This window comes from Monodelphis domestica, chromosome 5, assembly GCF_027887165.1.
Source record: "Monodelphis domestica isolate mMonDom1 chromosome 5, mMonDom1.pri, whole genome shotgun sequence".
In the NCBI taxonomy this organism is placed as follows: domain Eukaryota; kingdom Metazoa; phylum Chordata; class Mammalia; order Didelphimorphia; family Didelphidae; genus Monodelphis; species Monodelphis domestica.
In genome coordinates, this window is record NC_077231.1 from 25,857,668 (window position 1) to 26,103,995 (window position 246,328).

The 246,328-nt window shown below is 44.7% G+C and overlaps 9 protein-coding genes across 21 annotated transcripts; 7 read left to right on the forward strand and 2 right to left on the reverse strand.

Annotated features, from left to right (window-relative positions):
• The first annotated feature begins 224 nt into the window (after positions 1-224).
• On the forward strand, positions 225-18,227 carry STAT6 (signal transducer and activator of transcription 6). Of its 4 annotated transcripts, XM_007506245.3 has the most exons (24): positions 225-540; positions 1,096-1,244; positions 1,380-1,613; positions 3,579-3,716; positions 4,160-4,298; positions 4,786-4,869; positions 5,378-5,498; positions 5,676-5,728; positions 6,060-6,208; positions 6,835-6,966; positions 7,197-7,385; positions 8,654-8,741; positions 8,923-9,045; positions 9,499-9,591; positions 9,794-10,000; positions 12,862-12,956; positions 13,081-13,217; positions 13,980-14,126; positions 14,542-14,605; positions 14,733-14,840; positions 15,604-15,687; positions 16,728-16,808; positions 17,070-17,186; positions 17,396-18,227. In XM_007506245.3, the coding sequence occupies exons 4-24, from the start codon at positions 3,601-3,603 to the stop codon at positions 17,586-17,588; spliced, it is 2,520 nt and encodes an 839-aa protein (XP_007506307.1). In that variant the 5' UTR covers positions 225-540; positions 1,096-1,244; positions 1,380-1,613; positions 3,579-3,600; the 3' UTR covers positions 17,589-18,227. The 4 variants fall into 4 exon arrangements, with proteins under 4 accessions (XP_007506307.1, XP_056653797.1, XP_056653798.1 ...); XM_056797819.1 differs by having other exon boundaries at positions 225-1,244; XM_056797820.1 differs by having other exon boundaries at positions 225-1,613.
• A 508-nt stretch (positions 18,228-18,735) lies between these two features.
• Positions 18,736-24,810, reverse strand: NAB2 (NGFI-A binding protein 2). Of its 2 annotated transcripts, XM_003342185.4 has the most exons (7): positions 24,390-24,810; positions 22,145-23,003; positions 21,566-21,699; positions 21,168-21,219; positions 20,919-21,051; positions 20,406-20,594; positions 18,736-19,597 (listed from the first exon to the last, which is right to left on the reverse strand). In XM_003342185.4, exons 1-7 carry the CDS (start codon positions 24,470-24,472, stop codon positions 19,488-19,490), a joined length of 1,560 nt encoding a protein of 519 aa, XP_003342233.1. In that variant the 5' UTR covers positions 24,473-24,810; the 3' UTR covers positions 18,736-19,487. The 2 variants fall into 2 exon arrangements, with proteins under 2 accessions (XP_003342233.1, XP_056653800.1); XM_056797822.1 differs by lacking the exon at positions 20,406-20,594.
• A 164-nt stretch (positions 24,811-24,974) lies between these two features.
• On the forward strand, positions 24,975-77,933 carry NEMP1 (nuclear envelope integral membrane protein 1). Of its 3 annotated transcripts, none has more exons than XM_056797824.1 (9): positions 24,975-25,094; positions 66,102-66,226; positions 67,364-67,583; positions 69,137-69,209; positions 70,565-70,658; positions 70,997-71,111; positions 71,596-71,821; positions 72,161-72,334; positions 73,517-77,933. In XM_056797824.1, exons 2-9 carry the CDS (start codon positions 66,125-66,127, stop codon positions 73,698-73,700), a joined length of 1,188 nt encoding a protein of 395 aa, XP_056653802.1. In that variant the 5' UTR covers positions 24,975-25,094; positions 66,102-66,124; the 3' UTR covers positions 73,701-77,933. The 3 variants fall into 3 exon arrangements, with proteins under 3 accessions (XP_056653802.1, XP_056653801.1, XP_016282713.2); XM_056797823.1 differs by lacking the exon at positions 24,975-25,094 and adding an exon at positions 38,710-38,874; XM_016427227.2 differs by lacking the exon at positions 24,975-25,094 and adding an exon at positions 65,497-65,911.
• A 127-nt stretch (positions 77,934-78,060) lies between these two features.
• On the forward strand, positions 78,061-108,226 carry MYO1A (myosin IA). Of its 3 annotated transcripts, XM_056797816.1 has the most exons (29): positions 78,061-83,735; positions 86,950-89,078; positions 90,344-90,480; positions 90,673-90,788; positions 91,194-91,288; positions 91,545-91,649; positions 91,737-91,783; positions 91,999-92,062; positions 92,257-92,355; positions 92,715-92,818; positions 93,009-93,156; positions 94,856-94,974; positions 95,067-95,153; positions 95,384-95,449; positions 97,910-98,014; positions 99,596-99,658; positions 99,988-100,188; positions 100,447-100,673; positions 101,699-101,899; positions 102,162-102,255; positions 102,500-102,649; positions 102,827-102,895; positions 104,585-104,659; positions 106,126-106,257; positions 106,427-106,533; positions 106,720-106,843; positions 107,106-107,258; positions 107,392-107,519; positions 107,871-108,226. In XM_056797816.1, exons 3-29 carry the CDS (start codon positions 90,367-90,369, stop codon positions 107,995-107,997), a joined length of 3,120 nt encoding a protein of 1,039 aa, XP_056653794.1. In that variant the 5' UTR covers positions 78,061-83,735; positions 86,950-89,078; positions 90,344-90,366; the 3' UTR covers positions 107,998-108,226. The 3 variants fall into 3 exon arrangements, with proteins under 3 accessions (XP_056653794.1, XP_056653796.1, XP_056653795.1); XM_056797818.1 differs by lacking the exons at positions 78,061-83,735; positions 86,950-89,078; positions 90,344-90,480 and adding an exon at positions 91,395-91,449 and having other exon boundaries at positions 90,754-90,788; XM_056797817.1 differs by lacking the exons at positions 78,061-83,735; positions 86,950-89,078; positions 90,344-90,480; positions 90,673-90,788; positions 91,194-91,288 and adding an exon at positions 91,299-91,449.
• A 16,846-nt stretch (positions 108,227-125,072) lies between these two features.
• TAC3 (tachykinin precursor 3) lies at positions 125,073-135,016 on the forward strand. Of its 4 annotated transcripts, none has more exons than XM_007506242.3 (7): positions 125,073-125,717; positions 126,454-126,569; positions 129,716-129,824; positions 130,114-130,143; positions 130,820-130,873; positions 131,306-131,380; positions 134,659-135,016. In XM_007506242.3, the coding sequence occupies exons 2-6, from the start codon at positions 126,459-126,461 to the stop codon at positions 131,377-131,379; spliced, it is 378 nt and encodes a 125-aa protein (XP_007506304.1). In that variant the 5' UTR covers positions 125,073-125,717; positions 126,454-126,458; the 3' UTR covers position 131,380; positions 134,659-135,016. The 4 variants fall into 4 exon arrangements, with proteins under 4 accessions (XP_007506304.1, XP_007506305.1, XP_007506306.1 ...); XM_007506243.3 differs by having other exon boundaries at positions 125,079-125,717; positions 134,662-135,016; XM_007506244.3 differs by having other exon boundaries at positions 125,079-125,717; positions 129,719-129,824.
• Positions 135,017-142,573: 7,557 nt separating this feature from the next.
• On the forward strand, positions 142,574-150,253 carry ZBTB39 (zinc finger and BTB domain containing 39). Of its 2 annotated transcripts, none has more exons than XM_007506241.3 (2): positions 142,574-142,756; positions 143,980-150,253. In XM_007506241.3, exon 2 carries the CDS (start codon positions 144,076-144,078, stop codon positions 146,218-146,220), a length of 2,145 nt encoding a protein of 714 aa, XP_007506303.1. In that variant the 5' UTR covers positions 142,574-142,756; positions 143,980-144,075; the 3' UTR covers positions 146,221-150,253. The 2 variants fall into 2 exon arrangements, with proteins under 2 accessions (XP_007506303.1, XP_016282714.1); XM_016427228.2 differs by lacking the exon at positions 142,574-142,756 and adding an exon at positions 142,792-142,946.
• A 1,128-nt stretch (positions 150,254-151,381) lies between these two features.
• Positions 151,382-155,002, reverse strand: GPR182 (G protein-coupled receptor 182). Its single transcript, XM_007506240.3, has 2 exons — positions 154,765-155,002; positions 151,382-154,058 (listed from the first exon to the last, which is right to left on the reverse strand). The coding sequence occupies exon 2, from the start codon at positions 154,041-154,043 to the stop codon at positions 152,925-152,927; it is 1,119 nt and encodes a 372-aa protein (XP_007506302.1). The 5' UTR covers positions 154,044-154,058; positions 154,765-155,002; the 3' UTR covers positions 151,382-152,924.
• Positions 155,003-168,026: 13,024 nt separating this feature from the next.
• LOC100011050 (retinol dehydrogenase 16) lies at positions 168,027-179,403 on the forward strand. Its single transcript, XM_056797826.1, is given in 6 exon segments — positions 168,027-168,403; positions 169,478-169,792; positions 177,072-177,330; positions 177,797-177,960; positions 178,999-179,138; positions 179,140-179,403. Coding segments are annotated over 6 exon segments (981 nt in total). The 5' UTR covers positions 168,027-168,393; the 3' UTR covers positions 179,233-179,403.
• A 32,239-nt stretch (positions 179,404-211,642) lies between these two features.
• LOC130454329 (short-chain dehydrogenase/reductase family 9C member 7-like) lies at positions 211,643-230,717 on the forward strand. Its single transcript, XM_056797827.1, has 4 exons — positions 211,643-212,110; positions 217,730-217,988; positions 219,656-219,819; positions 229,498-230,717. The coding sequence occupies exons 1-4, from the start codon at positions 211,822-211,824 to the stop codon at positions 229,716-229,718; spliced, it is 933 nt and encodes a 310-aa protein (XP_056653805.1). The 5' UTR covers positions 211,643-211,821; the 3' UTR covers positions 229,719-230,717.
• Positions 230,718-246,328: the final 15,611 nt, after the last annotated feature.

The window sequence follows — 246,328 nt, forward strand, 5'->3', positions numbered from 1 at the left end:
CTCTCTCTCTCTCTCTCTCTGTCTCTCTCTCTCTCTTTCTCTCTCTCTCTCTCTCCCTCCCCCCACCCCCTTCATATATACTTTGGTTTCCTAGCCAGGGAGTGGAAGAGAGCCATCGATGAAAGTTGTCTTCCCTGGATTCTATTGGATGAAAATCCATATCCACGAGTTGGTGCACGCACGTGCCCACTAACACTCACTCCCACGTGCCACACATACCACATTCCAACGGTGTGGGCAAGAGGGCAGAGCGCCGGGCTTGGATCCCACTGTGGGCACCAGGGGGCAGCACAAACCTAATTATGTCCTCCTAACTGAACTGGAGACTCGCGAAAGCTTCAGGAGACGAGAGAAGGGGAGCCAATGGGACGGCCACAATTCGAGAGAGCCCAGGACACCACCCATTGGCCATCTCCTCCCCCTAAATTGGGATGGGTGGGTGTCAGGACGCTGGCGTAAGAAAGTAGGGAGGGAGAAATCTTCCAAGGATTGCTGATGACTCACGCATCTGTATTGAGCAAGATCTCTGGGTGTGTGGTGGTATGTTGTGTCTATGTGATTTACATGTTGACGTGTCTTTGTGCAGAGTTTGTTTCTGTGTTTTTCTGTGCTTGTCTCAGAAAGGGAGACTTTCCCCAAAATCCTGCAGCGTAGGATTTGAACCCATGCCTCTGGAATACAAGGAGGAAATCTCGGAGAAGACAATGACTTTTATTCCACTGAACTCCTCCTTATGCTATCTTAATAACACTGGTTATCTTCATGAGTGCTACATGTACCCAGTGGCCAGCCCATCCTGGCCCATCCCAGCGAATCCCATGAATCCTCTTGCTAGCCTCCTGTACCACCAGTGATCGAGTGGTTTCTAGATCGATGTGTCTGGCTGGTAGGAATAAAGAAGACAAAAAAAGTCCCGGTCCCATCTGAGTCCCTGTTCTCCGGCCGCCCCTGGGGACCGCTGAGAGCCCTAAGGGTGGGGCTGCTCCTGAGAAGGCTCCTCAGGTGTACTTAGCCCCTCCTCGGAGAACCCAAGAGTTGGCTGGGCAGTGGGAGGAAGGGGAAGCCAAAGGAGAAACTTCCTTGAGTTGTTTGCAGGAGCCAATTCTTGGATTCCCAAGTGCGTGCTTCCATGCCTGGAAGAGGTCCAGGGCCGGGAGGAGGGCAGAGGCAGCCAAGAGGAGTGAGGACCCTTCTTCCACCTGTGAGCTGACAGAAGGTCATGGGCATGCACCCAGAGCCCTGAGGTCAGCCTTCCAAGTGGGGATCCCCCCTTTTACACACACACTCACACACACACACACACACACACACACACACACACACACATACTTTCTTCCTCTTCCTCCTCTGGCACACTTTCTCTTCTCTGTTGTCGTCAGAGATCCAGGGAGGGACTCAAGGCCAGAAGAGAAGCCGGAAACGGCAGACAGAAGCAGCCGTGGCTTGCGCTGACGAGGAAGACCTGGAAAGGATTGTTTTTTTGTTTTTTTTTTTAATCGAGGGGTGGGGACCCTAACGGGGAAGGCCCCCACCTTGCTGGACAGAGTCCCAAGCCCATGGGTCCAGGCAGTGTCCACTGAGAGAGGGAGAAGACTCCAAAGGGGTTGCTAAAGGTGAGGGGGAGAGGAAGGATCTGAGGAGGGGAGGGTCGGGGGCTATTCTCGGGGCTTTTTGCCCCTCTTCCCGCTTGGGAAAGGGGAGGTTGAATGGGGAGGAAGCTTCTCAGCTTCCTGCCCCCTTGGGATGTCCATGTGGGGAGGATACAGGACGCTAGAGACAACTTCAGTAAGGGTGGTGGAATCAGAGTTGAGTTTAGAAAGTTTTTTTCATTCTCCCTGGGTTCGGGCTGAGGGCCTTTGGGCCAACCCTCCCCCTCCCCCAGGTCGCGCCTCGAGGCCGGCAGAGTAGCGAGAGGAGGAAGAGGTTTTTCCTCCCCCTTCCAGAAAACGGGGAGGTGGGGCTGCTACCCCGGCCCCAAATAGTTGATGCCAAGAGCCAGGGGTAGAGGCCCCGTCCAAGTCCTGGATTTCCAGCATCAACACCCCAAAGCCCGAACTCCCAGCCACGGGGGTGTGGCCAGGATGGAGATTTATGACTTAGAGGAAGGGCTTCAGACCTCATGGTAGGGGTGGGGAGGAGGAATTTCCCTAGTGAATACAAATGCTCTGCTTCCCCTTCCTATCTGCTTTCCCCCAAGCTTCCCTCCCCGCCCCTCCCCCCAAGTCCTCGCCCGCTGAAGGGACTGAGATTTCTACGAACTCAATTGACCCATTTAAGTCACGCAAACACCCTGACCCTGCCTTCCCGCTCCCAGACGTGGCCCTGAGGAGGCAGGGGTGCTGGGAGCTCCTTTGATTGGAGGCAGGGAGGGCCTAATTGGAGATCAACAACAGGCTGAGATTCCCGGTGCTGGGAAAGATCTTGGGGCTCCCAAGCTGAGGGGAGAAGCTTTTCCTGCTCACTTGGGGATCCCTGGAGTGGGGGAGAGGGAGTGAGTCCTCAGCCATCCCTAGAAGGTCATGTCAGAGCTAGAGGGATAAACTAGGACTCTGGAGAAGGACCCAGGAGGTTGGGTTCAAGGGAAGAATCTTATTGGGGAAAAGTGTTAGCTTTGGCTAGTGAAGGAGTAGGGAGGCTTTGAACCCCGGGAAAGCTAAAGAGGTCGGAGCCCCAGGTAATGAGCGACTGATGAAGGAGTCACCTACAGCTGCCCCCTGGAAGACTGAGATTTCGGAGGGAGGGATGGGGTTGAGAACCCTTGGGCATCAACCCTGTCTTCATCACTTGGGGGTTTCCATTCCCCTCCTCCTCTTCCTCCTCCTCCCACCCACCTGTGAGGTGGAAATGATATCAGAAATATGAAGTGAGAAGCCTCTGGGGAACTACTGACCTACACCCACTACTATTGCTTGCTCAGACATTGGAGAAGGCACTTCATTACCCCCTCCCATCCCTTTATCTTCTCTTCTTTACCTCCACCTTCAGATTCTTGACTTTCTCTTCTTCAGTCTGCCTCTTCTCTCCTTTCCTTCCTCAAAACTTTTTCATATTCTCTTCTCCATTGTATTTCCTTTTGTCCTTTTTTTATTTTTCCTTTCTCCCTCTATTTCTCTCTTCCCTGATCTTTTTCCTTCTCTATTTCCTTCTCCCATTCTTTCTTCTTTATCAGCTTCTCTCTAATTTTCTCCTAGATCTTCTCCTCTTTTACATCTCTTCTATCTCCCCCTCCCAGTTCTCTCCTTCTCTTCACTTACCTTCTTTCTATCCATAGTCCCCTGGCCCCTACTGCCTAGAAATTGTGAAAAAAAAAATGTTTTTAATTGTAAAGGGTTATTTTAGCTCAGAGATTGTGCCCAACTCAATTGTGCCTAGATCTGTTGTGGGGACAGCCAGGTATCCTGGACTGTAGTTTGAGGGATAACATCAATTGATTCGAGAAGAAAGGTAAATGGGTACGTTCTAGGGTCGTGCCTTTGACTTGGAGACAGTGGAGGGAAGCCATGTTTTCATGAGCAGGAACAGATCTTGGGACTCAGGGCTTTCTTCTCCAATAATCAGTTCTATTCTGCCATTTCCAGGTGGCCTCCCAATTCTCAGACTATGTCTCTCTGGAGTCTAGTTTCCAAGATGCCCCCAGAAAAATTCCAGGGGTTGTTTGTACAATTTCCCCAACATCTCCGGCATCTTCTGGGGGATTGGTTGGAGAACCAACCCTGGTGAGTTTCCTGTAGCTATTCTAGGTATCTCTCTTGGGCCCTGGAAATTCTCATGCTCTGTCCTTTAGGAAGCTGGAAACAGATTCCCTCCCATCAGCCCACATTCTCCAAATTTCTGAGAATGAATGGGCCAAATTGTATAAATTGATGGGGAGTAGGGGTGAGGAAGATTCCGTGAAAAGGGGAAGGGCTGAGAGAGGAGGATCAGCCCAGGTTGGGGAATTGGGGAGACAAGGAGGACTCTGGGATTGGTGAGAGATCTGGAAACAAGAAGGATGATGGCAACAGAGGACATTGGAGAGGAGAAATTCTGGGGATGCTGAGAAGCAGGGGGATAGACAAGATGAGGGGATGAATTTGAGAGGCTCAGGGATTTAGCAGCTCTCATTTGATGGGAAGCCATGGGGTGGGATGGTAGGGAATACTACCCTTCTCTCTCCTAGGGAATTCCTAGGTGGTTCTGATGCCTTCTCTTGCCGGATAGCCAGCACCTTGCTCTCTGAAACCGTCCAGCAGTTGAAGTCTGCAGCTGGCGAGCAAGGAGAAGGGAGGACGACCTTGCAGCACATTAGTAGCCTAGAGGTGGGCCTGCCCTCCATTGGGGACAGGGCTAGGGCAAGGGAGAAAAGAAGTCAACATTTTGTAAGCACCTACATCCTATGTGCCAGGCAGTGGTTATCTCATTTAATCCTCACAGCACTGGGAGTAAGGTCCTATTATGACCTCCATTTTTCACCTCATGAAACTGAGGCATACAAAGGTTAAGTGACTAGCTAAGTGTCTAAGGCTGAATTTGAACTCGTCTTGCTGCCTCCAGGGCCAGTGCTCTATCTATGACACTTTGCTACACTCCTGTGCCACTTAGCAAACACTGGGAAAGGAGGAAGTCTATACCCTTGACATTTGAAGGATGGGATGCCAATCCATGTGTTTTTTCTACAAATGGGTCATTTAGTGTCCATTTTCCCAGGCCACCTTAGTTGTGTGTATTTGGAGCAGGATAGGGGTGGAAGATAGCTGACAAGAGCCTGGGGCAGCCCCAAGCAACCGGTCCCAACTGCTTCTGCAGAATCTGTGCCAGAGAGACCCACTGAAGTTGGTGAGCACTTTCCGACAGATTTTACAAGGAGAGAAGGTGGCTGTCTTGGAGCAGGTATTATAATCCCATCCCCTCAGCCCCTGAGTCAGTCTTGTGGGTTCGGCTCTGGGAGTAGTAAGAAGGGAAGGAAGCTTTGTCTCTAACCAGCCCTCTGGAGGAAAGGACCCAGAGGCTCAGGGCCAGTCACCCTGGAGCCAGAGTGAGATCTAACATCAAGCGGAATGAAGATGGTAGGGAATGGAGGAGGGAGGGAAGCATTATAAGGGGCTAGGGGTATTGGAAGATCTGAAAGGGAATCCTGGGCCCCCCTTTTCCCCTTGCCATGGAGGCTACAGCAAGCACCTGGCTACTATAAAAGGAAGGGCAAGTCAGACATCATATGTACGCATATGGGTGTGGAAGGGCAGGCATCCTGAGAAGAAGACCAGAACATTGGGGGGAAAGGAGAAGGACATCTCCAGAGCATGGGAGGGAGGGCCAGAAAAAGGACACAGGCAGCCTTGGGAGGGCAGAGAACGCGGGTACTAGATGGGATGGCCTCATGCCACCTGTTTCCCCACAGTTCCATCACCTGCCCCTTGCTTTCCACTGGAAACAAGAAGAGCTCAAGTTTGGTGTGATAGTTCAAAGGCTGCAGCACCATGTGGGAGAGATCAGGGCCCTCCGAGAGACCACAGGACAAGGTAGGAGGAAAGGAACCAAGATGCAGACAGCCATGAGTCTAGATGGGGAAGAGGGAAGAGCCCCCCAAAGCTGCTTCCTTGCCAGCCTCAGGCTCTGGAGTCTTGGGGTGGGAAAGAAAGGGGGGCTCCAGCTCTAAGTGACTCAGAAGTCTTTATTCCACCCTTCAATCCCCTCAGCATGTCTACAGAGCATGATGGAGGAATCAGCTAATGGAACAAATTCAAATGAGGTAATGAGGCCCTGAGGGGTAGAGGGGGAGCTCAAATCATGATGAAAGGGAGTTTTTGGGGGGGGGCTTCAACCTCAAGCAGGGCCTAGAAGACCACTTGCTTGGGGTATGGCACTTATGTTCAAGCAGGGGTCATACTCCATGACCTCCATCCAACTCTCAGCCTGACTGCCTGAGAGAAGGAAGACCTGGGCCAAGAGTGGGGGCAGACCAAAGGTTCTGCTTGGAGATCTCTCAGCAAGAACTCTCCTGGACTTTGGGGCCAGGTGAGGGTGTACGTGATGCCTGGAATGGGGAATCCACTTTTCTGACCCTTCTCCTGCCTCCCTAGCCATTGCTAAGGTTACTACAGGAGACAATCAAGGAGCTGGAGGGGGCCCGAGCCCTGGTCCTCAAGAAGATCCAGATTTGGAAACGGCAGCAGCAGCTGGCCGGGAATGGGGCACCCTTTGATGAGAGCCTGGCACCCCTTCAAGAGAGGTCAGAGCTGCCATTGGGAGGGCACTTGGAGCACAAGGACACAGGCAGAGATGGGGGAGATTTGGAAGAAATGCCAAATGGGTGATGGGACAGGAATGTGGAACAACTCTGGGGGTTCAAAGGCACAGAGTACAAGGCTGTAGAAAAGGTCATGCTGGGATCTGCCAGCATTGGTTCAGGGGTTCTAGAAGAGGCAGAGCAAGGGGTACCAAATAGGCTCTGAATGGCGACTCCCTGGAGATGTGATATCCCTCTCATCTAAAAGCTATTTCTTCTCCATCCCAGCGCCCTTCTTCCCACCAAATTGGAGGAGGTGGGGGACCAACTTCCCTTGTCATCCTGGAGACTTTGGTTGACCCTTCACTGAATCTCCCCACCCCTGCTCTTTCCCCCTCGTCCTAGAGCTCCTGTATGCCACCCAGATCCCAGTTTCTACCAATAGCTCCTCCTTTCCTCTGCCATTTGCCCAGGGTAGAAATAAAAGAAATCATGGGTCTAGGGGGTGGGGGCAGGCAAGAGAAACCAGAGAGGAGAGATGAGTCACTTGGCAGGGCCCCAGCCCATGCATGGCTGGAGCAGGGTGGTCAGCAGCGAAAGCTCCTTGACATCCCTGTCCCTGGCCCCAGGTGTGAGAATCTGGTGGACATTTATTCCCAACTGCAGCAAGAGGTGGGTGGGGCCACTGGGGAGCTGGAGCCCAGTATCCAGGCTGCACTGAATGGCCGACTGGATGATGTCCTTCGGACCCTGGTTACCAGGTATTCACTACGGGCATCTCTCCCTCTTGGGCAGAGTTCCCCCACTCTGACTCCCAGCTCAACCCACTATGGAGGGCAGACACCAGGGAAGGAGGGGGGATGTTTTGGATGGAGGCACCATGAGGAGGACCTGGGCAGAATCACAGCGGGCACTACAGGGGAAGAAGCCAGGTGTGAGGCAGTCCCACCCACTATGATGGCTTAGTGTCTCCTTGATCCTCTCCCCACAGCTCTTTCTTGGTGGAGAAGCAGCCTCCCCAGGTGCTAAAGACACAGACCAAGTTCCAGGCTGGGGTTCGGTTCCTTTTGGGCTTTCGGCTCCTGGGGACTCCAACCAAGACACCCCTGGTCAGAGCAGACATGGTGACTGAAAAGCAGGCGAGGGAACTGAATCATCCCCAGGGGTCAGGGGCTGGAGTGTAAGTGAAGGGGCTGCTGGTAGGGAACTTCTCAGGAGGAGGGAGTTCTTGCATATGGTCTAGAAAGTTTGTCAAGGACTCTGGAGGGGTGGGGGTACCTGTTACAGTGAGGGGACCACTCTAGAAGGTCACCACTGAGTGACCTACAATAGTCACAAGGAGGAAGGATGTTTCTGTCCTAGAATAAAGGGGATGGGCTTGACTTTACTCACTGATTTTAAATTGAGCAGAAACAGCTAGGTCGGTCACACAGTGACTAGAATATAAGGCTTCGAGTCAGAAAGACCTAAGGGGTTCCAATCTGACCTCAGACACTTTCTAGCTCTGTGACCCTGGGCAAGTCACTTAACTTCAATTGCCTAGCTCTTACCATTCCTCTGTCTTAGAACTGATACAAAGACAGAAACTGTTGTTTGTTTTGCTTTTTAAGATTTTAACCTGATGGAATCTGGAAATGGGGACACAGATTCTAAATAGGAAATTCAAAAGTGGCTTGACAGTACCACTGCTAGATCTGTATCCCAAAGAGATCAAAGATAGAGGAAAAGGATCTACCTATGCCAAAATATTTCTAGCAAAGAATATGTAGTGACAAAGAATTGGAAACTGAGGGGGTGTCCATCAACTGGGGAAAAGAGGAACGAGCTATGTCATCTGGTTGTTATGGAATACTATTGCATCATAATAAATAACAAAGAAGCTGAGTTCAGAAAAACCTGGAAAGAGTTCTATGAACTGATGCAAAGTGAAGTGAGCAGAACTAGGAGAACAGTGTATACAATAACAAACATTGTGTATAATGATCAGCCTTGAAGGACTAAACTATTATCAATAAAACAAGGTTCTAACTCCAAGGGGCTCAGGCTCTCCACAGCCAAAGCAGAAACTGTTGGCATCTGGTGGTAGATCAAAGTGGGCCATCTTCCATTTTATTTCCTTCATGAGTTTTTTATTATATCATGGTATGCATCTTCTGTCATGGTGTGAGAATTATGGAAATACATATTGCATGAGAGCCCTGGCATAATTTATGTCAGACTACTTACTGCCTCAATTAGTGAGAAGGGGAGCAAGAGGGAATCTGAATCTCAAAATATCAGAAAACAGTTGTCCAAAATGGTTTTTTTGTGTAATAAAAATGTTTTTAAGTAAAAATAAACAAAAGCAATTGGCTTGGGTCATCTGACCTAGGTCAGGAGCAGACTACAATATATTTTCACATGCATAATTATCTTTTTTGGCCTTAAACCCAACCCTGCCCTCCCTAGGGAAAGCACAGGAGAAATCACCAACAACACGGTGCCTCTGGAGAACAGCATCCCAGGGAACTGCTGCTCTGCCCTCTTTAAGAACTTGGTGAGGAGTCAACTGGTGGGTGGTGAGAGGGAGGCGAGGGAGATGAAGACCTTCCAGCACAGTCTATCCAGAGCTTCACAGCCTCCCTAGAAAGGGGGTCAGGGGACAGACTCATCCCTTCCTTCTCAGGACCTACTCCCACTCCTGCTTTCCCTTCTCAAACTTCCCCTTCCTTTCTCAGTTACTGAAGAAAATCAAGCGTTGTGAACGGAAGGGCACAGAATCTGTAACGGAGGAGAAGTGTGCTGTTCTCTTTTCTACTAGTTTCACCCTGGGACCCAACAATCTCACCTTCCACCTCCAGGTAACTGCTGGATGCTCTTCTCTCTTGGAAACACTAGCCCTCGGTTTCTGTCCACTACTCCTCAGTCTTGGATTTCCCAGGATGCTTTGCTCCCTTGTGCTCTTGTCCTCCTTCTATCAAGATGCCCATCTTCTCTGTGGCCTGCCACCTCAACTCAACCAGAAATTCCAGCCCTTGGCCCCCACTTCCTTTCCATCATGCCACTAATATTCTGAGTACCTTACCTCCCTCTCCATCCCTCTGAGATCTAGTCATCATGGTTACTTGATGATAAGCTGTCATCCTCCTTTTCAGGGATATCCTACTCTCTCTTTCTCTCTCTTGGTTACATCAAAGGGATCAAAAAAGGCCAACTATCTCAGGAAATATTCTGCCCCTTCACCCCCTCCCCATATCAGGGAAGGTAGCAATTGTTGGCTCAACTCTGATTCTCCTCCATCTTTTCTACCCAAGGCTCTGTCCCTTCCCTTGGTTGTGATTGTCCATGGGAACCAGGACAACAATGCCAAAGCCACTATCCTATGGGACAATGCCTTCTCAGAGATGGTGAGTAAGGGGGTCTTGGATTTGTGGGAAGGGCTGCAGGAGTGGGTCAGGAGGAGAAAATAGGAGGGGTCAAGGGAGAATTGGAAAGCAATAGAGAGTAACTAAGAGTAACAGAGAGAAGAGAGAGGCAGAGCTCGATAGTGGCTTGGGAGTCCTTTCTCTGGCTGATTCCCACCTATCCTCCCCTTTTTGGCCCCCCAAGGACCGAGTACCATTCATGGTGGCTGAGCGGGTACCGTGGGAGAAAATGTGTGAAACACTGAATCTCAAATTCATGGCAGAGGTGGGAACAAGTCAGGGCCTTCTCCCTGAACATTTCCTCTTTCTGGCCCAGAAGATTTTTAATGACAACAGCCTCAATATGGAAACCTTCCAGAACCGCACTGTGTCATGGGCACAGTTCAACAAGGTTAGTCCTTCTCCTTCTCCCTAGATCTTTCTCCCAGGAAGTCTGGGAAACACTAAATCTTCCAGATTAGTATCTCTGTAACGGAGAGAGGAGCCATCCTAAGGAAATCAGATATCCTCATGCAATGGAAAGAATGCTGGAGGTACAGGCAGAAGACCTGGGTTCAAATCCTGAACTTGATGTTCAGTACTTGTACACGAGTTACTTCACTTAATTGCCTTCAATTTTCTTAGCAATAATTGAGGGAACTGGAAGATATAACTTCTGAGATCCCTTTCAGCTCTAAATCTTGAATCCTGCAATGATTTTATAATGAAGAAAAATAAAATCTATTTAATGAAAATTTTAATTTATTTTTTAAAGTATTAATAATGTAGACTGAGGAATAAAAAATGTGTTCACCCTGACAGCTGTGTGATAGCCACAACCCCCAAACCGGTTTCACTTCTGCCCATTCCAACCATCTTGGGTGCCCTGACTAGGTCCCATAAAATGCATACTAGAGTAGAGTCCTGGTTTAGTTGGTTCTTGAGTCCTTTTATTTTTCATCTTCATTCATTATTTGACACCTACTCCAATAGGGAATAGGTGCCCTTTAAAAACATTAATAATAGTGTTATTGATGACTTTTGTTTTCACATTACAACTTTCTGGATATATATTTATAGTCTCTCCTTTCCACAATGATCCCTCCCTCATGACAAAGAAAACTGTTAATTAAAGCCACTACAGTGATGGAGTCTGACAGTGTATAGAATATTCCACACCCATAGTCCTTAACCTGTCTACCCAAAGGAGGAAGGACATTTCCCCTCCTTTTCTCTGGGTCCAAGATTTGACTTTGGGTTCTTAAGGCTATGTTGGAGGAGTCTAGCTTCTGGAAGACTCTACCTACCTGGAAAGACTTGGAATTTAGGTCTAGCCACTGAAGGGCAGACTGGCTAAGAGTGAAAAAACTTTGTAGCAGAAGGGTAGGCACTAAAGTTTTAGGTTCAGAGACTCAAAGACAGAATCTATTAAGGCATAAAGGGATTGCTAGTTGCTTCAGTGAAGGGAGTGCCTATACTAGTGAAAGCATAGATCTTTAAAATGTTGATGACAAGGACAAGAGAAAGAACAATCAGCTCCTTGGTAGTAGGATCATGGGTTTAAAGATGAAGAGATTTTAGAGGTCCTCTAGTTCAGTGGTATCAAACTCAAATAGAAATGAGGCCACAAATAATATCCCTTAGGATCACATATTGACTTAGAAAATCACATATTAATATTATCTAGGTCAGTGATGGTGAACCTTTTAGAACCTATTAGAGAGCATGTGCTGTACTCTGCCCCCCCAAAGACCACGTGCCCCACTGCACCCCCTTACCCCAGACAGGGAAGGGAGAAAAGGAGGGAAAAATGGTGTGGGTGATCTGCTTAGGGGAGGGAGTAAGCACAGGGGGCAGGAAGGCACAGTGGAGAGGGGGAAGGAAGCAGCTCTGACAGAGTCCCTCTGCCTTTCTAGTAACTAACTCTGCCAGGAATGGCATGTATGCTCACAGAGAGGTCTCCATGTGCCATTTTTGGCATATATGCCATAGGTTTGCTATCACAGATTTAGGTTTTATTGTATTTTTATTTCTTTTATTCAATATTTCTCAATTACATTTTAATTTGGTTTGAGAGTCTTGGGAGCTGCAAAAAGCTGGTGAACCACCTGTTTGGAACCTCTGGTCTAGTCTAATCTCCTCATTTTAAAGATGAGGTTTAGGGGAGTTCAATTACTCCTCTAAAAGTAAATAGCTACTAAATAGCCACGAATATATTTCAGGTCCTCAGACTTTTGCTCCAACCCCTCCTCTTCTTTTTTCTTGCTGTGCTGTCTCTTACTAAGACAAGGAAGGAAGGGTAGTGTTTGGGAAATGACCCCCTCCCCCCAATCAGGATAATAATACAAATACATTTCCTTAACTTGCTGGCAAATTCCCTATAGGCAAAAATCCTATGAGGTAGAGAATTCCTCCCTCCCTCCCTCCCTCCCTTCTTTCTTTCTCTTTCTTTCTTCCTTCCTTCCTTCCTTTCTTTCTTTCTTTCTTTCTTTCTTTCTTTCTTTCTTTCTTTCTTTCTTTCTTTCTTTCTTTCTTTCTTTCTTTCTTTCTTTCTTTCTTTCTTTCTTTCTTTCTTTCTTTCTCTCTTTCTCTCTTTCTCTCTTTCTCTCTTTCTCTCTTTCTCTCTTTCTCTCTTTCTCTCTTTCTCTCTTTCTCTTTCTCTCTCTCTCTCTCTCTCTCTCTCTCTCTCTCTCTCTCTCTCTCTCTCTCTCTCTCTCTCTCTCTTTCTTTCTTTCCAAAACCCTTACTTTCCATCTTAGAATGAATGCTGCACATTGGTTCCAAGGCAGGAGAGCAGTAAGGGCTAGGTGATTGATGTTTAGTGACTTGCCCAAGACCTAGAGTTCCTAGCTGATCACAAGCTGAATATTGTGTCCTTATACAAGAAAAACCATGTGGTTAGAGAACCAGGCCTAAAGACAGGAGGCTGTTCGTTCAAATGTGACCGCAGGCTCTCCTGCTATGCTTTCTGCCTTCTGCATAGCAGGAGAGCCTGCGTTTGGACAATTATGCAAAAATGTAGACTGGGCACACACCATACAGTTGCCAAGTGACAGGGGGTATTTAGGCTTAAATTGCCCAGGTCCAAGGACTCCCAAGGGTAGAAAAACCCTGCTGGCAGTGCCTTCTCTGCCATTTCAACACTATCCTCCTATCAGTTAGGAGATTCTACTTAAAGGATAACTTAAATGTTTCCTGCTTTCGTTTAAATATATTTCATCTTTAGTTAGTCAACAAGGTTAAAAAAATGCCTTATCTTCTATTATCTCCTAGGAGATTCTCCTTGGCCGAGGCTTCACCTTCTGGCAGTGGTTTGATGGAGTCCTGGATCTCACCAAGCGTTGCCTCCGCAGCTACTGGTCTGACAGGTGTGTTGCTTCTGACCAATAGGATTCAGGAGTCCTTCTTTTCTGGAGCCCTTGTCCCTTCTTCTAATGAATACCCAGGATCCTCCCAACTTCTGAGCCATCTTCTATATTCCCTGGTCCTCAGGCTAATCATTGGCTTCATCAGCAAACAGTACGTCAACAATCTACTCCACAGTGAACCAGACGGTACTTTCCTCCTTCGATTCAGTGACTCAGAGATTGGGGGCATCACCATCGCACACATCATCCGGGGCCAAGATGGTAAAGTGATGCCAGATTCCCTGCCTGTACACACAGGATTCTTTCCTGGGCAGAGGCTTTCTGAGTTATGAAATACCCCTATGTGGGGCAGCTGGGTGGCTCAGTGGATTGAGAGGCAGGCCTAGAGATAGAAGGTCCTGGGTTCAAATATGACCTTAGACACTTCCCAGCTGTGTGACCCTGGGCAAGTCACTTAACCCCCATTGTCTACCCTTACAATTCTTCTACCTTAGATTCATACAGGATTGATTCTAAGGTGGAAGGTGAGTGTTTAAAAAAAAATACCTCTGCAATTCCTGGCTATTCATCCTGTTTCATAGGTCTCTCTAATCTTCAGAAGTTCTTAAAAGCCTAATGTCCCTTCCTCCCCCTTCAGTCAGCCCCTTTCCCCCACTCTACTACTCTGCTTTCTGGAAGAATGAGTACTTCTCCAAAGAACTCTCACCTCTTCCAGAGCATTAGCACGGAGCCCAGGGTTTTGTCTCCCAAACCCTTCTTTCCTTCCAGGATCTTCCTAAAAAGAACAAGAACCCAGGAGCCCCCCCCCCCCCTCTCATTCTATGTCTAATTCATTTCTGTACTCTGGGGCTTAATTCCTGCTCTGTGTATGTATATGTGCTTTAACATACAAACTCAAAAGTGCCAGGGATTGGGGACCCCCGAGTCACCCTCTCTTAACTCTATGATCTGAGTTAGGTATCTTTACAGAGAAGGGGAGAAGGTCTGAATGGAGGAGACTCAAGACCTTTCTTCTCATCCCAGGTACACCACAGATTGAGAACATCCAACCATTCTCAGTCAAAGATCTATCTATAAGATCCCTTGGGGACCGGATTCGTGACCTAGCTCAGCTGAAGAACCTCTACCCAAAGAAACCCAAAGATGAGGCCTTCCGGAGCCATTACAAGCGTAAGCTGGAATCCTTCCTACTCACACTCAGAGCTCTTGCCCTTCTCGAATTCCTATCCTTTCCTTCCTATTCTTCTGGAGCATATATAGATATATATTCTGTATATACTTCTATAGCTCCTGCCCTTGTAGCCTTCCTACTTCCTTCCTGCCACAGATTTCTCCCTCACTCCTCTATCTCTCAACCATCTATCTACCCTTTCTTTATCCCCCATCTCCCTGTGTCCCCATCATCTATTTCCCTACCCCTATTTCCTTGTTTCCCTTTGGCCCTATCTCCTTGATGTCCATTTCCCTAACCTCCTCATCCTACTCCCTATTATCTCCCATCTCCTGATTCACCGGTATCATTATTGCTTTAGACACTTCTCAATCTGTCACCTTTCCCCCTTGACTTTCCAATCTTTTGTCACAGCGGAACAGATGGGCAAGGATGGCAGGGGTTATGTCCCAGCTACTATCAAGATGACTGTTGAACGGTGAGTAGAATGGGAAAGGGACCAGGTACTAGTTCTATGGCACCCACATATGAAGGTGAAATGAAACTTCTGAGCATGGACTATGGGACCCCCAAGGCAGCATATTCATCTCCCTACTCTTGTTCAGGGACCAGCCGTTACCTACTCTGGAAAGCCAGCTGCCTTCCATGGTGCCCACCTATGACCTTCAGCCTAGTCCTGAGCCCTTTACCATGCAGTTTGGATCGGAGAGAATGTGAGGATCTGTTGGGATGATTTGCTATTGGGTCATTTTCAGTCTTGCCCTACTCTTCATGATCCTATTTGAGGTTTTCTTGGCAAAGCTACTGAAGGGATTGGCCATTTCCTTCTCCAGCTGATTTTACAGATGAGGAACCTGAGGCAGATAAGATTAAGTGATTTGCCCATAGTCACATAGTACCTGAAGCCAGATTTGAACTCAAGGAGATGAGTCTTCCTGACCCCAGGACCATTACTCTATTCATTGTACTGCCTAGCAGGGGGAAAGTAAATAATCATCCACATTGACTAACATTGACATACCTATCATTGGTTTTAAGGTTTACAAAGCCTTTTCTTACAAGTACCTTATGAGACATGGCCTGGATTCTCATCCCCATTTTATGGATGTGGATGAGGGGCCAAAGGCCCAAAGAACATTAAGAGATTTATCCATAGTTACAGAACTAGTCAGGGTAGGAAGTGGGGTTTGAATCCAGATTTCCTAAATCTAAGTCCAATTGCCTCTCCACCACACCATTGTGCCTCTTAGAATATCAATCAGTTGGTTCATGGGAATAGTTTATTAGTAGAAAAGAGCCTGGGAACCTAGAAATGGCTATAAGGGGCTTGTTAAGGAGAGGAAGTAGTGGGTAGGGGGATAGCTGACTGGGTTCTTCAGTTTTCCTTTCAATGCAATGGGTACAAAAAGTGCCTTGAGGGGATGATAATGTGGTCTTGGAAATGTACTGGGATTAGATGACCTTTCTGTCCTTCAGGCCCAGGGCTCCAGGACTTCCAGTACACCCTGTGCCAACATATCACATGCAGCCTTTGGAGGAAATGTCCACCTTCCAAGATGGGTAAGTCTAACCTATGTAAGGGAAGTCAAGTATTATTCACATTGGGCATGAGGGAAATTTGTTTCCAACTGCCCCCAACTTGATTGGGGATAAAAGACTAGGCATTTGTTATCATAAAGATCTACAATTGCTGGGCATGTTGGGGCATGCTAGTGGGCATACTGGAGCTGGTATATTGTTTGGGCTTGGAAGTTCTGAGCTACAGTTGGCAAAGCTAGTCAAGTGTCCTTTCTAAGTCTGGAACCAATATGGGTGGGGGTGGAGGAAGGGTAAGACACCAGATTCTCGAAGGAGGGGGAAACCAGCCCAGGTCAGAAAAACAGAGCAGGATAAATCTCTCATGGGCATCATTGGTGGGACTGAATCCTTGAATGGTCCCTGAACTTTTAGCCTGGGAGAGATGGGGAGACCCAGTGTCACAAAAAAGATCTACTAATGAAATAGGGAATGGAGGCAAGACTTAGAAAACAATTATACTCTTCTCTCAAGCCCCAGGCTCCTCTTTTCCTCTGGCCTCTTCTAGCACTGACTGCCCAGGCTGCCGATTACATAACAGCTCTTTTATTGTTTCTTTCATTTTCCATCAGTATCACTCCTCTGTCCCCTATTAGGCTGAAAGCTCCCTTGTGGGAAGGAATGGTATCTTAGCTTTTCAAAGTCCAACTGTGCCTCTCTAGACCTAGCTTGGTCCTGCTAGTAGGTGCTCAGTGAATGACTGCTTCTTCTGAGAGGTTAGAATTGTGAGATTCACAGCAGGTTAGAGATGGAAAGTCCTTAAGAGACCACACAGCTCAGTTAGGTACTTGTTCAACATACCATAAGACTGAGAATTATAGGATCTTCCAAACCATCCAGTCCAACCCCTTCCATCTTGCTGACAAAGGAACTAAAGCCCTGAGAGGTCAGAGAATTTGCTCAGTGTTAGAGAGAGGGAAGAATTGGGCTAAAACATCGGATTCCAAGTCTCATGCTTCTATGATGTCTTCCTTTTTTAATAACGTCCTTCCCTCCTCCCCTACCACCCTTACTTCTCCTTGCAGACCATCCCTACAGATGGCATCGATGGCTAACAGAATGAATCAGAGTCAGCTGAACCTGCCTTTTGACCAAACACATCCTCAGTGAGTAACAGGGCTGGCATGGGAGATATGCTTCCTTCTTTCCAACCCTATACCCATTGATTCCTGCTTACACTGGGGAAATCATTTAATCTCTCTGAGCCTTAGCTTTCTGATTTGTAAAATTAGGGAGTCATGCTAGAAGACCTCCAAGATCCTGCCCAGCCCTAACACTCTGATGGCACGGTCCCCTTCTTTGTATTGAGCACTAGCATCCTATCTCCATACCCAGATTCTTATTTGATCTCTCTTGTGGCACCAAAGGGTTCTGATTCAATCCACGGACCCAGCAATCCTCAACCCCAACTCCCTGGCCTGTTCAGAGGTGATCATGAGTGAAGAAAACAGACTAGAGCCACCTATGTTTCCATTAGAAAACTGGTGAGTACTGGGACTAGGGGGAAATGGGAAGACTGGTGGAAGAAGGGCAGAGCTAGGCGGAGGCACTGGATGGAGAAGGGTAGAACCTAGAAGAATCCTGGGTGGTGGAGGGTGCAGGGTGGGGTAGAGAAGAAGGGCTACATCTAAGAGATGAGAGGAATGAACATTTCCTTTAATATAATTGCATTTCTCCATTGCTCTCCTCTAAGGAGTGAAGGCCTCCCTTCCTTGCTGCCCCCGACTGATCAGGACCTGACCAAGCTTCTCCTGGAGGGGCAGATGGAAACTGGGGCAGGGTCCCTGCCAATTCAGCCCCTTATGTCCACCTCTCACTATGGACAGCCTAGTTTGACCCCTTCTTCCCATCTAGACCTAAGAACCAATCCCAGCTGGGGACCCTAGCCAGGAAGGGGGGGTGGAGTCTGGGAGATCCTCTTTCTTCCTAGCCTTCAAGAGACCTCCCCAGCTTCCTGCCAACTTTTGGAGACAGGAACCTGCTCTGGTCTGGAATTCAGTCCATGATCTCTGCCCCCCTCCCCCAACTACACGCCACAAGACAGTCAAAATAAAGGGTCCCCTGCCCTTCTGCTGATAGATCCACTGTCCATCAGAGTAAGAGAACTCTGCCAGGAGATTTGCTATGGGCATTGTAGCTCTTCTCCTACCCCCAGGCCACCTCTCCTGAATAGGGAAGGTGGGTCTGTAAAATCTGGGAAGTCCAAGTATGCCAGCACATGCCACCATAGGCAGGAGGCACAAGCATTTCTCATACAAATGTGCAGCAGGTGAGGCCAGGGGAGGGCACAGAGAATGGTCCCTCCTGCTGCATTCAGGGCCCCAGGACCCACATGCAGAAACACAGACACGCTCGTGTCTTGGCACTGTTATCTGGGGCTGAAGTGATGAGTTGGCTCCAGGCAGCCTGGTGATGGGGTTTGAAGAGGGCTTGGGTGGGGGTGAAGAAGGAGAGGAGGAGGAGTCTATACAGTTGGTTTCTGGTGTGGGTTTCACCCAGATTTTGAAAATAAAACAAACCACCTTGTAGCCAGGTCTCATGTCTGCACGGGTGAACATGGGAGGCTCCTTGTCATGGATGGTGGTACCAGGCAGGGCTGTTTGGGCGTCTGGAACTTTCTTCACAAAGCTTGAGCTTGTTGTGACTGCACAAGTGCAAATGTCTCCTCCTGTTTGGGGATGTGTGTATGTGTGTGTGGCATTTGCCAGTTCAGCAAATGCCAGGCCTCAGAGGTGAGGCGATTGCATTGTTTTCCCTTCTTGTGCCAGCGTCGGTCCAAAGAAACACTTTTCAGAGTGTCTGCCCAATGAGTGCTGGTCACTGTCAGGAAGACCTGAGTGAATGGTGCCTCCCACACCCACTGGTGACATGCCCCCTGGCAAATTACTTAACCCCCCAGTCTCAGTTTCCCCATCCACAGAATGGAGATAACTGTGCCAGCGTATTTGCCCAGCTCGTAATTCTACAACCCCCCCATCAAATCTGCACCTCCACCCTCCTCAGTGCAGGCCACCCCCACCCTGGGGGCCATGATTCCTAAGCCATAAAATAAATTTTATTCCAAAATAACAAAATAAATAATCTACTGTACACGGTGCGAAAGAAGAGATGTTCTAACTGCTCACACAGACGCTGTAGTTCAGTCCCGGGTGGGGGGAGAACTGAATCCAACCCAGGCCCTCCACAGGGAGCAAGGGAAGGGCTGGTTTTTACAGGGGAGCCCACAGCGCCCCCGGGTGAGTGGGGGATGAGAGATGACGGATGGGAGTTTTTTTCTTTTGAGGGGGTGGGAGTAAACTGCAGCGTTTGTTAAATTAAAGAGACAAACTAGAAACACAAATATGGAGAGGAGGGAGGGAAGTTGGGGGGAAGGCCAAGGTTCTCAGGGCTCCCCCACTTAGGCCGAGAAAACAGTTTCTACTCTCGGCTTCGAGACCCTTCCAGAATGGCTCCATTTCCCCTAGCATCCAAACTATTTACCTGTCAAGACAGGGGTTCAAAACTAGAATGTGTGAGAGATGGAGGGAGGAGGCGCCGCCCCAGAATGTCCAGGAGAGGTGTTTGAGAGGCAGAGTTCCCACGGAATCCCCTTCCCTCCAAGGGCACCAGATTCTGCCCTTGTTCTGGCTGCCTTATTGCTTGATGCCCCGCTGTCCAATGCCCATGGAGCAGGGGAGGCAGATGGGAGGGTCTGTGGAGGATCAGAGGGCTAGATTCCAGGGATCTGAGAGTCCAGGATCTGTGGGAAGCAGAGGTCCAGGGGTCTAGCCCAGGGTAGACATCCCTCACTGCCGGCTGGCCTCGGCCTCCACCTTCACGCTGGCCCTTCTGCCCTCCACGAGGGCTGGGTGGGTCCCCGGGGCAGGACACCGTTCCAACAAGCCCTCTTCAAACTCTGCAGGGAGATGGGGCAGGTTAGGAGGGGCACAGAGGGGTGGAAGGCCCCGTCCCAACACGGACTCCCCAAAGAAGGGGAAAGCTCAAAGGAAGGGGTCAGCTCCCAGCCCCAGCCTGTACATGGCTCCCAAGCTCCAAGAAAGGCCTTCTCTCTGGCTCTGTATTGCTGGAATTTCTGGTTCTAGCAGGAGCTGCGGGGGCGAGTTGGCTCTGACCTCTCCTCCTCACCCCCCTCTCTCGCTCTCCTCTTCCTCCCCTTCCCTGGGCCTCCCAGGCTCACCCCACTCCAGCCCCCCCCCCCCACGAGTTTCTGGGAATCCTGGGGGGGGATGAAAAAGGCGGCCAAAGAAACACAGGAAGCCACCTCCCAACTCCTCCCCCAGGCCCAAGTCCCCCCAGTCTCCACCCCCACTTCCCACCCACACACCATTTAAAAATACTGAGCTAGGGTTGGTGGTTTTGCCTGCTGCGTCACTCTCAGCCTAGCAGCTGCCCCCCCTTCCACTCCCTCCACTGGCACCTCCCTGCTTGGCTCTTCCACACCCATCCCTGCCCCCAGCTCCCCCAAACACAACTGCCCCCCAAGTTGCGACCTCCTCTCCTCCCTCAGACTGCCCACCCTCGGGTGAGCCCTCCACCTCCCCAGCTGCTCCCCGACCTGCAGAGCAATTAGGCACCAAAGGCAGGTGCTTCCGTTCCCTCTCCATCCTCTGCGTCCCCACCCTGGACTCCCCCGGCCCGTGCGCTGCTCCTGTCCTCCTGCTTCCGTATTCCTTCTCCCCAAGGAACGGTGCCAACTGTCTCACCTGCGAGGGGTGGCTTCGCAGGCAGACAAGGGCTGAGCCTGCCCACACGGTCGTGGGAGACAAGGCGGGCAAGCCGCAGCCCCTCGTCCATCAGCGTCTGCTGCAGGATGTGGCGGCTCCACAACCCATGGGCGGGCAGTGCCAGGGGCAGGTCAGCAGGGGGAGGCGTCAGCCTGGGGCACCCCACAGCTGTAGGCATGGGGCACTGGTCAGACACATTATGATGGCAACACGGAATATAGACTCCCCGAGATCCACCTGGCCTGCCCCAGGGTCAGCCAAGGGCTAACCAGGGACACTATTCAAGCTACTCCTTCGGCCAGTTTCCAGAGCATTTACGAAGTGCCCCCGATATGCCAGCACTGTGGGTTCCTTCTCTACTCGTGCCCCTGTGGGGCAGGGATTACACAGGGCTCCCCCTGTTTCCATTCCATACAGGAGATTCTGTTGCCACCCCCCCACAAGAACCCCTGATGGCCCTGCCCCTTCAGAGGTCCACTCTGGGCAGCTTACCTTGTAAGTGGCCATCTAGACTCTCCCCAGACAGGCTGGCACTGTCCTCCTCCAAGCTGGGGCGGTACAGTGGGCCGTAGGACTCGGGTCCTGGGGGTGGCTGGAGAATTTCGGAGTGACTCTGCTCCCCAACCTGCAGGCAGTGCCACCAGGAGGAAGCATGAACGACAGGAGGCAGGGAAGATGCCCACCGTCCCCTCGAGATAAGAGTCTAGAGTTCACATCCATGCCAACCCCAGAGAAACCCACCTCTTGCTTGAGTTTCTTCAAGGGTGGCCCTCCCATCTCTTCAGCGTGTAACCTGTGGGGAAACGAGGTGGGCTAAGCGGGGCAGGTCGGCTCTGGGGTCCATTTGGCCCCTACTGAATGAGCCTGCCAGGAGGCCATAGCTGGGCATCACCGCTCACAGGTCTGTTTCACTAGAGTTCGAAGGGAGATGGCCTCTCCCCCAATCTCTTTGGAGGGGAGCTCAGATAAACAGGGAGGGCAGGACCCCATTCATCCTCCGTGCTTCGGGGACAGGGGTTGGTTTGGGTCTGGAGGGCAGGACTCTTCCGGCAATGGCCCTGACCCTGCTCCTGGAGTCCACAGGAACAGGGCATCCAGCTCCCTGGGAACGCCGAAGCTTTCAGGGAAGGGAGCCTCACCTGGAGCCCTTCAGAGAGGAGAGGTAGGTACTCTCCCTGGCCACCTGACGAGACAGGGAGAAGAGCTCCACTCTCCGGAGTAGGAGTGTGTTGTCTCTCATGCAGAACTGGGCAGCTGCCTCGTTGATGGTCAACTGCAAAGAGGTCAAGGATGAGAGAGGAGTCAGGGCACGGGGCTGGGTCCGAGGGAACCCTACCCCTCAGCCCTCCCTTCTTCCCAGGGCCCAGGAATGAGAGTTCCAGCTCCATGTGATTTCTTTTCCTTTCATCTCTTTCCCCAACTTCCTGAATGGAACCCAAGTGGTAGCCCAGTGAGAGAAGGGGAGATTGAGGAGGGACAAAGGACAAGCTTAGGTGGGGGGCAGTCTATTGCTTCCTGGGCATGATGGAGGCCACCCCCAACAAGTGCGGGGGGTCTAGGTGCCTGAGCACAACTGGATGGCCTCTCTTTTGGACTAAACTCTCCCCTTCTGGCGGGGACAGGGGCTATTCTCAAGCCAGGTGATGGCACCAAGAATCCGATTTCCAGAGAGTCCAGAGGGGCAGTGGCTAGCCCCAGGAGCCCCCTGAGGCCCTTACCTCATGCAGACTGAGTTGTTTGCCCTCCCTGCGCTTGGAGTCAAATCGTCCATAGATAATGCTGTATTTCCGGATTTCCTCTTCTTTATGGCTGTCATTGTCATCCATCTCAAAGATGTGCCCCACACTTCGCGCCAGCTTCTTATTGAGCTTGAGAAGGGACGTCACCTCCCCAGCATCTCCCCGAGGGAAGCTCCTGATGAGTCGCTCCACACTCTCGATCACCATTCGGACCATCTCTGGTTCGAGCCGATCAGAACCACCCCCTACCCCACCGGATCCAGGCCCTTCTGACACCCCACCCCCAGCAGGCGGGGAGAAAGGAGGCGAGCTGGCCTCTTCCTCTCCACCAGCGCCAACGTCCGACTCAGGGGTGCTTCCCCCTGCCCAGACTCGAGGGTCTCCGCCTCCCTGGCCCCCGGGCAAGGGAGACAGCTTCTCTCCCAGTTCCAGCGGGCTCTTGGGGCTGAAGCTTCGAGCACTGCCTGCCTTGTCTCCCGGACTTCCATGTCCATTGCTTATGCTTCCTTTGCGACCACCTGCTGTCTCGGAAATCTTAAAGAGAGGGATGCTGGAGACAGGCACTGCGGGCACAGGCTGACTGAAGAGCCCTGGGTTGGTGGCCCACTCCCTTAATGCCTTCTGCAAGCGCCGGACATGGAGAGGCTTGGTGGCCATGCCCACCAACGCCATGATCTCCAGGAATTCTTCTTCCCCTGCCTCACACAGCTGCTGAACGTCGTCCCCCCCCTGCTGGATGAAGGTCTCATAGTAGGACAAGAGGTTGGCCCGCTGCAGGACCCGGTACAGCTGCAGCTCCCCCAGTGTCCGGGGCAGTGCCATGGTTGGAGTACTGGGCCTAGGAAGGGGCACATAGGAAGAGGAGGGGTCAGAGAAGCTCCCTCAGGCTGTCACTACCCCCTGAACCCATTTCTCCTCCTCTTGAAGAGTTTCCACTCTCCTGAAAGCTTTATTCACCTGCTGAGCTGAAGGCTCTAGCAGCTCTGGGAAAGTGGGAGCTCCACAGAAGGGAGAGAAGCCAAAACCACGCTCATCTTGCATTAATCCACAAGCATTTCTTAAATGCCTACTATGTGCCGGGCACAACCAGGCAGCCACTACCTGGTGCTGGTGCCCAACCTCTCCAGGACCAGAGGCCCCCAAGTCCTTATCCTGTGCTTCCACTCTTGACTTTCCCACACTCCACGGCAGTGGATATCCAGCATGGCCAGGCACTCGTCTCCACTACACTCCCCAGGCCTCTTCCAAGGTCCCAGTCATCTCAAGACTCCACTCCCCATCCCAAAGGGCATCTCTCTTCCCTATGGGCATGCCAAACAGTACCCTAGCTCTCCCGATCTACTCTCTGATGGGCTTCCAGGAGAGCCCAGGGAAAAGGGGGCCCCCCAGCCCCAATTCTCTGTAATCGGAGCTGAAAGGGGTGTGGCTCCTCCATTACCCACCAGCAGCACCTCCCTTCCCCCACCAGCAACTTCCCAGGCCTTGACCTTCTCCTGTCCACCGGGCACCTCTTCAGACTGTCCCCAGTGCTCCTCTTTGGAGTGACCTTCTTCCACCCCCTCTAAAGCCCCCAAGGCCTCTCAGCGCCCCGGTGCCAAGGGAGAGGAGGGCAAGGGTGTATTCATTGTTCCCTTCAGGAGCTGTTCTGCCCACGCACACTTCCACAGTGGCTGAGTGTGTGGGTGCAAACGCCCCTGGGGCCCCCACCTCCTGCCTCCCACTTCTCTCTATTCCCATCCACCTCTGCGGAAGGGGGGTAGTGAAGGACTAGGGGGCTACGATAGTGGCCTGGCGCTAGGGCAGTGCCAGTGTTACAAAGGACCAGAAAAGACGGGAAATGCAAGCATCCCCCTCCTGCCCCAGCCCTCTTCTCTCAAAGAAGTCTGCTTTTAGCACCTGAAAAGCCTCCTCTGCCTTGCTCGTGTCAGTCTCCAGGCTGAGCCTGTTGGGGGCACCGAGGCCAACCCTAAACGACGGGGCTTCCCGGTGCCGGCTAGCTCCGAGCCTGCCAGGGTGTGCCTGGGCCAGGAAACGAGGGACCTGGCAATATTCTTCTAGTACTCGGCACTAACAGAGCCCCGGGCCTCCTTCTCCACGGCCTCACCCTCCCACACCCGATCTCTCCTCACCTTCAACCCTCTCGGTCGCCGGACCCCACCACAGCCGGTCCCCTCCCGGAAGACTCTCCCTGCCTCCCCAGCCCAGCCCACTGGGCCCCACTCACTTGGCTCGAGGCTGCGGAGTCCGGCGGGCGCTGTCCCCTCCGCCCGGCGGCTGCTCAGCTGGAGGGGAGGGCACCCTGTGCATGGACGGTAGGAGACCCTCCGGGGTACCCTTCGCCGTTTCCAGGCCGCCTTGATCTCTCCCAGGAGCTCGGTGCCCAGTGCTCCGGCTAGTGCCCGCCGCTGCCCGGGCTCGGTCCCTGGCTCCACGTCTCCTCTTTCTGTGGCTGTCTCGGTGCCTCTGCCCCCCTCCCCGGCTGCGCTTGCCGCCTCCTCCCCCGCAGGACGCACGGGGGAGCGGGCCCGGCGCTGCGCTGGTTGCCGGGCGGGCTGGGGGCGTGGGCAAAGCTGGAGGCGGTGGGCGGGCGCCGGGACCTCAGCCCGGGAGAGAGAAGGGAGGGAGAGACTGGCCGAGACTGCAGGAAGTTAGAGGGGGGTGGGGAAAGGGAGTGGGCGGTGGAAAGGCGTGGGCGGAGGCGTGGGCGGGGACTCAGGGCTGGGGCGCCGAGGAGGGGACTCGGTGACCCAGGCAAGGCTGGGGAGGGCGGGGCCAGGAGCTTTCTCGGCTGCCCACTCCGGATGCAAAGCCCGCCTTCTCTCCGCCCTCGCTCCCACGTGAGTGCCCAAGCAGGCATCCATCCCTGCCCCCCCAACTCCAGCTTCCCAGCCCCAGCCAACCTGGAATGGAGTTCCACTACCACGCGCAGGTACGCCCCGAGAGCTGCTATACAAATACAACCACACACAAAGACGATCCCGGTCTCTTGGTTCCTAGGGCCTCTAGTCTTGGTGGTATAATGGGAAGAGGGATGGAGAGAGGAACCCAGAGTGTGTGTCTATATGAGCCGGTATTTCAGGAAAGGGACCTCTGGGATGCTATCTTTATCCGCCTGGAAACTCATCTGGTCATCTCCTCTCCTACTTCCCCTCCCCTTGTGGCGGAAAGCGTTCTGAATTTGCATTAGAGGTCTACAGTTCGAATCTTCCCTCTGTTGCCAGCTGCATCCTGGTTGTATGATCTTGGTCAAATCACTTAACCTCTCTCTGGGCCTCGGTTTCCTCATCTATTAAGAAACAAGCATAATTTTCTCAACTGTTAAAAAAAAGATCCCTAGCAGATGGAAGGAAACAAGTGGTAATGTTCTCCCGAGCCAGAAGGCAATTTTAAGAATAGGGCTTGAAGATTCTCCCATCACCCTCAGAGATGCTCATCGCCCCATTTTATCCTAGAGGTTTCCACTGATGTTTAATATGATCCAATGGTAGGAATTAGTAGAGTGGGGATTAGTCATTGTAAGACCCACCAAATAGATGTGTTGACGTTTTCTAATGGATAGCAGTGTGCTACTTTACGGGATCAACAATGGGTTTGCTAGTGAGTGAACCTCTGGCCTCCAACCCCTGGATTGGAGGGCTCCACAGTAGTCCGCCTTCCTCTTTTTTTATCCCTTCGAGTTTATATTCCTAGGGCCAAACTTCAGTTTGGCTGGTCCACGCGAGAAAAGGTACGACCTGGAGGATGCTAAGAACTTCAGCTCTCCACCGAGGACATGGGGGGGGGGGGGGTCCCAGCGTAGATAGCTCTGTGCCATAGGTCAGCTGCATGCCAGGAAATCTTGACTGAAGTTTTCTATAGGTGAATTCTAGGGGCGAGGCGATTTCAGAGAGCCGCCTCGATTTACCGAGCTAGTCTTCTCTCCCCTCCAACCAATCCCCTCCCCCCCAGCCGCCTCCCCCATTTCTGCTAGCTCCATATGGTTTTCATTACACTCACTCCTACGACTAGAAAGGGGAGGGAAGGAATGAGGGGGCTCCTGAATCCCACCCCGCTGCTCAGGACCCAGAGATACTTGGGGAGGGGCACAAGCAGAGAGAGGAGGCCTCTTCCCCGGCCCACGAGCCCCTAGCCCCTTAATTCTCAGTCTTGTTGCCCAATGCCCCCTCACTGAAACACATTTGAAAGGGCCGGTGGGTGGCGGGCCGGGGAAGGTTCGAGGGCTTGGGTGCACTCTCTGCTTTCGCGGGGTCGACATTCCCCCGAGCTCAGACCATTTCCTGTCCGAAGGGTGGGGGTGGGGTGGGGAGCCTTCCGCAAATAAGTCCTGCCCCTTCGCCCTCTCCTAGCCACAGGGCGGCCAGCCCGGGACAGGGGGGGTGGTCTTCTCAAGGAGGGGGAGGCTCCCTGGCTTGCCAGCCTCGGCGCGGGTGGAGGTGACACCTCCCCCTCTCCTTCCCCTCCCCCCGGGTTATTTTTGGGGCCTGAGCTGCCAGCCACCGGCCCCGGGTTTCCACGTGCCCCCCTTCCTGCCCACGCTCCCCATGACGCACATCCTTCCACCCCCGCAGCCTAGGGCTCTCGGCGCCCCCTCCCTGCCTCCTTCCCTCCCACCCGACCGCCCTCTGGAGGCGCCGCCGAGCCCCGGGGGCCAGGGTCGTGGGCTCAGGGCAGGGCCCGGCTGCCCTGCCTTCCCTCGCCCCCTGCATTCCCCGCGTGTCTGCTATTTGATGTGAGCCAAGGGGGCACTGGGCGGGAAGGGCAGAGCTCCAGAAAAGGCGGGAGGGAACATTCCCCTCCCCCCCAGGTGACAGGTTGGATCCACCGAGGGGGGAAGCTGTTGTGGCCCGGTAGGAGAGTGGGGAGATCTGCTTGGCGCGCCAAGTGGTCGGGAGCGTGTGCGGGTGGGACTGGGGAGCCCTGGGGAGTGCTTCCGTGTGGCGCTGTCCAGGGCGGCAGGTGTGTGCTAGGTGTGTGGCTTTGGCCGGGTCCGTGTTTGTATCTCCAGGCTCTTCGGCGTGGATTTGAAGTTATTTTTCAAAATCAATGAATTGTCAGGCTCCACCTTCGGCCACGGCCGCCCCCGCAGCCAGAGCTGCTGAGATTGTCTGTTCTCCTCCTCCCCCTCTCACCATCCCCAATCCTCCTCCCACACGCCTTTCCTCTGAGAACTAGGATTTTCCAGACCTGAGAAAAGGGAGACAAAGAAACAAAAATTGGGCCTTAAGAAGCTACATAAAGACACAAAGAAATAGCGACAGTAACCAAATTAGAACAGGGCAACTGAAGGAAGAGAAAGAAAACAGTCCTTAAGCTTTCGCTCTTCCCCGCTGCCTGGACCACTTCCTTGCCTGGCGGGGGAAAGGGCCCAGCCTATTCCCGAGGGCTCCATTTTCTGGAGTTGTCCTCAAGGCAGAAAGGGGTGCGCTTCCTCAGTTTGGGGGTTGTCATCCCATAGGCCGTGAGTGCCGCTGGAGAGCGGGGACCACCCATCCCTAAGCGGTGACTTCCCATGCCCCGACGCCTCCCCTTTAATTTCAGGTACCTAGTATTTATCCAGGACTTTTTGCGGCGGGGTGAGATGGTCCCTACTTCCGCGGAGGCTTAGATAAGAAGAAAGCCCAGGTTTAAAAATAGCCTTAGAGGGAATGGCGAGAAAAGCGTTAAGTGGATTCTAGAGGGGAAAGGGCTGTTAATGACTTCGGGAATCCGGGGGTGGCATTTGAATTTGGCCTTAGGAAAGCTAGCACTTCCAAAGGTTGGGCTAGCTACCGGGAGGAGGGAACTCCAGATCTAGAAAACAGTGTGAGAGCAAGAAGCAATGGAGGTGGGGAAATAACAATAACGGTAGCAACATTTACAGACCGCTTCCTGTGGGCCAGGCACCGTGCTAAGTGCTTTACAATGATCTCATTCGAGCTTCATTTTACAGATGAGGAAACTGAGGCTAAGAGAAGTGAAGTGACTTGCCCAGGGTCACAGCTCTTTTTTTATGATGAAATTGTGATTTTACTGATGGAGAAGTATCCACTGGAAAGTCTGCACGAGGTTTGGACATCCTATCTGCGGTGCAAAGCACTTCCTTCAACCCTGTGAGGCAGGTAATAGGAGTTAATTCGACTTCACTTTTTTGTAAAGAGGAAATAGGTCACAGCTCTTAGAATTCCAGCTTTGTGTGAGGACTTTGTATGGAGGGAGGAGAGTAATAGGAGGCCATTTAAAGGGCAGAAACCCGGCATCTTCAAACCCAGTTTCTAAGAAAACACTCAGGGAAAAGAAAGCAAAATAAGACCAAGATGGAAGAGAAGTGGGCAAGGAACAAAAACCAAACAAACAAAAAAACAACTCAAGCCCCACTGAGTCAGTCTCAGACCTTAACAGGATTTCTGATCTCACGTCGTGTGTACTCCCTCCAGTGGTTCAGAAAAGGGGTGCTCTAGAGCTTCTCGCCTTGTCTGTGTTCTTCCCCAAGCGTTTTCCAGAGGGTCTCCTCCAAAGTGGTGCCTCACTGTGCTGTGGAAGGGAAGTGACCTGGGGCCTCCGCAGCCATGCAGAGATCTCTACCAGCAAAATCTTGTTGAGCACAGGCTGGGCAATACTAATGGTAGCAACTAATATACATGTGTAATCAGACTGATATAGTGTGTACATTATAAACTAGGAAAACAGCCAAGCATGAGAGAAGACTCAACAAGATTTTTCTTTTTTAAAATTTTTTATTATTTTATTTTTACCCATTACATGTAATAAGTTTCCACATCAGTTTTCCAAAGTTACAGGAACCAAATTGACTCTCTTCCCCTTTTCCCTCCCCCTCCTGGAGCTGGCAAGCAATTTGATTTGGATTATGCTAGTATTATCATGCAAAACATCTTTCAATTATATATTTTTATATATAATAAAAACTTGACCTTCTGTCTTAGAATCAATACTGTGTGTTGGTTCCATGGCAGAAGATTAGTAAGGGCTGGGCAATGGGGGTTAAGTGACTTGCCCAGGGTTATACAGCTAAGAAGTGTTTGAGATTCAATTTGAACCCAGGACCTCTTGTCTCTAGGCTTGGCTCTCAAGTCACTGAGCCATCCAGCTTCCCTGTAACTTCTGTCTTAGAATCAATATTGTATACTCCGTCCAAGGCAGAAGAATGGTAAGGACTAGGCAATGGGGGTCAAGTGATTTGCCCAAAGTTACACAGCTGGGAAGTGTCTGAGGTCAGATTTGAACCTAGGACCCTCCCATCTCTAGGCGTGACTCTCAGTCCACTGAGTCATCTAGCCGCCCTCATATATATATATATATATATATTTTAATTTGAAATTTTTTATTTAATTAATTTAGAATATTTTCCCTCGGTTACATGATTTATGTTCTTTCTCTCCCCTCCTCTCACCCCCCTCCCATACCCAATGAGCAAGTCCAGTGGGTTTTACATGTGTCATTGATCAAGGCTTATTTCCATATTGTTAATATTTGCACTAAGGTGATCGTTTAGAGTCTTCATCCTCAGTCATATCCCCCTTGACCTGTGTGATCAAGCAGTTGTTTTTCTTCTGTGTTTCTGCTCCCACAGTTCTTCCTCCGGATGTGGATGGTGTTCTTTCTCATGACTCCCTCAGAATTATCCTGGATCATTGCATTGCTGCTAGTAGAGAAGTCCATTACATTCGATTGTACCACAGTGTATCAGTCTCTGTGTACAATGTTCTCCTGGTTCTCCTTTTGCTCTGCATCAATTCCTGGAGGTCGTTCCAGTTCACATGGAATTCCTCCAGTTCATTATTCCTTTGAGCTGTAATATAGAAAACTAGCACAGATTAGCATAGACAGAGCACAATAGTATTCCATCACCAACAGATACCACAATTTGTCCAGCTATTCCCCAGTCAAAGGGCATCCCCTCATTTTCCAATTTTTTGCTGACCACAAAGAGCGTGACAATAAATATTTTTGTACAAGTCTTTCCCCTTATTATCTCTTTGGGGTATAAACCCAGCAGTGGTCCAATATATATTTTTAATGTAAATATTTTATTACATTTATTTTTAAAATCAATTACATGTTACAATTTCCACATTAGTTTAACAAAGTTATAGGATCCAAATTGTCTCTCTCACTCCTTTTTCCTCCCCCTTTGGAGCAGGCAAGCAATTGGATCTGGGTTATATATGTATTATCATGAAAAACACATTTCCCTCTTTAAACAATATGTTTTTAAAATTCTTTATTAAAACCCCACTTTTTGCTCTTTGAAGCAATATAAGTGAACCGGTTTCCTCACTTCTGAAAACCTGTCCCTGTGGGTAGAGCAATCTTGTAAGAAATAACTGAGTTGGAGGGAAGCTAGGGGGCTGAGTGAATAGAAAGCCAGGCTGATGTATGGGAGGACCTAGGTTCAAATCTGACCTCAGGCGCTTCCCAGCTGTGTGACCCTGGGCAAGTCACTTAACCCCCATTGCGAAAGAAAGGAAGGAAGGAAGGAAGGAAGGAAGGAAGGAAGGAAGGAAGGAAGGAAGGAAGGAAGGAAGGAAGGAAGGAAGGAAGGAAAAGAAAAGAAAAGAAAAGAAAAGTTTATCTGTGCAGTTTACTTCCCTAAGCAGAAAAAGAGGCAGGAGGATAATTGGCTATCTCAGGAAGGATAGGAGTAAGGGTGTATTGGGCTGGTAAATATTTCATTGCCTCTCAGCAGGGAAAAGAATGCACATGACACACTCTTCAGTTTAAGCTACATTGTCAGCGTTTTCTCCATCATTTATTAAAGTCTAGACAATAAAAAAAAGAATAAATCAAACTCCAATTTGGAGTTTGACTTTTTCCCAGTTTTAACTGGTTACATTAAAAATTTAACAACAGGCTCTCTCCAGCGCACCCATGGGGGAGAGATGCAATTCATTTTCTTTTTCTGTATTTTAAACCCTTACCTTCTGTTTTAGAATCAATACTAAGTATTGTGATAAGGGCTGGGAAATGGAGGTTAAGTGACTTGCCCAGAGGAAGAAAGTTAGCAAATGTCTGAGGTTAGATTTGGACCCAGGTCTTCCTGACTCCAAGCTTGAAATATGGAGCTGCCCCTGCAACTCATTTTCTTGCCTTCCCATTGGTTGCTTGCAAAGCCTTTGGACCCACACTTTGCACTAACAGCTTTTATCAAACTAAGCTAAGTGTAAAAGTCCCAGCAGTATTGTATGTGCTGAGGTCCAACCCTAGCTAAGAACAGAGGGGCTCATCACCACTAGACTAATTAAAAACTTAGTAACTAGTTAACAAGGTAGTAACCTCTTTAGGAACAAGATACCCCAGGAAGTAAGGCCAAAGCCTTAACTAATGACCACTTAAAAAAAAAACCTTTTAAAGGCAAAATGGGAAATCACTTGGTTTGATCCATTGATATTCCATCAGACTTAGCAATGACTAACTTTGGGCCATATCCAAAAATCAGATTTATCCTCTAAAGATAAAGATTTTCCACTAAAAGGAATATCCACGAGAAAGCAACCCACACTGCACAGAGGCATCCAAAAGCATCCGAAGAGTGGAATCAACACGTGATCTCCCAAGGATGCTGCTTACAGCTGCCATTTATCAAGTACAGTTTACATCCGTTTGGAGGGAATCCATACTCTTTGGGATGGAAAGACTCTGGAGTCTGCTAGGTCCATTTCTTTAGAGTCACACCTTCTGATTTTAGAGTCACTGGCCCTTTACCTACATAGAGGGGGCCTGGCTAATCCACAGATGCAAATCCCTGGTACTCCCTGGGCAGGCCTGTTTCAGAGAATCATGATGAAGCATAATGGAAGAATCTTGGAGAGACTTTGGAGCAAGTGTAGACAGTCTAGAACTAGTTCTGGTCCACTCACTCTGGAGTTAGCAGAAGCTGTTTTATTGGCTGCCTACCTGGGACCCATGGAGGTATTCTCAACAACGAACTAGCCTTGATGATTATTTTTTGGCTGCTTTGCCCATGCTTGGACTCTTCCCAGGCATTCTGGTGTCCTGGTGAGTTTTCAGCCAGCTCAGCATTGATGACCCAAGGAACAAGGAATGATCTTCTGGGCTGACCTTTGGGACCTAACCCAAAAGGAATCAAGAGGAGGACTCTTGTCATTCGTGCCACATCTGGATGTGAACTTTGCATGAAGAACGTTCCATAGGAACCGAGCTCAGTTCGAGCCCAAGGTAGAATAGAGGAGACTGTTCCTCCCCTGCCTCCCAACTCCCATTTGTTGGGGTCTGGAGGAGGAACATCTGTATTTTTGTTCTTATATCTTCCAAGTAAATATCCCTTTGTAAAAGCTCACTGATGTTAAAACAGTTAAGTAGAATTGGTTATTGTTGGCTAGCATTGGGAGGAACTCAGCCACTAGGAGCTGAAGCTTATGGCATAAGAGAAGAAACACCTCAAGGTGCCAAGGATCTAGAGCACCCCAAGAAGCCAGAGGGGAAGATGTACCCGGCCTCATTCTGGGACCCAAGTATAAGATGCTTCCCCATCTCCTCTCTCACCTGAACTCTAATGGAAGGAGATTTAAGCCAGGTAGAGCTATGAAGGGGAAGGGGGCGATACTTTGGGATAGGCTTTTTGTATCCTGAAATCATCAGTCAGTCAATAACCATTTATTTACTGTGTTCTAGGTCTTGTCAATACAAATAAAAGCTGAAATATAGTCCCTACCCTTAAGGAGCTTACATTCTGTGAGGAAAGACAGCTGAAAGAGGAGTGTCAACGTGGAATCTAGAAGCCCCCAAACTTAATGAACCCCAGTTTACTTAGCTTAAAGGTGAAAGCCCCAAGTTTGACCTTTAAGCTAAGTAAACTGGGGTTCATTAAATCTAGTTGGGGGGGCTTCTAGATTCCACATTGACAGGAGGTACCCAAAGCCAGAGGCCTGATGGTTAAGAAAGTCGTTCCAGTGCATCCCAAAGTGGAAGGAAGGCATGGCTGGCTGGGACCCTCTCCTAAGTGGATGAAGAGAGCTTTTTCTTTTATTATTAAAACCTCTTACCTTCTCTCTAGAATGGTATCTCTTCCAAGGCAGAAGAATGGCAAAGGCTAGGCAATTGAATTTAAGTGACACACACAGCTGGGAAGGATCCAAGGTCACATTTGAACCCAGATCCTTCAGAATTAGCACTCTATCCACCGTACCACCAAGCTGCCCTGGTGAAGAGGTTTCTGAGGCATGGCAGAAGAAGTCTGGAGGGCAGCTCAGAGGGGAACCATACCATAGAAGGTGCCCCCGAAATGTGTGGGATTAATAATGCCATTGAGAACTGAGCGAGACTTCAATGAAAGATGAGGAGGGAAGGGAGACCAGTCAATCATGGAATCATAGACTTTACACCTGGACAGGACCTTCATTTTGTATTGGGGTGTTCCAAAAATCTCAGTGCTGTTTTAAGCTATGAAAGCTTAAGCTGGGACCCAGAGAGGTGAAGTGATTTGTCTAAGACCACACAGTAGTAAGTGGCAAGCTTGCACTGAGCCACTCCTAGGTATGCTGAGGGCTACGAAATTCTACAACGTGAAATGGACAAAAAGCATTTGAGGATGGAGAGTTGGGGGTTTGGGGAAAGTACTACCGTAATGGAGAAGCTGAGGCTTTGGAGGAGGAGATGAGGTGGGAGAAATAGTCTGCAAAGGGATAGGAGCAGGAACTGGATTGCTGAGTTCAAGAAGCAGCAAACAGCATTTTGACTAGTAGGCACAGAGGGTAGCAATAGAGAGCCTGAATTTCCAGGCTAAGGAATTTGTATTTTTTTTTAGGTCCATAAGGGAGCTGCTGACTTTTCTTAATCAGAGGAGAGACAATTGGACCTGGGTTTTCAGGCTATTCTTTGGGCTGATGAGGGCAGAGACTCGGGGCAGTGAGACTGAAGTAAGAGGTGGTAGTGATGATAAAGGAGAAAAAGCAATGGATGCAAACCATTGTGCAGAAGGAGAATGGACCAGAGCAGACAAGTGGATATGGGGAAGTAAGGGAAGTAAGAGTGGAGAGTGCTCTTGAGGCTTTGAACCAGTGGTCCTGGGAAGATGGCAGACACAGGGAAGTCTGGATAAGGAGCTGGCTTAGATAATGAGTTCTGTTTTGGATGTGTTGAGTTTGAGAGGTCTAGAGGACATCCAGGGGGTGCTACCCAAGGCAGGAGTGAAAATCAGGAGAGAGGTGTAGGCTGAATCTATAGATCTGGGAGTGATTACAGAGCAATAATTGTACTGATTAGGAGCATGAGATCACCAAGAGAGCAATATGGAGAAGAGAGGCTTCAAATACTTCCTAGCTGTGTGACCCTGGGCAAGTCACTTAACCCCCATTGCCTAGCTCTTCCTGCTCTTTTGCCTTGGAACCTAGAAGGTAAACATTTTTAAAAAGTAAAAGAAATTAGTGTAAGGTGAGAGAGTAGAAACAACAAGTGATTTTTCTAGGTGTTTGTGAAAGAGGAGAATTTTAAGTGAAGAGCTTGGGGTCATGGATATATAGGACTCTGGGCCTGAGTGGGCCTGGAAACAGAAATGCTTGAGTTCCAATCTGGCCCCAGACATTTAATAGCTTTGTGACCCACGACAAGTCTGCCTCAGTTTCCTCAGCTATGAAATTAGGGTAATATAGTAGCACTTTCCTTCCAGGGTTGTTGCAAGAATAAAATGAGATAATAATTGCAAAGAGCTTAGCATAGTGCCTGGCACACTGTGGAGGCTTAAAGACTCCTTAAAGACTGGAGACACATTGGGAATATTCATAGTAGATTTCAAATTTTTTTGGTCTCAAGATCCCTTTAAATGCTTAAAAATTACTGAAGACCCCTCAATGGGCTTTTGTTTATATGGGTTTTAGCTATTGATTTTTACCTTGTTAGAAATGAAACTATATTAGTATTGTTACAAAAATAATTCAGACTTCTTAAACCCTTGGCAAGAATCTGAGGAACCCCAAGGGATTCTGGTATAAAACTTTGAGAATCACTGGTTTAGAGTATAACCTGTACCCCAGGTCCTCTGAAGTGCTGGACTCACACGGACTGGACAAACCTTAAAAGATCAGTATTTCTTTTTTGCCCATTATGTTTCCATCAAGAATTTCCCTTCAGAAATCTTCAAAGATGCTTAAGTCTGTGTTTTCTCAAATATGGGAGTGGAAATAATCAACCACTTTAGCAAAGTTGCAGGATACAAAATAAACCCACACAAGTCATCAGCGTTTCTATATATTTCCAACACGTCTCAGTAGTAGGAATTAGAAAGAGAAATTCCAGTTAAAATCAAATATTGGTAAAAGGCTCTCCAGTTCCATGATAAGCTGTTGTGGTAATAAAGGCATATTGGGTAGAGGCCAGCCTTTATTTATCCTATGGAAAATGTAAAAGTGTTTTGTGTAAAAGTCACAAAAGACTAGGAGGTGTCTATAAAACTTTATAGAAAGCACTTAAAGCACTCACAGGAGCCAATAAACTTTCCTCAGTTCCTAAAGGAATTGAACTTTGGGTTGCCAGATGGACGAACATGATGGCATTCTAGGGGAATGCATGTCTCCCAGTTTTATGCAGCCCATTTCAGACTTGTAGTGCCACCTTGTGGTTTAGATTCCCCTCAAAGGAAAACACACGGTGGAGCCACTGGACTGGCAGCCTTCTTCCCATTTGGGTTTCCACCATCCAAAAACTCCCAGTGAGAGCTGGGGGGAAAGTATAAGTATAGAGTAGAGGTTCTGCATTCAACAACAACCAGATGCATTTCAAAACGTGGGAGTCACGTGTTCAATTCTCTTTTCTAGATGGAGAGCCATGATTGAGAACTCAGAATAGCTCAGGAATCCCCCTTCTTATTCTGAAGGTCAGATTTCTGAACCCTACCATGGGGTTATTCTAGAGGCTGACTTTGCCCAGAAAACACCCCTTCTCTTCTAGCAGACCAGATTATGAGATCATATTGCCCAGAAAATTTCCCCTTCCTTTAAGTAGGTGCTTGGGGTCTAGGAACATTGCCATCAACTTCCCTCTTTGGGACATGTGGGCAGGCAAATATTGGCTTTTGCTATATAAGGTGCTGCTGGAACTTTTGTTGCTCTCCAGCTGCCAGATGCTGCTGTGATCTCTAAGGCTGGGAAAGTTCACTCTCTCTAGATTCTGACCTGTGCTCCCAAAGGGAAACAGAACAGTAGAAAGCCTCAAGGAACCTGAAGTCCAGGAACTTCCCTCAAGCCATTTGAGCACATTCATGCAGCTCACCATGTTCTTTAGAAAGTCAGTCATTAACAACCACTAGAAGGTGAAAGGATAGATGGAGAGATCCCCTCCCCACCATTGGCAGCTGGAAGAAAGAAAGGCAGAAGAAAAAAGCTGAAGGGGAAAAAGAGCACAAGATAGACTGAGGGCTCTGGCATTTAAGGATGGCACTCTTTTTATTTTATTTTGTCCCTTTATTTTATTTCACCCCTTCCAAACAACTTCCTTCCTTCCTCTTTCTTTCCTTCTTTCTTTCCTTCCTTCCTTCTTTCTTTCCTTCTTTCCTTCTTTCCTTCCTTCTTTCCTTCCTTCTTTCCTTCCTTCCTTCCTTCCTTCCTTCCTTCCTTCCTTCCTTCCTTCCTTCCTTCCTTCCTTCCTTCCTTCCTTCCTTCCTTCCTTCCTTCCTTCCTTCCCCTTCCTTCCTTCCTTCTCTCTCTCTCTCTCTCTCTCTCTCTCTCTCTCTCTCTCTCTCTCTCTCTCTCTCTCTCTCTCTCATGTTTAGACTGCTAAAGGCTAGGAACTGAAATTCTGCTTTACTTCAGGGATTTGAGCTACAATGATGCAGCTTGCTTTGGAACCTGTTCCTCTCTCTACACACAGCCCATAATCTGCACTAGATTGGGGGGGGGCAGAGAAGTGGAGGCAGAAGTTCCCCATTCCTTACCCTGCCCTAGGTCATATGTGACCAGAATCTGGATGCAGGTGGCAAAACTGCCACTTGGCTCATGTCCTTGTTCTGGTGCGCTGGTATGGATCTCAGGGTGCCCTGTCTGGGTCTGAGGCTTTCTCTTGTCCTATTGCACAGCTTGGAATGTTCCCTTTGAACTCCTGGCTAGACCCCCATTCTCAGTGTCCCCTCACCCATCTATCTATCTATCCTTGGGATAGAAAAACTCACTGGATTTCCCTGTTAGGATTGAGCTTGGTGGAATTTCTAGACCTGTTTGGAGATGTTTTGTAGGAGAAGAACTTACTGTTTTATGTTATTGTGCCATCTTGGCTCTGAGTTATGTTCTCTCAGGGGAAAGGATGGGAAGATGATTGTCTGAACAAGAGGCAGAACCATTCATTTTCCATATAGATTCCTCAGTGAGTTTTATGGATGTAATAGCACAGTCATTGGTCCTGGAGGTCAAGGCTATAACCCATCCTTATGGGAAACAAGTATATGGAAGATAAGATTATATATGTTTGAGAAGACTGATGAATTGGGAAGCCAGGGTGTCTGAAGGGATAGCAACCCTTAGCTCAGATCACTTTATAATGATCATCTTATCTGAGCCTTATTGTCTAATTTTGCATATGGGGAAACTAAGGCTCAAGAAAAGTTGTGACATAACTATAGTCACAAAAATAGCAAATGATGGGGTGAAATTTGATCCCAAGTTCACTACCCATCAATTGAACACCAAGGGTTGTTTGCAACTGTGTTAGCAACTGAACTTGGAAAATGGAGAACAACTTGGGGGTTTGTGGACAGTACCTTGGCAGAAGGGCACAGACTGTCTCACTTCTGTGTTTGTATCTCCTGGTGTGCAGCACAGGGCTTGCCCAAGAGCGGGCCCTTAATAAATTAATAAATTGATGAATTGATTGATGGCCTAGGATGATAGGGAGGCCTTCAAAGGAAAGGTTGCTCCGTGATCACAGCACACAGCATACAGCACAAGTGGCAGTGAGGAGTCACAAGGGTCTTTTTCTCGGTGTGTGTGTTTAGGATGGTGGTTGGGGGTGGAGAGAGGAGGGAGGGTGAGAGAGAAAAAGAGAGAGCTGAGAGACAGAGGTAGGGATTAGGGTTGGAGAGGGGTTACAGTAAGGGGGGACTGGGGTTAGAGAGGAGGAGGGGAGGCCATTGATGCATTTTTTTCTGGGAACAGCCAAATTTCCATGAGTACAAAATATAAGGATAAAAAGGACAAAAATGACAGGAGCGTCAGAACAACATGTTGAACAATAATAAACCGAGGAGCTAAGAGGGAGGAGAAAAAGAGGAAGGAAGGAGCAAATTTAAGATCTCGAAGTGCCCGCCCATTCGAGTCTTCTATTGGTCGCTTTTATGTCAATCATCTCCATTGTTTAAATAAATTGCAGAGGAAGCACGTTGCGAGGGGGCGGCATCTTCCTGTAGTTGATCTCTTTTCCAATAGGCCAGGGGCGGATTCCGCCCTCCCTCTCTTTTCAGTTACGAGGAGGGCGTACTCCCTACGCGGACCCAGCGGGTCACTGGAAGCGGGGGCCCCGCCCATTCGGGCTTTGGGTAGGTAGGGGGTGGGTCTTTCTTGCGGCTCCTGCTCCCCAATAGGCTCAGGCGGCCGTCCGTCCTGGGGATAGTTGCCGAGGTGATCACGTGGGAAGGCGGTGGCGTGCGGCGACCATGGCGGGAGGAATGAAAGTGGCACCGGCGCTGCCTGCCGCTTCCCGGTTTCCGGGATGGGGCGGCGGCACGGCCTGGTTGCCCTTACTTCTCGGCGGCTGCCTCGTCTGCAGCACAGGTACCGCCTGGCGTTTCGGTGGCTGCAGGCTTGGTGCAGCCGCAGAGGGGAGGAGGGTGGTATTTTTAGACGGGGATCGGGTGGCTGGTCTGGTCACTGGAGCACGGCCGTTACGTTACCTGTGAGGCCCCGCTGGGGGAGGCCAGGCAGCGGAGAGGGAGAAGAACCGATCCTGGGGCTCCCAGGCGGAAAGTGTCGGAGCCGGGGTTTGAACTCGGGACTGTGCCTAGTGGAAGAAGAGAGGCTGGGAGCTCTCGGGTTCCTCCAGATAGAAATCGATGATGTTACCAAGCATGGGCTGGGACCTGGGTGAGGAGGAGGAGGAGACTACGCACTTGCTTCTGGAAAGCAGGAGAAGGGAAAATTGTCCCCTCAAAACTGCCCAAGCCGAGAGCAGGGTCTCCCAGCTGTCACCGAGCCTTGAGCTGGAATGCGTCTTCTCCCATGGATGCTAGGCTCTGGCCTAGGTGGCGGGATTGGCTGGAGGCTCACGTTGCATTCTGCTGGAAAGAACTCTAAATGGGGTACCTTAGGAAGCTAGCCAGGCCTCTTGGAGCAGGAGTGATAGAGCGCCTGGGCTATCTCCCTCCAGACATCCACTCGGGCTTTCAGCTCTTATCTGGCTTATTCTGGGCATCTCACACTGAGCAGACCGGAGGCCAGAAAGAGAAAATGTTGACAACGATATTGGCAAACATGCGCATTAGACTGTCCTGTGGAGGAAATAGGAATATTAAAAAATATTATAATATAAAGTTCTACCTTTAAGGAGCTTATAGTTTAATATAACGTTTATCAATCATGTACAAGTCACTGCAGTCCTGGGAACCTAGGACACCCCGAAAGCTATACTCTAAGAGTGTGATGGAACAGATCCATGCAAGGGGTCTGGGAAAACTTAATGGTGGGGAGAACACTTTGAGCTTGAGGAATTAGGGATGGCTTCATCAAAGAGAGCATCTGAGCTGAGCCATGAAATAGGAAAAAGATTTTAAGAGATGGGATGAGGACGTCCACTGGAGACAACTGAATCTGTTTCTCAATTGACAAACATTGACCAAGAGCCTAGTTTGTGGTACACCAGGCACTGGGGTCCAAATGCAAAGAATGAGACCATCCCCTAGGAGTCTACATTCTTTTAAGGGATATGGGCATATATCCGGAATAAATGCAGAGTAATTAAGTAGTAATTAAGGAAGTAAATTAAGAGTAATTAAGGAAGACACCATAGGGCCTGGGTCAATCAGGAATTCTTCATGGAGAAGTTAGCATTGGAGCTTAAGGAAGGGAGGGATTCCATGAGGTAGAGATGAGCAGGGAGTATGTCCCAGACACAGAATGTGTGTGAATGGTTAATGCAACAGCCCTGGGGATGAAGTGCTATGTGTAAAGAGTAGAGAAAAGACCCATTTGCCTGGACTGAAGAGTGGAGAGGTTGGAAAGACAAGTTGATACCAAGTTGTGAAGAGTTTTAAAAGAGGAGTTTGTACTTTATCTTAGAGGCTATAGGAAATTTATATTTATAGAAATATTTATATACAATATACTTATTGAATGGGCAAGTCATGTGGTCAGATCTGTGCTTGAGGAAAATAATTCTTGAAGTTGAATGGAGAATTGATTTGAGTGGAGGCAAGGAGAGAGTCTGGGAGGTCACGAAATCTTGATGAAAGAGAATGATGAGGTGAACTGAGAGATTGGAGATAGAAATGGCAAAATCTGGAGATTGACTGGATGTGTGGGGCAAGGGATCAATAAGGAGTTGAATGAAGATATCAAAAGTTATGAACATGAGAGATTACAGAAATAAGCAAGTTTGGGAAAGTGGCAAATTTTAGGGGAAAGATAAGGCCTCCTGAGTTTAACATGCCTCTAGGATTTCTAGTTTGTAATATCCAATAAATGTTTGCTGATAGAGGCCTGGAGTTCTGGAGAAAAGCAAAGCTGGATATAGAGATCTGAATCTCATGCATAGAAATAATTTTTTAAATTAAATTTTCCCTCAAATAACAAGCATTTATTTTCCTTTGATCCCACTTCTCCCCACAGGAAAAAAGGAAAAAGAAAACTATACCCTTGTAACAAATATAAACAATTAAACCAAACCAATTCTCATGTTGGCTATATCCCCCAACTATGTCTTCTTCTGTATCTTGTTCGTCACTTCTCTCTCCAGAGGTGCAGAGCACTTGGAATCATAAGTAGATCATTCCATTGACAATAGTTCTTAAAATCTTTCCAAGTTCTTTTTCTTTATGATGTTGTTATCAATTGTTCTTATTATACTCAATTTACTCTGTTTCTCTGAAACTCTCCCTCTCATAATTTCTTATGACATAATAATATTCTATTACGTTCACATGCCACAGTTTATTTAGTCATTCTCCAATTAATGGGCATCTCCTTAGATTTTTATTCTTTGCCACTACAAAAAGAGCTGCTATCAATATTTTTGTAAATATGGGCTCTTCTATCTTTGATCTTCTTGAGATAGAAGCTTAGAAATGGTATTTTCGTTCAAAGGGTATGTATGCACAGTTTAGTGGCCTTGGGGACATACATCCAAATTACTTTCCCAAATGGTTATACCAATTTACAACTCTATTAACAGTGCATTAATGTGCCCGTTTTCATACTACCCTTCCACAGTTGATCATTTTCCTTTTTTTGTCATCTTTCCTTATCTGTTTTTTTGTGAGGTGAAACCTCAGAGTTGCTCTAATTTGCAGTTCTCTAATTATTAGCTATTTGGAGCATTTTTCATAGAGCTATAGATAGCTCAGTGTGTAGAGATGATAATTAAACTTAAGGGAATTGATGAGATCCACAAGGGAGAGAAGAGAAAGAGGGCCCAGGACAGAGCCTTGGGCAACATTCAGGGATGGGGGTATGATTTGGGAATGAGCAGTAAAGGAGCCCATGAATAATTTAGTATGTAGTATGTGTATGAGGAATGAGAAAATCCAAAGAGCAGCAATGTAAAGGAGGATGGGACTGGGAAAAGATCATCAGATTTGGTAATTAAGGGAATTTTCTTTGAGTAATGAGTTCAGAAACCAGATACAAAGGATGGAGGAGTAAGGACAAACTGATGGTGTCAAACTAAAGTGGAACTGTCCATGAGGAAGTCTGCAGACCACATATTCATTTTAAAATGTAATATCTGTGTTTTACTTTATTCATAAATATTTCTCAATTGCCTTTCATTCTGGTTCATATCATACTGGGAAGGGCATATTTGACCTTTCTGGTGTAGACAGCCTTTTCTAGTAATTTAGCTGAAAAAGGGAGTAAGATATAGGATGATAGACTAAGGGATAATGGAGTCAGGGGAAAGTTTCTTTTTTAAAAAATTAAAAAAAAATTTTTTTTAAACCCTTACCTTCCATCTTGGAGTCATGTATTGACTCCCAAGGCAGAAGAGTGGTCAGGGCTAGGCAATGGGGGTCAAGTGACTTGCCCAGGGTCACACAGCTGGAAAGTATCTGGGGAAAGTTTCATAAGGATGGGGGAGTCTTGGGCAGTAGAGCTGAAGCCAACAAGATAGGGAAAGTTTTGGAAGAAGAAAGGGTGATAAAGGAGAAGTTGACCAAAGAAGAGAGTTGACAGATTCAAGGTCACATGTAGAAGGTTGATTGTGGTAAAGAGAAGGGCTACCACATCAGGAGTGAGTGAGGGATGGGCCAGCAAGAGACTTTGAGAAGGAAGGAAGGGGAGCATAACCAAAGGCCCTGATTCTCTTGGTAAGGTAAGCATTAGTCATGTAAAATTAGGCTGGTATGACAGTGGAGCCACTTTGTCAAGGGCCTTAAACGATTTTTAGAACAAGCAGCTTCAGCAGAGTCGAGAAGCTGAGTTAAAGAATGACTGAATGTCAAGGCAAGGGCAGGCAATGAGTGAGGCACTCTAAGAGAGATATAGGAGAACTGTCAGGGGTGATGGGTTGGGGACAAATACCCATACAAATATTCAAGACCCCCAAACCATTAATACTATCTTAGTGTAGGGGATAGAACAGACCCCACAAGGCACAATAATGACAGTACTGTAAGGAAAAATGAAAGATTAATTAAAAGCACATCAAAGCAAAGATTTACCCTTGTACCTTTAGCATAATGATTTAGCCAATCAACCCAGGCAAAAAGAACTATGCCCAGCCTCTTGAAATGAAGTGAGCTACTATAAAACAGTACAAAAGAACTGAGAAGTGAGAAGATTTTATAGGAGAAGTGAAATGCCTCACGAACTTAATGATAGCTGGTTATCCAAAATATGAATTTTAGTTCAACTTTTAGGTTTTAATCAAAGCATAATTGTAAAGCATAACAAGCTTAAAAGCTAGTCAGAAGGGAGACAACTCTTTTGACCCAGTAAATAAACTTATTTAAAGGGTAATGACAAACATTTCTGGCCAGAAAACTGGAGCAGGGGGAGAAGATGGCCTTACCTCTCAGTTTCATAGACACTAGGACTCTGAGGAGCTCCAGAAGAGAGAACGTTTGAAGCAGCAGAGTCAGTCAAATTTGAGGAGAAGGATCTGCTGGCAGCGGTGAGAGTAACTATTAAATGGCATGAAGTTGTAGCTGACCCAGGCTTCTTCTCACAGGCTTCCCCAGCTCCCTGAGTAGGAGACATGGAGTATAGATGATGCTAATTGGAATATAAACGTAGAAGAGCCATAGAAAGGCCATTGAATGAGGGAGGAGGTCACTGCCCCCTGGGGGCTTTGGGTCTTGAAGAAAGGCTACATGGCACTGGAGTGGAGCTTTAGGGAACAGCATGAGCCTGCAGAAAGGAGCCCAGGACTTGTTTAGGCTATTAAATAACCTTACTTGACTGAAGCATGGGGTATGTTGGAATGTTAGATTGTGCCAGGTCAAATAGTTGGGGGTTGTTGGAGGTTTAGCCCAGTAACATGTTGTCACCTAGGCTTTCATTTGGTAGTGCTGTATGGGATGGGTGATGCCTCGGGAAGCTGAGAGATAGGAATTGTGATTATTGCTGTACTTCTAGAGGCCAACTCTTCAGATTGGCTTATCAAGTCCCTCCCAGATGAGCTTCTGCCTCTTTTCAGGCCTGTTTTTTTTTTTTGTTTGTTTGTTAATATTTTATTTTATTTCAATTACATGTAAAAATATTCTTAACATTTTAAGAAAAAATTTGAGTTGTAAATTCCTCCCCTTCCTTGAGAAGGCAAGCAACTTGCTCTAGGTTAGCAATGGTGAACCTTTTAGAGGGGTGGGTGATGTGAGAGGAGCAGCCCAGCCCCACATTCCTCTGGCTTTCTAGTACACTCTGGTGAGCTCTGTGTTGGGGCAGGTGTGCCCACAGAGAGGGCTCCGAATTCTGCGTCTGGCATGTATGCCATAGGTTCACCACCATGGCTGTAGGTTCTACATGTACCGTTATGCAAAACATATTTTTATGTTAGTCACATTATGAAAGAAAACACAACCCCTCCCCACCAGAAAAATAAAGTTTAAAAAAGTGTGCTTTGATCTACATTCACATACCATCAGTTGCGTAGCATTTTTCATCACAAGTCCTTTGGATTTATTGTCTTGGAGCATATTGCTGAGGATAGCCAAGGCATTCACATTTGATCATCATTCAGTATTGTTACTGTGTTCTGGTTTTTCACTTCATTTTGCATCTGTTGATATAATTCTTTCCAGTTTTTTTCTGAAATCATTCTGTTTATCATTCCTTTCAACATAGTAATATTCTATCACCATTGTATACCACACTTGGTTCAGCCATTCCCCAACTGATAGCTATCTCCTCCATTTCCAATTCTTTGCCATCATAAAAAGAAAAGTTATTCATATTTTTGTACATATAGGTCCTTTTTCTTAAAAATTTTTTTGTTTAATCTTTTTGGAATATGGATCCAGTAGTGGTATTGCTGAGTCAAACAGTATGTAGTTTTATAGCCTTTGGGACATAGTTCCAAATTGCCTTCCAGAATGGTGGGCTCAGTTCACAACACCCCCCAACAGTGCATTAGTGTCCCATTTTTTCCACATCCCCTTCACCATTTGTCATTTTCCTTTCCTATCACATTAGCCAATCCAATAGATGTGAGGTGGTAGCTCAGAGTTGTTTGAAATGTGCATTTCTCTACTTAATAGTGATTTAGTGCATGTTTTCATATCACTGAGGGTAGCTTTGCTTTCTAAATCTGAAAACTGCCTCTTCATATCCTTTGACTGTTTCTCCACTGCAGGCTTATTTTACATTGCCTTCTTCACCCTATCTCCATTGCAGCCAGGCAGCCCTCCTTACTGTTCCCTGAGCTCAGTGTCCATCTCTTGCTTCCAGAGAGCATGAGAAAGAATTCTGAGAGAAACGAGAAAGGAGTTTAAGGGAATATTATTACACTGTAAGAAATGACCAATGACAGATTCAGAGAAACTTGGGGATACTTGCATGAACTGATGTGGAGTGAAGGATGCAAAACTAGAACAGTTTACCCAAGGCCCAGATAAATGTAAAGGAAAACAATTGAGAGGACATCCTTGAAGTGACCAGTTAGGACATCCCAAGAGGGATGATGAATTGTGCTTTAAGAAGAATGGAAGGGATGAGGTAGAGGTTCAGAAAGGGTTATGATGTTTCTCCACATAGCAAAGTGCTTATCAGGGTGGGCTTCCCCTTTGTGGTAGAGGAGTAAAAACTGAGAGGGAGCAATAGAGATTTTATTTTTTAAACCTTTACCTCCTGTCTTGGTATGAATTCTAAGACAGACAAGTGACAAAGGCTAGGCAGTGTGGGGTTAAGTGACTTGCCCAGGGTCACACAGCTGGGAAATGTCTTGAGACTAGATTTAAACCCAAGTACACAGTTTTACATGCAGCCCTCTTTTCTGTTCTTTGTATACTGTGCTGTTTATGGTGACATAAAAAAAAAAAACATCAAAAAAGGAAGAAAGAGCATTGGGTGAGGCCTTCCTTGAGGTCAGAGAGGTATTCTGAGTTAGGTGGTGGCGCCATTACTCTCACAGTCCTTCTCTTCCTGGTTTCCTGAGTCAGTCTTTCCCATTGCTCTTGGTCATTTGTACTTTCCTCTTCCCCAAACTGCCATGGACTTGCTCTCCTTTCACATGTTCTCTGCTTTGGGGGGCTAGCTGTCAGCAGTTCTTTTATGATGCCCTTTGCACCCCCAGAGACTTGTATGTTGTAGGTGCTAAGACAAAGGTAGGTATCATGGATTGGTGCTAGTCTAGTAAAAGAGAGAAGCAAGAAGACTGGGGAAGTGATGGAATATGTGGGAGCAGGAAAGGAAAGGGGAGACGGTTAGAACCAGGGGTGGCAAAGAAGAGGGTTGTGCCATTGAAACTGTTATGTGAATCAGATAGGGCAACAGTATTGATGGAGAAGACTCTTTTCAGCTTGTGGGGCTCTTTGGTGTTCATCATCTCATTTGATGTTCAAAATCACCTTCAGAGGGACGGCCCACAGGGATTATGATATCCATTTTACAGATGAGACAACAGGTTAGTGAGAGAGGCAGAGGTTGGGGGGAAAAACCCAACCCTCCTACAAATACACTACTACCAGACCATGGTGCCTCAGATTGCAGTGAGATACAAACCTGCATGTCCTGCATGGTACCTTTTAGAACCTTAGCAGTTGTTGGCTGAAAGGAGAGTGATAGCTAACTGAGCTGGTGATACATAATTGGGGGAAATGAACATTATTAGACCTTTGGGGGTCACTGAGATTTTAGAGAATTTTGTACACCAGTTCAGTACAATAGCTGGCCTAGGAGCCAGATTCCAGTCTTCGGTGCAAGGGAAGTTGGATCTGAGCATCTTAATTGCTTTCTGGCACACAGGCCAGCTGTTTGGAGAAGGGCAAAACAGTTCCTTGGGTGGAGGATAGAAGGGAAAGTTTTTGTTTGTCATTTGTTTTGGGGGCACACAGTGCCAGTGTTGGGTGGAGTTTCAGGCCATAGCCTGTGTGGTGAGTGTTTCCAAATATTGGCTCCCTTAGGCTGCCTTGGCACCTTTGTTCTCCTAACCTGTAGAAGCAGACAAATACTGATTTTTGGAGGATACTGTGTAAGGGGAGTAGTTTTCCAACCCCCTCCTAACCTCTCAGTTGGGGCTGGTGACTTTAGCAAATGAAGACTAGCTTTATGTCATGGTTTAATTTTGCAGTTTCTCTTATGCCCATAGGCATACATTTTCCTCAGGGCAGTGATGCCATCTGAGGGCTTTTGAAAAAGCTAGTTTAGAGACAAATGGAGCTTCTCTTGACCTGATGCTTTTCAAAAGGCCTGATGCCATTGCCACATGTTATTTGTATCTTCACTCTTGTTTTTTTTTTTAATTTTTAAAATTTGGTCAATTTCGAATGTTGTTTCCTGGTTACGAAAATCATTTTCTATTCTTCCCTCCCCTCCTGTAGCCGATGCACAATTCCACTGGGTATTACATGTGTCTTTGATCAGAATCCATTTCCATATTGTTGGTATTTGCACTAGGATGTACATTCAGAGTCTACATCCCCAATCGTATCCCCCTCGACCCATGTAATCAAACAATTGTTTTTTTTCCTCTGAATGTGGACAGCGTTTTTTCTCATGGATCCCTCCAGGATGTTCAGGATCACGGCATTGCCACTAATGGAGAAGTCCATTACATTCGATTGTACCACAGTGTATCTATCAGTCTCTGTACAAAGTTTTCCTGGTTCTGCTCCTCTCACTCTGTATCACTTCTTGGAGGTCGTTCCAGTTCCCATGGAATCCCTCCAGTTTATTATTACTTTGAGCACAATAGTATTCCATCACCAACAGATATCACAATTTGTTCAGTCCTTCCCCAATTGAAGGGCATCCCCTCATTGTATCTTTACTTTTTTTTTTTAAGCATTATTTTATTTGGTCATTTTCATACATTATACATTGGAAACAGAGATCGTTTTCTTTTTCTCCCCACCCCCTCCCACCACCCCTCCCCTAGCTAAGGTGCGATTCCATTGGGTATCACATGTGTCGTCGATCTGAACTCATTTCCATGTTATTGGTTTTTGCATTAGGGTGTTCATTTAGAATGTCTCCTCAATCATATCCTCTCCGCCCCTGTAGTCAAGCTGTTGCCTTTCCTTGGTGTTTTTACTCCCACTGTTTGTCCTCTGCTTGTGGATAGTGTTTTTTCTCATAGATCCCTGCAGATTGTTCAGGGACATTGTAAAGCCATTAATGGAGAAGTCCATTACATTCGATTGTACCACAGTGTATCAGTCTCTGTGTACAATGTTCTCCTGGTTCTGCTCCTCTCGCTCTGCATCACTTCCTGGAGGTTGTTCCAGTTCCCATGGAATTCCTCCACTTTATTATTCCTTTGAGCACAATAGTATTCCATCACCAACATATACCACAGTTTGTTCAGCCATTCCCCAATTGAAGGGCATCCCCTCATTTTCCAATTTTTGGCCACCACAAAGAGCACAGCTATGAATATTCTTGTACAAGTCTTTTTCCTTATTATCTCTTTGGGGTACAAACCCAGCAGTGCTATGGCTGGATCAAAGGGCAGACAGTCTTTTATCGCCCTTTGGGCATAGTTCCAAATTGTCCTCTAGAATGGTTGGATCAATTCACAACTCCACCAGCAATGCATTAATGTCCCAACCTTGCCACATCCCATCCAGCATTCATTACTTTCCTTTACTGTCATGTTGGCCAATGTGCTAGGTGTGAGGTAATACCTCAGAGTTGTTTTGATTTGCATTTCTCTGATTATAAGAGATTTAGAACACTTTTTCATGTGCTTATTAATAGTTTTGATTTCTTTAACTGAAAATTGCCTATTCATGTCCCTTGCCCATTTTTCAATTGGAGAATGGCTTGATGTTTTGTACATCTGGTTTAACTCTATAAATTTGAGTAATTAGACCTTTGTCAGAGGTTTTTGTTATGAAGATTGTTTCCCAATTTGTTGCTTCCCTTCTAATTTTAGTTACATTGGTTTTGTTTGTACAAAAACTTTTTAATTTGATGTAGTCAAAATTATTTATTTAACATTTTGTGACTTTAAGTCTTGCTTGGTTTTGAAATCTTTCCCTTCCCAAAGGTCTGACATGTATACTATTCTGTGTTCACCTAATTTACTTATAGTTTCCTTCTTTATATTCAAGTCATTCACCCATTCTGAGTTTATCTTGGTGTAGGGTGTGAGATGTTGATCCAAACCTAATCTCTTCCACACTGTCTTCCAATTTTCCCAGCAGTTTTTATCAAATAGTGGATTTTTGTCCCCAAAACTGGGGTCTTTGGGTTTGTCATAGACTGTCTTGCTGAGGTCATTTACCCCAAGTCTATTCCACTGATACTTCTTTCTGTGTCTTAGCCAGTACCAAATTGTTTTGATGACTACTGCTTTGTAATATAGTTTGAGATCTGGGACTGCAAGGCCACCTTCCTTTGTATTTTTTTTCATTATTTCCCTGGATATCCTTGATCCTTTGTTCTTCCAAATGAACTTTGTTATGGTTTTCTCTAATTCAGTAAAAAAGTTTTTTGGAAGTTCAATGGGTATGGCACTAAATAGCTAGATAAGTTTGGGTAGGATGGTCATTTTTATTATGTTTGCTCGTCCCACCCATGAGCAATCAATGTTTTTCCAATTGTTTAAGATCTAGTTTTAATTGTGTGGAAAGTGTTTTGTAGTTGTGTTCATATAGTTCCTGTGTTTGTCTCGGCAGATAGATTCCTAGGTATTTTATATTGTCTCAGGTGACTTTAAATGGAATTTCTCTTTCTGATTCTTGCTGCTGAACTGGGTTGGAGATATATAAAAATGCTGATGACTTATGTGGGTTTATTTTGTATCCTGCAACTTTGCTAAAGTTGTTGATTATTTCCACTAGCTTTTTTGTTGATTCTCTAGGATTCTTTAAGTAAATCATCATACCATCCGCAAGGAGTGACAGCTTGGTCTCCTCATTGCCAATTTTAACACCTTCAATTTCTTTTTCTTCTCTAATTGCTACTACTAGTGTTTCTAGTACAATATTAAATAATAAAGGTGATAATGGGCATCCTTATTTTATTCCTGATCTTATTGGGAAGGCTTCTAGTTTATCCCCATTGCAGATGATGTTTGCTGATCGTTTTAGATATATACTGTTTATTATTTTTAGGAAAGGCCCTTCTGTTCCTATACTTTCTAGTGTTTTCAATAGGAATGGGTGTTTTATCGAAGGCTTTTTCTGCATCTGTTGAGATAATCATGTGATTTTTGTCGGTTTGCTTGTTAATATGGTCAATTATGTGGATGGTTTTCCTAATATTGAACCATCCTTCCATTCCTGGTATGAATCCTACCTGATCATAGTGGATAACCCTTGTGATGACTTGCTGAAGTCTTTTTGCTAGTATCCTATTTAAGATTTTTGCATCTATATTCGTTAGGGAGATTGGCCTATAGTTTTCTTTCTCTGTTTTTAACCTGCCTGGCTTTGGGATCAATTCCAATTTTGTGTTGTAAAAAGAATTTGGTAGAACCCCTTCTTGGCTTATTCTGTCAAATAGTTTGTATAATATTGGGATTAGTTGTTCTTTGAATGTTTGATAGAATTCATTTGTGAATCCGTCTGGACCTGGGGATTTTTTCTTAGGGAGTTCTTTGATGACTTGTTCAATTTCTTTTTCTGATATGGGGTTGTTTAGGTAGTTTATTTCTTCCTCTGTTAGTCTAGGCAATTTATATTTTAGTAAGTATTCATCCATATCACCTAGATTGCCATATTTGTTGCCATATAATTGGGCATAGTAATTTTTAATTATTGCCTTAATTTCCTCTTCATTAGAGGTGAGGTCTCCCTTTTCATCTTAGATACTGTCAAATTGATTTTTTTCTTAACCTTTTTTTAATTAGACTGATTAGTACTTTCTCTATTTTATTTGTTTTTTCAAAGTACCAGCTTCTAGTCTTATTTATTAAACCAATATTTCTTTGACTTTCAATTTTATTGATTTCTCCTTTGATTTTTAGGATCTCTAATTTAGTCTTCATCTGAGGATTTTTAATTTGTTCACTTTCTAGTTTTTTAATTTGCATGCCCAATTCATTGACCTCTGCCCTTCTTAATTTGTTTATATATGAACTCAAGGATATAAATTTCCCCCTGAGTACTGCTTTGGCTGCATCCCATAGGTTTTGAAAGGATGTCTCACCATTGTCATTTTCTTCAATGAAGTTATTAATTGTTTCTACGATTTGTTCTTTAACTGGTTTTGGAGAATCATATTGTTTAATTTCCAATTACTTTTTGATTTATCTCTCCATGTACCCTTACTAATTATTATTTTCATTGCATTGTGGTCTGAGAAGGTTGCATTTATTATTTCTGCTCTTTTGCACCTGTTTGCAATGTTTTTGTGCCCTAATATATGGTCAGTTTTTGTGAATGTACCATGTGCTGCTGAAAAGAAGGTGCATTCCTATTTATTTTTCTCCACATATCTAGTAGTAGTAGTCTCTCGGTAACCGAGGATGACGATTGTCTTTGTACATGAAGATTTAAGTGGAAAAGTCGATGCACGAGACAGTCCCACTCTCTTGGCGTTGGAAGCCTTGGTCTAGTGGCACGAAAAGTCGTTACACCTGGAGACTTCCTCAGCTGCATTGGATGGCCGTGTTGTCTTTTGTGTTCCAACACGCCCTAAGCACTCCACAGTGCCTTGCTGTATCGCCATCTCAGCCTTTGAACCTTCTTGTTGGTTTCTTCCGTCTGTTCCGCCGAAGCAGTCTTTACATGCTGGGTGAGCAAAGCCCTAGTTCACTAGGGGTCGACGATGATGACCCGATGGCTACCCTCACAAGGTTTAGCCGGCCTGTCGAAGCCATTGCCCGGGGTGTGGCCGCTGCCGCATGCTAGCAGCTACTAGGAGCCACAAGTGAGAGCTGGGTGTCAGGTGAGGGTCAGAGGCTGGAGAGCTACCCTAGGAGGGCACAACAAGCCCTCCATACCAAAGATATTACTCCTCCCTGAGCACCCCATAATTCTTAATTTTTCTAAGATTTCATTCGCTTCTTTCACTTCTTTCTTATTTATTTTTTGGTTTGATTTATCTACTTCGGATAGAGGAAGGTTCAGATCTCCCACTAGTATAGTTTTTCTATCTATTTCATCCTTGAGCTCCTCTAGTTTCTTTCTCCTTTAGAAATTTGGATGCTATGCCATTTGGTGCATACATGTTGAGTACAGATATTTCCTCATTGTCTATACTGCCTTTTATCAGGATGTAATTACCTTCCCTATCTCTTTTAACTAGATTTATTTTTACTTTGGCTTTGTCAGATATCATGATTGCGACTCCTGCCTTCTTTTTATCATTTGATGCCCAATAGATTTGGCTCCATCCTCTTACTTTCACCCTATGCGTATCTACCTTCCTCATATGTGTTTCTTGCAGACAGCATATCGTAGGGTTTTGGATTCTAATCCACTCTGCTATTCGCTTGCGTTTTATGGGTGAGTTCATTCCATTCACATTCAGAGTTACGATTACTAGCTGTGTATTTCCTAGCATTTTGATTTCTACTCCTGGTCCTGCCTTTTCTTCTTTCACTTTTTCCTTCTACACCAATATTTGTTTATAATCAGTCCCCCTAGTTCTGTAAACCTCAAATTTCCTTAGACTTATAATTGTTGAAAATTTCACCATTGGGATATTTCATACTTGGAAAATTTCTTACTGATAGTCTATTGGAATGGGAACTCCATTGGCATGGGAGGTTCCTTCTCTTCCCTTCTTAAGATTACTTTAGGACAGAAACCCTTTGCTGAACAATGGAAAGGACTTTGACCTATGCTTGAGCATAGAACAGGAATTTCTTTGAGTCTTGATTGATTTTAGAATTGATACAATGGAGATACTCCACCCTATTCAGTCCTAATAGGATTGAGTAAGGGCTGCAGCCTAGATCAAAATTTAATTATTCCAATCTCTACCATACTCAAGTTAACAGGATTTAGAAAGGGCTGTAGCAAAGGAGTATAGATTTAATCATTGGAAAATATGACCTTCAACAGACATGTGCAAAAAGCCAGAAACCTCTGGGCGGTCCTGGGTTAAGCGAGAGCCTCCATTGACAGGGAAATTGATGAAGAGTGATTGGTAGATGTGAGGACTGAGGGGAGGCAACTTGGATGGTGTCCTTAAAGATAGGAGGGTCTGGAGACTGGTGGTTGTTGAGTTTTTGGGTCGGTGTGGTTCCTGGGCTCTGAGGAAGCTTGCTCTGAAGGAAGCTGAAGGTGGGGGCCTCTGAGACTGTTTCTCCATTTTGGACACGTGAGTAATAGGGACTGATCTCTTTTCTTTGCCCCAGCTATCTAAGGGCTTGGGCCTTTTGGCCCAGCCTAAACAGAAGGGGTATTTAAGCCCTATTCCCTTCTCTCCCCTTTCTCTCTCTATATATATCTCTAATTCCTTTCTTGCTCCTATTGTAATTAAACCCCAAAAAAGGCTGACGGCTGACTTGAGTTTTTCATTTAGGAATTACATAGCTGATTCCTTGGCGACCTTAAATTAATATATATATCAGTCTTTTAAAGTGATTCCCTTGTAACATTGTGGCTGACCACACGGGAGTCTAAAGAATCCTCTCAATAAAACTTTTTCCTTGCCTTTTTACTATACTGTTTCACCACTTAGTCCTTTTTAAAAAAAAAAAAAAACTTGGCTTAAAGACACAGCTGCTAGAACACGTGAGTATAAAAAACTTTTTCTCTTTTCTCCTTAAGTTAAATTGGAATCAGCAGTTTTTTCTTTTTCTTCCCTTTAATCTTAAGGGACAGCTGGGTAGCTCAGTGGATTGAGAGCCAGCCCTAGAGGCAGAAGGTCCTGGGTTCAAATCGGACCTCAGATACTTCCCAGCTGTGTGACTCTGATAGACAGAAAACAGCTGTTTTTAAATCTCAGCAACAGGACTCTAAAGTCCTGGCTGGAAGAACTGTTTCTAAATATCCTTTCCCTTAAGGAACAACTTCCTGGATTAAAAAAAAAAAAAACCCTGTGGAAAGTTTGTTGCTTTGCCCTGCTCCCCACGTGTTTTGTAAAATTACAAAATATACATATAAAAATGAGTACTACATTCTTTGACAATTATATGGCAGCTGAAGAAGTAGGGGCATTGAGGAATGAAGGATACCTCCAAATTTTTATATTAATAGGTACTGTCATTTTTGTACTCCTCAATACTATATTTAGAGATGAAAAAATAAAAAATATTGAGGATAAAATAAAACAAAATGAGGATAAAATAAAACAAAATGAGGATAAAATAAAACAAAATGAGGATAAAATAAAACAAAATGAGGATAGAATAGAAAAAAATGAGGATAAAATAGAAAATATTGAGGATAAAATAGAAAATATTGAGGATAAAATAGAAAAAATTGAGGATACAATAGAAAAAATTGAGGATACAATAGAAAAAATTGAGGATAAAATAGGAAATATTGAGAATAAAATAGAAAAACTTGAGGATAAAATAGGAAATATTGAGAATAAAATAGGAAATATTGAGGATAAAATGGGAGATATGGAAGATAAAATAGGAAAAATTGAGGAAAAAATGCAAGCCCAATTAGAAGATCTAAAATGTTTCTTACAGGATCAATGGGCAAACACCCACTCTACCAGAAACAGACCTGTTTCTGAACCTTTGAATGAGGAAATTTCCTTCCCTGAAATAGAGATGGAAAATACCTTCCCTATAGCCCAGTTAACAGACTGCTTCTCTCGTGCAGTGCAAATCTTGTCTGAATTTAATCCCCAAAACCCTTCCCCTGCAATCCCAGCTTCTCATGTTCCTTCTCCTACAGAAAACCAAATTCCAATGCAAGGGAGATCTTGTCCTCCTAGAGAAACCTGTCCTTGTCAAACTGACCCACAGGTGCAAAATTCAACTAGAGGCCTGTTTCCTCTAAGAGAAGTACCTGAAATAGGACGAAATGGGGATGTGGTGACTTTAAGACATAGGATACCGTTTACTCCCCAAGAAATAAATGAATTTACACGAAATATCCCCACATATGAACAAGATCCTTTTCTAGTAACAAAAAAGATGGGAGACATATTTTTTCAATATAATCCGTCTTACAAGGACGTTGAGAGCTTACTACAGGCTTTTTTAAGTGAACGTGAAAAAAATAAAATAATTGCTCATGTCAACAAAACCCGGGGGCGTAATGCAGCACATTGGCCATCTCAGGATCCCGAATGGGACTATAATAATCCTGAGGACTATCTACAACTATACCGTTGTAGAGAGGCCATCCTCACGGCCATGAAGGAATGTGCGGACAGTACAGATAAGTGGATGGAACTGGAAAAAATTAAGCAAAAGGAAAACGAAACACCCTCCAGATTTATGGACAGAATTATCGAGTTTGGGGACAGATACTTAGATTGGGACTTAAATAAAGAGAATAGTTTAAGACAAGTTAGAAGAATCTTTGTAAATAATTCATGCAAAGTAATTAAAAATTATTTTAAAACACAATGCCCAAGATGGTCAGATATGGACCTTGAAGAATTGCGAAAAACAGCTATATATATTTTTAAGGGAAACGAAGAAAAGGAGAAAGAGAATAATGATGACATGGAGGAAATGAAGAAAAAAATGAGATGTGTGATAGATAGGATAACTAAATTAGAAAGTGGGCATGATAATGAACCAACGACAATTGCCCCTCTCCAGAAATCCAATTATCAATCCATTACTTGCCACTTCTGTGAGAAGAAGGGCCACAAAATGATGGAATGTAGAACCTTTCTTAAGATGTTTGGAAGGAATACACAGTTTAATAATGGTTTTAGAAATAATAACTATAGAAATTATGATAATGGTTATAGAAATCAGAATTCTAGAAATTATAATAATGACTATGGAAATAACTATAATGAATATAGAAATAAGAACTTTAGAAACCAGAATTATAGAAATAGGAATTGGGAATTTAATGACAATGCTCAAATTGAAGAAAATTTTAATGATAATACTCAACAATATATGAGAAATGGCGCTCGTCCAAAAATTACTCGAGGTACTAATGACCCTCAGAGAGGTGCCCTTCAGGGGGGTGCCCAAGGAATATCCCAAACACAATGATGGTGCCCGGGGGGGGCTGGGGCACAGGAATCAGAGGATACAACCTTTGATTTCCCAGACCCTGATGTCCTACTACCCGTTGTCCCTATCCACTGCCCTCCCCATACTAATGAACCCCATGTTACCTTAAAAGTGGGTAACACTTATTATGATTGTCTATTAGACACCGGAGCTTCCTGGTCTGTATTAAAGAGAACACCTGATTTACAATGTTATTCTATTGGCTCAGAGAATGTAATGGGAGTATCAGGAATAACCCAAAGAGTTAAAAGACTTCCTCCTAGAATGGTGTCTGTAGGACCCCTAGAGGTACAACACTCCTTCCTTTTGATGCCTGACTCCCCTTTAAATTTGCTGGGGAGGGACCTTCTATGCAAACTCAGAGCCACAATAACCTGCTCCCCAGATGGCTCATTATCATTAGAAGTACCAGAGGAATCTTTAAATTTACTCCCTGTACTTCTCTCTGAAAACCAGGAGGCAAAAGAACCTTCCATTTTTGAAATACCTAAAGATATACCGGAGTCTCTTTGGGCCACATCTTCTTCTGACGTAGGCTTACTCAAATCTGCTGTTCCTGTGCAGATAAAAACTAAATCTAGCCCACCTCCTTCTATCCCTCAGTATCCCCTCTCAAAGGAGGCAATTGAGGGTATTACACCAGTTATTAACTCATTAATAGAACAGGGAATAATAATCCCTTGCAAATCTGAATACAACACGCCCATCCTGCCAATTAAAAAACCAAAAAAAGGACCCGATGGCAAGCACATCTATAGATTCGTACAGGATCTAAGGGCAGTGAATAATCATGTTATAAAGAGACACTCCGTAGTTTCTAACATACATACTATTATTTCATCTATTCCTAGCACAGCTACATACTTTACAGTAGTAGACTTGTGTTCAGCTTTCTTTTCCATACCAATACATGAAAACTCCAGGCATATTTTTGCTTTCACCTGGAAGGGCTCACAATATACCTGGTGTCGGCTGCCACAGGGTTATGTCGAAAGTCCGAGCTTATTTGAGCAAATTTTGAGCCAAGACACAGACAATATAACATTTAAAAATAGCAAATTAATCAAATATGTAGATGATCTACTCTTGGCTTCAACAGATGCAGAAACATGTCAAGAAGATAGCAAACACCTTCTTTTGGAATTGCACAAAAGAGGACATAAAATCTCTAAGGATAAAGTTCAATGGTGTCTCCAAAAAGTAGAATATTTGGGATTCATCTTGACTGCGGGTGCTCGTTATATTTCTCCAAAACGAATTGAGAACATTCAAAAATTGAGTGCTCCTACCACTAAGAAACAGCTGAGAGCAATTTTAGGAGCAACAGGGTTTTGTAGACAATGGATTCCTTGCTATGGGGAAATCACTAAACCCCTTATAGCATTAACAAAGGATTCAGTTCCTGAACCCCTCAAATTAGAGCCTGAACACTTGTCAGCTCTAACAGATCTGAAAAAGGCTATCATGTCTGCCCCTGCTCTAGGCATCCCAGATTACAACAAGCCATTTACTTTATATGTGCATGAGCGAAGAGGAGTAGCCTCTGGTGTGTTAACTCAGACTTTGGGACCTTCTCAGCGCCCAATTGCTTATTATTCTGCCCAACTAGACCCAGTAGCAGCAGGAGCACCACCATGCCTTAGAGGAGTAGCTGCTACAGCCTTACTAGTAACAAAAACCGTTGATTTAGTATTGGGATGTCCATTAACAATAATGTGCCCACATGAGATTGAAGCATTATTGGTAAAACATAGAACACAGGCATTCTCGGATCAGAGAATTACAAGGTATGAAATAACCTTATTAAATAGTGAAAATATTACCTTGAAACGCTGTTCAACTCTTAACCCTGCCACCTTGCTTCCAGATTTACCCACTTCAGGAGAACCACTACATAACTGTGAAACATTAGTGTCCATGGCAGAAAAGCCTCGAGATAATCTCTTGGACACTCCCTTAGACAATGCAGATCTGATTTTATTTACCGATGGTTCCTCTTTTATGAGGGATGGCATACGTTACACTGGAGCTGCCGTAGTCTCAGAATTTGCCACTGAATGGTCAGCTTCACTACCTTCTAACATTAGCGCTCAAGGAGCAGAACTCATAGCTCTAAAACAAGCTTGTATAATTGCCAAGGATAAAAAGGCAACTATTTATACAGATTCTAGATATGCTTTCGGCATTTGTCACTCAGTCGGGATGCTATGGCTCCAAAGAGGATTTTTAACCTCAGCTGGAAAATCCATAGCTAATGCAGAAATTATTAATGAAGTTCTTTCTGCTCTCAAACTGCCTAAAGCCCTAGCTGTAGTTCATTGCTCTGCCCATACAGGTGGCTCTGACCCTGTCTCTAGAGGAAATGACCGAGCAGATGCCGCTGCAAAACTAGCAGCCATAGAAGGACCTGGATTAATTTTAACATTAACAACCACTGATAATTTAAATTTATCACTCTCCTATAATGAAAAGGAAGTGGAAAAATGGAAACAAAAATTTAAAGCAAAACAAATTAATGGAGTATGGGTGTCATCTGAAGGAAAACCCCTGCTCCCTAGAAGTTTCTATAACCAAATTTGCCAATCTATTCATAAAAATGGTCATTTTGGCACCCAGGGCATCGTGGACTCTGTCAAGAGAGTATGGATAGCCCCTGGTATAACTACTGTAGCCTCTAAAGTATGTTCAGCCTGCCCTATTTGCCAGGCATATAACCAACATGCATATCGTGGAAAAGCCTTTGGGGGACGTCCTCTGGCTTACACACTTTTTGAACATCTACAGATAGATTTCATAACAATGCCAAAGGCTGGACGTTATAAATTTTGTCTAGTAATTGTAGATCAACTAACCAGATGGCCGGAAGCATTTCCTACGACCCGAGCCACAGCAGATTTTGTTGCAAAGATACTTTTAAAAGAAATTATTCCTCGTTTTGGCCTACCAGCACGTATTGACTCCGATAGAGGGAGTCATTTTACCGATTCTGTCTTAAATCAAATATATTCTTGCTTGGGGATAACTCCAAAATTCCATGTTCCATATCACCCCCAGAGCTCAGGCCAAGTGGAGAGGATGAATAAAGAACTTAAGACTATGATTGGCAAATTATGCACTGAGACCCATTTAAAATGGCCTGAAATTCTCCCTCTGGCCCTATTTTATCTTAGAAGCAGGCCTAGAGGAGACTTACATATTTCACCATTTGAGATGCTTTTTGGACATCCGCCTATACAGGCTAAGCCTTTCTCCCCGGCTTATACATCGCTATTAGGGGGAGATATTACTATTGCTTCCTATATACAGGAGTTACAGCACAAACTACGTGAACTTCATGAATCCGGAGCTGCAGTACAAGCTGGACCATTAGACTTTTCTCTGCATGACCTGAACCCAGGAGATAAAGTTTATATCAAGAATTTCAAGCGAACTGGAGCAACTCAACCTTCATGGGAAGGACCATTCCAAATATTATTAACTACTCCAACATCTATAAAGATTGGAGAAAGAGACTCTTGGATTCACTGCTCACATGTGAAGAAAGCATCTTCTGCTGAGACTGATTAACTCTATCTTATCATATGAATTGTGACTCTATCTTATCATAAGAATTGGAGATAATAATCCATAGACAAATGGATGCTGGTTTTTTTTCTTTCAAGAATATATTGAATTACTGATTTTTTTTCTTATTTTTTCTTATTTCTTTTCTTTTATTTTTTGATCAGAATATTTGATTTTTTTTCTCATTTTTGTACTGAAGGTACACATAATTAATATTAATATTTTTTCCCTGCAGTAATACAAGTTAATATATATACTCTTGCTATAATATCAATATATGCCTAAAAGCTTTAAACTATGGGAACCTGCCATTTATTGATAAAATATTATAGGACTGTGATTAATGTTTGTGTCTGATTCCAGGAAAAGGGATAAAAACAAGGAGCACAGACTAAACCTGAATAGTGCCAATAGAGCACACATGAAATATTAAAGTGAGACTCAAGGTTGCGACGCTTAACTTATGTTTAAGTCGTAGGACTTCCTTGTATCTACACTCCTTTCGAAGTACTCAAACAAGTACAAAGCTTGACTATCATGCTGGCTCCCTATATCTCTGAAGGAAAAAAATCAGACAAGGGAATGACATTTCCCCATCAAAATAGAATTCTAATTCTTTTCTTCTTATATTATGGCAACTTCCTGTAGTCTTGGCTACAAATGGCTAAGTGAAATATTACTGCATTCTGTCCTACATACTTGTGGGATAGAAATTACTTTAAACTGGACCTATACAAGGTCTATTTTGAGTTTTTCTTATGTTTTTGATTATTTTTCTATTCTTTTGATAATTGACACATACACCCCCATAACTGAACATTGCATTCTGAGCTAAACTTGATAATTTTTTTTTTAATACTTACTTCAGGGGGGATTGTATTTTAATTTAAAATCTAAGAATTTTTGAATTTTTTTTTTGTTTGAGATTGTATTTTTATAAAAATCCAAGACTTTTGTTTAAGATTTTACTGTTATAAAAAATTTTCAAAGACTTTGATTTTGTTCGAGAAAAGATCTTCAAGAAAGAAGCTTGAAACTTTTATATCCAGAGAATGAACTGTTGCAGAAAGATGCCGAAAACCTACACTTCATCAAGAAGATTAAGAATGAACTTTCGATGTGATTGATTGGACTGAACTTTTGATTGAACATTTATTGTAACATTTATGCCAAAAGGGACTGCCCCTAATTTGGCTTTCTGTCAATGCGCCTAGCAAACATTGGTTTTGCTTTCTTTTCTTTTCTATTTCCTCTCTCACTATTCTAATTTCTCTTAGAAAATTGAATATTGTGTATATCTTTAGTTAGAAGTGAATTTAGAACTACAAAATGATTATGTTAAATGATCAATGGGGAGACTAGTCTCCCAATGATCATCAGGGGGGATTGTAAACCTCAAATTTCCTTAGACTTATAATTGTTGAAAATTTCACCATTGGGATATTTCATACTTGGAAAATTTCTTACTGATAGTCTATTGGAATGGGAACTCCATTGGCATGGGAGGTTCCTTCTCTTCCCTTCTTAAGATTACTTTAGGACAGAAACCCTTTGCTGAACAATGGAAAGGACTTTGACCTATGCTTGAGCATAGAACAGGAATTTCTTTGAGTCTTGATTGATTTTAGAATTGATACAATGGAGATACTCCACCCTATTCAGTCCTAATAGGATTGAGTAAGGGCTGCAGCCTAGATCAAAATTTAATTATTCCAATCTCTACCATACTCAAGTTAACAGGATTTAGAAAGGGCTGTAGCAAAGGAGTATAGATTTAATCATTGGAAAATATGACCTTCAACAGACATGTGCAAAAAGCCAGAAACCTCTGGGCGGTCCTGGGTTAAGCGAGAGCCTCCATTGACAGGGAAATTGATGAAGAGTGATTGGTAGATGTGAGGACTGAGGGGAGGCAACTTGGATGGTGTCCTTAAAGATAGGAGGGTCTGGAGACTGGTGGTTGTTGAGTTTTTGGGTCGGTGTGGTTCCTGGGCTCTGAGGAAGCTTGCTCTGAAGGAAGCTGAAGGTGGGGGCCTCTGAGACTGTTTCTCCATTTTGGACACGTGAGTAATAGGGACTGATCTCTTTTCTTTGCCCCAGCTATCTAAGGGCTTGGGCCTTTTGGCCCAGCCTAAACAGAAGGGGTATTTAAGCCCTATTCCCTTCTCTCCCCTTTCTCTCTCTATATATATCTCTAATTCCTTTCTTGCTCCTATTGTAATTAAACCCCAAAAAAGGCTGACGGCTGACTTGAGTTTTTCATTTAGGAATTACATAGCTGATTCCTTGGCGACCTTAAATTAATATATATATCAGTCTTTTAAAGTGATTCCCTTGTAACAGTTCCCACCCTTATTTTACTTCCCTTTCTTCTTATTCCCCCCCTTATTTTCCCCTGTAGTCTTTTTAAAATTGCCCCTCACCCTCTCCCTCCCTTGTACTGCTTCCCTCCCCATCAGTCCGTTTTTTACCCTTCTACTCCCCTATAGGGTGCAAATCTATTCTCTGCCCCAATGGATTGGATTGTTCTTCCCTCTTTGGGTCAGTTTCAAAGCACGTAAGAATTGAGTATTTCTTATCTCCAACCTCTTTACCCTTCCAGCGTATCGATGTTCTCCCCCCTCCCGCCATGAGCTTCTTTGTGACATATAAATTTACCCCCATTTGTTTCTTTTCCCATTTCTTTTAGTATTAACCTCTTTTTATTTAGCTCTGGTTGTGTGTATATATACATATATGTATATATATGTATATATATATATATATACATATATATATACATATATATGTATATATATGTATATATGTGTATATATATACATATATGTATATACACACACACGTGTATATGTATTTATGCATGTATATATCTATATACCTATTTATGTCTTGTCCTTTCATCCTATACAGTTTGTCACTGTTCCCTCTAAGTATAATTCTTCTAGCTGCCCAGATGATAGCAACAGTTTTTAAGAGTTACCAGTGACCTCTTTTCTTATAGGGATACCTATCATTTTAACTTATTGAGTCTCTTAAAAATTTTTGTTGTTGTTGTTTTGTTTTGTTTTTCTTTTTCCCCTCTTTTTAAATTACCTTTTGATGATTCTCTTGAGTTCTGTGCTTGGACAAAAAATTTTCTGTTCAGGTCTGGTCTTTTCTTTACGAATGCTTGGAATTCTTCTATTGTGTTGAATGACCATACTTTCCCCTGTAAGAATATAGTCAGTTTTGATGGGTATTTGATTCTTGGTTGTAGACCTAGTTCCCTTGCTTTCCAGAACATCATATTACATGTCTTTCGGTCCTTCAGTGTGGATGCTGCTAGATCCTGCGTTATCCTCACTGTGTTTCCATGGTATCTGAATGGCTTCTTCTTGGCAGCTGTAATATCTTTTCTTTGGTCTGATAGTTCTCGAATTTGGCTATAACATTCCTGGGTGTTGTCAGTTGAGGGATTAAATAGAGGAGGTGATCTGTGTATTCTTTCAATCTCTACTTTCCCCTCTTGTTCTAGGATATCAGGGCAGTTTTCCTGAATAATTTCCTGTAGTATTATGTCGAGGCTTTTTCTTTTGTCATGGTCTTCTGGTAGACCAATGATTCTTAAATTGTCTCTTCTTGAACGATTTTCTAAATTGTCTTTTTTGTGAATGAGATGCTTCATATTTTCCTCAATTTTTTCATTCTTTTCATTTTGTTTTATAGTGTCCTGCTGCCTTGTGAGATCACTTAATTCCAGTTGTATTCTGGTTCTTAAAGACTGGATTTCATCCCTGGCTTTTTGGTCATCCTTTTCATTCTGGTCTGATTTTCTTTGAAGGTCGTCTTTCATCCTCTTTACCTTGTCTTTCATCTCCTTTGCCTCATTTTCCAGCTGGTTGATTGTGGCTTTCAGGACACTATTTTCTCGTTTTAGTTCAAGTGCCTCTGTTTCCAGATGACTTATCTTAATTTTTAAGTTCTTTTCCCAATTGTCTTCAGCCTCTCTTAATTGTGGTTTGAGTTCTTCCACAGCCTGTAGCCAATTCGCTGGGATTTCTGATTTATCGTTTGCTGATCTCTCCCCCTCTGTTCCATCTGCTGAGTAGAAGCTGTCTATTGTAGTTTCTTTCTTCTTTTTCTGTTGTTTGCTCAAATTCACCCCTCCTTTACTCCCCGTATTTGCCTGTGCTTTTGCTCCTCTCGTTTTTTTGGGTTTGGGGACTTCTGTCAGTCTTCCCTCTTGGAGCTTTAACAGCTCTTGGTGTAGTCTCTGATGGGGGTTGTTGGGGTGTGAGCTTCCCTGTCCTCTGGAGGCTTTTGATTGGATTAAAGTCCAGCAGTCAATGAGGATGGGTGTGGAGCCTGGGCTTCCATGAGTGCTCTGAGTCCCAAACCTCCTGGAAGGCTGGAGCAAATATGGAAGAGCTCCACAGCTCTGGCCAGGCTGCCAGGTCTATGCTCCCTCTCTAGCTCCTTCCCTGCGGTCCGTGTCTGACACTCTGAACTTGGCACAGCCCTGCTCGCAAGGTCCGCCCTCCAGACCAGCACCTTTGCCTGCCCAGAAGTTCCCGGTGCCACTGGAGTCTCAGTGCTCTGGGTAGGAGGGGGGATGGGTCCTGGGGCCTTCCTTCTGTCTTCCCCTTAAACCCTCGGATTCCGGCTTTTCAGGGGGCGTGCCTTTTGAATTAAGTCCAGCAGGAGGGTTCCTTGGCTCTATCTTGTTGTTAAGTTTGTTTTTCAGTCCCCTAGGAGCATTCAGTTTGTCATTGGTTAGGAAGGATATTCAGAGGTCTGAACTTCTGCTCCTTCTAGGCCACCATCTTGACTCTGCCCCTTGTATCTTCACTCTTGAGACAATAACAGTTGATTTTAAAATGTGTAATTTCTTTTAGAACCTTACCTTCTATCTTAGAATCAATACGAAGTATTATTCCCAAAGCAGAAGAGCAGTAAGGACTAGGCACTGGGGATTAAATTGACTTGCCCAGAGTCATATAGCTAGTAGGTATCTTGAATTTAGATTTGAATCCAGGACTTTCCATCTTTAGCCCAGACTTTCTATTCATTGAGCCACCTAGTTGTTCTTCGAGTGTGCAACTCTAACATTTCTTGGTGCAATAGGAGAGAAAGGGAGTGAATCCAAAAGGATTTTGGATGAGCTTTAGTTAATAGGTGTGCATGCTGCTCAAGGCTTTAATGAATTGACTGAGAAGGATTTAAAGTAAATCATAGCTATTGGTCTTGTGCATGACATTATTCTTTATTTTTTTAATGTTAACTAATAGTTCTCTTGGGCAAAAAAAAAAAAAAAGTTGCCGTGTAGACCAGGGTACATTTGTAAGTGGTTTGCTGTTGGCCTGTGTAACTTCAGGATTCACTTCCCAGAATCACTCTGCCCCTATTCATGTTTCAGAGCTGTTGTTCCCTCAGTAGATAGATAGATACATGGGCTTTGCATCAGCAATGTGGCAAGGTTTGGGGAGAATTGCATCTTCTAAATAAAATATGAGCTCGGAGGAGAACAATTTAGCACCCATTTTCCTTTGAATCCAGATTTAGTCCACTTCCTGAGTTAAGGAGATTAGCAAAACAGCCTGGCGGCCAGGTTCCTTTATTGACTTCCTTTAATGACAAGGCCTGGGGTAGTCAAGGTAGTTTCCAAAAAGTGATCTTTCTAAAACCCTCTGCCTCTTCTCCCAGGGCCCATGTCAGCTGGTTCCCCTCCTCTCCTTTTCCTCCCTCCCCTTCCAGATTTCTCATCCTACTCGACTTAGGGAGTCGCTGGGAAACGAAGCCTAGTTTTAAAAATATGAGTAATCTTGGCTTCCTTGCCACGCACTTCCTGACCTGATGGGCTGATGTCCCTGGTCAGCTTTTCTGGGTGTTTTTAGGGTTTTTCACTGAGATTCCTTTTCACATGTTTACAGTCCATGTCCCTCCATCCTCAGAAAAACACTTTTGCCCGCGTGCTTGCCGAATGGCTCCTTTCGGAGGACCATTTCACGAGGTTTCTGCACAAGGCGCTGTTGCTGAACGGAGATGGGAAGGAAGGGAGGCCTGGGAGGAGTAAGTGGGGAGGCTGTTTCACACATAGCAGAATGGCCATCCTTGAGCACCAAATCGATTGAGATTTCCCCAAGGAACCCGAGCTGTTTAATGCCGGAGGACAGAAGCAGATATAGCAATTAACTTCTAAGCTTTTGGGGATGGAACAGAAAGGCTGAAAAACTGGACTGCAATAAAATCAATAGCTGTTGCCTTCTTAGAAGTACAGAAATTTTGCTAGTTTTCACATTGTTTCCTACCAGCTCTGGACAAGTGATCTCTTCGAAGGCCAAGGTAACACGGCGTTTGTCCAAAACTGTAATGTTTACAAAGCCAGACTTTCTGTCCTTTAATCTGCTTGCCATCCCTTATGAAATACAAGCTTCAAGAAGATGGCCATTTTGCCCTTTGTTAATGGAATGATTTGAATGTTTATCTGTTTGCTGTGTCTAAAGGTTTTCTTTTCCTCTCTTTCTGCTTAAAGCTGGAATCGAAGTCCAAGTGGTAATGCTTCAGGAATCCCAGTTTCATTATGAGACTAGTAGCCAGCAGTTCTGCTACAAGAACACCCTTGTCCCAAGGTGGCACGAGTTGTGGACCCGTGTGATGGTAAGCTCCTTGCAGCCCGTTGGGGGGGTGATTGCTGTGCCAATAGTCACGGCTCTGTATTTGTTTAGGCTCCTGGGATAAGGAGTTAATTTCTGATAACCGTTTCAGTGTTATCCTAGATCCCACCATTAATGAGTTCTCATTGACTGCCCCATTTGGCTCCTCACCATCAGGGGGCTGGGGTTGTTACAGTTATAACTATTGTGGGGAGAGCTCAGAAGAAATATGAAGAGGTGGTCCTCACTCTCGAGGTGCATATAAGCATCTGTATTCCTTTGTGCTTCCTTTTGGCATATTTCCTGTGTCTCCAGGAGGCCTTGCTCGCCTACCCACCCCTTCCCCATTTCACAGACCTCTTTCCTTTGTGGAGCTGGAAACTCTTTGTGTGTCCACGACGTTATAATCACCTTTGATTTGCTGCTCCTTATTCTGTTTTGATTTCACATGAGTGTCATTTTCATAAACACACCGAGTCCAGGATGTCCCCTCAGAAGAGTTATTTTGGCCATTTATTCCATAACACTATCAAGTCAGCTGGCACCCAATGCGTCTGGCTCTAATAGTGATTGAACAAAATGAGGCCTTTTGGAAACGGGTGCCTGTTCCTTCCGCTTCGGCTCGCTCTGACTGCTGCTGAGTGGAGCAGCTCATGAGGGCATTCGTCATGCGGGGATGATTAGGGTGATTTGCCGGCTGGGCTTTTTTTAATCTAGTTTTCTTTATTGTTTGATGCCGAGTGTGTGTGACCAGCGTGTCCCCAGAATCGGTGATTTGTGGCAGCCAGTGGGGAGAAGCTCTCCCCACCCTTCTGCTTCCCGGGGCCTGCCTGTAACCTGCCAATTTGCTTCATGCTCTGGCCCTGGGTTTCGTGAAACCTCTTTTAATAGCCGTATTGACGACTCCTTCGATTTGAGAGGGTCTTTTCTCTGTAGCTAATGGTGGCTGTAATAGTGAGTCAGTGTGTTCCACCTTATTACACATAAAAAACACTCTTTGTCCAGTTCCTTTTCGTTTCTGTACCTTTGAACCCTTCTGATTGGTCTCGTGGTGCTGAGAGTTTAACACTGTGTCTGCATTTGAAGACGGTGAAACTTCACCTGCCCTTCTTTTTCTCGCCCCCAACCCCTCGGCCTTCAGATCCGGGTGAACAGTTCCAGGGTAGTGAGAGTCACCCAAGTGGAAAATGAAGAAAAACTGAAAGAGCTCGAGCAGTTCAGCCTCTGGAACTTGTTCTCCTCCTTCCTGAAGGAGAAGCTGAACGACACCTACGTCAACGTGGACCTCTACAGCACCAAGGTCTGCCTCAAGGTGGAGGTCCTGGAGAAAGACACCCAGTACAGCATCAGCCTGGCCCGAAGTAAGTGTTCTCTGGCACGGCCGAGGGACGGGGAGCTCAGACCTCAGCCGATGGGGGCAGGGGTCGCCTCCCCTGCCAGGTGCCAAGATCTGGTCTAGAGGGAAATGGGCCGAGGAAGGGGCTCCTTGGCCGCGGCGCCCTTTATTATCAGAGAGTGCTCTTTCTAAAAGTCACTTTTTACTGAAATCTTTTGTTTCCATGTCGCGCGATCCTCCTCAGAGAGCTCCTTTCTAACAAATAGGAAAGGAAAGGAAGAAACAGGTTAGCTAAGTGAGCCAACAGATGGACAAAGGCCAACGTCAGCTGCAGGATTTTACCCCTGCGGTTCCCCCGTTCGGCAGAGAGGCTGGGGTTGGGGGTGGTGCCTCCCCAGCCAGGCCAACGGTCAGGATCCATTTCCCGATGTGCTCTCAGCAGAAAGATTGGCGGGATTCCTGCCCTCTGAGTGGGTGATATGGAAGTGTTTAAGCACCAGGAGGCAAAGAGGAGATGCCTAGACCGAAGGGCTTAAGGCAAGACTGACATCGTGTGGGCCTGTGGCATGGGAGTCGTCCGAGGCAGAGGTGCCCTCTGTGGAGGGGTGCTGCTGCTGCACTGGCCTTGCCAGGCCGTCCTCCAGCGTGCCGCCGGGCCCTGTTCTAGCTCAGCTTTCCTCTCAGCGAGGAGAAGCGTTGATGGACAGGGACCGGGGAGCCAGAGCCGCAGAGACCCCTTCTGGCCAGCCAGGAGAAGGGCGGATGGGATTTTTGTCAGAAGGGCACGTGGGGTGGGGGAGAGCTGGGTGGCTCAGTGGATGGAGAGCCAGGCCTAGAGACAGGCAGTCTTGGATTCAAATCTGGCCTCAGACACTTCCCAGCTGGGTGACCCTGGGCAAGTCACTTGACCCCCATTGCCTAGCCCTTACTGCTCTTCTGCCTTGGAGCCAATACACAGTATTGATTCCAAGATGGAAGGTAAGGGATTAGGAAAAGGAAGGGGGGGCAGGCCAGGCAGGGATCTGCTTATTCTCATTCTCTGGAAATATGCCTGACTTCTCCCCAGGGGAGCAGGAGCTGGGACATTCCTAGGGGCCTGGAGTCAAGAGGACCCAAGTTCAAATCTAGCCTTAGACCCTTGTCACCTATGGGACGCTGGGCCTCACCGCTCTGTGGGAGAATGGGGATACTAACAAGCTTGCCTTGAAGGGTTGCTGGGAGGGTCACACAAAAAGGTGGTTCCTGCCTCTAGGATTTATGCTTCTGTTTAGATGGGTTATTTTGGAACTTCTTTATTAGCTAAACATGACCTTGTTCTGTGTATTCCCTTAGACCAGGGGTTCTCAACCTTTCTAATGCCGTGACCCCTCATTACACTTCCTCATGTTGCCGTGACCCCAAACCAAAAAATGATTTTGGTGGCTGCTTCCAAACTGACATTTTGCTACAGTTATGATTCGGAATGTAAATACCTGACATGCATCATGTATTCTCATTGCTACAAATGGAGAGGTTGAGAACCGCTGCCTTAGACAGTCAGGCTTTCTTTTAAGCATATGTTTTATTTTTTCCCCCCAGGATTTGACCCCAAACTCTTCCTAGTTTTCCTCCTTGGACTTTTGCTTTTCTTTTGTGGGGACTTATTAAGCAGGTAGGTTGCCCGTCAGCAAATGCAGCTCTGCTGGGCTCAAAACTAAATTGCTTTGCTATTTCCATAAAAGCCATAAACACGTTCATTCCTAATCTATTTGGCTAGCCTCTGCCCAGGATGGGGAAATCATCCGTTTTCTAGTGTGAGGTTTTTATTTGTCTTGTGTTCAGTGAGATTGCCAACAACGTAACTTCTTGATCGGTTTGGCCGTTATGATATTTGTCTACGGCTAGGAAGATGTATGATGAGAGAGCCCTCAGACATCATCTTTCGTACATGATGATGTTCCGAGTGCTGGGGAGGACTCTCAGGAACTTAACTTTATAGGACTTTGTATAAGCAGAGAGACTGCAGATAATCAGAGTCAAAATAAGTCAGAGAGACTGAATAAGAGGAAAGTAATTATTAATCATTTATACTGTAGGGCTTCATGTTTTTATAAAGAGGTTACTTCCATCTTAGTAGATGGTTTAAGGAGGGTTTATCCCGTCCAACCTTCCCCTCCATGTTGGAATCCCTTCTATGGTACCCCTGCCAGTCTTTCTTTGGAAGCTGGTGGTGATGGAGAACTTGGAGAAGGCTGTTGAGCAGAAAGAGTTCTGGAAGAGGCGATTGGGAAGACCTAGTCCTGGCTCTGACCCTGGGCAAGGCCACTCCTTGTGGGACCCTCTCCCCTCCTCGGAGAGTGGACCTGCCCGATCCTTATGAGCAAGATCATTGCCACATCCAGGTGAGGACGGGAGCACCAGCGCATGGCGTCTTTGAAGGACCACTCGCCATTAATGCTAACAGTCTCCCAAGAAACCCTACTGCTTTGGGCCAGGCCTCTGGCCTTAAAGGCAACTTTGGGCCACCCAAACACCCCCCTCCCTCTTTGTTTTTGTCCTCTTGTCTCTTTTTGCCTTTTGATTCATCTAATTTATGACACCCATTCAGTTCAATTCCAGAAACATCTGTTAATTGCCCACCATTGCATATGCATATACTGTGCTGAGTAAGCCTGGGGACACAGAGGCAGAAATGAGTCAGGCCTCGCTCTCCAGAAGCTTACCTTCTACTGTAGGGGCACAAACTGTCCATAGAGAAGTGAATCAAGATCCAGAGCGATTTTAAGAGACACAGAAGGAAGAGAGGGAGAGACAGAGACAAAGAGAGGGAGAGACAGAGACAGAGAGGGAGGGAGACAGACAGAGGCAGAGAGAGCAATTTCTCCTAAATGGTTTCATATTCTGTAGGGGATGATGTGTACCAGTAACAACACTTGACACCTACAGAGACTAATTGATCTAGAGAAAATGACCCTTTATGCAGAAAATAAACCTGAATAGTGTCTTGAAATCATTTTCTGTTTGCAGAAGCCAGATTTTCTACTACTCCACTGGGATGAGCCTGGGGATTTTGGCCTCTCTGCTAATTGCAATTTTCCTGATGTCCAGGTTCATGCCCAAGGTAGGTAGCTCAAAGGCTCTGGGCTTTGGGTTTATTTTAAAAGTCATCTTAGAAAATTAACCTTGCCCAGAAAAGTATTTATATGCGACGGAACAAACTGGCTGTCGCGTTTCATCTGAGCTCGGTAGGGGACGGGAGTTTCCCCAGCTGTTAATTCTGCAGCCGTGCTCTGCCAGTCCTTGGCCATCATTTCACTCCTTTTAAGTGCAGTTCTTTGGGAGAGCGGCGGGGCTCAGTTAGCCTCTGCAGCGGCTGGTGCTTCATCATGGCAGTTCCCGTTGGCTTCTCTTCTGTCTAGGAAGTCTTGGGCTAACTTTCCGCTTTCCCTCCTCCTCTAGAAAAGCCCCATCTACATCATCCTGGTTGGAGGCTGGTCCTTTTCCCTGTACCTAATACAGCTGGCTCTGAAAAACCTACAGACCATCTGCCGGTTTTACTGGCACTACCTTCTAAGTAAGTGTTGCGGCCTGCCGAGGACTTAACGAATGCCCAGTCAGTTCTGCTGGGTCTTAGCCCCGAGTGCTCCTGGATCTATTTGATTATCTGCTTGGCTTAAATTAAAATGCCTCCCGGCACAGAGCTGAGCTGGCTTCATTTACTTTATGGATGCATTTTTAGAGCTGTAACACCTTTGTGAATATAATCATTTTACGTTGGCTAAAGAGGAGTCTGAAGAACTGTGTGCCGGCGTAACTCTTAAAGAACAGAGCAGACCAAGAATCGCCCTCACGTGTCTCACGTGGGGGGAGAATCTGGGATTCCCAGCCTGGGTTTCTTCAAGTAGGTGGCGGGAGGATAAAGAGTGGCGCGGCTGTGAGGGAGACGGCCTGTCTTGTTGGGGAAGAGAAGGCCGGGTTAGTGCAGCCGCCACACCTCTGCGGCACCCTTTCCCCGTGCCTCGGAGCGCCGACCCAGCGTCCCCCTCGCCCTTCCCCAGGTTACATGCTCGTGGTGGGCTTCGCGAGCTTTGCCGTGTGCTACAAGTACGGCCCCTTGGAGAACGAGCGCAGCATCAACCTGCTCACCTGGGCCCTGCAGCTGACGGGCCTGCTGCTCATGTACTCCAGCATCCAGATCCGGCAGATCGCCTTCGCCCTCATCCTCATCGCCTTCTGCACCAAAAACCTCGAGTACCCCATCCAGTGGCTTTACACCACCTACAGGTGACCAGGGCCTTCCCCAGAGATTCCTCGGGGGCCGCCTCCTCCCTTCCGGGCCACTAGGTGGTGCCAGAGGCAGCGCCCAGACCTCCGGCCCAGGCTTCCAGCAGGCCGCAGCTCCTGGGGGCTGGGGCAGGCACCCGCCTCACAGCCGCAAGGCGATTCATGGGGAGCCCATCCCCCACCCAGCCAGAGCCAGCAGGACGGGTCCCTGTGCTCAAGGATCCGCTTGGGAGGCTCTGGGTAGGGGAAGGAGGCCTGGGGGGGGGGCGGGGGAGAAAGTAAGGCCCGAGGGCTTGGCCAGTGTGGTTCATCTCCCCGCTGTTATTTTGTCGAGCGCAGGAAGGTGTGTAAGGCAGCAGAAAAGCCGAACCCCCCTCGCCTCCTGACCGAGGAAGAGTACCGGATCCAAGGGGAGGTGGAGACCCGCAAGGCCCTTGAGGAGCTCCGAGGCTACTGCACCAGCCCCGAGTTTTCTGCGTGGAAGGCCGTGTCTCGGATCCAGTCTCCCAAAAGGTACTGCGCAGCTGCTGTCTGGGGCCTTCCTCAGACGCATCCTGAGGGCTAGCACCAGATGCTTCCGATCTGCTTGATAGAGTGGATGGCTTGCCCCAAGGCCAGGCTCCCCCAGAGACTCGGGCTCCCCCCAGGGCCCAGGCTTCCCCCAAGGCCCAGGCTCCCCCCAGGGCCCAGGCTTCCCCGAGACTCAGGCTCCCCCCCAAGGCCCAGGCTCCCCCAGAGACTCAGGCTCCCCCCAAGGCCCAGGCTCCCCCCAGGGCCCAGGCTTCCCCCAAGGCCCAGGCTCCCCCGGAGACTCAGGCTCCCCCCAAGGCCCAGGCTCCCCCCAAGGCCCAGGCTCCCCCCAGGGCCCAGGCTTCCCCCAAGGCCCAGGCTCCCCCCAGGGCCCAGGCTTCCCCGAGACTCAGGCTCCCCCCCAAGGCCCAGGCTCCCCCAGAGACTCAGGCTCCCCCCAAGGCCCAGGCTCCCCCCAGGGCCCAGGCTTCCCCCAAGGCCCAGGCTCCCCCGGAGACTCAGGCTCCCCCCAAGGCCCAGGCTCCCCCCAAGGCCCAGGCTCCCCCCAAGGCCAGGCTCCCCTCAAGGCCCAGGCTTACCCCAAGGCCCAGGCTCCCCCCAGGGCCCAGGCTCCCCCGAGACTCAGGCTCCCCCCAAGGCCCAGGCTTACCCCAAGGCCCAGGCTCCCCCGGAGACTCAGGCTCCCCCCAAGGCCCAGGCTTACCCCAAGGCCCAGGCTCCCCCGGAGACTCAGGCTCCCCCCAAGGTCCAGGCTCAGCCCAGCCTGCTCACAACTGGGCCCTGTAGATGGATTGGGCTGTTGATTCCAGCTTCCCTTAGCTCTCAGGGGAGCAGCCTGTCACCCCCGGTTCTCTCGTTCTTGCCTTGCCATTTCAGGGCTGTTTCCCCCCTCCCCCGAGAAGCTCAGTACTCACGAGTAAAGGCGTAATATCGGCTGTCCTGGCAGCACAGCGTTTATGGCTTGTAGTCCATAAAACGGTAAACACCGTAAATGCGCCGCGCTCCTTAATCTCTCCTTATCGGGGTCGTGGATGACTAAAGGCAGCAGGCTGATTACCTGCTGAGCGTGGTAGAGGCAGTCTGGGTCTCCCCGGAGCAAGGGGCAGGCTGGCGGCTGCCGCCGGGGCCGTCTCCCCGTGCTCCCGACTCTTCTCTGTGTTCCAGGTTTGCCGACTTTGTGGAAGGATCTTCTCACCTCACACCCAGTGAAGTCTCTGTCCACGAGCAAGAGTATGGCCTCGGGAGCAGTTTTGCAGAGGACGAGATCTTTGCGGACATGTCCTTCGAGGACGAGGAGGAGGAGGACGTCCTGTGTCCCCCGGTGCTACAGAACCATTTAGTGTCTTAGGGGCTGCCTCGGTATTTTCACACAGACTGAATCCCTTCAAGCGCTCGCGCCCTCGCACTCGCTGCGTGTGTGTCCGAGGGTTTCCTGGCCCCCTGAGGCTGGCATGAGATGCCACTTTAGAGGAGCCTCAGGGGCCTCCTCTCTGAACCCCTGCTGGCGTGTAAGGATCTCGCGGGACGCCAGGGCCCGAGTCAGCTAACCAAAGAATAGGGGCCCTTCCTTCCAGCGCAGGCGAGTCCCCTGCTCCCCTTCTCTCCAATCGCAGGCCCTCTCACCGTGCCGTTCCTGCTGATGCTTTCATAGCCCTGGTATTGGGCTTGGGCCCATCGCAATGCCCGAGTACTGCCATTCAGTACTAGTGCAGACGTGTCTTCAGAGAGAGGGCGGGGAAAGTCTCCATCTCTGCCTCTTCACAGGGAAGTGCACACGTCTCTGGGAGCTTCCTGTATCCCCACCTTGGTTCAGATGGCTTCAGGCTGAGCTTTGGATTTGGCCTTTTGAGGAGAAGTTGCATTTCTTTCTCTTTGATTTTGACTGAAATTAAAATAAGTTGATGCTTCAATGTGGCAAGAATCATTGGATCACACTGTTACACTTGTCAGCCGTTTTAAGTCTCAGGAATTAGAGTGGTTCGACTTTGGATTAATTTCCTCTGGTCACAAGAGACTTTTTAAGGGTTCCTTATGGAACGTGACACTTCATCTAATACTATCAGTTTTCATTCCCTTCGTTGGTCCCCTGTTCCAGGAATTGTCTCCTGCTTTACCCTTGAAGTGGTTTTAGCTCATTGTTTCATCAGCAGTTTTGTTGGTCTTTTCCCAGAAAAGCCACTTAGCTTTGTCTGGGTCGGTTGGAGTGGGATAGTCGGTGTCATTTTGTTCTGGAAACTTTTGCATACTTTTCCCCTAGAAGTTCCTTCCCCCTTTATGCACTCAGGGACCCCCTGCCTTGGAGTTGCCAGAGAAACCAGGCAGTGTGTCTGCTCCCTCTTCCTCTTTCTGTCTCTTTTTTCCCTTCTTTGCACCCCGTGCAGTCTAGGGGGGCCAGTGGAAGAGGCTTCATCTAGGATATGGTCTTCTCAGAGCAGGAGTTTTCTGCCATGTGCCTCTGGAATGGGGACTGGGGACATGAGGGCAAGGAAGTTGTTTTAGTCTCCCAGTAAAAGCTTCCTGATTAAAAAAAAAAATCCCTCTTTATTCAGCTGCCCGGCGTTGAAGGGAGCAGCCAATTTGACCTCAGGATGTCCTCTCGCCCTTGAAGGAACGGAAGCATTTCCGTGATCTTTTCCATCGTGTGTGGCTCCGGCTCTTTATCGGCTGAGATGGAGGGCCTAAACCTTCGTTTCAGTCTCTCACCAGAAGAGAGGCTACCACCGACAATGGGGTCTCAGAAGAGCCTTCCATCCTGCGTCGGGTGGCCACGCTGCCAAGTGCCTTTTTCTCGTTTGACTTGCCTTGATGTCATTCAGGAACCTCGTGGAATTTAGACCTCTTAGAAAATTAAATTTGCTTAGAGAAGAGAAGTCCATCAGAACAGCTTACTCGGGTGTGGGCTTCACAAAGCTCTCCCGTCCCATTGGGAACAGGAACGCAATGGTGACTCTTGGGCAGGGATTCTCAAATGCCTTGAGCTCAGCAGCTGACTTTCAAAATGGCGGTCCTGAGACGATCCTCTGTGTGGCCAGTGACATGATACAGTCGTTGGGGGAAAAGAATAAGTAGTGCAGGAGTGGGTTATTGCCAGTGGCACTTCCCAAAACCTAGGATAACCCCGAGGTATCGTGAGTAATCCCGGACTGGATGTTCGTTCCTCAGAAAAGGAAGGGGCAGCCCCATAGTAGGAACGGAAGAATCTAGTGCTTGTTGGATAGGATGGGGATATGGGTGCGAGGAAGGAATTTCCTGGGAGTCCTTCGAGCCCTGGAGGAGTATATTGCTTCTCTGGGAGGGAGAGGAAGAATCTTAGACATCTCCTTTGGGAGACTTGCTTGGGCCCTGGCCGATTTGCCTGCTCCCAAACAAAGCTCTCCCTTTTGGGGTTGGTATTCAGTAGAGTAGACTGATGAAGCCAGTCCACCTGCCTTGCCTGAGTCGGGGCGAGGTGGAGTGGGATGATTTGTGCCCTTCCTTCCGAAAGGTGCTTCTGTGCAGGGGCAGCAGGATCACATTTGACATTTATCTCCTTGGAAGTCGGTGCAGATGGCAGCCCTGCCGAAGCCCCAAACAGACCTTGAAAGCCAAGGACCGGCTCTTTTGTGTTGTCATGACCTGGGCTCGAGCTCCCTCCTTGTGTTGTTCTGCCCCAGGTGCTTCAGGGCTGTGCTGAAGAGATTGCTTGGCTTCTGAGCTTCCCCCTCTGCCGCTTAGCCTCCTGCCTCAGTCGCTACTTGAAGCCCCCATTTAATTTTCTTTGTCAGTCAGAGCTGCAATTTCAGCTCTGCCTCTTCTCTGGGTTCCAGACGGATTTCATCAAGGACGACTGAGGGGATAACTACAGAGTGGGCTGAATGTTGCAGCCGCGTCTGCTGCCCTACATCAGGCCAGAAATTGGCCCAAGGGCCCTCTTTAATCAACGCTGGCCATCTCTTGCCCTGTGGGGAGGGAAGCCTGGCTGCCTTGATCTGCCAATCGGATTCTGCCAGCTTCAATTCAGTCGCCATTGGACCCCTTCCCAGACCTCGTCAGAAGCTCCCAGCAGCCCCCTTTAATCCCACCAAAAATGAGTGATCTCTAGCCAGATCTCTTACTCCTGTGTCGCGGGGGCCAGGAATGACCCTTTGGATCCCAATGTTCTGATCCACCCCAGCCCAAATCAGAGCATCTCCGTGTATGTGGGTGCGATCTGTACAGCTTGGGGGTAGGAAGGGACCAGAGAGAACCTGGTAAGTCGCATCCAAGCACTGATATCTTCCTCCCAAGCCTTGAAAGTGGATTGGACTTGGTCCCTTGGTCCCTGGGACTTTGCTTCCCCTCTGCAGATCCCACCCCAGCCAGAAGGCAGAGCCCCACGGAAGTGGGTGGAAGAACGTTCCAGGTTGCATGCTGTTTTTCTTTGAAATGAAGGGAGAGTTAGAGAAGAGGAAATGAGATGGCCTTTAAGTATCCCCTCCGGCCCAGTCAGACAACACCCCATGGAACTGTCGGAATGGATCGGAACCGCCGACGAGGGTCGTTTCCCATTTGTTGTGTCTACACGTTCTGCCAGCACTGAAACCAAGTAATGAATCTATAAAACAGACATTGCCCACAGCCAATGCACGCTTCTGGCTTCTGCAGGAACAGGAGTAAACTGAACTATGCAAGTAGTGGAGCTCGGGCTCCTGTGAAATCTTGGCTCTAGTATCAATACGGGTTTGGAATTTGCTTTTTTAGTAAATGAAACCTTGGGAATCAGGTTCCAGTTCCGAACTAGGGAAGGGTTTCCCTTAGGTTTTACAAGCTAAGGCTGACTCCTGAGCATTCATTCAATCATTCAACAAACATTTATTAAAGGGGCAGCTAGGTGGCTCTGGATAGAGAGCCATGCCTGGAGTTGGGAGGTCCTGGGTTCAAATCTGTCCTCAGATACTTTCTAGCTGGGTGGCCCTGGGCAAGTCACTTAACCCCAATTGCCTAGCCCTTACTGCTCTTCTGTCTTGGAATCAAAACTCAGTATTGATTCTAAGACAGAAGGTGAGGGTTTTAAAAAAACGTTTTTAAGCACTCACTGTGTACTGAGTATTGCATTAGGTGCTGAAGTTGTTAGAAAGCTCCTCCTCCTCTTGGAGTTAAATGCCTTAAGGGTGAAAGCTGGCATTCCAGGAGCACTATTGAGGCAACTTTACACCAAGACCACTGCCCCTTAGCAGGCTCTTGGCCTCACCTAATGCCTCTTTCCTCTGTGACAAGTTTGAAGATGGTGACAGTGTCTTGAGTCACTCCCAGGAAGTTACTTGTGTTTAAATCCATTTTGGGTCAAGCTAATCATTACTGATGAGAGGCATTAAATCTCAGCTGTGCTCTTCTCAGAGTAGACTGGGTCCGCCATGTGCCTTTGGAATGGAGGGAGGGAAGGGGGAGTATTGGCTGGTGGGCAGTGCCTCAATGCTTGCCTTTTTAAAAAGGCGTTTCTGTTACGTGTTTGGAATGTCTTTGTAGCCTCCCTTCATCCCTCTCCCCCTTTAAAAAATATTTTATTCACTTGATCTTTGTCATATAGCTTGTAAAAAGTTTTAATAAAGTTTTATACACTGCACGGTTTCCTCTTCTGTGGGTCTTTCCACCTCCCTGGCTGTCTTTAGCTTCCCAGGATGGACTTCCATCGTCTTTCCAGTTGGCCAGTTTCTCATCCATTTCCCTTTCTACAACTCCCATCTTTCAGGTCTTGGCCCAGAATTTGGATGTGGCACCCCAGGTGGCCTGGATGGATTCTGAGAATGCCCAATTATTAGGCAGAATGGCCGGGATCATCAGGTCATTGGCAAAGGCCAGGAGAGTTGAACCCTGGCTGTCCCTCTGAGCCTCTCCAGCTTGGCCTCTAGCCCTTTCTTTTCTGGCAGGGTGTTTCTGCACTGGTCCCTGTTTGTCTACGGAATGGAGCCTCCAAATGGGTTTAAGCCAAGCAGGATCTGAGGAAAACTTTGGGAGAGGGCAGGCCAGGTCACCACAAGCTTGACGCACCATCAAGAGACCCAATTTCTACCCAGACCTACTGTCTGAAGCTGCAGTCTGAGAACTCTCATTTCCACTATATTGACTATTTTCTTAGCACTAGGATCCTTTTCACTGTATTCTCTTTCAAGTATTTGCATAGATTATGTCTCTCCATTCTTCCCGGCTTTTTAGACTCCATGGAAATAAATTGGCCATTTTTAAAGAGAGTGGGAGGACAAGAAAAAGGTATTCAGTTTCTATGCAAGTTTATGTAAATTGCTGAACAGTGGTGGGACTGGCATCCCTGCCCCCTCTGCTTCCTCAAGCAAAATCTCCGGCCTGGAGAAGTGGCTCAGCGTCTTCCCCATCCAGTCTTCTCCAAGGTTTCCCCAAGGTGACTCTTCCCTCCCCAAATGGCTTTGGCCAGGGACAGGGGAAACAGAGGCAGGATTTCTACATATGGCACAGGTATTGGTATTTCTGTTCCTTTTTGTCCCAGGAAAAAGGACAGAATATGGCAACCCAACTGGTGACATGGGTGGGGGATGGAGTGTAATGGGGGGAAATGGGGAGCTTGTGGGGAACTTATGTGTTTAGAAGTGGAGGAAGGGTTTGAAAAGCAGATGAACAGCTCAGGTTAGCCAATGGTCAGTTTCTCAGCTTACTGGCATCCATTTCCCTTTCTCTGACTCCCATCTTTCACATCTTGGCCCAGAATTTGGATGTGTTCCCCCCAAGTGGACTGGATAGATTCTTGGGATGCCCATAATTATGGTGGGGGTTAAGGAGGTCCCTCCTCCCCCTAATAGAGTTTTCTTTAGAAGCAAATGACCCCAGGAAGGTTAATGAGCTTATTGATCACACATGGACTAGATTAATCAAATCTCTTTCCTCCCAGCACTGAATGTGGGGTTAAAACAAGCCCCCAAACTGAACTCAGGCCTTTAGCAACATCCCAATCTGGAGAAGTCACTCTCTTTACCTGTACTATGACAAACAGACTTGCAAGGAAAACACTGAACAATGCATACAAATGAACTGTTGGCTGAGACAAGCTGGATGGGATGGGAATAGGGGGATGCTAGCTAACTGAGGTCCTGCACTGTGGTGTTCCACCCAAGCTGAGGAGTCCATTTCGAGGGAAGGGGTGATACAGGGACAAGTGATCAACAGACATTTAATTTTGCTTAGAACTAGCCCCACCCCCCCCCCCCCCTTTCTCAGTTATCATGTATTATTACTTTCTTGTTCAGGGCAGCTCACTGGTGAAGTGGATAGGGCCCCAGGCTTGGAATGGGGAATACTCGTCTTCATGAGTTCAAGCCTGGCCTTAGACACTTACTAGCTGTGTGACCCTGAGTAAGTCACTTAACCCTGTTAGCTCAGTTTCCTCATCTGTAAAATAAGCTGGAGAATGAAATAGCCAACCATTCCAGTGTCTTTGCCAAGAAAACCCCAAAATGGGGTCTCAAAGAGTCACACATGGTTGAAAACAATTGAAAAAAACTACTCTCTTAAAGTAAATTAATTTCCTTCTTAGTGTTAAGGGTAAAATTAGGGGTTATTGACTGAATATATTATACTAGTGGTTGCCAGGGATTAATTCAGTCCCAATAAATTACTCCAGTCAGTTTGGGATTTTTATGGTGGTTTTAATTACAATAGAGGGAAGAAATTAAGAAGAGAGAGAGAGGAAAAGAGAATTTAAACTGCTCCAGCTGGGGCTGAGCCAGGCAGGAATTCAGAGACCTTCTCAATCTGGCTCGGATATTAGCCACGAGGCTTCCTCCGAGATGAGGGGTCTCCTAGGAGGATAGCGTTTTAGGAGGTAAAGGAAAAAGGAATCAGCCTAAACACTCGCCAAGCATGCTAAGAGCTTCTCCCAGTCACCTTACCTGCATGCTGCCACAAGCCACATGAGCCAGAGAGAGAGAGCCACGTCTCTGAGAGAGAGGCCAAAGAGAGGAAGTGATGTGAAATATATAGACTTCTTTACATCACTTCCTGCATCTCACATGTACCAATGGTAGCTTAAGCTTGACTTAGGACAGCCCAGGGGGTCTGTTAGTTGTTTCTTATTTGTCACTTGCTAGCACATGTCTGTCATAGGCCATCCTCCTCAACACCTAACTCTTAAGTAGGGGTGTATACATTCCTGGTTGCTAGGATTTTTAAAAAATTAATTTATTTAGTCAATTTAGAACATTATTCCTTGGTTACAAGAATCACATTATTTCCCTCCTTCCCCTCCCCCCATCCTTCCCACAGCCAACACGCAGTTTCATTGGGTATTACATGTGTCCTTGATCAGAACCTATTTCCATGTTGTTGGTGTTTGCATTAGGATGTTCATTTAGCCCCAGTCATATTCCCTTGACCCACGTATTCAAGCAGTTGTTTTTCTTCTGTGTTTTTCTACTCCCACAGTTTTTCCTCTGAATGTGGATAATGTTTTTTCTCCTAGATTCCTCCAAGTTGGTCAGGATCACTTCATTGCCACTAATGGAGAGTCTATTACATTCGATTGTACCACAGTGTATTGGTCTCTGTGTACAATGTTCTCCTGGTTCTGCTCCTTTCGCTCTGCATCAATTCCTGGAGATCATTCCAGTTCTCATGGCAGACAGTCTTTTAGCGCCCTTTGGGCATAGTTCCAAATTGCCCTCCAGAATGGTTGGATCAATTCACAACTCCACCAGCAATGAATTAATGTCCTGACTTTGCCACATCCCCTCCAGCATTCATTACTTTCCTTTGATATCATGTAGCCAGCTAGATGTGAGGTGATACCTCAGAGTTGTTTTGATTTGCATCTCTCTGATTATAAGAGATTTAGAACTCTTTTTCATGTAGTTATTAATAGTTTTGATTTCTTTAACTGAAAATTGCCTAATCATGTCCCTTGCTCATTTATCAATTGGAGAATGGCTTGATTTTTTGTACAATTGGTTTAGTTCTTTATAAATTTGAGTAATTAGACCTTTGTCAGAGGTTTTTGTTATGAAGATTGTTTCCCAATTTGTTGCTTCCCTTCTAATTTTGGTTGCATAAAAACTTTAATTTGATGTAATCAAAATTATTGATTTTACATTTTGTGATTTCTTTCTAGCTCTTGCTTGATTTTAAAGTCTTTCCTTTCCCAGAGATCTGACATGTGTACTATTCTGTGTTTACCTAATTTGCTTATACATAATTTCCTTCTTTATATTCAGGTCATTCACCCATTCTGAGTTTATCTTGGTGTAGGGGGTGAGATGTTGATCCAAACCTAATCTCTCCCACACTGTCTTCTAATTTTCCTAGCAGTTTTTATCAAATAGTGGGTTTTGGTCCCCAAAACTGGGATCTTTGGGCTTATCATAGACTGTCTTGCTGAGGTCACTTACCTCAAGTCTGTTCCACTGATCCTCCATTCTGTCTCTTAGCCAGTACCATATTGTATTGATAATCACTGCTTTATAGTATAATTTGAGATCTGGGACTGCAAGGCCTTCTTCCTTTGCACCTTTTTTCATGATTTACCTGGATATCCTTGATCTTTTGTTCTTCCACATGAACTTTGTTATGTTTTTTTCTAATTCAGTAAAAAAGTTTTTTGGTAGTTCAATGGGTATGGCACTAAAGTAAATTAATTTGGGTAGGATGGTCATTTTTATTATGTTAGCTCATCCTTCCCATGAGCAGCCAATGTTTTTCCAATTGTTTAGATCTAGTTTTAATTGTGTGGAGAGTGTTTTGTAGTTGTGTTCATATAGTTCCTGTATTTGTCTTGGCAGATAGATTCCTAAGTATTTTATATTGTCTCAGGTGATTTTAAATGCAATTTCTCTTTCTAATTTTTGCTGCTGAGGTGTGTTAGAGATATATAGAAATGCTGATGACTTATGTGGATTTATTTTGTATTCTGCACTGGTTGCTAGGATTTTATTGTTGAATGACCATACTTTCCCCTGTAAGAATATAGTCAGTTTTGCTGGGTAGTTGATTCTTGGTTGTAGACCTAGTTCCCTTGCTTTCCGGAATATCATATTCCATGCCTTTCTTTTTTTTCAGTGTGGATGCAGCCAGATCCTCACTGTGGTTCCTTGGTACCTGAATGACTTCTTCTTGGCAGCTTGTAATATCTTTTCTTTGGTCTGATAGTTCTTGAATTTGTCTATAACATTCCTGGGTGTTGTCAGTTGGAGATTAAGTACAGGAGGTGATCTGTGGATTCTAGTAATCTCCACTTTTCCTTCTTGTTCTAGGATATCGGGGCAGTTTCCCTGAATAATTTCCTGTAGTATTATGTCGAGGCTTTTTCTTTTGTCATGGTCTTCTGGTAGGCCAATGATTCTTAAATTGTCTCTCCTTGAACGATTTTCTAAATCGTCTGTTTTGTGAATGAGATGCTTCATATTTTCCTCAATTTTTTCATTCTTTTGGTTTTGTTTTAGAGTGTCCTGCTGCCTTGTGAGGTCACTTGATTGAGGTCACTTGATTCTAGTTGTTGTATTCTGATTCTTAAAGACTGGATTTCATCCTTAGTTTTTTGGTCGTCCTTTTCCTTTTGGTTGGATTTTTTTTGGAGGTCATCTTTCATCTTCTTTACCTCATCTTTCATCTGCTTTGCCTCCTTTCATCTCCTTTGCCTCATTTTCCAGCTGGTTGATTTTGGCTTTCAAGACACTATTTTTTTGTTTTAGTTCAAGTGCCTCTGTTTCCATATGACTTATCTTCGTTTTTAAGTTCTTTTCCCTATTGTCTTCAGCCTCTCTTAATTGTGTTTTGAGTTGCATTTTGAGTTCTTCCAAAGCCTGTATCCAATTCGCTGGGATTTCTGGTTTTTCCTTTGCTGATCCCTCCCTCTGTTTCATTCGCTCTTTGCTCATTACCTGTGCAGAAGCTGTCTATCGTAATTTCTTTCTTCTTTTTCTGTTCTTTGCTCGAGTTTACTCCTTCTTTGCTCCTTGTATTTGTCTGTGCTCTTGCTCCGCTCATTTTTTTTTGGTTTTGGGGCTGTCAGTCTCCCCTCTTGGAGCTTTGTCAGATCACTTGGTACAGTCTCTAGGGGAGGAATGTTAGCTTCCCTGTCCTCTGGAGGCTTTTGATCAGATTAAGTTCAACTGGGTTGGGCTGTATGTGCTCTGAGGCTGAAGACTCCTGGAAGGCAGGGCCGCCCAGGCTCTCTCCAGTTCTCTCCAGCTGCTTCTCCGTTGTCCGCAAGGTTCCCCAGTGCCTTTGCCTGCCTCCCTGAGCTCTGAAGAGTCCTGATGGGATTAGGTTCAACTGGATTGGTCTGGATGTGCCCTGAGGCAACGGTGAGACTGGAGCCAGATGGAGGGACCACGCCCCAGTCTCTCCCTGGCTTCCTCCCTGCTGTCCATGCTGGACACTCCGAGCCCAGCACCCCACTGCTCACAAGGTAGACCCTCCAAACCAGCACCTTTGCCCGCTCAGAGGCTCCCACTGCCGCTGGGGGCTCAGCCCTCTGGGTTGGGGGGGAGGGGTCCTGGGACCTTCCCTCTGCCTTCCCCTTAGACCTGAGTATTCTCAGATTCCAGCTTTTGGGGGGTATACCTTTTGATTTGAGTCCAGAAGGAGGGTTCCCCGCCTCTGTCCTGTTGTTCGGTTTGAATTTCGGTGCCCTAGGAGCATTCAGTTTGTAATCGGTAAGGAAGGGTTTTCTGAGATCTGAACTTTTGTTGCTTGCTAAGCCACTATCTTAACTCCACCTCTCTGGTTGCTAGGATTTTAAAGACTAAGGAGGGTGGGGAAAAATCTAAAATTCACATTAGCAGAAGGTGACCAACTTTGCTGTGGCAAAGAAACATATACCCTAGGGCTTAACATTTGTGATTAGACGTTTCAGGAGGGGCCCCAGCAATGCTCAGTTCCACTCCTGAGTCCATTCTTCTTACCCTCAAGTGGGTACCTTTTTTACATCCCCTGTCCTTTTCAAGCCCCCTTTATGTAGAGTCTTCTTTCAATAGCAGTGCCCATCCAACCTGCTTCCAGCCCTCATAGTCATCATTAAGAGGAAAAATCTTTGGCTATCAGCTACAGCTACTGGCCATTTGCTACTCACCACTAGGCAGGAGCTGTGGGAATGGCAGCACCCCCTCCCAAGACCACTGGCCCCACTTCCCACCTAGCTCTTTTGGCCACCAACCACAGAAACAACTCTGGGAGAAATGGGGCCAGCTGTCCCACCCAACTGCCACCCACTGGATAAGTAATGCAGTCTAGCCAAAGTCTAAGGATGAGCCAGGCAAGTCAAGCCACCAGCAACTTGACCATCAAACTATGCTCTCATCCACACCTCAGTGGAGAAAGCCTAGGACCCTGGACCCAAGAGCCTTAGTAATAGCAAGGCTTCCAGGACTGTGTCTGTAGCCATCATCTTGGAGATGCAGCCTGGCAACTGCCCCTGCAGGCACTACAACCTACTCAACCTTTCTTGGATGATTTAGCTACTGGTAGGACCTCTAGGTCAAAGGGTGGGCACATTTTTGGAACTCAAAATGTCATTGTTTCCCAAAAAGGTTAGACTTAATTCATGATTCTGCCAGCAGCATCATAGCACAGTTCCTGTTTTGCCACAGCTGAGCCAGCATTGAATTTGGCTCTTCTTATTTTTGGCAGATGGATGGGCATGAGGTAGAATTCTTTATGGTTAAGTTCAGGTCTCTAAGCTGAATGCTTAAATTTGGGACCTTGGTTTAAATCAATTCCTTTCCTCTTAGGTGGAAAGAATTTCTAATGAAAGATTTTGAACATTTTTATATAGTTACTGATCATTTCTACTTTTTTTAGGAATTGCTTTGACAGGTTCAAATCTGGCCTCAGACATTTTCTAGTTGCGTGACCCTGGGCAAGTCACTTAATTCCCAATGCTTAACCCTTACTGCTCTTCTGCCTCAACCAATACACAGCATTGATTCCAAGATGGAATGTCAGGATTTTAGGGGGGGGAAGAAGAGAAGAGGAGGAGAAAGGAAGGAAGGAAGGAAGAAAGGAAGGAAGGAAGGAAGGAAGGAAGGAAGGAAGGAAGGAAGGAAGTGTCAATATGGAAATATAGAAATCCCCAGTTTACTTAGTTTGAGGGTAGAAACCCCAGGTTTTGACCTTGTCACAGGGGAGGTTTCCCCCTGAGGGAAGGTCGTTCTTCACCAGACAATAAACATCTACTTCAGGTGGGGGGCAGACCCCATCCAAAGTCAAGTAGCTCTTTTGTCTCCAGAAGCCTTTCTCCATATATCACACCCCCCTTTATTGTCTGGTGAAGAGGGACCTTCCCTCAGGGGGAAACCTCTCCTGTGACAAGGTCAAAACCTGGAGTTTCTACCCTCAAACTAAGTAAACTGGGGATTTCTATATTTCCATATTGAGGGAAGGAAGGAAGGAAAGAAGGAAGGAAGGAGGGAGGGAGGGAGGAAAAGAAGGAAGGAAGGGAGGAAGGAAGGAAGGAAGGAAGGAAGGAAGGAAGGAAGGAAGGAAGGAAGGAAAGAGGGAAGGAGGGAGGAAAGGAAGGAAGGAGGGAGGGAGGGAGGGAAGGAAGGAAGGAGGGAGGGAGGGAAAGAGAGGGAGGGAAGGAAGGAGGGAAGGAAGGGAAGAAGAAGAAGAAAAATGACTTCTTTATAATGTAGCCCTGAATTGGAGAATTGTTTGCTTTATGAATATGTCAGTTTCTTGTGCCTTTTGGATGCCAGACTTATCAGAAAAGTTTTATACAAAAGCTTGATGGGATTGGCTTGGGGGCAGTTGGGTCCCTCAGTGGAATGAGAGCCAGGTCTTGAGATGGGAGGTCCTGGGTTCAAATCTAGCATCAGACACTTCCTAGCTGTCTGACTCTGGGCAAGTCACTTAACCCCATTTGCCTAGCTCTTTCTGCTCTTCTGCCTTGGAACCATTACATAGTGATTCCAAGATGGAAGGTCAGGGTTTAAAAAAAAGAGATGAGTATGGCCCTCTAAAAAAAAATAGCTGATCATTTAAAATTGTAATTGATATTTTTCTGAAAAATATTTAATCATGTATAAATGTAGAGCATATCAGCTTACTCATGGTGATTCTGCTGTAGGATCCTATTGTACGTATGGTATATAAGCAGAACATTTCTTTCCTAAGAATTCATGTGATCTCTTTGTGAAAATCTTCTCAAATAATGCAGACTTCTCTGCCAGAATCACCCATCAGAACACTTGGGTGTACGGGGGAATTTCAAGTGAGTAGGATAACTTCCCTTTAGGATTCTCTGATGGTACTGGAGCTATAATTCACAGTTAGGAACTGAAAGAAATAACAGCTCCTAAAGGATATAATTTACTTTGTAACTATCCCAGAGGAACTAAGACAGGAGGAAAACTAGATAGGATAGATAGCAATATCTATAGATATTATGGAAGGGAATATAAAATAGACATAGAATATAAATATGAAAACTAAGATTTTTTTTTTCTTTTCATAGCAAGTTGGAAATTCAGTATAGTCATTTCCTGGAACAAGGTGTAGCTTACACAGACACGCTCCCTCTAACCCCCCACAAAGTTCACTTTCTAGTAGAAAATTCATAGGTTCATAGATTTAGAGTTAGAAGATACCTAGAAGTCATCTAGTCCAATCTTTTCATTTTGCAGATAAGGAAACTGAGGCCCAGGGAGATTGAGTGATTTACCCAGCATCCCACAGGGAGTTTCAAAGGTAGGATTTGAACTCAAGTTCTTTTAACTTTTTCTACTATGCCATCCTCACTTCAACTCCAGTACTTTCTGCCACTGTTCAGGCCCTTCTTTAAGGAGCCCTTCCTTTTCTGTCTCTACAGGCATTGTACCTTATGCTTTAACCTGCAGTGTGAGTGCTATTGAAAAATATCTTTTAGTCAAAGACTGTGGACCTTTGCTTATCATCAGCTCACATCCAGGGTTACACTTTTACTTTTGCAATTTTCTATCTTTTTTTGTTTTAATTTTATTTAATTAGTCAATTTAGAATATTTTCCCCTGTTAACAAGAATCATATTCTTTCCCTCCCCTCCTCCCACAGCTGGAGCGCAATTCCACTGGGTTTTACATGTGTCATTGATCAAGACCCATTTCCATATTATTGATGTTTGCACTAGAATGATCCTTTAGAGTCTACATCCCTAATCATATCCCCTCAACCCATGTATTCAAGCAGTTATTTTTCTTCTGTGTTTCTACTCCCACAGTTCTTCCTCTGGATGTGGATAGTATTTTTTCTCATAAGTCCATCAGAATTGTCCGGGATCATTGCATTGCTGCTAGTAGAGGAGTCCATTACCTTTGATTGTACCACAATGTGTCAGTCTCTGTGTACAATGTTCTCCTGGTTCTGCTCCTCTCACTCTGCATCACTTCCTGGAGGTCGTTCCAGTCTCCATGGAACTCCTCCAGTTCATTATTCCTTTGAGCACAATAGTATTCCATCCCCATCAGATACCACAATTTGTTCAGCCATTCCCCAATTGATGGGCATCCCATCATTTTCCAATTTTTGCAATTGTCCATCTTGAGTTTCTTTCTCTGAATGTTTGTGTTTGAGTGTGTGGATGAACACTCAGAGGAGCAGCTGGGTAGTATCTCTGTTGACATGCCTGACCTCTGCAGTTTGCTTCTTTAGAGGCCAATAAAACATGGACCTTATACCAAAGTCATTCAGGATGGGTGGAGGAAAGGCAACCAAGTGTCCTCCTGGGAGCTCACCTCCCTCCCTGGAATAGAGAGCCAAGCAGTCTGGTTGGAGCAGCACAGAAGGAGTCTGAGACCCTGGCCTCTGCCTCTGTGCCCCCAGGACACATCACCTTGGGTGCAGAGTAGCAGTTGGATGGGGCAAGCCATCCTCTTGGCCAACACCAAAGTAGATGCCTTGTTCCAAAAAACAAAGCCTAGACCATTCTCTTGGAGATATTCCATCCCAAGGTCCTTGGTGTTCCAAACCAGGCAGAAAGGTTTACCGATGGGGACATCAGGGAGGGTTGTGGTTCACTCTGGGAGGGACTGTAGGGATCAGAAGCTTGTTTCTCTGGGTTCCCTCTGTTCAGCCTCAGAGCTCACACTTACCAGAGTAAGTGAGCACATAATATTTTGTTCTCCAAGCTTGGACGGTAGACTGAGTGGTTTGGCGAAGTCATCTTCCCCATTGCCTAGATGGACTCTCCCCCAACCCAGGCAGGTAGGGAGGCAGTAGGGTTAAGGGACGCCATTTCTTTGGGATGGAGACACTTGCTTCCAGTTGCCATTTTCTTGCTACTATTCCCAAGCTGACAGCAGCAAATTTATCCCTCTCGGTTCAAAAGTTCACTTCCTGTCCACTCCCCACATCCCATCCATTCCAAGATAACCTAAGGCCAGAACCAGGACTTTTCTGATCACTTTCTCTTTTCTGCTGGGACTCTTGGGAGGCCTCTCTCACCAGAGCATACGGGACTCTGATGGGTTCATTGGACCACACCCTATGCAGGAGTTGCCCTGGACTTTGTGCCCGGCTGTCTTCTTGCTGGAGCAGCACAGGGCACCCTGGCTGGAGGCATATAGGGAAAGAAGTGGAGAGTGGCGGAGTTGAAGAGAGCAGCCTCCAGTCTTGGCCATCCCTTCGGTGGGCTTCCACCCAACTTGTCCCTCCACACTATGGACAGCTCCTCCTAGAGGTCCTCTTTGAGCCCTCTGGAGCAATCTTGGCTGGTATTCCTTCTCCTGCTGCCTCCCAAAGGATCATCACCACTGCCCTAGTCTTGTTCCAGCATCAGGTGAGTTCCTTTCCCCTCCTGTCCTCACTCCCCACTTCCCAACCTGCTGAGTCTAGCTGACTCTGCCCTGGAGCTTGTTGGAGTGCTGGACAGCGACTCTGAACAAAGAGCTCCTAAAACCTTTCCAGGACAGTCTCTCTCTTCCCCTCCTCTTTCCCACCCACCCCTCCAGTCCACAGCTACTCCTTCAGCTGCTTCCCTTCTCTGGTTCCCCTGGCAGAGGAAGACAGGTGAAGAAGGGTGGCTGTCTCGACCTCCCGCCAGGGATCCTCCTTCTTGTTCCGCTTCCCCCTGCAGAGATGAAGGAGAAGCCAAAAGAACAAAAATGATGTTGCTCTTCTGCTGGAGGAGTGGGGGTTGGGAGGGGGATAGAGGCTGTAGAAGAAACATTAACCACTATGCCGATGACTTATCTCCCCTGCCCTGGGACACCACCCCTGTCTCCCAGAGGACTCTTCACCCTGGGAGTTCCCTCATGTGCCAACTGCGTGGAGGGCGATCAGGCACAGCTCTGGAACTTTCATCTCCCAGTCAAATTCCCTAGAGAGCTCTTCCCCCACCTGCCATCTTTGTGTTCCCTCCCCCACCCCACACTGCACTCCCACTACGAAAAAGCCGGGTGTGTCCCTGTGGGGCAGAGTCCAAGCCGGAAGATTGTGGGGATGGATAGAAACTAAAAATAGGTGCAGAAGTTGGGGCCCATCCTTTATCAAGGAAAGGGGTTTTCTTGGGGCCTAGGGGATTAGTGTGTTCCTTTCTTGCCCCTTTGGGGGGAAAGATATCAATTGCTTCGTGGACAATTCTGTTTCTCAACTGGTCCGTTCACTGGATCCTTCTTTGAAAATAAATGCAAATGAAACAAGAAGGGGTGGGGATGGGGGAAGGGGACCATTCAAAGAGGTCAATGCCTGGACTTGGCTAAAGAGATCTTCCCCCCAATGGTCAGTGGGTTTGGATTTTGGCCATAGTCTCAATGGAGGACGCAAGGAGCTCTGCAGTCCTACCTACGCTGGGACTGGCCCAGGACACACCAATTCACCCTCCTCTGACCCCTTAGTCTCTACTACCATCCAGTTCTTTCTCCTAATGGCCCAATGGGAGGGGCACCTCTGAACTCCTTTTTTGGGACCTTCAGTTGGAAATTTGTTCATGGAGGAAGGGTCTCCCTTGGATTCTTTTATACTCTTTTCCATAAAACTCTAATCATGCCTTGGAGAAGTTCCCACCAACCCATCTTACTCTTCTCTACCATTCCCCCTACCCAGGTTCTACACCTCTCCCTAGAGAGATGTCTTTAATAGAAGGCTCAGTGGGGGTAGGAGACATGGTCCTTCTGGAACCCCTGAATGAAGAGTCTTTACTCAAGAACCTTGACAAGCGATTTCAACACAAAGAGATTTATGTAAGCACAAGAACTCACCTTCCTACTCCCACCATGGCAAAGTTACAGACGGTCAGGCTTTGGGATGAGCTCTAAGTTCTGTAGAAGAAAGTCAAGGATGGAGTTGGATTTTCAGGGACGGAGATGACCAGAACACTGTCCAGGGGACAATATCACTTAGGTTCACTCTGCTTTCCTTTCCCCATACTCCAGACCTACATTGGGAATGTGGTGGTCTCTGTGAATCCCTACCAACAGCTGCCCATCTATGGCCCAGAGTTCATTGATAAGTACAAGGACTACAACTTCTATGAGCTCAAGCCACACATGTAAGAAACTCTGTGTGTGTGTGTGTGTGTGTGCCAGAAAGAAAGAGAGAGAGAGAGAGAGAGAGAGAGAGAGAGAGAGAGAGAGAGAGAGAGAGAGAGAGAGAGAGGCACAGAGAAACCCCTTTTCTATGCCCCAAATAATTCCAGCTTCTTAACTTGTCCTCATCCATTGTCCTCCCTTGGTTAATTCATTTCTTCCATTTCTACCTTGGTTCTCCATGGCCCTTGACCCATGAGAACTCCCCTGGGTCCCATGATGTTGATGCCTTTAATTTCATCACCACCTCTTACCTCCACATGAGCCATGAGGAGAGTGATGGCTAAGCTGGAAGATGGGAAGTGGATGAAAGGTGTTCCCTTGGCTGCAGACCCCATCTTAACTATTGTCCTGCTCTCTGTTCCTAGCTATGCATTGGCAAATCAAGCATATCAATCACTGAAGGATCATGACAGAGATCAATGCATCCTCATCACGGGAGAGAGTGGTTCTGGGAAAACTGGTGAGAGGCTGACCAGAAGAATCCCTAAATGCCCTTTCCCAATATCTTATAGCTTTCATCTCTACCTTTATTCTCCTCTAAGCCATACTTACTTCACATTTCCAAGGGACAACTTTAGCAAGAGACATTTGAAATGGACATTGGGAAAGGCTCCCGTTTGGGTAATGAGATTCTGAAAGTAAATGGGGGAAATGTGGCTGGTGAGAGAAATGGTAGATGCTGAATTGAGATCATGGTGGTTTTTCCTTTGGAACAGAGGCCAGCAAGTTGGTGATGTCATATGTGGCAGCTGTATGTGATAAGGGAGAGCAGGTGAATTCAGTGAAAGAACAGTTATTGCAATCGAACCCTGTGCTGGAGGGTAAGATACCATCCACCCCTTCACTTCGGTCTATGCTCTGCTCACCATTACTGCAGCCTTATCTGTTCTCTTCCCACATCTCTGCAGCTTTTGGCAATGCCAAGACCATCCGAAATGACAATTCCTCCAGATTTGTGAGTGAAACTTTGGATGGCCTGAGGGGGAGGTTCTGGACTTTGGGGAGAACGGGTGGGATAAAACATCTGGACTGCTAAAACAAGGTCATAGATGTGGGGACCGTAATGTAATGACCTCTTCAAGTTATCACCCTGACCCATGAATCCTCTGCTGGACATGGGAAGGAGTACTTTTTCTCTTGGGTCTCGATATCTGTTTCCCTTACTCTTAGGGCAAATACATGGACATTGAATTTGACTTTAAAGGCTCCCCCCTTGGTGGTGTCATCACAAATTGTAAGTCCTTTGCCTCTTCCATTTATCCCATCATCTTAATGCACTCCCTTCCCCCTTCCCTGCCCCTGCAGTAGCAGAGAGAGGAGAAATTTCCCAAATTCCATGGAGACCCAGAGATGGGGGGAATCATGAAAAGGGCCAAGATATTTCCAATATAGGGAAGATTCTTCTCAGGACATCATTATCTACTCCAGATCTGTTGGAAAAATCCCGGGTAGTGAAGCATGTTAAAGGAGAAAGGAACTTCCATATCTTCTACCAGCTGCTGGAGGGGGCAGATGCCCAGTTGCTGAGTATGTACCTATCTCTGACTCCCCAACACAACCTTCTTCCTGACTCTCTCTGGGAACCTCTGGGGAACACACCTCATTGAACAACCTAGGTCTTCCCAGTCTCAGCACCTGGATTCTTCCCCCTCTTTTATTACCTAAGTAGCATCTATCCTAACCCAACATGACCATTTATGACCCCTTTCCCACTAGAACCTGGAAAAGTGTTGAAGATGATGACATATTCCAACCCTTCCCCATTTCTTACCCCACATTGACCAGGAGTGGGAGGTGCAGAGATTAGGCTAAGGGGTAAAAGGAATTAAGGCCGGGCATTGGGGGTAAGGAGCAAGCTAACTCTTTCCCCACTAACTTATTTCCAGAGGCACTGAGGCTGGAAAAAAATGTGAGCTGCTACTCCTATTTAAACTTCGAGGCTTCCAGGGTAGGTGGGATGGATGATGCAGCCAACTTCAGAGCTGTGCAGGTGAGAAAATGGGAAGAATGCAGGTATAACTGGGCAAATTTTACCTCTCTGCTCATCTCTTCCAGTCCAGTTCTTTCATCCTGAGAAGTGGGGAGGAGGGAGGATCCCATGTGCAAGGTGCCAAGAAGGGGGGCACGGGGACACAGGATGGGATAATTGAGTAGGGTCTGATATCCATTTTCTCTCTAAGAATGCCATGAACATCATTGGGTTCTCCACTGAGGAGATCCAGAAGATTCTTGAGGTGATAGCCATAGTGCTGAAACTAGGAAATGTGGAGCTGGGAGATGAATTCCAAGCCAATGGGGTGTCAGGGAGCAGTATTCGAAATGAAAATGGTAATGATTGTCCCAGCTGGGATCTGCTCTGCAACATTCACATTTTCCTCCTTTGGATGATTTTCTTTCTTCTGGCTATATTCTAACTTCAAGCCAGTTCTACCGTGCCTCACCCTGACCCACTGGAGCCCTGACAGCATCTGTGATTGGAAATATCAGTGTATTCCCATATGACTTCAGGGATAGTTTCCAAAAACATCTCTTTTTCTCCTAAGGAGATTTCCCCCTTCTTCCTCTGTCTCTTTCTCCCTCTCTGTCTCCCTCCCTCTATCTCTGTCCCTCTCTCCCTCCCTCTCTCTCTTCCCCCCCCCCCCCCCCCCCCGCCCCCTTCCCTCTCTCTCTCCTCTCTGTCCTTCCTACCAGTTCCTGGTTAGTCCCAGAACCTTCACTGAGAAAAAAATCCCCTTTGATTCTCCTGCCCACACTTAGATGATGATGCTCCCTTTTACAATGATGATTAGGACTTAGGTTGCACGGCATATCATTTTAGATTGCTGCTTGATCTCCTTTCTTTTTGGGAACATGTTATTCCATTCCCTTTTACATTTTCTCATGAATATGGAATAATCCTGAGTTGCTCAGTTTCTAAGATATTTCTCTTGGCTGCTTGCAGAATTTGTTGTTTGTCATTGAAACTGTTAAATATAAGCCTTATATATCTTGGAGTTTGAAATGTGCATTTGTTTTTCCCTGGAGAAAATTTATTTATTTTCTATTGGTGCTTTGTTTTCCATATTCAGAAGTTCTGGGCAGTTTTCTTGCATTTTTCTACACTATAATGTTTAAAGGGTTTGGTTTTGTTTTTGTTGTTGCTGTTTGTCATGTTCTTCTGGGAGATATCATCTTTAAGTTATCTTTGAAAATCCTGTCTTTGAAGTCAATCACTTAAGCTTTGATGGAGATCATGTGTTCTTGATATTGTTGTTTTTTGCTTTTTCTTCTGACATTTTCCACTATAACATTTTTGTGTTAAAAATCTGTTCATCTTTTACTTCTTTAGAGAAATTCTCTATTGTAGATTCCATTCCCCCCCAATCCACAAATTGAGTTTTTAAATTCTGCATTGAGAGCACTAAATACTTACCTGTATTCATTCTTAATTTCTTCTATTATGGATTTTCTTTCTATTTTTAATTATTCTGGAGTCACTTTTCTATGCTTTTTTGGAAGTCTATATTACATTAAGCTTCACTTTTCTGTATCTTAGAATATTTGTTAAGAGAACTTTGTCATCTCTTTGATAATTATGATAGCTTATTTATGCATCTATAATTGTTATGGTTTGCAAAACACTTTACATATACTATCTCATTTGATCCTCACAACTACCTTGTAGAGTACATATCATTATTATCCCCATTTTACAGATGAAGAAACTGGAACTGAGGGAAATTAAGTGACTTGTCCATAGTTACATAACTAACAAGTTTCTGAGGGAAAATTCAGACTCAAGCAGATTCTGTCCAGATTGTCTTTGCTCATCTTTTTAAATTGATTTTGTTGCTCTTTTTGTTTGTACTGATGGTCTTTTATTGAGTTTTTTCCATGAAATCTTTCGTTTCTAAAAATATTAAATTAAATATTAAAAATTAATTAATTAAATTGAATATTCCCTTGTCATTCACTTTCTGACTCCTTCTCTTCTGGAGAGTGGGAGATAGAGCTATCTCAGCCTCTTGACATGGAGTCTTATTTTTAGTTCTCAAGGAGATTTCAGACCTCATGGGACTGCAGGAAGAGGTACTAGAGAGAGCCCTGTGCTCCCGGACCATGGAAACAAAGCAAGAGAAAGTGATCACTACATTAAACAAAATTCAGGTGAGAGGGAGGGAGAGGTCTGACTTCTTGGAAGATGCTTTGAAGCCTCATCATCCTGACCTGAGACTCATCTGTCCTGGGAACTTTCACAGGCGGGCTATGCCCGAGATGCCCTGGCCAAGAACATCTACAGCCGCCTCTTCAGTTGGATAGTGAATAGAATCAATGAAAACATCAAGGTGACAGAAACCTCACTGCTCTCCATCTCATGACTTGCCCAACCCTCTAACCCCTCCTCTAGAATGCAGAGAAAAGGAAATAAGAGTCAAGATTCTTATTTATCTCTAGCTCAGCCTGCATTTCACCTTCATGATTTTATCTCCTCCTTCCACCTTCTCTCCCCTGAACCTCTTGGGCTTATAAATGTCTGGTTCTGGCTGTGCAAGTCTATCTCCCATTCCCCTTTCAGGTGAGTGATTCAACCAAGAAGAAGGTCATGGGTGTCCTGGATATTTATGGCTTTGAGATACTGGAGGTAAGTTGTGGGTTTGTTTTTTTTTCCCATTTCTAAACCTCCATTAATGTTTGTTGACTGACTGAAGAAAGACTGACTGACTTGTGCATTGACTTCCTGGGATGAGTCAATAGTCAATAAACATTTCTTAAGTGTTTACTATGTGCCGGACACTTTGCTAAGTACTAGGGATACAAAGAAGAAAAAGATAGGCGGTCCCTGCCCTCTAGAAACTTAAACCTTGTGGAAATGAAACTAAGTGAAACAGCTGATCGAAACAGCTGGTGAGAAATGAAAAATTGGCTGGAAATTCTAGTTCTAATGGAAATTCTACTCTTCATATAATGGAAGGCTTTGGGAGGAGATTTTACTCTGTCTCCCATGAGAGAACTGAGGAGGAACTGAGTACTAGAGCTGAAGTAATCTCCATGATGATGTGATTTCTGGAGATGAGCTTATCCTACTGGAAGCATGATGGGTAGGAAGCAAATTGGAGCTCAAGTGGCAAAGGGACACAGCTCTCTCCTGGTCCTTCTTCACTAGATGCTGCCACAGGGATCTAGGATGCACCAAAGGATGCAAAATCCCTGCCCTCCCCTTTCTCTCTCTCAGTGATCTCATCCATTCCCATGTGGCCATCCATGCCAATGATTCCTAGATCTCCAGATCCAAACCTCCTCTCTCTGTCGAACTTCAATCCTACCTTACCAATTGCTTGCTAGACCTTGCCCCATATCCAACACGTCCAAGACACAGTCACTCTTGACCCTTCCCTCTTCCTTACTTCCCCACCACTACCCATGTCTGTCTAACCAGTTGCCAGACTTTGTCTATTCTCCCTCTACAAAATCTCTGCCCTTGGTCTCAGCCACCACCCTCGTTCAAACCTTCATTACATCTCAACTAAACTATGCCAATAGCCTCCTAATTGATGTTCCTCCTGGTTTTTCCTCTCTTCAATCCATTTTCCACATAGATGCCAAAATAATCTTCCTAAAGCTCAGGTTTGACCATGTCATTCTCTTGCTCAGGAATCCCAAGTGCTCCCTCTTGCCTGTAAGATAAACAGCAAACTTCTCTGCGTAGAATTTTATAATTTTCTCAATCTGCTTTCCCCCCTCACATTACTCCCTTTTGCATACTCTGTATTTCAGACAGACTCCTTCATTAGCTTCTTTTAAAAAGAAATTTGTTTGTTTAACGTCAGAATTTTGTTTGTAGTCATTTCAGTTGAGGCTCCATTTGGGATTTGTGTCTTCAGTTGTGATCCTGTTTGAGGTTTATTTGGCAAAAATATTGAAGTGGTTTGCCATTTCCTTCTTCAGTTCATTTTACAGATGAGGAAGCTGAGACAGACAGGGTGAAGTGACTTGCCTAAGGTCACATTAACTAATAAATACCTGAGGCCAGATTTGAACTCAGGAAGAGGAGCCTTCCTGATTCCAGTTCTGGCACTCTTTCCACCTCCGTTAGTTTCTTTATATTGTTGTCTCCCCTATTAGACTGGGAGCTTCTTGAGAACAGGGGCTGTCTTATATTTTTCCTTGTGTCTCCAACATTTAGCATGGTGGCCAGCATATAGTAGGGGCTTAATAGAGGTTTATTGATTCTGATTGTTCCCCAAACTTGGCATTCCATTATTAGCCTCTGATTCTTTAAAGAGACTATCCCCCCATCCCTGAAATGTCCTTCATCCTTCTTGGGTTCACTCAAGGTTCAGCTCAAATTCTGCTTGACTTTTGGGAACCCTTTCCTATCTCCCTGGATGTCCTCAAATCACTGTGCATGCACTCATTCATTTTCCTGGATTCGCATCCTTCCTTGGTGGCTTGCCAGCTAGATTTTGACGTTGGACAAATTCTTCTCTGGACCTCTGTTTTCTCAAATGTAAAAATGAAGGGGTTGGGGGGTAGCTGGGTGGTTCAGTGGATTGAGAGCCAGGCCTAGAGATGGGAGGTTCTGGGTTCAAATCTGGAAGACACTTCCTGTGTGATCCCGGACAAGTCACTTAACCCCCATTGCCTAGCCCTTACCGCTCTTCTGCCTTGGAACCAATACACAGAGGGGAAAGTAGAGTTTTTTAAAGTGTCAGGATTAGGAGCAAGTAGATGGCATCCTGGATAGAGCACCATGGCTGAAGTTGAGAGGACATGAGTTTAGATTTGGCCTCAGACACGTCTTAGCTGTGTGACTCTGAGCAAGTCACGTAACCCCATTTGCTTAGCCTCTACCCTTCTGTCTTAGAATTATTTTTAAAATGCAGAGTTTGGACTATCTACAGTGTAGCATCTCACAAAGTCTAACGGAAGCTCCTTGAGGGCAGGCGCCATTATTCTTTAGTCTTTGGGCAAAAGACACCTTGCACATGGTAGGCCCTTAACAGGTGCTTGTTGGCTTGGATACGACTGATTGGAAGGGAGATGCTAGTCTCTGGGGACACGGGGTCCCTTCCTCTTTAACCCATGAAATCTCTCCATCCAGAATAACAGCTTTGAGCAGTTCGTGATTAACTATTGTAATGAGAAGTTACAGCAGGTGTTCATAGAAATGACACTGAAAGAGGAGCAGGAAGAATACTTGAAAGAGGTAACTATCCTCCCCTACACACTCCTAAATCCCCCTGCCTCCCCACCATGTCCTAGACACCCATCTCTGGTGGAGACCCCCCTCAGCTTCAAACGGGACCCTCGGAGCTCCGAGTCCCCATGCTGACCACTCCGTCAGCCAGATGGACATTCGTGAAGCACCTACTAATGGGAGACATTAGGCTTAGCCTGGGAATACGAGGAAAGGCTAAAAGACAGTGCCTGCCCTTGCAGAGCTCCATTGCTCACCTCGACACTGCCCAGGCACACTCCCAGCATGAGTAGGAGGTGATTGGACAAGAGTTAGATGAATGCTTAGCTTGACCTCCAGGAGCGTGGGGTGGGGAGCAAGGGAGGCCCTGAGAAAAGTGTAGGGCCAACGTTGGGCTTTGGTCTCCAGTAGTCTCTCGTCATTCCTCTTCCTCTCAGTCCTACCTTCTAGAGGCTCCCAACAGGGCAGCTCAGTGGATAGAGAGCCTGTCCTGGAATTGGGATGACCTGGGTTCAAATCTGGCCTCTGTAGAACCAATATGAAATATTGACTCTAAGATGGAAGGCAAAGCTTAAAAAAATAAATACATAAAAATAGAAACACTCACTGTCCACCCTGAGAGCTGCTTGCCTTCCTGCCACCTGCTGTCTGTCCAGGTTACACTGCTGGATCTAGGGCCATCTTGCCCTCCAGGGCTTTACGGTCTAAGTAGTTAACCACCAACTCAGTTGTGAACTCCATTGGATTTCTCATTAACGATATTTCAGACAGTAATGAACTGTTGTGGGGTTTTTATTGGTTGGTTGAGGCAGATGGGAAGAGGACAGAAATCCCTTCTCTTAACTATACCCCCTCTCAGTTTATTCCACAGCCCAGTGGATTTAACTTGGGTTAGATTTGTGTGTGTGATTTGTAGTCCGCCACAAGACTGAACTTAATACATAGAACTTCCAACAACTGGAGGGAAAATTGGCCGACCCCTCCTTCAGAGACTCTCCACCCAGAAATTACGCTCCTTCCCCACCCCGCAACCCCCTCCTCTTCCTCTCCATCCCCCTCCATCTCAGAGCTCTCACAATCCCAGGCCAGCTTCCTTCCCAAGACATGTTCTCCCTCTCCATAAGCCTACGAGTCCTTCCAGCTCCCTTTCTCTCTCCCCAAGCTCCCGAGTCACCATCCCTCCATTCAAATATTCTCAGCCAGTCACCAACTGGGGTGGGAGCAACTGAAGATTTTCCTCTGCTTTGAGAGATCCTAATCTTTATTTCAGACAGCTAGGTGGCACAGCAGATAGAGTACCAGGTGTGAAGTCAGGAAGATGAGTCTTCCTGAGTTCAAATCAGGCCTCAGACACTTGCTAATGGTGTGACCCTGGACAAGTCACTTAACCTTGTTTGCCTCAGTTCCTTATCTGTAAGATGAGATCGAGAAGGAAATGGCAAGCCAGTCCAGTATCTCTGCCAAGAAAACTCCACATGGAGTCAAAAAGAATTAGACACAATGGAGCAAATCTTTATGTTGTGGGGTTTAAGTATCAGTTGGCTTTCATTGGGCCATTCCTCTGACTCACCTTGAACCTTTCTGCCCTAGGGTATACCTTGGGTGAAGATTGAATATTTTGATAATAGCATCATCTGCAACCTCATCGAGCATGTGAGAAACTCTTCCCACCCCGCCATGTTGGAATCCTCAGTGAATATAGATCCATCCCAAGCCACCTATTCTCACCCTCAACCAGGGAAGGGAGGAAAGGAGGAGAAGGAGGGGGCAGGGGACTTTGGAAGCCCCAAGTCCACGGGTTGGGGTGTCCATGTTTTGTAGGGTACAGTTATTTTTGTTTTTAGGGGGCAGATGAGCCTTTTCCCATTCCTGGGAAAGGAAAAAAGAGAATAAACAGTTATTAACCATATATGATGTGCCAGGCACTGTGCTAAGGACTTGACAAATATTCTCCCGTTTGATCCTTACAACCACCCTACCAGAATCAGCAAGGTATTCTGGCCATGCTGGATGAGGAGTGCCTTCGGCCCGGTGTGGTCAGCGATTCCACCTTCCTGGCAAAGCTGAATCAGGTGTTCTCCAAACACAACTACTACGAGAGCCGGGTCACCCAGAATGCCCAGCGCCAACATGACCCCAGCCTGGGCCTCAGCTGCTTCCGTATCCGACACTATGCGGGCAAGGTACCAGGGTGGAAGGTGGAGGGCCAAGGCCAGAAGGGAATTCCGCCGTGGTGGGGCCCTGAGTGGGGTGGAGAAGCCAACGAGTAGGAATCAGCTGAGAGACGGGGCCTGGGGAGAAGGAGAGAGCAGATGAGTATCTGAAGAATAGGAGAGAAGGTCCACGAGAGCGTGGGAGAATTGAGGTCAAGGGGCTGGAGACCGGCAACGCCTGATGAGCAGGCTGAGACGTTGGGGTCTAACTAGCTCTTCTCCCACCAGGTGATGTACAATGTGGAGGGCTTCTTGGACAAGAACAATGACCTGCTATTCCGAGACCTGTCACAGGCTCTGTGGGCTTCCAAGCATTCCCTGCTTCGGACCCTGTTCCCTGAGGGGGACCCCAAGCAAGCCTCGCTTAAGCGACCCCCCACAGCTGGAAGCCAGTTCAAGAATTCTATAGCCACCCTCATGAAGAACTTGTATTCCAAGAACCCCAACTACATTAGGTGACATGCGTTGTTTACAACATACCTACTGTAGACAGGTTACGGTCACGGGGATTATAGGCTCAGAGATTTAGAGCTGAGATCCCGGGGAGCCACTTGGACCTTCCTGAGTCTCGATGTCTTCAGCCTCCTTCAGGAAATAGTCATAAAGTTAACATTTTTTAACCCCTCCCTTACCTTCTGTCTTAGTATCAATTCTAAGGAGGCTTCCATGCCGAGGAGGGTTTCCCAATGGGAGTGAAGTGGGGGAGGCCAAATACTCCATCCCCCCAAGTCTCTCAGTGTTGGGTGTAGCAGAGGGGCCCGGGGACATCTAGGAAGGTCCTGGTCTTGTTGGCTGGGAGACAGTCAGAGGGGGACATCTAGGAAGGTCCTGGTCTTGTTGGCTGGGAGACAGTCAGAGGGGGACATCTAGGAAGGTCCTGGTCTTGTTGGCTGGGAGACAGTCAGAGGGGGACATCCAGGAAGGTCCTGGTCTTGTTGGCTGGGAGACAGTCAGAGGGGGACATCTAGGAAGGTCCTGGTCTTGTTGGCTGGGAGACAGTCAGAGGGGGACATCTAGGAAGGTCCTGGTCTTGTTGGCTGGGAGACAGTCAGAGGGGGACATCTAGGAAGGTCCTGGTCTTGTTGGCTGGGAGACAGTCAGAGGGGGACATCTAGGAAGGTCCTGGTCTTGTTGGCTGGGAGACAGTCAGAGGGGGACATCTAGGAAGGTCCTGGTCTTGTTGGCTGGGAGACAGTCAGAGGGGGACATCTAGGAAGGTCCTGGTCTTGTTGGCTGGGAGACAGTCAGAGGGGGACATCTAGGAAGGTCCTGGTCTTGTTGGCTGGGAGACAGTCAGAAGGGGACATCTAGGAAGGTCCTGGTCTTGTTGGCTGGGAGACAGTCAGAGGGGGACATCTAGGAAGGTCCTGGTCTTGTTGGCTGGGAGACAGTCAGAGGGGGACATCTAGGAAGGTCCTGGTCTTGTTGGCTGGGAGACAGTCAGAGGGGGACCCTGCCATGAACCCTCCCCTTTCCGCAGGTGCATCAAGCCAAACGAACATCAGCAAAGGGGTCTGTTCTCGTCTGAACTAGTTAATACCCAGGCCCGGTACCTGGGGCTGCTGGAGAACGTGCGGGTGCGAAGGGCTGGCTATGCCTACCGACAGGTTTACAGTGTCTTCTTGGAGAGATACCGGATGCTGGGTCGGAGCACTTGGCCCCATTGGCGTGGCCCAGCCAGGTAATGGGGGGAAGGACCAAGGAGAGGATCCAAGGGATCTGGGGAGATCTGGGTTTTAGAGGCTCAGAACCAAAAGGAGGAACAAGGACCCCATCAAGCTTCTAGATATGGTGGTGGTGGTGGTGGTGGTGGTGGTTGGTTTGGATGAATTCCTTTGAGTATGTGGCGCCCTCTCTATGTCTGAGCTCTCACCTGGGGTGGTGGGATGCCTCTTGAAGAGACACACGTCCCTTGTGTGCCTAACCATCTAGTTCTCATATAGGGAGGGAGTGGAAAAGCTTCTGGGAGAACTAAGCTTGAGCTCCGGAGAGCTGGCCTTTGGTCGGACCAAGATCTTCATCCGGAGCCCCAAGATGGTGAGTGGGGATCGGGAAAGGGAAATAAAGCGATGAAGGAGGTCAGATCTTGGCCTCATTTGGGGGAGTTTCCAAAAGGGACAAGCCATCAAGTGAAACCAAAAGGGCTTTCACCTTTGTGGATGTACGATGGAAAGAAGCCGTGAAGATGCCTCGGTGGTGAAAAGGACAAGCTGGAGTAGGGGCCAAGGCTGGTTCTTTGTCCCATCGCTCTTCCCCTCCTTTCTTCTTCCTTCCCCCATAGCTCTTCTATCTAGAGGAGAAAAGGAGGCTCCGAATACATCAGCTCGTGACACTCGTCCAGAAGATATACCGAGGCTGGCGATGCCGCACCAATTACCAGCTCATGCGCAAAAGTCAGATCCTCATTTCTTCCTGGTTTCGTGGCAACATGGTAGGCGTCACGCCAGGGCTCCCCCATCCCCTTCTCCTAACACAAGGAGTCCATTCCACTGGGACACACGGGAGGGAAGAGTCCAGCCCTGGTCATGGTTGGAGAGCGTTGGGAGGAGGAAGGAGACTCTTCTGACAGCCTTCCTTCTCCTTTCTCATCTGCCAATATTTTCTGCAGCAAAAGAAGCGCTATGGGAAGATAAAAGCATCAACATTACTGATCCAGGCCTTTGTGAGAGGGTGGAAGGTAATCCCCAAGGGATCCTGGGGATGCAGGCCCTACTCTGTCCCCCATTCCTGTCAGGGCCAAAGAGATGGGGGTGGCACAAAGAAGCAGACACTCTTCACCAAGCCCACGTGATGGCAGATAAGGAAGGCTGGGATGATGAGCACAGGCATATGTGTGCATGGTCTGCCTTCTCATTCTCTAGCCTCTGACCCCAAGTCACTGAAAGGCCCCGAGAGGCCATCTAATCTCTCTTTCTGGTGATACAGTCATCTATCATTTCAGCCCGCCCTCTCTTACTCAGCCCTCGAAGGGGCTGAAGGAACAGAGAATCAATCAATAGGTATTTATTAATTATCTACTGTGTGCCAGGCTCTATGCTAGGTGTCTGGGATGAAACAGTGCCTCCTCGAAACAAACTTACAGCCTAATGGGAGAAACAACAGGCTGACTTGAAAATGCATTTGTTGTGATTGTTACTCCATTATGTCCCAAGGACCATAGTTATCCATGGGCTTTCTTGGGAAGTGGTTTGCCATTTTCTTCTCGAGTGGATCCATAAACATGGATATAGCACTATAAGATTAACACACACACACACAAGGCAGTTAAATATACAAGGTAGTTATTTGGGGGGTATGAAACTAAGAGCTGGGATCGGGAAAGATTTCTTGCAAAAGATGGTATCTGAGTTGCATCTTAGAAGAGAGCGATTGTAGGTCAGATAAGAAGGGAATGCAATGACTTCAGATATATAATGGATATTGTAGTTCTTGCCTTCTCATTGGGGGAAGGGGAGAGGGTGGAGGAAGGAAGTTTGCCACTGAAAATACAATTAAAAAAAAAAGAAGCACACACTATGTATCGGGGAACAACCACTGCAAAGGAATGGAGAATGGAGGAGGAAAGAACAGAGAGAAGACCAGTTGGCAGGATCACTGGGTAGAGGAGGGGAATAACATCCAATGAGTTTTTTTTAAGTTGTACAGGTTTTGTTTAAACCCTTACTTCTCTCTTAGAGTCGATATTATATATTGGTTCCAAGACAGAAGGTGGTAAGGACTAGGCAATGGGGATTAAATGACTTCCCCAGGGTCACCCAGCTAGGAAATGCCTGAGGGCAAATTTGAACACAGGACCTTGTGTCTCTTGGCCTGGTTCTCTACCCATTGAGCCTCCTAACTGCTCCCTGTACAGGGTTTTAAAAGCTAAACAGAGTAATTATATTTTATTCGAGGCAATAGGAAGCCAATGGAGTTGGTTGAATAGGAGAGTCACACAGTCAGATATGTGCTTAAGGAAAATTCCCTTGGCAGTTATGTGTGTTGAATGGTCTGAGGAGGCAAGGAGGCCAGGAAGGAGGCTCTCCCCACTAATCTAGGCATCAGCTGATGAGGGCCTGAACTAACAAAGAGAAATGAGTCCACCTCATTTGTGGTGGGAGAGGGAGAAATGGAGGATAATATCAAGTTTTCACTCCAGAGACACTGGCAGAGTGCAGGGACTTTTGACAAAAGTAGGGACATTTGGAAGAGGGCAGATCAAAATATCCACCAAGCAGCTGTGATATGGGACCAAAACCAAAAGAAGGTGAGGGCAGGGATTGCCCATTGCACATAGCCAAGTCCCTGGCGTAGAGCACCTTGTTGTGGCATGAAATTGAATTGAGAAACTCTTCACTTTCTTCTTTCCCTCCATCCCTCCTGCCAGACCCGAAAGGAATATCGAAAATATTTCCGGTCAGGGGCAGCCTTGCAGTTGTCAAACTTCATCTATCGGAGAATGGTGAGTGGGTCAGAAGGGGGAACATAAGGCTGGGAGAAGAGAGAAAGCAGGGCTGAGAGAGTGGCGGAAAGCCGTCCCTGGAGTTTTCTTACAACAGATGTTGAGGGACAAGGGATGGAGTAGATGGGTGGGAAGGGAATGGGGGGCTCTGGATGGGATTAGGGAAAAGAACAGAGAACTGAACCTTTCCCAGAACCTTCTTGCCCCAAGAGGAGGAGGACAGGGATGAGGAGAGTCAAGGACAACATTTTGGTTAGTGTGGAAGGTTCCGGGTAAATTCATGTCACAGAGGGAGACAGATAGTGCTTCCTATCATCAGGCTTAAATAGCTTTTCAAGATTGAATCTGGATGCTAGTGATCAAAGCACAACAGATGAAGGTCTAGCTAAACCTCAGAGAAGAACTAGCTGGCGAACCACACAGGCCAGAGAGGAACAAGGCAAAGGAATAACTGAAAAGGGCCAGGGGGACCTCTTCCAAAGAACTATGGACCCTCCAGGTATAAGAGAATTCGACAGTAAGGAGTCTTCATCTTGCTGGAACCCAGAAGGGCAGAGAGTCCACTGCAGAGTGGGATACAGTGTGATCTAGACCCAAAGGGGGAAAACTGGGGTTCTACAGCATCTGGGAGACAGGACTAGCACCCCAGGACTAGCCCAAGTCCTAAACTGTATCTACCATGCATAAAATCGAGGCAGTTTGGTTTTCTCCCTCTATGATCCAGGAACCCTGTCTCCATAAACTCTTCCTTTTTGCAATTTGGTATGTTCCAATTTATTTTCTCATACTTAATAAATACTTATTGACTGACTGACTGATTCTACTTTCTTAGCAGTAGTAGGGGATGTAGGGAAAGGACTGGATCTGTGAATTCACTGATGTAGGGAATTTCTGGATGAGGAAACTCTTCCACCCATGCAGATTGGCACCTTTTCTTCACTTTCCCGGCTTAGGAAGCTGCCTGGATCACTGAGACATGAAATGTCTTCCCAGGGTTGTTCAGCCTGTAGGTGTCAGGGACTTGAACCCTGACCTTCTTGGCTTTAAGGCCTCTATTCACTATGGCATGCTGTTAAAAAACAACAACAACAACCTTCAGCAGCCTGGGAGTGCCAGGGATCAAGGAATTTTCCCATAAATTGATCTGGAAAAGTGATTGGAGGAGAGGAGGAGGCAGGGTTGGTCCTACACTTGTAGTAGCTACAAATTCCTACCTTCAGAGCTAGAAAAGGGAAGTGAGGAATTTGGGATTCTCTCAACCCCAGCTCAAAGAGCATCTTGTTTCCTCTACTGTCCTGTCTCTGTTGTCCACATTCTCAAGTCGAAGATCTCTGGGAAAGACCCGCCATCTTTGTCATCCCTAGACTTGCCTGACCTCAAAGGGGCTTTAGTACTGCTTCAAATTTGACTTCTGGGTTCCAATTATTCCGAATTTCTCACTCCCCTCTCCTGCCATCCATCCTCAGGCCGAGAGATTCCTGTTGGGCCTGAAGAATAATCTGCCAACTAAGATCACTGACAACCGGTGGCCACCTCCTCCTTACAAATCCTTTACCCTGGCTAATCAGGAACTGAAGATCATTTACCACCAATGGAAGGTGAGAAAGCTGTTGGAGGGGTTGGGGGGGATTCTTTCCTTCCAATCTCTTGTGTATATAAGGGTTCTCCTTTCCCTTCTTCCCTGGCCTCCTGGGCCAAGTATCTCCAAAATCTCTGGTTCTGACCATCTCCATCAATACGTCTGGGTCTCTGTTTCTCTCTGTCCAGTGCAAAAAGTATCGAGATCAGCTTTCCCCACAGAAGAAAGAGGTCCTGAAGGAGAAACTCTGCGCCAGTGAATTGTTTAAAGGCAAAAAAGCTTCATATCCTGAAAGGTAAGGACACTGGAGAGTTTGGGGTGCATCAGCCACAGCCAGGAGATGTTCCAGGTGGACACAGCCCTATCTGACCCCAAAAGGGATGGGTGAACCTTTGAGGAGAGGAAGAACTGGGGAGATGGAGGCAAGAACTGGGGGAAGCCAAGAGCCACCTGCCCTCTCATGCCTTTTCTGTGTCCCTAGTGTCCCTGTGCCATTCCGAGGGGATTATGTGATGCTTCATGGGAAACCCAAGCTGCAGAAAGCTGGTGATGGACCTGTGCTGATGGCTGAGACTGTGAATAAAGTCAATCGAGCTGATGGCAAGGTTTGAACCCTCAACCTCTTTCCCTTGGAATTGTCCCACCCCTACCACATAGCAGCTCTGTGTGGATTCTGACTCCGAGTAAGGTCAGGTAGATGCCAGGTTCTCCTCCTGGAGGAAGAATAGAATAAATCCAGGAGGGCTCTTGGCTAGCCACTGATCAGCGAGTTGCCATTCTGTCACCTTCTCCCAATAATCTTTGCAGGCCTAGGTTGCTAGGAGAAAGGCTTTATCCTTTTCCCTTTTACTCCTTCCCTCACCGCAGATGGTCCCAAGGATTCTCCTCCTGACCAAGAGTCACGTAATCCTTGCTGATGCCAAGGGCTCCAAAGTCAAGAGCGTCATTGGGCTGGAGAGCGTGGATGAGGTGTCTGTCAGCAGCCTTCAGAACGGACTCTTTGGCTTACACCTCAGTGAGGTACCCCCGGGGCCAGGAAAAGGACCAGGAGAGGAGGAGGAGGAGGAGGAGAGGCAAGAGGGGCAGGGGCTGCCATTGTTTTTGGGACTCCTTCATCCAGCGTCTCTCTTTTCCTCCCATCCCACTCCCCAAGATCTCTTCAGTGGGCTCCAAGGGAGACTTCCTGCTGGTCAGTGAGCATGCCATTGAGTTGCTGACTAAACTATACCAGGCTACACTGGATAAAATGAAGAGGCCACTGCCAATTACTGTGACTGAAGAGTAAGGATCCTCAGGAGGGGCTGGGGAGGTCACAAGGAGGAAGCCATGGGTCACCATGACCTGGGAGTCATTAAGGGAGAAAGAATGCTGGGCACAACTCTCCCCTGAGGGTAAACAGTGCTCTGGGAGCTCTCCCTCTCCCTCTATCCTGACAAGCCATTGATTCATTCAAGCAGCAATCATTAAGTATCTACTATATGCTAAGCACGACTCTCCTAGTTGCTTTAGACTGCCTTCTGAGACATCTGGCCACAGGGATTCAGAGGGAGGGGCTGGCCCAGGGAGGAAAGGACCCAGGGGGGAGCTGGTGGGGGTGCCAGCCTTTATTCCCACCCTCCATCTCGCCCCAAGGTTCACTGTCAAGTTCAAAGAGGGCAACCTGACTGTGAAGGTCACTGAGAGCCAGATGGGCAAGGGCAACAACAAGCTAAGCTGCAAGAAGAAGGGACACAACCAGTTGGAGGTGTTTGCCCCATGAGGGGATTCCTGTCTCCTGGAATGGCTCCTTGAAGCAACGGCATGGCCAGGAATTGGAGAAGGGAAGGTAGAGAAGACTCCTCTGGCTTCTCCTCCAGGTCCACTTGCTGGCCCTCTTTGGTTCCCAATAAAACATGGCAGAAAGGGAAGATCTGGTTATTTTGAGTGGGGGCGTCTCCAGGACCAGCCAGTTCTCCCTTGCTTCCCTTTCTAGTCCCTGGACCACCTGTCTCCCCCACCCCAAAATATCCCAAACAACTCAGCCGGCTCCCTGAAGTCAGTAAGACAGATAGATGATGAGGTCAGGTTAGAAGGAAAATAGCTTCTTGGCCCTTTGCTTGCTAAGCTTGAAGAGGGAGAATGAAAGGAAGGAGGCGAGAGTTGGATTGCAGGTATCCCATGGACTGACATGTTAAATATGTTCCTAGAAGACTGGGAATCCTGGTCCCAGAGAAATACTGGATCTCACGGAGATTCTACGGGGGGGGGGGGGGGGGGGCACCAGAGGAGAGAGGGCAGAGATGGGTAAACGTGGGAAGAAAATGCCCACCTCCCCCCCTCTAGCAGCCAGGTGCCTCTTCATCCCTCCTGAAGCCCTCTCCCTGGCATTGGGCTGGACCACACCTGCCTCCCTGGCCTTTCACTCCCCCTTATCGCTGACCTCACCCTCCCACACACCCCCTGAATGCCACACTGATGCCAGGCAATTATATTGCCAATCGATGTCCCACAGCTGGGGCCTGCAGCTGGTGGTACTCAGAGGGAGGGGGGGCCGACACTCACTCTCCAACAAGGCCACCCATTCTTTGGGCTTTTCTCTTCCTGATAATGCCTTCTCATTGTCTCACTTTCTTTTTCAGCTTCTCTGCCTCGGTCTGTCTCCCTCTTTCTGAATCTCTCATCATCTGTCTTTATAGTAACATCTAATGCTTAATATGGCACCTTTTCTTCATAGCCTTTTCCTAGGCATTATCTCCCTTGCTCTGTTCCTTCTCATTTCAGTTCCACTCTGTCTCCGCCAACCAAATATTTATTCAGGTGCACACTCTCTGCTGTTTATGTCTCCATTTTGGCTATTGTTCATGTTTTTCAGGATATCTTTCCCTCCCCTGGTTTCCCCTCCAGAACTACATCTTTCCACCCCCTCTCCATCCCTTCTCTCACGCCTTTCTTTTTAAGTCTACCTCAATGCCAGCCATCCCTTGAGAGTGGGGTCCCTGCTTTTCCCAGATCCATCAGCAGTCAGCTCAGAGCCCCAGTTAATCAAGTTGGAAAAGAAAGGATTCACTTTTCATTTAACCTTCAAATGGATCCGACTCTCCCTGCGCAGTGCCCCTCTGAGGGGCTCGTCTGGCTGAGCCAGGACTGAGAAGGTTAGCTTTTCCCCTACCCTTTAGAGAGGCCATGGGATTTTCACTTCATCTCCTGGCTTGACCCAAGAGCTGTTTGTTCCCAAAGGCAGAGGACAGCCTCACCCCATGCCCCTGACACAGACCACAAAGGCTCTAAAGAGTAAAAAGAGGATACATGACTATGCGGTAGGCTGCCCCCACCCCATTCCTCCTATAATCAGCATCATCTGTCTCTTCCTGTGCCCAGGGCCCAAATTGTCATCATTTTCTGGTGAAGTGTCTGTTCATTTTCTGAAGCAATTTCAGGAAAGGACACAACGGCTGCTCCCTCCTCCACTCCTTTTTCCCTCTCACCCTTGTTGCAGGCACAGAGTGGGGAGAGAGGAGCAGAGCTTGGAGGAGCCGTGGGTCCTTGACCCTCAGTCCCACCATCTCCATACTCCAGCCCATAGTGGACCCCAAATCCAAGGATTAATGAATTTGAGGGAGTGGAAAGCAGATGGCCCTTTATTTCCTGTTCTGTCTTGCCCCTCCAGGCCCTCTCTCTTTGTCCCTATTTTTTTTCCATGGATGGATTTGAGCCTCTTCTGTCAGTGGAGAGAGATGAATCACTGACTCATTCCTGCAATCCTCACTTTGTTTTTCAGTCATTTTCAGGCATGTCTGAGGATTAAATGGAAAGTTATTTGTAAAGCATTTAAGCATAGTGCCCGGCACATAGTGTTGTTGTTATTGAGTTATATCTGACTCTTTGTGACCCCATTTGGGGTTTTCTTGGCAAAGAAAAAAAATGGTCTGCCATTCCTTCTCCAGCTCCTTTTACAGGTGAGGAAACTGAGGCAAACAGGGTGAAGTGACTTGCCCAGGGTCACACAGCTAGTAAATCTTTGAAGTCAGGTTTGAACTAAAAAAAAATGTCTTCCTGAATCCAGGTCCAAAATTCTAACCATTGTGCCACCTAGCTGCCCCTGAAGTCATCATCTGCCCTCCCTTTACTTGCTACTTCTCAGGTAGCCACAGAGCAGGGGCCACACCATGGAGCCACACCATGGACCCACACAGGATCTGTGGATAGATTTCAGAGAATCCAGGAGCTTGGGTGTGGGTTGGGGGCATGGAGAGGGGGAGAATTGCATCTTCATTTCAACAGATTTTTCTTGGCAATCCTATGCATTTTATTTTATGCATAATAATAATAGCTAGCATTTATAGGGAGCTTGAAGTCTATGAAATGCTTTATCAACATTATCTCAGCCAAAGGATTCTATGAGACAAAAAGCGTTAAGGACCTCTGCCTCAGAGACCAACTCCAGACTTTCTCCCCATCCTCTAGCCAATATTTCACAGAATCCCAAAGCTGTAATAGAAACTGGTTCAATTCTTACTTAAACTGAATTCTTCTCTACAACATCTGGCCTCTGCTCATGTTGGTCTCTAGCAATGGGGAATACAATGTCCTCTCCTAAGACAAACCACTCCATTTTTGAACAGTGAATAGTTGGGGAATTTCCCCCTGTAAATCCATTGAGATCCACCTCACTGCAGAGAGGGCAGAAAATCTGTAGGAGCCTCTAGTCTAAAGAAATCCTCCCACTTTCATCCTCCCATAAATTAGCCTCATTGTTGTTTTTTAGTCCTACTCTTCACGACCCTTTTTGGGGTCTTCTTGGCAAAGATATTGGAGTGGTTTGCCAATTGCTTCTCCAGCTCATTTTACAGACGAGGAAACTGAGGCCAATGGTGTTAAGTAACTTGCCCAAGGAAGTGTATGAGGCCATACTTGATCAGGAAGATGAATCTTTCTGACTCCAGGCTCTCTACCACTATTCTACCTATCCAAAATAGCTTCATTACTCCAGATTTGAGATCTCTTCTCAGCCCTGGAATATGGCCCTTCCTCACTTCCTTGCCTCAGAATTCCCAACTGCCTTCAAAGCTTAGCTCAAGTGCCATCACTTTCCTGAGGTTCTTTCTGATCCTTGCTATCTCCCTACCCACATTGGCTAGTACAATCTCCCCCCTCCCCAACCTCTCCAAAAAATGTTTGTATTTGCTTATATGTATTCATGTTATTTCCCTCAATAGAATAGCAGCTCTTTGAGGGCAGGGACTCCTTCTTTTTAGGTTTTTCATGCCCATCACTTAGCACAGTGCCTGGCATATTTTAGGTGGGTTCTTTTTTATTATTTTTAATTAAGTTCTTCTATACTCTCTTAGTAAGAATTCTAAGATAGACAGATAAAAACTAGGCAAATGGAGTTAAGTGACTTGCCCAGGGTCATACAATGTGACTGAGGCCAGTTCTGAACCCAGGTCCTCCTGACTCCAGGCCTGGCACTCCTACCTAGTTGCCCCCTCAGTAGGTTCTTAATAAATGTTTATTGATATCTTGGTCAACCATAAACTCCTTCCTCTTGCACCCTATTTGTACTTTCTCTCTCAAAACTGAGGACCCCCTTTAAAGCAGAATGTAGTTCAATTTTCACCCTCTCTAGGGTCTATACCCCTCAGAACCTCTTCCCTTTATAAGAATCCCTTTGGGGCTACTAGTTCTCAATTTCTAATCCAAAGACATATTTTCTCTCCTCGGTCATTCAAGAACTAATCAAAGAAACCATTTTCAAATTCTCAGGTTATTTCAGCCTCTCCTTGAGAAATGTATTAGCTATTGTTATAAATTCATATTTATATAACACTTCAAGGCCTATAAAGTTCTTTCCTAGTAATAATCTTGAAATATATGACTTAAAATGAAGTCTTAAAAGAATTGCAAACTATTAACCACCAAAAAAAGTTCCAAATCACTAATTACAAGAGAACAACAAATAAAAACCTGAGGTTTGCAATTATGATTTAAAAAATGGGAATAGCCAATGGTTGTAGAATTGTCACTAGTGCATTGTTAGTGGAGCTGAGAATCAGTAAAAACCAATTAGATAAGGAGTGATGAATTACTTGATTTCTATAAAAACTGGGAGGACCTCCATGAACTGATATGGAGTGAAATTAACAGAACCAGGAGAACATTGTACACAGAAAGTAAAACATTGTGAGACATCAAATGTAATTGACTTTGCTAATAAAAGCAAACTTATGGGAATGAATGTTAATCACAGCTAGAGAAAGAACTGTGGGAGTAGAAATGCAGAAGAAAACATGATTTATCACTTGTTTGTATGGGTATGTGTTTGGGTTTTAAAAGATTACTCTATTCATCCTGGGGCAGAGTCAAGATGGTGGTGTAAAAGTTCAGACCTCTGAAAACCCTTCCTCACTGATTAAAAACAAAATGCTTCTAGGGGACTGAAAACCAAATCTAACAACAGGACAGAGCTAAGGAACCCTCCTGTTGGACTCAACTAAAAAGGTATGCCCCCCCAAAGCCTGAATTCTAGAACACTCAGGTTTAGGGGGAAGGAAGAAGGAAGGTCCCAGGACCCCTCCCCCACCTACAGTACTGAGCCTGCAGCAGTGATTGGAATCTCTGGACCAGCAAGGGTGCTGGTCCAGAGGGAGTACCTTGTAGGCACAGCTGTGCCTGGCTCAGGGCTTTGAACACAGGCTGTGGAGAAGCAGCTGGAGGAAAAACTCAGAAAAGGCAGCCCAATCACAGATACTCCATATTGCCCCACCTTCCGGGGGTTTTGGCCTCAGTGCACATCCAGCTATTCAAGATCAGCTCCACTCTGGATTAATCTTATCAATAGAACAGAAAAGAAGCCTTCTGAGGACAGGGAAGCTGAAGCTCCAACACTCTTCCCCCACTGACTCCACTGAGAACCTGCTGACCAAACTCCAAGGGTGAAGGCTGCAATTACTACAGAACACCTGAATAACAAGGTGGGAAGTCCAGCTCCTTTTCAGCTTCTGCTGACAGCTGGGGAATATCTGGCATCAGGGCTCACCCTGACCAATCAGCAGAGCAGAGAATAAGCCCCTTCAGGAAAGAATAGCCCAAACCCACAGATCCAGCACATAATGAGAGGAGCAAGACTATAGGCAACTACAGAGGGAAAAGAAGGGGCAAATATGAGCAAACAACAGAAAAAGAAAAGAGATTACAATCAGCAGCTTCTATCTAGGCAATGAACAAAGCAAATGAAACAGAGGAAGATCAAGGAATAACAAGCAAAACGACAGAAACTCCAGCGAATTGGACACAGGCTTTGGAAGAACTCAAAATACAATTCAAAACACGATTAAGAGAGGCTGAAGACAACTGGGGAAAGAACTTAAAAAGCAAGATAAATCATCTGGAAACAGAGGCACTTGAACTAAAATGAGAAAATATTGTCTTGACAGCCAAAATTAATCAGCTTGAAAATGAGGCAAAGGAGATGAAAGATGAGGCAAAGAAAATGAAAAGTGACCTCCAAACAAAATCAGACCAAAAAGCCAGAGATGAAATGCAGTCTTTAAAAACTAGAATACAACAATTAGAAGCAAACAATTTCACAAGGCAACAGGAAACTATAAAACAAAATCAAAAGAATGAAAAAATGGAGGAAAATATGAAACACTTCATCCACAAAACAGAAGATTTAGAAAACAAGTCCAGGAGAGACAACTTAAGAATAATTGGTCTACTGAAAGACCATGACAAAAGAGAACCCCTGGATAACATTTTATAAGAAATAATCCAAGAAAACTGCCCCCACATTCCAGAGCAAGAGGGAAAAGTGGAGATTGAAAGAATCCACAGATCACCTCCTGTACTTAATCCCCAACTGACAATACCCAGAAATGTTATAGCCAAATTTGAGAACTACTAGAGCAAGGGAAAATATTACAATCAGCTAAGAAGAGGTCATTCAGATACCATGGAACTACAGTTAGGATAACACAAGATCTGGCTGCATCTACACTGAAGGACCAAAAGGCATGGAATATGATATTCCAGAAAGCAAGGGAACTAGGTCTACAACCAAGAATCAATTACCCAGAAAAACTGACTATATTCTTACAGGGGGAAATATGGTCATTTGATAAAATAGAATACTTCCAAGCATTCACAAAGAAAAGACCAGACCTGAACAGAAAATTTGGTGCCCAAACACAGAACTCAAGAGAATCATCAAAAGGTAATTAAAAAAGGGAGAAAAAAAAAACAAAAAAACCCAACCTTTTTTAAAGGGACCCAATAAGTTAAAATAATATGTATCCTGTAGTAAGCAAAGGAAGATTGCAAAAGGATTTTGTAAAATGAACTTCATTTGATTGACAGGGACATGTGACAGAATCAAATGGGAGCCTGGGTCAAGATTCTAAGGTCCCAACTGAAAAAAAAAAACAACAAACCAACAACAAACCAGTCTCCTGGAGGAAGCTTTTGGAGATAGCTGGAATTTCTATCTTTTCTACAATGTGTCTGGCCCTTTGTAAGATACCAGCTTTTGTGGAGAAAAAACTGTTTTTACTGGCTGCTGGCAGTTGGACAGAAGACCAAAAAAGAACCATTTCTCTGCTGGACCTACTTTGGACATTTCCTCTGGGACCTTGGCTCATTTATTGGACTCAGTTTGTGAGGTTCTTTTTGGGGAAACTTAACTTATTTAGCTTAGATAAGTTTAGCCATTAGGATAGTATTTAAGGAATTTAACTTTGGGAATTAGATTAATAAGTATTTCTTCTCCCTTGATATCCTCCTTCCTCTCCCTATCCCAACAATAAACCTAAAAATATTTATATGTTTTCTCCTGTCTCCTTCCCCATATACAACCCAAAATAACAGTTGGCAAGCCAGGTGGGTTAATATTGTTAATTGTATGTTTAAAGTGTAAGTTAGGTATAGTAAAGTCATCTAGGAAAGTTCTGTTAATCAACATTATATAGCCTCTCTGAACTGCCAGGAGCTGAACAGGGAGGTGCCTGGGGTCAGCAGTGATGTTAGCCTACCACCTGACCCATCTTGAAACACAAATGTATTTACTACTATGGAATTGCAGAAGAATTCTTCAAGCAAGAGATGAGAAGAGAAGGAAAGATCTGAAGTAGTAATAAGTATATATTGCATACAACAGTAACATAACAGTAACACTGATATTTCACTAGCAAAACAACATAACATAGCAAAAGTAACAATATAACAAAACATAAACATGGTTAGGTTACATTGACTCACTACTTAAATGAGTGAAACAATGTATAGTTAGGGTACTATGTTATAATTAGCTATAGATAAGTTAGTTATGAACAAAATGTAGTTAGAGACTTAGATTTAGTTTAACTATATAAATCTAGTTAGAAGAATTTTGAAGATAGGGATTAGGTAGTTAGGATTAAGTAGATAAGATAAAAAAATTAGATACTGAATTGCACTACATCATTACACAAGAGAAACAGCATATGACATCACATATCAAATAAAAATGTAAATACATATGTAAATATATGTAAATATGTGTATAAGGATTATAAATTAATTGTATTATAGTATACGTATATATGTAACATGTGTAAACACAAAGTACACATAAGTGTGTATTGTGAATCTTAAAATTTCTCAGACTCTACCTTGGAACATTTGGTTAAGGCTATTCCCCATTTTAAACAATGAAGGTACTTGGTCAGGAATGTATTGGGAACTCTAACATTACTCCACCCATACTTAGTCATACTTTAGGGGAAGATAAAGTTGTGAACTCCTGATGGAACAATAAGAAAAAGTCCCCAACCCATACTTATAATAAAGCTAGAACCTTAAGCTAGGTCTATTTTTAGATCTAATACAAAAGGGTGCTAAGTACTTATAAAGGTTAAATTAATCACTAAAAGGTCAAGCAACTTACAAAAGGCAAGCTTAACAAAAGAGGTGTGAAATTTTAGTCTATCCAGAGAAGGTGTTTATTAAAGAAGGCTGTGAACTAAGAATGGGCAGTCCTAGGAAAAGCGTCTACTGTGATTGGTAAACGTGAAAATTTAGGGGAGGTGACCCAAGAGAAAATGTTCTTTAAAAGGAAGGAGCTCAAGGTAGAATTGGGTAGTTCAGCTTTGGAAGCTGAATTGGAGGTCAGGAGTCAGAGCTGGCTCTCTGAACTCAGTTCAGGAGTTCAGGAGGATTTCAGTGAAGAATTGGAGTTTTGCTTGGGGCAAAATCTTGTGGTGAGTGAATAAAAGACTGACTAGTCTTAAGGCTTAGGCCTAGACCATTTGACCTAGGCATTTTCCTACTATTTCCTCTTACTCTGTCTCTCTCCCTTCCCTTAATTCCTTCATTCGTATTAATTAAAATCTCCATAAAACCCAGCTGACTTGGGTATTTCATATTTGGGAATTTTTCCCATGGTGACCACTTATTTTTGATAAAAATCAAGACACTAAAATTATCTTTACAGTTTTGGCAATTCACAGTCTTGAAAACCATATGTTTCACGGTCACAGTTTATGTGCATATGTGTAGCATGAATGTATATTTTGTATATATGTATGATATGCATATATATGTAAATTATGTACATAGCTCACTTATATCTATGGTTACATGTATTTTCATAAGGGAGTTTAATGTTTGGTTTGATTTTAGTATAAAACTTATGCAATGTGTTTATTATAATTTTCAAAAATTTTTTCTCTGATATTAATGTACTGCAATAGTAGTACACCGTTCTGTATTAGCTGATGAGAGTATTTTGACAAAGTACTGGTCAATCTAATTTACAAAAGGAAATAAGAAAACCAAATTATCAGTATCAGTATCAAAGATGAAAATGGAGACCTCACCTCTAATGAAGAGGAAATTAAGGCAATCATAAAAATTATTATGCCCAATTATATGGAAATAAATATGCCAATCTAGGTGATATGGATGAATATTTACAAAAATATAAATTACCTAGATTAAATAGAAGAAGAAATAGAATACCTAAATAACCCAATACCAGAAAAAGAAATTGAGCAAGCCATCAAAGAACTCCCTAAGAAAAAATCCCCAGGTCCAGATGGATTCACAAATGAATTCTAACAAACATTCAAAGAACAACTAATCCCAATACTATACAAACAATTTGACATAATAAACAAAGAAGTTCTACCAAATTCCTTTTATGACACAAATATGGTACTGATACCAAAGCCAGGCAGGTCAAAAACAGAGAAAGAAAAAAACTCCAGCAAGTGATCATGAGGGTTATTCATTATGACCAGGTAGGATTCATACCAGGAATGCAAGGATGGTTCAATATTAGGAAAACCATCCACATAATTGACCATATTAACAAGCAAACTATCAAAAATCACATGATTCTCTCAATAGATACAGAAAAAGCCTTTGACAAAATACAACACCCATTCCTATTGAAAATGCTAGAAAGTATAGGAATAGAAGGGCCTTTTCTAAAAATAACAAACAGTATATATCTAAAACCATCAGCAAACATCATCTGCAATGGGGATAAACTAGAAGCCTTCCCAATAAGAGGAGTAAAATAAGGATGCTCATTATCACCTTTATTATTTAACTTTGTACTAGAAACACTAGCAGTAGCAATTAGAGAAGAAAAAGAAATTGAAGGTATTAAAATAGGCAAGGAGGAGACCAAGCTGTCACTCTTTGTGGATGGTATGATGATTTACTTAAAGAATCCTAGAGAATCAACAAAAAAGATAGTGGAAATAATCAACAATTTTAGGAAAGTTGCAGGATACAAAATAAACCTGCATAAGACATCAACATTTCTATATATCTCCAACCCAGTTCAGTAGCAAGAATTAGAAAGAGAAATTCCATTTAAAGTCACCCAAGACAATATAAAATACCTAGGAATCTATGTGCCAAGACAAACACAGGAACTATATGAACACAACTACAAAACACTCTCCACACAATTAAAACTAGATCTAAACAATTGGAAAAACATTGACTGCTCATTGGTAGGATGAGCTAACATAATAAAAATGACCATCCTACCCAAATTAATTTACTTATTTAGTGCCATATCTATTGAACTACCAAAAACTTTTTTACTGAATTAGAAAAAACCATAATAAAGTTCATTTGGAAGAACAAAAGATGAAGGATATCCAGAGAAATTATGGGGAAAATGCAAAGGAAAGTGGCTTTGCAGTCTAAGATCTCAAATTATACTATAAAGCAGTGGTCATCAATACAATATGGTACTGGCTAAGAGACAGAATGGAGGATCAGTGGAACAGACTTGGGGTAAGTGACCTCAGCAAGACAGTCCAAAGATCCCAGCTTTGGGGACAAAAATCTGCTAGTTGATAAAAACTGCCGGGAAAATTGGAAGACAGTATGGGAGGGATTGGGTTTGGATCAACATCTCACACCCCACACCAAGATAAACTCAGAATGAGTGAATGACTTGAATATAAAGAAGGAAAGTATAAGCAAATTAGGTGAATACAGAATAATATACATGTCAGAACTTTGGGAAAAGAAAGACTTTAAAACCAAGCAAGAGCTAGAAAAAAACATCACAAAATGTAAAATCAATAATCTTGATTACATCAAATTAAAAAGGTTTTGTACAAAAAAAAATTAATGCAACCAAAATTAAAAGGGAAGTAACCAATCGGGAAACAATCTTTATAACAAAAACCTCTGACAAAAGTCTAATTACTCAAATTTATAAAGAGCTAGATCAATTGTACAAAAAAATCAATCCATTTCCCAATTGATAAATGGGCAAGGGACATGAATAGGCAATTTTCAGATAAATAAATCAAAACTATTAATAAGCACCTGAAAAAGTGTTCTAAATCTCTTATAATCAGAGAGATGCAAATCAAAACAACTCACACCTAGCAGATTGGCTGATGTAAAAATGGAGACTTGAATCCAGGACTTCAATCCCCAGAAGTCCTTGCTCCACTTCCCCAGAATGCTTTGTAATCTCACTGAATTCTCATCTAGGCTGAGAGCAAATTATGATTTAAAGGGTCTTCGCTGTAGGTGGGCTCTTTTTTTCTTTCCTACTCCCGCTTGGGAGCAGACGTGGTTCTCAACCTAGCACGCAAGATGTGAGTGGTGGTGAATAGGCTCTTTGGGCCTAGACATGTGCCTCTCTTACTTGTATTTTCTTTATATTTTAATCTTCAATAAACCTCTAAAAATATAATACTCCTTGCAGAGAGAAACTAATTTCTACCTGCCTTAGTTTCCCCCCAAAATTTTAACTCTTACACTAACATGACAGCAATGGAAAGCAATGAATGCTGGAGGGGATGTGGCAAAATCAGGACATTAATGTATTGCTGGTGGAGTTGTGAATTGATCCAACCATTCTGGAAGGCAATTTGGAACTATGCCCAAAGGGCGATAAAAGACAGTCTGCCCTTTGATCCAGTCATAACACTGCTGGGTTTGTACCTCAAACTAGTGGTAGTCTCTCGGTGACAGAGAATGACTATTGTCTTTGTGCATTATCATCTATTGATGTACCCTCATGTGGCTTTGAAGTCCAAAGACTGAGGAGCAAAGTTTGTGGCACATGGGGCATGGAAAAGATAAGGAAAAAGACCTGTACAAGAATATTCATAGCTGCACTCTTTGTGGTGGCAAAAAATTGGAAAATGAGGGGATGCCTTTCAATTGGGGAATGGCTGAACAAATTGTGGTATATGTTGGTGATGGAATACTATTGTGCTCAAAGAAATAATAAAGTGGAGGAATTCCATGGGAACTGGAATGACCTCCAGGAATTGATGCAGAGGGAGAGGAGCAGAACCAGGAAAACACTGTACACAGAGACTGACACACTGTGGTACAATCGAATGTAATGGACTTCTCCATTAGTGGCAGTGCAGTGATCCTGAACAACTTGGAGGGATCTATGAGAAAGAACACTATCCACATTCAGAGGAAAAACTGTGGGAGAAGAAACACAGATGAAAAACAACTGCTTGAATACATAGGTCAAGGGGATATGATTGGGGATGTAGACTCTGAATGATCATCCTCGTGCAAACATCAACAACATGGAAATAGGTTCTGATCAAGGACACATGTAAAACCCAGTGGAATTGTGTGGCTACGAGAAGGGGTTGGGGGAGGGTAGGGAAAGAATATGATTCTTATAACCAAGGAATAATGTTCTAAGTTGACTAATTAAATAAAAATTTCCAAAAATAAATAAAATAAAATAAAAAATAAAACAACAAAAAAGGATTATTACAAAAATGAATAATAAGGAAATAAGTTTTGAGTGATAATACATGTATAGCAGTGGAATTGCTTTTAAGCTTCCAGAGAGGGAAGGGAGAGGAAATGAATCATGTAGCCTTGGAAAAATATTCTTTAAAAATTAATTAATTTAAAAAATAAAAGTAAAGTTCGTATTAATCATATGGGTTGGCTGGGGAGGGTGTGAGAAAAGGAGTATTGGGGTAAATTTGGAGTATGTTTAAAAAAAAAAAGGCACCAACAAAAACTCATCTTAAAAAATCACCTAGCCTCAATCTCTCCTGTAAACTGTATGTTCTCAGCCCTTTTCTTCTTAAATTCCTGGAAGTGATTCTCCTGTATCCTGTGAGATTTGGGGCTCCAAGAAATAGAAGGGGCAGCAGCTGCAGCCATGCCAGGCTGCCGAGGTCCTTGACTGGCTCAGGGCCACATTTCTCCATTCCTGCTCCATGACTTCGCTTGGCTGGGAGGCTTCAGCCTTGCCTGGATGACATTTCCATCTGCTCCCCACGCACTCCTCTGCCCTGCCTGCTACCTCCCTCTCCGCCTTTCAGAACCAGGGCCACGGCTTCCGCTCCCAGCTTCATGACTTGGCTTGGAATGGACATTGCAATCCTCCAAAGGCAGCCTCCCCAGCTGCTCCCTCAAGGACAGAGCCATTATCTCCGCTGGAGGGGGAGCAGATGTGGGCGTGAGCATGTGTCACAGGGGCACATACTTATGCACAGGGGTACACCCTGTCCAGAGGGGGCCCCGCCCCAACCCCTGGCTCCTGGGGAGTAATTAAATCGCCCTTTCTGATCTCAACCAGCATTGCTGCTCAGAGCCTTCTTCCTCCCCTGACTTCCCAGACAGAAGGAGGGTGAGGAAGAAAAGAGGTTATAGGGTGGGACAGCAGACCCGCTAGGGACACTGGTACCGTGGTCCATCCGCGATGAGAGCTTGGTTATAATAGTGCCTGTGCTGGGTATTTTGAATCTCACCTGCTTGCGCTTCTTTCCAAGCAAAATGTCCACATAAGCGCCCGTGCCCTTTTGGCCAGGTACTGCCCCTTCGGCAGTACACCTTCCACACACAATCCCTGCGCCCCCCATCCCTAGCTCTTCTTTCTTCTTCTCCTCAGGCTTAGCTCAGTATCAGTTCTTTCAAGTCCTTGCTAATTCTGCAGATCAAGGGGCTACTAGTTTCCCCTGCCATCTCCTTGCTTACCCCCCTCTGGGGCCCCTACCCTCCGGACGCTAGGGAGCCTCATCAAAGGACATTATTCATGTCAGACCTTTCTCCAAAGCTCTCCGCCGGGGAGAAGAAGGGAAGAAAGAGAGAGCCGCTGGCAGGACCTAAGAGGCCTATACCAAGCCTGCCTCTACCCATCTTAAACTCCCTTGCCCTGAAAGTGCCATCAGGCTCGGAGCTAGTCACCAAACAGGGAGCACCGATTTAAAATCGTGGTTTTGTTTCTTATTTGGAATATTTAATTTTGAGTTACATTTTGAGATCTGTGTGGTCTCCCTCCCTCCTAAACCCACATTAGAGCCGGCCAACATTTGAAATAGATATATAAAGAGAGAGAGAGACACCACATACTTCCATAGGACAGTTATTTCTCTAGAGGTAGATAGCATTTTCCGTTTTAAGTCTTGTAGTTACTCTTCAAATAATATTACTGCTTTTTAATATACTGTTCTCTTGGTTCTGCTCACTTCACTCTGCATTATTTACTCTCTTTCCATGTTTTTCTAAAATCAACCTGCTCCAGCATTTTTTACAGCACAGAAGTATTCCATTAAAATCTGATAACACAACTCCGTTAGTCATTTCCCAATTGATGGACATTCCCTAAATTTTCAGTTCCTTGCTACAAAAAAAGAGAATTGCTAGAAATATTTTAGAATATTATTGATGGGTCAAAGAGTGTTTTATAACTCTTTAGGCATAATTCCAGATTGCTCCCCAAAATGATTGAATGAGTTCACAGGTCTATCAATAACATATTAATGTCCCAACTTGTCCACATCTCCAAAATTCATCATTTCTCATATGGTTTTAGTCAGTCTGATAGTTGTAAGATGGTACCTCAATGTTGTCTTAATGTGCATTTCTCTAATCAAAATGATTTTTTAAAAAATCCTTACCTTCCATCTTAGAACCAATACTTAGAACCAAATACTTAGAACCAAAGGCAGAAGGGCGGTAAGACAAAGGGATTTAAGCAACTTGCCCAGGGTCACACATCTAGGAAGTATCAGAGATCAAATTTGAACCTAGGACCTCCCATTTATAAGCCTGGCTCTTGAACTTAATTCGTTATTTACTTACTGCTCTCTAATCAACAATGATTTAGAGCATTTCTTCACATGTAGCTTCCAAAAACTACCTGTTCATATCCTTTACCTATTTATCAATCGTGGAATCGTGGAATGATTCATATTCTTATAAATTGAATCCATTTTCAATATATTTGATAAATTGAATCAATTTAATATATTTGCTAGCTTAAATAAATTTTCAATATATTTTATATTCTTATCCAAGAAACTGACTATAAAATCTCCCCCAATTTTATGCTTTCCTTGCCATCTTGGCTATGTTGGTCTTATTTGCATAAAACCTTTTTAATTTAATGTAATCAAAATGATCTATTTTTCATCACAAAATGCTGTTTGTCTCTTATTTGTTCATAAATTCTTCTTCTAGTTGTAAATCTGATAGGCAATGTGTTCCCTGTCCTCCTAACTTACTTATGATATTTCTCTTTCTATCTAGGTCATGGATCCATTTTTGACCTTATCTTGGTAAATGGTGTAAGATAGTGGTCAATACCTAGTTTCTGCCAGAATGCTTTCCAGCAATTTTTACCCCCTAGTGAGTTCTTATCCCCAAAGCTAAAATCTTTACCAAACAAAATGCTACTTATAATCATTTTCTATTATAAATTGTATAATCTACTCTATTCACTGAACCACCATTCTATTTCTTACCCAGTACCAGGGAGTTTGGGTTTCTTTTTAAATTATCAAGCATTTATTTTCCCCCCTCAGTCCCACCACTCTCTACTGAAGGGTGGGGGATTCCCTTTTACAAAACAGAACATTGATTTTTAAACATCACCTTAGTTTTGCCCTCTAAGGTTAATGGATAATCCATCAGTGTGCTATTTGGCATTTCATTTGCATGAACAACCTACACTGTCCTTCTCTCTCTGGGTGCCTACCTTCTTCCTCCCAGATCCTTCCCCTAATTACCCTAAAATCCTCACTCCCCTCTCTTCATGCTTTTCTCACCAGCCTTGTTCCTTTTCTTCAGGGTCTACCCAATCCAGCAATTAGCTGGGCTTTTAAAGAAACCTTATTAGACTTGTGTGTAATTAAGGGGTCTAGGGAACCAGCTGCTGCCCATACTCTGGTCCAGGGGTTCTTACTTAACCCTTTTGGTGTCATGGACTCTTTTGTCAGCCTTGTGGAGCCTACAGACCCATTCTCAAAAACTGGTGGTTTTTAAAAAAAATTCATAATGGAAGTAAATGCTAAGTTATAGTGAAAATAAAGATATAAGTTCATGGCATCCTCAGACCCCAAGTGAAGAACCTCTGCTTTTGGCAGATGCAGTTTCTCTGTATAAGCCTGAGCAGGGAGCAAAAGACAAAAGGATGGAGAGGGACTCTGATCTAAAAGATAGGCTCAGGATGAGATAGATCCAAGGATAAGAGGAGAGTGAGGCGGGCTCAGTCTTTCTATCTCGTTTTCTTCCATTTCCGGAGAGATGGGCAGGGTAGATGGTGTCCCCATTTGGGTAACTTTCAGGCATCTTTGCTGAACCTTTTTCTGTGTGTTTTTCTCCTTAATTCCTACTCTATTCTCTGTCTTCCTCTATCTGTGACTCTCTCCCTCCCCCACCCTTCCCCATTCTCCCTCCCGGAGCTTCCAGAGGGACAAATGAAGAAGCAGAAAAGGCTCCCCCTAACAGCAGGGCTAGAGAACATGGTGCTTAAAAGGTCATAGGAGAAGATAACCAAACTTCAGGGAAGCAGATTAAACGGGGGTGGGGGGGGGGGAACAAAACCTGAACCCAGGAAAAGAAGAGGAGCAATTAAGAGATCGATCTTGAGGCAGAGCGGGGTGGTGGGGTCAGACTGGGAGTCATGTTCTTTTATTCTCTGTCCTTAGTGAGACTTCAGCAGGAGGGAGAAGGGTTAGACTACAGGAAGGACTTTCGACAGTCCAGAACACCAACGGGGCAGGCTAAGAGACAGGAAGGGAGATTGAGAAATGAGCTGGGTCATGGCAATGGGATTTCTGGATTTGGAAGCAGGCTCAGAGATGGATTCTGAGCAGGAAGGGATGTCAGAACTCCCTCATTTTACAACTGAGGAAACTCAGGCCAGAAGTGTTCATTTGGATTCCCATGCGAGACTGAGCTAGTCTTTGATCTAGCTGCCTGGTAGCCTAGGTATTTGCATGGGGAGGGAGGCAGAACCAGCCCCGCCCAAGCCCATCTCTTTCCCTGGTCCTGAAGGCTCTCCTGATCAGAACTCCCTCCCTATCTCTACCGAGTCTGAGCTGAGCTGATCCTGGATCCCAGCTTGGAAGCCGTGGGGAAGAGAGCAGAGAGAGAGGCTCATTTTCAGAGCATCTTCAAATTGGTGCCAGTGGAATCCAGGATAACTGTGCGTGGGGCCAGAGGAGGCTCTGGCTGTGTGTTCCCCAGGGATGCTTCAGGGGTACCTGAACAGGAATTGTTTCAGCCTGGCCAATGGAGAAAGGAGCTGGGTGCTTATGAAGAGAGGAGATGCTCTAAGTGAGTCTGGACTGCATTTGGATCTATTGGCATATCATAAGCATATTCTACATCAAAGCACCTCCAAATAATCAGTACTGGCTTCCCAAGTGTCTTGTGCAGGCACTGTAGAGAAGGTGGCATCAGCACTGGACTGGGTGTCTGATAGGTTCCTGTGTTCTCTGGGTTTCTGGCTGCTACGTCTTACTCCCCACCCCTGGCTCCCCAATCCCCCCCCCTCTCTTCTATCCACCCCAGGATTGGTGGCTCTCAGCCCCTCCCCTCAGCCCTCCACCCCCCAGACCCTCCCAAAGCCCTTATCAGGGAGCAGGAACTGAGTCTCTGCCAGATCCAAGATCCCCTCTCCCTTCAGCAGCATCCTTGTGGAAACTGGGAAGCCAGACCCCAAGACCCACAGATCCAAAGTCGCCATATCTTACCAGGCGTCAATCCCAGGTATGTCTGATGGGAAAGGGAGGTAGAAGAAAAGGGTGAGGTGAATATATGTGTGCAGGAAGTGGGCATCGAGACTAAGGGACAGCTTTTACTGATGGGGTCCAGAGTCAAGAGGAAGGGACTCTGGGAGATGGAAATTGATACTAAGGCAAGGGACCGGACAAATGGGCAAAAATATGTGCATGTGTTGGATGGGGGAGGGTTCTATTGGAGGGCATGTCAATAGCAGGAGACGAAAGGTTCATCCTCTGTTTTCTCCGACTGGAAAGTTTCTCTGTGGGGGTCTATTGGCCATTTAGAACCCTTCCATGGATGCAAGCAAGGGGCATAGACCCCTCCTTGCTCTACAGCTGCCTCCTCTTCCTAGGGAGGAAGCACTTGTTCCCAGACCAATGGTTTCTCCTTGTCAGGCCCAGATTTGGGGTAGCTGAAGGATGATGATGCCCCATGGTGGGCAGGGAAGTTGAAGCAAAAAAGCTTCAATATCTGCGCTGAGGCCACCTGGTTCTCCATCTTTCTCCCCTCTTCCCTGCCATGGAGTCTTGGGCTGCAGTGGGGACAAGACTCACATGTGCTCGTCATCACATGTCAGGCCATCACACATGATCACCTATGTTGCTTCTGTGTTTAGTGTCTGTCATATGTGGACATGAGACTGCTGTGGCTGGGAATCATGGAAAGGCTCTCCTCTTCCTTTTTGCCCTATGCCCAAGGCTTGCCACATTTGTCCTCCTAGGCACCATGAGAACATTGCTGCTCATGGCCATCCTGGTCATCAGTATTGGAAGGAGCTGCCACGCTGTCTGCGAGGAATCAAAGGAACAAGGGGCATTTGGCGGGGGCCACAGCAAGGTAAGATCCCCTGGCTCCCACCCCACAGAGCCAGCTACTTTCCCCCTACTTATAACATTAGCCCTTTCAGCAGGGGGAGGAGTGTGTATGTGTGGGTTGCACTGGACACATGTAGAGCTCTCTGTGTCTCTATATGTTTGTACTGCTGTGTGTGTGTGTGTGTGTGTGTGCAAGAAAGGAATCTCTCTGCCACTGTTTCCACATCTCATTTAAGAAGATCTTGGTAGGAGCTGCTCAAAAATACTTGAAGATGGATTCATATTGGTTGAATGGTGCTGATTGGGGGGGGGGGATGAGCTAGGGTTCGAGGAGAGACTCCCAACTGGTTCATTCCCATCGCTCTGTCCCTGGTCAGATGAGCAGAGCCTTGTTCCCAAAATAATGACCGATCATTGGCAGGCTGCTGTGCACATAGATGCCATATAGTCGTTTAATTACTGAAATGCAAAGAAATTCTTTCCCTGTCCCTCTCCCTCTCTCCCTCTACCCCAGGATCCTGGGTTAATTGCTCTATTGCCCCCTTTAGGAATGCAGCCCCTTCTCCTCTTCTCCCGGTGATCCCTGGGTTTGTCAGTTTGGGCTGCCCCAGCTGAGAAAAACAACAGGTTGGGCTCAGATTCCCAAAGTTCCTCCCAGAAGGAGGATGAAAACTGGTGGGGGAGGGAAGGAGGGAGGAAGGAGAGGATGAGTCTTCTCAGAGTTCTGAAATGACAGCAATTACAGCGGCACAAATGCTTTTAAGATGATTACAGGTGGGACTTATTACAAATTCTGTATGTGTGAAGAATCGAGCTGCTCCTCCAGCCCCTGTCTGCTTAGCATCTCATTACACAGGGTGGGAAGACTATTTGAGCAATTTGGGGAAAGTGGCTGCCCCAGGAGCCGGGAGCCAGGCATAAAGAGACATGGGCAATTCTAGGTGCCAAATTGGTTGAGGAGGCAGATCAGTCTATGATGGTGGGGCAGGGGGTTGGGGATACCTTTCCCAGGTAGATGAGATCATAGGGAGAGCTCTAGTCTGATTTAGTCAGGATTTCTGCCTCTTCTTTCTTGTTGTGTGACCATGGGTAACCCATAGGCTTTCTCTTCCTCAGTTTCCACAGTAGTATCTGGGTGCACATGTATAGTTAAATTGACCTCTCTCTCTCTCTTTCTCTCTCTCTCTCTCTCTCTCTCTCTCTCTCTCTCTCTCTCTCTCTCTCTCTCTCTCTCTCTCTCTCTCTCTCTCTCTCTCTCTCTCTCTCTCTCTCTCTCTCTCTCTCTCTCTCTCTCTCTCTCTCTCTCTCTCTCTGTGTGTGTGTGTGTGTGCTAGCGAGCACTTGCTTATGCTTTAGGGAGTAATTGGACTTGAGGTGCTAGTGAGATGGGAGATGGGATTCTCTTCTTTTGATGATGATTTGCCTCTCTTGCCTCTGTCAGACACCAGCAGCTGCTACTAGCTGGGGGTGTTCTGTGTGTTCACCACTCTGCAGCTCAGAAGAGGACCAACAGAGAAATCGTGAGAACACTTAGGGGTCCTCTTTGGCAGCCAGGGAGTTGGTCCATAAGGGAAGAGGTCTTTAAGCTGGGCACTATCCAGAACCAATAAGATCATGGTAGATGAAATGGGAAAGGAACCAAAAGGAAAGAATCAGAGAGAAATCTAGAAGCAGAGGACCACGGAGCGGGAAAAAGCCAAAAAAAGATGGAGACACAAAGATAGGGGGGAAAGATGGTAAAAGGAAGTAGGTAGATTTCCAGGTTTCTCCTTGTATGTTTCAGGGAAGTAGAAGGAAATCACTGAAGAGAAGGTAGTTCTAATCCTTTGCCTGCATTCATACCTAACAGTATAGCCTCATCTCTCCACTCTCCAACTCAGTGCTAGAGAGCAGCAGCCTAGATGACATGAGATCTATTGCCCAGCCCTTTAGGGTTTTAGTGTGACCTTCTCTTTTGAGAGGTGAAATAACTGAAGCCAAATCACTTGCCTCAAGTGAGACAGGTGGCATGTCTGGGATTCAAACAGGTCTTCTGACTCCAAATCTAACATTCCTTCCACATTTACTGTGAATGGTGGAGGGACCAGGCAGAAGGGAGCCTAGTGAGTCTAATCTCTCCTCCCTCTCCCTACCCATGCTATCCAAAACCCATGGGCAGTCACTATTCAAATTCATCAGAGTGAAGGGGACCCCAGGCATTTCTCATCTAACATGTGGAGTGGTTGCATGAGCAAGGGGCAAAGAGAGGGCCTCAAAATGCAGTCCCACTTGAAGTTTGAAAGAAAGTTATTTAATAATAATAACAGGTAAAACCCAGTGGAATTACATGTCAGCTACGGGGGGGGGGGGGGGGGGAGAGGGAGAGGGAAAGAACATGAATCATGTAACCAGGGAAAATATTCCAAATTAATTAATTAAATAAAAAGTTTCAATTTAAAAGAACTAGCATTTATATAACACTTTAAGGTTTGTAAAGCACTTTAAATCTGTTGTCTCGTTTGATCTGGGGATAGGTCTTATTATTATCTTCCTTTTATAAAGGAGGAAACTGAGGCTGAGAAAAATTTCAAAATGGCTTGCCCAGAGTCATATCCAGTAAATATCTCAGATGGGATTCAAACTCAGGCACTCCAGACTCTAGGTCTAGATTCCTACTTTTTTATCTCCACCTTCCCCACATCCTCAAGCTCACCTGGAACTCCCTGCCCCCTCCGCCCCCCTCCCCCCCCCCCCCCAGCTAGAAATATCAGACAACACTAATCTGGGCTCTCCATCCTCCCTTCTTGATCCCCAGACACAGACATTTCATCACAGACAGTGACTGGGAAGCACTGAATGTCTTGGTCCCCAGGCTGGTTTTATGAGCTCATTATACTTTTTTCCCCAACGATATTCAGCACCTGAAATCAGGGGACAGAAGAATGTAAATCAGGAAATTCTGAAGTAAATGAGATGCTCTTACTTAAGGTGTGCCAAGTAGTTTCTGGCAAGAAAGTCCAACTAGGTTGAGGAGAGCTGTGCTGGGTTCAAAGTGGTGCTGTGCTAGCATGTAGTAAGCCAAGCCTAGGGGTTAGAGCACAGCCCTCAAAAACCAGATGGGATCTTGGGAAGCTTTTATCCTGTGTCAACATCACTACCACCTTGGTTTTCTGTATCTGTCTCTGCCAGAAGGTCTTAGATCTCTACCAGCTTCCCCCATCCCTGCTCCGGAGGTTGTACAACAGCCGATCTATCTCCCTGGATGGGTTGCTGAGGCTGCTGAGCAAGACAAGTGTGGGTAAGATACCAGCCCCTTGGTGCAGGGTCAGTGAGGGGGTATGAGAAGCAAGATCTGAGGGATCAAGGAGAGGGGACAGCGAACCACTCAGGGAGCAGATCACCTAAACTGTCTTCAAGTAACTTAAAGTGAGAAAGAACACAGAGGGAGCTGGGGGGGGGGGGCGGGGGGGACTGACTGAGACATCTGGGTTTGTTCTATTTGCCCACATCTCTTAGAATCATTTCCCCAGGGCTCCCTCCCACACCAGCCCATGCTTTTCCTTACGTACATTTTCTTGGTTTCATAGATTCTAAGGAGACCATGGATTACCAGAAACGTAAGTGGCCCCTTTCCATTGCTCTATACTTTTCTCCCTGCTGATGACTTACCCCTGGTAGGCTCTTTAGCAAGCCCCTCCTCAGCTGGAATAAAGCAATGGCCTAATTGTGCCAACAGTACTTCTTAAGCCAGTTCACTCCTGGATTTGAGGGAGATAGTTGGTGCCATGGAAAGATTATCCATCTGCAGTTGGATGGCGCTCAGCAGGCTGAGGCATTGAGGATTGGCATCTGCAAAAATTCCTGAGCCAAGTGGGCAAGGACGGGAGAATATGTGGCACGGAGGAGGAGATTTAGAAAGTAATTGGGGAACAAATCAGGAAAAGGGAAAAGAGGTGGAGGTGTATAGGGAGCTAAGAGAGTGGAACTCATACCTGAAAGAGATTAAGTGACTTGCCCAGAGTCATATAGCCAGTGACTGTCTCAGGTAGGATTCAAACTCAGGCCTTCCTGACTCCAAGTCCAGTACTCCTACTTTTTATCTCCCTCATCCCCAAATCCTTTCCCTTACCAATATTATCTTCTTCCTCCCAGTAGAGCAGAGATGAAGATGCCAATAGATAAGCTAGGGAACAGGCTCAGATCCCATTCATCAAGAGAGAGAATTTGAATTAATGGGATTTGCTTCCTCTTCTTTTTTACCATTAGCTGATGTTTCTGTCTCTCTTTCTGTAGGTGACATGCATGATTTCTTTGTGGGACTCATGGGGAAAAGGAATATACAGGCAGGTAAGTGTTGGGTTGAGGACTGGCTAAAGTGTTACACAGTATGGGACAAAATTCAAATGTTCTCAATTGAGAACCAGAGGAAAGGCCTGGATTTTCCTTGGGGAGGGACGCTATGGTCCCTCATTCAGTCCCCAGTCCCTCTTTCAATTGATTGACTAGGCCCTCAACCCTTATTGAGATCCCTGGGATCAAATGAGGGAATATTGGTGAGTCTTCCCAGCTAAAGTCACAGAATAAGACAGTGAGGGCTCCAGTCCCTTTTCTGCCTCCTTGTCTCTCGGAAGAGAGCCCTTGTTTGTTCTCCTTTTTACCTCTCAACTAGTCCCCAGTCTCCTTACTGGGTCCTCATCTGATAGGGATGGGGCAATGGTAAGAGTACATAGCACTAGGTTCTAAGAAACCTGCTAAGTTCCTTATTCATTCCTCCCTCAGAACCACCAATGGAGGTGAACCAAGGAAACTTCCCTGGTTTTGGGGACCCCAAGTATCCCACCGCTTCAGAATGAGGTAAGTCCAGAAAGGGGGTGGGGGAGAAGGCAGGGGCTAGTATGATGGATATACCACCACATAGGCAGAGACACAATTGTGTCCTCATTCTTGGTGTTTCTCAATTTAAGTCCATTTTGACAAAAATGATGTGAGCAGGGCCTCAGAGGATAGAGTACCAGGCCTGAAAACAGGAAGTCCTTTGTTCAAATCTGACCTCAGGCATTTCTTAGTTATGTGACCCCAATTGCCTGGACCTTGCCACCCTTCTGCCTTGAAACCAATATTTAGTATTGGTTCTAAAAAGGAAGGCAAGGGTTAAAAAAATATGAGCAATTGATGTCCACAAAGATGAAGCAAGAAAAGATGCTATCCCTCAACACACGCGGTTCAATAGTAGACTGATGAATACATGGGAACGCACACACAGAGCGTATTCATAGAGCATGGTAGACCTTGGTCATCCCTATCTGGTTCACTCACCACATCCTGGCTGTGTGTCTGTGCATTGGCCCAAGGGGGAAATAAGCAGACCTGGACAAATTGGTTTGTGCCAGATCTGAAGCCCAAGTCTGGGTGGCCAGGGTTGGGCAGAGATCACGAGATTTCCCCCTAGATTTCTCTATCACGGACACTTGTTTGGTTGTCCGTCTTTTAAGGCCGAATCCCCCCTCTGTCAGGGCACAAAGAGTTTCGACTCGATGGAAAAGAGAACAAGATTATTATCTAAATTGCAGGCAACGTTTCTAGCTTAGAGGAGAAAGCGTTTACAATTCATTATCTGCCAGAAATGAATTTTCCTCTTGTGTCCAATAAGAATCACAGGAGTCTGGTTCTAAAAAGGGATATTGTGAGATCTTCTAGTCTAGTTCCACAACGAGACTCTTTGGAGATGATATTTTCTTGCCTCCAAACTGAGACACATGACCTGACCAAAAAAACAAAACAAAACATTCTTTTTTTCAAAGTCTTGCTAAAAATAGACTTGAGGAGGTGTGGGGGGAGTAGCTAGGTGGTTTAGAGAATAGGGAGCCAGGCCTAGATGTGGGAGATACTTCCTAGCTGTGTGACTCTGGGCTAGTCATTTAACCCCTATTGCCCAGCCCTTACCGCTCTTTCTGTCTTGGAACCGTTACACAGTTTTTGATTCTAAGATGAAAGGGAAGGATTTTTTTTAAAGGACCCTTAAAATCCAGAAGAGATGGTCATTGTAGCTATTCGACAGCTGAGAATGACTTTGAAAGGAATAGACAATGCCACTAAATCTAATGGCCCCACTAAAGAGGATAGCCTATGGTTTATCACCTAATAGGGGTTGGGGAAGGAAGTAGGGGTGACCCAGATGATTCCACTGGCTGACAGTGAGGCTGATGTCACCAGACCCCTTGGATGACTAGGCTAACAGATTTCTCACTTGGTGAGATGGGTGTGAAAGTCCCCTTGGGGATATGTCTCATCAAAACATGGAGCTTCCCAGCCCATCAATATCCTTCCCCACAGAACAATAGTGATTCATCCGGTCCTTTCATCTCATTGCTTCCAGAGAGAGCCAATGCCTTGATAAAGGGTTAGGAAAATCCAGAATTCCAATAGTCCAAGGAACATGGAGTGTGATAGGACATTCCTTACAGCAAACTGATTTTATTTAGGAGACACACTTACATAAGCAGGGCAGTCAGGAAGATGGAAACAAGTTAGGTCACTAGCACCCGGATGGAACCATTTCCACCCTCCTGGTGTCCTGGCAACACCCCAACCAGGAAGGTCTGCTGAATTGTTAAAGGTTCTTATTTGGCTTGAGTTAGATGAGACGTTGGAAGAGCTGTCAAAGAGCTTGGACCTGGGGACTGGTGCTGATTTCTTCTTGCTCATTGAGGAGGAAGGAAAGACTCCAGAGGAGACGATACCAGCTGGGAAAGGGGCTTTGGGCAATTAATGTTACTCTAAGGGGGAGACTCGGGAGCTTTAAGCTTCCTGGGGGTTCTTTGCTTAGTGGGATGGGGAAGCTATTGGTGTCATTACGTCCAGGAAGGTGTAGTAGGAGATTGGGAGAAAGAAGAAAATTTGGAAAACCACAAACTACCTTTGAAAGAATCCTGTCCCTAACCTCATGATCCCCATTACCCAAGCTAATAGACCTCAGGGTGCCAGAGCAGCAACAAACCTTGAAATGGTACAGTGTCTCTATGATTCCCAATAGTTAGGGGAGGCTGGGTCTGGGTCTCCATTTGGTGCTGGGTGAGAGGGCACAAAGAGGCTTAATAACCGTAACTCGTTGATTACATGGTACTTACCGTATCATTTTGCTCTCATTAGATGGTTATTTCAGTCCTGCCAATGGCTGGGTAATTATACGGGCAGCTATATCGGGATGACATACTTTCCCCTAGTGTAATGCACCATCCCATAAAGATAATTACAGTGCAATTTTGCCATAGTATTTTATACAAATGGCAGAAATAAGAGCATTGTGGAAACCTACTTTTAATCCACGCGGGTGAATCCAGGCTCTTTTCAGAGGATCCAGGAGCATAATTATGCCCCTTCTTAGCACCATTACCATGCCATCATTGGATGAATGGATCATTCACAACCTGTGAAGCGTCTGTCAGCAGAGGGCATGAGGCTGATGGGGGAGGGACAGGGAGAAGGTGGAGATGCCACTTGAAGGAGAAGAATCCAAATGAATTAATAGCTTGTTTTCTTTTCATGGGACGAGGAGAGTCTAGGGCAGTGGTTCTCAGCCCTTTTTATCCTCACGATGCCTTACTACTCTTCAAAATTCTTGAGTCCAAGTGGAACCCCACTCAAAGAGCTTTTGGTTTATTTGGCAAAACTATTAGAATTTACTGTATGAGAAATTACACCCCCCCAGTGTTACTAGGAAAACCGTTTTGACCTCACAGACTACTTTAAAATTGCTGGTCTAAGCGAAGGTTGCCCTTCATCGAATAAGACTATCCGTATTCAAAGCTCTTCTTTATTACTGAAGACTCCCAAGAAGAAGCAAAGGGCAATGACTATGTGTAGGATGCAAAAACACACAGGTCCACTGGGGAGGGCCTTGGTGTGTGGACAACTGGCTTGTGGAGAAGTTCCCATAGTGGTCTATCGTGGGCAGTATGCATAGCTATATGGGTGGCTATGAGCAATGAAACCAGCAGTTAAATGCTATGCTTGGGAAAATAAAGGAATTGGTGTCAATGGGGGAAATCTAATTTCTTATTAGCCCTTCTCCTTATAGCCTACAAAAAAAAAGGAAATGTTAAGACTTTGGCTTTTTTCTCCTCTTTCCCCAGCAGATTTTTCCAAACTGGCTGTTGGAATGGAAGCCAAGAATCTTGCAACAGACAAAAAAAAAAAGCTCCCCCCCAGCCTTTTTTCCCCAGATCTCCCATAGTGTTCATCTTCCGGGACTCTGGAATGCATTTTGAAGTCATTTGCCTGCCTCCTCTCAACCCCATGATAAAACATCCTCAATTCTATTTCCTTACCTATTGCTGTACTCTTCTCCTGCTTTGATCGGCCAACCCCCATACCACCGTACAAACCACATAGAGAACAAACACATCAGTCCCACGGACACTGATTGCAGATGCCAAGCAATCAAAATGTAATCTCTATCCTCATCATCAATAAAAAGATTTTTCCACATGATCTAGAGTGGTGTTTTTCTTGGTTTGGTTTTTCACCAATGACCAACTTTCCTCCTTTTTTTTTTTAAACCCTCACCTTCCATCTTGGAATCAATCCTGTGTGTTGGTTCCAAGGCAGAAGAGTGGTAAGGGCTAGGCAATGGGGGCAATGGGGGTTAAGTGACTTGCCAAGGGTCACACAACTAGGAGGTATCTGAATCCAGATTTGAACCTGGGACCTCCCATCTCAAGGCCTGACTCTTAATCCACTGAGCTACCCAGCTGCCCCTCCCTTTCCTCTAAGCTGCTAGAGAACAGAGTCCATTTCTTCTACAGCTTTCTAGCTCCCCTTGGTACCTCACATAGGGTGGTCCTCAAGGTAGCAAGAGCTCAGGAAATATATGTTCAATTAATGAACTCACTGAGGTATGAATTTTGGAAGAGACCAAAGATCTGCCTCAGACAAAGACATACAGAGATTCTGAATACCTTATCTGAGCTTCTAGAAAGGTGGACAGAGCTCCATTGGGGAAGAAACATCCTTAAGATATGGATTCCCCATCTTTAAGCTCCTCCTTTAAGAGGCAGGTGTTAAGACCAAGCAGGGACATATCTATGGAGAAAGGTCTATTTTGGTGCTGCTGTGTCAAACACCACAATGATGATGGAAAAGAAGGAAGACTCTCCCGCCATCTTAATCTGAAAACCTGGGAGCAGTGGGGGCCAACACAGTGATTTTAAAAAGATGTCAGAATCCATAAGGATGTGCTCAGTTGCCATGCCCTACAGCTCCGATCTAACAGTTTTCATTATGTGAACCGAGCTTGACTCAGTGACAGGGGACTGAGGAAGAGAGAGGGAGGGTGTCTGTTATTAATTCAATGTGCCATCAATCACAGTCTACTAATCCCAAGGGGAATTTCATACTCAAATAACAGGCTGCAGAATAGCCAGTGCCACCTACCAGCAGCCCAAGTCCTACCACATGGGGTACGAGTTGCTTCTAGACAAAGTGCCCAATGCCCTTCTCTCCAAGATGAGGCAAAAGCAGGAGCCACAAATGGAAGAGAAACAGTTATAAGGAAATCGTTGTGCTCTATTTCTCTTCTGAGTTCTTGGCTCTTGGGCTAACGTCTTAGATCTGTAATGCACCCTTAAAAGACTTGGAGCCAGGTAAACCTTTAATTCCCCATCATCCTCAGCAACATGCCAGGAAGGACTTGGGTTGCTCCGGCCTTCACTGACCTGCTTCTTACTCAATTATTGGAACCAATAGCTACACCAGAATGCAAAAGAGAAGACTGAGAAAGGTTCGAGGTAGTGTTTAAGTGAATCAATAAACCTTTACCTTTGTGTGTCACATGAGAAAATTATAGAGCCAAAAGGAGGTTTCAAAGCCACCTGGTTCAGATGAATTTTCTTCAGATGCAGACAAGTGGTTCATTTAGCCTCTGTTTGAATATCTTTAGTGATGTTTACACCTCCGTAAGGCATTGCTTTTATTCAGTTGTCTCCTGCTCCTCATGACCCCATTTGAGCTTTTCTTGTCAAAGATACTGGATTGGTTTGCCCTTTGCTTTTCCAGCTCATTTTCCAGATGATGAAACTGAAGCAAACAAGGTTAAGTGACTTGCCCAGGGTCACACAGGTAGTGAGTGTTTGAGGGCAGATTTCAACTGAGATCTTCCTGACTCCAGCCCCAGCACTCTACCCACTTCACCATTCCTTAAAGGGAGTTCATTCCATTTACAGGTAATTCTCATTATCAGGAAGTTCTTCCTTATGCAGGTCCAAAGTATGACTCTTTATAATTTCATGTCAATAAGCATTTATGAACCATTTACTATGACTGGTGAGTTAGGGGAATGTCTACCTCAAGGACATGAAGACTTTCCGCAGAAGAATGGGTAGGTGAGAACAATGTGTTCCAGTGGTGGAAACAATAGCTATGGCGTGCTTAGAGCTTGCTTAGACATCCAAGAAGCCAAGGTCGTCCCCTGCATCCTGAGCCATTGCCAGTCATCTTGCCTTTTGTCTTGCCACTGGACTCTGATGACGCTGGATCAGAGAGTGAGGCTGATGACTCCGTGCCACTCTGCCTCACTTAAACTCCAAGTCAACCTGCGACGTCATCAGTTTTCTCAGGAAACAAAGGATCGCCACCACCAACATGGTCCCTACCTGCATAGAACTTATAGTCTAGCAACCCAGTTCTGTCCTTTGAAACGGGCTAAGCAATTTCCACTGACACATCCTTTGACAACTTGACAATGACTCCAGGACATGAGGGAAAAGATCTCTCTTCCAAATCCCTGATTCCAGTTAGTTTCCTGCTGGAGATGATTGCTTTCCCCAGATGCTTTCTTTAGCATTAGTCTCCTCATTAAGCTTTCCAGATCTTTCGAAAGGCATGAATTCCATTCATGGGGTGGAAAATGAGGGAGCTGCATTGTTTTTGGTTCAACTAAGGGAACATTTCTTGGGCCATAAAATTTCCAAGAGAAATAGACCTTTGGACTTTAGGGGGACGACATAAATGCAGAAAGGTTGCTCTCTGGTGGGCCTAATAAAAATTGCAGTGTTGGGAATTCCAGAAGCAACCAAGGAGACCAAATTCAACCCTTGTATGATTGTTTTTTCAGTCTGAGAAGAGGATGGCATTTCCAATCAGACCCATAACTAAGATTTCCCTCCCTTGGGCTAACCACTACAAATTACACCCAGTGTAAAAAGAATGTGAAGTGGCTGCCAGTTAGGGATGGGAGAGATAGGGGAAGAGTACCGAATACCATCATCCTGTTGGAGACTTATGCCAGGGCTTAGGCTTGATAGTCTAATAGGAGAAGGGAAGAAGCATCTAATTAACAGAAATAATTTGTTAAAATAAGAGGCTTTTATATGATGGGTTCTAGGGCATCTGAGGCCACATTTGAACCCAAGACCTCCCATCTCCACTGAGTCACCTACCTGCCACCCAGGTTTAATTCTTGATGAATTCTCTCCTTAGAGGACAAATTGGAATTTGTTTTTTCATTTTTTAAGCATTTATTTGACCACCTGAGATAGGCATTGCATTGCAGCAGGTACTGAGATGTCGCAGTTAGCTGTGGTCTTCAAATTTAAGCAATCGGTTTAAAAGCTTATGTGCGGAGTTTTTAACCTCTTTGGAATTGAGGCAGATACAAAAGTTAGCAAAGATGTGCTTCTTTAAGGCGATTATAGTCAAATTATAGGGTGGGCACATGGCTAAGGGAGTGGGGTAGGAAACAGAAGTCCCAGGATTTATCCTAGAGGAAGCTAGTTAAGGGACAAAATCCATAGCAGGCAACAAGGTTGGGAACAATTATGTCATCATCTCTTTTTCACCTTCTTTCCCAGGTAGAGTGATGGGCATAGAGATGGGACAGGGTATTTGAAAAGAAGAATTTGGGGAAGGGTTGGAGGAAAGAAAGGAAAAAGTATAAGGGGTATAAAAAGATTCTCAAAAAGATATCTAACAGTATCCTGTGATTTCCTATAAAATCAGTCTTCTTCCTGTGATTTTTTTTTTGTATTTGGAAATGCTATACATGGAAATATGAAGTTGTTTCTGGTTTTTTCATAGATTAAATTCAGAATTAATTGAATGAATGAATAAGAGTAGAAGAAAAGAAGCAGGGGATAATGAAGGCAGTGTGAATGTGCAATATTGGAGGAAACACAAATAAGGTGGTCATTAAGTGGAGGGAAGGATAAATACTTCATTTGCTTGATGGATAAATGATGTCACCAGTATTCCCTCTCCTTCAATGGATGCATGTGCAGGGTCTTCATGTCTTCTCACTGTGTTTTTATCCATAGAGCTTCTCAGAGCATTGGTGTTGCCTGGAGCTCTCCCTCTAATTCTTTTAATCTCAAGAAATCTCAACAAGATTTTAATCTATTATCACTCGCTTTTTTTTAATCCTTACCTTATGTCTTAGAATCAATATTAAGCATATGTTCTAAGACAGAAGAGTAGTAAGGGTTAGGCAACTGGGGTTAAGCAACTTACTTGGGGTCACCCAGTTAGGAAGTGTCTGGAGTCACATTTGAACCCAGGACTTCCCATTTCCAGGCCTGTCTCCGTATCTACTGAGATACCTAGCTTCTCTGTTATCACTCATTCTTGACATTCTTGGCCAGCCCAACCACTCACTTGATCAACAGGAATTTATTAGGTTCCTACTGTGTGTCAAGCATTGTGCTAAGTGTTGAGGATACACAGACATTCTTGAGGATTTAAAAAAAATGATTCTCGAGAATGATTTGTAATGCTTCTCAGAAGTGAGTCATTTCCATAATATGTCACAACTTACACCCACTGCAAATCTTTCTACCGTCCTTTGGGTTACTTGTAATTTACATCCTTTGGAGACCATGGCGTCCCATGAGTCAGAGCCATTTAAAATTATAGACAGAAAACAGAATATAGGCTAGAATTATAGACAGAATACTTGGTTTGATTACCGGCCTTGCCACTGGCTACCTCTGCTGCCAGAGGCAAATCATTTAAACTTTCTGGTTCTCCATTTCCTCAGCTATAGAATAAGGAAGACTGGACTAGATGGCTTCTAATAGAGTTCCCAGCTCTATGATCCTTTGAGGTTGGGGCTTGTAAGGATAATTTAGGGTCGTGAGCTAATCTAAATTTAATTTTGGTCACCAGGGAATATCCTAAATAAAAATACCCAAGTCAATTTGGAAATATATGGTGGTTTAATCAATATATAGGGAAGAAATCAAGGAGAAGAGAGAGGGAGAGGGTATAGGATTTCTCCAGCCTGGCCTGTGCCAGGGGGAGTTCAAAATCCTCTGCCACAAGGTTTCTGAAGAAGATTAGAGGCTCCTAAGTGGATAGTTTTGGAAGGTAAAAGAGAAAGAATCAGCCTAAAACTCCAAGAGATCTCAGAGAAGGCGCTTCACCGAACTAGGTTACTAGGCTTCCTCCAATATGGTATCAAGGAAAACTCACCACTAAAAACTGGATAATAGCAGCTGCCACGCCAAGATGCCAACACACTCAGCCAGCTGACTCCAGCCACCTCTCCACCTTCCAAGAGGGTGGAGAGAGGAAGTCACGTGAAATATATAGACAGTTTTACATCACTTTCCTGCATCTCATATGTACCAATGATATCTTAGACTTGATTTAAGACAGCCTAGGGGTCTGTCAGTTGTTTCTGATTTGTCATTTACTAGCACATGTCTGTCATAGGCCATCCTCCTAAATACTTAATCTTTAAGTATGGGTGTAAACATTCCTGATTTTGTTAGACTAAGTAGGGTGGAGTAATCTAAAGTTCATAGGCTTTTGTGGCAATGAGCAGTTTGACATTACCGAAAGCACTATTTCCCCAATACAATATAGGCTTCTCTCCTCCTCTTATTCAATTCTGGGCCTAAGTCATCATTCACTTGAAAAGAAAGATATAGTGATGAACTAACCCCCATGGGCTGCTTGTCTAGTTGCCTGCACTAGTCTCAGCAATATGTGTTTTTCATACATTTTATATTTGCCATGTGGATGGTGAAGTCAATCTCTTTCATGTTGCTGTGTATTTTACCTGAAACCTAAGACAGTAAAATGTTATCTGTCAGTAGGAACATCTGAAGAACTTTGCTATCAATAAGGAATCAAATTTTGAGCTCTGAATAAGGCAACTTCTATGATACCAACAAAAACTATATGAGGACTTTTCCCAGTTTTACCCATAATTTGATGCCTATTGGCTCCTAGACATGAATTATTTCTATAATCATATGTATGGTTTATATGATCATAGAAGTAGAGTTGAAAGGGACTTCAGGGACCATGCAGTCCAATCCCTTTATTTTACAGCTGATAAAATTGAGGCTCAGGGATGTTAAGGGATCTGAGTATGTCTATATCTGCACAGTGTAAAGCAAAAGCATTCATGATATCTTTTAGGATATTTCTGATATGTAAATCATTCATTCATTCAACAAACATTCATTAAACCCCTACTGTGCTCATTGCCAAGCACTGAACTAAGGACTTGGAGCTACAAAGACAAAAACAAAGCAATCCACTCCCTCAAAGAGCTTATATTCCGATGGGAGTCATCTTTGGTTAGAATATAATTTTATCAATTATAATAAAACTGTCATTTTCACATCTACAATGTAGTGGATTCTGCCCCTTGCTACTACATTAAATGCTGTTTGAAAATCAATCAACACAAAAAACTTTGAAAAACATGGGAATATGGTTAATGCAATGAGGAACAACAATTCCAGGGGGATCAAGATAAAGTACATTATTGAACTTCAGACAGATTCAGAATGCAGACTAGATCCAGATAGACATGCCTACATATATATGCACATTACATGTATGGCATCTATGTGTACATCTCTATAGTGACAAAACTATGTCATATATTTTATAAATAAAATATTTAATAGCATACATAACTATTAATTTTATATCTTAATATATGCTATCATACTGTAATACAATATATCAATGTATATATATTATATCAATAATATAACTATATTAATAATATAGGATATGTAACTATATCAATGGTTAAATAATATGATACTGTAATACCATATATGTTATTATATATTAATGATACATACTATATAATACTATATTAATAGCATAGGGAATATAATACTATATTAATAATGCAGAATATAATACGATATTAATGATATATGTTAATATATAATAATTAATATTATATAACACGTAATGCCACATGATATATCAGTCATATGCAATACATTAATACTATGTAACATTAATGATGTATACTATATTAACAATGTATAACAATTCCATATTATATATCAATGCTACATTAAAATATATAATAAAAAATGACAAGGCCAATGGGAGAATTTTTTTCTTGACACGTATGCAATGGTTTGGTGTCTCTTGATTTTTCAGAGAGGGATGGGGAAGGTGGGGGAAGGATCTGAAAGTAAATTTAAATTAAATTAAATAAAAACCAAAATAAAATGAGCGGGTGGTGGAAAGTTGGCTCTTCAATTCTTTCCACCTAAAACTTTGAAGATGTGGTTTGCTATGGAAAATGCTGCTCCTCTTTTCATCAAGGATACCCTCAATGCAGGCATAGACCATCCTCTTGATGGTTTAGAACCGCAAGAAAGCCTGCAAAAGCCTAGGTGAAATGCTTTAAGAGGGTCCACTTGGCCCAGCACAGAGCCCGAGGGGGAATCGGTCTGCGCATGCGCGAGAGAACAGGCTTCCAGCTCTGGTTCAGGCCTTCGCCTTAGGCCGGGCCTGGAGGGCGGGAGTAGCGAGCACTCCGTCACTGGGTTTCCGGGGAGGAGCGCGGTGGGGGAGGAGGGAGAGGGAGATGTCGGAGCATCTCTCCCACCACCCTCCCTCAACGCCTCAGGTCAAGCTGCTGGGGTGGAAGGTGGAAGAGGTGCTCCCTCCTCCTGTACAGCTGGGGGCGCTGCGGGCCTGGCGGCTGGAGGTTGCTGCTGCAGCTGTCGTAGCCGCGGCCGCGGGGGCTGAGCAGGGGGGGGGCGCTGCCTCCTCCGGGGCGGCGGGGGGCGCTGCGGGCCGGGCGGCGGGGGTGGCCCGGGCCGGCACCGAGCTCGGCGAGGCGGATGGAGAGTCTGGCCGAGCCCGGTGGTGCCGCCTCCTCGTCGGGCTGGGGACGGCGGGCCAAGGCCTTTGTGTGAGGAGGCGGCGGTGGCGGCGGCGGCGATGGTGCTGTGTGCCCCGCAGAGCCCGGTAAGCGAGTCCGGGCCTAGGCCCAGCCCCCGTCCCCGGCCCTGCTGGGGCCTCTCTTCCATCTCCCGGGTCCTGGGCACGGCCGCGTCCGGCCCCTTCGCAGCCTGCCTGCCCCCCCTCCCTCCTACGCCCCGGCTGCTTTGTGGCTCTGCGGAAAGCCCCGGAGTGGTGCGCGGTCGCGGGTCCTCCTGTGAGTGTCCTTTGAGGAGGCGGCCCCTCCCCCATTCTCTTCCCACCCCCACCCCCCCGAGGATGCTCGGTCTGGTGGCCGCTGCACAATGCCTGGGCCCCAGGAAAAGTTGGGACCCCCCCCCTCCCAGCTTGGGGGAGCGTTCGGAGGGGAGCACGATCTGGCGCCTGCACGTAATTACGAGCGCATCCTGGAGGCCGGGCTGGGTTCCCCGAGCAGAAAAGGAGGGATGCTGGAAAACTTTTCTCCAGCCTGTGCCCACTATTAGCCGGAGATCCCGGTGGCCTAGGCGGCTCAGGAACCGGCTGAAGGCTGGAAAGGGGCGCTAGGACGTGGCCCAGAAATCGTGTTAAACGGCCAGCTCCAGGCTGGACTTATTGGCTTGGCTTTTACCTAATAGTGGCTCTGTAAGGATTTTAACATCCCAGAGGGCAAGAAGTGCGGTGGTCAGATGGTGGAACAAAAGAGTTCAGGTAGTTGTTAAAAGCTTAGAAAAGCGGGGAGAATGGAAGGAAGTCGGGAAATTGTAGGAGCTGATAATAGGGCTGAAGGCACAGAGCTGAGAGACAAAACCAAGCGAAGCAAGACCTGTAGTTTTCTTGAGTTGTGCTGAAGTGTTTGGAAGGCAGTAGGCAATATTAGGGAAAAAATAGTTGATGGAGACAAAAGAAACTATTTAGGAGAAGATGGGATGAAATATTAAGGAATACTTTACTGATTTGGGAGTGAAATTAAACACTATTAGAAGGAATGTTCTTGACTGCTTCTTATGGGACAAATCGGTGGACTATTTTTGCCCTTCTCTTTGCTTCACTAGCCCTCTGTCCCTGCCTTAACAAATCTAGAATCTATGTATTTGCCAACAGCTTTTGGATTTGGGGCTTGGTAAGTAGCACTCTTTTGTCATAACTACCATCCTTTTCTCCATAGCATAATGCAGTCCCTTCCATCACCCTGCCAATACTCTAAGGCTTTAAGTGATACACTGAGGCTTTGAAGTGATGAGATTGATTTGTGATGTTTTCTTCTCCAGAGCCCTTTGCCCTGCAGACGTTTGGACATCTATCTTCTCATCCTGTCCACAGATTAATGGTGCTGATAAGGTTGAAACTTTATAGGATCTGCTAAAATGGGCATGAGGATCAAACTACACAGCACCAATCACCCCAACAACCTACTGAAGGAGCTCAACAAGTGCAGGCTCTCAGAGACCATGTGTGATGTTACCATTGTGGTAGGAAGCCGCTCATTCCCAGCTCACAAGGCTGTCCTTGCCTGTGCAGCAGGTTACTTCCAGAACCTTTTCCTGAATACAGGGCTAGATGCTGCCAGGACCTATGTGGTAGACTTTATCACTCCAGCCAACTTTGAGAAAATCTTGAGTTTTGTGTACACATCGGAACTCTTCACTGACTTGATCAATGTGGGCGTCATCTATGAGGTAGCTGAGCGCCTGGGCATGGAAGACCTCCTTAGGGCTTGCCACTCCACTTTCCCTGACCTAGAGAGCACAGTTGTGACTAAGCCCTCAACCAGCTCCAGTGAAGGCCGTTCTAGCACCCAAAGTAGCACTTCAGCAGAACCAGCTCATTCCCTTGGAGAACTCCGGAGTGTCGGAGACCAGTTTGGTCCTGACAGGAACTACATCTTGCACAGTGATGTTGGGTTAAGCTATAAAGAAGAGAGGAATCCTTCCAGTGACAACAACCATAGTCTGCCTTTGTTACACCAGCCACCCCCACCTAAGGCAGAAGAGCATGATGCCCCTGGCCCATTCTCTTCAGTTACTAGTATGGTAGCTCAGCCAGGCCTTGGTACCCTTAGTATAGGCACATCAACTAACTCAAGCTCATTCCAGCCTTTCAAAATTCAGAGCAATGGGGACTTTGTCAAAAATAGCTACTTTTCCCCTGATAACCCTTTGGATATCTCCACTGGGAGTAACTCCTGTCCAAGCAATAGTGACCACTCCAAAGATCAGGGTTTTGGACAAATGGATGAGCTGCAGTTGGAGGAACTTGGGGAAGATGACCTGCAGTTCGAAGATCCTGGAGAAGACCTAGTTCCAACAGATGAAGTGATAGAGTTGAGTGACGACAGTGAGGAGGAGTTAACGTTTGGAGAGAACGAAACCCGGGAGAGTAAGGCCATGCCCTGCCAGGTGTGCAAGAAAGTGCTGGAACCCAACATTCAGCTGATCCGGCAGCATGCTCGGGACCATGTAGACCTGCTGACAGGCAACTGCAAGGTCTGTGAGACTCACTTCCAGGACCGAAACTCAAGGGTTACCCATGTCCTGTCTCACATTGGCATTTTTCTCTTCTCCTGTGATATGTGTGAAACCAAATTCTTCACCCAGTGGCAGCTGACCCTTCACCGAAGGGATGGAGTATTTGATAACAATATTATTGTTCATCCCAGTGATCCACTGCCTGGGAAGCTCGGTCTTTTTGTTGGGGGAACTAGCCCAGAGCTCAAATGTGCTGCTTGTGGGAAGGTGCTGGTCAGAGATTTCCACATGGTCCGGGGCCACATTCTAGACCACTTAAACTTGAAGGGCCAAGCCTGTAGTGTTTGTGACCAGCGTCACCTCAGTCTCTGCAGCCTCATGTGGCACACACTTTCCCACCTGGGCATTTCTGTCTTTTCATGCTCTGTCTGTGCCAACAGCTTTGTAGACCGGCATCTCTTAGAGAAGCACATGGCTGTTCACCAGAGCCTGGAAGATACACTCTTCCACTGCCACTTCTGCAGTCAGAGCTTCAAGTCAGAGGCTGCATACCGATACCACGTTAGCCAACACAAGTGTAGTGGAGGCAGTAGCCTTGATTCCAGGCCTGGCTTTGGGGATCGATTACAGCATCCAGCTTTCCAGAAGCGGAAATTGCCATCAGATGAGTTCCTGAGTGAGGAACTAGCTCTCCAAAGCCAGTCTGGGAATAGCAAGTATAGTTGCAAGGTGTGCGGCAAGAGGTTTGCCCACACAAGTGAGTTCAACTACCATCGGCGAATACACACAGGAGAAAAGCCCTACCAGTGCAAGGTGTGCCATAAGTTCTTCCGTGGCCGTTCAACCATTAAGTGCCACCTGAAGACGCACTCAGGTGCCCTCATGTACCGCTGTACAGTCTGTGGCCACTACAGCTCTACTCTCAATCTCATGAGCAAGCACATAACTGTGCATAAGGGCAGCCTTCCACCTGACTTCACCATTGAGCAGACATTCATGTACATTATCCATTCCAAAGAGGCGGAGAAGAACCTGGACAGCTGATTGGGCTACATTAGACCTGAGGGCTTGGTCCCAAAAAGTAGCCAGGATGTTGCTTTTCCAATGGCCTGTTGGCCTCTGACTGAAGTTACATTTTGCCTTGCTAGGAATTCCAATTTACATTGTGTTAAAGGAAGAAAGGAAAGAAATAGCACACAAACTGAGAAATCATTTTTGAGAAGCAATGACCCTACCATGTTTACCTCCACACCTGCTCGTGGCCAGCAAAGGCCACGTTTTTGGTTCTTTGGGGAGCTGGGATTGTGATCTAGTAACAGAGACAGAAATTGATTTCAACTAGGTCCTTACTCCCCAGACTCTCTAGTTTTAGTTCACTGTTAGGTTTTATGCTGCTAAGAATCCAACCCACAGCCTCAATGAAAAGGGGAGGTGAGAAGAAGTCTTCAAACTGCTTTTTAGTTTCACTGTAGGCATTACCACAGCTCTGTGGCCTCCAGCAGGATTAACCAGTTATGAGGATGATCTCAGAAATATGATCATTCAGATAATCCAACTAGTCAGGGCATCCCACCTCAAATTCTGAGTTGTAGCCTTTAAGGTGTGGTATTAGCCTGCCACACAGACTTACCCAAAGTTCCTTTAAGTGTTAAAAACCAGTTGGACAAAATGAAGAACCTTTGAATTGAAGCAAGAACTTTGGATTTAAAAAAAGGAGTAAGGCAGAAAATTTTAAGTATGGTGAAACCTAGCCCAGAACAAGTTATCCTGAAGAGCCATTTGAAATCTGGGTATAGGTGTGGGCAGTAAGGTAGATTTCTTCCCTCCTCATTTCCAAAGAAAAATGGTTTTAGGGCAGCCCAGCCAAGGCTTTCAGGATGTCCCCAAGGGGACAGGGATAGCAAACCACCCTCACGTAGACATCTGTTACTCTGGTTCCCTCTATCCATCTAAGGGAGTGAACCTTGGGCATCCTGGGGAGAGGTTGTAACATTTCTGTCAGCAGTAACCTTGCCTTAATTTTCACCCAGTCTCCTGCCCAAAAGTGTATTGTCTTGGCCCATAGTTAAGATGGGAAAGAGACCATATTGTGAAGGGGTGCTTGTCCTGTAAGTCCTTCCAAGTTGATGGGACCTGAATAATAGTGGCATTTTGTTGGTGGGGTGTAAGTCTTTACTGCCTGTTTTAATCAGGTAACACTTTTTGGGGTTCTTTTTACATGCACTCACAGGCAGGAGGCAAGTAGTGCTAAAGTAGCCCATCTTTTACTTGCTGGAGTTTATCTTGATCTGTCCTTGTATCACCCCTAGAGGATACTATTGGATGGACCTACCCAGTCCACACACAGAAACTGGCTGATCCTTATTTTATTTTGTTTATGAAAGGGTCATGCCCAAAGAAGGAGGGAGGGAGGGATCCCTCTGAACTTGATCTTGCATGTTCACAAGGTAGCACCCTCATCCAGAGTTGCCCTCAGTAACTCATACTACCTCACCCAGAGCAAATGCACTGGGAGTTCACAGCCACAGCCACACACACTGCCACCTGTGTGAACTTGGCAACGCCCAGTGCCATTTCACAAGCAAGTGATTTTAATTAACTCTCAAAGCCTTTTTTAAACTTTAATATTTATTATTTTTGTATACAGATCATCCAGCATCCGCTTTGTATGACAGATTTCAGGAAAATGAGGTTCCCAGCAATGAGTGGCCACAGCCTAGGAAATAGTTCCTATCCAGGGATTTTGGTGACAGGGGTACAACCCAACAGAGAATAAGCCAAATAGGTCTTAACCTAGCCTAGTCTAACTGAGACGTGCCCTCCTCCCACAAATAGAGGGGATCATTTCCCTTTCCCCAAATAGATTCCTCACTATGATAATAATCCTAGAGAACACTTTCAGCAATGGCCTGACCTAAGGAATCTGGGAACAAAGAATGCCCTAATAATGGAAACTTGTTAATTTCCTAATTAACAATTAATTCCCTCTTCCCAAATCACCAGGCAGAGTTATCTGAGAGACATTTTAAAGAAGGCAGAAGACTAGGTTCAGTGGGCCAGTGATTTCTTGTCTTTGTACCCCTTCCAAATTAGGAAGTTGTCATTTCCCTGTTAATTAAGAGCAAGATGGGCAAGCCAAGTTCCCATCGATTGACTTGCTGATTCTTTGCTTCAAGGTGCTGTTGTTTCTAAATGGAGCCCCATTTTCTAGCCATGAAACAGCAAAAGCAGTATCTTACTTAGAAGTAGAACAACTCTTTCTCCATAGTGTCTGTTAAGGCAATTGGGATGTAGTCGTGAGGAGACATGAACAGAAGCCATTGTAGGTCCAGTTTCTACTATCTACCACCAACCTGTTGGAGTCTTCCTTGATAAACTTAACAATGAAAATTGAACTGATATTAAGGTGATGGTGCCTGTTGTTAGCAGGCCCTTCCTTTTCCCTCTTCCCCTTCATCATAACAAATATAAAAGATTAATGTGATGTAAAAATTAGAGATGGTCAGGCAGCCACCAAACTCGTCTACCCTGAGTAAGTTTCTCTCCCTGGTATGCCCCTCTCTTTACCTCCCCCTCCAACCCCCAGCAGCAGTTGGGAAGTAAGTGATTTTTAGATGGTGGGATTTAGAAGAAGCAATACTAACTAGGGCCTAGTCAAAGAGACATGCTAGAAAAATCCTTTCCTTGTATCTAAGAGCTTGGGTGCTGAGTGGTCTGTGAATTTTAACTGAAGCTGTGAAGTTTTTGTTTTCTTTTAGTAAACCAAATAAAAACACATCCCAGAAGCTTTTTCCCTAAAACGCTAAGCAAAAGACTGTAGTCCCTTATTCCTGGCCTAAAGCTAGGAGGAAAAACCACCCCTACAGCAGTCCTTCCCTACCAAAGGGTGGTGTTTATGTGTGCTCAGTCCCAGTCAGACATGTAGCAGCACCAGTAGCTAGTGAGACCTCTTAACCAAATCCCTTTGCTCTGTGCTTACCCATATTCATTCTTGGACCTCTTTTGTGTTTGGAGCTTTCTATTTTCTCTGCTTTCTAGCTCACCTTGTTCTGAACTGGCTATTATAACACCATAGTCTTGTAGCAAAAGATACTCTAATAGATTTTTTTTCATTTGGAGTCTGGTTTACAGCTTTTCAATTCATTTGGCTTTTTTCTCCCCTCTTCTCCTTGGAACACAGTATTCTCTCCTCCTGTGCTGTCTAGTCTCTGTCTTACCTTGAGTCTACTCTTCCTCTTCCTTAGCCCTGTCTTGCCAAACCCAGGTTCTAGGTTTGGAATTTAAGAAGTCTCCTCCATCCCCATAGCTGGTTAGGAATAGAGGCTTAGTCAAGTCAGGCCCTTTTCTGGGAGAAAGAGGCCCCTGGAGGGTTTGGAAGAAAGTCAGCATTCTCCCTGACTTCCTCTCCTGAAATGTGAATGCATACTCTTTGAGAAAAAGCTTGTGGTACCAGGTACCTTCTCAATTTTTTTGCTACTGATAAATTCTCCCCCAGCCATTTCTCCTGGCCTCTGGTTCCCTATTCCATGGGCTGCTCAGCTTTGGAAATGAAAAATGTTATTTAAAGCTATTTATGTAGATGGAAACACTGAATTTTCCAGATGGGGTCAAGGAGTCTCAAATGGCATAGAACCCCACACACACAGCTCTTCGGCTCTGTCCCTAAATCCTGTACTGAGAGGAGCACAGATAGGAAATAGCAACAGAGTGTTAGTTTCCACGTGATTACCCATTTTAAAGTCAACATCAGGATGAAAATGAAATTGAGTTTTGATTTTGATGTTTCCTTAAAATCCTTCCCTCTCCCAACCCGTCCTTCTTTGCTCCTATATCTGAAGGCTCTTTCATAAAGCAGAGAAGAGTTGTCATTGACATCTAACCCCTTTCATTAAATTAATTGTAGGTACTGACCTAATATTTAAGTGTTTACTATCTATTGCTGTAAAGTTTTGTATATTTTGTAAACTTTTTTTCCCAAATAGTAGATGTCTAAAATCGTTGTACATCTGATTCTTTTATACTCCATTGTTCAGCACAAAGTGTGGTTTTTATTTAGAATAAAAAAAAGGAAATTTGAGATGTGCCCGTGTCCATCCCTTAATATTTGAGAATATTCATGTGCTTCTGAACTTGGATTTTGCGGTCTGGGCACCTCATCACTACAGTCATACTTCCCCAGATGAAAAGCCAAAGTGCTTTCAAGTCACGTTTCCTTTTCCAGTCTCTGGGATTTCCTGTTCAGGATTAGGATGAACTTGTTATATTAACCCAAATGAGAAAAGAAATAAATGAACCAGTGTTACCCTGAAAGGATCCTTAATTACATCTTTCACCATCCCAGACATGGAATTTGTATCTAGAAAGTTAGCTGCATGTTAGCCAGATCAAATATTGACTGGGAGAAAACTAGTATTTAATTCCTTAGTTTCTAATGTATAGGAAATGGGAATTAAACAGAGGAATGTTGAAAGTAGTTAGGGAGCAATAGAGGTTTGATGTCAAATTCTACGAGGCTGGAACAAGGAGACAAACCTCCTTCCAAAGTTCATCTCAGAGCACTTGGGTTCAGTTCTGGAGAAAACTGGATAAAATGGATCCTAATCCCTTGCTATCCCGTTAAATGGAACAATTCCCCCAATGAATTGTGCTATCCCATTGACAGCTGATTGCTACATTAGTGGTACTGTGAGACTAGCAAGGTCTTGGAGGAAGTGGTCTATGTGATAACCAAAGATGCAGTGACCAGCAATCTAGGACCTAGAGGTGTTTACTGGGACAGCTAATAACCAGACTACAGCTTAGAGAAGTAAGGACATTTTCCTAAGGACCAGATTTTGGGTTTTCATATAGGAAAAAAGATTTTTTAAAGTCTTTTTGGGGCCAACTAGGTAGCACAGTGGATAGAGTGCCAAGCTTGGAGTCAGGAAGTCTTGGTTAAATCTGGCCTCAAACACTTCTGGGCAAGTCACTTAACCCTAATTGCCTGGCCCTTGCTACTCTTCTGTCTTAAAACTGGTACTAAGAAGGTAAGGGTTTAAAAGGGGGGGGGGGGTCTTTTCCTAGAAGTTTGACCAACCCTGAACATTTGGCCTATAGCTAGAGAATATTTCAGAGATGAAGCTGGCAAGCACTAAGGAGATTTACCATGAAGTCTTGGCTACAGGTTACCACCCATCCTTCCACGAAGACACTTAGCTACATCTAATCACATTGGGATACAGGTTTAATACATAATACTTCTGGTGAATGGGTTCAGCCTTTTAGGAATAAAGGACACAAAGCCAAAGCATATGGATGATAATTCTAGATTACAGGTTCTTAACCTTTTTTTGGGTTATGGACCCCTTTGGCAATCTAGTGAAACTTCTGGACCCCTTCTCAGAATAATGTTTTTTAAATGCATAAAACAAAATACAGGGTTACAAAGGAAATCAATTATATTGAAATACATTTATCAAAGTACTCTGGAAAACAAGCTAATGGACTTCAGGTTACAAATTCCTGGAAGAAACATTCTTCTTATTGTTTTAATTAGGATGAATAGGTGGTTAGATATTGGGTACCAGATATTAAATTCACAATTGTTCACTCTTCCCCTGGGGAGAATTGTGAAGCCAGGATTTGCCAAAGGCAGCAGAGACTTAGTCTGATACTTCTGGTTAGCCTAAAAACCTCTCATTAATACTGATAAAATGACTCAGATTAACTTGCCCTTCCCCAAGCTGAGTTGTTAATATATCTACACAGAAAAATAAAACATTTGTACATTTGTCTTGAAAGAAGTACAAAAGGGAGAACAGAATTTAAATGTTATAACTGGCCCATGGGTCACAATACGGAACTTTTCTAACCTATGGCAGAGGAAGACTGGCAAGTAATGAAGAAGATCAAGCTGAACTATTTCCAACAGTAATGGAGGGAGAAGTGCAATCTTGATTTAGCTTCATAGCATTTGCATCAGACTCCAGACCTGTAGGCAGCTTCCTCATTCTTGTCTCCCCTACCTCTGCCTTACTTATCCTTACACTAAAGATACATATGCTCAGTTCAAAACACTCAGGCCTTAGGGATATCCTGCTTGTGGCCTCCCAACTCCTTGGCCTCTGGCATCCTGTCCTCAGATCCAGGATAGTTCAATGAATTTAATCTAGATGCATAAATAAAAGCCTGATGCTACTGCCAGGTTTGTCCTTCTTCTGGTCAGGGTGATTGATGGTGTGCTTCCAGCTTCCTTTGTCAAGTCTCTTCCCATCTCTCTGGCCTTTCCTCCTTCCCCCACTCCTTTGAAGTGCCAGTTATTGCAGGGTCAGGGATCCAGATGATTCTCCCGTAGGTTCCCTTCTCCCTGCCTATAGAGTTGCAGATCTGAAGAATTTTGCCTGATTCTGAACCCACAGAGAGAGCAATTGAATTGGACAAATGGTCCTAACAATTCTGTGGACCTTTCCTCCATTTCAGTACACCCTAGAAGCACTTTCTGCTACTCACTGTACATAACTACCTCCCCCCATCTCTTTCCTTCAAGTTCTTCCCTCTCCCTTGCTTTTTTGGTGTTCCTTTGAAGTCTGGATAAGTCTGTCACTCCTCAGCTAGAGAGCCTGAAATGGGAATCAGCCAGGGTTGGGCACATCAGCTTGAGGGATGGGGAGAGGTGAGATGCTTAGAGTTAGAGAGGAGGGAGGAGGCACATGCCTGAACGTGTAGGCTGGCATGAGGGCAGAAGGAGCCAGCAGGGGGAAAGGGTCCGTCTAGTTGGTTTGGGCTTCCTCCTTAGTAATGACAATAGAGTGCTTAGTACTGGAAGAGGAGGAAGAACCCCTGCCTTTGCGGGCCTTTTCCTTGGGAATATAATGGACCACGGCCCCCATCAGTCGGCCACGGAAGCTGGGGCTGAGAAAGTTGTACAGGATGGGGTTAGCAACACAGTGCAGCATAGACAAACAGTCGATAACATCGTAGAAGAAGTAGAGGATGTGAACCAAGTAGCAGTGGAGGTAGATGTGGTCTCCATGTAACGTGAGCAGCAGCAGGGTGACATGGTAGGGCACCCAGCAGACCACAAAGACAGCCACATAGGCACAAACCAGCAGGCAGTGGCGCCGAGCCTCTGGCCGTCCCACCCGGTATAACTGGTAGACAGTGAGTCCGTTGAAGATGACCATCAGTGGGAAGGGCAGTAAGAAGCCCAGGACTATGGTGGAGAGGGTCACGGCCAGCGCCCAGGTGCTGTACGTCTCAAATGGAGCCAAGAAGAGGCACATTGGATCGCTGGCTTCCACCAGCCGGATGTGAGCGATTTCTGGCAGCGGGATGAGGGCAGAAAGGACCCAGATAGCCGCACACACACCTTTCCTCACACAGTGCTGATGCCGCTGCCAGAAGGGCGAGGAGGAGGTGAGCGTGACATAGCGATCTATGCTGAGGCAGGTCAGGAAAAAGATGCTGCTGTACATGTTGGCGAAATAAAAGTAGTGCGTGAAACGGCAGAAGAAGCTGCCCCACAGCCAGGTGTAGTCCAGGGTGACTTCCAGCATCCACACGGGCAGGGACAAGATGATGCCCAAGTCAGCCACGGCCATGTTGAAGACGTAGAGATGGAGCAGTCTTCCTCGACCCAGGCTTCTCCAGTTGATGTAAATCACGAGCAGGTTCTCCACTAAGCCCACCACAAAGATAGCCAAGTAGAGCACGAAGAGGACCACCCGCTTGACGTTTTCATTGAGCTTGACCTCGCACTCAGAAAAGGTGTGGTTGAAGAAATGTATCAGCTCCGTCCAGTTATGGAGGTCGTCCAAGTCACCGAAGAGCTTCAGGGAGGAGCTCTCCGTGGGGCCGGGCCCCATCGTGGAGCTGTGGCCGGTCGTCATCGGGGCGGCAGGTTCCTACGAGAAGGGAGAAGCCCTTGAGGCTGGTGGCGCAGAGGTGGAAGGGGCTGGGGCCTGCAGGGTGCCTGGGGCAGGGTTTTAGAGTCCCTCCGAGAGGGGACCAGGAGAAGGGAACTCGGAATGCCTAGCCATCATTGGCCTGCCACGCTAGATCTAAGGAAAGTGTCTTCCTGCAAGCCAGGGAATTCTTCCCGCGCGCCTCCCCTTCTAACAGCCCCCCAGCCTCCCGGGGTCCCGCTCGCCAGCTAGCCGGAGCCCCTGCCACGATTTAGAGCGTAGCACCCCTCTCTAATCCACCCGAGGGCCACCGCGAATCACTGCTGGCCGGCTAGACGGGCTCTTAACCTTCGTGTGTGGAAAGCCCCCGGGGCAGCCTCCTCGGAGTGCGGGTTGTTTTTAACTAAGCGGAATGGAAGGAAATGCTCAGTTTCAGGTAGAGGCTGGTGAAAAGAAAGCTCATTTGTTCCCCCGTGGCAAGCTCACAGACGTCCTGGGATCTCTCCGTGCACCCCAGGCTGAGAACCCCTGGGGCAGCACTCGCAGAGCTGAGAAGCTAAAGGCCATCTGCTGCCCGTCATTCCCTCATTGTACAGATGAAAAAACTGAGGCCTGGAGCAGGGCATGACTCGGCAAAAGCGAACCAGAATCCCATTATCCCACCTTCCCCCTCCACAAGAAGGGCTCGGTTTGGGGGAGCACTTACCCCCAGCTCAGCTTGTTTATCAGGGGCGGCAAGGGCGTGTCCAGTTCTGATAGTCCGAGAGGAGCCCGAGAGATTCTGGCAATGGGGGTGTGGGCTTGGCGCTCGCTTGTCTCCTCAGGGCCGCCCTCCTCGTTCAGGAAACAGATCTCACTGGCTGACATTCTGTGGGAGGGGGCCAGGGGCTTTCCTGCATTCATCCATTCAACTCCAGAGGGAAGAGATGGACAAAAGGTGGCAAAAGGACTCTTACTTCCTTCCCTCCCTCCCATTCCCTTCCTCACAAGCTTGCTTGGGACCCCATTCTTCTCCGCCTGCCAACAAACATGGAGGCTAAAAGAGATCAGATTGGGGGAAAATCCGTTTTTCATGACTGGCTCTACCCTTCACGCTCCCCCTCCAATCTTCCCAAACTGTGAGAATGGGGATCACTTTCCCCCTCTTTGTCTTCTGATCTGAGGATGGGGCAAGGGCCACAGTTGTGGCAGGAAGCAGGGCTTTAGACCTAAGGGTGGCCACAGGATGTCTTTTTTTCCCCTGGGAAAACATTGTGGTATGGAGGAAGGGTATTCCATAAGATGGCCAAGATGCCTATAATTTGCTTTTTCAGCACTTCTTTTTAGGCTCTCTGCATACTAGGAGTAGAACTGGGAATTTTAACTTGCATTAGATCACAGGATTTAGAGCTGGAAAGAACTTTAAGTGCCACAGACCTAGAAAAGGCCAAATGCCACTCCAAATTAAAAAAGAAAAGAAAAGAGGACGAAGTCTGTAAACGAACATCTAGTGAGCTTTCCTTTTGGTCCTTCGCAAAATCCAAATTCAACACATATTTATCAAGTGTTTGTCTTATGTGCCACATACAAAAATCACTTGACAAGAGTAACAGTCAAAATAACTGATTATAAATCTAAGTGGTTGTAAAGATGTATTTAGCTGGCCAAAGAGGCTCACCAGTGTACCAGCTGATTGCAGCAAGCCTTCAAATGTTGCCAAGTCATTCATCTAAATGAGGTTCATAATTACTCAAAAGAGTTTGGCCCAACACAGGAAGAACCAAAGGGTTGGAGAGTGCCCATTTCCCAGAAATTGCTATGTAGTTGTATTGGCAAGATACCGCTGGTCCACGGGCACATAGATTTTGGACATGCACAGCATGTGAAAAACGACACGAATTTCATAAGAACACAATACGATGTATTGGGAAAGCCGGGTAGTCTCTTATTGACCCCAAATGCCACCCATTTAGCTGGTAGGAAAAAAATGATATGCCCAAGGCAAACTAGACGCATGAAAAAAGGCAGCTATGGGGAGTCTAAGAGCTCGAGGCACAGAGAAATGCCAGCTGTACCGACCCTTGGACCTGCACTGAGGGGAACTTCATAAGGACCCCATGAAGGAAAAAAGGGACCCCAGGAACCAGGAGCTGTGACCGCAGCCCATTTCTACTTTAGAATTGAGCTCCATTTCCTCGGGGCCTTGTAGATTAAAAATGAAAAGTGTGTTCTGATTTGGGGTGGAGTAAATACCTTTTCTAATACCTCATTGAGGCTACTAATTGATAATCAATGGAGAGTTCACTAGAGGGAGCTCCTGACTGACAGTACTAGAAACCCAGCCTTGAAGGGCAAAAAGTAGCCAAGGGCCCTTCGGAGATTAAGGGGAGAGCTCAGGAGCAGGAGGTCACATAGGAGAATGAAGATTCTAAAGTCCACACATGGAGATTGCGGGCCAAGGCCAGGCAATAGCTGGGAGGACACTGGCTCTAATGTAGCATTCATGACACAAGAAGGCTCCGAGAGGGGTCTAAGAAGGCGGCTTGGAGCCGGGTGGTGAACACACATTAGGCTGAGGACTTTGTATTTTTACTGGACACGGTGGGCAGCGACCCCAAATGGTCCACACGGCTTTTGACAAAATCCTTGACATTCCTTCTTGTGGACAAGGCAGGGAGATGGGGGTTAAGCAGATTTAGACCTGGTTGAATGATTGGCCCCAAAGTGGAGTTGCTATTTTAAATCATCGATTTGCGTCTTTTTTAAATTACGGGTATCTTTGTTTTTAGACATCAATTCTACTTCCTAACACATTCCCAAATTCATCCAAACCAAACAGCACTTCGACCAAGCCTGGCGTTCTGTGCCATGCCATTTGGAGGCCAGGCCTGACTCAGACTGGTCTGGCGGGCATTGCCCGCCATCGGAAAGGGGGCATCTAACAAAAAGGAGTTGACTTGATGATAGCGTACTATATCTAATGGGAGGAGCAATAGGAGGGGTCTCAAAGGGAAGGCTGGAACGCGAAGCAAGACTGGAAAGGCTTCCTGCGGAAGGTGGGATTTTCGCTCAGAACGGAAGCCAGTGAAGGTGAGGAGGAAGAGTATTCTAGGCATGAAGGGCAGCTTGGGAGATGGGAGGTGGTTTGAGGAATATCTAGGAGGCCAGGGTCCCTGGATCTCAGAGCACAAGGAGGGAAGGAAGGTTTAAGAAGCCTGGAAAGGCAGGCGTGGGGCAGGTAATAGGGGGCTTTAAATGACAACGAATTTTAATTTGATTCCAGAAGTAATAAGGAGCCACTAAAGTTTCATGGAAAGGGAAGAGGAGTGCCACATGGCCAGCCTGTGCTTTAGGATAATTGGTAGCTTGGTGCCCTTTGGAGCACAGAATACAAACTACCAGATTTGGAATGCACCTAGGGATCAGCCATGTTTTTCTGATGAGAAAACGGAGGCCCAGAGAGGCCAAATAGTTTCTTCAGGCCATCTTTATAATAACTTAAAAAAAAAACAACCCTGATCTTCTTTTGCCTTTGAATCAGTACTAACTATTCTAAGGCAGAAGAACAGTAAGGGCTAGGCAATTAGGGTTCGAGATTTGCCCAGGGTCATCTAGCTAGGAAGTATCTGAGGCCAAATTTGAACCCAGGACCTCTGGTCCCCAGGCCTGGCATTCTATCCATCAAGCCACCTCTCATCCTTATAGTAACCCTGAGATGAGAGGACAGCGGTTACTAACCTCATCTGGCTGGAACTAAGAACCAGAGACTCATGCCCTCGTACAATGTGACATACATGAACCACAATGGAAGGCAACTGTTAGTAGTGATGAAAGCTGATGACTCTGCCCCCCTTTGGACATCCCCCTGACTTTCCCCATCCCTCCATGGCCCCCAACCCCTCACAGATGACAGTCTCTCCTGGACCGAAACCTCTTCATAAGAAACCTTTGACTTTTCTTGAAGGTCCTTCCTAGCACATCCCTCCCAGGGTGGAGAAGATCTGCAGGTCTAACCTCCATCCCTCCCAGTGCATTTTAGCTGATTCCAACTCCCAGGGCTCCTAACCTCCCCTGGGTATACTTCTCTTCCATTTAGAAACCCACTACACCCATAGTCCTCCCTGGGAATAAGAGCAAGAGAGGTGCCCAGTGAATTCCTTTAGACAGCCAGCTACCGAGACTGCTCTATCAGCAGAAGATAAGTGATGGCACTGCACTTTTTCTTTCTTTTTTTGTTTGTGGTAGGATGAGGGGAAATGTAGGAAGAGGGGGAGGGGCAGAGGAAGAGAGGATTGGCTCCTCACCAGCCAGGAGGGGCAAGACACTTTGCCCCAAGCAGTATCTGCAAAACAATTCCTGGAACTCTCCCATCTTTTTCCCGTTTTGTCAAACTGGACAAGACCTTCTGATCAACAATTAGAAAGGAAGGAAGGTACCAGGGAGGAGGGAGTGAGAGGTATAGATAAAGACAGTTTTAGGGGCTGGGGGAGGGGGTGGGAAATCTTTGTGCTTGGGCTCTGGAGGACTTATCTATCTGGAGGACCGCTCCTGTCCTGAGGAGGTATGGGGAAAAACAGGATTTTGACAGGGACACTGAACACCCCTCCCCTACCAGTAGCTCAGATTCATCCAGATAGCTACTGGCTAGAGAATCTGGGTCAAATGCCCCAAAGACGTTACTCCAGGCTGAATCCCCAGCCCACACAATAAGATGTGCCCTCTCAGGAGCATGCTATGGGTTCCATCTTCCCAGGTTTACTCTCTCAGCCCTAAACCCATGTATCCTCATCCCCTCCCCAATCATTTAGCTTTCTGTGCCAATGGAAAACTATAGGTCTCATTCCATCCAAGAGAGACCTCTTCTGAGCTCTGGGCTTTGTCCTTTCTTTGCCTTCCTCCTTCTCAGGTCTAAATCCAAAGGGCCAAACGCCTCTCCTTTCTTTGAAACTTTAAACAAAGGGCAAGGACATCTAGTCACATTCCCAGAGATTGTAGTAGTAAGAGGAGTAGTTAGATTATTTGTCTTCCAAGAGAATATTTCACTGAGGAGGTATGTGAGGGAAAGGGAATAAGCATTTATTAAGCATCTACTGTGTGCCATTTACTGTGCTAAACATTTAAAAAATACTGTCTTATTTGATCCTCACAATCCTACATGATAGATGCTATTATTATCCCAATTTTATACTTGAGGAAACTGAGGCAGACAGGTGAAGTGATTTCCCCAGGATCCCACAGCTAGTAAGTGTCTGAGGCTGGTTTCTAACTCAGGTTTTCTTGATTCCAGGCCCAGTACTCCATCAACCACAGCCCTAGAGAAGGCAAAAATGGAATAAATAAAGGAAAATGGAGGCATCTCCTTCCCTAATCTGAAAATCTCTTAACTGCATAAAGAATTGTGGGAGGTGGAAGATGGGGGAGGGGAGTGCCTTGCCATGTTTCTGGCTCTTCACTTCCATGGAGCAACTCAGCTGAGCTCACTACCACAATCCTCTCCCCATGTCCCTCTCCAAAGACTGAACCTCTCTCCTATCTGTGCTTTTATGAAAGAGAGATTCAGGCAGGAAGAGGTGACATTTTTCTGCTGGCCCTGGTTGGCCTTTCTGGCTTTTCCTATTCCATCTGCTCCAGTCCCTAGATGTTTTCAGGCTTTAGCAGGAGTTTGATACTCTGCCACATGCACTGATTCACTCTCTCTAATTATCCTTTATTTTGGTTTTATTCACCATCACTAGAGTTTTCACGTTTTTCAAAAGGAACTTTTTATTGAGAAATAGAACTAATATTTATCTATTAAAATATGTTATTGATGATGCCTTTTATACCGTTTCTTGCCCTCACTGGCCATCACAGCCAGTCATATTCCCACCTAACCTCTTGCGTGTCTCCATTATCCTCTGGTCATCTGAAGATTTTATTCTTGTGAGATTACGGTATTCCTTGATTTGAAGCCATATGGCACCCCAAGGAAAATAAAAGCATTTTCTAAAGGTGGGCTTTTTCATCACTAGACAGCTTGAAATGATTAACAACCTATCCTAAGAAAATAAGGAAGGGAGGAAGAGGCAGGCAACCCAAGTAAAGCATTGAGATGGGCAAGTTTGCCAAATTTAAGTTTCTGTTTTTAAGTTAATAAATGTGTGGCTTGGAGGATGCGGTTGGGTCTTTATCATCTTCTCAATCCTGTCTCAGACTTCTCTTTTTTTCTATTTCTGACACACACTGAAGTAGCCCACAGAGAACACATTCCCTACATGCAGGTAGATTTAAGCATTTGGTGGTTAAGGAGTGAAGCTTTCCTTAAGGGATAATGCTCCAGAGAGCAACTTGAATCTAGACATTTTTTCTTCTAGGGTCTAGAGCATTGGCAAACCTTTTAGACATCTCATGTCCAAACTGTACCTTCAAGCTGCCGGTGACCCACACACACACACTTTACCCCAGAGAGGGGAGGGAGGAAATGTTTGAATGGGTCTGCTGGACAGAGGGGCATGGCATGCAAAAAAAAGTCCTCAAGTGCCATGGAGAAGAGGAACCAAGCAGCCCCCTCTGGCATGCTGGGGCATGCATGCCACATCTTTGCCAACATGGCTCTAGACTAACAATAGTTAGGAAGATGTGGCTATGCCTGTTCAATTTTAGCCCCATACTCCCTTTCTCTGAAGAGAACAGAATGGTCAGGCTAATGGCTCCTCTCTCTTGCTCTCCTCTTGGAAGGAATGAAAGTCTCCCTTGGAGAAACATGGTGGAAAGGAGACTCTAGAACAGTTCATTCCTGCCCCTCTACAAGCCACATCTGGATAGACCAAAGTGAACTCACATGGATAATACAAACTCCCTTCACTCACTATATTCTCTTCCATCCTCATCCCCTCTCCCAAACCTTTATCCAGGGAGTCATCATTTTTCAGTATACTTCCCTCTTAAAAAAAAAAAAGTTCTACCTAAGGGATGGCCATCAATTGGGGAATGGTTGAACACATTGTGGGATGTGATGGGGATAGAATACTGTTGCACTATCACAAATGGTGAACGGGATGGTTTCAGAAAGAGCTGGAAAGACCCACATGAACAGATGCGGAGTGAAACAAGCAGAACCAGGAAAACACTGTACACAGCAACTGCAATATTATGGAATGATCAACTGTGATAGAACTTAGCCACTATCACCAGTACAATGACCCAGGCAGGACCCAGGACAATTCTGAGGGACTCGTGCCAAAGAAAGCTAATCCACCTCTTGAGAAAAAACTGTAGGAGAAGGAATGCAGATGCGTTTTCACTTGCTTTATTTGGGTTTGTGTTTGGGCTTTATAAGATTACTCACAAAAATGAACAATATGGAAATATGTGTTGCATGATAATATGTGTATAACCCAGATCAAATTGCCTGTCAGTATGGGAGGAGCAAGGGAAAGGAGGAAGGGAGATAAGTTCAATCATATAACAGGAAAATTTGTGTGGAAATGTGTTATTACATGTAATTGGTTATATATATATATAAATATAAAATTAAAACCTCTTTACCTTTTTAGAATAGACATTTAGAATACTACATAGTATGCTAGTAGTATACCGAGTTGGAAATCTAAGATGGAAAGGGCTAGGTTAATTGGAGTTAAATGACTTGCCCTGGGACACAGAGCTAGGAGTATCTGAGGCCACATTTGAACCCAGGTCCTCCCAACTCCAGGCCTGATGCTCTAGCCACTGAGCACCCTAGCTGTCCTTCTTTAGATTTACTCCTCCAACTTGAACTCTCAGGAACAGTGTGGACCACCAAAGGTGCAACAGCTTCCTCAGGATGGGGGTTGGAATACCCCACGGGCCATTATTCCTCAAACTAATTCTTAAGTGACTAACTCTTGATTTTCCCACCCTTTTGTTCTCCATTACATGACCAGCGAGTGACTTCATTTGGTGTTATTTGTTTGTTTTTTAGCCAAGGTAAACACGTCCCTCAAAAGACCAGTAATCAATCAGTAAACACCTATTAGGTGCCTACCCTGTTCAAGGCACTGTGCCAGATGGCAGTTATCAGAGTACCCTGGTCCCAAGCCCTGGGGCGCGCTCTCCCACAAACAACCCAGAGCTGGTGGGCGTGCTCACAAGCTTAGACATGTGTGCAGCATCCCCAACTCCTGGCCCCTGGAAGTCCTTCTCTGGCTCTGCACCCCCCTAGCCCTCTGCTGTGCTCCAAGGACGGATGCTTTTCTAGAGACCTCAAGTGTCCCCCCAAAGGATGCTCCCTGAAGTCGTCCGCCCTTCAGGTCTCTCTCTTGGCTCCTGCTGCTGCCTCTTCCATTGTAGTGGCCACACACTGACCACTAGAGGGCAACATGGATAGAGGGCTGGGCTTGGTGTCCCAGACTTGTGTTGGGCTCATGTCTTCCACACAGACACTTCCCGGCTGTGTAACCTGAGCAATCATTTCACCTGTTTCCTCATCTGTAAAATGGGGGTAATAATGGCACCTACCTCCTCGATTATGAAAATTGAAGCATTTAGCTCATGACCTGGCACATAGTAGGCTCTATATAAATACTCATTACCACTACTACTACTACTAATACTACCACCACCACCACCACCACCACCACCACCACTACTACTACTACTACTGCTACTGCTACTACTACTACTACTACTACTACTACTACTACCACCACCACCACCACCACCACCACTACTACTACTACTACTACTACTACTACTACTACTACTACTACTACTACTACTACTACTACTACTACTACTACTACTACTAGTGGATATTTATCAGTCTGGTGGACACTGTCATCAATTCTGCAGGTATAAACAAGACCTTTTGCTCCTTAGAAGGTTGCTGCTTGGACAGTAACAAACACAAAAAGATAGAGGTGGCCAGATGCAAACAGTTGCCATGGCAGGGGATGGGGGGGAGGGTGACTAGACAGTTGCCTTTCCTCCATTCATATCTGGAAAGCATCTCAGAGTAGGCCTGCCTCTCTCAAAGTGGAAAGAAAGACAGTAATAGAGGGACAGACTGCCTTTTCTGATTCCTTATTGAATTCTGACTCAGAAGCCCCTGGATGATCAGTTCTGGCTCAGCAGCCATCTAGGGCACTCTTTCTTACCACACAGTATAAGCCCCTGACTCATGTATGACCAGAAGAGGGTGAAGATCCAGGAAAGGAGACTGAGACAACCTGACATGTAGGAGGAGACCCGGTGAGCAAGAGTCTTGGGAACCTAGTGAGAAGAGAATGTCAAAGCCTTTGAAGGGAGTTCAAATAGAATGAACACGGAAAAAAGGCCATTACATTTGGCAGTTAAGAGAAAGATCTTTGTAAGCTTTGGAGAGAGCAGTTTCTTTTCTTTCTCTCTTTCTCTCTCTGTTTCTTTCTCTGTTTCTTCTCTTTCTTTCTTTCTTTCTTTCTTTCTTTCTTTCTTTCTTTCTTGCTTTCTTTCTTTCTTTCTTTCTTTCTTTCTTTCTTTCTTTCTTTCTTTCTTTCTTTCTCTCTCTCTCTCTCTCTCTCTCTCTCTTTCTTTCTCTCTCTCTCTCTCCCTCCCTCCCTCCCTCCCTCCCTCCCTCCCTCCCTCCCTCCCTTCCTCCCTCCCTCCCTTCCTTCCTTCCTTCCTTCCTTCCTTCCTTCCTTCCTTCCTTCCTTCCTTCCTTCCTTCCTTCCTTCCTTCCTTCCTTCCTTCCTTCCTTCCTTCTTCCTTCCTTCCTTCCTTCCTTCCTTCCTTCCTTCCTTCCTTCCTTCCTTCCTTCCTTCCTTCCTTCCTTCCTTCCTTCCTTCCTTCCTTCCTAGCAGTTTCTTTTGAATGATGAGGTTGGGAGCTGGGCAGTAGAATTAAGGAGTGAGATGGAAGTTTGGGGTTAACATTCCAGAAGAGTCAGCACTCAGTTCCTTCTTGGAACACTGATTTCTTAAGACTTCCTTCCTGTCATCAATATGCTACCTTGAATTCCAGAAGAGAGTTTGTCCTTTGGTGGATACAATCACTTCAGATGATAAAGCAATTATCTTATATACCAGAATGGTTTGGTTATCACCTTTTTTTCTTAAAAAAAATTTTTTTTTTCTGTAGCGACTCAGTAGATGGAGGTACAGGCCTGGAGTCTAAAGGATCTGGGTTCAAATGTGACCTCAGACACTTCCCAAATGTGTGACTGTAGACAAATCATTTAACACCCATCACCCAGCTCTTACCACTCTTTTGCCTTGGAAACAATACATGGTATTGCTCACTTCATTTTCCATCAGTTCATGTAATTTCAAACAGGTTTTTCCAAAACCATCTTGCACATATTTTATAGAAAAATAGTATTCGATCACAGTCATTCATATTCCATTACTTGTTCAGTCAATTCCCAATTAGTGGATATCCTCTCAGTTTCCAGTTCTCTGTAATCACAAAGAGCTGCTATAAATATTTTTGTTAATATGAATCTTTTTCCATTTTTAAAAATCTCCATGGGATTCAGACCTAGTAGTGGTGTTGGTGCATCAAAAGTTATGAATAGTTTTATAGGCCTTTGGGAATTGTCCCAAATTGCTTTCCAAAATAGTTTAATCAACTTATAACTCCTCCAAAAGTGCATTCGTATCCCAATTTTGCCACTTCCCCTCCAACAATTTTCATTTTCCTTTTCTGTCATGTTAGCCAAGCTGATAAGTGTGAGGTGGTTCCTCAGAGTTGTTTTAGTTTGCATTTCATTCATTTTAATTTAGAGCATTTTTTCATATGACTATATATAGCTTTGATTTCTTGATCTGAAAACTGTCCATTCCAATCCCTTGACCATTTATCAATTGGGGGGATGACTTATATTCTTATAAATCTGACTCAGTTATCTACATATTTGAGAAATGAAGCCTTTATCAGAAAAACTTACTGTAAAAAAAAACAAAAAACTTTCCCCCAGTTTTCTGCTTTCTTGGCTTCATTGTTTTTATTCGGACAAGAGCTTTTTAATTTCATGTAATCAAAATTATCCATTTTACATCCCATAGTACTCTCTATCTCTTGTTTGGTCCTAAATTCTTTCATTTTCCACGATCCCCTAATCTGCTCACGGTGTCTAAATCAGGCACCTATTTTGACCTTATCATAGATATTGGTCTATACCTAGTTTTTGCCAAACTGCTTTCTAGTTTTCCCTGCAGTCTTTGTCAAATAGAAGGTTCTTGACCAAAATCTTGGATCTTTGGTCATTTGCTACTGTGTATTATATACTGAACCTATTCCACTGATCCACCACTCTATTTCTTGTGCAAGAATTGATACTAAGACAGAGGGTAACAGTTTTAAAAATAATAGTAATAAATATTAAAATGTATATAGTACTTACTATGTGCCAGGCTCTGTGCTTAACACTTTACAAATATCTTATTTGATACTCACAATAACCCTGGGAGGTAAATGTCACTGTTATCCCCATTTTATTGATAGGGAAACTGAGACAAATAAAGTGACTTACCCATTATCACATTGCTGAGACTCAGTGTTTGAGACTCAATTTGTACTAACGTCTTCCTGACACCACATTTGAAACTCTATCCACTGTGCCACCTAGTTGCTTCTATGAATATTATGTTTAAGAAACAAGGAGACATGATTTCAGATATGTGGAAAAACAGTGTAGCAAGCAGAAATAGGACAATTTCTATTATGTTCATATTATAAAAGCAAACCCATTTTAATATAAATTATTCAAATTTTGATGAATATATATTTTATCTTTTTATAAATTGTTATGAATTGATAAAGAATAAGATAAGATGAACCAAAACAATTTCTATAATAGCAGCCTGTAAAGACAACTTTGAAAGCTGAAAGAACTCTGATGAACACAGTGACCATTTGTCATTCCAGAAGCCCTGGGAAACATAATTACCTACTAACACTAGAGTGCAGACTTCAGTAGACATAGAATGAAGTGGTTTGTTTTGCTTAATTGTCCATATTTGTTATAAGGAATTAGTTTTAATTTTCCTAATGGAACAGAAGTTGGGGAGAGAGTGCTATAGATGAAATGGTGCATGCACTTTATTATAAAATTGAGTCAAATTCCTAAAAATAAGATCCATTCCCAATTGAGAAATGGTCAAAGGATATATATATATATATATATACATATATATATATATATACATATATATAAACAGGCAGTTTTCAGAAGAAGAATATGAAAAATACTCTAAATCACTTTTGATTAGAGAAATGTAAATTAAAATATTTCTGAGGTACCACTTCATGTCTAGGAGAAATAAATACTGGAGGGGGATGAGGGGGAAATAGATAACACTATTGAATTTTTGGTAGAGTAGTAAAGTCCAACCATTCTGGAGAATAATTTGGAAATGATTGTTTTTTTAATTTAATTTTATTTAGTTAATTAATTTGGAATATTTTTCCATGGTTACATGATTCATGTTCTTTCCCTCTCCTCCTCCCACCCTCTCCCGTAGCCAACGTGCAGTTGGATTTTACATGTGTCCTTGATCAGAACCAATTTCCATATTATTAATATTTGCACTCGGGTGATTGTTTAGTCTCCATCCCCAGTCATATCCCCATCGACCATGTGATCAAGCAGTTGTTTCTCTTCTGCGTTTCCACTCTGTGGCGTATTATTGTGACGGAGTACTATTAGGCTATAAGAAATGACAAGATTTCTATGAATTGATGCAAAGTGAAGTAAGACCAACGGGAGGTCTTTGTGCACAATGTGAAAGGCCTGGCTACTCCGTTCGGCCCAAAGATCCCAGACAATTGCAAAGGACTCCTGATGAAAACACGGTGTCCACCTCCGGGGAGACAACTGATGAACTCTACGTGCAAACGAGAGTCGAGTTTTCTTTCTTTCTTTTTCTTGCTTTAAAAACAATAACTAAAGTGGAACTGTGTTTTGCCCGCTTTCACACGGACAATTGATACGTATTTCTGGTCTTCTCAGTGGGCGGGAAAGGGGGCGGGCGGGCGGGAATTTGGAAGTCGACATTTGTAAAGACTGTCAAAATGAATAGTAATTTGTAACGATTACTACATGTAATTGGAAAATATAGATGCAAAATGTTTCCCTTAAAAAAAGATAAGCTCCTGCAACCCCAAGGTGCCTTCCTTTAGCCCTCCGCGATTGCCGGTAGGACCGGGCATAACAGCATTGCAAAATTCACTCCCACACACAAACAGACCTTTGATCCGTCTTCTCTTCGGATAAGTCCCGAGTCCCTTTCCCCCCACTCCTCTCCTCAAACTTCAAGGGGCAGAGGGCAGGAAATTACCCTCGGAGGGAGGGAGCATCCGAAATTCAAGCTCCTCTGCAGACCCAGACCTAGCGGCGGGCCACTTTAAGGCAGGTAATGCTTCTTCCTGGGGCTGACAGGAATGAAATGAGTCCGTCGCTTCTCTCGCCATCTTCTCCAATCATTCTCTAGCCCGAGGAGGGTGGAGGAGCGGAGGGATCAAACAAAAGGACTTTCCGTCCTGTCACCCTCAGCCTTTCGCTCCTTCCAGCTTTAGCGGGGAGAGTTCTTCGAGCTGCCAGCCCAAGCGGAGGCCTTCCAAAGTAGAATCACTCTCCCCGGCTCTCCCTGGAATTCGACCAATGCCGCTGCTTCTGCTGCAGCCCGGGGAGGAAAGAATGAGGGGCGCCGCTCTCCTCCTTTTACCCATTCTTATTCAGTACTACGCCCCTCTTTGGTCAGCAATATTTAATAATGACTGAATTCCAACAAATGTAAGAGACGAGAAAACGAGTAGGAGGAATAACAGCGCCCCTGGGACGTTCATAGAGCACTTTAATGGCTGCAAAATTGTTGTCCTCCGAGCCCAGGGAAACTTCCCTCCTCCGTCCGTCTGCCCTCTCCGCCCCCCACCAGAAGTTTTGATTGGACTGAGAGAGGAGAGCTGATACTAGGTACTAGGGAGAGTTTCGGGGCACTGAATTATTGAGAAATGGGGAATGGCGGGGTCGAGATCGAGAGTGAGGAAGGACCCTAGATCTGGGCTCATAAATCCCTGCCACGACCACTGCAGCCATGAAGTTAAAAGAGGCTTTCCTTTCCCTGGAAAGGAAGCGGTGGCAACCCTGGAGAGCGCACAAGCCTTGTTGACAAAGGCCTACGCAGTCCAAGCTATGGTTTTTCCAGTAGCAATGTATGGCCGGGACGGCTGGCCAATAAGTAAGACTGAACACGCAGAATCGATCTCTCGGGCAGCCAGAACAGTCAATATTTAAAGAAGTTAATTCAGACTACTCAGTGGAAGGAAAAATACTCAAATGCCCTGGCCACATCCTGAGAAGAGAGGACTCGCTGGAAAAGGCCCCGAAGTTGGGAAAGATTGAAAGCACAAGAAGAAGGGTATGGCCCAGGGTGAGGTGGCCAGAGAAGAGCCATGGAAACATGAGCTTGAGCTTGGCTAGATTTTGAGAGATAGTGAAGGGCAGAAGGGCCTGGAGTGGTACGAGGTTAGATACGAAGAGTCTGTCTCAGCTGAGTGACTGAACAACAATGATTGATTGTATGCATAAGGGGGAAAGGACCTGATATAGGGGAAGATCAAGGCTGGTTGGCATTTGAAGGCAGGTCCTCTGTTTTAAGTTGGCACTCTTTTGCCAACCTAGCAGAAGATGGAGAGGGGGACGATGCCCAGAGGGTGAAGGGCAGTCAATTCATCTTTATAGTTTTTGCTGAATAATGGATATTTATTCCTTGCTACTGAAAATTCAGTTTCTGTGAGGAGTGCTGGGATGTAAAGCTGGGAAATCCCAGGTCCTCTGCTGAAGAAATGTCCAAACTACCAGTAAAGAGATTTCTACAGAAAAGCTGCTCTGTTTTTGTTTTTTGTTTTTTCTCTTCTCCAATTTATCAAAGAAGGAATCAAGACCACTGTGATGTTGAGAAGGATAGGGGTTCTACAGCAAGGAAGGCTGAGGCTCAAAAACCAGGAAGTTGAAGAAGAGAAGGAAGGAAGGAAGGAAGGAAGGAAGGAAGAGGAGGGCAGCAGGGATGCCAGCCTGAAGCCAGGCAGTCACCCTACAAAGGGACAACTTGCAGAGAGTCCTACTGACTGCCAGGAACCAGGGAAAACAGCGGTAGCCAGGCCTTTGGTTAGGTTATGTGATGGGAAAAAGTTTTCAGGGAGATGTGCATCTGGGGCAACTCTTTTTTCATAATGATTTTAGTCAACTGAGATTGCTGTGTGTGGGCAGAGGGAAGGGTGGAGTGCAGGTAGAATTTAAAGAACAATCTTTGGGCAGACCTTGGAAGGCAAAGAACAGAAAATCAGATTAGTGGTATGATAATGCCTACCACGCCGGCTTCTGAATGTGGAGAAACATTAGTGTCTCATGCTGAGGACAACAACCAAAACCACTGGAAATGACAGATGGCAGACTCCTTCACTGACCCTGACCAATTAGCCTGTTCTACCTCTGTCTCTTATAGATATGTGGCTCTATCTGGCTGTCCTCGTTGGTCTCTACTTTCTCTTTCGCTGGCTCCGGGAGAGACAGGTGGTGAGTAACCTTGGGGACAAATATGTCTTCATTACTGGCTGTGACTCTGGATTTGGGAACCTGCTGGCCAAGCAGCTGGACCTTCGAGGCCTGAGGGTGCTGGCGGCCTGTTTGTCGGAGGAAGGGGCACAGCGGCTGAGGCGGGCGACTTCAGAGAGGGTAGAAACAGTGATCCTGGATGTAACCAAGACTGAGAGCATCACCGCTGCTGCCCAGTGGGTGAAGGAACGAGTGGGAAATAAAGGTATAATCCAGATTTCTTCATTAAATTTGTTTCTGGAGAGAAATTCAATTTGACATTTATAAAGTGCTTTCTGTGTGCAAAGTACTGTCCCAGGTAAACTTAAGACGCTGTTTTTACTTTTAATGAGTTTTTATAGTCTAAAAGGGAGATTACATGTGCTCAAATAATCTATAATACAAAGGACAGTGAGATAAGCTCAAAGGAGAGCAATCCAAATCTCTACAGGAAATTGCAAGAGGTCGCAATCACTTTTAGTGAGGCTAGTCTAATAAAGCTGCATGCATGGAAAAGGTCACCCTTGAAGGAAGGAGGCATTTCAACAGATAGACATGGGGAAGGAGGGAGTCCATTTCAAGTATGGAGTGGGAGAGTGGTGGTATGAGTTGAGCAGGTGAATGGAAATAGTAGGATGAACATGGGGACTCTGAGTTGTCAAGGGGAGCTATTAAGTTGAGCAACTGAGGTAGCAGTGTGAGCGAAAGTGTTGTGTAAGAGATTGAATGCCATGATCAGCAGTTTATATGCATTCTGTCGGTAATGGGAAGCCATTGGAGATTTTTAAGCAGAGAATTAGCATGATTGCATTATTGCTTTGAGGAAGGAAAGATTAAAGGAGACTTCTTCCAGATCAGAGAGGATGTTTCTGAACTCGAAGTGGGAGCAGAGGAAAGCAGGAATTTTATCTAAGAGAAAACTAGGACAATTTCAGTCATGTTCTACGTTTTATGGTATCATTTATTCACTTCTAAAATTGGAAAGTATAGAAAATTCAAGTGACTCCTGACTTTGGGCAGTGGTAACAAGTCAAAAAACAGAAAACCTGGTCACATATCAGTATGAGAGTGCCACAACTAAGCCAGCTCCTGAGTCGGTAGAAATGTTAGATCTTGTCTCAGTGCCTAGCATGAACTTGTTTCTCCTTTGAAACTAATGCTTAGAAGCTGGCACTTACACTGATGGTTTGTCCTTTTTGACACTTCCCTTCCCTCCTACAGAAAATTCTTCTGCTGTCACAAGTGAGCCTCTGATTCCACCCATAAACAGTGAGCTTCCTGAGAGCTGGGGTCATGCTAGCCTTTTCTTTCCGGATTATGCTCCATGCCTCTTCTAGTCAGTCAGTCAATCAGCATTCATTTAGCTCCTACTATGTGCCAGGCACTGTACTACACTCTTGGGGCAGGGGATACAAAGAGAATAGCCCCTGCCCTTAAAAACTCACACTCTAATGAGAGAGACAAAAAAGCCAACAAATCTACCCAAAGGTAGATTTCCCTCAAGGATCCCTTGTCTGACTAATCCTAGGTAGTTCCTTTCTTCAACCATCCCTCTGCCCCCAGGAAACTGTCTCTTCTGTATCTAATATTAGATTTTTTTAAAATGAGCTTCTGCCCGCAGCCACCTTCTTTTCAGCCAATTCAGACAGAACTACTGTATGCCTTTAAATGTCTCCCAACAACCTGCATTAATAGAGGACTTTATGGTTTCCAATGGGCTTTCACATGCATGAACTCGATGTGGATGGCGTACATAGAGTCTGGTGATGATGGCAAGTATGGTTCTGGCTGTTTAACAGATGAAGAAGTTGAGACCTAGAATAGCCACCCAAAGCCCCCCAGCTGCTCCAAGGTAGGACCCCAGATCTTCCTGACTCTGGTAAAGGTTCTGGAGGTGGGTGACATGAAGCCCATTCCATGATCCTCATTCCAGAGGAGTTCAAGATGCAAAATAGCCTGGCCAAAGGTTTGGAAATGGAAATGGGCAAAGATGTGTTTTAGGAATGGTGAGGAGACTGGCTTAAGTGGCACAGGGGAAACCTGGAAGGGGTGTGTGTGTGAGGGGGAGACGTAGAAGCCATAGATGGGTAAGTAGTGTCACCTGCTAGGCCTTTAAGAAGAGTTTGGACAGTAGTAGGAAACACATTCCTGTGGAGAGGCTGGGCATGACTAACTCTTCCAGAAACCTCAAGAACCAGCCCCACCCTTAGCCTCCCCATTTACCTCTAATTCCTTTTCCCTCAGTCACTGAATGTCTTGTCACTGTCCTGGGCCAGAGTCTTCTCTGCTGTCCTTTTTTATCTCTGCCTCTAGAGTCCTCAGACAGGGTTTTGTACACAGGATGGACAGCCTACTGTGCTACCTGACTTGAAAAGGTTAAAGGCTAAAAGAGGCAGGAAAGGGAAGGCCAGAGAATAGAAAGAAGAGCGAGAGAGCTTCAGCCTTTGTAGATCATTCTCTGTTTGAAGGGAAGCCGCCTTGATCAGGGCTGAGGAGGTGACCTTACAAAGGCCAGAATTTGCTGAAGGAGGGTGGAAAGTCAGGCCTTCAGGGCTAAGGGCTTTTCTAGAAATCTTCATTTGAGAGGTCAGTTGCAGGTGGTGGTCAGACCTCTGGAAGGACTTTCTAATTCTTAGGAAATAAAGAGACCAAGAGATTCCATGAGTGGGCAGGACATTTCCATGGAAATAATGGGGAAAAAAAGATTTAGAGTCAGAAAGAATCTAAGGGGTTATTAACCCAGACTCTATGATCTTAGGGTTTTAAAAAAGTTTTGATAACTATGTCAATATCATTGTATTTTGTTTGCTGCAGTTAAAGGGGGGGTCTAGAGTTTTCACCAGACTAGCAGAAGATAAATTAAGAATCTTTGATATTCTAACCCCTTCGTTTACGAGTAAAAATCTGAGACCCAAAGAGGTGAACTCCCCACAGTTACCTAAATAATAAATTGTAGAGCCAGGATTTCACAGAAGTATAGATGAGTCAATCATCAAACATTTATTAAGTGCCTGCAGTGTGTGGGTACTGTGCTAGGCATTGAGGCTATAAATACAAATGAGATGATCCCTACTTTTGAAGAGTTTACATTCCTTTTTTTAATTTAATTTTTTCATTAGTAAAAATATTCTCTCTCTCCCACCTGACTCTACCTCTAATTGGGAATGAAAAAAAAATACACACACACACACTTTTCATTCTACACTCTGTACCCTTCACTTGTCTATTGTGTTTCACCATTAGTCCTCTGGAATTGTGATTTGTCATTCTACTGATCTGAGTTCCTAAGTCTTTCAAAGCTATTTTCCTCTAGAATATTGTCACTGTTACAGATTTTTCTACTCATTCTGCTCATTTCACGGTGCACCAGTTCTTTTGAGGTTTGTCTGAAACCGGAAATGGTTTCTGTAACACTATTGCATCACATTTATGCACTATAACTTGTTACTCAATTATTACCCAATTAGTGGACATGACTTTAGATTCTTTTCTGTCTCAGAAAAAGAGCTGCTCTAAATATACTTTTTAATTCATTAATGCTTAGGACTTCTCTCTCCCTTAACCTATCGTCCTTTTAATTCTCCCTTTCCCTCTTATTTCCCTATTGAGTGAAGTGTGTTTCTATACCCAAATCTGTGAGTGTTTGTGTATTCTTCCTCTCTTTGATCAGTTCAGACAAGAGTGAGGTGTCCTTGTTTGTATAGACTTCTATTTTTGTACCCTGAGTATTTGTGGACTAGAGTGAGGAGAGCCGAGGCAAAGGTACCATTGAGAACACCATTGCAATGGTAGAGGTGACATGAGGACCTCATTAAGGTGGTAATGGGATAGCTGTGTTGGCGATCCTATGTGCATGCCAAAGAGGGCTGCTCCCTTCCCCCTCTCCATTTGCACCTGAGGACATTTCTCACATCATCTGCCCCCCTGGCTGGGGTAAGGTGGGGGATCACATGTGGTGTGAGAGTTGTAGTTTGGGCACTCAGTCTCTAAGAGGTTCACCATCACTGGGATAAAGTGAGAGAGAGAGAGAGAGAGAGAGAGAGAGAGAGAGAAGGGCTTGAAGGCAAGAAATATAGAGATAGAAAGGGCAAGGTTTGGTAACTAGTTGCATATATGGAATGAGGGAGGATGAGGAGTTCAAGATAATAAGGAAGTTATTCCAAGGACTAGAACACTGGGGTGCCTTTGCCAGAAATAGGGGAAAGTTCAGAAGAGGCAGATCTGAGGGAAAGGATAATGAGTTTTGTTTTGGACATAATCAGATTGAGATGCATCTAAAACATCTAATTTGTCAAAGAAAAAATATTAATGCTCTACTCTGAGTTTAGGCCCAAGGCTGCAGAAATAAAATTAATTCATTGCTATTCTAAATTTAATGTGTGTGTGTTTATGTGTATGTATTTGTGAGAAAGAGAAAGACGGGGAGAAAAAGAGATCCAAATTGATCCATAGTCTCCCCTCATGCCTTTGGATATGTTTCTAACACAAGCTAATTTGAAATAACATTTAACAAGGATGATTTCATGATAGAATTTAAAAAGTTATATAGTTTAATATTCTATTTCAACTAATAGTCATTTAATCCTTAAAGAATGCCTTTGAGGAGGCAATGAGGTGGCTCATTAGATTGAGAAGTCCTGGGTTCAAATCTGACCTCAGACATTTCCTAGCTGTGTGACCCTAGGCAAGTCACTTAACCCCCATTGCCTAGCCCTTACCACTCTTCTGCTTTCAGAACCAACACACAATATTAATTCTAAGATGGAAGGTAAGGGTTTAAAAAAAAGAAAAGAAAAAAAGAATACCTTTGGCCTTATCAGCATCAGGGTCAGAGAGGGAGTCCAAGTAGACCAAAGGCTTGGGAGTGGCTCTGTTATGTTTTAATGATCTTCTAAGAAGAATTGACAGAGCGGCCAAGAGCAATACATGATTGGGGTGAGGAGGAACAGAATGGAAGTTTAGGGGAAATCATCTACTAGAATGGGGCAGAAAAGGAGAAGTCAAGGAGGGAGCAGGTAACCCTTAAACCTTAATTCATCTAGCCAGGAAGGGAAGAGCACACACATGCACAGAGTTGGGGTACAGAAATGCATTTCATTCTGTGAGGAAACAAAGGGAGAAGGGGAGGTGGGGGTAGATTAAGAGAGGGGTCAGTGCTAAGCAAAACCAATTCAGAACTCACAAAAAGAGTGAGCAGCACTTTTCAAGGCAGCAATGAATTGTGATCAGCAGCACAGCCATCAATTGGGAAAGGCTGGAATGAGCCATAACCTAGTAAGGCAGTGGAAGAAAGGAGGAAGTCTAATCTGGTTCATCCTTTCTTCCAGCACGACAGTATTCAGGTAAGTCTGGCAAGCAGTTAAGGCTGGAGAAAGCTTTGTTTCTTACTGCTTTTGTTTGCAGTTTTGCAAAGAGGAAGACAGGAGAGAGAAAGAAAAAGAAAAGAGGGGAGGGAAGCCCAAGACAGAGCCTTGGGGGACAGTCACGATCGGGCAGAATGATCTGGCTGATGAGTCCTCAAAGGAGACCGAGGCAACAAGGGCACCCTAGGAAGAGTCACTGGTGTTTGGGCAGCAGTGTCAGGCCATGCAGAGAAGCCAGCAAGATGAGGGCTGAGAGATGACCATCAGGCTTGGCACTTAGAGATTGATGGTAGCCTTGGAGAGAGAAATTTCAGTTGAATGATAAACTCCAAAGGGTAGAAAGTGATTGAGAGCAGAGGAAGTGGAGTCCATGAGGATGGACAACTTTTTCTAGGAGAGACAGAGGCTGATAGCCTGAGATAGTCTAGCCAAGGTATGTGTGTGTGGAGGGGAGCTATGTGTTGATTTTTTTTTAAAGGATGGAAGACACTTGTAGATGTTTGAAAGTAGTCTAAAGAGGGGCATATGGCTGGTTCAGTGGTTTGAGAGCCAGGCCCAGAGATGGTTCACTTCCAGCTGTGTGACCCTGGGCAAGTCATTTAACCCCCATTGCCTGTACAGTATTGGTTCTAAGACAGAAGGTAAGAGTTTAAAAAAAATTTTTTTAATAAAAAATAAAAGAAAGTAGTCTGAAGAGGATGAAGATTAGAGAGTTCTAACTCTTTATTTTTCAGATGAGGAAAAAGAAGCCAAGAGACATAAAGATTTACCTAAGGTGGGATTAGAACACATCACCTGACTTCTGAGTCAAGCACTCTCCATCCTCTCTCATGCGACCTCTCTTTCTGTCCTCTTATCTAAAGAATCCTGTGGGGTGGAAGAGAGGAGGCTGCCAAACCCTTTTTAATGAAATAATTGGGCATTACTGCTAGTTTTATTAAAATTGAAAAGTTTTTTTGAAATCCTTTTTTATGCTAGTCATTTCCTAATATTGTTCCCCAACTACAGAGCCCTCCATATATATATATATATATATATATATATATATATGTAATAACAAAACAAAAAAGATAAGCCAAAGGAATTGGCCTAGCAACCAGGTGCAACATTCAATGTCCATAGCAGACCACCTCTCTACAGAAAGGAGGAAGGTGTCCTTCATCACTTCTTCTCAGGCACTATTTTGGTCATAAAAGTATGATAAAGTTGGGCAGCCTGGATTCAGGAAAACTCATCTTCCTGAGTTCAGACCTAGCCTCAGACACTTCCTGTCTGCCTCAGTTTCCTCACTTGTAAAATGACGGAGAAGGAAATGGCAAATCACTCTAGTATCTTTGCAAAAAAAAAAAAAAAAGAACCCAGATGGAGTCATAAAGATGGGGGCAATCTGACATGATTGAAAAATAACCCAAAGATAAGTTTAGGAGGGCCTGATCAGCCTAGACTCGCAGCATCCCAGGAAGTTTAAAACCAGGTTTATACATAAAACGAATTCCCTCACCAGTCCCAGGAAGTCCCTCTTACTAAACTCACACGTTTTAGAGGTCTCCCGCCCTGAGGTCAGTGTTTTCCCTCAGCCCTACCCAGAATGCATTGCCCTTATTGCTCTGGTCACTCTGGCTGTCCCAGTCTGTTTCTCTGACAAATGAACTCTGACCTCTTGGACTCACCTCCTCCAGGGGGTCTTCTTTGTTCAGCCCCTCCCCATTCTGGAGCTTGTCTTTGGCCAGAATTTCCACAGTACTTCGGAGTCTAGCCCATGCCTGCTCTCGCACACCTGCCTCAGAACTACCTTCTGTGGAAGCATATTTGAGGGCGCTAATGAAGCAGTGATGCGACCCCAGCCAAATCTCTATAGGTACCCAGGTTTCCGGTTCCTTCTCTGAAAAATGGCAGGGTTCCCTTCGGTCCCGCCTTTCCCAGCTAGAATGTAGGCTTCTAGAAGGGAAGAAGCCCGCCCGTGATGACTATAGAATAAAGAGGAGTATCCAGAGTCATATGGAGGGTATCAATATAGATTATGTGTGAAACAGACCACAGAATACGGGGGGTGGGAGGTGGGTAAATATAAATATGTCATTTGCATGTAGTCGGGAACAGAACTGAATTCGAACCATGCCAAGCGTTTCCCCATCTCCATAGGGCTCTGGGGCCTCGTCAATAATGCTGGCATCTCCATGCCCACTGCCCCCAACGACTGGCTGACCAAAGAAGACTTCCTGCGAGTGATAAATGTGAACCTGATCGGGCTGATCGAGGTGACGCTGAGTCTGCTGTCCTTGGTGAGGAAGGCCAAGGGCAGGATCGTCAATGTATCCAGCATCATGGGCCGCTTGTCTCTCTTTGGAGGCGGCTACTGCATTTCTAAGTATGGCGTAGAAGCTTTCTCTGACAGTCTCAGGTAATGGGGTCCCCCTCGGGCACTTCCCCCACTTGAAGCAATCGGGAAGAATCTTCTCGACTGCGTCCCAGGCCGGTGTTGGCCAGCCTGCACTTACCCGCTTCCTGAATCCCTTCCATCCCCGTGACTCCAGCCCCCACGCTCCTGGAGGCTCGGCGCCCTTTTCCTGCCCATCTTCATAAAAGTCACAGCGGCCACTCGAATCATCATGTCTATAGATCGCTTTGACATTTTCTAAGGGCTTTCCCAACAGCAGTCCTGGAAGATGGGCACTACCGGGATTATTGTGCCCATTTTGCAGATGGGACAGCTGAGGCTCTGAGAAGTTGGGATTTGCCCAGGCTCCCCTGCCCTTCACACTCCCTCTGAGGAGTGTGGCGAGGAGCGAGGGGCGAACGCACCTGCGCTGTGCAGCGCAGGGACTCCCCAGCTCCCAGCTTCTCCTTCTGGGCCCTCGTCTCCACAGGCGGGAACTCTACCACTCTGGGGTGAGGATCGCCATGATTGAGCCTGGCTTCTTCAAGACCAACATCACCAACTTGGAGCTTTTCAAGGAGAACTTCCAGTCCTTGTGGGAGCAACTGGACCCTGAAGTCAGGCAGCACTACGGCCAGAAGTTTTTTGATGCCTGTGAGTCTGCCCTTCCCAGGGTCTAGGGGTGAGGGGGTGCGGAAGGGAGCCAGAGACTGGCAGACACACCACTAGTGGTGAACAGAGTCAGGATTAGAACACAGGACTCCCGACTTCTATATACCAAGTAGGGCTGCCCTCATCAGTCAGTGCCCTGTGCCAGGCGCTTTGCTAAGGGGAGCGGAGAGGGGAATAAGCATTTATAGAGTGCCTACTGTTTACCAGCTCTGTGCTAAGAGTTTGTTTCTTTGCTTGTTTCTCTAAATATTTGGCCCTCCCCATAGCCCTAGAAGGTCACAGAAGGCAGTAGGTGACGGCTGCCCTTTGTGTATTTAGTTGTCATTACCTCTGTATATCGCATTTATAAAGCCGGGCAGCCCAATGGTGGAGTGCCAGGCCTGGAGGCAGGAACACTCTTCTTCCAGAGTTCCAGTCTGGCCTCAGACACTTCTGAGCCAGTCGCTGCCCCCCTTTGCCCCAGCCTCTCCGGAGGTGAAAGATGCTGGGGAAGGGCCTAGCCAAGCACTCCAGCATCTTTGACGAGGAGTCCGCCAGCCTGCCACCCTGTTTCTGCCCCCCTTCCCAGGCGCTAGGCACTCCTCTGAGCACTTCAGACTTAGTCCTGGGACGGGCCGCGTCACGGTGCGGGGAGGCAAACAGCGGTCCAGGTGCCCCGGCAGGTCAACGTCTGCCTGCCTGAGCCTGGGCCCACGCTGCCACCGGCCTTCCCTGGGTCTAGAACTGGTGCTGGCGCTTATTATAGACTGACTACCTAAGCTGCTTCCTTTCTCCTGGGGCTGAAAGTGCGGCCTTGTGGGAGAATGGTCCAGGGGACGGGGGGGGGGGGGGGGGGGGGGGGGGGGGGGGGGGAGGGGTCGCTTCTGAGCCTGGGCCAATCGGGGGGCCTTGAGGGCGGCCGCCAATCCGGACAAAAATAGAGTTTGGTGACGTCATCCAAAGGTCCTTCTGAGGAGAGGGCGGGGGTGGCGCGGCCCACGCAGGCTTAACCCTCCCCCTTGGGTTGCCCCAACCCCACAGACATGCGTTCTACGGTGGACATGCAGGCTCTGTGCAAAGAAGACCTGTCCCTGGTGACCAACTGCATGCAGCACGCCTTGACCTCTCGCCATCCGCGCAGCCGGTACTCGGCGGGCTGGGACGCCAAGCTGTTCTACCTCCCCTTGTCGTATTTTCCCCTTGTCGTATTTGCCCACCGCCCTCGCCGACTTCCTTATCATGTGGAATTACCCCAAGCCTTCCCCCACCCGCTGAGGCCCGCAGGGAAAGCTCTTTATACCGTAGGGGACTGAGGTCCCGCGAGAACACCCCTGGGGCCGCCTTTGCGGGGCGCCCCTCGTGTTCTAGGCCCTGGGGGGAATGGGAAGATGCGGGTGACCTGGCTTCTGCTCTCGGGAATAAACAAATAAAAAGGCATTTATTCAACTCTAAGGCTCGCAAAGCACTCTCTAAGCATTGTCTCCTTGGTCCTCCCAGCCACCCAGGAGGGAGGGTCTATGATTATCGCCGGGCTACAGACGAAGAAAGGGAAGGGAAGTGACTTCCCCAGGGCCGCACAGCGAACAAGTATCTGAGACTGGATCCCTGACTCCAGGCCCAACTCTGGCCCAGGCAGCACCCTGGAGAAGCTCAGAGGCGTAACAAAGGCTCGGGCAGGAAGAATGGTGATCCACCGCTAGGTGGATCCCAGCGGAGAGAGCAGCCAGATGTCCCCAGAGGGGGCACCCCCAGAGAGTCTGGCCCTGCACGGTGGGATGACCTACCCGGAATGGACGCCTGCCTGCCTGCCTGCCTGCCTCCGCTGGCCCTTCCCCAGTGAGATCGCCATCGATCCTCCTGCCTTTTAATTTCAGCAGAAGCACGCGAAGCTCTGCTCCAGCCCTTACCTGAAATGGGCTCCAAAACAGCCCCCTTTGGGGATTCCAAACTCCTGCTGCTGCTGCTGCTGCCCTGAACCCCGCCCCCTGAATATCCTCCTTCATTCTCTAAGAACTGAACATAATATTTCTACCCAGATAGGCATTTTATAAAGTTCATTAAGAAGGGTAGACAGTCATTCCCAAGTCACCGGCCGGCCGGCGGGATCCCCAGCCTGCCAGCCTCTTTCCTCTTTCCCCTCACCTGCCTGCTCTGCTCTCTCCGTCCTTCTCCCCCAGTTCTCTTGATTGCCCCCCTAAGAAGCCCCAAACCTGGCCCAACCGTGTTTGATAGACAGGTGAAGCTGGGGGGACGGGCCAAAACTTCCTTGACACAGTTTTCTTTTGAGACTTTTAAAAAAGTTTAAACTTAAACACCAAATCAGATGGGCTTTCCCACATCATACATAGCACAATACAGAAAAGAGTACGGCCAACGGTGTGCTTGCCACCTTGGCTTTTCTTTGTAAAAGATTTAACAGATTCCACTAGTAACTTGCAAAGCTGCCCTACTTCTCTGGGTCAGTGTTCTCTTTTAGATTAGCCAGAATTTATCCTTTGACCACATATCCTAATGAAGCACAAACAACTTACTTATAATATAGTAAAGAAGTACTGGGACGGCAAAAACATCTCAAAGGAGCAGTGAGGTGGCACAGTGGAGAGAGTGCCAGGCTTGGAGTCGGGAGGACCTGGGTTCAAATCTGGCCTCAGACACTTCCTAGCCATGGGAACCAGTCAGTTACTTAACCCTGTTTCCCTAAACCTCATTGGTCTATCTTAGAGTTGTTGCCAAAACCAAAAAGGAAGAGTTTTGTTTTTTTTTTAAACCCTTACCTTCCATCTTGGAGTCAATACTGTGTATTGGCTCCAAGGCAGAAGAGTGGTAAGGGTAGGCAATGGGGGTCAAGTGACTTGCCCAGGGTCACACAGCTAGGAAGTGAAGGAAGAGTTTTTTACAAAATCAAATTATGGCATGAAATCAATGATACATAACCACAATTACCATGTCAAACCCCTTCCCATGATTCCCATTCTGACTCTCAGCATTTAGGTCATCTCTCATTGAATGGCTGTATAACAGAACCACTCTCAAAGGAGGGACAAGAATAGGGGTGCTCCTATTGCCACATTTGCTTCATCCCAGTGCCAGAGCTCCCAGGGATCCTACCTCTCCATGAAAGGCACATCTCATGTTCTGGGTGGTCTCCTTGAGGTACTGCGATCCCACCTGATGTCAGTCAGAAGGTCTGAGTCTCACTGAGCTGCCATATTTCTTGGCCTGGGAAATAGCCATCAATTATAATACCATGGCAAGATGGGACACGCCTGAAAGGATTCCTCCTTATGACGGCCGTCCCTCTTTCTCCCTACTTTCTCTTTTAACCTTGGCACTTCTCATTCTTGGCCTTGTTGCTCCCCCAATTTATTCAACTCCAGTGGCTTTCTACATCTTCTAGGATCAAATACAAAATCCTCTATTGGACATTCGAAGCCCTTCCTAACTAACATCCTCTCCATCTTCCTACTATTCCTCTTGGTATACTCTTTTAAAAAATAAACTCTTACCTTCTGTCTTAGAAGAGGGGTGAGGGCTAGGCTTTCTGTCCACTGAGCCACTGAGCCACCTCCTCAACATGCTCTTTAAACCAGTGACACTGGTCTTGAACAAGATACTCCATCTGTTGACTTTGGGCATTTTTACTGGCTGTGAAGGCCTAGACTGCTGTCTCTTCTCAAGTCTGCCTTCTGGCTTCCTTTAAAATCCAACTCAAATATGTTTTTATTTTAGTTTATTTGGGTTTTATTGGGGGGGGTATATGATTTTTCTTCATACGATTATTTTATACAATTCTTCTCTTGCAAAAATAGACACTACGGAAATATGCTTCGAATGGTGGTATGTGTATTGCTGAAATCCCATTGCCTGCCTTCTCTGGGAGGGAGACAGTTTGGACCGTATAACGTCAGACACCTTATGTGGAAAGTTGTTGTTGCATGTAACTGGTAAAATAAAATATCTTTCTCAAACTTTAAAAGAGCAAAAATTAAACCACATTTTAAATAAAATCCGGCTAAAAGCCACCTGCACTTCCATGAAATCTCAGAACTATGCCTAGTCTCATATATCCCATCCGAGTAAATATTATCATATTAGTCCTATTTGCAAATGAGGGAATTGACCCCCAGCGATAGTCAATGATTTGCTTTGGGTCACATGGCTAGGAACGTATCAGAGGCAGGTCTCCTCTGACTATCTACATCTAACATTCCTTCTCCTATGCCAGCTGTCCTTAAACAAGATGGGGCCAAAGACTGAGGGGTCTCAAGGAAGGAGGTATTCGTAGGAGAGGGAGGATGCCAGGAGTAAGAAGAAGTAGCCTGCCTCTCAAAACATTTAAAGAGATGGGGGTGGGGGAGGCATGTCACTTAAATGCATTAGAGTGATGGGCAGTCTTGGGTTCAAATTTGACCTCAGACACTTCTTAGTTGTGTGATTCTGGGCAAGTCACTTAATCCCTTCTTCTGCCTTGGAACCAATACTTAGTATGGATTCTAAAAAAGAAGAGAAGGGTTTAAAAAAAAAGCATTGAATAACCTCCCCTTGTGGGTGCATGATAGAGGGGCCCTTCGCCCAGCTTGGGATCAAGCAGAGACATCTGTGGGTGACTACTCCATGCCTTCCGAGAGGACATTTCTGATGGGCTGCTGAGTAAGAACTCTGTGTAGACACTCCAGAGGGAATCCCTAGCCCAGCCCCTCTCCTTCCTGTTGGCCTTCAGGAGTACCGATGCCTCTCTGAGCTCCCGGAGACCCATGAACTCTTCTTTCAAGGGGTTTGTCTCCCAATGGGCAGGTTTTCCCCCTAAGGCTGACCCACATCTTGTTCTGCTTCTGCCTCTGTTGCCACCATGATGGTGCCAGACCCTGATACCCAGCTGTTCACACCCCCAGGAAAGATGTCAGCCGCCTTTTGAGATCTTACAAAATACTGCACTAAAGACAGAAGGCCCTGCCAGGAGACTTACCTAGAAGGCTGCGTCCTTTATAGCTGGTAACCTGGTTGGGAAGAAGGGCGTTCCTTCTGTCTTCCACAGCACAGAAAGTCCTTCTTACACCACAAAGTCAACAGGAAGGAAAAGGCTGGGGGACAGGGATCACTCCTTTAGTAGAGCCACAGCCTTCCAAGTCAGAAAGTCTTCATGCAGAAAACCTGCCCTGAAGTAGAAGAGGGGATTAGGAGAAGACCCTTCCATCCACACATGCCCAGGGGCTGCTTTGCCGTTTGGGGAGTGTGCCATAAAGTGGCCAACCTTACTCTGAAATATTATTGAGTGCAGGAATCTGCAAAGGAATGAGAGCAGAAAAGAGGGAGAATCAGCATCAAGAAGGAACTTATTTGGAAGGGTGAGGACACACTCCTTAGGAATGGGAGGGAATTTTTGGAGTCTCTATCCCAAGAGATCTAAAAGGGAAAGAGAATCTGCCTTCTTTCTTTCTTCCTTTCTTCCTTTCTTCCTTTCTTCCTTCCTTCCTTCCTTTCTTCCTTTCTTCCTTTCTTCCTTTCTTCCTTCCTTCCTTCCTTTCTTCCTTCCTTCCTTTCTTCCTTCCTTCCTTTCTTCCTTCCTTCCTTCCTTCCTTCCTTTCTTCCTTTCTTCCTTCCTTTCTTCCTTTCTTTCTTCCTTTCTTCCTTTCTTTCTTTCTTTCTTTCTTTCTTTCTTTCTTTCTTTCTTTCTTTCTTTCTTTCTTTCTTTCTTTCTTTCTTTCTTTCTTTCTTTCTTTCTTTCTTTCTTTCTTTCTTTCTTTCTTTCTTTCTTTCTTTCTTTCTTTCTTTCTTTCTTTCTTTCTTTCTTTCTTTCTTTCTTTCTTTCTTTCTTTCTTTCTTTCTTTCCATCTGTTATTTTCTTGTGCCACCTTGACTTTAACCAACCCAAACCCTTGGACTTTTTTCAAGAAACAAACAACAACAAAAAAAAAAGGAGGAGGAGGAGAGGTGGCAGCAGGGCAGAGCCCAGCTGAGTCCCCAACTCTCCATTCCTCTAAGAAGGTGCCAGGGGAGTCTGGGTTTGGAGGTGGGCCAGCATTCTGCACACGAGGCCAAGGAAAGTGACGTCCTTATGCAGAACAGCTCTGAGGAGCAGGGTCAAAGGTATCAGAGATAGGTTAGGCAAGGCACTCCTTCCCAGTACCCAAGAGCCAGATTGTGTCGAGGTCTTCCATCTGTAGCTATGTACACACATATGCACTATATAAGATTAAAGAGAACATGCATATATAAATAGATCTATATTTTAATATATAATGTATATATATTTTAACATATTATATAATATGATATAAGTATATAATATAAAATTATAATAATTTTAACACCTATTATAGCATGTATACAGAGCTACATAGAGCTTCAGTGCCCATATCCCATAGAATATTTAGGTGCTGAACACATCTACTGACAGAACTGCTAAAAAACACTCAGGTGTGGCAGCCCATATCTATCCTCCCAGTTATGGACGCGACGAGCTCAGGAGTTCTGAGCTGCAATGGACTAAACCAATCTGTGGCCACGCTAAATTCAGCATCTCTAAGGGGAGCCCCCCAGGAATATGTGTGTGTGTGTGTGTTTGGGAAGGAAACCAGCCTGCCTAAAGAATGGCACTTGAGTTCATCAGTCGTGGAAATATCCCTGGAGTAGTCCTTGTACTTTCATCCAGGGCAAGATGAAGAGAATCAATCTTTTTTAAAAATTCAAGATTTAAAGAGGTTAGTTCAGTGGCTCGGTAATTGAGAGCCAGGCCTAGAGATAGGAGATCCTGGGTTCAAATCTGGCCTCAAATACTTCTTAGCTGTGTGACCCTGGGCAAGTCCCTTAACCCCAGTTGCTTAGCCCTTACCACTCTTCTGCCTCGGAACCAATATTTAGTGTTGGTTTTTAAATGGAAGATAAGGGTTTAGAAAAAATTCAGGAGTAGGAGGAATGCCCATTATCACCACTATTATTGGATGTTGTTCTGAAAATGTTAGCTATTAGACAAAGAATTTGAACAAATGGGCATGGGCAAAGAGAAAACCAAAGTATAAGATTTTTGCAGATAATGTCATAATTTATATAAAGAACCATAACTGTCCAACCAAAATTAATGAAAATAATGGACAAATTCCAGAATAACAAGATCAGTTCACAAAGCCATCAGCCTCTCTCTATATTACCAACAGCCCAGCAGATTTTTGAAAAATGGATGACTTTAAAAATTATAATAAAATAAAATATCTAGAAGTCCATTTACCAAGATACTCTTGAGAATTAATACAACTACAAGCAATCTTGATGGAAGTAGACAAAAGATTAGAAGGGCATCAGTTAGTTGTTCATTACCGGGTTGAACCAATAAAACAAATTGGTAATTACTTTTTTTAAACAATATTTTATTTGGTCATTTCAAAACATTATTCATTGGAGACAAAGATAATTTTCTTTTCCTCCACCCCCCCCCATAGCCGAAGCACGATTCCACTGGGTATCACATGTGTTCTTGATTCGAACCCATTTCCATGTTGTTGGTATTTGCATTAGAGTGTTCATTTAGAGTCTCTCCTCAGATATGTCCCCTCAACCCCTGTAGTCAAGCAGTTGCTTTTCATCGGTGTTTTTACTCCCACAGTTTGTCCTCTGCTTGTGGATAGTGTTTTTTAGATCCCTGCAGATTGTTCAGGGACACTGCATTGACACTAATGGAGAAGTCCATTACGTTCGATTGTACCACAGTGTATCAGTCTCTGTGTACAATGTTCTCCTGGTTCTGCTCCTCTCGCTCTGCATCACTTCCTGGAGGTCGTTCCAGTCTCCATGGAATTCCTCTACTTTATTATTCCTTTCAGCACAATAGTATTCCATCACCAACATATACCACAATTTGCTCAGCCATTCCCCAATTGAAGGGCATCCCCTCATTTTCCAATTTTTGGCCACCACAAAGAGCACAGCTATGAATATTCTTGTACAAGTTTTTTTCCTTATTATCTCTTTGGGGTACAAACCCAGCAGTGCTATGGCTGGATCAAAGGGCAGGCAGTCTTTTATCGCCCTTTGTGCATAGTTCCAAATTGCCCTCCAGAATGGTTGGATCAATTCACAACTCCACCAACAATGAATTAATGTCCCTACTTTGCCACATCCCCTCCAGCATTCACTACAGCATTCACCTCTCTGCTGTTGTGTTAGCCAATCTGCAAGGTGTGAGGTGATACCTCAGAGTTGTTTTTATTTGCATCTCTCTGATTATAAGAGATTTAGAACACTTTTTCATGTGCATATTAACAGTTTTGATTTCTTTATCTGAAAACTGCCTATCCATGTCCCTTGCCCATTTATCAATTGGAGAATGGCTTGATTTTTTGTACAATTGATTTAGCTCTTTGTAAATTTGAGTAATTAAACCTTTGTCAGAGGTTTTTATTAAGATTGTTTCCCAATTTGTTGCTTTCCTTCTGATTTTAGTTACATTGGTTTTGTTTGTACAAAAGCTTTTTAATTTGATATAGTCAAAACTATTTATTTTACATTTTGTGACTCTTTCTAAGTCTTGCTTGGTTTTGAAATCTTTCCCTTCCCAAAGGTCTGACATGTATACTATTCTGTGTTTGCCTAATTTACTTATAGTTTCCTTCTTTATGTTCAAGTCATTCATCCATTCTGAGTTTATCTTGGTGTAGGGTGTGAGGTGTTGATCCAAACCTAATCTCTCCCACACTGTCTTTCAATTTTCCCAGCAGTTTTTATCAAATACTGGATTTTTGTCCCAAGAGCTGAGATCTTTGGGTTTATCATATACTGTCATGCTGAGGTCATTTGCCCCAAGTCTATTCCACTGATCCTCCTTTCTGTCTCTTAGCCAGTACCAAATTCTTTTGATGACTGCTGCTTTGTAATATAGTTTGAGATCTGGGACTGCAAGGCCCCCTTCCTTTGAGTTTTTTTTCATTATTTCCCTGGATATCCTTGATCCTTTGTTCTTCCAAATGAACTTTGTTATGGTTTTTTTCTAAATCAGTAAAGAAATTTTTTGGAAGTTAAATGGGTATGGCAAAATGGTAATTACTATCTAAATTACTTAGCACATTGTGGCGGAAGTAATATCCAAATTCTTGGGCCATGAAAGTTAGGTCATTAAAAGATATTGAGACCATCTTAATTGGATGGAGGGCAGTTGGGTGGCTCGGTGAATTGAGAGTCAGGCCTAGGTACTTCCTAGCTGAGTGACCCTGGGCAAGTCACTTAACCCCCATTGCCTAGCCCGTTCCACTCTTCTGCCTTGGAACTGATACACAGTATTGATTCTAAGGCAGAAGGTCAGGGTTTTTAAAAAAGACTTAGTTGGATCTACTGTAAGGTAAGGAAGAGAGATGCCAGCCTGATTGACATATGGGCTGGAGAGGCAGCAAGAGAAGGGAAGAGAATGCTGTGAATTCTGAGAACTGGCTGGAACTTGGAAGCCAACAGACAGGAGGAGTTACTTCCAGTCTGAGAGGTGAAGAGGGAAGGTGGTCTTCTGGGATTGGGAGCCAAGAGCCCATCCAACTGAGATCCGTCTTCCTTCTGGGACCCCCCAAAATACCTCCACTGAGACTCTGCCAGGACAGCTTCAATTCTTCTCAAAAAGAATTTAGACTCTTTCTGGATGGAGCCAACTAGATTCTCCCCTTTGGGTCTCTCTTTCCCTTTCTTTTTTCCTCAAGCTATACCACAAGACTTAGTTAACTTTAAAAATAAGATTAAGAAGCAGTTGGCAAGAGGAGAGGTCAGGACAGCCTCTGGCCTCCAGACTTTGAAAAGCCAATATGCTGGAGGGGGGGTAACTTTTAGGGCTCCCCTTCACCCACTTTCCTTTTCCCCCCTCACACCTTTGCTATCGCCTACCCCAAATAACTTCAATAAACCATTTGGGAATATTTAGACTTTGGGTTTGGGGTTTGTCTTGGGGATCAAGCAAGAAGATTAGGTTCTCACAAGGAGGGGGTTGATTTCAGCCCCTGAGACTCAATATCTCTGACCAAGGAAGCCATCACTCTTTCCTTGGCAGTTGGTTATATCCAGACCCCTGGGGGCTGGCAGTTGATGCCCCTTTGGGAGGTGGGAATTTACAAGGAGTCATCTTGTCTCACAGGGACAGTTCTGTCCTCAGGGACTGTAACTTCTCTGAGAGGGACACAGTGCCCCCTCATTGATCGAACCCCTCTCCAGTCTCCAGTCCTCCATCTTCCAAATAACAGCCCTGTGGAGTTTTCAAGGAGACAGGAGCTGACTTACCTCTCCCTATAAGTAATAGAGGAGAAAACCCAATCCCTTCAGCCTCCTTTCCCCTCTCTCCCCTCCCTCCTTCCACTCATCTCCTCCTTTCCCCTCTCTCTCCTCCCTCCTTCCACTCATCTCCTCCTTTCCCCTCTCTCTCCTCCTTCCTTCCACTCATCTCCTCCTTTCCCCTCTCTCCCCTCCCTCCTTCCACTCATCTCCTCCTTTCCCCTCTCTCCCCTCCCTCCTTCCACTCATCTCCTCCTTTCCCCTCTCTCTCCTCCCTCCTTCCACTCATCTCCTCCTTTCCCCTCTCTCTCCTCCCTCCTTCCACTCATCTCCTCCATTACAATACGTTGTTATCTTTCTTTACCTTTTATCTTCATCACTCTCTTAGCTCACGAGTATGAAACAACCAAGAGTAGTTCTCCATACCCTCTCAGATGCTTGGCACCACTTTGGGCAGCTCAGATGAGCTAGTTTCCCTTGGCTGAAGCACCTTGAGACATCCTTAATGCCTCTCTTTGTTGTCTAGCCTGATCCTTTTGCTAGAGCCAAGTAAATCTTTTGTTAACTATTGACTGAAGAGTTTCATTTCATTCCAATGTCAAACAGAAGCTTTCAAGGAACTGGCCAGAGTAAAGTTTTCTGTTAACAGTTGACGGTTGTCTTGTAGGATTGAAAGATAATAAACTCAATCAAGTGAACCGTGTGGGAGAAGGTGAGCCTGGATTGGCCTTCACACTTGGGGAGATGCTTTAGTAATGGTGGTTGCTTATTCTGAAGTCCCCTGTGATAGGACCAGGGTTTCCCTAACCTGTCTAGGGATTAGTTTTCCCTAAAAATCAGCAAAGCTATCTTCGGACCATATCGATCCTGTCTGTATAGTTGGAAAATCTTGAACCCCAGGACTATGTTCCCCAGAATTCCTTCTGTATCTCCCAGCATCCCTTTCCCTGCGTCCTCACATTTGTGTGGTTATGTGATTGGTTATAAGTTTTCTCAAACTGCTCCCTCTAGCTCTTTTTCCTCCAGATTGTGGCTTGAGTTAGTTAGCTCCTTTTAACTCTAGCTTTTATTTTAATAGATCTTATAAATATAATACCTGAGTTATTGTATATTAATTTTAATTCTCACAATCCCTAACTCTCTTCTTGAGCATTAAAAAGTCCCATCCAAGTAGGGACATTAATTCATTGCTGGTGGAGCTGTGAACTGATCCAACCATTCTGGAGGGCAATTTGGAACTATGCACAAAGGGCGACAAAAGAATATCTACCCTTTGACCCAGCCATAGCACTGCTGGGTCTGTACCCCAAAGAAATAATGGGGAGAAAGACTTGTACAAGAATATTCATAGCTGCGCTCTTTGTGGTGGCCCAAAACTGGAAAACGAGGGGATGCCCACCAATTGGGGAATGGCTGAACAAACTGTGGTATATGTTGGTGATGGAATACTATTGTGCTAAAAGGAATACTAAAGTGGAGGAATTCCATGGAGACTGGAACAACCTCCAGGAAGTGATGCAGAGCGAGAGGAGCAGAACCAGGAGAACATTGTACACAGAGACTGATACACTGTGGTATAATCGAACGTAATGGACTTCTACATTAGGGGCGGTGTAATGTCCCTGAACAACTTGCAGGGATCCAGGAGAAAAAAACACTATTCATAAGCAAAGGATAAACTATGGGAGTGGAAACACCGAGAAAAAGCAACTGCCTGAATACAGAGGTTGAGGGGACATGACAGAGGAGAGACTCTAAATGAACACTCTAATGCAAATACTATCAACAAAGCAATGGGTTCAAATCAAGAAAACATCTAATGCCCAGTGGACTTACGCGTCGGCTATGGGGGGTGGGGGGGAGGAAAAGAAAATGATCCATGTCTTTAACGAATAATGCTTGGAAATGATCAAATAAAATATATTTTAAAAAACAAAAACAAAAAAAGTCCCATCCACATGAAGTCATTGATGGATTTCTGAAGGCCTTTAGGGTCATCACACCCAGCCTTGTTGACCAGATCCATTTTCCTATGGAGACTCGGGTGGGGGAAGTGGGCAGATCCAGAGCCCAGATCCCATTGGGCCCTTATTACATATTCTCACTATGTGAGGCAAAGTAAAGCCTCTGTTAACTCTTCAGTGACTTGGTATCCCATTTCTTCCTAACGTCAAACCTCAACTCGGGTCCACCCCTAACATACTCCCATCCTCACTCCTAGGAGGTTAGAGATGGCCTGAACCCTCCCAGCTAGGAGAACTTGATATTATGCCTTTGCTTTGAGGTGGATTTCATCAGAATTCAGTTTACCTTCAAAGCAGCTTGAGGGGATTGCATTTTTTAAGGTTGAGATTTTCTCCTAATTAGAAAAGATTTAGAAGAACTGGCTTTTCTCTGGCCTGGCTGAGAATGAACACTTTTGAACATGGACATCATTACTTAAAAAATTTTTTTTTAATTCCCTTACCTTCAGTCTTAGAATCAATACTAATTATCAGTTCCAAGACAGAAGAGCAGGAGGGGCTCATCAATGGAGGTTAAGTGACTTGTCCAGGGTCACACATAGCTAGCTGAGGTCAAATTTGAACACAGAACCTCCTATCTCTAGACCTGATTTTCAATCCACTGAGCCTCTTCCTTGCTGCCCCTCCAAATTGTCTTTGAATGTTTGGGGGCGGGGGAGAAAAAGTAGCTGAAATGTCAGTGAATAAATAAGTTAAGTTCCTACTGTACTTTGTATCCTGGCAAAAAAAAAAAAGGCAAAAGACTGCCGCTGCTCTGGTAGTCTAATGGGCCAGATGACATGCAAACAACTATAAACAAAGCAGCATGAGTTAAGTTAGAGATAAGCAAGCAAGCAAAGACCCTGCCTGTTAACATGAAGGGGAATCAGGAAGACTTCCTGTAGAAGGGGGAAGTTTAGCTGGGTCATAAAGGAAGCCAGGAAAGCCTGAAGGCTGAGATGAGGAGGGAGAGCATTCCACAGTCAGGGGAAATGTCCACAGGCTGGTAATGTGTTGTTTGAGGATCAGCAAGAATGTCATTGTAATGCAAAGTATTAGGTGTAAGGTTTAAGAAGACTGGAAAGGTGAGGGGGTGGTGCAAATTATGAAGGTCTTAGAATGCCAAACAGGATTTTCTATTTGATCTTGGTGGTGATAAGGAGCCACTGGAGTTTGAGTAGGAGGTGACACAGTTCAATTTTCCCTTTGGGAAGATCACTTTGGCAGCTGAATGGAGGATAGACTGGAAGAGGAGGACTTGACCTGGGCAGATCCAACAGCAGGCTAGTCCATGAGTCAGGTCCTGAAGCCCTGTGCCACAGTGGGGATAGTATCCAAAGAGAGAAAGGGGCATAGATAAACAAGAGATGTTACAAAGGTTAAAATGTGTAAAACCTGGCAATAGGTGTGGGAAGGTGTGAGAGATAGTTATGAGTCCAGAATACTATGGACTTGTGATTTGGAGGAAAACATCTCCCCCAAAGCCACCTTGGAATTCAAAGAAAGGGAGGGGCAGGTAGGTGGCTCAGTGGACTGAGAGCCAGACCTAGAGACAGGAAGGAGGTCCTGGTTTCAGATCTAGCATTAAACACTTCCTAGCTGTGTGACCCTGGGCAAGTCACTTAATCCCAGTTGCCTAGCCCTTACCATTCTTTTGCCTGAGAACCAATATATAGATTAGAGAAATACAAATTAAAACAATGCTGAGGTACTATCTCACATGTATCAGATTGGCCAATATGACAGTAAAGGAAAGTAATAAATGTTGGAGAGGATGTGGCAAAATTGGGACACTAATTCATTATTGGTGGAGTTGTGAATGAATCCAACCATTCTGAAGGACAATTTGGAACTATGCCCAAAAGGCTATAAACCTGTGCATATCCTTTGATCCAGTAATGCCACTCCTGGGTCTGTATCCCAAAGAAATAATAAAAAAAAAGGGGAAAGGACCTGTTTGTACAGAAATATTTCTAGCTGTTCTTTTTGTTGTGACAAATAATTGGAAATTGAGGGGTTGTCTATCAATTGGGGAATGGCTAAACAAATTGTGGTTTATGATGGTGATGGAATACTATTGTGCTCTAAAAAATGAGAAGCAGGATGAATTCAGAAAAAGATGGAGAGATCTGTGAGAACTGATACAGAGTGAAATAAACAGAACCAGGAGAACAATCAAAGGATTATACACAGCAACAGCAATATCACACAATGATTATCTGTGAAAACTTGGCTACTCTCTGCACTGCAATGACTTGGGATAATCCTAAAGACTTATGGCAGGGAACGCTACCCACCTCTAGAGAAAGACTTGCTGCGGTCATCTTTCACATCAGGCTTATTTGGGAGTTGTGCTCTTACAACAATGACCAATATGGAGGTGCGTTTTCCATGACAGTAAAAATAAAATTTTAAATGAAAACAAAGAACCAATACATGGTATTAATTCTAAGACAGAAGATAAGAGTTAAAAATAAATAAATCAAAGAGAGAGCGCCACAGGGATGTAAAGAGAGACAGAATGCCAAGCTGTCAAGGATAGGATGAGCCTCACTGATTTCTGTCTTGGTCCTTTCATCATCTCACATCACCCAGATGCCTTCCACCATTGTCTGTCTTCACCCCCACCTCTGATGAAGAGATGACTCTTCTCACCAAGGCCAGCTCTTCTCCCTGAAAAAAGTGATCCAATTCCATCTTTTCCAACAGATTTCCTCCTCTGTCCCTTGTGTCTGCTGGCTTCCTCTCTACTGCCAGGTGCTGCAGTAGATAGAGAGCTGGGTCTGGAGTCAAGAAAACCCCAAGTTAAGATCTGGTCTCAGATACTCCCGGCCTATGTGACTGTCCACTGTCTTAGAGATTTCCTGCCAAGATAACTACAGAGAAAACATTCCACACTGGAACAAACCAGATCTCTGACAACCCTACACATTCTACTACTACAAATCACTGGATAACCTATCTCTATTATTCAACCATCCCCAACAAAAGAAAGTGACTAAACGACTTCATCTAAGCCTCCTTTGATGCCTATGGTGTTACTCTACTGTGTAAAGACCATGTAAAGCTACATATATATACATATCTGTTCTTGGAGTAGATTTCTACATAGCAGTTAATATTAATTAAATTTTTATCTTCTAGCCTGATCTCTTGATGTATTGATATCCAAATTCAAATGGAATTTAGGACAAAGGTAGGAGGATTTTAGACCTTCCTGGTTGAGGAATTCTCCAACATGTTGGGAGCCTGGGTGATAGGGAGGATTATAGTACCCCTGACTATCATAAGAAGTTAGGAAGAGTGGAGGGCTTGGGGTGAAGGGGAAATAATGAGTTTCGTTTTGGAGTTGTTAAGGTTAAGATATCTACAGGACATTCAGTTCTAGATGTCCATCTAATGGACAGAGATGAGAGGTGGCCAGAGAAATTAGGGTTGGATAAGTAAATTTGAGAATTATCTTCCTAGATAATTGAATCCAAAATAGATGAGGAGATCACCAAGTGAAATAGTAGAGAGGGAGAAGAATGGGCCCAAGAAAGAGCCTTGCAGGACACTGACCCTTAGAAGGAATGACCTAGATAAAGATCCAGCAAAGGAGACAGAGAAGGAACAGTCAGAGAAGCAGGAGAATTAGAATAGAGTAGTATCTGGAAAATGTAGAGGAGAGAGTATTAAAAAGAGAGTGAATGACAATATTAAAGACTTGAGAGTTGTTCAAAAGAATGGAGATGGGGGGGGGGGGTCATACCAGAAGTGTGGTTTATTTGATCTGACAGACTTAGAGTTTATAGCCAACATTTATTTCTCCTAGTTCTTTATTTCTCCTAGTTCTATATTTTATTGGGAGATATTTCTCAAGGTCATGTAGAGTGCCTATCAAAGGAAAATGCTTTATGTTTTGTAGCATTTAGTTAGTACCCAACATTCCAGAGATATGAACGAATTAATTAGTGTTTCTACCCATCTGTCCCCATACTTCCCGAGTTACATTTTTTCCACTGGTCTACCAAACACTGACTAATAGCAGCTCTGCAATATTATTTTGGGAAGTTTTTCCCCCAAAGCATTACACTTATGAAATTAATTGTAATCTTTTTACTAGTCAGAATACATATCTCCAAATTCTGGGCACAAACCATTATTCTTATGACTTTGTTCCATTGAGTTGGATTTGGAATAACCTTTAAATTATAATCTTTTTAGGCTCTTGGGCTCAAATATACAATTCAACCAACAAATATATGATATGGTGGAAAGGGGTAAAGGATTGAACGTTAACAGCAGTAAACAACTTTAAATGAGGATGGAAATATTGCTGGGCTTTGAGCCAGGTGACCTGACCAAGTCTGGTTCTGACCCTTTTTTAACTGAAGTCACTCAGCCCCCTAAGCCTGTTTCATAATCAATAAATTAGGAATTACAATACTCGAAAAGTTATTGTGAGAAAAGAGAGCACTGAAATTGGTTTGGAGACTTGGGTTTGAGTCCTAACCCTGATACTTTTCAGGGAAATTCATCATTGGGTCCATCTTTCCCCTTGCTCTTACCTGTGGTTTCAAGAAACTATAGCATGAACAGTGGCCACACCTTAGTGAAACCATCTTGGCAGATGGACTAAATCAGGTTGAGGGTAACCCACAGAACTCAAACACATTGGCAAGGTAGGAGGATGTCTACTCTAGGCATATGAAGACTTCTGTAGAATGGATGGATGAGAACAGTTCATTCCAATGGTCATGAAGGCAGCTGAAGTAGGCACTGTAAAGTACTTAGAGCTTGATCAGACACTGAAGAAGCCAAGGTCATTCACTGTATTGTGAGCCATTGCCAGTCATCTTGATTTTTGTCTTGTCACTAAACTTCGAAGATTCTTTTTATAATTTTCTTGCATTTTTTTATTTGGACATCATATTTTCTGTTTTAGTCTGGTCTTTTCTTTAGGAATGCTTGGAAATCTCCTATTTTATTAAATGATCACATCTTCCCCTGAAAGAATATAGTCAGTTTTGATGAATAGGTGATTCTTGGTTATAAATCCAGTTCCCTTTCCTTCCACAATATCATATTCCAAGCATTCTGATTCTTCAATGTGGAAGCTGCCAGATCCTATATAATTCTGACTGGGGCTCCATGACATTTGAATTGTTTCTTTCTGGCTGTTTTCAGTATCTTGAACTTAGCTATAACATTTCTGGGAGTTGTCATTTGGGGATTTATTGCAGGAGGTGATCTGTGGGTTCTTTCAGTTTCTATTTGACATTCTTGTTCAAGACTATCTTGGAAATTTTCTTTGATAATTTCTTGTAAAATGATGTCTAGGATTTTTTTTTATTATGACTGTCAGATAGTCCAATAATTCTTAAATTATTTCACCTGAAGATGAATAAGGAGAATATTATATGTAGTAACTTCAATATTGGGGAACCATCAAATGTGATAGACTTTTCTACTACTAGCAACACAATGATCCAGGATAATTCTGAAGGACTTAAGAAAAAGAATGCTGGAAGCAGCTGGGTGGCTCAGTGGATTGAGAGCCAGGCCTAGAGACAGGAGGTCCTAGGTTCAAATTTGGCCTCAGACACTTCCTAGCTGAGTGACCCTGGGCAAGTCACTTAACTCCCATTGCTTAGCTTTTATCCACTCTTCTGTCTTGGAACCAATACACAGTATTGATTCTAAGATGGGGGTAAGTCTTTAAAAAGAAAAAGAAAGAAAAAGCAGCTATCCACCTGCAGAGAAAGAACTGTTGAAGTAATAGTGGTTTGTCACTTGTTTACTTGAGTATATGTTTTGGTGTTTTGATTTTTTAAGATTATTCACTTATAAAAATGAATAATATGAAAATTTGTTTTGCATGATAATATATGTATAATGCAGACTGAATTGCTTAGCAGCTCTGGAAGGGGGAGATAAGAGGGAGACAACATGGATCATATAACTGGAAAATTTTTATTAAAATAAATTTAAAATTATATTATGTTAATAAATTAAAAATAAAAAAGTAAATTAAATTAAGTAAAAAATGTTTTAAATCATTTCTCCTGAATCTATTTTCTAGGTTAGTTGTTTTTTAGATATTTCATATTTTCTTCTGTTTTTTCATTTGGTTTTCATTTTGATTTGGTTTTATTGCTCCTTGATGTTTTGTGAAGTATATGTAGGTTCTATTTGCCCAATTCTAATTTTTTAGTTTTTAAAACATTTTATTTGGTCATTTTCATACATTGTTCATTGGAAACAGATCATTTTCCTTTCCTCCTCCCCAACCCCCCCCCCCCCCCGCCACCCCTTCCCTAGCCGACTTGCGATTCATCTGGGTATCACATGTGTCCTTGCTCTGAACCCATTTCCTTGTTGTTAGTATTTGCATTAGGGTGCTCATTGAGAGTCTCTCCTCAATCATCTCCCCTCAACCTCTGTAGCTTTTCCTTGGTGTTTAAACTCCCTCAGTTTGTCCTCTGCTTGAGGATAGTTTTTTTTTTTTTCTCGTAGATCGCTGCAGGTTGTTCAGGGACATTGTAAAGCCATTACTGGAGAAGTCCATTACATTCTCTTGTACCACAATGTGTCAGTCTCTGTGTACAATGTTCTCCTGGTTCTGCTCCTCTCACTCTGCATCACTTCCTGGAGGTTGTTCCAGTCTCCATGGAATTCCTCCACTTTATTATTCCATTTAGCACAATAGTATTCCATCACCAACATATACCACAATTTGTTCAGTCATTCCTCAATTGGAGGGTATCCCCTCATTTTATTCTGATCCACTCTGCTATTCATTTGTGTTTTATGGGTGAGTTCATTCCATTCACATTCAGAGTTATGATTACTAGCTGTGTATTTCCCAGTATTTTGATTTCTACTCCTGGTCCTGCCTTTTCTTCTTTCACTATTTCTTTCTATACCAATGTTTGTTTATAGTCAGTCCCCCCCCCCGTTCCCCCTTTTATTTTACTTCCCTTTCTACCCCCCCCTCCTTTCTTATCCCCCCCTTATTTTCCCCTGTAGTCTTTTTAAAATTGCCCCTCACCCTCTCCCTCCCTTGTACTGCTTCCCTCCCCACCAGTCCATTTTTTACCCTTCTACTCCCCTTTAGGGTGCAAATCTATTCTCTTCCTCAATGGATTGGATTGTTCTTCCCTCTTTGGGTCAGTTTCAAAGCACGTAAGAATTGAGTATCTCTTATCTCCAACCTCTTTACCCTTCCAGTGTATCAATGTTCTCCCCCCTCCCACCATGAACTTCTTTGTGACATATAAATTTACCCCCATTTGTTTCTTTTCCCATTTCTTTTAGTCATAACCTCTTTTCTTTTTTAGCTCTAGTCATGTTTATGTATATATATATACAAAAACATGTATATATATTTATGCATGCATATATCTATTATACCTATTTATGTCTTGTCCTTTCATCCTATACAGTTTGTCACTGTTCCCTCTGAGTGTAATTCTTCTAGCTGTTCAGGTGATAGAAACAGTTTTTAAGAGTTACCAACGACCTCTTTTCTTATATGGATACATATCATTTTAACTTATTGAGTCTCTTAAAATTTTTTTGTTGTTATTTTGTTTGTTTTTTCCCCCTCTTTTTTAATTACCTTTTGATGATTCTCTTGAGTTCTGTGGTTGGACATCAAATTTTCTGTTCAGGTCTGGTCTTTTATTTATGAATGCTTGGAACTCTTCTGTTGTGTTGAATGACCACACTTTCCCTTGTAAGAATATAGTCAGTTTTGATGGGTATTTTATTCTTGGTTGCAGACCTATTTCCCTTGCTTTCCGGAATATCATATTCCATGCCTTTCAGTCCTTTAGTGTGGATGCAGCCAGATCCTGTGTTAACCTCACCATGTTTCCATGGTATCTGAATGGCTTCTTCTTGGCAGCTTGTAATATCTTTTCTTTCATCTGATTGTTTTTGAATTTGGCTATAATATTTCTTGGTGTTGTCAGTTGGGGATTAAATACAAGGGGTGATCTATGGATTCTTTCAATCTCCACTTTCCCCTCTTGTTTTAGGATCTTGGGACAGTTTTCCTGGATAATTTCCTCTAGTATTATGTCCAGGCTTTTTCTTTTGTCGTGGTCTTCTGGTAGTCCAATTATTCTTAAATTGTCTCTTCTTGAACGATTTTCTAAATCGTCTGTTTTGTGAATGAGATGCTTCACATTTTCCTCAATTTTTTCATTCTTTTTGTTTTGTTTTATAGTGTCCTGCTGCCTTGTGAGGTCACTTGATTCTAGTTGTTTTATTCTGGTTCTTAAAGATTGGATTTCATCTCTGGCTTTTTGGTCATCTTTTTCCTTCTGGTCTGATTTTCTTTGAAGATCGTCTTTCATCCTCTTTATCTCATCTTTCATCTCCTTTGCCTCATCTTTCACCTCCTTTGCCTCATTTTCCAGCTGGTTGATTTTGGCTTTCAAGACACTATTTTCTCATTTTAGTTCAAGTGCCTCTGTTTCCAGATGACTTATCTTAATTTTTAAGTTCTTTTCCCAATTGTCTTCAACCTCTCTAAGTTGTGTTTTGAGTTCTTCCACAGCCTGTATCCAATTCGCTGGGATTTCTGGTTTATCATTTTCTGATCTCTCCCCCTCTGTTCCATTTGCTGAGTAGTGGCTGTCTATTGTAATTTCTTTCTTCTTTTTCTGTTGTTTGCTCAAATTCACCCCTTCTTTACTCCCCATATTTGTCTGTGCTCTTGTTTCTCTAATTTTTTTGTTTTTTGGGGACTTCTATCAGTCTCCCCTCTTGGAGCTTTAACAGAAGATCTCTTGGTGTAGTCTCTGGGGCAGGGTTGTTGAGGGTTTGAGCTTCCCTGTCCTCTGGAGGCTTTTGATTGGCTTAAAGTCCAGCAGTCATTGAGAATGGGTGGGGAGCCTGGGCTTCCCTGTGTTCTGGAGACTTTTGATGGGATTGGGTTCAGCTTAGTTGGGCTGGGTTTATTCTGAGTTTTAAACTTCCTGGATGGCTAGAGCAAATATGGAGGATCTCCAAAGTTCTGGCCAGGCTGCCAGGTCTATGTTCCTTCTAGGCTGCCATCTTGACTCCGCCTCTAGGTTTCTGTTTTTTCAGAAGACCCTGCTCTCTAAGGGAGGAGGGGTCCTGGCCTCCCTGGGCTCTGAGGGCTCCTGATGGGATTATGTTCAGCTGGTTTGGGCCGAATGAGCCCTGAAGCAAAAAAACCTCCTCCTCCACAATCTGTTTTGAATGCCCGGAGACTGGCCCAGGTTGCTTTCAAGGAATGCCCTTTGGAGCAACCCCTTTGCCCACCCTGTTCTTTCCAAAGACCTTGCTCTCTAAGTGGGGAGGGGTCCTGGCCTCCCTGGGTTCTGATCCGCCAAAACAAACAAACAAACAAACAAAAAACCCTCCTCCTCTACCGTCTGTGTTGAATGCCCGGAGACTGGCCCAGGTTACTTTCAAGGTAAGCTCTTCGGAGCAACCCCTTTGCCGGCCCTGAGGTTTCTGTCCTTTCAGTAGCTCTGAGGGCTCCGGATGGGACTGGGTTCAGCTGGTGCCCTAAAGCTGGAACCTTCCTTGAGACTCAGATGGAAGGACCCAGCCAGGGGGCTACAGGCTTCCCCCTTCTCTCTATGTTCCCCTGCCATCTGTGTTGGGCGCCCCGGAGACTGGCTCAAGTTGCTTTCAAGGTGAATCCTTCAGAATAGCCAGTCCTGAGGCCCTTTTGCTGGCCCTGAGGTTCCCCATGCTGCCGTGGGCTCAGCACTCTGGGTTGGGGGGGATGGGTCCTGGGACCTTCCTTCTGCCTGCCCCTTAGATCCGAGTGATCTAGGGTTCTGGCTTTTGGGGGCCATACATTTTGATCCAGGTCTGGGAGGAGGGTTCCCTGGGTCTGTCCTGTTGTTCAGCTTGAATTTCAGTGTCCTAGGAGCACTCAGTTTGCGATCTGTAAGGAAGGGTTCCTGAGGTCTGAACTTTCGCTGCTTCTAAGCCGTCATCTTGATCAGAAGTCTGACGAGATTCTTAATCCCAATTCTAATTTTTAAAGAAAGCATTTCTTCCATGACCTTTTCATCCTCCTTTTCCATTTGGTCCATTCTACTTTTCATGGAACTCTTTTCTTCATTGACTTTTGCACCTCTTTTTCCAGTTGACCAATTTTACTTTTGAAGCTGTTACTTTCTTTTTGCATAATTTCATTTCTTTTTACCTATTTTTTTTACTTGTCTTATTTGATTTTTAATATATCTCCTCAAACTTCCTACTTTCCTTCCATCCCATAACTGAGAACCTTGACTCATATTTCACTGAAAAAAATAAGGCCAATCACTAAGAGTTTTTTACTCATCTCACATCACCCAGATGCCTTCTGCCATTCTCTCTACCTTTACTTCCAACTCTGATAAAGAGGTGACCCTTCTCCTCACCAAGGCAAGCTCTCCTCCATGCAAAAATGATCCAATTCCGTCTTTTCCTCTGTCACCTCTGTCTACTGGCTTCCTCTCTACTGCTAAGATGTGAGATGAGTAAAGAGCTCTTAGTGAATGGCCTCATCTTTTTCAGTGAAATATGAGTCAAGGTTCTCAGTTATGGGCTGGGGGGCAAGTAAGAGAGATGTTAAAACTTTTGGAAAAACCTCTGTAGTGAGTGGGAGAGTAAAACATTCAGGGAGGTATGATAGGATTGTCTGGTTGCAGTGAGGGCCCAAGTAAGGTAGGTAACCTAAACATGTAGGGAATCCAATTGGCATGGTTTTGTAGTTTCGATAGCTCATCTAGCAATACAAGAGTAAGAGAAAAGGCAGCTAGAGGGTTCAGTGGAGAGAGACCAGACCTGGAGATGGAAGGTCCTGTTTTCAAATCTGGCCTCAGACACTTCCTAGCTGTATGACCCTGGGCAAGACACACCCTACCCTTTACTACTCTTCTTCCTTGGAACTGATACCTAATATTGCTTCTAAGAAAGAAGGTAAGGGTTAAAAAAAGAGTAGTTGCTAAGTGGGGAAGGTGGGAATAAGCCAGAGCTGCTTGTCAGGACAAGATCAGAAATATGACAAGAAAGTAGAGGACTCAAAAGAAGGTAATAAAGTCGAATTGAAATGATTCACCAAGGGGTTAAGATGGACAAGGAAGGAGAGTATGACTGAGAGCCTAAGAAAGAACTGAGGGATGGAAGGAATGGAAGTCATGGTAAGGACCCAATAGGGGCTGAGTATTGCAAGGCAGAGGGAGAGGTAAAAGCCCAACAGATGGTGATCAGATAAGAGAATTTCAGAGTCCATAACCATGGAAGTCATGCATTTGTGGGGGATGTCAGGACCAGCCACTCCTGAGACTTACAATTGTGTGTGAACAAAACTGCCATTGAGGGCTGGCACAAGTGACTCCAAGAATGACAGAATGCAAAGCAAGGCAAATCTCTGGAATTTTAGAATTGTCTAACAATTGTGCTGAAGGAATCTTTTGAGAATTGTTTGTTTTTTTAATTTGAGAGACCAATCAGTCAGATAGACTTTATTTTATTTGGTTTTTTTTTCAAACCCTTACTTTCCATCCTGGAATCCAGAATAAGTATTGATTCCAAGGCAGAAGAACGGTAAGGACTCAGCAATGGAGGTTAAGTGACTTGTCCAGGATCACATTGCTAGGAAGTATCTGAGGCCAGACTTGAACTTATGACCTCCCATCTCTAGACCTGGCTCTCCATCCACTGAGCCACCTAGCAGAACTCAGATCAAAGTCATTGGGGAAGACACTTGAAAGAACAATCAATGCTTAACTCTGCCCAGGTCCCCAGAGACATTGTTGGAATTGACAATATGAACAAACATGTCGATTGCACATAGCTCCATTTAGTTAGCTGAGGACAAGAAGGGGTGCTGTGTCATTCAAAGTTTCTACTCTCACCCCAAGTTGTGAACGGGGAACTAATTATTCTGTCTGTCTCTGTCTCTGTCTCTCTTCTCTCTCCTGCTCCTCTCCCATTCCCCTCATCTCCCTTTCCCTCTCTCTTCTCTCTCTGTCTGTTGGGTCCGAGAAAATCCCCCAAGAAGGGAGACACAGAGACAATGCAAGTAAGCAAAGGATCACCATTCATTTCTAGCGTGTGCTAGGGCTGCCCCAAAGAAGGGGGCGCATCGGCTTTTATAGTATAGTATGTTGAACAATAGGATGTCGTGATTGGGCAGTTGCAGCTAGCTGAGAGTTCACAATACAGGTAGCGTCTGCTTAGCTGCTCGAACCGTTATGCTGACTTGGGCAAGAGTTTACTCCTGACCCCCAGAGGGAGGTTGTTCTGACCTCCTTCATGTCCTTCCTTCCTTCCTTCCTTCCTTCCTTCCTTCCTTCCTTCCTTCCTTCCTTCCTTCCTTCCTTCCTTCCTCCCTTCCTCCCTTCCTCCCTTCCTCCCTTCCTCCCTTCCTCCCTCCCTCCCTTCCTCCCTCCCTTCCTCCCTCCCTTCCTTCCTTCCTTCCTTCCTTCCTTCCTTCCTTCCTTCCTTCCTTCCTTCCTTCCTTCCTTCCTTCCTTCCTTCCTTCCTTCCTTCCTCCCTTCCTTCCTTCCTTCCTTCCTTCCTTCCTTCCTTCCTTCCTTCCTTCCTCCCTTCCTTCCTTCCTTCCTTCCTTCCTTCCTTCCTTCCTTCCTTCCTTCCTCCCTCCCTTTTTTCCTTCCTCCCTTCCTCCCTCCCTCCCTTTTTTCCTTCCTTCCTTCCTCCCCCCCTCCCTTCCTTCCTTCCTTCCTTCCTCCCTTCCTCACTTCCTCCCTCCCTCCCTCCCTCCCTTCCTTCCTTCCTTCCTCCCTCCCTCCCTCCTTTCCTTCCTTCCTTCCTTCCTTCCTCCCTTCCTCCCTCCCTTCCTCCCTCCCTCCCTTTTTTCCTTCCTTCCTCCCTCCCTCCCTCCCTTCCTTCCTTCCTTCCTTCCTTCCTCCCTTCCTCACTTCCTCCCTCCCTCCCTCCCTCCCTCCCTCCCTTCCTTCCTTCCTTCCTTCCTTCCTTCCTTCCTTCCTTCCTTCTCTGTCTCTGTGTCTCTGTCTCTGTCTCTGTCTCTCTCCATCTCTGTCTCTGTCTGTCTTTCTCCACATGGAGCTCAAGGCCCCAGCTCATTTCTCTAAGTTGGTAGAAGTGTCTGCTGCTTAGCATGGCAAATTGAGCTCTGGCCTAGAGGAACCTCTGGTTTTGTTGGCTGCATGATGCTTTTGAGCACAGGCATGTGGCTGATCCTGGTCTGGGAGTTCTTAGTCTTGGGGGCAGCCTTGTGAGTTTGAGATGTCAGGGGCTTCTGGGTGGGGACTTAGTGGGGACTGCCTAGCAGCAGAAGGAATTTACTGCATTGGAGAGGGTGACAAGAAGGGAACCCAAGTCCTGGCTTGCCTGACTAGAATCCTTTGGAGTTCCCTGAGCCTTCCTTTGTGGCAATTCCTGAACTCATTAATTCTGGTGGATCAGTCAGGGGCAAAGGGTACTCTGTCCTAAAGTATCCAGCCCCAAAGGAAGAGGCCATCATAGCAAACCCATTGTCACTAAGCCCAAGAGGCCAACAGCAACATAGACCCCACATTAAACTTCTGCATATGGGTATGAGGCTGGTGGTGGCACAGAATCAACCCCATAAGGTCCAGTCTGCCATGGGATACCCTATCCACTGAGCCATCTAAAGCTGCCTCCATTTTTTTTGGTAACCCTAAATAAAAAGTCAAGATTATCAAGAGAATCATTGGAAAACAAAGTGGGAAGGAAGCATGGCCTGGTTGTACCAAACTTTAAAATTCACTACAAAGCAGCAGTCATCAAAACTCTTTAGTGCTGGTTTACAAAAATGTTTTTAATGGAAGAGATCAGTGGAAGGGTTTGGTTATAGGGGGCTCAGAGTCAAACATAATAAGTAGTATAGTGTCTGATAAAAACAGAGGTTCCAACTAGTCAGTCAACAAGCAGTAATTCATGTGGCAAAGAATCATTATTTGACAAAATGTTCTGGGACACTGGAAAGCAATCTGGTAGCAACTGGGTTAAGCCAACATTTCACACAATATACCACCACGAGGAAGCATCTAGTTGGCTCAGTGGATAGTGAGCCAGGACTGGAAATGGGAAGTCCTGGGTTCAAATGTGACCTCAGATACTTCCTAGCTATGTGACCTTGGGCAAGTCATTTAACCCCCATTGTCTAGCCCTTAAGGCCCTTCTGCCTTGGAACCTGTGCTTAGTATGGATTCTAAGACAAAAGCTAAGGGTTCAGAAACAAACAAACAAACAAGATACCATCACAAGCTCCAAACAGATACAAGACTTGGCTATGAAAAATTATATCATAAGTAAATTCATCTGGTAAAGAATCATTATTTGACAAAACCTTGTGGGACACTGGAAACAGTCCAACAGAAATTGGATGAACATGAATATAGGGAAAAGGTACCTCCCACAACCATAGAGAGTAGGAGAGAGCTTGACCAAACAGGGGAAATCACAGGAGATAAAATGAACAATTTTGATTGCATAAAATGGAGTGTTAGGGTTTGTTTGTGTTTTCCCCACAAACAAAAGGGCAATCAGTTAACTAGGGGGAGAAATTCCTGTAAATTACTTGATGAAAGTTTTATTCCAACATAGTCAGGAATTGACGTATATGCACAAGAACAATAGCCATTTCCTAATAGATAAGTGCTCAAAAAACATGAATAGCTATTTCTCAAAAGAAAAACAAAGTTTCAACAATCATATGAAAATTGCTCCAATTCAATTTTAATCAGAGTAATAGAAACTCCCACATTTAAACACCCCAGAGGTTCTACATTATATATACATATGTATCAGATTGGCAAAATGACAATATTAGGGAAATGACTATTGTTGGAAGGGCTGTGGAAAGACAGGCACATTAATGCAAATGTTGGTAGAAAACAATTTGGAGCTATACCTCAAAAGTAACTAAACTATACATACTTTGACTCAGAAATAACACTTTTAGGCAGATACCCTAATGTGATCCCATTGTTAAAAAAAAGACCCACACAAAAATTAGCATAGCAACCCTTTTTGTTGTAGCAATGAAGAAGAAACAAAGTATATGTTTATCAACTGGCAAATGACTGAATAAATACAATATTGATACAGTATTCTAAGGCAGAAGATAAGGGTTTAAAAAAAAATCTCATCAAGGCAATGATCAATTATGATTCCAGGAGACTCCATGAAGATTCTTGCTTTTCACTGCTTGTCAGAGAGGTAGGTGCTGGAATAGAGGGGCAGAATAAGATACATTTTTGGAAACAGTCAATGTTTGGATTTGTTTTAGTCAACTAAACTTTTTTTTTTAAACTCTTACCTTCCGTCTTGGAATCAATACTGTGTATTGGTTCCAAGGCAGAAGAGTGGTAAGGGCTAGGCAATGGGGATCAAGTGACTTGCCCAGGATCACACAGCTAGGAAGTGTCTGAGGCCAGATTTGAACCTAGGACCTCCCATTTCTAGGTCTGGCTCTCAATCCACTGAGATACCCAGCTGCTCCCATTGGTTGAGTAAACTTACAATGAGGAAAGGTTCGAATTTATTTTATTTGTAGGGCATGGAGAAATCTTATGGGAGAAATTGTCTGGTTGTGATACAAAAAAAGAACATCAATGGAACATTTTAAAATCTATAGAAAGAATGTTCAAAAGGTGATCCAAAAAGGCATGGTAGAGTTGGAAATACTTTGTTAAATTGAGAATATACTCTTTTATAAAAAACTGTATGTAATAGAGATTCATGATGTCACAAGCAATTGAATCTTTTTTGTGAGATATTTATGCTTCATAGTATTTTTTTTAAATTGTTAAAAAGCATGCTGCTTAGTGTGTGACCCTGAGCAAGTCACTTAACCGCACTGCCCAGACCTTACCACTCTTTAGCCTTGGAACTGATATATAGTATCAATTCTAAGATAGGAGATAAGGATTAAAGAAAAAAAAGCATGCTGCTGTCCCCAAAGTCCCTACTTTTATGAATATTTACATTTTGAAGACTAAGATAACAGTTTCACTAAGTGCCTCTGCCCAATTGACTTGAGAATACTTTCCACACTAAACTGGGCCCCCTATTATTTTTCTAGCCACTCTTTGTCTCCTTTGCTAGTTCTTCCCATCTTTTTTATTTGTGACTCAGTAGCTGACCACCTGCTCTTCTGTTTGTTTCTACGTTCTCTTCCTCAACAATCTCACCCACATTCCTAATTTTAGTGGCCACCTAAAATCATAGAATCTCAGACTTGGAAGGAACCTTAGAGTCATCTAGTCATTATAACTGGCTGTCATGGGTCAATCAAGTCAATCAATTACTCTTTGAGCTGGAAAGACACATCTAGACTGAATCAATCAATCACATGTCTGAACTAGTTGTGAACAAGGTCTGGATGTTTCTCTTTTGAATCAATCCACTTCTGCAATCCTCAGTCCTCTAAGGCCAGTGACTGACCAGCAGACTGGTTATAGGATCTGGTTGTGCCCTGTGGGCTCTGTATAATAAAACTAGAGATGAGCTTCGCCCCTCCCTCATCCTCCTTGACCAAAGGAGGACTTTGCTCTCCCCATCCTTGGGAAGTGTCAGAGTAGGGACGAGGAAGGGCCTGGAGTCCTTTCTCCATGCCAGTAGACACATCAAAGTGTGAACACATTTAGCTGCAACGGAGGCATGTGTTTTGGTTTTAGCAAGCCTTTGCCTGAGCCTTGGACTCATGACTGCCTTTTGTCATTTGGGTTTCTTGACTGAGTATAGGCAACTGAATAGTGATCCTGAGATGGACATTTCCAAACTTGCAGTCTGAGTCTGAGAGGTCAAAAGATCCTGAGGTCCAGATGGCCCTCAGTCCTTGGCCCGAAGTCTCACGAAATGCTTCATACTCTGACATTTTCAATTTCGATCTCTGGGAAGAATGTAACCATAGATATTACTGCAGTTTACTGAAATCTTCTTTTGTGATCCACGTACTTGGGAATCAGGCTATCCTAAGCCTGGTTTACATAGAACATCGACCTGCTTTCTACACTCCCTCTTGGGGAACTCTGGACAGGAACTAAACGTAAGCTTTAAGTCATTTTCTCTTGGGCTCTGGGGTCAGGCCATATAGATTTTGACCGCAGTCTCTAGAGTCGCAGACTTCCCCAGACGTCAGCCTGGTCTGAGGTTTCTTAGTCCAGAGCCAAGAGGAACCCTTAGGAGAGAGGGAGAGGCTCCAGCCTTGCTGGGTCCAGCAGCAGTTCTCTGTGCTTTTGTTACATAGAACAATTTCAATTTTGCAAAGCATTTTCAGTGCTTTCTTATTTGAGCCTTAAACTAACCCCCTGAGGAAGGCACTGCAGGTTTTATAATCCTCATTTTATGAAAAAGAGAACTTGGGGTCAGAAAGTTTCAATGACTTGCCCACATTTATATGGCCAGTGTGTGGCAGACACTTTGAGCCCATAGCCTCCCCCTTCCCCAAGTATACTCATGTTTGCATAATTATTTCTAAATTGCAGACAGGCACTACTGCACTAATAATCATGCTCATTAAAAAACTTGCCCAAAATTCTAAAGTTTTAAGAACCATTGCATGTCTTAGACTAGATACTGGGTCGATTTTAAGACCAAAGAGCAGTAAGGATTAGGTAGTTGGGATTAAGTGACTTGCACAGGGTCACAAAGTGTCGAAAGCCAGATTTGAATTCAATACCTCCCAACTCCAGGTGCGGTGTTCTTTTACTGTGTGCTACCTAGCTGCCCCTAAAAAAAAACCCCAACATTTTGAAAGGGATGAATTATAAAGTAATATATGATCCTAGAATCAGTTGGAATCCAATCAAGACTTCCAGGTGAGGGCTTTTTTGTGTGAGCTCTCAGTAAAACAATTTTAACTCTTTTGCCTCCTAGGGGTAGTTAGAAAAAGAGTCTGAACAGATAGTGACATGGTTAGACGTGTACTTGAGGTAAATCACTTGGCTGCTCCATAGAGGATGGATTGAAGAGGCAAGAAATTTGAGGAGGGGCGGTCTATTAGGAAACCGTTGAAATCGTTCCCAAGAGACGTGATAAGGGTCTGAACTAGGGATGCAGCTTTGTGAGCAGAGAGAAGGAGATATATGTGAGAGATGCAGTGTAAGGAGACCAGTGCTTGGCTATGGGTGGTGAGAATGGAGTGCAAGATAACCCTGAGCTTGGGAATCCCTGGGACTGCGCTTTACAGTAACAGGAAGTTTGGAAGAGTGATGAGTTTGGGAGGAAAGGTAGTGTAATGAGATCTTTCATTAAAGTTGACAGTCTATCCTTACCTGTTCATCTTGGGCAACTCACTCTGTCCCACCCAAAATAAAAATGGGGGAGACAAGACTCCTAATTATTGGTCATTGCCCTGGCTCTTAGAACCTACCCTTCAAAAGGTGTCTGTCATAGCCATAAGGTGAATTTGAGGACGAGAGGTAATTATGCCAGGAAGGGGGATTGCCCCACTATCATCTACCCAGATGTGCAAATCTTGTACATAACTACTTATTCACATGCTGCCCTCGTCCCCGCTAGAGTAAGCTCCTTGATGCTCCGGTTTGGTTCTGAATTGGGCCAATCCCCTGGTGGTTTGGGTCCAATATTGGAGTGAAACTTACTTAGCCATTGGGTAGGGAAGGAGCAGTGTGGATCTGACATCCGGATTTTGCCTAGATGCTTTGGCCATCAATTTTGAAAAGGACCATCTTGGAATGATATCTTTATTCCTGGGTGAAGCGAATTTAAGTGAAGCAGAGTTACACAAAGTCCACAGCCTCCACCTTTTCTTCCAGTGTCATCAAAGGCCAGCAGCAAGGCAACAGACAGGACAACTGGTGATGGCTTAGGTTGCAGTGGATGGCCTTGACTTCTTCAGTGTCTGACCAAGCACTATGTGCTCCACACGCCTGCTTCAACTGCCTTTGTGGCCCTTGGAACAGTTCTCATGGGAAGCAACTCACAGATGGGTTTTAGCCCATCAGAAATGGTTTAATGGCCACTGCACACGCCACAGCTTCTTGGAGCCACAGGTGAGAGTTGAGCGTCAGGCTCAGCAAAGGTGGAGGAGCCCTGCTACCAGAGATGCTGGTCCCTCTTGAACCTTTTTCCTTAATAAAGCCTCTGCCTTTGAGTTCCCCATTGTGGTGAGGTCTCCTCAAGTCTGTCTCCACTGAGATGAACAGGAAGTGATGTCAATGGTCTGAACCTTTGGTTCCCTGAGCCAGTTAGGTCTCAAAGATGGCTTTAATACCTTTTAAGGAAAACAACTTACATGAGGAAGAGAGGGTTAGGATGGCCCTCTTGCTACAGCAAGGACTGGTTTTTTGTCTTTGGGGAACTCTACTTTTGCCCAAGTCGGGGGCAGTTTTCCCAAGGGACAATGCTGCTCTGCCTATTTTGGTTTTGTTTTTAATTTTTTAGTTCGAAGATATTGGATTTCCCAATTACATGTAACATACATTTCCCAAAATGATAAGATGCAAACTGTCTCTCTCTCTCCCTTCTCTCCTCCCACTTGGAGATGGTAAGAAATTGGACTGGACCATACATGTATTATCATGCAAAACCTGCTTCCCTATTGGTCTTTGCTAGGAAAAGCTCTAAAAGCACACTCAGACCACAAAATAAAGCCGTACATACACTGATGCAAGAGATAGTCTGCTTTGGTCCGTATCCATCCCACTCCAATAGTTCTTTGTCTGGAGCATCCCCTATCCTAGATCCTGTCACTATACTTCTTGTTGCATATATGGAAGAAGACACGGTTGCTGATAGGTCAAGGGGCCAACAAACCTGTGACACCATGGCCTTGGGAGATGAACCGCCATTTCCAAGAAGGAATTGAAGAAGAGGTGACCAAGACGGGAAATCGGGGACTTGTAAATGTTGGCCTGGAGGCCTCCTGGATCTTCAGATGGATCCTGACTCCTTTCTTCCTGGCCCCTGGAACCTCAGTGACCAGAAAGAATGGTCTCCCCTCAGAGAGACAGGCTTTCTCCCCACCTTGCTCCTTTGGTCTCTTTGCATCTGTAGAGCTTCTCCAACTTCTGCTTTCTACTTACTTTGAAAATGGAGTTTAATGGCGATTCCTGATGTTCTGTTGCATGGCCAGAATTTGGTAGGAGAGAAGCAAACCTGAAAGCAGGGGCTGAGTGTTATGCCTCCCTCTCCCCAGGCCCCCCCAGAGTAATCAGGGAAAGTGTCTTTGATTCGCAACTCTCCTATTGCAGACTATGAATATTGGGTGTGTGGTAGATGGAGAATTCTAGCTTGACATCCCTCTTGGAGACAGGCTCCTGGCTTCAGCCTCCCAGTCTGGAAACCTGAGCCAGCTTTCCTTTCCTTTCTTTTTCGTAGGCCCCCTCCTCCTCCATTCAATTAGTTGCAGACTCTAACTTTGTTCCCTATTGCCTGTCACTGCTCCAATCAGATCCATTCACTAAAGATGATTTAACAGCCTACTGTGTGCTGGGGAACCTGGCCCGAGTCCCTAGAGAATGATCCAGACTTAGCCTGTGTGGAATCTGGCTACAGAGATCTAATAAAGGGCCACCGAGATCCCAGGCTTTATCATTGCCTCTTTCTCCTTTAACAGGAGCAAAAATCAGTGACCTTAGAACTAGAAGAACATTTCTGGGGCAGAGAGGTAGCACAGAGTAGATAGAATGCCACGCCTGGAGTCAGGCAGATCGGGTTCAAATCTGACCTTGGACCCTGGGCAAGTCACTTATTACCTAGCTCATTACCTAGTTCTTTTGCCTTAAAATGGATGTTTAGCATTGAGTCTAAAACAAAATGTAAGGATTTTTTAAAAAAGAAAGATAAGAAGAAAAGTATGCGCGCTTGGTCTCCTTGAAGAGCTTTAGCCTGTCCAGAATGTGGCCCACTGAGGTGCCAGGCTTCATCATTAGCTCTCTTTCCTTTAACAGAAATAAGGTCAATGAGCGCAGACCCAAAGGGACATTTGCCCTAATCGGGATGAGCCCCTGTCCCTCGGCCCCACGCCTTCTCTTTCCATCTGACCAGAGTGCTCTAAACATAATTAAACTTCCATTCTTTTGTAATGGAGGAGAGCTAAAGCACAAACAATCCCGAAGAGCAGATGATCCAAAAATAATTTCCACTGGGCCTCGGGATGGACAATCTGCGCCTTCTTCCTGCTGGTAGATTTACCGTCGTAATTACTTGCTCATAATGATGCCCCTGAGCTCCCACAAGTGGTGCAGCCCAGGAGGAAGCGGCAGACAGTCTGAAATTCACGTCCACTTTTGCCCTCGTCACTCCCCTCCACAGTGATGGAGAGTCCACACATTCGAGGCTTACCCCAAGCTGTCTGTCACCACTAATGTCCAAAACAGCAGCCACCAGCATCAGGAATGGGGAGATAAGGAGGGAGCTGCCATTTGGGGTGACAAGGCTTCAAGTCAGACTTGAATTTCTTGCATCAACGTTAATTGCCAGTGGCACCCGCCTATAAAAAACCATGTCTGGGGCTGGCCCGGTAGGATGTGTTGCAAGGAACCAAAAGGAGGCTACGTTACATCGTGATTTGTCTCCTTAGAGAGTTCCAGAGAGCCTGGGGTGAACCTCCCTGGGCCAGAGCCTCCAGTTGTTTCCAGCCCTCGGGATCCCTTCTCTCCCAGACTCGGGCACCGAGGGTGGCATCATGGATGGCTCTATCATATACCGATGGTTCAAGAACTTTAACTTGGTCCCAAACCTCTCTGACAAGTATGTCCTCATTACTGGCTGCGACTCTGGCTTCGGGAACCTCTTGGCTCGGAAACTGGATGAGCGAGGAATGCGGGTGCTAGCTACCTGCTTCACTGAGGAGGGAGCCCAGGAACTCCGAAGGGTGTCCTCCCATCGGCTACACATCACCCTTCTGGACGTCACCAAGACAGAGAGCATCAAGGCAGCAGCCCAGTGGGTACATGCCCATGTGGGAGAACAAGGTGGGGAGTCTTCCAGCTTCTCTGATTTGTCTTCTTTTTTAATCATTCCTCTTCCCTCCTCTCCCCCTTCCCGGACATTAGCAGAACCGGGATTTACATTTTGGTTCTGATTGGATAGATTTCCAGAGCTTTGAAGGGACTAGTTTTTGTTTGTCTATTTGTATTGAAGGTACACACACACACTTATTTAAACCCTTACCTTCCATCTTAGAATCAATATTCTATATCAGTTCTAAGAAAGAAAAGTGGTAAGGGCTAGGCAATGGGGGTGAAGTGACTTGTCCAGGGTCACACAGCTAGACAGTGTCTGAGGTCATATTTGAACCCAGACTCTCTATCTGCTGAGCCATCTAGCTGCCCCCAAGTATATATATTTTACAGTTCTGTCCTTGGGAGCAGAAGCAGAGAGGAATCAGTAAAGAGCCAATCACCCCTCCCTGTGCTTTCAGGCTGGGCTCTGGTTCACTCATGCTAGCAGGAGGTAAGAGACGTGTTGTGTGTGGCAGGACTGTGTGTCTCCGAGCAGGAAGGGGCCTTTGAGATCATATCCAACCACCTCATTCTGAGGAAACCGAGGCCCAAAGAAAGAATGACTTAGCCAAGTCACATAGCTAGTAAGGTTCAGAGCAGGTTCTCTTTCCCTGGTGCCTCTTTGAGCCTCTGATAGCCTTGATCGGGAAATTCTTCCTGCTTCTAGTCTCACTCTTTCTAGAGTCAAGAACAGAATTCTTTTTCTAGAGGGGCCATGAAGCATCCAGAGAGTTCTCTGTGCCAGGCGAGAGGGCTGATAGGCAGAGGAGTTTGCTTCTTCCTATTCATACTGGAGAGAGAAGGAAAGCCTCGTCGTAGATATGAGTCTGAAGGAATATATACTTGGCCAGGGTTAGAAGTTAAGCATCTTAGGAGTGAGGCCAATGGAGAGATGTCTGGGTCCAGAGACAGGAAGAGCTGAGTTCAAATCCAGATTCAAACACTCACTTGCTGGGGGGCCCTGGACAAGCCACTTAACCTTTATCCACCTCACTTTCCTCAATTGTAAATTGGCCATCATAGCAGCATCTATCTCCCAAGGTTATTGCAAGGATCAGATGAGGTAATATGTGTAAAGTGCACGGCACATAGTAGGGCCTTTTAAAAAACAGATTTCTTTCCTCCCTTCCTTCCTGTCCCAGGGTTACAACAAGGAGGGACAAGGGAGGCTAGTGCCACATCTGAGACGTCCCGGGCAGAGGCAGGGGAGGGATGGACTGGCCAGCTCTCAAAAGCCAAGAGGCCAAAGGGGAAGTCTTCCCCATGTGTCATGACCCCATCCGTGCTTCTCCACAGTGCCAGCATCCCTCCATCCCCTCGTCTCCACTGGGGCTGAGCTCTAGAGTCAAGCGATCCATCGATCCATCGACAGAAATTCAAGCCTAGATTTCTGGATGCTCTTCCTGCTTTGCCTTGTGACTCACGCCTGGACAAACTTCTTTTTCTTTCCTCTTCTCTCCCCTAAATTGCATAAAGTCTCATCACTCTGCTCCCGCCCTGCCTCCTGGCAGAGTTGTTAATGATTAACTCAGTCAAGTCTGAGTCCTACTTAGTACCTCCCGAGTCTCAGCCAAGCTTTTTCTTTATCCAAGTGCCAAGCATATAATCGTTCTTCTTTTCTTTGCCTTTAAATCCTGATCTTCCATCTTGGAATCAATATCATGTATTTTATTTTTAAATTAAACCCTCACCTTCTGTCTTAGAAACAATACTGTGTATTGGTTCCAAGGCAGAAGAGCAGTAAGGGCTAGACAATGGGGGTGAAGTGACTTGTCCAAGGTCATATGGTTAGGAAGCGTCTAAAGTTAGATTTGAACCCAGGTCCACCTCGCTGTCCCTCAATAACAGGCTAGCAAAGACCCCAACCCCAGGGGTTTGGACAGGGTGGCGCACGAATGCCAGCCGTCCTGTGTCTGTGTGCAGGGAGCTTCACCAGTCTGGTCTTTCTGGGACTCTGCCCTGGGGAGACTGTCATGGGTGTCAGGGGCAGGGGGAAGGAATGGGAATCAACCCTATCAACTCTATGACTGTAGACAAGCTACTTCCCCTCACAAAACTCTAGCTTCCCAACTTCTAAAGAAACAAGGTCACAAACCCCGTGCTACTGACTTCATAGGGTTCAGAGGAAAGCATGTTGCAAACATGAAGACATTACCTAAAATGTTTCTTTAGGAGGTAGCTCAGTGGATAGAATGGTGAGCCTGGAGTCAGGAAGACCTGAGTTCAAATTCAGCCTCAGACACTTACTGGCTATGTGACCCTGGAAAGTCATTTAACCTTGTTTGCCTCTGTTTCCTCATCTGTCAAAAGAACTGGAGAAGCAAATGGCAAACACTCCAGGATCTTTGCCAAGAGAGCCCCAAATGGGGTCATGAAGAGTTAGTAACAGGAGTCCTGGAGTCTAATCTTGGTTCTGCCACAATCACTTCCCTCTCCAGACCTCAGTTTCTTCATCTGTAAGAGATGGGGGTTAAATTAAGATCATCTGTCCTATCTCTAGTAGTCTATGACTCTGGCTGTCATTAGTGGTGGGCTGTGTAATACCTCAAGAAGCCATGATTTCATGAGGATGCTGGGTCATTTTCTTTGGGCTGCATATCATCTTTGTAGTCCCAGAACCCTCTGCGCTGTGGCTGCCACGATTCATCCCTCTGCTGCCAGGATGGAGATGAAGGCTCTTCCCATTCATCAAGGCTGGTTAGGATCCACTACCCCGGGCATCCTTGGACTGTTACTTGGGTCCTACCAGCCTGCCACTTCCTCCCAATAGAACAGAAACTCCTTGAGGCCAGGGACTCTTTCCTCCTTGTCTTTTTAGTCTAAAGGGTCTAGCAGCACTTGCATGGACTCAGGACTTGAGAAAAATAATTAGGCTGGAGGGCCTGACTTGGAAGAACCAAATTCCTATCCAGCCACAGACACTTGCAAGCTGTGGAACCCTGGACAAGCCACCGAATCTCTCTCAGCCTCAGTTTCCTCATCTGCAAAATGAGCATAAGAATGGCATGTAACTCCCAGGGTTAGTTTAAGGAGAAAATGATTTTTTTAAACCCTTACTTTCTGTCTTAGTATCAGCTCTAGGGCTAGGTCAAAGGGGCTAGGTAAACAGGATTAAGTGACTTGCCCAGGGTCACACAGCTAGGAAGTAATATGAAGCCAGATTTGGTCCCAAGTCCTCTAACTCCAGGCTTGGCTCCCTCTCTACTGTATGACCTGTCTCAAGATGACATTTTGAACTCTTACCTTGTGTCTTATACTGTATGTATATATGTTTTTTCATATATATATATATATTTTATACATATTAATTTATATATTCCTAGATTTTGCATAAATATAATTCTTATTTTCACATATATTTCATACATTCATATATATATATATATATAGAGAGAGAGAGAGAGAGACAGAGAGAGAGAGACAGAGAGAGACAGAGAGAGACAGAGAGAGACAGAGAGAGACAGAGAGAGAGAGAGACCATATATAAGGTAGAAGAGCAGTAAGGGCTGGGCAATGGAAGTTAAGTGATTTGCCCAAGGTCACATGGCTAGGAAGTGTCTAAGGTCATATTTGAACCCAGGACTTCCCATCTCTAGGCCTGGATCTCAATTCATTAAGCCACCTACCTGCTCTACCCCAGAAGACTTTAAAAAAAAATAGACAATGGGAGTTAAGTGACTTGTCCAGGGTCACATAGCTAGAAAGTGCCTGAGGCCAGATTTGAACCCAGGACCTCCCATTTCTGGGCCTGGCTCTCAATCCACTGAGCCACCTAGCTGTACGCCCCCCCAAAGACTTTTTAAAAATACTTTTACAAACCTCAAAGTCCTGGTTATTATTATGAATAAATAAATGCTTGCTGATTGCTTGATTGACTGATGACCCTCAAGAACCATCTATCCAAGAAGAGCTAGAAAACAATTTAAATAAAGCAGAGAAATCAGTATTGGCTCTCAGTGTCCTACTATGCCCCACTGGGTTTGACAGAAGTGGAGCCAGATATCCGGATGAATGAAAAGAATGAAAAAGGGTTTTGCCCCATTTCCTCCTACCCTGCAACGAAACTGTGGTCTTTAGTTTGGCACAAAGATGAGTCCCAAAGCTCCGTTGTCTCTAGGACAACAGTAATAATAATTCATACTTTCTGCATAAAGAACTTTCCTCATAATAATCAGTTACATACAATAAATTTGTATCATGAGATAAAGAATAAAAATTTTCTTTCATTTTTATCAATGAGGAAACAGAGATGTAGCAAGATTAGGTGACTTGTCCATGATCACACAGCCAAAATGAAGTCAAGTCAAGATTCAAACCCACATCTTCCTACACTAAATCGAGTTCTTTAGCTGCTATGCTGGATGGTTTTCTTAGTCTGGTTGCTTTAAGTTTTTAAAAATTTATCCTTTAAATTAAAAAAGAATTTCTCTGCCCCTTCCATCAAAAACAAAAATAAAATTCTTATAGAAAGTACGTGCGGTCAAGCAAAACAAATTCCCGTATCAACTGTGTCCAAAAAGGCGTGTCTTATTCTGTACCCCGAGTCCTTCGCTCCTCTGGCAGGAGACGGTGGAATGTTTTGTCAGCATCTTCTAGAATCATGATAATTCATTGCATTGACCTGAGTTCTTAAGTCTCAAAGTTGTTGACTTAAAACTTGTTATTGCATAAAAAGCTCCTTCGGTTTCCCCCATTTCACTCTGCATCAATTCATTCAACTCCTCCCAAGTTTCTCTAAAATTGTCTCTTTCATTATTTCTTACAGAAAAATAATATTTCATTATATTCATGTGCCAGAATTTGTTTTCATTCCGCAACCGATGGGCACTCACTCATAGTGAGAAGTCCCTAATCCTTACCCCTTGCTCTTCCTCCCAGGTGGGGCAGTACATAGAGTGCAGGGTCTGAAGTCGGGAGTGGTCATCTTCCTGAGTTCAAATCCAGCCTCAGACAGTTATTAGCCGTGTGAACCCTGTTTGCCTCGGTCTCCTCATCTGTCAAATGAGCTGGAAAAGGAAATGGCAAATTTGCCAAGTTGGCCAGGACTGAAACTACGGAACTCATTGGAGCATTTCACAGAGTTGTGGCAAAGAGCAAATAAGATAATGATTGAGGAAGCTTTTTGCAACCTTAAAGTAATAGAAATGTGAGGTTTTGTGGGAACATCCTGTAAATCACAATGGAATAAGATTAATTTATTACAATTCAAATTTGCATGTAATGAGAAAGCCTCAGGGGTTGGGATCTGGATTAAGTTCCCAGATCTTAAAATGTCAAGGCTGCACTGGGTGACTCCAGAGTTCACTTCCACCTCTAGATTTTAATTCTGTGACATGTTAAGGTGCAACATGGTGTGGTAGATAGAATCCTGGGCTTCCAATCAGGAAGATCTGGGTTCAAATTCTCCTTCTTATCCATTTGTGACTAGGCAAGTCATTTAACCTTTACCTGCTATAGATGATTACCTAAGATTTGTCTATTAAGTAATAGCATAGATTGCTAAGAATTGCCTTACACTGATGAAATCACTGATCCCTTGACATTTCCCCATACAAACATTTGTCTTTTCTTCCTTCTCCCTTCCCTCAGGGCTCTGGGGCCTGGTGAATAACGCTGGAATAGGCCTGCCCAGTGGCCCCAATGAATGGCTGACCAAGGAGGACTTTGCCAAGGTGATAAATGTGAACCTGCTGGGACTGATCGAGGTGACCCTGAACATGCTGCCAATGGTCAAGAAGGCCCGTGGCAGAGTTGTCAACATGTCCAGCTGTGGGGGCCGAGTGGCCGTCATTGGTGGTGGTTACTGCGTCTCCAAGTTTGGTGTGGAGGCCTTCTCTGACAGCATCCGGTGAGGGGACCCCATTCCTTTTACATAACCCTCTTTGCCCCCTGCTCTGTCCTTTATGAGGTAGTAAAAAAAGAAAGAAAGAATGATTCCCTTGGGTCTGTCATCCCCAAACTAAGGAGGAATTCAATTCCAGTCTGGAAAGTTCTGAAAGGGCCTTCTCTGGAGGAATGGTGGCCCATTGTTTCCTATTTGTAGAGGACCAAGTCAGAAGGAGAAGGCTAAAACTTTAGTGAGGGATTTTTAAAATAATAGATTTTGGAGAGTATCTGGGTGGCTCAGTGGATTGAGAATCAGGCCTAGAGATGGGAGGTCCTAGGTTCAAATCTGACCTCAGACACTTCCCAGCTGTGTGACCCTGGGCAAGTCACTTGACCCCCATTGCCTAGCTCTTCTGCCTTGGAACCAACACACAGTATTGAGTCCAAGATGGATGGTAAGGGTTTAAAAAAATAATAATCATAGATTTTTATTGACATTTCTTGTTTTGTTTTTTAATCACCTCAATTGCCCCTTGCATCCCTTCCTCAGTGAAGGGTCTTTCAATATTCAGACAGGAACAGGGATGAGAGGGCAAATATGAGGAGAGTTGAACTATCTTTTCCCCTATAGCTGTCTCAGTATGGAAAAGAACTTTGTCTAGGAGAACACTGAGCCGCCATATTGAAAAAATCAAGCTTTAGTCAGTGAACAGGCATTGAATAAGTGACTGCTTAGTGCCAGGCACTAATACACTGATAGAATAAAACAGTCCCTGCCTTCAAGAAGCATCCAGTCTATCTAAGCGATCACCCTAGTGCAAATATCAATAACATGGAAATAGGTCTTGATCAATGACACGTAAAACCCAGTGGAATGTGCGAGGAGGGGAGGAAAAGAGCATAAATCATGTAACCATGGGGAAATAGCCTAAATTAATGAATTAAATAATTAAACTTTAAAAAAATAATCATGAAAAAAAAGAAGCATCCAGAAGACAGCGCAGATGAGAACGCTGGGGAAAGGAAGTGAGCAAGTCACAAGGATGCTCAGTGGAGCCACAAGGCAATAATTTTTCATGTACTTTCCAGTAGCAGAGACAATATTGATTTGGTAACTCTTCGCTGAGGAAGAGATAAAGAGTTGGAGATGAGAGGGGTACCAAGGTCTATGGTAGTCCAGCCTTGGTATCCTGGCAGAGGAGGGTCTGGCGATAGCTAGATGAACGGAGGGGGCAAGGATCGCCCTACACAGCCTCCAATGTGTGTCTTGGGAGGTGAGGGTATAAGGAAGACCAGGAGGAAAAGAGGTGGGAGGGAACTCAAGAAAGAAACTATACTCCCACAATCCAATTTCTTTTCCCATCATCCCTTTCTAAACCCTCAGACTGGAAAGAAGTTGGCGTGGAGAAGACGGAGTGCGTGGCAGCGGGGACCTAGTAGTAGTTCCTGCCCGGTTTAATTGAGAATAGTTGTTGAGCATTTAAGGAGAGTCATTTGCCTGAATTTCACCTTTCCTGTGTGTTTTAGGAAGCCCCCCAGGTACAAATTCCAGCCAGTCGGGTGAGAGCATGGGTGTCAGCTCACTTAAAGTGGATGGGCTGGCACCCCCTCCCACACACAATTGCCCAAAGTCTAGAAAGTGGTGGGGCCTGGAGCCGTGTTGAGCTGAGTTCATAACTTCCCTACTAGGAGGGAGCTCTATTATTTTGGGGTGAAAGTCTCCATCATCGAGCCTGGAAACTACCGGACCTCCATTTTGGGCAACGAGGACATAGAAAGACGCATGCAACGCCTGTGGGAGCGGCTGCCCCAGGAGACCAAGGAGAGCTACGGGGAGGAGTACTACTCCATTTGTAAGTGCCCCACACACACACAGTAGGGCAGGACAAGGGGAGGGGGAGTGGTGGCAGTGACCACCGCAGCTCTGAGTGCCTTCAAGGGGTCAGGGTCTGGGGGGGAGGGGGCTTCTGGACAGCAGGAATCGCTCAGGGTACTCCCCACTTCTGTGCCAACGTTTTGCACAAGTATAGAGGAGTGGAGTGGGATGAACTGGAGGACAGCCTGGAAGAGGAAAGGAAATGACCCTGAGCAAGTCGCTTAACCTCTGTTTACCTCGGTTTCTTCACTTGTAAAATGGGGATAAAAATACTAACTTCCCAGGTTTTTGTGAGAATCTAATGAGATAATAATTATCAAGTGATTTGCACAGAGCCTGGCACATAGCATAAGGGCTGTCTAAGTATTAGCTATTATTATTATCGGGGCAGCTAGATGGCACACTGGATACAGGACAAGGCATGGAGTTAGGAAGACTCCTCTACCCGAATTCAAATCTGAAATCAGATACTTACTGGTTTGTGACCCTGGGCAAGTCATTTAACCTTGTTTGCCTCAGTTTCCTCATGTGTAAAATGAGCTAGAGAGGGAAATGGCAAGCCACTCTTTTTTTTTTTAAATTAAAACCCTCTGCTTTAGAATTGATACTGTTCCAAGATAGAAGAGCAAGAAGGGCTAGTCAAATGGGGGTTAAGTGACTCACCCAAGGTCACATCTGAAAGTATGTTTCAGTAAGCTTCTGAAGCTGTTTGAACTCAAATATTCCTGTCTCCAAATCTGGACCTCTGCCCATTCCATCCAACCTTATCCTCCCAAAATATTCTTACAGCCTCTGTTTGAAAAATTCCAAATTAGGTAGAACCCACCATGTCCTAAGACAGCCTCAACTCCTTTTTGACAGTTTTAATGGTTAGATTTTTCCCTCAGCATCAAGCTTTGTAGTTGCCTTTTTGCACCTTCCACCAGTGGTTTTAGGTTCTGCCCTCTGGGACCCAATAGAACAAGTCAAACCTTCTTTCGATGACCTGAGAACTCTTCAAATACTGGGAGGCAGCAACGAAGTTCTCTCCCTGCACTGCCCCCCACCCAAGTCTTTTCTTCTGGCCCAACTCCTTCAACATCTCCACCATCGCAGCTCTCCCCTTCTGCCTGCACTCCAGTTTATTGGTGTCCACCTCAGCCTGGGGTGGCCGGAAGTAAGGACAATACCCCAGAAGAGGTCTGACCAGGGCCCAATACAGAGGGACTCATCCCCTCCTTTTTCTTGGAAGTTCTGCCTCTCAGAGCAGTCCAAAGTTACATTCACTACCATGAAAACCCCCAGAACCTTTCCCAACCATCTGGCATCTTTCGGTCTTCCTCAGTCTTGTTAAGTCGATTTTTTGGCCCGAGAATATGATCTTTCATTTCTCCATATCATTTCTTCGTTAGATTTAGCCTAGAACTCTAGCCTGTCAAGTCTTTTTGGATCCTGGCCCTGCCTGCTATGTGCCAGCTCTTGCCAACCCCATCTGACCCCCCAGTCTGTGGCATCTCATCTGCAAGTTTGATGAACACTTCTTTCTTTTATTTATCCAAACCAAAAATATTAAGTAGCAGAAGGCCATCCACAAACCCCTGAGGCATACCTTTGGAAACCTCTTGTCAAACTAACACTAAACGATTTTTTAAAAAACTTTTAACTTCTGTCTATCCTACGAAATATCGGTCAAGTATCTATAATACCAAGTATCTGTTCCAAGGCAGAAAGAGCTAGCATTTGGGGTTCAATGACTTGCCTGGGGTCACATAACTAGGAAGCACCCAAGGTCAGATTTGAATCCAGGTCCTTCAGACTCCTGGACGGACTCTCTATCCTCTGAGTCATGGAGCTGCCCCCACTAAACTATTAACAACTCTTCTTTGAGTCTGGCCATTCAACTTGTTTAGACTCCATCTAATTAGAATATCATCTAGGGCATTTTACCTTCTTCCACCCACAAAAATAGCATGATGAGATATTTTATCAAATGTTAAAATCTAGAAAATCAGTTTCAGCACATCACTGATCTTCTAGTTGATAGCCCTGTTTAAAAAATAAAAAGGAATTAAGATTACTCCTTACTAGATAGATGTTCATTAACCATCTTTTTTAATGTCATTTTATTTTTTCCCAATTACATGTCTATTTAATACTAATTGCTTTTCTCAATTTTTAAATTCTTCCCATCTCTTTATTAATCTAATTTTAAAGGTTCACAGAAAATGAAGATGAACTCACTAGCTTATAATCTGCAGAACTTCCCTCTACCAAAGGTTGAGACAATATTTACTCTTCTTGCATCCTTTGATCATTTCTGTTCTCTGTGATCTTTCTTCAAATATCACTTTAACAGGCACATCTATGAATTCTTTTGATATTCACAAACAGAGCTCCCCTGGGCCAAAGGACTCGAATTTATACAGGGCACCTAGATGCTCTCTGATGTTATCTTCACTTCTTACCTCCCTGGTAGCTATTTTTGTCCTATCATTTCTAATGTAGGTTTCTTTGGCAAAGAAAACAGAAGAGAAGGACTCGGCCAGCTCTACCCTACTTTGGGCCAGCGATTATGGTCCCATCCACTTCGAGCAACACTCCTGTTCCTTCTTTTTTCCTTCTATTCCTCTCAGTAGAGCCTAAAACAATGTTTTTCTTTACTGAGCTCAATCTCAGCCCATTCAGAGCTTTAGCACTCCTAATACTATGTTTATAGGACCATCCTGTGTTCTCAGTGTTCATCCATTAGTTTCTTTATCAACGGGATAGTATCAATAGTAGAATCCAAGAATCAAAGGCTTGGAGCTGGAAAGGACCTCAGGGGTCCTGGTCTTGTCCTCTCATTTTGCAGATGAAGAAACTAAAGCCAGAGGGATTAGATAATGGGTGAGAAAGCTTTCGCAAATAATAAAGAACCTTACAAATATTGGACATTTCCTAGACAGCTACCCACCCAACTATAGCTACTTCTTCCCTACATTAATTGGTCTCTCTTCACTGCTACCAAAGGGATTTTCCTTAAGCATAGATCTGACCATGCCACTCCCCTCCTCAGTAAACCCTAGTGGCTCCCTATTGCCTCTGGGACAAAATATAAACTCCTATGTTTAGTTTTTAAACCTTCCCCAACCTGTCTCTCCAGTCTTCTTGTACATTACTTCCCCTTCAACATTTTGCAACCCAGCCAAATTGGCCTTCTCTGTTTCTCAGACAGGACACTCCTATCTCTAGACCTCTGAATCAGTCCTCCCCCAGTGCCCAGAATGCACTGGCTCCTCCACTCCACCCCACAGGATCCCTCTCTTCCTTCAAGATGGAACTCAAGCACTCTCTTCTACTTGGAGCCATTCCTTGTCTCTTCATCTGCTAATGCCTTCCTTCTCAAACCACTTGGTTCTTCATTCCCTTTATTCTACATATCCATATATGTGGATCTCTCTCTCTCTCTCTCTCTCTCTCTCTCTCTCTCTCTCTCTCTCTCTCTCTCTCTCTCTCTCTGTCTCTCTGTCTCTCTCTCTGTCTCTCTCTCTCTATCTCTCTCTCTCTCTCTCTCTCTCTCTCTCTCTGTCTCTCTGTCTCTCTCTCTCTCTCTCTGTCTCTCTGTCTCTCTCTCTCTCTCTCTGTCTCTCTCTCTCTCTCTATCTCTCTCTCTCTCTCTCTCTCTCTCTCTCTCTCTGTCTCTCTGTCTCTCTGTCTCTCTGTCTCTCTCTCTCTGTCTCTCTCTCTCTCTCTCTCTCTCTCTCTCTCTCTCTCTCTCTCTCTCTTTTTCCCCATCCATCCATCTTTCTCTCACTCATCCTTTTTGCCTCCCCCAGGAAAATGTCAATGTCTCGGGAAGAGGGATTGACTATTTATATCCCCATAACTCAGCACAGTGCTTGGCACATAATACACACAATAAATTCTTGTTGACTAGTTGATGAATTTTCCCAAGTCATAAAGGATCATTCAAAACGGTCCACAAGCTAACACTGCCCCAGAAGCTCAAAAAAGCCTTCACGGCTGTCTCCTGGGAGCTCTGAATGAGGTCCGCTCCTCCTACACCCTGCTAACTAAGCCTGGAAAACCCCAATTTGGAGAGCCTTCCACATGGCCTTTAGCCTGCCCTACACATTTGGAACTCCAGCAGGAGGGAGGCTTCTTGGTGGGATCATTTTGACCCGTATTCACTCTAGTACGATAATGGGAACGTTATTGACTACTTGACATGAAAACATTGATCATTTTAAGTCTTTTTCTTAAAAAATAGTTGAAATTATTGGGCATTGCTATAGCTCCTGCAGTCCAGAAATCCGGATTTCTTTGATGAAGATATCTCCCGGGGGGGGGGGGGGGGGGGATCCCTTCTGCAGAGGTGCAGACCTGCAACAACTCTTTAACCACCTTCTTAAAGAGTTATCTTGGGGCACTGGAATAACTCGCTGGCCACGAACAGACAGTTTGTAATATCGTAGGCAGGACTGGAAATTAGGATTTGCTGACTCAAAGGTCAGTTCTCGACGAGCTATGCCACGCTGCTTTTCACTGAAGTTATACTTAAAATAGACTTTATATAGTTTAATATATGTGTATACGTATATAAATATAGTTTAAAGGTGGCGATATAGGGATCTTATGACTCCTTTTATGGAGCCAGCTCTTAAAGGTCATAGAATCCTTCTCTTCCTTCACAATGAAGCACAGGAAGCCATTCCTTATTTTCTTATCTGCTAATGCCTTAATTCTCAAACTACCTTGTTTTTCAGTGTCTTTATCTATTATCTATCCATGTCTCTATTCATTTTTCATCACTTAACTTTATTGCTTCCCTCAGTAAAATGTAAACTTCTTGGGAAGAAAGATTATTTCATTCAGAATATCTGTATGCCTATAATTTGTATTTTTGTATTGAGAAACATTCTATTCTTTCTGATTTGATTTCTGTAATTTGTTTTTAAAAATCATATCTTACTTGTTTCGTTCATCTCAGGACAGCAATAAGCTACTGACAGGTATACTCTGCCCAGTGTTGCCCTAGTCACTGCTTTTCTCCATTGCTAACACTAGTTAGTGATTACCAAGCCACTGTGGCAGACATAGTGAACAGAGAGCTAGTTAGGAGTCAGGAAGACCCAGATTCCAAGTCCTACCTCTCACTGGGACTGTGTGACCCTGGGTAAATTATTTAAACTCTATAAGCCTCAGGCAGCCCCCAAAGACTATAAATTGCAGAGCAGGGAGGGTGTATGAATTTTTTCCAATTACACATACAAATTATTTTTAACATTTTTTTAAATTTTGAGTTCCAAATTCCTCCCCTCTTTCTTCATTGAGAAGGCAAGAAATTTGATATAGGTTACATTTGTGCAGTCATGCAAAACATATTTTCATATTAGTCCTGTTGTAAAAGAAAACAGATAAAAACAAAAAAAAATTAAAGAAAGTAAAAAAATAATATACTTCTATCTGCAGTCAGATTCTAGCAGTTATTTCTCTTGAAGTGAATAACACTTTTTATCATGTCCTTCAGAATTATCTTGGATCTTTTATTACTAAAAATAGATAAGTCTTTTACACTTGATCATTTTACTGTACTTGCTGTAATTGTGAACAATGTTCTCCTGGTTCTACTCACTTCACTTTGCATCAGTTCATGTAAGTCTTTCCAGGTTTTTCTAATAGAATCCTGCTTGTCATTTCTTAGAGCACAATAGTATTCCATAACAACTTGTTCAGACATTCTCCAATTGATGGGCATCCTAGACAGAATTTCTTAACGGACAGTTCCCTATATTAGTCAAAACATAGGCCCACTCTGAAAAGAATCCTCAAATCACATTGTCATTCCCATGAATTCTGCCAGGTCTTCTAAAATCTCTGGGCTGCAGTTTTCTCATCTGGAAAATGAAAGAATGAGATGAATTTATTTCTTTTATAAAAATAATTTTATTGGCATCCTTTGTTTTTATATCATCTACATTTTCAACTATATCCCTGCCAGAGCATTGTCTTATAATAAAGAATTTTTAAGAAGTTTTTGAAAGTTCAGCACAACTAACCAACATATTTTTTAAAACCTGGTATTCTGCACTCACAATCCCCTCCCCACCCACCCACCCACCCACACATATACACACACTCAGGAGATGCCTTCTATCTCTACTTTGGTACCAACTTGATCATTATACTTTTATAATGTTCAATTTCATTTATTTTATTAATGTTCTATCTTTTTACATTGCTGATTTTCCTGGTTCTAACTACTTCATTTTGCATCAGTTCATAGAAATAATTCCACGATTCTCTGTATTCATTATATTCATCATTTCCTCACTGTTGTTGAGTCATTTTTCAGTCATGGCCAAGTCTTTGTGACCCCATTTAGGATTTTCTTGGCAAAGATACAAGAATGGTTTGCCATTTCTTGCTCCAGATAATTTTACAGATGAGGAAATTTAGGCAAGCACCATAAAGTGACTTGCCCAGGGTCACACAGCTAGAATCTGAGACCATTTGTGAACTCAGGAATACGAGTCTTCCTGTCCCCAGATCTAGCACTCTTCCCACTATGCCACGTAACTGCCCCATTTCCTAATATTCCATTACATTTATGTACATAGTCCCCAATCAATGGGGGTCTACTTTGTTTCCAGTTCTTTGCTAGCACTAAAAGTGTTGCAATAAATACTTTGACTCTTTAGTTTCTAAGTTCTCACAGAAAGCTCTGAATTTCAGCGTTTGGGAGCTAGAGATAGCCCGAATGTAGAAAAGCTGCATGGTGGCCGACTTCTCCTGGTTCTTGGGAAGTGGGAGCAACATGGTTCTAGAACATATATGAAAATCCAAGTCTCAGAGAACTATAGGAACTGGAAAAAATGGAGATTAGAAAGATGCAAAGCTGTGGGGATATGATGACGTAGCTCTCCAATGAAGACTTTGCCCGACATTGGGAAAGCACAGGACGCTGCTTAATAGGTGAAAACAAGAAATGTTGTGGGGCGATTTATGAAGAGAGAGAGATGTCATAGAACCTTGACTCTCAGCACGGAAAAGAATTCAAAGGCCAGTAAGATGTGGTTCAAATCCTATCTCAGATCCTTACTAGCTATGTGATCCTGGACTCTTAACCCATGCCCAAAGGGCAATGCTCTCTATAAATACTGCACAACAAGGAGTCAACCAGCCTTTAGTGAAAGAACTCCATTGAGGATCGATTTCCTCCTGGAAGAGCCTATTCTATTTTTGGATAGGTCTAATTGTTGGGAAACTCATAGCTCTTAGCTCTAGCTTCTGAGACCAAGGAGAATCCTTCTAATCTGTCTTCCATGGGCAAGCCCTTCATGTACTTGAAACAATCTATGACAGCCTTCCTGAGACTTCTCTTCTCCTGTGTAAAGATTCACAATTCCCTCAAGCGATCCTTATTTAGCATGATCTTGAGACCCTTCACTGTCTGAATCTTTTCCTTCTGGATGCCCTCCAGCTCACCAATGGCTTTTTAAAGACTGTCCTTTCCATATAGCCTTCAGTCAGCCTGTTTCAGCTGGCAAACTCATTCATCCCTCCTTAAAGCTCCTTCTCTCCCCACCCTCTCAGGTGAGAATATTAATAAGCTGGAGGACATCGAGTCCTCATTTCTTAGTGAGTCAATAAGCATTTATTTAGGGTCTACTAGGTGTCAGGCAAAGCCTAAGCACTGAGGATACAAAAAGGAACAAAAGATAATCCCTGCCCTCAAGAAGAGACAAGAAGAGGGAGCAGCTGGGTGGCTCTGTGGATTGAAAACCAGGCCCAGAGATGAGAGGTCCTGGGTTCAAATCTGACCTCAGACACTTCCCAGCTGTGTGACCCTGGGCAAGTCACTTGACCCCCATTGCCTAGCCTTTACCACTTTCCTAGAAGCCTTAGAACCAATACACAGTATTGATTCTAAGACGGAAGGTAAGGGTTTAAAGAGAGAGAGAGACAACAAGAAAATCAATATGTACAAACAAGCTACACACTGGATAAGTAGGAAATAATGAAGACAGAAGGAACTAGAATTAAAAAAGGTTGGAAAGAGATCCTGTTGGAAAGATGGGATTTTAACTGGGATTTGAAGCAATCTAAAGGAGGGAGTAGGCAGAGATGAGGAGGAAGTCCATTGGGAGAGAGCCAGAGAAAATACTGAAAGCTGAGAGATAGAATGTCATGTTCTTGGAATAGCAAAGAGGCCAATGTCACAGGATCAAAGAGTACACAGGAAGAGTAAGAAAAATAAATTAGAATGTTGGAAAGATAAGAGGGTATTAGGTTAGAAAGGACTTTGAATGCCAGAGGATTTTGAATTTGATCTGAGAGGGAGAGAGAGGGAGGGAGAGAGGGAGGAAGGAAGGAAGGAAGGAAGGAAGGAAGGAAGGAAGGAAGGAAGGAAGGAAGGAAGGAAGGAAGGAAGGAAGGAAGGAAGGAAGGAAGGAAGGAAGGAAGGAAGGAAGGAAGGAAGGAAGGAAGGAAGGAAGGAAGGAAGGAAGGAAGGAAGGAAGGAAGGAAGGAAGAAGAAAAAATAATTGAAAGATAGGGGATGATAGAGGGGCAATCTGTTAAAAGTGATGGGATGGAGTAGGATAACTTGAACAGGTAGAGGGGTTAACCTTGTTAAGGAATAAGGCTACTGCCCACCTGTATAACCTGTATCATATTGCTTACTGCCTAAGGAAAGGGGGAGAGGAGGGAGGGAAAAGGAAGAAAATTTGGATCACAAAATGTTAGAAAATGGATGTTAGAAACTGTTTCTTATTGCAATCAGGGAAAAAAAACACATTTTAAAAAATGGACTAAGAGTACCTCATCATGTGAGACAGAGATGAAGGAGGGGGTAATGGAAGAGGGCCTATGAGTGATAGGAGATGAGAAAGAGAGGGAAAGTGGGAGCTTTTAGTAAATGGCCTCAAATTTTTTTGCAAAATATGAGATAAGGGTCTCAACTTACAGATGAAGAAATGGTGGTTGAGGTCTAGTGATCTTCCCAGAGTCATATGGGTAGCAAGTAGCAGAGCAGAAATTTATTTGATTTGATTTGATTTTTTAGTATTTTTTTCTTTTTAACATCTTCTTGGTGCCTTCTGTTTTTACAGAGCATAAATGTATAAACTGCATTATTTAAGTGTGGCTAAAACAGTTTCCCAGGTCATTTGACTTCAGGTCTATTTGCCACTATTTCCTGTGTGATCTGGCCAGTCTTCTCCACTAGGCTGTAAACTCCCTAGGAAAGTGTGGGGGACCAAGGGGTTAAATCCCCCCAAACACTTCCCCTCTTCTCCTGACATTCTTGCAAGGGGTCATAAAGAGGACACAGTTGCAGAGAAGAGAACAAGGTAACCTTGATAAAGATATGGAGGGTAGGAAGAAATTTCTTCCCTGGCTCCATCAATGCCAGGCTCTAGTCAAAATTATTTTTGTTGACTATGATTCCAATAATGAGCTAGCTTGGTTCCCACAGTAAGAAGTAATACAGGGACAGCTTCTGGCTCAGGAGAGTCAGAAGCTTGAAGCAGAAGCCAGAAGCCTGTTGGAGGAGAGCATGATGGAATAAAGACTGTTAGAAGGCTACTGGCGCTAAGAGGGGTTAGGGTTAGAGCATCAGAGGAGATGGCGAGAGAGGGAGTCCATTGTTTATGCAGAATCTCTAACCTCTCATTTTCTTTTGCCTCTTCTACAGACACCAGAAAATTAAAAAATGTGACTAATCTGGCAGATCCAAAAATCACCCAAGTCACAGACTGTTTAGAGCACGCCCTTACCTCTCGAAGACCCCGGATCCGTTATAGTCCTGGCTTGGACGCCAAACTCCTCTACCTCCCGCTGGCTTTCTTCCCCACGCCACTAACGGACTTCATCCTGAGCCACTACTTCCCAAAGCCAGCAGATAGTGCCCTTTGAGACCCCGAGGGGGGTGCTGGCACCTGGTACCATAGGATGTCCCAGAGGGACTGATTTTCTTCAGCTGAAACTTCCCACCCCAGGATTCTTTGTGCCCCTCACCATGAGCTTCCTCCACCAAGCCAATGCTCAAGGAAAACACAGGGTAGCGTTCCCAGGTCCATAAGTGCCACCGTGATTCTGGGTAACCACAAGAGTACATTAACAGCGCTAAGCTACATTCACATAGCATTTTCTTGGTTCATGAAGCACTTTGTTCACCATTATCCTGGGGAACAGTTGGCAGAGTATTGTTCTCCCTATTTGACAGATAAGCAAACCGAAGCTCCAAAAGTTCAAGTGATTTGTCCAAGGATGCACATCAAGTGAGCAGCAAAGCCTAGGTCTTCAGATTCTCCAACTAGTGGAATTTCCATTACACCCAGTTGCATTGAAGCCTCAAGAGGACCAGCGACTCAGTCCCATCAATTTGTTTTTGCTGGCATGCAATGCCAAAGTTAAGAAAAGAACAAAGAGTTCCTTTCACATATTTGACCACTGTTGTCTTTCACAACATAACCAATATTGAAACATGTCCTGCATGATCGCACATGTATAACCTCTTTCAGATTTCTTACTGTTTCAGGGAAGGGGGAGGCAAGGGAGAGAATTTGAAACTCAAAAAATTTTCAAATGAATGTTCAAAATTGTTCTTACGTGCCACTCAGAAAATAAAATGATTGAAGAAAACCAATTAATTAATTCTAAAATCAAATATTTCATCAACAACTGTAATCAGCTCTCAATTGTCCAAACAAAAGAATGTTGAGGAAGTTGCGGGAAGTCATTAGATCTAATTGTAATGTCTCTTTTCTGGTTTTGGTCTTGTGAGGCAGCACCGTAATTCATGATTCTTTTCCATGTAAGAAGCTTGAAGTGATTTCCCTACAAATTTCCACTATCTTAGTCAGTAGATGCATGCTGTGCATATTAATAAACATTTACAATCGCTGCTTTCAAGGATCTTAGAGTCTCTGAGAGTCGATGCTCAGGCACAAGGAATTAATCGAAATAAATGAATGAGAGCCTTCTACCCAGAAGGGACTTTCTCAGTGCCAGTACTTGTATGGTGCTTTAAGGTTCCAAAAGGGTTTCTCCCAACCATTCTGTGAAGGAAGTCCTAGTCACGACTCCATTTTATAGATGAGGAAACAGAGAGAGAATGATTAAGTGACTTGTTTGGGTCCCAGAGACGGTAAGGTCTGAGGCAGGATTTGACCTTGGCTCTTCTTAACTCCCAAACCAGCTCTCCATTTCACCACCCAACTATCTCATAAGTGTTTTAGGGACCTAATTTCAGGGCTGGAAAGGATCTCTGTGGATATCTAGACCCAAACCCTCTATAAAGTAATCAGAGTCAACTTACTGACCCACAGAATAATGAATGGTCATCTAGGCTTGGCCTGAAGACCTTTAGTGAGGGGGAGCCCATTACCTCCCAAGGGGCTCTGCCGCATGATTGGATAGCTCTATTTAGGAGGTATTTTTTCTTAATCAGAAAATTAATCGACTTCTCTCCAGTGTCTACATGTTGTTCCCAGAGAGACACAAGTCCATTTTTTGACTTGTCACATGTGCAGGAGCGCTTCCACCAATACCTGGGTACATCCTACTTTGCCAGTAGTCTTCCCTCTGGAAGGGGGTTACCCTATAGCTAATGTCCAGCAGGGGCAATTTCCCTAATCTCTGGGGTCCCCAGGATTGCTGCATGCAGGACTATTGCTATGCATGCATGCTTTCTCCCACGACTTCACACTTATTTTCCATCTACAACTTCCAGTAGAGGCTGGAAGGGCAATGAGGCTGATCTGGTGCCTTTTTTCTCCCTAGAGGCTCTGCCCCTCAAACCCCTCTTCCAGATGCCTTGCGTACAGCTGTGATGATTTGGGGGTACAGAGAACCCTCCTCTTTCCTGTCTCTGACCTCCCCTGCTCCAGCTACGAAGCTCCCCTAACTGCTAGTCAGTTAAGAGTCAACTGAACCTCCTTTTCCCCTTTGATTCTCCTATTCAGTTTACTTTTTTTTTTAATAAGTCCTTATTTTTTGTCTTAGGAATAACCCAACTCTAAAACAGACGGTCATGGGCTAGGCAAATGGGATTAAGTGACTTCACCAGAGTCACACAGAAAGAATGTGTCTAAGGTCAGATTTGAACCAGGGACCTCCTGATTCTAGGTCTGGTGCTTCCAGGATTCTTGGTGATCTATCCATTTAGCCACCTAGCTGTTCCTTCAGCTGGGACCCAGGGTAGTGCAGGATAGGAAAATCAAAAGAAAGTTAAATTCTACTGCCAGTTTTGCATGGTTACATGCAGGACTAGGTCCAGCTAGGAAGAAACTGATTTTTCTTAAGCCAAGATGAAACTGAAAAAAATGCTTTCTATTTTAGGGGGAACGGAAAGATTTGATGAAATAAAACAGGGGCTCTTAACCTTTCCTGATGTCATGGACTATTTTGGTCCGTGGCTTTTCAGGATCATCTTTTTAAATAATTGAAGGAAATGATCAATTTCAGTAAGAGGTTAGTGAAAATAAAGATTTTTTCCATCCACGTTCATAGAAACCCTGAAATCTATTCATAAACCCTTTGGAGGTCTAAGGACCCCAAATTAAGAACCTGGGAGTTAAAAGGAATTCTCAACAAAGTCTGCATTTCTTTTATTTTTTTAATTAAAACCCTTACCTTCCATCTTGGCATCAATACTGTGTATTGGCTCCAAGGCAGAAAAGTGGTAAGGACTAGGCAATGGGGGTCAAGTGACTTGCCCAGGGTCACACAGCTGGGAAGTGTCTGAGGCCAGATTTGAACCCAGGACCTCCCATCTCTAGGCCTGGCTCTCAATCCACTGAGCTACCCAGCTGCCCCCAAAGTCTGCATTTCTAAAAGTGAAGTTTAGTTGTTAATTTAAAAAAATTAACTTAGTTAAGTTCGTTTGATGGGTAAAGATGTCTTTTATGATACAATAAATGCTCACCTCAAAAAACTTCCCTAGATGCACCACCTAATGAAAAATTCTGAGCAAATTTCTGCTACTAATTTTTCTAAAGATAAGCAGAATAGGACAAATACTTAAAGATAATTATCACATCATCCCCCAAACCCCAACCTGTTTTTATTTTATCAAGGACCAACAACCCTAGTTCCTTTAATTAATTCTTATAAGGCATAGCCTCATCCTTCTGATTTTTTCTCCCATGGGTGCTCATGAGCTGGTCAAAGCCCTTTCTATAGATGCATTAGAGGAGGTCTCTCTATTAGGATAAGATGACCATTATCTCCTGTTTTCCTCACACTGTCTCATCTTTTTTTTTAAACCCTTACTTTTCATCTCAGAATCAATATTATGGATTGTTTTCAAGGCAGAAGAGCTGTAAAGGTTGGGCAATGGAGATTAAGTGAGTTGCCCAAGGTCACACAGCCAGGAAGTGTCTGAGGCCAGATTTGAACCCTGGACCTCCCATCTCTAGGCTTGGTTCTCAATCCACTGAAGCCACCTAGCTGTGCCACCTCTCCACACCCCCTCCCTCCTGCCCAACCTGTGAATTATCTTAAAACAGAATCATCACATTAAATGTTGTGGCTGCTGTATTGCATTGTTTATTCATATTGAGCCTGTAGTCCCTAGACTCTCTCCAATTTAGTTCAGACTTCCTTAAATGAGGAAATCAAATTCAAGAGAAATTATCAATTTGCTCCAATTCACTTAACTAGTTAGTGAGAAAAATGAGTCTAGCGCTCTCGCCTTGTGACTCACATCCAGGACTCTTATACTCGGTCCTCCTAGAAATCCCCAAGGATTAAAAAATAAAAAATAAAGGCATTTTTCTAATTACGGACTGTGAAATTCACTGCTCTTTCAACATGCTTTCAATTTCTTGGTCTAGATCAGATGCTCTTAATCCTTTTTTGGTACTATTATCCCCCTTGGCAGTCTGCTTAAACTAACGGAATTCTCTATCGAAAAGAATGATGATTTTAAATGCATAGACTGCATAGAGTTACAAAGGAAAACAATTATGTTAAAGTATAATTATCAATGTGTTTTTGGAAAACAAGCTCAAGGACCCCAACTTAAGAAATCTTGGTCTACATGTTAGCCGTTATATGTTAAGAAACAAACAAAACCAACTTTCATGTTTATGTAACAAAGCCCTATTGCATAATGTTACATTTTCATTAATGACTTATTTTATTCACTAATACCCACTTGTATTTTGGCTTATAACTTCCATATTATGCTTAAAACTCATAAAATGCTATTGCTGTGACTATATTTTCTAATATGACCATCTACTGGGAAATGGCTAAACAAATCGTTGAACATTAATGTTTCTGTTTCAGAAATTCATAATTACATAAGTAACAAAACAATAAAAGAATTCTCTCAGTAGCCAAGAGAAAAAAAGTAGTTATATCCTGCTTTCTAAAGTAAGATTTAAAATTTTAATTTATACTGTTTAATTCCAGTGCTGCCTAACCTGGGTAATATGCTCAAGGCATGGCATATGTCTATTTCACCTAAGAGAGTCTTGCACTGTTAATTTTCTCATAAGATTGTAATACCTTGGGGGCAGCTGGGTAGCTCAGTGGATTGAGAGCCAGGCCTAGACATGGGAGGTCCTGGGTTCAAATCTGGCCTCAAACCCTTCCCAGCTGTGTGACCCTGAGCAAGTCACTTGACCCCCATTGCCTAGTCCTGACCACTCTTCTGCCTTGGAACCAACACACAGTATTGATTCCAATAGAGAAGGTAAGGGTTAAAAAAAAAAAGATTGCAATACCTTCATCCCAATTTTTAGTGTGGATGACAGAGACTCACTGTCTGGGTCCCTCTTTCTCAGAGTCTCCACATCAGTGTGTCATTGTATCCTCTGAATTGAGAAATGGCTTAAGTTTGGCATATATTACTGTCCTGCGAGAAGCGTTAACTGTAGAGAAACAGAGAAAGACATATGAACTGATGCAAAGAGAAATACTCGAAGCAATGATGTCATTGGAAAAAACACCACCACAGAGCAATCAATAGAGGGTTAAAGAGATCCCCCAAGAGGAAGTAGGAGACCCTTTTTGTTCCTCCTTTGCAGAGGAGGGAATCCACAAGGGTGGATCATTGCCAAAAACATCAGATTTTTTTCAATATGTTGATTGATTTTGTTGGATTTTTTTCTTCTTTTTTACAAAACATTCTGTTATAGAAGATGGCTTCATGAAAGGGAGAGAGGGAGGAATCAAGAGGAAATTAGGCAATGTGAAAAAATATGTATCTCAGTAAAAATATTTTCAAATATTTTCTGCTTCAGGCTTTTTTTACTCAGTGGGAATGACTCCCCATATTCGTTATAATAGGTTAGATAGAGAGTAATACCTGAAACCAGGAGGGCCTGGGTCCAAATCTAGCCTCAGATACTTCCTAGCTGTGTGACCCTGGGCAAGTCACTTAACCACAACTGCCTAACCCTTAATACTCTTCTGACTTGAAACCAATATGTAGTATCTATTCTAAGAAAAGGTAAGAGTTAAAAAATAGATAAATAACATGTTGGAGAAATTTGACTTTACTGCATTACTGTCTTCTGTGTGGACTTGACATACTAACTTTGCCAATGGGAGTTTCTGTGAAAATAAATGTGTATTCCTTGGGTACATACTGGTCTAGATCAATGGGGAAATGGCCCCCAAATCTCCTAGTTGGTAGCCAGTAGATGAGAATAGGAGGTAGCTCAATGTCTGATGTAGATAATCCACCAAAGAAACAAATGGAAATAATGCCTGAATGGGGTAACCTCCTTGAATCTGGTCATCCTAGTGATCACCGCGTTGCAGGTTCTGAATTTTTATGTGTCATGGATTCGTTTAGCAGTCTGGTAAAGCCTGTGGATCCCTTCAAAGAATAATGTTTTTCAAGAATTGAAGGAAATAAATTTCAGCGAGAGGTTGTGAAAATAAGAGATACCTTTTTACCCATCCAGATTTACAAATCCCCTGAAATCTATCCCGTGAGCCCAGGCAAAGAACTTCTGCACTAGAGGGGAAAAAGAAAAGTCCCTGAGCCTGATCTTGGACCTTCTATGGAGGCCTCTGCATCCCCTACCACATCTGCCAGAAATTAAAACCGGTGAGACTGAGCTTCTTCAACTCTTTTTCCCTTATCTGCTGCTTTCAGAGGGTGAAGATCACAGTTGACTCGGCTTGGATGCCATGACCCAAACTGGTAAGAAGGGGAGGACTTTCCTTTCCCTGTTCCCTCTCTTTGAGGAGAAACGAGCACAGGGATGTTGGGAGACTTGGCCAATAAGCAAAGGACTCACCCTTGGGAAGTGAGATGCTTCTGTAGCCTGTGTTACTTAAGATGCCTTGTCTGGGATCAAATTGGCCCTTTGCTTTCTGGGGAATCCCTAAATTGGGGCCACTAAGACTTTTTGATCTTGAAATACCCCAGACTGCAAAATCTGAAGAAAATCTGCAAAATCTGAGAAATTTGACAAAAAATAAAAATTGGTTCCAAGACAGAAGGGAAGGGTTTAAAAAAAATGAAGGATGAGCAACAGCAATAACTGAGTCTTGCATAAGTACTGATGTTAAGTTTAATGTGAGAAATGTGGAATTGCTGGATTGCCACTGTCTAACGGAAATATTCATCTTGTTCTTTTGCCTTTAAACAGACTTGTACTGCATGCTTCTTGGGAAATGCTCCATTCCTTTTTAGCATGAGAATGGCTGGGCCTAAAACCCATGACTCAAGTTCTTGGCTATTTCTCTAACTGACCCTACATGTCTTCTTGTGCTGAGAAATGAAGTTATGATTCCATTTGACTTACCCAGGAAAGAATAAGGATCCAGGGGGGAATTTGGGGTACATTTTTGGATAAGGATTCTGGAGGAAATTACCTAGATTGCTATAAGGGATTGCCCAAGCTAGAGGTGCCCCTAGAGAATTTGGGGGTGTCCTATCTAGAAAAGGCACTTTTCATGTTTTGGCGTGGAGAAAATGATGATTTTCATCTCTACGTATGTGATTGCTTATGATATAATTTTGGTGGTTTTAAGACTTTTCTGAATAGCACCGGGGAAGCAACAAAATGGACATTACTCATGCCTCCTCAGAGATCACAGAGAACTGAAATCTGAATGAAAGCTGTTTTTAAAAAAGGCACCTCTGTCTATTTGCCTGGGACAACAAATTTCAAATGGGGAAGGTTTTATCCTGGGCTTGTGTGAGCATGCTCAGTTGTCCTAACATGGAGGTACCCATGAGGGATATTTAGAACTTATCCCATTTGCCTCTGCATCCCCTACCATGTGAGTGGTTGTAGCCTCCTTTGAGTGACCACCTTCCTCTTTAAAATCGGAGTCCAGATTGGTTATAGGAACACTAATGCACTGTTGGTAGAGTTGCTGTATGTTTCAACTCTTCCAGAGAGCAGTTTGAAATAATGCCCAAACGACTATAAAACTGTGATCCAGCAATACCATTAAATTTTATTTTCTTTTATATACAGTACTATAGGAAGATGAAGTGTAGTGGAAATAGTGCTTTGTTTGGAGTCATTACATTAATTACATGTAATTAAAATTTTTAATACCCCAAAGACATCAAAGGAAAAAGAAAAGAATCTTGACATACAAAAGTATTTATTGCAGCTCTTTTTTTGTGGTGGCAAAGAATTAGAAACAGAGGGGTTATCTATTAACTGGGAAATGACTAGACAAGTTATGGTATGTAGTTGTGATCGAATACTATTGTGCTATAAGGAATGAAGAGCAGAATACTTCCAGAAAAACCTAGGAAGACTTACATGAACTGATGCAAGGTGAACATTGTACACAGCAATAGCAATACTGTGTGATAATCAGCTGTGAATAACTTGGCTATTCTCAGCAATACAAAGAATTGATGGAGTCTGAATGCAGATCAAAGCTGACTTTTTAAACTTTCTTCATTATTTTGGAGAGAGCTGATCCATATTCTTTTGCAACATGGCGGATATAGAAATGTTTTGCATGACTGTATATGTATTATTTATATCAAATTACTTGCCTTCTCAAGGCATGGGAAGGGGAATAGAAGGGAGAGAATTTGGAATTCAATTTTTTTAAATAACATTAAAATTTTTTATTTACATATAATTAATGTAATGACTCCAAGAGCAGCACTATTTCCACCACACTTCATCTTTCTATATTATAAAAGAAAAGTATATAAAAGAATATCTCTACATAAAAGAAAATCTAATTTAAACACAAAAGGTGCATGTGCTTCCCCAGCATTGTTCTTAAGATTTCTTTTTTTTTTAATATAAGAAACCCTTACCTTCTGTCATGCTGTGTGTTGGTTCCAAGGCAGAAGAATGGTAATGTTATGAGGGTGATTTAGGGATGGGACCAAATGGATAGGTTTGGGCCAGTATCAGAAGATTAACAGGTTTGGGGAAGTCCTACAAACCTAGCCCCACAGAGCCTGACTCTAAGATGGCACACACAGACCACTCAAATAAAATGAGAAGTAGGTTTACTACAAGAATAAGGTAAAAGGGTATGGGATAATTTGTAGCTAATTTGTCTAACTAATACCCCCAAGATCTAATATCTCTTCACAGAGATTTCTTCATAGTGATTTTCCCTACTCTGATCCTCCCTAACTGCCTAAATCCCCAGTCCCTGTTCTTGGCTAAACTAAAACTAACCCTCCACCCCTTAGCTGGGATTAAGGAAAGGGTCTGTGTAAGTTTGATAGGCCCCAGTGTGATATTGAAATCACTTTAAAAGACTGATATATATTAATTTAAGGTTGCCAAGGAATTCACTTGTGAAATTCCTAAATGAAACACTCAAGTCAGGATGGAGTTTCATGACAGTTTAATTACAACGGGAATAAGAAAAAGGAGAGAGAGAGAAGGAAAGAAGGGGACAAGGAAAGAGGTTAACTCAACCTTCTGGCAGAGCCAGAGGGAGTTCAGGCCTTGGAAGGCCAAGGCAAGGAAGGGAATCAGTCCTTGACTCATGTGACCAATCTGAAGGAAAGCTGCCTATGGGCCTCCTCCCTACTCAAGCTCCTAGAATGAACTGGTGCCTAGCTCTGTCCCCAGGAAGTGTGTGAACTCCAGAGGCTGTTCTCCAATTCACTTCCTGCACCTCACACATGCCAATGGTGGCTCAAGCTTGGCTTAGGACAACCCAGGTGGGTAGTTAGTTATTTCTGATTTGTCATTGACTAGCACATGCCCATGTAGTGTAGTGTAGTGTATTGACTAGCACACCCATGTAGTGTGGGTGTGCACAATTTTGGATGCTAGACCAAGCAAGATGGAGGAGATTTAAAAATCACAATCCCCCCTGATGATGATTGGGGGACTAGTCTCCTCAACTGATCACTAAACATAAGCATAAGAGTGTACATTCAAAATAAATGTTCAATCAACAGCACCCCAAGGTTCATTCCAGATCTTCCTGTAGTGAAAGAGTTTTAGGTATCTTTCTGTAAACAGTTCATTCTCTAACTAACTGTATTCAGTTAGTTAGCAAGCTTCTTCTCTGAAGATCTATCTCGAACAAAATTTAAATCTTGGATTTTATAAAAATACAATCCCCCCTGAAGAAAGTGTTGGAAAAAACACCCAGTCCAGCTGAGGATGCAAGGTTTAGTTATGGGAGTGTGTGAGTTAATTCAAAAGAAAGACAAAAACAAAAATGAAAACAAAATTAAAAAAAGAAAAAGGGAAAAAATTAAGGGAAAAAAATTTAAACCCTTTATATATATATATATATATATGTGTGTGTATATATATATATATATATATATATATATATATACTTTTTTTAAAGAAGAATTCAAAATCAGTATCAAAATATCTATGTATCTATGTATACAAAATTTTGAGAAAGCAAGAATAAATTTCTCACAGGCTCCAATGTATTAGGGTCCAGTTAAGTAATTTCTAATCCCACAAGTCTGTAGGAGAGAATGCAGTAATATTTCATGTACCCATTTGCAGCCAAGGCTACAGGAAGTTGCCATATTATAGGAGGGAGAAAAGGACCAGATTTTTATTTTAATAGAGAAGTGTAATTCCCTGGTCTGATTTTACCTTCATTCTTAGAGATAGATGGAGCCAGGATGATAGCCAACCTTTGGTACTTGTCTGTAAGTATTTTCACAAAGAGTGTGGATACAAGGAAGGCCTACGTCTTAACGTATGTCAAGCATCACAACCTCGAGTCTCACGCTCAGTTGAAGTCTTTAATATTGGTTTAGAAGTGCATCAATCCTACCTGGATTGGTTTTTGATTTGTAGACCTGTGAGCTCTTTTGGCATTATTCAGGTTATCTCTGTGCTCCTTTTTAATCCCGTTTCCTAGAATCATGTGGGGTTTTCCTTAATGGACTTCCCTGACCAGCAGGGTCCCACAAGGGAAGGGGCTCACCTTTGTGATGGGACCCGAGGAGAGGTAGCAACCGAGAACCAGGGTGGAAATGAAAGACACCGACAAATCAGTGATTGGATAGGGCAGGCAACCCCTATGATACTCCTTAAGGCGGAAAATGAGGATAATGGAATACAAGGTGGTTGAGGAGATCAAGGTAGAGAATGCAGGCCGAGATGGTCACAGCCTCGGGGAAGGAAAGGACTTGGAGGAGAAAGAGAGAGAGGAACGGTAATCCTATCTAGGTAAAGAACCTTCCTAAAAAAAGAAAATTCCAGGGGTTGCCTTGCTTTTATTGATGAGGAGGCAGAGGGATGCCTCTAATCACGTAACAATTACATCACATATCTTAGACAATCATGATTGGGTGGTACAGTGGAGGGAACACCTTTTGGGCATGTAGGACGTAACCGCGCTTTCCCGGGCAAGTCTCCGAACATGTTAATGGGCTTGTGTTGGGCAATAGGTCTCGTGATCAGGTCAAGGTTACCTTCACAAACCTTATCGGTAAAGCCTCATGCTTGGAGACACAGTAATAATACAGTCATCTACATTTCATAGATATGAATATGCTTGGGATGCTACAAATCAGACACAAATATTAATCATAGTCCCATAACAATTATCAATAAATGGCAGATTCTCACAGTCTAAAGCTGTTTGGGTATGTATTAATAATATAGCAAGTATATATATTTAAAATAATATTATTGTAGAATAATAATTAATATTGATTGTATGTACATTGAGTACATAGAAATGAGAAAAGGGGAAAATAAAATATTTTAATAAAAGAAAAAAATAACAAAATAAAGGAAAAAGAGAAAAGGAATAAAATAAATTCAGGAATTCAATGTGTTAAAAACAAAACAAAACAACACAACATCCATTCATCAATGGGTAATTATCTCCAATGCATGTATAGGATACAGTCAATCAGTCTCAAAAGAAGATGCTCTCTTTTCACGTGAGCAATGAATCCAAGAGTCCTTTTCTCCAACCTTTATATATGTTGGAGTAGTCAACAATATTTGGAATGGTCCTTCCCAGGAAGGCTGGGTTGCTCCTGTACGCTGGAAGTTCATTATATACACATTATCTCCTGGGTTCAGGTTGTGAAGTGAGAAGTCTAGTGGTCCGGCTTGTACTGCAGCTCCGGATTCATGTAGTTCACACAGTTTGTGCTGTAATTCCTGTATATAGGAAGCAATAGTAGTATCTCTCCCTAATAGCGATGTATATGCCGGGGAGAAAGGCTTAGCCTGTATAGGCAGATGTCCCAAAAAGCATCTCAAATGGTGAGATATGTAAGTCTCCTCTAGGCCTGTTTCTAAGATAAAATAGGGCCAGAGGGAGAATTTCAGACCATTTTAAATGGGTCTCAGTGCATAATTTGCCAATCATAGTTTTAAGTTCTTTATTCATCCTTTCCACTTGGCCTGAGCTCTGGGGATGATATGGAACATGGAATTTTGGAGTTATCCCCAAGCAAGAATATATATGATTTAGAATAGAATCAGTAAAATGACTTCCCCTATTGGAATCAATACGTGCTGGCAGGCCAAAGCGAGGAAAAATTTCTTTTAAAAGCACCTTAGCAACAAAAGCCGCTGTGGCTCGGGCTGTAGGAAATGCTTCCGGTCATCTGGTCAGTTGGTCTACTATGACCAGACAAAATTTATATTGTCCAGCCTTTGGCATTGTTATAAAATCTATCTGCAGGTGCTCAGAAGGTGTGTAAGCCAGAGGATGCCTACCAAAGGCTTTGCTACGAAAGGCATGTTGGTTATATGCCTGGCAGGTAGAGCAGGCTGAACACACTTTAGAGGCTATGGTAGTTTTACCAGTAGCTATCCATACTCTCTTAACAGAGTCCACGATGCCCTGGGTACCGAAGTGGCCATTATTATGAACAGATTGGCAAATTTGGTGATAGAAACTTCTAGGGAGCAGGGGTTTTCCTTCAGATGACTCCCATACTCCATTGATCTGTTTTGCTTTGAATTTTTGTTTCCATTTTTCCACTTCCTTTTCATTATAGGAAAGTGGTAAATTTAAATCATTAGTGGTTGTTAATGTTAAAAGTAATTCAGGCCCTTCTATGGCTGCTAGCTTTGCAGCAGCATCTGCTCGGTCATTTCCCTTAGAGACAGGGTCAGAGCCACCTGTATGGGCAGAGCAATGAACTACAGCTAGGGCTTCAGGCAGCTGAAGAGCAGAAAGAACTTCAGAAAGAACTTCATTAATAATTTCTGCATTAGCTATGGATTTTCTAGCTGAGGTTAAAAATCCTCTCTGGAGCCATAGCATCCCGACTGAGTGACAAATGCCAAAAGTACATCTAGATTCCGTATAAATTGTTGCCTTTTTACCCTTGGCAATTATACAGGCATGTTTTAGAGCTATGAGTTCTGCCCCTTGAGCACTAATGTTAGAGGGCAGTGAAGCTGACCACTCAGTGGCAAATTCTGTGACTACAGCAGCTCCACTGTAGCATATGCCATCCCTCATAAAAGAAGAACCATCAGTAAATAAGACCAGGTCTGAATTTTTTAAGGGACTGTCCAAGAGATCATCCCGAGGCTTTTCTGCCATGGACACTAGTGTTTCACAACTATGTAATGGTTCTCCTGAGGTTGGTAAATCTGGAAGCAAGGTGGTGGGATTAAGGGTTGTATAGCGTTTTAGAGTAATATTTTCATTGTTTAGCAAGGTTATTTCATACCTTGTAATTCGCTGATCAGAAAATGCCTGTGTTCTCTGTCTTAGCAACAATGCTTCTACCTCATGTGGGCACATAATTGTTAATGGGCATCCTAATACTAGACAATTTTTGTCACTAGTAAAGCTGTAGCAGTCATGCCTCTAAGACATGGTGGTGCTCCTGAAGCTACTGGGTCCAGCTGGGCTGAATAATAAGCAACTGGGTGCTGAGAAGGCCCCAAAGTCTGAGTTAAAACACCTGAAGCCACTCCTCTTCGTTCATGTACATACAAAGTAAGTGGCTTGTTGTAATCTAGGATGCCTAGAGCAGGGGCAGACAGGATAGCCTGTTTTAGGTCTGACAGAGCTGACAGTCTTCTGGCTCTAGTTTAAGTGGTTCAGGGATGGAATCTCTTGTTAGTGCTATAAGGGGCTTGGTAATTTCCCCATAGCAAGGGATCCATTGTCTGCAAAAAACTGTTGCTCCCAGAATTGCTCTTAACTGTTTCTTAGTGGTAGAAGCACTCAATTTTTGAATATTTTCAATTCACTTGGGAGAAATAGAACGGGCATCTGAAGGAAAGCTGCCTATGGGCCTCCTCCCTGCTCAAGCTCCTAGAATGAACTGGTACCTAGCCCTATCCCCAGGAAGTGTGTGAACTCCAGAGGCTGTTCTCTACCTTACTTCCTGTGCCTCACAGGTGCCAATGGTGACTCAAGCTTGGCTTAGGACAGCCCAGGTGGGCAGTTAGTTATTTCTGATTTGTCATTGACTAGCACATGCCCATGTAGTGTGGGTGTGCACAATTTTGGATGCTAGACCAAGCAAGATGGAGGAGATTTAAAAATCATGCCAGGGAAGGTCCTAGATCCAAAAGAATCCAGGCCTGATCTCACAATCAGATTCCAGATGGTTCAGGATCACCAGGAACTACAGATAAAACCAATCAGCAAAGCAGACAGGACATCAGTGTAGCAGAGCAGGTGGGCAACTGGACAGCAAAACAAGATAGGGAATTCAGAGTAATATAGGGTAGTATCAGCCACTAAGGAAAAGCAGCCTGTCTCTCCAGGTCAAACCAGAGAAATACCCCTAAACCTCAGTTAACTGTCTCTCCCCTACTTTCCCATTCTAGAATTCTCTTTGTTAGCCTCATGCCTCTGCAAATTACTTTAACCTTCTCTTGCTTATAATAGTTCCCCCCTTTGCACAAAGCCAAAATAGTGTTGAAAACAATGTTTTGGCATTTGTGCACCAACAAACCTGTATCCCACCTAAACTAAATTCTTACCCAAAATAATAAACCGTCTACATGCACTAATTTTATCCTATCTACCACTACCTTTTTCTAAGGATTCAAACCAAGGAAAGGAAAAGGGAAAAAAGTATAAAATGAGCAGTTACAATGTTCAAAATACAAAGCAAACATATGCAAAAGCAAAACAAGCAAAGAAAACATCAAAATGGAAATACAAACACAAACACTTCATGCAAAACAATAGTCATAAAATACTATATTTATACATTAATACATAAAAGAATCCTATCAAAACTATTGCAATGTATAAAACAAAAAACTTAGAAAATCTTTAGAAAAGGTACAATAAACACAACATTGCATAAGTTTTTACAAAAAAAGTCAAACCAATTTTGTTCTTATGAATTTGGGGGGTTTTTTTTGGTCTTTTGAGGTAGTCTATATATATATACCTAGGTGGGTGCTGAGGAGATGATGAGTCTTGCATCTAAAATGCCACCATGTTTACCCTGAAGCTCCTCAACCCTAAACTTCTAATCTAACTACATCCCTATATACTTCCTAATATCATCAAAACAGAACATCTGAACTCAGACATTCCATCTTAATGAAATCTTCTAAACTAATCTATCTATACTACTACTATTCTAACCTATCTAAAATCTAAACAGTATCCATATATCTACATGGACACTTACAACTAAATCCTATAACAAGTAACTATCCATTGATTCACTACTTGAATCAATGTATCCTAAACATGTTTATGTTTATATGGTTATGTTGTGTTGTGTTATGTTTCTGTTGTATACAACATACCTACCAAAACTTCACATCTTCCATCTTCTCATCTTGTCTGATGAAATCTCTTCTTCTCCAAAGTTCATGGCAGCAATATGTACTGTTGAATACATTGTAATATGAACATGTGATATAATCTAACAGAAAAATCTTAAAACCATTAATTACCTGATCAGGACTTCATTGAAAAATTCTGCTTAAAAGTTTCTATGTCATTGTCCTCTGTGAATCATGCACTTTCTGCACAATGTCCCTGTTGTCTCTGGATCTTCCTCTTCCACTAGAATGGTCCTCTCCATACTGATCTTTTTTGATTGCATAGATCAAACCAGAGAAAGACCCCTAAACCTCAGTTAACTGTCTCTCCCTTGATTTCCCATTCTAGAATTCTCTCCCTGTTAGCCTCATGCCTCTGCAACTTACTCTACCCTTCTCTTGCTTATAACAGTAAGGACTAGACAATAGGGGTTAAGTGACTTGCCCAGGGTCACACAGCTAGCAACTGCCCCTTGTTCCTAAGACTTCTAAAAAATGGTTTAATTATTTTTATAGATGGGAGGTTGAAGATAGTTCTAATTTGATGTATCATGTGGGTATCCCTTCTATAGGTACCAGGTTAGGGCTTTTGTCTATCTAATCAGACTTTTAATTGGTTCCTTATCCTAGTATAAGAATAAATGTGACAAGAGGGCAGCTAGGTGGCTCAGTGGATAGAAAACCAGACCTAGAGACAGGAGGTCCTGGGTTCAAGTCTGACATTAGACATTTCCTAGCTGTGTGACCCTGGGAAAGTCACCTAACCCAATTGCTTAGTCCTTACCACTGTTCTGCCTTGGAACTAGAATAGGTGGCTTAAAATAAGGGTTCAAAACTATAAATATATAACAAAATAGAAGGTTTATTAAACTAAAGGGAGAAGGAAAAGAGAATCAGGGAATAACTAACTTTTACCCCAAAACAGAGATTAAAACCCTTATAACTTCCTATAACTAACTATTCTAAACTAACTCCTTAAATTATTAATTAAGATTAGGGAGGGTTTGATAGGAGCAAGACCAAGGCCAAAATAGATATCACACAAGTGGAGTCCTCTTTGGTTCAATTAGCAGTCTCAGTAGGAAGTCACCAGCAGCTCTGTTGAACACTCACTCCTCAGCAGCAGCAGCAGCAACAGAGATGGGCAGAATCTCCAGGAAGGCCCCCAGGAGAGGGAATCATTGGCTCTCTGGGTCCACTCCAGAATAACCAGATTGAAAACCCTCTGGGCTCTCTTCTGACTGTTAGGGAAGAACAACAGTCCCTCTTCCCCAACGTTCTGGAATCCCCCTTGCTCTACAAGACTTCCTGGTTTTCTGTGTGTGACTTCCTGGTTTACAGAATTTCCTG

Bases quoted from the DNA above. Each gene is read 5' to 3' on its own strand.
- STAT6 (XM_056797820.1), top strand. From the start codon at position 3,601: ATGTCTCTCTGGAGTCTAGTTTCCAAGATGCCCCCAGAAAAATTCCAG. The intron at 6,967-7,196 runs GTATTCACTACG...CTCTCCCCACAG, and splicing joins CTTCGGACCCTGGTTACCAG to CTCTTTCTTGGTGGAGAAGC. The intron at 14,841-15,603 runs GTGAGGATCTGT...TCTGTCCTTCAG, and splicing joins CAGTTTGGATCGGAGAGAAT to GCCCAGGGCTCCAGGACTTC.
- NAB2 (XM_003342185.4), bottom strand. From the start codon at position 24,472: ATGCACAGGGTGCCCTCCCCTCCAGCTGAGCAGCCGCCGGGCGGAGGG. The intron at 21,700-22,144 runs GTAAGGGCCTCA...ACCTCTTTGCAG, and splicing joins AACAACTCAGTCTGCATGAG to TTGACCATCAACGAGGCAGC. The intron at 21,052-21,167 runs GTGGGTTTCTCT...CACTGCCTGCAG, and splicing joins TGAAGAAACTCAAGCAAGAG to GTTGGGGAGCAGAGTCACTC.
- NEMP1 (XM_056797823.1), top strand. From the start codon at position 38,757: ATGGCGGGAGGAATGAAAGTGGCACCGGCGCTGCCTGCCGCTTCCCGG. The intron at 66,227-67,363 runs GTAAGCTCCTTG...CTCGGCCTTCAG, and splicing joins AGTTGTGGACCCGTGTGATG to ATCCGGGTGAACAGTTCCAG. The intron at 71,112-71,595 runs GTAAGTGTTGCG...GCCCTTCCCCAG, and splicing joins TTACTGGCACTACCTTCTAA to GTTACATGCTCGTGGTGGGC.
- MYO1A (XM_056797816.1), top strand. From the start codon at position 90,367: ATGTCTTTAATAGAAGGCTCAGTGGGGGTAGGAGACATGGTCCTTCTG. The intron at 92,819-93,008 runs GTGAGAAAATGG...TTTCTCTCTAAG, and splicing joins CCAACTTCAGAGCTGTGCAG to AATGCCATGAACATCATTGG. The intron at 94,975-95,066 runs GTGAGAGGGAGG...GAACTTTCACAG, and splicing joins CTACATTAAACAAAATTCAG to GCGGGCTATGCCCGAGATGC.
- TAC3 (XM_007506242.3), top strand. From the start codon at position 126,459: ATGAGAACATTGCTGCTCATGGCCATCCTGGTCATCAGTATTGGAAGG. The intron at 126,570-129,715 runs GTAAGATCCCCT...TGTCTCTGCCAG, and splicing joins TTGGCGGGGGCCACAGCAAG to AAGGTCTTAGATCTCTACCA. The intron at 129,825-130,113 runs GTAAGATACCAG...TTGGTTTCATAG, and splicing joins GCTGAGCAAGACAAGTGTGG to ATTCTAAGGAGACCATGGAT.
- ZBTB39 (XM_007506241.3), top strand. From the start codon at position 144,076: ATGGGCATGAGGATCAAACTACACAGCACCAATCACCCCAACAACCTA.
- GPR182 (XM_007506240.3), bottom strand. From the start codon at position 154,043: ATGACGACCGGCCACAGCTCCACGATGGGGCCCGGCCCCACGGAGAGC.
- LOC130454329 (XM_056797827.1), top strand. From the start codon at position 211,822: ATGGATGGCTCTATCATATACCGATGGTTCAAGAACTTTAACTTGGTC. The intron at 217,989-219,655 runs GTGAGGGGACCC...CTTCCCTACTAG, and splicing joins GCCTTCTCTGACAGCATCCG to GAGGGAGCTCTATTATTTTG. The intron at 219,820-229,497 runs GTAAGTGCCCCA...CCTCTTCTACAG, and splicing joins GGAGGAGTACTACTCCATTT to ACACCAGAAAATTAAAAAAT.